Source organism: Choloepus didactylus, chromosome 1, assembly GCF_015220235.1.
Source record: "Choloepus didactylus isolate mChoDid1 chromosome 1, mChoDid1.pri, whole genome shotgun sequence".
Lineage (NCBI taxonomy): Eukaryota > Metazoa > Chordata > Mammalia > Pilosa > Megalonychidae > Choloepus > Choloepus didactylus.
The window spans coordinates 162,106,578-162,394,935 of NC_051307.1; the positions used below are offsets into that span (position 1 = coordinate 162,106,578).

Sequence of the window (288,358 nt, forward strand, 5' to 3'; positions counted from 1 at the left end):
GTTCACTTAATACCGTATCGCAGACATTTGCAATATTGCTAATAGTCTTTATAATCACTTTTACATAGTATTCCACCCCGTGGAAGTATCATGATTCAGTTAGCCGTCACTGAACACTGAGGTAGTTTCAACGTCTCCAGCTTATAAATCCACCCTACCCCCTGCCTTTCCCAGTGAGGCTCCCCATCGTGAGTCAGGGCTCCCACCTGCCTGATGTCTGGTTGGCTATGTAGGTCACTGGGACTTGATCACACCTGCCACAGTACAGCAAAGCGTCACAGAGTCCCTCGGAAGGGGAGAGCTACTCGGAAAGTTAAGTCCTCTGCTCCCTCCTCACCCTCCCTCTGCCAGCCTGGCACAGTCTTGCCCCCACCACTGCCAGGAAGTGGTGTGGACTGGGAAAGCCAAAACCCCAGGGCAGTGGGCTCTTACTACTAGTGAAAGTGGCCCTATTTCCAACCAGGGCTGATAAGGAATGAGCCCTGCACTGGGACGGGAGCCAGATTTTTGCAAAGGGCCTAGGGTGTGCTTGGTCCCATTGCCTTGCGAGCCCCCCTGTTCCCTCCAGCCACATCCCAAGCTGATTTCCCAGCAATTCCAAGATGGACTCTGGGAGCAGGAATGCTCCTGGCAGGAATGCAGACAGGCACGACCACTGAAGGTGAACAGCCGAAGAGCACATTTTCAGGATGTTTCTTTGTTTTATCTGTTTGCAAAGCAGATATTTGGGGAGGTTGGGCTCAGAATTGCTTCATGGTTGCTGGTCCCATGGGAAATGGTTTGCATTCTTAGCATAGTTCGAGGGCTGTGAAGCAACAGAGATGACTGCTCTGAGGCCTCCCTGCGACCCAAGGAAGATGAGCCACTGCCTCGGCATTTTCTGTCCTTGGACAAATTCCAGTGTGGGACAAGCTGGACTTTCTTTCCAAGAAGGCAGGGTGGTGGGAAGTCTCTAGAGGGACTTTGTGGAGAGAGAGTCATCGCCTTTACTTATGCAAGCCCAGGACTGAGAATACTTTTTAATACTTTTCAATGCTTTTAAAGGTCATTTGAACCATGCTCCTACCCAGAGAAGTACACCCAGGATGAGCCAGCTGAGTGGGCTTTAGAGATGCTCACAAAGTGTTAGTGAGTGTGGCTTTCCCCGAGCAGTGGGATTTCTGTTTCTTCTATTTTGTTGCTGTGTATGTGTGTGTGTTTTCTTTTCGTAAAGAACCTGCATCATCTCAAAACAAAATCAATAAAGTTGGTTTTAAATAAATAAATAATATGTATTTTTAAAGAAATAAAAAAGCCAGGGCATTTCATCTCCATTTGATGGTAACCTTCATGGTGTAGCAATCTTCCTTGTTGGAAAATCATAGTGCTAACCCTATGTACCCTTTCCTGCAGCCAATTCATGGCCCTGCTCTGCTGCTCAGGAGAAGGAGGTAGAGTAGTGGCTTCCTGAAGGCTGGGGCCAAATTTGTGACTTGTGTCTTGTGTACTTTAATGGTTGGGCATCCTGGCCGAAACCCAACAGACACACCCATAGAATTCCCTGAAGTGATAAACAGCATTCCTGAGACCACTCGGGGGAAAGAGACTCAAAAGGCCAGTTGGACTTTATTCAGGCCCTGGTCAGGGCCAGGAAACTCAAGGAGAGAAAAATCACCTTCTGGTGCCACCTCCGTGGCCAGCGCCCCGGCGCCCTGTGTGGCTGTGTCTGGGAAGCCCAGGCCCTCTGGGTGGCTGCAGCTGGGTAACAGGGGCTTTATTCACCGCTTCCTTCAGAGCTTCTAGAAGGCTCCAGGAGAGTGGCATTGGTGGCAGAAGAAAAGTGAAGCAGCTTGCAGCTTGGTTGACTACCCTGTGACTGCTTGAGTGTGAAACTGGCTGGGAAATCTGCCCCGGGAACGCGAAGCCAGGTGTGTGAGTGGGATTTACGAGAGGCCCAGGGCCCCTCCCGCGGGTGGCAGCGATCCAGGAGAGAAAGAGAGGCATGCCTGAGAAGATTAAGGGCCCAACAGGTGTGTGGGCTGAAGGGCTGACTGAGCGAGAGCTCTCACCCAGCCTGAACTTCCCGTAAGGCAGAGTTCTCAGCCCTGGCTGCACATCAGATGTCACCTGCAGAGCTTTTAAAATTCCCAATGCCCAGGCTGCACGCCAGACAAATGAAATCAAACTTTTTGGAGGTGGGATGTAGGTATCTGTATTTTTTTAAAGCTTCCCAGTTAATTAAAATATGCAGCCAGGGTTGAGAGCCACTACTTTAAAAAAATATCTGATGCATCCCAGGCTCATCAAACAAAATAAGGAGGCTCTTCCAGAGTGATTCAGCCGAGGCACCTTCTCCCCAGAGGCCCTCCTCACTTCCCTAGTCTCTCTGCTTCCCTCACGTTCTTTAAGCCCCATTTTAATCCCCACCTCCTGAGAGAAGTCAGCCCTGGCTGCCCCAGCCCTAGCAGGCACCTTCCTTGGAGGTTCTCCACCATTTAGGGCCTGTGCCACTCACTGTGCCACTCACTGTGTTGACAGCTACTTGCGTCATTCACAGACGAGGAAATCTGCTCCCATGGGGACAGGGACTATGTTGTATATTATGCTGCCTTTTAACCTGCCAACCCCCTACCTCCATTCATGGCCCCTATTACATGATCATTGGTGTTTTCTGACTGATTTACAGTCTAGCACATTATAACATTTCAAGCAATCTTGGGTTAGAGAGTTGAAAGAAGGGCTGATACAAATTAGCGGTTTCATTGTTAACCAGTGACTGTGGTCTTGGAGACAGACGGCAGGGGCTGGGAATACTGCAGTAAGAATGGCGAAAAAATGCCTCTTAGACTGTCTTCTAGAAATGTTAAGTGTAACTCACATAAAGGTCTCTGCACTGAACCACCTTCAAAGAAAGTGGCAGTTCCACGGGCTGATGGGCAGCAGAGGGGTGTCTTCTAATTAAAAGCACTTCAAATCTTTACTGTAGTCTCTTTAGGAAACGTGCACATGGCAAACGGAACAGGTATTTATATCTCTGCCCTACCCCACCACACTCCCCAAAATCACATGTAAGGAGATGAAATGTCAACTGGGCCTTGAGGGATGGAGAGAAATAGGAAGAGTGTTCCAGCCAGAGAGGCTAGCTGCAATGAGCACAGAGAGACACGAGAGCCTACTGGAACCTCAGAACAGCAAGTGGCCCTTGAGTGTGGAGAGCAGGGGGCATGGCGTGGGGGTGGTTAAAAAGAGGCTGGGAAGGAGGCCGAGGGCCAGGACATGAAGAACTTGGAATAAGGGGGCTGGACTCAAGGTTTTACCTCCAATTTAGTTTTCTTTTCATAAAGAGCCTGTATCATTTTAAACAAAATCAATAAAGTTGTGTTAAAACTAAGTAAAAAGGCCTTAAGATTGAGAAGTGATTTGATCCAATCACTCTGGCACAATGCAAAGGGCAGGAGACCAGTCAGGATGTCGTGGCTGAGCCCAGGGGGGCAGCCAGGCCAGAGAGTGATGGCTGGACATGAGGGCCGGCACATTTGGGTCCACCCGCAGCTGCAGGCCAAGCTGTTTCTGAGCCCCGTACCCTGTGTGGTGTGTTCTCAGGCCCCAAGGTGATCCCAGATGTCTACCCAAGAGACCCTGCACAGGTCCCGGGTCTGCTTGGCAGGTCATCCCTGGCCCCAGGCTGGCAGCTCCCCACCACTCCTCCAGCCTCTGAGCTGAGACCAGAATCCCCCAGGTTTGGCAGGGCCAGCTCAGCTGCCCTCACACCTGGAACAAACAAATCATACTAGGTCCAAGCCACAGGACCTTTGTAGTCACACTGTCAGAGAAAGAGAAGAAGAAAAAGGACTCTTTAGACTCAAACAAGATGAAATATATCTCAGTTATTTTTTTTTTTTTAACAAGGGAATGGCTCTTTACATCTAATGTTTCTATGTCAGTTGTTAACCAAAGCATTTTAGGAGTCTGGCTGCTTGCATTTTCTAGGAGGCTGGTGCTGAGATGGATTTAGGAATGTAAAATAATTTACTGGGGAGGGAGTAGAGGGCAGAGGGTTAGAGGGGGCAGGTAACACCCATAAAACAAGAGGGCAAAAGTGGGATTGGAGCTATCAGACTGCAATGCAGACCTGATGAAGTCAGGATGAAGATTCCTGTTGGAGAGGTCCCACGTTGGTGGAAATGTCTGGGCCCCTGTACCACCACCACCTAGGTCTGTCATTGGCTAGAACCACCTCTGAGAAGGGCATGAACTTGGTCCAAAACCTGCAGGCTCTCAGCTGACCACTTGCAGCTGGACAGGCCTTTCCTGGAGGGAGATCTGAGCAGCGTCTCTTCATGTCTGTCATAGAACCTTCCCCACCCCAGGGCCTCCAGGTCAAAGTGGGCCACTCCTGGTGTGTTTGGACTCTGAGACCCATCTCCATAAGGGGCCCTCTTCATTCTCTTCCTCCTGCTTCTCAAGGCAGAGGGAGCCTCTACAGAATCCGTTCTGTCCTCGCCCACCAACCACTTCCCACTATCACTGAAGCCATTTTTCCTTCCTTTGTATCCTCACAATACTCTGCCCCAAACCCACCACAAGGAAAAAAAAAAACATATATATATATATATAAATGACTACCTGGGGAAAGATCTGCACAATTTGAATCACCAAGGGCTAAACTGCCTAAGATATAACAAGCTCATACAAGTCACTGACATAACCAAAGAGGAAAATGAACAAAAAATAGGAATAGGGTAGATAGATTAGAGATAGAGATAGAGATAGAGATAGAGATAGAGATAGAGATAGAGATAGAGACAGAAGAGAGAAGAAAGAATGAATGATATAGCAAATGTTACAAAATGTTCAAATTGGTGGATCCAGGGAACTTCAGGTTGGGTATGTTGGAGTCCTCTGTATGGGTTTTGTATTATTTCTGCAGCTGTCCTGTAAGTTTGAAGTTATTTCAAAACAAAAAGTTTAAGAGAGGAAAAAAGACATGAATGGACAGTTTACAGAAAAGGAAATACAATGACCCTTAGATGAAAGGCGTTCAACCTGACTCGTAGGAAAAGAAATTCAAGTTAAAACTACACCAAGCTACCATTTTCACTTATCAGATTGGCAGAGATCAAGAAGATTGATTCAAGATAGCATTGGCAGGTGTGGGGAAACAAGCATGCTCACATGTTGTCAGTAGGAATGTGAATTGGTGAAATCAGTGGAGGATGATCTGGCAGCATCTCTCTGTTACAAATTCCCATGGCCTGCCAAAGGTGGTAGAGCATAATGGTTAAGGGCATGGAAGGGAGCCAGAACACCTTGGTTTGAATCCCAGCTCTGCAAGTCATTTAACTTCTTTGTGCCTCAAGTTTTCTCATCTGCAAAATGGGATGGTGATAGCACCTACCTCTTGAAATTATTGCAAGGATTAGAATGCATTAATTATTGCAAAGCACTTACAACAGTGCCTGGCTCTTAGTAAATACCATGTAAATGTTAACTATCATTATTATTAATTGATCCCCAGCAATTTCACTGCTGAGAATTTATCCTACAGATACGCTTGTGCATGTGCTAAATGAGTGTTATCATACTAGGCACTGCAGTATTGATGCAATTGAGACGATACTGGAAACAATCCAGATGCCCATAAACAGGCTAAATTCATTATGGTACACATATATAATGGAATGCTATGCAGATATTAAAAAAAAAAGTGAAGAAGCTCTTTAGGACTGGTCCAATGTGTATAGAATACAACCATAAGTGGTTTTTAGTTTTTTTTAATTTATTAAAACCTTGTGCTTATTTTTTTAAATTCAGTTTTATTGAGATATATTCACATATCATACAATCATCCGTGGTGTACGATCAACTGTTCAGAGTACCATCATACAGATGTGCATTCATCTCCCCAATCTATTTTTTGAACATTTTCCTTATACCAGAAAAAGCAAAAATAAGAATAAAAAATAAAAGTAAAAAATAACACCCAAATCACCCCCCACACTATTTTTCATTTAGTTGTTGTCCCCAGTTTTCTACTCATCCATCCATACACTGGATAAAGGGAGTGCAATTCACAAGGCATTCACAATCACACTGTCACCCCTTGTAAGCTACATTGTTATACAATCGTCTTCAAGAGTCAAAGCTACTGGGTTGCAGTTTGATAGCTTCAGGTATTTACTTCTAGCTATTCCAATACATTAAAACCTAAAAAGGGTTATCTATATAGTGGTTATCTATATAGGCCACCAGAGTGACCTCTCAACTCCATTTGAAATCTCTCAGGCACTGAAACTTTATTTTGTTTCATTTCCCATCCCCCTTTTGGTCCAGAAGATGTTCTCAATCCCACGATGTCCTCAATCCCACGATGTCGGGTCCATATTCACCATTGGAAGTCATATCCCACATTGCCAGGGAGATTTACAACCCTGGGAGTCAGGTTCCATGTAGGGGGAAGGGCAGTGAGTTCACCTGCAAAGTTGGGTTAGCTAGAGAGAGATGGCCACATCTGAGCAACTCAGGGGCAGACTCTTGGGCACAATTATAAGCAGTTCTAGCCTCTCCTTTGCCGTAATGAATTCCATAAAGGCAAACGCCAAGATAGAGGGCTCGGTATACCAAACTGCTAGTCCTCAGTGTTACAACCGTAAGGTTTTTTTTGTTTGTTTGTTTTTGTTTTTTGTTTTTTAATTAAATTCAGTTTTATTGAAAAACATTCACATACCATACAATCACCCATGGTGTACAGTCAACTGTTCACAGTACCATCATATAGTTATACATTCACCACCCCAATTTTTGAACATCATCTTTACACTAGAAAGAATCAGAATCAGAATAAAAAATAAAAGTAAAAAAGAACACCCAAATCACCCCCCACACTATTTTTCATTTAGTTTTTGTCCCCATTTTTCTACTCACCATCCATATACTAGATAAAGGGAGTGTGATCCACAGGGTTTTCACAATCATACTGTCACCCCTTGTAATCTACATTGTTATACAATCGTCTTCAGGAGTCCAGACTACTGGGTTGGAGTTTGATAGTTTCAGGCATTTACTTCTAGCTGTTCCAGTATATTAAAACCTAAGAGGTGTTATCTATATAGTGCGTAAGAATGTCCACCAGAGTGACTCTCGATTCCATCTGAAATTTCTCAGCCACTGAAACTTTATTTCGTTTCATTTTGCATCTCACTTTTGATCAAGAAGATGTTCTCAATCCCACAATGCCGAGTCCAGATTCATCCCTGGGAGTCATATCCTGCGTTGCCAGGAGATTTGCACCCCTGGGAATCAGGTCCCACGTAGGGGGGAGGGCAGTGAGTTCACCTGCCAGTGTGGCTTAGTTAGAGAGAGATGAGCAACAAAGAGGTACTCGGGAGAGACTCTCAGGCACAATTATAAGCAGGTTTAGCCTCTCCTTTGCAGTAATGAGCTTCATAAGGGCAAGTCCCATGATAGAGGGCTCAGCACATCAAACCACCAGTCCTCAAAACAACCATAAGTTTTTAAATAGGGAGGGTAGTATAACCAAAGTCCACGTTTACTTATCCACAATTCTGAAATTGAAAACTCTCTGAAAAACAAAAGTTGCCTCTTTAAAATAAACATGGCACACACACATTTGGCAGCAAAACATGAACTGACTTAAGGCAAATTTTGGCTTTATTTATCCAACTTTGCACAGAAATATTAGCTTGCTTTATCACAGGGCTCTGCCCCAGACTCTGCTGGGAGTGTTACATAATACGCACACATGACCTTTCCAAAACCCATGAATTCTGAATTCCAAAATACACCAAAGTTTTCAGATAAGGGATCATAGACCAGTAAAATAATTAACTTTTTTCTTTTTTTTTGCATTAAAATATCTCTTGAAGGATACACAAGAAAATAGTGCTGGTTGCTTCTAAAGAGGGGAGCTGCATGGCTGTGCAACAGGAATAGGTGGGAGAATTTTCATTGTATTCGAATGTAAGAATTCAAAAAGTCTGTGGATATTTTACTTATTCAAAAAAATAAATGAATACCATTTAAGACCTCCTTAGCCCAGGCTGCCAGGCCATCCTAAGGCCCAAACACCCCTCTCCCTGGCACTTCCTTGGCAGACTGCCTGGAACACAGGCCTGGGAACCAAGGGTGGGGGCAGGTGGGATGGAAGCCGCACCTCTGACTCACTGTGTTGCTCTGGGCACGGTTGGGAGGCCTCCTCCCTAGAAAAGTGGCAATAATGAGAATGACTCAATGGGGAGCACTGGATGGGCCAATTGGTGCATGGAAGCCAGATCCCCTCATCAGCCTCCTCCTGCCTGCTATACCCCAGACTCCTTGGCCATATCTCTCCATCAGAGACCCAGGGGAGAGACAGCTGCTCCAGTTGTGAGCAGTAGGGTCAGCAGAGATCGAGGGTAAGTGTGGAAAGCAGGCAATTTTGCAAATTGCCAAACCCACTGAGGATGCACAGGAAGTTCCCAGCAATGCTGTTGTCAATGGTGTAAATTCAGAAACAACCCACATGTCTTCATGATAAGGGGAGAGTTCAATCAATCCAGGGAATGGACATATCTAAATGTGCTAGTGTGGAATGATATCGATGACCCAGTGTGGTGTGAAAAGAGAAAAATGCAAAATAACATGTATAGGGTGAAAAAAATAAATATACATTCCCACAAGGACCCTTAGATGGCAGGGGGCAGGGAGCATATGAAAGATGCTAGTATATGTTTGAAAGAAGAAAAGCAAGTGGCAGATGGGCAAGCGGAAGCTGAGTTCCTGACAAGAAGGCAATGCCCCCCAGAGGCCTGCCCACTCATTCACGCAGGAGAGGCCAGGCCACTGAGAACCTGAGATGCAGGCACTGCAGAAGGGGCTGGAGTAGAAAGCAGGGGCACAGTCCAAAATCTGCAAACACAGCAGTTAGAGCCCTGGTGCCCTCCCCAACTGATCACCAGGCTAGGCTACAATATCTCCCTCTCCCAGTGGAAATGGTAGAGAAGTTAAGCCCAAGGGACTCCAGATCCAGGGACACAGGCACTACAGAGGGCAAGGGAGGGACTCAGCTCTAAAAACAGGAGGAGCAAGTAAGAATTGACATGTGAAGAGTGAGCCTGCCAACCCCTTTTCCCCTCGCCCCGACCACGGCCAAGCCAGGCACATACTGACCCCTGCCCTGTCACCCAGAGCAAGAGATGATCGGATTCCCAGAAGAAACTGAAAAGCCTCACAGTAAAGATCCACAGAGACAGACGCCTAGAGCTCCCAAACAAACCCCTGGGCCCTCCCATCACCCACCCATGAAGATATATTTAGATATTTTAGTACACCACTTGAAATATGTGCAGAAATGCAAGGACCACCAGTCACTTGAGAGAACCCCCAACATAAAAGATGGAGACCACAACAATGATAAAAAAAAACAGGCAACAGACAGTTTGCAGAGTAGAAGAAAGCTTCAAGAGAAATGATAATACTTTCAGAGAGATGAAAAAATTGCCGCTATTAAATTAGAACAGGATGATATTTTTTAAACACCAAGAACAATGACCACAACAAAAGCTCTTAGAAATTAAAAAAAACATGATTCTAAAATAAAAACAGACAGCATTCAATAGAAAGGCCTGGCAAAGAGAAAAATCACCCAGAAATAGCATAAAAAAAGAAAGGACGGGACAAAAGATGAGAAAATGAGAGGCTCAATCAGAAGGCCCAATGCCAAAAGAAAGTACAGAGAAAATGGGGGGAGGACATAACATGGAAAAGCAGTACAAGGAAATTTCCCTGAACCAAAGGATGTGAGCCAAGTGGCTACTGAGTACCCAGCACAATAAATGAAGAAAAACCCACAGCAAGACAAGCGGCTGTGAGATTTTAGAATACCTGACATAAAGATTAGATTCTAAAGGCTTCCAATGGGAAGAAAAAAAGCCCCCTCTAGAGAAACAGGCATCAGAACTGCATCTGATTTCTCAACAGCAATACATTAACTAGAAGATGACAAAACAAATGCTTCCAGTATGCAGAGGGAAATGATTTTTTACCCTTGAATTCCATATTCAGCCAAAAGGTGAATCAGACACTCAAGCCTCTAAAAAATGTGTTTCTCATTCACGCTTTCTCAGAAGCTACTGGAGGGAGTAAACCAAGAAAAACACACTACATGGGATCCAGGAAACAGGATCTAACCCAGGAGCAATGGCCCAGAGCAGCAGCCGTGCCACAGTATGGGCTGGAGTAGGAGGAAAACGGCACGTGAAGGGCCCTGCACAGCGGGTCCAAGGTTGAGTCAGGGGGCCAGGTGGGGTGGAAGAGAGAGCAAGGAGGGGATCATAGGAATAGGGATGGTGGGGAGGGAGGGGTTGCTGCTCACACGGAGCACCTAGGTCTGAGCCAGGGAGTGGGATGACTTGACTTGCGTTTTAACAGGCTCACGCTGGCTGTCTGCAGAGGACCAAGTGGCGGGGAGAGGGGGGTGGGGTCCAGGGTGAGAGCAGGGAGAACAGACCAAAGGCTGTTACTGTCACCAAAGTGGTGGTGGCTGGGCCCAGGTCGGTAGCAGTGCAGGGAGTCAGAAGTCATTGGTTCTGGATATATTTTGAAGATAGAACTAACAGGATTTGCTCAGAAATAGAGAAGCTAAGGATGCTTCCTAGGATTTTGGCCTATGCAGTTGAGAGGGATGAAAATACCACTTTTTGAAATGGGGATGGCTGCAGGGGGAGCAGGGTTTGGTCAGTGGAAGAGGTGGACTCAGGATTTCCCTTTATAAACACGTTAAGATCGAGCTGTTTCTTCAGACGTTGTATGGGCCACATGAGTCAGAATTCTGGGGGTTTTAGTGCAATCTTTTCTTCTTTTTTGGGGTAGGAGTCTCCCCTCCCCCCTCCTCCCATGTAAAAACCTAATGCGTACAGGTCCATACTTTTCTTTATGCCTATGTAAACAGGGACAAGCATACACACGTGCAAATGGGTGGCCGCTGGGAGAATGCATCTCTCAGGCCCCCAACTGCAGGGTTTGCACTGAGGAGAGCAGGGACACTAAGGCAGACCCATGCCCGCTCACAAGACTCATTAACCAGGGACTTTGACTCAAGGGCTCCCCATTAGCTTTGCTGACCATTTCAAATACTCTTCCTGTGTCGAAAGAATCCAACTCTTCTAACTTTCCCGCCTTCCTTCCCTCTCTCTTCTGCAGTGTTAGACCCACACCACAACCTGACTCTCCAGCTTCTTCCATCTTCATTCCCATTTTCGCTCACAGGCGTTTCCCCCAATAAATCACTAGCAAGTCTAATCCTATCTGGGTGACTGCTTCTCAGAGGATACAAACTAACGCAGTATACACATACAAGCACACATAAGGTTTTTTTTTTCTTACTGTTTTGTTATTACATGTGGGATTTTAAATCACTGTGTTACCTACATATTACATAAACTTTTCTGCATGTGGCTTTCCTCACTCATTAACACCTAATGGAAATTCATCACTGGTATCCTCTTGTTCATTCTTTTTCTAACGGTTGTGTAACACTCCTAGATATGTACACACCATAATTTATTCAGCCATTCCCCTATGATAGGCATTCACGTCTATTCCAATACACTATGAACAATACTGCAATGATTATCATTATCTTGTATAGGTATTTGGGGATAGAGGATTAGGAAATGGATTGATAGTCAAAATGTACTTATATGCATATAATTTACATAATATATAATTATTAATTTTATATGTAATTTAAATCAATGTTGCCAATTGATTTCAAAAAAAGACTGTAAAACTGCATGTTTCCATTAACAATGTGTGTGAATAACCTCTTCTCTGCAGACATCTTTGGAAAATACAGTCTGCCAAACCCATGCTTAGAACCAAGGGGCATGCTTGCTTCTTGGCATTCAATAGACAAGTGGAGACCACACACTGCTGAGGGTAAGCTGGAGCCGGAAACCCACCTCTTCAGGAAAGAAAGGGCTTCTACTCTGGCCCCACAGGCATCATGCATAAGACACTTGGCCTGTTACATCACAGAGAGGACGCACCAAGGATCTCAGCTCTGAGGCTTGTGTGAGCAAAATCCCTGATTGGATGGAGGCTTCAGAGGGGAAAACAGTGCTATGGACCCCTCTTTCCTCAGAACCTTCCCCAAAGGATGGGTCAAGAGGTTTGTGGCTGGGTGGAGACTAGCTAAGGCTGCTGGCATGCAGGCCTGATGGCTTCTGAACTGTGGGAAACACCACTATGCATTTCCAGGCAGATGGGGGCTTTAGGGAATTACTTATGATTCATGCCAATCTGTGGGGTGTGTCTGCACCAGAGAGAAAAACATAACATTGGTCATACTTTCTAACTGGAATCATTCACTCTCTCACTCTGTCACTCACAAGTCCAGAGAGAGGCCCGGCACATCTACCCAGACACTTCTTGTAGGTTTTCTTCCAACAGTTCTGTTCTCAGTTGAGAAAAACATCAACAGAAGAAGTGGGCCTTGGAAAGTGGGCCATGAAGAAGAGAGATCTTGGAAGGAGGTGGGAAGCAAGAGACCCAGCATGCTATGCTAAGGGGACATGTGGAATCTGAGTAGGACAGCCCTGCATTCAAACGCCTGTTCCACCATATCCCACACCCTTTGCTGGGTCCCTCAACCTCGCTGAACCTCAGTTTTCTCATCTGTAAAGTGGGGACGGTGATCCCAGCTCTTCTCCTCTACCAGTGTCCAGAAAGAGGGTGGTCTGGGGAGTCTTCAGGCCCCTCCTAGGTCTAAGGATCCATGACAGTTAAATGCTGCACAGACCAGCATTCTCTGCAGAATTCTATTGTTTTTTAAAAATATCTTTAAGAACATTACACAAGGATTGCATGTTCATCACTAAAACAAAACGAAGGTAATAAAAACCTTTGATTACCAAATTACCATTGATTCCATAGGAAAGAGCAGTTAACATTTTGCTATATGCTCTTACAGAGTTTTTCAGTACCTAGATATATTTTTAATAGGAACATACTTTATACGTGGTTCTGTAATCCCCTTTTCTTTTCAAAATACTTTTCAAAAGTATGCCATGAGTTTCTTTCTATACCAATAAGCAAATGTCCAAGACATATTTGAATGCTAATATGAAAGTCTTCCATGCTGTATTCAATGCCAAACAGAGGATCAATGTTACTGATTTTTCCTTTTGCCTCCAGTCCCAATATGGCTTGGCACAGTGCTGTTACTGATCCCGTCTTTATTTAAAATTTTGGCATTTTGTTCACTGTGGATTAATTTTTTTTTTAATATGGCACAAAAATATTATTCATCTTAATTATAGAGTTTTTTTGCTGTCCCCTTACATTCTGCATCCAAGGCAAGTACCTCACTCACCTCACCCCAGTCCTAACGCTAGGTCATGTGGATATTCCAAACTTTAGGCCATCAGTTGTTGGCATCCTTTAGTTGTGTCCACTTTTTCCAGTTTATTCATCTCTGTTTTCCAGCACCCAGGACAGTGCCTGGCATTGGAGAGGCACTCAATAAATATCTGTTGAATGAATGAATCAGTGAGTGAACTGGTGAAGGAACAAAATACTATAATGATCATTCCTGTGGCAAAATCTTTGTACACTTCCTGTGGAGTGAGGGGGTGGGTAGGTGTCAACAGAGGAGGGAGACGCAGAGGCCACACTGCACCGGGAAGCCCATCACCCATGTGTTCACTGCACAGAGCCCAGGAGAAGCGGGCAGCCCAAGTCATGTGGGTGTGAGACAATTCTCTGGTGGGCGGGGGTGTCCTCTATGTATGCACTGCCCAGGCCCACCTGGAGCCTCCTTTGGAGGCCTCCACAATTTCCTGATGGAGCCGCCACTACTCTAGCCTGGACCGGGTTCAGACAGCTGGACAGAAAATGCTGCCACGTCCCTGCTCTGGGACTAGCCCACGCTCACGCAGAGGCACACACACCCAGCCCCAAGAGCCTCCCTCGCTCAGGCTGACTCAGGAGCTCACTTGGAGACTGGGCTGCAGGCCTGCTGGCTGGACCCCTACTCCTGGGGCACTGGGACTCTGCACCCCCATTGCAGAGCTGCGTCTCCACAGCAATGGCAACAGGGGATTTTTCCAACCCTAACCAATGCGTGGAATTTTAAAATAACAAAGCCACAGTCCAAAAGAGGAAATTCTAAGAACATGAAATAAGTCAGAGGAGCAGCGGTGGGTGTTTATTTTCCATGGACTGCCCAGTGCTCTGCTCCCCCCACCCCCACCCTGCCCCAAAGGCTGGAGGAGGAGTCCGGATTCAGATGTCAGCACCACAAAGCTAAAGGAAGCCCATCTTCCTGTGTTTGCCCAGGAACAATGCCAGAGAGGCCATTCCAAGGCCTGCACTTTTCCTCTGGACACACAAATTTAGGTCCCAGTGCATTCCTGGGATGGGGGCCTGACAGGGAATATCTGGATGCAAACATTGCTGTTCTATCATTCAGAGGCATTGGGGATATACACAGGCTCTGATCCTGGGGGGCCCCATGCTCAGATCCATACTGATCAATGCCAGGTGTGTTGATTCAGAGCCCTGCCCCAACCTTGCAGCCAATCAGCTGAAGGGTCTGGTCTCCTCTACTTCCTCAGTCTCCATCTCCCGGCTGGCATTCTCTCCTCCCCCTCAGCTCTTATCAGGCTCTTTTCACTCCTTTCCTGGGCAATTGCCCAGGCCCAGCCCCATACTCAGCCCTTGGGCCCTTCTCCCACACAGCACCTCCAAGCAAGGCCCTCTTCTGCTCCAAATCCTCCTGTGCCCTCATCACCCATAGCACCAGGTGCCCTGGATGTATTCTAACACCTTTGTCACGGCCCCCACCATGCCAGCCTCATCTCCTGCATGCCCCTCCCTTCCCTGGCCAGGGAGGGACAAACAGGACATGCCACGACCAGACTCACACTGTCCTCCCCTCACCCAGCCATCTCCGGGGGATAAAGTGCTAGACAGCTGCTCTTTTCAGAAGCAGAAATGACTACCTTGCAGGGGAAGAGACGGTGTGGGTAAAACAGGCAAGGTGTTGAAGGACCAGCTGATATTTACCGAGCACCTACCAGATGCTAAGCACCATGCCAGATGTTTCGTGGGCCTTATCTCTCCATTCCCACGATTCTGATTCCCATGATAATCCCAAAGTAGGATACTGAGTCTGGCTCCCCTTTACACTCCCCACAAGGCTACCATCACGCCTCTTGCAGAATGGGGGCTCCTTAACAAACCAGCATCATGGTGTTGACTGAAGTGGACACCCTGGTCCTTGTAATGACGCAGCTGGCTGTCTAGCAGGAGCCTGTGGGGAGGGCAGGCCAAGGCTCTGCTTGGCCTCCGCACACGAGGTTCTCACTGTCTAGAACACTGTCCCTCCATCTTTCGGACTGACTTCTGTGGCCTTTCAGGTCACTTTGCAGCTTCCCCCAGGAAGTCCTCCTGGCTCTCCACCCCAAAGTGGGTTATTCCTCTGTGGGCTCCAGAACCCTGGGCTTCCTCACTCTTTTTGGGTGTTTTAATGACTGTCTCCAGGAACCAAATGTCAGCCCTTCCATGACAGGGGCATGCCTTGTTCGCCTCTGGGCCCTCAAAATGTAGCTCACTGCTTGGCACAGAGCAGGGGTCCAGTAAATATTTGTTGAATGAATTAAATGCTTACTCCTCTGCATGGAGGGTCAGAGAGCACCTAATCCCAAACTGAATGGTGTATTTTCCTTATCCTCTCCCCAGGTCTTGCTATCGTCAATATGTCCTGGAGATGGGCAAGTCTTAGAGTCTGACGGCCTGTCCCTTGAAGCTGGTGGGGAAACTGGCCCAGGTTTCTCAGTGCCTGAATAGACTTGTGTTTTCGCTTCCTTACTAAACACCAACTGGTCTCAAAGCAGCCTGCCCGGGCCCCTGTGCCTGGGCTGACAGCTCCTCAGGGCCCTATCCACCCGACAGGCGGCCGGCTCTGGAGAATGGCGGAGGGAGCCTCCCCCCTGAGCCGCTGCCCAGCGTTCTCCGACGGGAGGGGAACGAACTTGTGAGCCCAGGGCGCGCTGCGAACACCCTGTTCACATTCCTGCGCCGGCCGGAATGCGGGCACGGGACGAGCCAAAGGCCACATTCCTCGGGATGCGGCCCGGGCTCCCGCCCCACCCCAACCTCAACCCCCAACCTCCCCCGCCCTCGACCCTGCGCCGCCCCCAACCCTGCGCCGCCCGGACGTGGGTTCCGAGCCAGTGCGCGCGCCCCCTGGCGGCGGGGGCGAGTGGAGGTGGGAAGGTGCCTCTCGTCCCTCCACCCCGGCCTACCTCCCAATCCTCCCCACACCGAGCAGGCAACTCGGGTCTGAGAGTCCCCTCTTCCTCTTCCCCGGGAAGCTTCCTGCTTCTGGACCCTGTATTTGGACCCCAGAGCTTGGCCCTCTGCAACGCCTCTCCATTGTTTTTGTTTTTTTGGTTTTGCTGCCAATCAAATCAGGTTAAAACCGTCAGTAGCTCCCAGACCCCTAAAGACAAAATCCCAACCCCAAGGCAGTTCTTCTGCGGACGTCCCATCGTATATCCAGGCAGTGGGCCTTGACGTTCTCTAAGTGTCAGGCACCCCGGGCCGCCTCACAGGCAGGTCTGTCTGCCAGAATCTGACACCCCTGTGTGTCACCTCCTCCCCACAGGCACCTTCTGGGTCAGAGACCCAGATATGAATGAGCCACAGCTCATCCAGTGCCTGCACGGGGACTTTTTCCATAGCTCCATTTGAGGGCCAAGGAGGAGGAAATGCAGTCTTCCTTGTGGTCTTATATTAAAATGGTGAGAAAATGGACCAAATGGGGCTGTAGGTCTGTACAAAGGCCTCCACCTGAGAAAGACCCATTGCCCCATAGTGAGGCTTGCTGTCACTGATGGGAGTTGAGGCTCCAAGAATGCTGGAAGCCGCTGGGCTGGGGGTCTCCAGGATAATGCAGGAAGCACTCATACTGCATGTACACACACACACACACACACATGCACACACACACGCATTGCACCAATATCAAGGTATCACTGCAACAAGTAAGTAAAATATTTTTTCCTAAAATGAGAACTGGACTGGATTGCACCTGTTTAAGTCACTTCCATCCTCCAGGGACTTGAAGAGGAGGGGTGAGTAAATGTTTACTTCCTGCTTTAACCTAATTTTGTCTGCCTGGATACCTGGTCACCATGACAATACTGGGAAAGAACAGGATTTCACCCATTTTTCCAGTTTGTTAACATGTTTTTCTTAGTGGGAAGAGAGCTACAGTTGAATCTGTTTGCTTGTAGAAATTTGCATGTTTATCACCTCACAGACTTAGTAAGGACTCACCCTGTGGATAAAGTGACACCAGGAAACTCAGTAACGAAGCAAGGCATGCCTGGAACTTGCATTGCTCACCATTGGGGAGGTTTGTGCATGTTACCAGGAAAGGTGGGAAAGCAGAAGTCAAACTCTCATTGGCTGACACCTTACTGTGGGAAAAGGTGGGGAAACAGGAGAGCTGGATTCGAGGTCAGTCTTGATGACTGGCTTACCTTGCTAGGTTGGTTTCTCAACCCCTATGAGGAGGAAAGTAAAGCGGTCCCTGCCTACCTGGCAAAGCTTCCCTTCCTATCTGGTAGGAGTGTTGCTCACAGTGTCTGGAGATAGGCCCAGTGTGACAACGTGGCAAGTTGCCATGCAGCCCTGCTTTGAGGTTGCAGTCCGGCCTAAGGTTTGCCTCTTACCCTCTTCCCCATAACACAGGAAAGGACATTCTAGATGTTCTACACACCCTGGCAGTTCATCAGATGGCAGTACCAGGGCCCTGTCTTAGTGGGGTGTGAGAGTGCCTGTGGTGATGGTGGATGACTAAGGCAGACGCAGGAGAAGCCCCAAAGGTGGGTCCGTTCATTTTATAAACATTTACTGAATCCAGACTCTGCCCCCAAGGGACTCATGGTCCACCAGGGGAGGCAGACAACCGACCTGGCCATTATAATGCAATGTGATAAGTGACAAGATAGAGACATGCCCCAGGATGTAGTGGGAAAACCCAGGAGGGGTGCTGGACCAGCCTGGGCAGAGCACGGGCAGCATGGGTCTTGTGGAAGGAGTTGTTCTCCAGGGGTGTCCTGCAGGATTTCGGACTGGCCAGGGTAAGTGGGCACAGAAGGCAGTTCTTGCCAGAAAGAGGGTACTCAAATTCCCACCTCTACTCTAGAGTCCTCATTAGTATTCTGATGGCAGTGTGCCATTCTGCTGGGTTTTTTGCTAAAGTACCTCTAAGAATTTTGCAGATGATGAGGTTAGCTTGGCTAGCCATTGAGTCTTGAGTTCTGAGGTCACTTTCCAAAAACTAGTGGGTCCAGCAGGGATCTGGTTTCATGATGCATTTGCCCCAGAAACTCAGCCCCTCCCCCAAGGAGTTACCTCAAGCCAGGACCCTCTTTACTGATGCGTTGAGCGTTGTCTTACTCCCCCAAGCCCTGTATATCCAGTGTGTGCAGCAGAACTGGGTGGGGAAGGACCGGGTGCTCTCAAAGGGAGGGCCCCAGAGCTGAAGCCCGCCCCCCATCTGCTGTTAAGTTTTTTGCACACTCAGGTGAATGGCTTTCCTCCTCTGATCCTCCCTCCAACCTTGTGCTTAAATGAATAGAAGGCTACCAGGCCCTACCTAGCTCATGTTCAGAAAACTGAATTGAGATCATAAACTCTGAAAAACTGGAGTTCTCAAAAGTATTATATAGAGCACAATGGTTGTGTGCTTCAGAACCACAGGTTTGGTGGGGGAGGGGAGGTGCTTGTTTAAAATGCATTTCCCTGGACCCTCCGTTTTCTGAGTTGGAAGGTCACAAATGGGGCCCAGGAATCTGCATCCTAAAGAATCTTAATGTAGTTGGTCTTTGGACAACATTTTGAGGTGAACTGATCTAGGTGACCTAATATCTGTTCTCAGTAAGAATGAACTATTGCTCAGTCAAGGTTTGGACAAATCCCGCGAGATTACTTATTTTCTTCCCCTGAAAGGAACCACAAAGGGAACGGGGCTTAGAGGAAGGACCCCCCATTGTGCAGGATAGGAAAATGTGCAGTAAACCAGGAATGGACCCTGGGAAGGCCCACGAAGCAGACGTATTCCAGCGAGCACCGCAGAGCACCACACACAAAAGGCTACCAGCCTTCCTCCAACAACTCCTCATCCTCCTTCTCTTCCAATAACTGTAATAGGAATTGGACACTCATGAAGCAGACCAAAACACACAAACAAAAGCCACCTGATTTAAAATGCCTCAACTGGAATCTGAGCCAAAATCCCAAAGGGTCATCGTTCCAGTATCTGGCTCTTGAGCAGCATAAGCAGCAATCTTTGTAAAACACAACAGTTTAGGTCCCGGGCCCAATACAAACTCTGAGAATTGTAAGAACAGTGATCTCCAACTGTTTTGGTCTGTGTCTCAGCCTCCATACATGTGCTAGCTTCCACTCCCAATAAACCACAAACTGTACTCCCATCATGAGCTATTATTGATTTGGTGGCACAGCTATTTTTGATATTGCAGCAAGTCTCATCATAAATGATAATAGGTATAATTTCAAATAGTTTTGACAGATTGGAATTTGGGAGACATGTTTTGTCAGATTGATTTAGACTGTCACTGTTTTTCTGTCATAATGCAGTTAAAAGCTTGTACCAGGTATGGAAGTGACAGCTCTGTCATCTTTCTGTTCACTTGTGCAGGTGCTGTTACTATAACCTTCAAACCTTAGTTTCTTTGTAAGGATCCTTAAAAGCTATTTGTCTCTAGGGGTGACTGTGATTGTGAAAGCCTTGTGGATCACACTCCCTTTATCCAGTGTGTGGATGGATGAGTAGAAAAATGGGGACAAAAACTAAATGAAAAATAGGGTGGGGTCGGGGGATCATTTGGGTGTTCTTTTTTACCTTTATTTTTTATTCTTATTCTGTTTCTTTCTGGTATATGGAAAATGGTCAAAAATAAATTGTGGTGATGAATGCACAGCTATATGATGATACTGTGAACAGTTGATTGTACACCATGGATGATTGTATGGTATGTGAATAGATCTCAATAAGACTGAATTTTTTTAAAAAAAGCTATTTGTTTCTTCTGTAAAGGATTACTTAATTTGAATTATGTAATATAGTTCAGCAATCCATTTCACCAGGGACATGTAGACTGCTATTGGCCACGTTCCTTTCATGATACCCCCTCTCAAGACACCACACATACTATGCTGGCCCAGGACTGCTTAGCATACAACCCATTAGGGAGCTAGCACCACTGGGGATAGAAAATTTTAGTGATGCTACTTTGTTATTTTAGAATAAAATATAAAATATATAAATACCTATATAAAAGTTCTAGAACTTTCTTCCTGCACTCCCAGTAGATCATCTTACATAGCCCAATTTGGAGATCACTGACCTAACGAGGGTGCTCCCATCCCAGGTGCCCATGTCTCTAAAAAGTCAACCAAAGCTTCTCTCTCTCAGGAAGGGGACCCAGCAGTTAGCCACACCAACGAACACCAGAACACCAAGCAGGAAACCCCTAAAAGTTAAGAAATTCTGACAGAGCAGAAGAATTACATGTTCCAGTTCAGACTTCATCCTTGCATCTGCTGCAGCTGACCTCCCTCTGCTCCTTTGCGTCAGGGGAGTGGAGAGGTGGACTGAGACTCTACTGTGGGCCGGGGAGGGGAGGGAGGGGGCCGGACTTGCAGAGCCTTGAGGGATCCCTTTGGCTCCCAAGGCTATGCTCAGCCCTGAATCCCTGACTTCCTTGGGGAGACAACCCAGTTCCTGGCCCAAGCATGGGGAAACAGCACCCCCTGGTGGCTCCTACGCACCATGCCTCGACCCCCCTACATCCCTTCTGCTTTTACGTTTCCCGAACCCTCCTCACTTTGACATTGAAGTATTGTGGGTGCTATTTGTACCTACAGGGATAGGAAATACCTGGGTTCAGATCTGAGCTTGACTTTGTAATCCCGGGCAAATTAGCTTCTCTGAGTCTTAGAGTCCTCACCATAAAAATGGGATTACCCCATCTACCTCTCAGGGCTGTTGCTAGGAGTCAACGAGATGAGAATGAAAAGCAGTAAACAGGTCTTTGCACATAAAAAGAACTTATGCCCAGATGGTAACTATGGTGGTGATGATGATGACTGATGTTGATGCCACTTGACATCAAAAAGCATTTGGAACATATCTCTGGGCACAGTGATGAAAGAAGAGTGGAAGGTCCCAAACAGAAACACTTGTGTTCCTGTGCTGAAAAGACACAGGGGGTAGTGAACATGTCCTGATTGAGTATGGTGAATGTGAGCTCATGTGTGTGTGGGTGTGTGTATGTGTGTGCACAAGCACACTCATAGGAGAAAGCAAGAAGACGCTCAGTTCACCATCCCAGAGAGGAGTAATGAGAAAGGGAAACCATTGTCATTTATTACTCCAATCACACTGCAGAACTAAACTCCAAGAAAGGATAAGAATGTTTTAATTCATACAAAAATTTCTTATTGAACACCTACTATGTGCTGGGCAGGGTTAACAATGTTAGCAAGCAACTATCACAAGACACTCACTCTCAAATAGAGATAGTGCTAAACAACACAGGAGATTCTGGGAAGGGTGGGAGGGCTAGTCTAGATTGGTGTTCTGGGGGCTAATAATTGTATTCAGGACAGAATAATTTAAAGTGCACAAAGCCAGGCCCAGGCAGAGTTAGAATCGCTCTGTTCAGGCAGCCTGCCAGAGATGTTACCTCCCAGCTCTTTGGAATGTGCTTGGGCCAGCACAGTCCCAAAGAAGCCAGAGCAGGGTATGAAGTGAGCTCTCTGCCATCACACCTCCCCCGTCAGTGGGACATCATCCAACTGAATGCTGTTCTGTTAAAAATCAGTAAACTCTGAGTGTTCCCCCAACTTTCTCCTCACCACTAGGGAAAGGAGATGGGGGTCTTGCCTAGGTTTTTGATGGAGAAGGAGTAAGGGCTGGTAGCCCAGAAGAAGTGCACAGGATCTACCAACCCTGAGTAGGGCCCTTATGGGATCTTCGGTCCTTCCACAATCCAGAAGAATTTACACGTTTGCCTAGATGAACTGAGAGATCAAAATGCATGGACCGTTTGTTGTTCCCCCACTCCCACCCCTAAATTACAAACTTCTGACTTACGGATATCCATCCCAACAGCTCTGAGAGACACCCTGAGCTCACAGAGTATAGGGAAGGATGGATGCTGAGTGAGGTCCTTCCCAGGTTGAAGCTTCCCTCTTTCTCATGACTTCCTTCTCCCCATGGTCTGTTTTTCTCTTCCACCCACCTCATTACACTTGCCCAGTCATAGGCATTGAGGGTCTGCCTTTGGCCCACTTCTGCCTCCACCAAGCATGAACCATGACTCCCTCTGTCTCCAGCACCGCCATTCAAGCTAAATATAAAATTGGTGCTGCTCCACTGTTTCTGCCCTCCTGGTAGCTTGACGAGTAGCACTGCTATGGTATTACAACTCTCCTGCAAAGGTCCAGTACAGCTGTTCCTCCTGGGGGCTAGCCTGGGGTGAGGGGTGGCCTGAGAATCCATTTACCATCAAAAACATTGTTTCCCTAAAAGAGACATTGAAGTCAAACAACTAACTCCTAAAGGAACAGCTCCCTGGATCAATGTAAATCTGTTTTCCCTTTTCCAGGTTGGGGGCTTGGAAACACTCCACTCTTTCTTGCCTCTTTCTCCCCCTGACACCCTGATCTTGTCTTTCTTGGCTCCACCCTCTCACCTCAAGAAGGAAAGGAAACAAAGGATGGAGCCAATCCATGGACAAGGGCTCTTCTGAGAACAACTCTAATAACCACAGCCACCAATTCTAGAACAAGTGCTGGGCACTTTTCCCATATTATCTCTATAGCCAGCAAAATCCCTTAGGCCAGTAATATTTTCTCCATCTTTCTTATTTATTTATTTATTTATTTATTTATTTATTTATTATTTTATTTTGAAATAAATTCAAAGTTACATGAATAGTTGCAAAAACAATACTAGCCCCATACACAGAATTCCATCATACCCTGACCCCCTCCCCCAATAGCTCAATCCACCAACTTTAACATGCTGTCACATCGCTATTTCTTTCCCTCCCTCCCTCCCTATCATCCATCATCTATTGCTCTGTCTTCTGAACATATGAGAGCTAGCTGCCACATCCTTGAACATACACTATAATTCACGTATACACTTCTCATGAACAAGAACATTCTATTATGCAATTCCGTTAAGCACAGCTAAGAAGTACAAGAGATTCAACAATGATACAAAGCTTACATTCTATATTTCCTTTTCCTTATGTCTCAACTGTGTCCCTTTGAGCCACCTGTCCTCTACCCTCCAATCCCATCCAAGTTCATCCTTAGTGTTCAGTTGTCATCTATTTAGACTGTCTTTTTTTTTTCAGTTGTGAAAATATATATACAGCCTAAATCTTCCCAATCCACCCCCTCCCTAGCCTTCCATTAGTGGGATTAATCACATTTAGAATGTTGTAATGCTCTTTCCCATCATCCATTACTAGAAATTTCCCTTCACCTCAAACAGCAACCCTACACTCATTTCTTAACTCCCCATTGCCCCTTCCCCCATTTCTCTTAACCCAAACTCTACTTTTCATCTCTATGGTTATATTCTCTGATAATTTCTTTGTGTTTACTGTGGGGCTTAAAATTAACCTCTTAAATCCATATCAATGTTGTTTTTCTTTGATACCACCTTCACTTCAATAGGACACATAAACTATGTTCCTATACTCCTTCATTCCCCCACCTTTATATAGTTGTCTAAAATTACGTATTTTACATTGAGTTCAAAACCACTGATTTGTCCTTAGAGTTTGTGTATTTTATATCATGTAGGAAGTAAATAGTGGAGTTACAGTTCAAAAATTATTGACTTCTATTTGTATTCCATTGTGGTTGGAGAATGTGCTTTGAGTATATTCAATTTTTTTTTTTTTTTAATTTCTTGAGGCTTGTTTTATGTCCCAGCTTATGGTCCCTTCTGGAGAAAGATCTGTGATCACTAGAGAAAAATGAGTGTCCTGGTGATTTGGGATGTAAGGTACTATATATGTCTATTAAAATTCTCTATATCTCTTTCTCCTTTCTTTGTTTCTCTGTTGGTAGGGCTCCCTTTAGAATCTGAAGTAGGGCAGTTCTTTTATTGGCAAAGTCTCTCAGCATTTGTTTGTCTGTGAAAAATTTAAGCTCTCCCTGAAATTTGAAGGAGAGTTTTGCTGGATAAAGTATTCTTGGTTGGAAATTTTTCTCTCTCAGAATTTTAAATATGTCATGCCACTACCTTCTCGCCTCCATGGTGACCACTGAGTAGTCACTACTTAGTCTTATGTTGTTTCCTTTGTATGTGGTGAATTGCTTTTTCTCTTGCTGCTTTCAGAACTTGCTTCTTCTCTTCAGTATTTGACAGTCTGATCAGAACATGTCTCGGAGTGGGTTTATTTGGATTTATTCTATTTGGAGTTCACTGGGCATTTATGCTTTGTGTATTTATGTTGTGTAGAAGGTTGGGGAAGTTTTCCCCAACAATTTCTGTAAATACTCTTTCTAGACCTTTACCCTTCTCTTCCCGTTCTGGGACATGAATGAGTCTTAAGTTTAGACGTTTTATTTTATCTATCGTATCCCTGAGATCCATTGCGATTTTTTCAAATTTTTTCTCCATTCTTTCTTTTGTTCTTTCATTTTCTGTTCTGTGGACTTCTAGGACACTGAGATGTTGTTCAGCTTCCTCTAGTCTTGTATTGTGAATAACCAGAGTCTTTTTAATTTGGCCAACAGTTTCTTTTATTTCCATAAGATCTTCAATTTTTTTTATTTACTCTTGCAATGTCTTCTTTATGCTCTTCTAGAGTCTTCTTTATGTCACTTATATCCTGGGCCATGGTCTTCTTGATGTCCTTTAAATCCTTTGCCATGTTTTCATTCCTCGATTGTAGTTCTTTGATTAATTGTGTGAGGTACTGTGTATCTTCCTATATCTTGATTTGTGTGTTTGGAGTTGGATTCTCCATATCATCTGGTTTTATCATATGCATTAAGATTTTCTGTTGTTTTTGGCCTCTTGGCATTTGTTTTGCTTGATAGGGTTCTTTCAAGTTGTGAAAAAAAACGATATCGATCTAATTTTTCAGAAACACAGTTTGGTGACATACACTTTCTCTAACTAACCAGCAGATGGCGTCTGTGAGTCACCTATACCCCTTAAGTCAGTTCTCAATCTTGTTCCTGCCGTGTGTGGGGTTCAGTTGGAGAACTCAGTTTGGGTGTGTTGCTGGAGCCGTCCGCCCTGAATGTGGGGCATGTGTACGGGTGGCCAGGGAGGAAGGGCAGTTTTAATATTCAAATCCCCCAGGTTTCTGGAGATTCAAGGCCGCCACAAGAGTCTAAGCCTTCATTTCAATTCAGCCCCAGACCTTCTCTCTCGCTGTCCCACAAGCCACCGGATTTGGCGTAGTGTCCCTGGGTTCTCCGAGCGGGTCCCCCCTCCCAGCCATGATCCTCCAGGAGCTCAGCTGAGGGAATGCCATGCTATATCACCAGTGTGCGCCATCCGTCAAGGGAAGCCCTGGGCTGCCGGGCCGTGCAGCGGCGCTCTCACCCTGAAGCAAAAATGGCCGAACGGGGCTTCTCAACCCCCTCCTCCTTGCACAGTTCCTCCTTCCCAGCTCCAGGACAACTGGCGGGGCTCTGGGCTGTGGGCACGGCCCCGGGCAGGAGTTTATCCAGCCCTCCGGGGGTCAGCTGCGAGCCGTGGGGTTTCTTTCTGCTTCCGGCTCTCCTCTCCGTTTCCCCAGCCCCCAGGGTATCTGCAGCGGGCTATCTTCCTGGCCAGACACCGAGAGGCCGGCCCAGCCCCCTCTTGCCGTGTTTTACTGTGTGGTTCACACTATCGCAGCTGCAGCCGCTCCTGAGTTTTTCCCTTTTTTTTTTTTTTTAAAGAGCCAGTCGGTCTCCAAAGGCCGAACCCTGGCTTCCCCAGACCGCCACGCAGCTGCAGGTCTTCCAGCCAGCTTACTCACTCGTTTCAGAATGCAGACTCCCGGTTTCACCAAGTATACGGCCCCTCTGGAACTAGGAGGCCTCGTCCAGCTGGCGCTTCACTGTAACCGGTATTGTGGGTCACTTTCTGGTTTTTATCTAGGGTTTTTCACAGAGGTGTTTTTTCGCCCTGTCTCACCTAGCCGCCATCTTAGTTTCTCTCTCCATCTTTCTTGAGGCAGTCCTAAAGAGTTAAATAGCTTGATGATGGCTACCCAACTGGTAAACCACTGAGCTAAGACACAAAACCAGCCTGGCTGACTGTAAAGTTGATGGCCGCGTGCACATCTGTGTTTGCATGTAGGCGAATGTGTGATTCCCCTAACTAAGCTGCCCTTCAAACACAGGTTGGTGGCAGTGCACAGCCATGCTGAAATGCTAAGGGGGACTGGAGTGTGCGGTGAAGGGTAAGATGGGCAACATGGCCTGTTTTTGACAAAAGGTCTGCTAGGCAATATTGAGGGGTCTCCATCCTCTTTTCCTCCCTGCCTGCCCCATTGCAGGTCAGCCTCCATTTGTTGCTCTCTGCTGTCCCTTGGCTGCCAGGGCCCCAAGCTGCAGCATTGAGCCTCCTTCTGGTAATGGTTGACCTTGAATCCTGTCCCAGGGGACCGGGCAAGATGCCTTAGGACTCTCAGATGTGAGAGCTGGGAATTCCTCAGACATTGCATGCTACCAATGTCTGAGAAGGGGTAGAAATGGGGTTTGTGGTGGGCCCTGGGATTAGAGGAGGTGCTACATAAAGGCGTTACAGTAAAGATCAGAACAAAAATCCAAACCTTCCTGAATGCCAAAAAATATATTGAGAGAGAGCAGGAGAGCACAGACTATATAAAAGACTTCTGTAATATAAAACAATATGACAAAATTGATGTCAAATATATCAACCACATCAATAAATGTACCTGGGCTTAACCTATTGGAAGAAAAACATTTTCAAATTAGTTAGTAAAGCTATGCCTAACACTATGCTAATAAAAGGCACCCCTAAAAGAGAGGTTTTTTTTTTTTTAATGTTTAAGCAAAGATATTCCAGGAAATGCAAATCAAAATAAAGCAAGTGCTATGATCTTAGTATCTGACAAAGTGAAATTCAGACCAAAAGGTGTTAAAAGAGACAGAGACACTTTATAACTAAAAGTTGCAACATTAATGTTTATACATCCAATAACACTGCAATGTTCTTAAAGCAAAAAAAAACTACAGGCAATGCAAGGAGAAACAGAAACACACTATTGATTGGAGGCTTTAACAGAACTTTCTCAATCCAAGGCAGATCAAGTAAACAGAAAAATGTTAATGATAGAGAACTCCTAAACAATATAATCAATATAGCGAATATAATCAATACATACCAAATTCTGAATCCCAATAATAAAGAACATACTTTTTCTTCGATGCACATGGGACATTTATGAAAATTGGCCCTATCTTAAACCACAATGAACTATAGAAATAAAACAAAAAGCATTTTCTGACCATAATGCACTAAAACTTGAAATTAAAGACAATATTTTAAAAGATCTTCCCATCAATAATTTTGTTTTTAATTCTCTTGGGACAAAGGGGAAATAACAGACCAAAATTGCAGAAGTTCTTTTAAATAACTATACTGAAAATTTAACTATAACCAATTGACACTTATCACCAATCATTTTTTTAAATCTATGAGTTCAGGTGCTGACAGCCCTTGGGGCCGCACCCAGGGTTTGGGATCACACCAGGCACAGTGGCTTTCCTCCAGGTCACCGGCTTCCTGTGCCCCCCTTCCTGGGCCTGCACTCCCAGGCCCTGCATCCCAGGCCCGAAGATAGTGTAGTCCATGTAGAATTTTCCGAAACGTCACAAAAAGAAACGCCTCTTCCTGGGCATGGTGCTCAGAGGAGTATATATCCTGGGGAAATAAGGACAGAAGAAAATTCGAGAAATACAAGAAAGGGAGGCTGCAGAATACATTGCCCAAGCTTGATGACAATATCATTTCAAAAGCAACCAAAGGACCTGCCACATGACAGTACTCTCCTTGTTTCCAACACTTAGAAAGGTCTTAGTGCAGCAACTCAACTCTGAGAGCCTCACAGCTCTGCAGAAAAACAGGCCTTCAAACAAGCTAGAAATATGGGAGGACCCGAAGATAATAAGCTTTGTAAGAAGTATCATGGCTATGTACAGTGCGTGTATGCTGGTCGTCGTTCTGCGACCAGCACACATAATTGACACATACATTTACCTGGATAACGCAGCAGTTGGCAAAAATGGCACCACAGTTCTTGCACCCCCAGATGTCCAACAGCAGTATTTATGAAGTGTCCAGCACCTCCGTGGTGATGGCCTGACTGCTGATCACTGTCCTTAAGCAAGCCGTGCAGGACATTCTAGGAAGTGTTTCTCTTAAACATTCCTTGTCTCTTTTGGACTTGGAGCAACAACTAAAATAAATCAGAACCCTTGCTGAGCAGAAAGCCTCCTCTCCCTGGGTGGATGAGGATGGCTCAGGATCCTTCCCGTGCCAAACGAAGAGGCCCCGCTGGCCATCCAGGCCTGTGGACTTTCCTCATTGAAACTAGAGACATGCAGGAGAGTCCAGATTTCAGGACAGTGTTCACCACCTGCCTGAACCAAGGCTTCAGCTGAGTCTGGCACCAAGTGGCCAAGTTCTTCTGACCCACAGTGGGGCCTGCAGCACGTGGGCTCCATGGACAGTCTTTCCAGTGTCAGCCTGCCTTCAGCAAAGTAATTCCCATCTAAATAGACAGATCCATTCATTGTGCAGACACCCAGTCATTTTGTTCAGGATCTGTTGATGATGGAGCAGGTGAAAGACTTTGCTGCCAATGTTAGGAAACCTTTAGTACCCCCAGGAACTGGAGAAGTGACCTTCCTTGCAGAGAAACTACTGTCAGATTCGTTTACTTAAAAAAAATACACTGAATCAACTATCCATAGAGTAATACTTCATTACCAAAATGCCTAATAAAAAATATATTCTTAATCAAATTCCTCATTTCATAACAAAATTGGTTTATCTGACATCTTGATTTATTTTTTCAGTCATCAACAGGCCAGTTTTTGTGGGCATCTTTGAATGTTCACACATTGCAAATGCCAGAATGTTAATAGTTTGTTACAACAGGGATATCAGTTCCAAACTGACTAAAAGCTAATGTAAATTCTTTTAAAATAATATGAAATGCAGTATACTTTGACATTAATACCAAGGAAAGCTGTGTTTGGGAAATGAGCCTAGAATGTGTGAAGTTTGGAAAAGATGCTATTAATTAAACTGAAAGTTCACGTGACTGCAGAAAGCAGGAATGAGTTGGATTTTTCTCCAGGTATCCTTCAAAGGAATAAATTATTTGTTTCAAATACATCATGATGGAGGGCTTTTCTTTACATGGAAATCAGTGAATTGTAACAAGTATGATCAGCTGCTTTTTCTGTGCTATTGTAACAAGCCTTAGAAAATTACACTGACTTAGAGGCTAAAATTCTGCTGATGCTGGCTACTCCCAGCTCCTTTAACTACATAGTTTTATTAATTTGTATATAAATAATTTTAGGAGTTTTGTTTGTATTGATTTGGGACACAGTCAAATCTTATTGCAATAAAATATTTTAGCAAAAGATCTATGAGTTCAAAGAGATACTTAAAAATGGTCATTTTTCGAGGATGCTTGGAAACATACTGATTATTCCGAAAATCGGTAAATAAAGAGAAAGAATAAAGAATAATCAAATAGTTAATGAGAGATGGTTTCCCATTAAAGACTTATCCATCTAATAATTGAATAAGGAATGATACTTTGGAATATCACTATAATGCAAGCCCCTGATAAAATAGGGGATGTAGACAATGATCACCCAGACCCTCTATGGCTTTGGAAGGAGGTATACACCAACACCTGTGAAGTCTTCTTGCCAAGACACTGAACTTGAAACAGAGCAAGCCTCTAGATCTAATAAGCAGTTGACAAATGATACTTCAGTCTTTTCAGTACTGGCTCCTGCCAGACAATGAAGCAAATCCTTCAAAATTTGTGTGCCGGTTTGTATATATTATGTCCCCCAGAAAAAAACAATGTTCTTTAATTCAATCTTGTGGGGGGCAGATTAATTGATCTTTTTGATTAGGGTGTAATCACTTGATTGAATGTTCCCATGAAGATTTGACCCCATCCATTCATTCTCACAGAAAGCAGAGAGAGGAAAATGCCCCGGGATATGCTAAGCCAGGACACACAGACATTAGATGCTTGGAAACTGACAGAGTTGCTTACTGATGCTTTGAGATGCTAGCTCAGAGTTTGCTCCAGAAAAGCTAAGAGAAAAAAGAAAAAGGCCCCAATAGCTGCAGCTGAGAGAGACATTTTGGAGATGGCCGTTGAAAGCAGACTTTTGCTAGTTCAGAGTTTGTCTGGGAGAAACTAAGAGAACACCCCCAGACACCTAAAGAGAAATGTCCTGGGAGAAAACCATGTTGAAACCAGAACCCAGGAGCAGAGGCCAGCCACATGCCTTCCCAGCTGACAGGGAGGGTACCCTATTGTTAATGCCTTAGTTTGGACACTTTTATGGCCTTAGGACTGTATACTTTGTAACCAAACAAACCCCCTTTACAAAAACCAATCCATTTCTGGTATTTTGCATAATGACAGCGTTAGCAAACTGGAACAATTTCCAAAGAAAAGGATATCCGTCTTAGAATTCTATACCCACCTTCATTATCAGTCAAGAATGAGAATAGAATAAACAAGTTTTTGAAAACGCAAGATACAAAAATTATTATTCCCCACGAATCCTTCCTCAGTAATGTCTTAGAGATGGTTGCCACCACAATGTGAGAGTATCTCAAGAAAGAGGGAGACCCCAGAGGCAGGAAAAGGAGGATCCAACACAAAAAAGGAAAACAAAAAGAGGAAAGGACAGTCCCAGGACAACACCGCCTGCCTGCAGTGTGAGGGCTCCAGAGCAGAGAATGGAGAGTCGGGAGGAATGGCCCCAGGAAGAAAATGAATCGGATAAAATATCACATGCATTTGACCTTGTGGAAAATAGAATTCAAAGGTGTTTTACAACTCCTTTCAAGGGTTTAAAGACTTTAAAGTACATATAAAACTAAGCAATTTTTTTAAAAAGGCAATTAAGTTAATTTTTGGGAACAAAAATCAAAGGAAACCATCACAATGAACTCTTTGACTCGGACATGAACTATACTCATTTTTTTTTAAAGTGAATAATATATATATATATATATATATATATATTTAGGTTGGGACATAACTATCTCAGCTGGATGGAGAGAATGGCACTGGGGGCGGGGGGGGGGCAGGGGCGGAGGCAGTGTTAGTGCTAAATCTTCATCTTCCATATTAGGAAGCCATAAGACAATGTCTAGGGTTGAGAAATATGGAAGTAAATACCAGGAAAAAAATAGCTAAAAAGTTTAGGGAGGGGGTATCAGGAGTAAGAAATTGAGGGGCAATGCTGTTTTCACTCCAAAACTTACAAACTTTATTTTTCTTATAAGACAACCCTCATGTACTATTTTGGTTTTTCAAAATAATAATTAAAAAAATTTAAAAAGCAAATGGAATGTCTTGGAGATAATACTGAAAAAAAAAAATACCCTTTAAGGCAGAATGAAAAGACCAACAGATGGAAAATGGGGTAAAGATAAAGTGACATGAAGGACAAATCCAGATGTCTGGATCCAGGGAAAGAAGCAGGGACAACAGAGAGAAGGAGACACTTGAGGAAGTAACCAAAGGATGTTTTCCAGAAGCAAAGGAAGAGAAAGGCCATCAGACAGGATCCACTGAGGCCAAGGATGAGAATAGGGAAGTCATAGAAAATGAAATACAGATGGCTGACAAACATAGGAAACGATACAAACTACACGTACAGTTAAAGAAATGCATGCTAAAACCAATGATTTCACCTCTCAGGTTAGCAAAATGTTGCAAGTTTGATAATATCCAGTATTAAAAGTAAGCAAGGAATCAGATGCCCTGATAATCTGTTATTGAGAATGCAATGGTTCAACCTTCTTGCAGGGCAAATTGGCAAAAACTTTAAAAATTTAAAGACCTTTACTCTATTCCAGCAATGTCAGTGTAAGAAATTTATCCCTTGCATATGTCCATTAAAGTACGTCCAGAAATTATCATCATTCAAAGTTGATTACAGCATGGTTTGTAGTGACTTAAAATGAAATGATCTAAATTTCCACCAAAAAGGTCTTGGCTCAATCAGTTCTGGTACATCCATCCAGGGGAAGGAGAAAAGCAGACTGTAGGTGCTGTCTGGGAGTGCTCTCCAAGATAAGTTCGGAGTGTGTGATGTGATCCCTTCCATGTACTTTTTAAAAAGGGAATACTGTCTGCCAGTATAGACATTTTTTCCCTGGGTAGACCCACAATGAACCAGAGAAGATGGGGATCTTCGGGGAGATGGACTGCAGTCAGGATGGAGGAGAGCTGTACTTTTCATTTTATACTGCACAGGATTGTTTCACCCTCTTCATCAGTTTGTAGTATGTTATGCTTTAAAAATGTTAAGTGGAGTTACTGGATGGTGGTATTTTGGGCCGTTTTTGTTTTCTTCATAATACTTTTTGGACTTATGCCCCATGAGTTTCATTTTGGTTTTGTGTTGTTTTAAGGGACCCACTGAAATTCACTGAGGATGAAGAAAGAAATATTACATTTAAATGCATTTGGGTAAAATTTTAGAATGTAAAGGATAAAGAGAAAATCATGTAGGCATCCAGAAAGAAAAAGCATGTTACATACAAAGAAATGAGATTCAGCCTGACATCAGATTCCGCATCAGCTAGATGCTGCAAGACTAGGAGTAATATCTTCCAAATTTTGAATTAAATTAACTGGAATCTGGAATTCTGTAACCAACCAAATTACCACCCAGAGTGAGGACAAAATGAAGACATTTTCTGAAATTCAGGGACTCAGAAAATTTACCACTCATGCCCCTTTATGAAGAAATGACACAAGATGTCCAATTGAAACAATGTAATTCAAGAAAGAGTGGGATTTTTTTTTTAAATGGAAACTGAGTGTGAGAATAAATATAAACATGGAAAAAAATTAAATGATACTACTTTGGACTTTGATGCTTGGGACACTCTCCTCTGACCTGTTTAATAATCTAAAATTTGTTCTTCTTAAGAGTTTTAGTCATACTATGGATTCTGCAGCAAATAATATTTACATAGTTAAAATATCATAAATTATATGTTACAATAATGTTATTTATATTAGGTTAATGTTTTAGAATCAATCTGTAGACAAAACATGTAATGAAATGAAAAGAACCAAATATAAATACCATAAACCTTGACAAGCTAAAGGGGAAAATAGTGTTGAAAACTGGGGAGCTAAATTCTCTAAATTCCTTTAGCTCTGATTAATGTCAAAAGCCAGGCCTGTTGATTAGATCATAGGGTTCTATTAAATACAAAATTGGGGGAGAGTTCAGGCCAGTGATGTGTTGGAGCCAACTCAAAATGCTTGTTATAGCCAATTGTCTGTATCTCTTCCCAACTCTTTAGTGACATCAGGCTGTTAGCTTAAAATCAGCCGAAGTGGGACTATTTGTACCACAGATACCAGCAAACTATAAATTGTGTTTTTCTTTTCCCCTCCTAGAGAGCCAGTTGTTACGTATTTACCAGCACACCCTGGAAAAGCCTGACCCTTCTAGCCTGAGGAATCCTAAGAGGAAAAACAGATAAAGGTAGTGGAAGCAGACAATGAGATGCATGGGGTTAGATGCACTGAAGTGGAGCTAGTTGCATTCTTGGAGGGTGCAATCCTCTAAGATGGGGGTCAACAAACTTTTTCTTAAAAGACCAGATAGTATACATTTTAGACTTGAGGGCCACACAGTCTCTGTCGCAATTCAGCTTGGCTGTTATAGCTCAAAAGCCACCATAGACAATAAATAAATGAATGTGTATGGTTTTCTTCCACTAAGACTTTATTTACAAAAACAGGGTTGTCAACCTGCAGACTGCTGTCGTTTGTGGACACCTACTCTGAGAGAAACTCCTCATGAGGACAGTTTAGACATGGCATAGAAAATGGCTCAGCAGCCACAGTTGAAGGCAGCTGGATATTTAAGCCAGGTGTCTCATTCCTGGCTCCCTGTGGCCTCCAACTGGTTTGCAGGGGGTCCAGACGTTCCTGGGTCCCAGGTGAGGGACACAAAGTGTTATATCAGATAGGATTAGATTTGACTTTATAGTAGTTTAAAAATACTCAATTTAGAGGTGGCTTAGACACACACACACACACACACACACACACACACACACACCAACACATACACACACGCAACCTTTTGTTCTCTCATGTACCATCCAGGGCTGGTACGATGTGAGAAACTAAGGTTTGTCTTAGCTTTTCCTTCTGCATTCCTAGGTGTGGCTCTCATCCACGTGGTTCAAGTTGGCTGCTGAAGCTGCAGCCGTTACATCCACCACATCCAGCCAGCAGGAAGGAGGAAAGCGAGGCGGGCAGCCCTCCCTTCCCCTACTCCTGTTTAAAGACCCTTCCTAGAAACTGCACATCCTATCCTGCTTATATCACATTGGTCAGAACTTAGGCAACTGGCAACCCCAACTACAAAAGAGGATGGGTAAGTAGCTTTTAGCTATAAATTGGGTGTTAATTGGAAGAAGGGGATGACTGACACTGAGGGCCAATTAGCAGTCTCGTCTCAGTTGCTAAGAGGGTCTGAGGACTCAGAGAGGGCCAGGGTTAGCCGGAAAGGCCCCTGTTTGCAGGGAAGAGGCAACTCCAGCCAAGGATTCCAGAACACAGGGATGGTTTCATCACGGATGTGTGACCTGTGTAGTGGCACAGGGCCCTGCACTCAAAAGGGCTTATGCTGGGTTTAAAGGTCCACTGTTGCCGTCTTGAGATTCTTGATAATTTTATCTTTAAGTTTGTATTTTGTGAGTGATGTCTGATGTCACAATGGAGTGTGCACAGAGGAGATACGTGAAATATGCCTGTCTACCTTATTTCCTTGCAACCCTGTTCTCATATAGTGTTGGCAATACCTACCTTGCAGCTTCCATAACATGCTTACTTTATATCCTATGCTCAGAAGGACCCAACACTTGGTTTAATGCTCTAATGTTGTCACCTTGAAATTTTTCATTAATGTTATCTTTAAACTTTAATTGTGTAAGTGAACTCCAATGGGACAATGGAGGATGAGTGGAGGAGATAAAGGGCAAATGCGTATCTGTCAATTCTTTGCCACCCTGTTCACGTACACCATTCACGATGTCCCATAAGCACAGATCTCTAGTGGACCCACGATGCATGGGAGTTCAGCAAAACTCAACGTGAGCACAGGTAAATGTATCAAGTGTATGACTGAGTAAGTAGGAATGCTGATAGCCCTGAGAGATTACCCTTTCTGTTTGAACCAGAAGTTGCTTCAAATGCGAAAAGAAAGCAATGGCAGTCTAGAAACACAAAATGACAAAGAAACCCGGTCATATTCTTGTGTTATTTCCCTGTATTTGCCAACCGCTTATGCTGAAAATGATGACATTGAAGGAAAGAGAAAGATAAGGCAACACATAGTTTCTTTTCCTTTCAGTCCTTCCTTAGTCATCAGAAAACTGAAGGTAGAGAATGCTTGTAGAATGTGTCCAAATCAAGAAGAGAAATAAAAACACCAGAGTTTGTTTTATGCAACATCTCCGCTCTTCTGGTAAGAGCAAAATACACATGCAGTTATGATATGACATACAAAATGTGTAATTCTGGTGATTTTGCAAATGAGTTAAATGCTTTTATATTTGCATTTAAAACTGACATGGCAAAATATAAAAATGAACATTAAGATGCATACTTATATTTAAAATTTTAATTTTTCTTTACTTAGAATAACACTAATAGCAAATAAAAAACACCATGAGAAGTTGAAAGAGCTACTGCAGAAGAAAGGAAAAACATTATATTTTAGTATCTTTAAGGGCACCTTTTTCCTGCTTTTGAACAAGGGGCTCCACATTTTCACCTTGCACTGGGTCCACAAATTGTGTAGCCGGCCCTGGCAACCCATTACCAGAGGAGGCTGTATGAGACCTGTCTCACCTCTCAGGACAACTGCCCACAGGAGACACCACCCACCTCAGAGATCCAGGGGACAGAGGGGTACAGAGGTGTGTGGAGGGTCCACTTCAGTGGACACAGGAAGGACCCTCATTTATCCAGATATCCAGATGGCATCTTGGGAAGAGGAATAGAGAGGGGACAGAGCTCTTATAAAACAGAACTTGGATACACCGAGTTGTCCAAAAGAGTCTATGGAAACCAGCCGCATGAGGGAGTTAAACTCCAAATAAACAATAGTCAGACTGAAAGGAGACTGTTCAAATGGGAAAAGATTAGTCTGTTGCTAAAGAGCCTAGGTGTCCCCACTACACAATAGGGTGGGGCTGGTAAGGAAGATTCTCATTTTCTTTTAAGAACTGAATGGGGTGTGTACGTTTGCAAAGCCTGCTACCCTCAGATCCAAAGCAAATCTGTCTGAAATACCTTCCCTCCTGCTTCCACTTCCCTTCACTCCATCCCCTCGTCCCCTAACCCTTGGTCACCTGGCTAACTTCTCACCTTTCTATGCTCAGCTCAGGCATCTCCTGCCCAAGGAAGGTTTCCTCAGCACCCTCGATGTCCCCTCCTTGGGCCCTCACTGCAACCGGCACACACCTAGTTTCAGAGGAGCAGCTGGAGTGACAGGAGGCCTTGCACGGGCCCAGAGTGGAGGCCTTCCTGCCACTCGTTTAACCTCTTTGAGCCTGTTTCTCCATATGGAAAAATGGGAGGGATAATGCCCGACCCACCTACCCTTTTTTTTAATTTAAATTTTGAATAGGTCCTATATACACCATTCACAAGGTATGTAAGGGTATATAGTGAAAAGTAACTCCTTTCCTCTTGTCTCCTCCAGACTCCCAATTATCTTCCCCAGAGACAATCCCTGTTACCAGTTTCTTCAGTTTCCTTCCATAGTTACTTGTGTATTTTAAATCAAATGTATTTTACATCATCACCTATGTAATATTCCAGCAGAGAATGCATAATCTGAATCTAATCATGAGGAAACATCAGACAAACCCCAAACGAGGAATAGCCAATTGTAAAAAGTGATAGGGGAGGAGAACTATATTGTTTGATATGTTCAAAACTTCAAAAAACAAAACAGAATAAAGAAATTATCACTATCAGAAAGTCAAAGAAAGACTGTGGACATGTTCCAGAATTAAGGAGAACAGTACATTAGATAAAAGGTTGTACCAATGTTAAGTTTACCGAAGTTGGTATGTGTATTGTGGTTATGTATGAGAATATCAGTTTTTTTAGGAAATACAGACTAGAATATTTAGAGGCACAGGGCCATTATGTCTATATCTTATTCTCATATGGTTCAGGAAAAAATGTGTATGTGTGTCTGTAACTGGGAGGAAGAGGGAAGTCACAAATGATAAAGCCAATGAGGCAAAATATTAATAGGTGAATCTGAGTAAAGAGTTGACAAGTACTCTTGTACAATTTTAATTTTGCAACTTATCTCTGAGTTTGAGATTATTTCCAAATAAAAAGATTATACGTAGGGGTTATGTCATCAACATGGCAATGTAAACAGCTACTGAAAACTTCTCTCCAGAGGTTCAGTGAAAAAAAGGACAATTCTGAATTGTTTGAAATTCTGGAGGAGAATATAGACTGGAGAAGGACCCTGCAGATGCTGAATTGAAGAAAGAGAAGAATATCAGGTAGGAATCTTCTGTCCTGGACCAGCTGGTCCCCTCCCCCAACCCCCTCACTTGGTCTCATGTAGGAAAGGCACAGAATCAGCAGATGGGCCCCCTCCCACTATGGATGCAGATGATAAAATATCTCACAGCAGTGACATATGCCCACCATTTATAGACCCAGGGGACAGGGGAGGACATTTCAAGGCCCAGGTTAGTGAAGGACAAAGAGACTGAGAAAACATGCACAGAGACTGCATTTCCATCCCTGGATCGGAAAGCCTTTCCTCGCTCTTGAGGGAAGCAGCAGCCAGGAGCCGTTTTCTTTCCTTGGGTTCGGCTGGAGTACTCGGTCATTGAGGAAGTACTTTGTCACAGGTGTAGTCCCACATCGAGCCAGAATGTGGCCAGCAAAGGGAGGCCATAGGAATCCCGCAGCTTCAGCTCACCTGTGTAGACATAGTCAGTGATCAGAGGCAAAGCAGCTTCTGAGGACGATTAAGTTACCGAAAAGTGCCATCTGCTGGACAGTCCAATAGGTGCAAAGGAATTAAAAAACTTTTAAAGCATCTTTCTAAAGATGCTTCAGACCCTTTCTTAGGATGACAGGAGCTGGTCTACATGCACTGTATGGAAACCCAGCCCTGTTTCGGCTGAGAAATATGGAAGACCCAACTGTTAAAGCTGGGCTCTAAAGCAAACCCAGGTCTTGCTGGTCAGTGGAAAGCAAATCACCACTGGAAACCAGATTTGTATTACCACACACAGTGAACTTGCTGGGTGCCTAGCGCGTACCTCCCATCCCTGTGGCAGGCCATGGTGGGCACCTGATTTGGGGGGAAGACTAGGGGCAGAGTCAATCTGACAATTGGCCAGCAAGAGAAACAGAAAAGTTAGAGATCAAAGACAACCAACAAGAAAGCCCGAGAAAAAGAGAGAAAACAATCTCCAGAATAAACTAATCAAGAAAATCAGATGCCTAGACAGCAAAAAATCAAGAGCCACACCAGGAAACGTGAAGATATGGCCTGGTCAAAGGAAAAAACTAACACCTCAACTGAGATTCAGGAGTTGAAACAACTAGTTAATAGATGTTCAAACAAATCTTCTAAATCAAATCAACGAGTTGAAACAAAATGTGACAAAAGATATTGTTTTAGTTTGCTAATGCTGCAGAATGCAAAACACCAGAGATGGATTGGCTTTTATAAAAAGGGGGTTTATTTGGCTACACAGTTGCAGTCTTGAGCCCATAAAGTATCCAAGGTAACACATCAGTAATCGGGTACCTTCACTGAAGGATGGCCAATGGTGTCCAGAAAACTTCTGTTAGCTGGGAAAGCACGTGGCTGGCATCTGCTCCAAAATTCTGGTTTCAAAATGACTTTTTCCCAGGACGTTTCTCTCTAGCAAGCTTGCTCCTCTTCAAAACATCACTCACAGCTGCGCTCTGTTCCTTCTATTTGAGTCAGCATGTTTATATGGCTCCACTGATCAAGGCCCACCCTGAATGGGTGGGGCCACGCCTCCATGGAAATATCCCATCAGTTATCATCTACAGTTGGGTGGGGCGCATCTCCATGCAAACAACCTAATCCAAACATTCCAACTTAATCCCCACTATTGTGTCTGCCCCACAAGATTGCATCAAAGAATATGGCTTTTTCTGGGGGACGTAATACATTCAAACTGACACAGAGATGAAGAATATGAAGACGACCCTGGGTGACCATAAGGAAGAATTTGTAAGCTTTAAAAAACAAATGGCAGAACTTATGGGAATGAAAGGCACAATAGAAGAGATGAAAAATGCAATGGAGACATAAAACAGCAGACTTGGAGGGGCAGAAGAAAGGAACAGTGAACTAGAGAACAAATCATCTGAAACCCTACACGCAGAAGACCAGATAGGGAAAAGAATGGAAAAATATGAGCAAGGTCTCAGGGAACTGAGTGACAACATGAAGTACATGAGTACACTTGTGTTCTAGTTTGCTAATGCTGCCAGAATGCAAAACACGAGAGGTGGATTGGCTTTTATAAAAGGGGGTTTATTTGGTTACACAGTTACAGTCTTAAGGCCATAAAGTGTCCAAGGTAACACACCAGAAATCAGGTTCCTTCACTGGAAGATGGCCAATGGAAAACCTCTGTTAGCTGGGAAGGCATGTTGCTGGCGTCTGCTCCAAAATTCTGGTTTCAAAATGGCCTTCTCCCAAGATGTTCCTCTCTAGGCTGCAGTTCCTAAAAAATGTCACTTTCAGTTGCTCTTGGGGTGTTTGTCCTCTCTTAGCTTTCTGGAGCAGAAGTCTACTTTCAAAGGCCATCTCCAAAATGTCTCTGTAAACTGCAGTTCCTCTCTCAGCTCCTGTGCATTCTTCAAAGTGTCCCTCTTGGCTGTAGCAAGCTCACTTCTTCTGTCTGAGCTTATACAGTGCTCCAGTAAACCAGTCAAGGCCCATGATGAATGGGCAGGGCCACACCTCCATGGAAATTATCCAGTGAAAGATCTTGCCCGGAGTTGAGTGATCACATCTCCACAGCAACATCCAATCAGAAGTCTCCAACCCAGTTGTGCTGGTTTGAATGTATTATGTCCCCCAGAAAAAGCCATATTCTTTGATGCAATCTTGTGGGGCAGACATATTAGTGGGGATTAAGTTGGAAGGTTTGGATTAGGTTGTTTGCATGGAAATGCGCCCCACCCAACTGTAGGTGGTAACACTGATGAGATAATTTCCATGGAGGCGTGGCCCCACCCATTCAGGGTGGGCCTTGATCAGTGGAGCCATATAAATGAGCTGACAAACAGAAGGAACTCAGTGCAGCTGTGAGTGACATTTTGAAGAGGAGCTACAGCCAAGAGGGATGCTTTGAAGAAAGCACAGGAGCTACAGATGAGAGACAGTTTGAGGATGGCCGTTGAAAGCAGACTCTTGCTCTGGAGAAGCTAAGAGAGGACAAATATCCCAAGTGCAACTAAGAGTGACATTTTTGAGGAACTGCAGCCTAGAGAGGAACGTCCTGGGAGAAAGCCACTTTGAAACCAGAACTGTGGAGCAGATGCCAGCCATGTGCCTTCCCAGCTAATAGAGGTTTTCTGGACACCACTGGCCAACCTCTAGTGAAGGTATCTGATTGTTGCTGACTTACCTTGGACACTTTATGGCCTTAAGACTGTAACTTTGTAACCAAATAAGCCCCCTTTATAAAAGCCAATCCATTTCTAGTGTTTTGCATTCTGGCAGAATTAGCAAACTAGAACATCAATCAACATGAATATGTTTCCTGCCCACACATGACTGCATCAAAGATAATGGCATTTTAGTGGACTTAATACATCCAAACTGGCACAACGTGTTATAGGTGTCCAAGAAGGAGAAGAGAAGAGAAGAGGGGCAGGAAGAATAATAGAGGAAATAATCAATGAAAATTTCCCAACTCTTATGAAAGACATAAAATTACAAGTCCAAGATGTGCAGCGTCCCCCAAACAGAACTGATCCAAATACACCTACTCCAAGACACTTACTAATTAGATTTTCAAATGTCAGACAAAGAGAGAATTCTGAAAGCAGCAAGAGAAAAGCAATCCATCATATATATGGGAAGCTTGATAAGACTAAGTGTGGATCTCTCAGCAGAAACCATGGAGGCAAGAAGGCAGTGGTATGATACAGTCAAGATACTGAAGGAGAAAAACTGCCAACCAAAAATCCCATATCTGGCAAAACCATCCTTCAAAAATGAGGGAGAGAGAAGATGGCAGCATAGAGAGGAGTGAAAGCTAGTCAGTCCCCTGAAAAACTAATAAACAACCAGGAACAAATATTAAATAATCTGGAATAACTTCAGGGGGACAAACATGACCGTCCACTCATCACACACCAACCTGAATTGGGAGGAATGCCCGAGATTGCAGCATAAAATCTGTAATGAAAACTGCAGATCCAAGCCTGGAGCCCCCTCCCACCATGGCCCAAACTGCAAAGCCTCACGGCACTAGTAAGCAGCACTCTCCGAGCAAGCGAATATAACTCAGCTGAGCTCCAACTGGGGTTTTAATTAGCAAACATGGACTGCTCAATACAAACTACGAATTCCCAACAAGCATTCAGAGGCTTTTGGTGACAACTGACCTTGGAGAGCCAGAGGACCTCTCTGGGAGGGAGGGGGAGCCCAGAGGACTGGGTGCTGTCTCTGGCTGATGCGTGAAACTGAGGGAGGCCGCAGACTGACCCTGAAGGGGGTCTTTCTGTCCCTTTTTCAGCTCAGTGGAGAAAGCCTCAGCCATTTTCAATTCCCAGCACTCAGACCCAGACAAGGGTGGTGATAGCAGAGTCAGAGACTATTCAAATGCAAATGACCTCTCCCCAGGGGGTATATCTTCCCCAAGAGGAAAGAGGCAGTGCCAAGCTCTACTACCCGCCTTCCATTCAGAACCAGACTCCAGAGCCTGGGGAAAACATCCATGGGCCACACATCCTTACACCAGTCGGGAGTGACAGGCTGACAGGTGCCATCTGCTGGGCAGAAAAGTGCAGTGACTTGAGGCCTCACAAGGTGTACCAGTCTCCTAAGATACACCCTCAAGGAGACCTGAAACTATTGCCTCCTTCCAAGACCTGAGCCCATTCTGGTCTAGGAAAACCTGATTGGGGTAATCAAGGAGGCCAGGTGCCTAGACAACAGAAAACTACAACCTACACTAGGAGGGGTGAAGTTATGGCCCAGTCAAAGGAACAAACTTAATGAGACATAGGAATTTAAACAACTAGTGCTGGATCAATTCAGAAAGTTTAGGGAAGATATGGGAAAAGAGATGACACGCATAATGAAAACACTGGGCATACATAAGGTAGAAATAGAAAGTTGGAAAAAACAAGAGTCAGAATCTATGGAAATGAAAGGCACAACACAAGAGATGAAGGACACAATGGAGACATACAACAGCAGTTCTCAGGAGGCAGAGAAAAATACTCAGGAACTGGAGAACAAAGCACCTGAAAGCCTACACACCAAAGAATAGACAGAGACAAGAATGGAAAAATATGAGCAATGTCTCCAGGAACTTAAGGACAAAAGAAAATGCAGGAATGTATGTATCATGGGTGTCCCAGAAGGAGAAGAGAAGGGAAAAGGGGCAGAAGCAATAATAGAGGAAATAATCAATGAAAATTTCCCATCTCTTATGAAAGACATAAAATTACAGATCCAAGAAGCGCAGCATACCCCAGACGGAATATATCCAAATGGGCCTAAACCAAGACACTTAATAATCAGTTATCATATGTCAAAGGTAAAAAGAGAATCCCAAAAGCAGCAAGAGAAAAACGATCCATCACATACAAATGAAGCTTGATAAGACTATGTGTGGATTTCTTAATAGAAACCATGGAGGCAAGAAGGAAGTGGGGCAATATATTTAAGATGCTGAAAGAGAAGAACCACTGACCAAGAATCCCATGTCTGGCAAAACTGTCCTTCAAATATGAGGGGGAGCTTAAAATATTCTCTGACAAACAGAAAGTGACAGAGTTTGTGAACAAGATACCTGCTCTACAGGAAACACTAAAGGGAGCACTACAGACAGAAAGGAAAAGACAGGAGTGAGAGGTTTGGAACAGAATTTAGGGAGATAGTAGCAGAGCAATGTAAGTGCACTGAACAAAGATGACTGTGAGTATGGCTGAAAGAGGAAGGTTAGGAGCATGTGGGACACCAGAAGGAAAGAGGAAAGATAAAGACTGGGACTGTGTAACTCAGTGAAACCTAGGGTGCTCAACGATTGTGTTAAAAGGTACAAATATGTTTTTACATGAGGTAGAACAAATGAATGTCAACATTGCAAGGTGTTAAAAATGGGGTGGGAATGGGGAAAAAAATACAGTCAATGCAAAATAGAGACTAACAGAAACATTGTATTATGCTTCCTTTAATATGACATAGACAATATACCAAAGCTAAATGCATATGGGGGGGGGCATAGGGGAAGGGTATGGGACTCTTGGCATTGGTGATATTGTCTGACTCTTTATTCTACTTTAGTTTAATGCTATCTTTCCTTTTGTTGCTTCCTAGCTGTCATGTTTTGTTTTGTTTTGTTCTTTCTTTTTTCTTTTTCTCTTGTCTTTCTACCTTCTTAACTCTTCCTCCACCTTTGTGGAAGAAATGGAGATGTCCTTATACAGATAGTGGCAATGCTGGTGAATACATAAATGTGTGACTATACAGGGAACCATCAATTGTTTACTTAGGACAGAATGTATAGTGTATGAACAAAATAGTCTTAAAAAAATGGGTTGATGAAGAACCCTTGAGGGCACTATATTGAGTGAAATAAAACAGACACATAAGGACAAATATTGAATGGTGTCATTGATATGAACTAATTATAATATGTAAACTCATAGACATGAAATGTATGTTATCTGGATATAGAATGAGGCTAAAGAATGGGGAGCAGTTGCTTATTATGAACAGGCTGTTCAACTAGGGTGAACTTAAACGTTTGGAAATGGACAGAGGTGATGGTAGCATGTTGTGAGAATAACTAACAGTGCTGAATGGTGTGTGAAGGTGATGGAAAGGGTAAGCTCAGAGTCACGTATGTCACTGGAAGGAAAGTTGGAGGTTAAAAGATGGGAATGTATAAAACAGTGAATCTTGTGGTGGACAATGTCTGTGATTAACTGTACAAATATTAGAAATGTTTCTTACGAACTAGAACAAATGTATGACACTGTAACTAGAAGTTAATAACAGAGAGGCATATAGGAAAAAAATATATACCTATTGCAAACTATATACTATAGTTAGTGGTATTTTAACATTCTTTCATCAACAGAAACAAATATACTATACCAATACTATGAATCAATAATGGAAGGGGGGTGGTTAGGGGTATGGGAGGATTTGATTTTCCTTTTTGTGTGTGTCTTTACTTCTTTTCTGGAGTAATGAAAAAGTTTTAAAAATTGAGAAAAAATTAACTGTGGTGATGGATGCACAGCTGTATGGGCAATTGTATGCTTTGGATCTTTGGATAATTGTATGGTATGTGAACAATCTCAATTAAAAATTTTTTTTTTAAAATGAGGGGGAGTTTAAAATATTTACAGATAAACAGACACTAAGAGAGTTTGTGAACAGGGGATCTCCTCTGCAAGAAATACTAAAGGGATTGATACAGACAAATATGAAAAGACAGGAGAGAGAATTTGGAGAAGAGTGTAGAATTGAAAATATCAGGAGATAGAAAGAGGGTAGAGATCAGGCATTTGATGCTGAAGGAGAAGAGAATGTTCAAGAGGATTGATTGTATAGATCCAGAAATGGATAGCACAATACCGTGTGATGGTAGCACAATAGTGTAAGTACACTGAACAAAGATGACTGTGAGTATGGTTGAAAGAGGAAGGTTAGGGGCAGGTCTGACGCTAGAAGGAAAGAGAAGATAAAGACTGGAACTGTATAACTTAGTGAAACCTAGACTGGTCAATGATTGTGATTAAATGGACAGACAAATATGAGTGTTTTTACATGAGGGAGAACAAATGAATGTCAACTTTGCAAGGTGTTGAAAATGCAAGGGTATTGGGGAAAATTACAATCAATGCAAACCAGAACCTATAGTTAACAGTGACATTGAATATGCTTCCATTAATTGTAACAAAGGCAATATACTAAAGCTAAATGTCTATGAGGGGTTATAAGGGAGGGGTGTAGAATGGGACTCTTGTAGTTGGTGTTGTCATCTGAACTTTATATTTTATTTTATATTTATTTGATTTTTTTCTTTCTTTTCAGTCTTTTTTTTCCATTTTTCTTTTTTCTCCTCTTCTTTCTTTGTGGAAGAAATGGAAATATCCTCATATAGATTGGGGTGACGAATACATAACTATGTGATTATACAGGGAACGGTATTTTAAAACTTCAACTTCTATGTGAGACCAAAGGAATAGATATTTATTTGGTGCAAAATCTATATTTTCTGTAGCACACTATATACTTGAACTTGTATGGTCAATTTATCAAACACCATAATTACATGGAACTTTGAATAAGGAGTTAAATCTGGTTGGTTTGCACAGGTTAGCGTGAAACCCCAACCCATCCCAGAGTAATTTGGGCAGAGAATAAAAATGTATTTGCAAAGCCCTCTTGAGGGACCGGGGGAAAATGTGGAAATATTAAACTTCCCCACCTGGGGTATTACCGATATTCTCACGAACATTGGGGACTACCAATTTAGAAGGCCAAGCCCTCAAACTTGGGGCTTGCCCTTATGAAGCTTGTTATTGCAAAGGAGAGGCCAAGCCTACTTATAATTGTGCCTAAGGGTCACCACCAGAGAACTTTTTTGTGGCTCATATGTGTCCTGTCTCTCTCTAAGCCAACTCAGCAGGTAAACTCACTGCCCTCCCCCTACTTGGGACATGACTTTCAGGGATTTAAGTCTCCCTGGCAATGTGGAACATGATTCCCTGGGATGAATCTGGACCTACATTGAGGGACTGTGAGAACCTTCTTGACCAAAAAGAGGAAGAAAAATGAAACAAAGTAAAGTTTTAGTGGCTGAGAGATTTCAAATGGAATTGAGAGGTCATTCTGGAGATTATTCTTGTGAATTATATAGATATCCCTTTTTAGTTTTTAGTGTATTGGAATAGCTAGAAGGAAATACCTGAAACTGTTTGTTCTGGTTTGCTAATGCTGCCGTTATGTAAAATACCAGAAATGGATTGGCTTTTATAAAGGGGATTTATTTGGTTACAAGGTTACAGTCCTAAGTCCATAAAAGTATCCACACTAAGGCATCAACAAGATGATACATTCACTGAAGAATGGCCAATGGCATCCAGAAAACCTCTGTTAGCTGGGAAGGCACGTGGCTGGTGTCTGCTATTCCTTTGCTCCCAGGTTGCATTTCAAAATGGCTTTCTCCAAAATGTCTCTGGGTCTCTCTTAGCTTCTTCAGCTTCTGTGCATCTAAGTGTCAGGGTCCTCTTTTGGCTTCTCTGGAGCAAACTCTGGGCTAGCATCTCCAAACATCTCCAAGCATCTCCAAGTGTCATCGTCAGTGTCAGCTCTTAGCTTCTCTCCAAAATGTCCCTCTCAGCTGCTCTGAGCTTCTTCTGTTTGTCAGCTCTTTTATAGGACTCCAGTGATTAAATCAAGACCCACCCTGAATGGGTGGGGTCCATATCTCCATGGAAATAATTTAATCAAACTTTTCACCCACATTTGATTGAGTCACATCTCCATGGAAACATTCAATCAACACTAACATGTCTGCCCCGACAAGATTGCATTAAAGAATATGGCTTTTGGGGGTACATAATATATCCAAACTGGCACACTGTTGAACTGCAACCCAGTAGCCTTGATTCTTGAAGATGATTGTATAACTATATAGCTTACACTGTGTGACCATGTGATTTTGAAAACCTTGTGGTTCATACTCCCTTTAGCCAGTGTATGGACAGGTAAGTAGACAAACGGGGACAAAAAGTAAATGAATAATAGGGAAGGATGGGGGATTGGAATGTTTTGGGTCTTCTTTTTTACTTTAATTTTTATTCTTATTCTTTTTTTTTGGCGGTAATGAAAATGTTCAAAATTAATTGTGGTGATGAATGCACAACTATATAATGCTACTGTGAACAACTGATTGTACACTTTGGATAATTGTATGGTATGTGAATATATCTCAATAAAATTGAATTAAAATTGTTTTTAAAAACCTTAAAAAATTAAAAAAGATTATATAAAATTTCCTGCACAAATATTAGATACAATACACACTGATCTGCATCTTATTTTTTAACAGTATCTATTAGAGATTATGCTGTTAGTTGATATTCATTCCTTTGATCCAATACCCGGTATTTCCATTTGGATGTATCTTAATTTAATCCTTAAGTGATAGACATTTGGGTTTTATCTTTTCAAATTGCAAGTCTGATCATGCCACAGTGCTGTTTAAAATACTTCTATGGCTTCACCTTGTTTTGGGCTAATATTAAAGTCCAAGAAGGGGATTTATTTGGTTACAAGGTTACAGTCCTAAGGCCACTCTCACACAACTTTCTTGCATCTGCACATCTCCTCTCTGGCCCTCTCTCATCCCCTGGCATTATCCACACTCCCTCCTGCCACAGGCATTTGCAAAAGCTTTCTTCCTGGAACATCTTTCCCACCTCACACCCTTGATCTGAGTAACTCCTTCTCTTCCTTCAAACCTCAACTTCACTTCTCCCTGGCATGTAGAAAGTGTTCAGTATATTTTTGTTGAACAACAGAATGAATGAAGAAGGACACAGGAAGGCAGGGAAACTGGCTGGTAAAGATTTTATTTATGTAGGTCACTTATGATCAAACACTTGGTGGAAGGAAAACTTTACAGCTGTCTTATCTTTTCCTTTTAAGCTCTCAGTTCATTATCACTGACATGATTTTTTTTTATTAAATTCAGTTTTATTGAAATACATTCACACACCATACAATCATCCATGATATACAATCCACTGTCCACAGTATGATAACATAGTTATGCATTCATCACCACAATCTATCTCTGAACATTTTCCTTACATCAGAAAGAACCAGAACAAGAATAAAAAATAAAAATGAAAAAAGAACACCCAAATCATCCCCCCATCCCACCCCATTTGTCCTTTAGTTTTTATCCCCATTCCTCCACTCATCCATACACTAGATAAAGGGGGTGTGGACTGACATGATTTTTGTTGCGATAGGCAAGTGATAATGATCAGAAATCAGATAGGTCCTGCAAAGTGACCCTGAGGATGTTGTTATTCTTTTCTGTGCCAGTTCCTTACCCATGAAAAGGTGATGATGGTATCTGGATCTGGCTTATTGTAACACAACTGGCATTCAGCACACTGTTGCAGGAGCTCTCTTCCCTCCTAACAGTTTGAGATGTGGACCCTGTCCTCTCAGAGTCTTCAGCATATTGGTTCAGAACAAAATATCTGAATACAAGGTCCAGTTACAAGTCATCTTTCTAGCTGTCTCCCCCATGCCCCGACAGCCTCTCTCCGACTCTTCCTCCAGGCAAGAGATATCTGCTGGCACCAAGCTAAAGGGAGAGATACCATGAAGGAAGTGTCATAGCTAAAATCTTTCCTGCCACTCCCAGGGGCTGATCATCATGTCCCTGAACAGGTCGGAAAGGAGTTCCTTGGGGGCTGTCGCTTGATCTCTGGCTCCTTTCTACCTTTACACAGCAAATCATACTCCCATGGGTCTCTAAAATGATATGAAACTTGTGGCAAAACCCATATCCTTGCCACATGCCAGAAGGCCCACACCCATATCCTCTCCAATCACCAACACCACCCCCTTTTTGCCATTTCTGGTCAGGTTACAAAATGAATCAAAGTAGCTTATATAAAAGACCTGCGGGGGGTGGGGAGAGGGAGAGGGAAGGGGAGGGAGAGGGAGAGGGAGAGACAATATACAGAGTATACAGAAGATCTCATATACTGAGAATCCAGCCTCTTCTCGGCACCTCCTTTCCACCTCCCTGATCTGAACAATTTTCATCTCTCACCTGGTTAATTGCAACACCTCCCAGTCAGTCTCCCTACTTTTACCTTTAAGCCCTACAATCTTTCTCCATGTATAGAACTGCCAGACAAAATACAGGACACTCAGTTAAATTTGAATTTCAGATAAACAACAAATAAATTTTTGGTATAAACATGTCAAAAGTATTACATGGTGTGCCAGTTTGTATATATTATGTCCCCCTGAAAAAGCCATATTCTTTAATGCATTCTTGTAGGGGCAGACATATTAGTGTTGGTTAGGTTGGAACCTTTGGATTGGGTTGTGTCCATGGAGATATGACCCACCCAACTGTAGGTGATAATTCTGACTGAATAATTTCCATGGAGGCGTGGCCCCACCCATTCAGCATGGGCCTTGATTGGTTCACTGGAGCTCTATAAAAGCTCAGACAGAAGGAGCTCATAGCTAGCTGGAGCTAAGACAGACATTTTGAAGACTGCCGTTGAAAGCTGATGCAGACATTTTGGAGAACGCCATTTTGAAACGCAACCTGGGAGCAAGCAGATGCCAGCCACATGCCTTCCCAGCTAACAGAGGTTTTCCAGACACCAATGGCCTTTCTCTAGTGAAGGTACCCTTTGTTGATGGACACTTCATGGTCTTAAGACTGTTAATTGTGTAACCAAATAAACCCCCTTTATAAAAGCCAGCCCATTTCTGGTGTTTTGCATTCTGGCAGCATTAACAAACTAGAACACATGGGATATACTTATACTCAAATTATTTGTTTATCTGAAATTCAAATTTATCTGGACATCCTGTAGTTTATTTGCAAAATCTGTCAGCCCTATCCATGTAACAAGCACAGTCACCCTTTAAAAATGCAAGTGAGTTCATATCATCCCTCTGCCCCAAACCCACCAATAGCTTCCTGTCTCAGAGCCAAGTCCTTCTGAAGCCAGAGGACTTACAATGCTCTGCCTTCCCCACTACTTCTTGGATCTCATCTCCTAGTACCGCCTCCCTGTGCACACAGTCCAGCCACACTGGCCTCCCTGTCATTCTTTGCTCTTCCTCACATAGCCACATTAACTCCTTCCGGGTTTTGCTAAGGTGATGTTAATTTCTCAGTGAGGCCCTCCCTGACCACCCTTTTTAAAAATCAGCCACCCCCACCAATTTATCACCTTGCCCTGCTTTTCCTCCACAACACTTGTCACCTTCTAAAGTATATAATTATACATATTTATTGGTTTGCTGCCTGTCTTCCACTGAAACAGATGGTCCATGAGGGCAGGAACTGTATTTTGTCCCCAGGTGACTCACCAGCACCAGAACCCTGTTTGGCACATAGTAGACACTCTGTAAATATTTGTGGAACCAAGGATGAATCCAAGGGCAGGGAATATACAGCCAGGAAAGTCTAGAAACAAGGGTTTTGTTTTCTTCTGTTTTTCTCCCTTCTCAGGTTTGCTCTAATCTTCTTCCACTTTCTTATCTTGCTCAAAGTCCCAGTGGCCACCTTCCCCATCTCTCACAAGGACCTTTCAGGAGCAGTGACCACTGTCAGAAGACAGAGGTAATCTGACTGGCTCAGCTCATCCCTTGGGAGCCTTTTGCACTAGGCCAGCTGAAGGTCCCCAACCCGCCTACATATAGGTGGGTCTCTTCAGGTCAGGTGTGCAATCAGCTAGGCTTGAGGTGGGGGTGGGGGAGGGAGGCGGAGGGCGCGGCGCCCACAATCCAGACCCGCTCAGCCGGGCTGTGGGCGGAGCCGGCGAGGACAGAGGACCCGCTCGCCTCCCTATCTCCAAGGTCCCGGGTTTCTGCCCTGTCCTATCCGACAGAGACCTGGCCTTCCCAGCCTCAGAGGAGCTTACAGCCGCCCTGCCCACCGCTAGGTCAGCGGGGACCAGCCTCCCCGGGCGTCCAGGAACAGGCTCTCGCCGCTGCTTACCCCCTCCTCTTCCCCCTCTCTAAAGCCCCACACCAGCTCCGTGGGAAGAACGCGCTGTCTCACATCAGTGAGAGCTGCCAAGACAGGTTTCGTTGAAATGGAGTAAATCGGCTTCCCCTGTGGGCCCCTCCTGGGACGCCCATCACTACTTGGGGGCAATCATACCTGCACCTTCTTAAATAATCATTTCTCCTCCCAGCTGTCGGGACGTTCCTCAGCTGCATTGTGGGAGGCCCTCAGGCCCTCTTCACGCCATCCCTTAGAAACCAGTAGAGCCAACTTTGGAGGAAGAGGAACGGAACTTTATTTAAGACACCAACCTCTCTTTTCCCTCCCTCCATCCCCCCTCCCCACTAGCTTTTTTCACTGTTGTAATAAACTAGTGTTTTTTTTCCTAAGAATATACTTTATTTTCATAGTATGCCAGGTTTGAAGAGGAGTGATTTGGACACTCTACTGGCCAGAGCAGATGCCACTATGTATCTTCCTTGTGTCTCCTCTGGGCTCTGGTTCCTGGCAGAGAATCTCCAAGTTTCTAGCTTATATTAGCCAGGAGAAGACAGGTTTTATTTTGGTAGCAAACAACTCTCAAATCTCAGTGACTTGAAACAACAGAAATTTACTTCTTACTCATGCTACCTATCCAGTGTGAATTGGCAGGGGCCCTGCAGGACAGTCTCCAGGATGCCCAGACTTACGGAGGCTGCGTCATCTGGTCATCCTCTCAGGGCAGGGGAGGAGTGAAGTGGACACACATGCTGGTCTCAAATGCTTCAGCCCAGAAGTGAGAACCTTTGCTTCCACTCCCGACCCATTGTCTAGAATTGGTCACATGGCTTCACATAATTGCTAGAAAATGTAGAGGAGCATCCAGATATTCACAGAGCGATAACTGTCCATGCCCAGGCATGATCCTGGAGAAAGGGAGAAGCAGCGGCACCGTGGTGAGGGGTCGATGCAGACATAGATGTTCATCTACTCACCCACTTCACCTCCCCAGAGCACAGGGAATTCAAAATGAGCCTTGGCTTACACAGGAAGAAAAGAGAAAATCAGAGCCAATTCTAAGCATTTCAACCAGTCCAGGTGGGGAATCCAAATGATTTTCTGGGTAATGCAGGCACCACTTTTGCTTCTCTCAGTTCCCTAACCCCATATCTGGTATGGAAAATAATAACATTAACTTTCTTTTGTCCTGCACTTACACTCTTCAAAGAACTTTTCCTTCCATTCCCTCATGTGGACTTCACAAGAAGTAGGCAGAGATTGTTACCCTTTTATAAAGGAGAAACTGGAGGCTCAGAAAGGTAAAGTGAATTGCCTAAGGTCACAGAGCTAGAGAGAGGTAGTGCTGGATCTTAAGACCAGCTCTGCCTGCCTCTCACTCGGTCCGGAGCTCATCATCACATCATGCTTCCTCCAAAGGACTGGACAGTGGGGAAGAGAAGAACACGTCCTACATGGGTCTCTTCAGTCACACCCTTCCATGGGAAACCGTCACTGCTGCCTCCCTGTTATTCACAAACAGGTAAGTTGAGATACAAACATTAAGGTAAGATTAATTCTTTCAGGAAGTCAAAAGCATGTTATCATGTGGGAGGTGGTGGGAGACAAAATGTAATGGATTTTCAAAGAGGAACTTAGGGAAACTTCAAAAAGTCACACTTTTTCCAATATCGCCAGAGAGAGCTGAACAAGCTGGTTACAGGAAAGGTCATCCTGGATTTGAATCCCGGCTCTGCCATTAAGTCACTGCCTAACTTTGTGCAAGTGACAATCTCTCTGACCACAACTTCCACACCAGTAAAATGGGCATTATGGCATCTACTTTATAGAATTTTTATGTGAACATGATGTGTAGCAAGCTTACACAGTGCCCAGCAACAGCTGGCAGTCTATAAAGGATGGCTGTTAAGGGCTGTTGCATAGTTGAGGCAAGTCAGTGGGCCCGTAAGGCTCAGAAAGCAAGTAAAAGATGCTGGAAAATAGTGGTTTCCCAACTCTTTCTTTCCCTTCCTCCTTCTATACCTTCTTCCCTCACAGTATTTTATTTTTTAGTTATAAAAACAGTAGAGCAACAATTACAAAAAAGTTTAGGGGTAAAGAAAAAAAAGTAAAGCAACATGCCACAACTTCACTATGGTAACCAACATATCTTGTTTTATCAATTCCTATGAGTAAATTTGCATAAACTTGGAAGCTGCTTTTACTTCTCCAAATATTGTGTCATGAGAAATTTTCTATGTTGCTCCTTAGGTGTAAGATGGGTTATGTTTCAATATCAAATGGCCTCAAACGCTCAGAGTCTTAATATAATAACGTTTATTTCTTATTTATGCAGTGCACCCTGTAGATCTGAGTGACACTCACACAATTATCCTCCCCGTCGTGACTCAGAAATTGAGGGTGCTTAAGCCTATGGTGCCTATGGGGTTTGTGGGAGATTGAATCATGTACCCCAACAAAAGGCATGTTCCTAATCTTACTTTGCATTCCTTTGGGTGTGGACCCATTTATAAATAAGACCTTTTGAAGATGTTATTATTCGTTACGATGTGGCCAAATTGAATCAGGGTTGGTCTTAACCCATATTACTGGAGGCCCTCTAAAGAGAGGAAATGCAGGTGCAGTTAGTCAGTAGAAACCAGAAGAGGCCAGATGTCAGCAGAAATGAGAGACGCCAGGAGAAGACCAAGGACATTGCCACGTGACAGAGGACTGCCATCATCGAATGCTACCGACTCTGGGAGAAAGCATGGCCCTGCCTATGCCTTGACTTGGGACTTCTGGCCTCTAAAAAATGACCCAATAAAATGTAGTTTAAGCCAACCCACTGTGTGGTATTTGTCATAGCAGCTCTGGAAAACAAAGACAGTGAGTGAACTAGAATCTGGTGAGGGAGGCAGTGTGGAGACGAGGCTAGAGGCACGGTCCAGGTATAAGATGATGTGGAACCCAGACCAGTGGCAGGGGCATCACAGAGAGACTGAGAAGAGAGAATCAGATGAACCTGGAACTTACCTGGATTTTTGGCTTGAGCACCTGAGTAGATGCTGGTGCTACTCTTTGAGGTAGGAGGCACTGGAATAAGGGAGATGAGTGAAATTCTATTTGTTTCACAAAATTTTATCTTTTATTATATATGACATAAAGTACAAAAATTCTCCACTGCATGTAATTTATTATTAATGCAGTAATTTTTGTATTAGCATAATGCTTGAGTCTAGAAGGAACATGTATCATTTCATACTAAATGGACACATCTATTCACAAGGCCATGTCTTAACCTCAAGGCAGGGCATGAGGAGGGGTGAAAAATGTAGTATCCCATGCATGCAGGAAGAAAAGGAGAACTGAGAATACCAGCAAGCAATACTTCAACTTTATGTTTCCATGACTTTTCATTAATTACCTGTTCCTTAATTTATGGTCAGACATTTGGATTGTTTCTGATTTTTCAATATTATAAACATGATTTGGACTTCCCAGTTTTACCAGCCTGGGATTATAGCTAGGACCACTAGCTATAATAGTGAAACTGGCATTGATACTGCAATATTGTCAGATCTGTGCTGCTAGCCACTCATGTATGATCTCAGCTCCCATCTCCATGTACCCAGATCAGCCACAACAATTCCTCAGAGTCTTCAGGCTGGTGGTGACCACTAAAATTCTTCCATTCATTCAGAAATGTGCACTGAATTCTTGCTGTGTGTCAGGTATTGCATCTGACATATACCTGGGGATAGGGCAGCAAATGAAACACAGTCTACCCTCACTTACTCCACTCATGCTCTTACCATCTGCTCCTACCACCTCTGCCAGCAGGAATCTTGTGGAACAGCTGCTGAGAACTCTGCTCCCCTGAGAGTCTGCTGGTCTAGGGCAGAGTGGAGATGGTAGGAGAATGCTCCTCTCCTTACTCTACATGGTACTTGGCCATTTAGGCTGAAGCTGTGCTGTTTGAGCCTAGAGTCTCACATAGCCCTTTGTTAATTCTACTCCTTCAACTTCTCCCTTGAAGGCCCAAAACTAGTTGAGCCAACTTAGTCCTGGGGTAGTAGAGACTCAAATTCTCACATCCCCCATGGTTCTCATCTTTCTCCTCCCTGGGGACCTCTTACACATTCTTCAACCAAAACCCCAAAGCTGTCAGGCACATCAGCTGAAGCACTGAAGACCCAGGGCCAGGCCATCCAGAACATCCTGAGACATCAGTAATACTCAATGGGCTTAGCAAAAAAATAGTTTCTTTTTTCCCTAGGATAAATCCCCAGAAGTAGAATAACTAGGTCAAAGTATAAAAACAATTTTATGGCTCTTAATTCAAGTTGACAAGTTGCTTTCCAAAATTCATGTATGTATATTGTCATAGATAACTCTAGTTCTTTGCATTATTACCAGAATTAAGAATTAGAACTGTTTTAAATTTTTCCATTGTGATGGATGAAATTCTTACCTCCTCCTCATTTTAATTTGTATTTCTTTAACTGCCACAGTTGTTAATATTTGCCATATTTGTTTAGAGAAGTGTTTTCACTTGTGTGATTTGTCAGCACAGATCTTTGTGTATTTATTTATTCAAGCCTTAATTTCTTTTCTTTTTTTTTTTTTTTAATGACACTCCCTGTATAGGCAGTGAGCACTAACTGGGGAGTATTAGTGACGGTAGAAGCAAAGCAGGAAGTGATGCTGCTAGCAGTTGTGTTGGAGGATAAATCAAAGGACAGAAAAATCAGTATAACAAGTTGAATTATGACTTCTCAAAACTGAGCTTAGGTCTGGGCATAGAACAGTGAAGGTGACAAAGAACATCCCTGTCCTTGTGGATCAGACATCTAAGTGGTGGGGGTAGTCTGCTAGTTTGATTCTATTATGTACCCCAGAAAAGCCTATGTTCTTTTTTTTTTTTTAATTTTATTTTGAAATAAATTCAAATTTACAGGAACAGTTACAAAAACAATACAAACTCCATGCACAGCATACCCTGACCCCCTCCCCCGATACCCCGATCCATCAACTTTAACATGCTGTCGCACTGCCATTTCTTTCTTTCCCTCCCTCCCTCCCTCCCTCCCTATCTATCACCCATCATCTATTGCTCTGTCTTCTGAACATATGAGAGCAAGCTGCACACATCCTTGAACAAACACTATAATTCACATATACAATTCCCATGAACAAGAACATTCTTTTATGCAATCCTGTTAAGCGCAGCTAAGAAGTTCAAGAAATTTAACATTGATACAAAGCTTATGTTCTATATTTCCTTTTTTTTTTGCCTTCCTTATGTCCCAGCTGTGTCCCTTTGGCCCTCCTGTCCTCCATCCTCAGATCCCATCCAGAATCATCCTTGGCATTCAATTGTCATCTATTTAGACTGTCTTTTTTTTTTTTTTCCAATTGTGGAAACATATATACAGCCTAAATCTTCCCATTCCACCCCCTCCCTAGCATTCCATTAGTGGGATTAACCACATTTAGAATGTTGTAATGCTATCACCTTCCCACCATCCATTACTAGAAATTTCCCTTCACCTCAAACAGCAACCCTACACTCATTTCTTAACTCCCCATTGCCCCTTCCCCCACTTCTCATAACCCATACTCTACTTTTAATCTCTATGGTCATATTCTCTGATAATTTCTTTGTGTTTACTGTGGGGCTTAAATTTAACCTCTTAAATCCATAACAATCTTGTTTTTCTTTGATACCAACTTAACTTCAATAGGACCCGTAAACTGTGTTCCTATACTCCTCCATTCCCCCGCCTTTATATAGTTCTTGTCAAAAATTATATATTTCACAATGAGCCCAAAACCACTGATTTGTCATTAGAGTTTATGTATTTTATATCCTGTAGGAAGTAAATAGTGGAGTTACAAGTCAAAAATTATTGACTTCTATTTGTATTGCATTGTGGTCAGAGAATGTGCTTTGAATATATTCGATTGCTTTTTTTTTCTTAATTTATTGAGGCTTGATTTATGTTCCAGCATATGGTCTATTCTGGAGAAAGATCCATGATCACTGGAGAAAAATGTGTGTGTCCTGGTGACTTGGGATGTAAGGTTCTATATATGCCTGTTAAAATTCTCTGTATCTCTCTCTCCTTTCTTTGTTTCTCTGTTGGTAGGGCTCCCTTTAGTATCTGAAGTAGGGCAGGTCTTTTATTGGCAAAATCTCTCAGCATTTGTTTGCCTGTGAAGAATTTAAGCTCTCCCTCAAATTTGAAGGAGAGTTTTGCTGGATAAAGTATTCTTGGTTGGAAATTTTTCTCTCTCAGAATTTTAAATATGTCATGCCACTGCCTTCTCGCCTCCATGGTGGCCACTGAGTAGTCACTACTTAGTCTTATGTTGTTTCCTTTGTATGTGGTGAATTGCTTTTCTCTTGCTGCTTTCAGAACTTGCTCCTTCTCTTCAGTATTTGACAGTCTGATCAGAATATGTCTCAGAGTGGGTTTATTTGGATTTATTCTATTTGGAGTTCGCTGGGCATTTATGCTTTGTGCATTTATATTGTGCAGAAGGTTTGGGAAGTTTTCCCCAACAATTTCTTTGAATACTCGTTCTAGACCTTTACCCTTCTCTTCCCCTTCTGGGACACCAATGAGTCTTAAATTTGGACATTTTATTTTATCTGTCATATACCTGAGATCCATTTTGATTTTTTTGATTTTTTTCTCCATTCTTTCTTTTGTTCTTTCATTTTCTGTTCTGTGGTCTTCTAGGATGCTGGGCTGTTGCTCAACTTCCTCTAATCTTGTATTATGAGTATCCAGAGTCTTTTTAATTTGGCCAACAGTTTCTTTTATTTCCATAAGATCTTCTATTTTTTTATTTACTCTCGCAATTTCTTCTTTATGCTCTTCTAGGGTCTCTTTATGTCCTTTATATCCTGTGCCATGTTCTTCTTCATGTCCTTTATATCCTGTGCCATGCTCTCATTCTTTGACTATAGTCTTTTGATTAATTGTGCCAAGTACTGTGTCTTCTCCGATCGTTTGATTTGGGTGTTTGGGATTGGGTTCTCCATATCGTCTGGTTTTAGCAAATGCTTTAAGATTTTCTGTTGTTTTTGGCCTCTTGGCATTTGCTTTGCTTGATAGCTGTGATCTTCCGGGACCTCTGCCGAGGGAAGGCTGTGCTACGTCACAAGTGCACGCCTTCCCTCAAGGGAAGCCCCGGCCCACTGGGCTGTGCAGGGGCGCTCCCAACCTGATGCAAAAATGGCTGAATGAGGCATCTCAACCCCCCACTTTTCACACGGCTCCGCCTTCCCAGCTCTGGGACAACTAGCTGTGGTTGCACCCAACGCCACTGTCCACGACAGATATTGTGGCATGTGCAGGGTGCTGTGGGATACACTGCCTGTCAGACTGGGTTTCTTGGCGCGGCTCTGGGCTGTAGGTACGGCCTCGGGCAGGAGTGTTGCCAGCACGCCGGGAAGCCGGCTGCAAGGGGTGTGGTTTCTTTCTCCTTTTGGCTCTCCCCTCTGTCCCTCTGGCCCCAGGACAATCAGCAGCAGGTGTGGGGAGGGCTATCTTCCACGCCAGACACTGAGGTGTTGGCTACAGCCCACTCCTGCAGTGTTTCACTGCGCAGTTCCCACTGCTGTATGTGCAGCCGCTCCCGGTTTTTGTTTTGTTTTGTTTTTAAAAGAACTAGTCCATCTTCAAATGCCAACCCACAGTTTCCCCACACCGCAGCGTGGCTGCGGGGATTTCAGCCGGCTTACTTACTCGTTTCGGAACGCAGACTCCCAGTTTCACCAAGTGCACGGCCCCCGGGGATTTAGCAGAACTTGTCCAGCTGGTGCATCACTGGAAGTGGTATTCTGCGTCGCTTTTCGGTTTTTATATAGTAGTTTTCATGGAGGTGTTTTTTTGCCCTGTCTCACCTAGCCACCATCTTAGGTTCTCAAGCCTTAATTTCTTAAATCAATTTTTATAAGTTATTTATAGAACAAAGATGTTAGTCTTCTGTCTGTTGTAATTACATTTTAATACCTCCACCCCACCACCCCCATTCTGGTCTCCTTGCCCTTTTTTTTTTTTTTTTTTTTGGCTGTTTTATTTTCATTATTTTTGTTGTAGTGCAGAAGTTTTAAATTTTTATTTACTCAGATCCTTCAGTGTTTTCCTTGGTGGTTTCTTCTTTTTACTTTTCTTTCTTTCTTTTTTTTTGTTTTCATGTCAAAGCTTAAAAATATATTCCCTGTTCAGAAATTTGATCAATGTTTGATTCTACTTTCTTGTAGTTTGTCTTCCATGATTTTATTTGTTAATATTTATATATCCAGTCCAAATGAAACTTATTGAAGAGCCATGCTGTTTCTTTTCCCAAAAAGTTCTAACTAAGTGTAAGACTTCCTACAATTCACTAAGTCAAATAAATAAAAGTGAAATTTATTCAAAGGTATCTTGGGACATATGAGATCTAGGGATGGCTTTGGGAATCAGAGTTTTCTCTAGTGCCCACTGTTGCTGATGAAGGGGCAGGATTAGGAATTACTCATCTGGTCAATCCCTCTTCCAGTCAGAGTCCCTTCAGAGGAAACAGAGTGAACAACTATGAAATTCTTTCTTTTCAAGTTTAACATCCACAGGGTTCAGGGTTGGGGGCAGGTATAGGGCAGGTGCCTTTGTTTCAGGATTCATGAGGCTTTCTTTTTTTCAAGTTGTCTATAACAGTAAATGGTTTGGGGCTTTGTGTCATAGACTAATATTGTGATTTGCATTATCAGATACACTCAGTTCTCTACATTGAAAAGGCTGTGTAGCTACAGCCCCCAGCAAAATCTTCTAAAAATGGATGAGGTAGAAAAGGAACCCAAGGAGTGTGTGGAGCCAGGTAGATCACTACAAAGAAAAAAAAAAACTCTCTTTGATTTTTTTGTTTAAATTGGAGGCAGAGTAGGGGGGTGTGACTTACTGCTAACACAACAGAGAATACTAATAATTTTTCTGGTCACCAGTATAAATTTTATTGCAAAAGTAGTTATGAGAGATATAGGAGTAAATAAAACCCAGAGTATTTAAGGCAACTCAATTTTTTTGCACCTGAATTTCCCGAACTGAAAATAGGATTGTCTAGGGACCCTATAATCCTTCCATTTCAAGAATAAATGGAATAGGATACATCACATAAAACCCTGGAGTTATGTACATTGATTTGAATAATTGACCTTCATTGAATAAACTAACCTCAGATCATATTATTCACATAATTTCTCTTTTTAAAATGCCATTTTTGAAATAAACCAAATGTCCATTAATAGGGAATTAGGCACAGCTACGCAAAGGGATATTACACATCTGTAAAAAGTAATGGGGATGATCTCTATATACCACGATGAAGTGATCTCTGTAATATAGTGGTAAAAGTGAAAAAAGCAACATGTTGTGTCTACAATGCTACCTTTAATTTAAGAAAAGGATGGGGAAATGTGCATATACATAAATATATATATATGTTTTTGCTTATATTATTTTTTGGAAAAAAAAAGAGAATAAACAAAAACTAAAAGGAACCAGGGCTATTTGGAGAAAAGTTTAGGGCAGGAAATGTACCAGATCTTGCAGTACCAGAAAGCAAGGAAGCTATCAGAGACTACTGAGGTTCTAAAAGGACACAGGAATCAACCTGTAGACTTCTCACTATTCAAAGATAAAATAATTTGAGTATGAAAAACAGACAAACAAAACAAAAAGTATCTGAGAAAATAAATGATGTGTACTTGATTGAAACACAATAAACATATCAAAATTCATAAGTTCATAATGATTTGAAAAATAATTCATTCTTCAGATATAAGGATGCAGGCAACAACTCATTATTTTGAAAAGTGGTAAATAAAAGAATTAAACATTTATTTTGCCTTTCCTATAAGAATTTCAGGGTAACTGAGTAGTTGATGAAGGAAAGTCTCTTATTATAGATTGCCAGCTAATAAATGCAAAATGAATGTGGTTGCCAGTCTCCATAATAATATTATCCCCTAATAACCCCCACCCCCAAGTAGTCACAGCCTGTGTAGACCCCACCCACATTGTACCACAGTTGGTCTGTGTGACCAACAGCACATAGCAGAATTGATTACATGTCACTTCTGAGATTAGGTTATAAAAGACTTTGACTTCCGTCTTGTTCTCAATATCTCTCGTATCACTCACTCCAAGGGCAGCTACCAGGTTGAGAGATACTCAGGTGGCCTGTGGAGAGGTTCGCGTGGTATGGAGCTGAGCTATCCTGCCAAGAACCATGTGAGTGAACTTGGAGGCAGATCTTATAGCCCCAGATGCCTGCATCCCCAGTAAACAGATTGATGTCAATGTCATGAAAGACCCTGAACCAGGACCATCCACCTATGCTACTCTTGGATTCCTGACCCACAAAAACTATAAGATAATAAATGTTTGTTGTGTTAAGTTGCTGAATTTGGGGAGGGCCAATTTGTTATGAAGCAAAAGATAGCTAATACCAGGAATGATAGATTTAGAATATCACCAGATGGCATTGATTATGAAACAATGGATGGAAGCAATGATCATCAATGACTGCTAAAATCATTAGGTGAAAGGTTAATAGGGAACTTTATAATGGATGGACTTGCAGGCTGACAGCATCTGAACTTAGTAAACAATCTTTTTATCAAGCAACTGTAGTTTTTATTAACTTTTTTCTTTAAAAAATTGTTTATTATGTACAATTCCAAACATATAAAAAGCATAGACATTGTAGATTTGAAAGTGGTTCAAATGGGAAATTTTATGTAGTATATATGCTACTACAATTAAAAAAGTATAGAGAATAATAAACTGAAGTCAATATACCCATCACTCACCATCACTCAGCATTAACAATTATCAACTCATGCCAATCCTTTTTTTTAAAAATCCATGTCTGCACCTAACTTTCTTCACCTACATCATATTATTTCACTCACTGGTCAATCTTAACATCACAAAAAGAAGGCCCAACATTATATGCCTCCTACTGTTGCAATTATAAGTGCCCAATTCTATCTATGAAGTACTATTGGCAGAAAAATATTGAATCTGAATTTAGTCAAGTCCCTAGATGTAACTACAAGTTTATAGGAAATAGATAAAATGGAAATTCTACATACAAATGACTTAATATCCTCAACAAATAAATGATCTGAAAAAAGAATAAAGGATAATTAAGAGATCAATCTGAGTAAAATGGAGAGTGCCCATTTCTGAGTTCTGGTATTCACTAACACTTAAAGGTCAAGTAAAAAGGAGAAGCCAGCAAATAAGGCTGAGGAGTAGATCAATGAGGTAGGAGGAAACTGGAAGAGTGTTACTAAAAGGACTGTGTGAAATGCTGCTGAGAAGTGAAGTGAGCTGAAAGTAGATAATTGATCAGTGGGTGTCGCATTAAGCAAGTTCTTGATGAGCAAGACACAGGCAGTTTCCATTAGGTGGAGAGATGAAAGCCAGATTGGAGTGGGTCAAATGGGAGAGAGGCAAGGATAGAGAGACAGTGAGTTTGATAACTAGTTTGAGCAATTTTTCAAGGATGAGGAATAGAAAGATAGCTCTAAGGAGTAAAGTCAGGGCCTAAGCCACACCCTCCCTCCCCATCCACTTACAATATTTTGTATTGAGTCCTGTAACATTGTGTTTTTTGTTTGTAACTCCACTTTTTACTTTGTATAGGATCTAAAATCCAAATGCATAAAAAATAATGATAAATCTATGATTTTGCCACACAAGGTATAAAGAGGTAATTTGTGACAAATACAGTGTAAAGGTGGGGAAATGGAGGGGCATAAGAATATAGTTTGTATATGCAACTTAAGTTGGTATCAAATCACAAGATTGTTACAGATTTAGGATGTTAAATTTAAGCTCCATGGTAACCACAAAGAAAATATTTGAAAAATATACAAAGAAGGAAATGAGAAGGGATTCTAAATGGTTCAGTACAAAAGACCAACTAAATACAAAATAGGAAGTAACAGAAGAATTGAGGGACAGAAGAGGTATAAGATTTAAAAAAAATAGAAAAATGGTAGAAGAAAACACTGCATTCTCAGTAGTTACTTTAAATGTAAACAGATTAAACTCTCAAGTCAAATGGCAGAGATTAGAAGAATGGAGAGAAGTATGACCCAACTATATGCTATGGGCAAGAGATTCACCTTAAATTTAAAGTCACAGATAGGTTGACAGTGAAAGGTTGAAAAAATATCCCATGCAAAGAGTAACAAAAAGAGAGCTGGGGTGGCTACACTAATATCAAAAGACTTAAAGGCAAAAACTGTTACAAGGGACAAAGAAGGACACAATATATTGATAAAAGGGTCAATTAATTGTAAAGATATAAAAATTATGAACATATGTTCACCTAACAGCAGAGCCCCAAAATATATGAAGCAAACATTGAAAGATTTTAAGGCAGAAAAAGAGAGTTCTACGTTAATAGTAGGAGACTTCAATAAACCACTTTCAATAATGATAGAACATCTAAATGGAAGATCAACAAGGAAATATAGCCTTGAACAATACTATAAGCCAACTAGACCTAACAGACATATATAGAGCACTTTACCCAACAACAGCAGAATAAACATTCTTCTCAGGTGTATGTGGATCTTTCCCTACAATAGACTATAATTTAGATCACAAAACAAGCCTCAATACATTTTGTAAAATTGAAATCATACAAAGTATCTTCTACAACCACAGTGGAATGAAGCTAAAAATCAATAACTGATGTAGAACTGGAAAATTCACAAACTGAAAAGGAAGGAATACTTCCTAACTGATTCTAAGAGGCCAGCATCACCATAATATCAAAGCCAGATAAGGATATAGCAAGAAAAGAAAATTATAGACCAATATCCATTATGAATGTAGATGCAAAGATCCTCATCAAAATACTAGCAAACCAAATCAATCAGCACATTGAAAGGATCTTGTAACATGACCAAGTGGCATTTATCACAGGAATGCAAGGAAGGTTCAACATAAGAAAATCAATTAATGTAATACATCGCATTAACAGAATGAAGGAATTAAACCAAATGGTCATCTAAACTGATGCAGAAATGACATTTGAAAAAATCAAGTACCCCTTTGATAAAAACACTCAGAAAACTAGGAATAAAGGGGAACTTCCTCAATACAATAAAGGGTTTATGAAAAGCCCACAGCTAAAATCAAACTCAACAGTAAAAGACTGAAAACTTTCCCTCTAAGATCAGAAACAAGACAAGAATGCCCACTGTCACCACTATTATTCAACTTTGAAAGGAGATGCTAGCCAGAGCATTTTAGTAAGAAAAAGAAATAAAAGATTTCCAAATTGGAAAGGAAGAAGTAAAACTATCCCTATTCACAGATGACATTATCTTATAAGTAGAAAATCCCAAAGAATCTACAAGAAAGCTACTAAGCTAATAAACAAATTTAGTAAAGTGGCAGCAATGAACAATACAAAGGGAATCAAAACAATTCCATGTACAGTAGCAACCAAAATAATAAAATATCTAGGAATAAATTTAACCAACTATTTAAAGGACTTGTACATGGAAAACTACAAAATTGCTGACTTCTAAAAAGACCTAAATAAATAGAAAGATATTCTGTGTTCATGAATTGGAAGACTATTGTTAAGATGTCAATTCTACTCGAAGGAATTTACGCAGTTACACAGAGTACACAATTACACAAAGTAAATCACATAATCCCAATCAAAATTCCAATAGCCTTCTTTGCAGAAATGGAAAAGCCAATTACCAAATTCATATGGAAGGGCAAGGGATCCCAAACAGCTAAAACCATCTTGGAAAAAGAAGAATGAAGTTGGAGGACACTTCTTTGGTCAACTGACTTTTGACAAGGGTGCCAAGTCCATTCAATGGGGAAAAATAGTCTCTTCAAGAAATGGTGATGGGAAGACTGGATATCCACATGAAAAAGAATGAAAGTGGACCCCTGCTTCACATCACATACAAAAATTAACTCAAAATGGATCAAGAACCTAAACATAAGAATGAAATCCATAAAACATGGAAGAAAACAGAGAAATATCTTTAAGACCTTGTGTTAAGCAATGGCTTTGTAGACTTCCTACCAAGTTTCTGTTTCTGTTTCTAGTTTCTGTGTTTCTGAAACTCACACTCTGCTCAGCTACTGATGGCCTGTGGTCTGTGCTCTTTGAGAGATGACGGCTGTGTCAGTTCTGATCAGTGAGACATGCTGTTCCATCCCGCAGAGCCTCACGTTGTTCCTCCCTCAATTCTGGTGGTCACACCTGTCCTTCCCTTACTCGCAGGGGCAGGCCAAGCTCACACCTCCGATGAGTGGGTGTCTCTCAGTCCACCAAGCCAGCTTGGTTCTCACTCTGAGCTAATTTGTGGTTCACTATGAGTTCACCAAAGCCCTCCAACGTCACTTAAGCCTGTGAAAACCTGGGGCCTGCTTGTGTATAAATATACCATTTTTGCTTGTCAGAGGGTGCAGGACTTATCTGAGCCACTGCACCTGGGACACTGAGCCTGTGAGTCTTCCTTTCTCAGATGCCCCTGCCCTTCCCAAAGCAATGCTCCCTTTTTCCCTTCCCTTTCTCCTCCATCAGAATTCACGTTGGGAGTGGGTGGAGTATCCCACCACTTTTCACTCTATTCTTCCTATATAACTCTGTCTATTCTGTCTCACTCCTCCCCAAACACAAAGCTCTTTTTATGTAGGTGGGAAGGATGTGTGCATGCACACACACACACACACACACAAATGGTAGAAACCAGTTCTCCGAGTTTGTGGATACTTTCCAGTCTGTTTTGTGTTGCATCCACCTGAGAACAGAGCTTCTTTGAAATGATTAAGCTAAGGAGTCTGCTATTTTTTGTTGGGGGCAAACAATTTGGAGTGGTTGGGGTGAGGGGTGAACATGATATTTGATGTTTCAGCTATTAGTCTGCCACAAATAAATACTTCATGTTTTATCATGTCTAATGAGTTACATGGGATTTTACTAAGTTAATGTAGTTGGAAACAGGTTTACCAGGCTGCTCCAGTCATAGATAAGCGGAACCCCCTTCATCCTGCTCCAAATGACCGCTTTTCCTCTCATTCCGATCTTTTGATTTAATTTGTGTTTTTAATTAATTTTATTTTAAATTTTAAAAAACCAAATAATTCTCTAAAACATCAAGAAAAGCAGCAGTCTTCTGGTCCCCTCTCTTGGCTACCCTTCCCTTTCCCAATTTGTTCCTTTAGCTGATTCTTTTGATGTTTTCTCCTATATTTCTAAAGAATTGGATTATATTGCCGCTTCATGATTTTTTCAGTTTTAGGTATTATCTACTGATTTCCCAGTATGGGAGGTTATTTAGCTTTGTTCAAGACTCCCACACGTACTAACTTCTTCTCTCACTACTAATATTTAAATTTACTTTCTTTTGACAATATAAGTACTAGTCACAGGTGAGCCATATAGTATACCATAATTACCTTTCCTTTTTCAAACCATGCTTTGTTTTTACCAGAGTTAATAAATCCCTTTTTTCTTTGCCTAGTTTTCTATGCATGTATCTCTATATCAGTGCCCACTTCTTGGAAGCATTGCTCCCAGAGCCCTCTATCTAACCCTTGTAGTTCTCTTGGCTTGCAACATAGCTGTTAAGTTGGGATGTCCCTTGATCATCTTCCTGAGGATTCTTAGCCTCCCTCCTGTATTAAATCCCCAGTTTTCTGGACCCCATGTATTGTGTGTCTTAAGCCAATTGGGCCATTCAACAACTGTTAGGTTCTTTTGGTAAATATCCCTGACCTCTAGCTATAAATTTCCTCCCCACAACTTTGCTACCTCATGATAAACCTTAGACCAAATCCAGCCAAATGTTCAAATGAATTTTAGTACGTAGGCACAAAGAGTCATAGCAACTATTCTTGCAGCCTAAAGGATATCACTACTCTCTGTTTGCAGGCATTCTGACAAGTACCTTGCATAAAAATTAATTCCCATGCAAATACAATGGTACTCTGACAGCAGAACCAACCTACATTCTAATTGAGTCAGGTAACAAAGGCCCATGAAATTTGTGTATGTGTGTGTAAGCAGGCACAGGACCAGTGGGGTTGTTAGACCTCAGGGTCTATTGAGCTTGCTGTATTCTTATACCTCATTTGTGCAAAGGCAATAGGGTCACTATGACTTTTCTACCAATGACAAATCTTGAACACTGCTTATTTCACCAAAGAAAAATTATTTTTAACATTCACTGCCCTTTTTGAATAAATCACTTGGTAGTAGATTTCCGTAAATATATTAGAAATGCTTATTTCACCAGTTTTGGAGTGTTGATGCTTGATTAGGCTGTTTCAAGTGCTATCTCATTGCCCTTAGAGTATAGATTAAAATTAATTTATGCACACTCATATATTGTACTGTTTATACTGAAGGCTTTCACCAGACAATATAACACTCTGTCTTCTTTTTCTTGGTTTACTTCCTCATTTTGATGGCATGAATCTGTCGGTAGTTTCCTGAGAAATGGTGCATGGGAGGTAGTTTTTTTGAAATCTTGTAATGTTTTGACATATTCTGGGACTTTGAAAGTGTCTTTTATTCTACCTCCACATACAGTTAATAGTTCATCTAGGTATAAAATTCCAGGTTGGAAGTAATTTTCTCTCAATTTTTTGAAGGCATTACTTCATCATCCTACAGTGCTCAGTATTATTGTTGGTAACAAAACCTGTTTTTTAGGATCTTTATCCCAGTGTTTTGAAATTTCTTCATGACTTGTGTTGATGTGGTCTCTTTTTATCCATTTTGCTAGGCATTTGGTGGATCCTTTCAATGTAAAAGTTCATGTCCTTCAGTTATAAGAAATTTTCTTGAATAATTTCTTTGATTTTTTTTCCTTTTTTCCCCCTATCCTTTCTTCTGGATCCCTTACTAATTGAATAATGCACCTTCTGGACTGGATACAAGATTTGTTTTCTAATCTTTCTTCTCCTTTTTTCTATCTATATTTTTGTTTTACTTTCTGGGAGATTTCTTCAACTTTATATTCAGACTTTCCTATTGAGTTTTTAGTTTTTATGTCATAATTTATTTTCTAAAGAGCTCTCTTGTTTTCTGTCCTTTAAAAAAGCACTAACCCATGCTTGTTTCATGATTCTATATTGTCTCTAATTTCTCTAGTACTTTTATTAATCATCGTATTTTAAGTATTTTCTTCTTTCTGCATTGTCTGTTTACATGGATTCCTTTTCTTCTGTTTTGGTTTTTGCCTTCCATGTTGAAGTATTAGCTTAAATGTCTGATGATCCTTGACTTTCCTTCCCTATTTAGGAGTACAGTGCTAAAAATCTTATTAGACGGGGCTGGTTGAGTGGTGACCTTTATCTAGAGCAATAAACATGGCAGGGGTAGGGGAGCATCATTTGTCAGTAATTGGATATTGTCTTCTGATCTGGTCAGATTCCTTAGAGAAAAATCTTCCAATCTTCTGCCTGGCTGCCAGCATCCTGGGAACTGATTGTAGATGGTATAGAGTGGACAGTGTCTCTCCATTCAGTACCTAGACTTTGCTTTAGTCCTCATATTTTTATATGGAATGTCAGCTGTCGTGTGTATCTGATGTCATCCAATCCAAAGATTTCTATTTTACCTTTTCCAGATAATAAACTTCTAGTTTGTGCTCAGGTTGAGGAGAAGCCCTGGATATCTATATTCTTCTCAAAGAGATTCTGAACCAGTGCACCTATCTAAGCCCTTCTTGCACTCTCACTGTTAGAGAGAAATGGTGCCTCTCATTCCCAATTTAAGTTTTAATTAAGTAAGTTACCGTTGTTCATCTGCTTTCAGCTTCCAAAATGTAATTACTATTGTCTTTACTCCAATTTTGGGGTTTATGCCTATGCAGACTTCAATCAGCATTTATAATTATGGCAGTAACTCAATTCAATTCAATTCTGACTCTACCCAAATTTAGGCCAGACTGCACAAGTTAAGGGCAGTCCTTTATAAGGTTGCCTTTAGACACCAGCTGCAAGTTCTGACAAACTGGCTACAAATTTAGGGGTTCCCACCACCCCCTCAGGCTCAATAATTCGCTAGAATGATTCCCAGAACTTACTGAAAGTGCTGTACTTAAATGATTAAAGTTTTATTATAGTAAATTAATACAAATCAGAAGAAGCCAAAAGAAGAGATGCATATGGCAAGGTCTGGGAGGGTCTCAAATGTAGCTTCCATGTCCTCTCCACATGGAATCAGAACATGTCACCCAGCCTGCACAGCCGTGTATCTTTTCATTGCGGGAAGCTCCATTGACCTTCGAGTGTCCCAAGTTTACATGGTGTGCCAGTTTGAATGTATCGTGTCCCCCCCAAACGCCATTATCTTTGATGTAGTCTTGTGGGGCAGACGTTTTGGTGCTGATTAGATTTGCTTGGAATGTGCCCCACCCAGCTGTGGGTGATAACTCTGATGAGATATTTCCATGGAGGCATGGCCCCACCCATTGAGGGTGGGACTTGATCAGTGGAGCCATATAAACATGCTGACTCAAAGAGAAGGAACTCAGTGCATCTGTGAGTGACGTTTTGAAGAGGAGCAGGCTTGCTAGAGAGGAATGTCCTGGGAGAAAGCCATTTTGAAACCAGAACTTTGGAGCAGACGCCAGCCACGTGCCTTCCCAGCTAACAGAGGTTTTCCGGACGCCATTGGCCATCCTCCAATGAAGGTACCCGATTACTGATGTGTTACCTTGGACACTTTATGGCCTTAAGACTGTAACTGTGTAGCCAAATAAACCCCCTTTTTATAAAAGCCAATCCATCTCTGGTGTTTTGCATTCTGCAGCATTAGCAAACTAGAACACATGGAGTTTCATCATGTAGGCATGATTAGTGCATTCAGTACCCACATTGTTCAACTCAGTCTCCAGACCCCTTTTACACTATCCGCCTGAACACATATGAACTATCAGGTGTGGTCCTGGGTCCACCATGAATAACAGAAACATTTCTATCAGGGAAAATTCCAAAGATTTGGAGGCTATCTCCCGAGAACTGGGAACAAATACCAGCCCAAGGTCTTTGGTATGCTATAATTCCCTTAAAAAAGAAAAATCCCTTTCCTGCTCTTTAATAGAATTTAGGAAGATCACAGAGGTAAAAATTTGTGTTCAATCTGTCATCTTTAAGCAGAAGTGTCTTATTCTATTTTAGTCTCTTCTGTTTTCACTTGGGAACTACCCAAGCTAAATGCCATGTCATATCACTTTAAATATTCTTTACAACCTTGCTCCACTAGTCTAGATTTGCCTCCAAATATGAATTATCCCACAGGCCATTTTCTTCCTTCTTGCAAACCGACTACTCAACACCTAGATTGGTGTTACCTCAGAGACTTCAGCAATCCCCAGAAGAACTTAAAGATCCCTTTAAGTCAACACCATCTCCCACTCCCTTCACCAGCAATTGCATATATTCAACCCTTTTGTCAAATCCCCAAGGCTACCCTACTCCTCTGTGCTTTACCCCTGCATTGACCTTACTTCATATTTTAGAAAAAATAGAGGCAACCAAATCTGGATTCCCTTAACTTCCTTCTCCTCTTTCCTTTCCCTATGAAGGTGTTTATGTTTGAGCCAATCTGCACCTCTCTCTTCAGCAATCTCTGGGCCTGGCACTGTAATTAGCTGTTTCTGAAGCTGTCAAAGGTATTCCTTCCATCCCATAGACCACACCAGTCACCTTACTTGCACTCCCATCCCTTTCTGCCTCTTTGGGATATTGCCCATCAGTTACATTCTCTTGTTCTTTGTGTCTTTGACTTCTCCCTCTGTTTTGGCATATTCCTTTCTGCTTAGAAGCATATCTCAGATTTTTCCACCTTAAAAGAAAAAAAACCTCTTGTCCCTGTACCCCTATCTAGATATTACTCCCTCTCTCCTTACTCTTATACCAGACTTCTTGAAAGCATCTTCTGTACTCATCGTCTCCACTTCCTTGCCTTCTCTTCCTGCTTTGACCTTTGCAATCAGCCTTCTGTCCCCACTGAGCCATTGAGTCTCCATCACCAATGCCCCCTCGGTTTCCAGAGCCAGTAGGCATATCTCAGTTCTTGGCTGATCTCCTGGCAATGTTCGGTATGATTGGCTACCACCTCCATGACGCTCCTTTTACTTGCCGCACTGATGCACTCAAGGTTCTCCCCCTATTTCTCTGGTCACTCCTTCTTTTCTGTGATTTCTCTTCTTCTGTCCCTTAAGTGTTGATGTCCCCAATGTTCCATCTCAGCCCCCTTTTCCTCTTGCTCTACATATGCTTCACTGATTGGTCTCATACTAACACCTTTGAAACTCCCCTGTCACCTCTGTACAGACAACTGTATCTCTAGCCCAGTTCTTTTTGCTGAAGTTAGACCTGCGTTTTCATTTGTGGAACACTTCTATCAGACTAGTCCACAAGAATCTCAAACTCAGCACGTCCCTAACTGAAATCACTGACAGTGTCCCCCACCCCCACAGAAACTAAAACTTACACAAAGTGTTATTTGCTATCTGTAAAACCTTGTGTAAGTTACTTAATTTCTCTGAGCCTCAGTTTTCTCATCTGGAAAACTGGATAATACATTCCTTATAGGATTAATGATCTCATTGAATCTCTTGATGGCATCTCAAGCACTCATCAGAGTGCCTGATATACTCGACATGTTCAACAAATGGTCCCCGTCGTTAGTAGTCCCAGTGAGCGGCAGCATTAAGACTGCCGTTGTTCTCTAGCCATCATAATGGCACCACTGGACACTTGTTCCCAGGCCAAATACTTGGCATTCATCCTTAGCTCCTGCCTCTCATCCTTCCCTTCCCCCCACCTTATTCAATCTATCATTAAACCTATTGAACCTGTCCCATAAATACTTCTCTTATCAGGCTCCTTCTCCCCATCTCCACTGACCCTGTCCTCTTTGACCCCAATCCTCTCTCAGTAGTCTATTGCAAGGTCATGCTGCCTGATTCCCAGCCTCTGGTCTTAGCATATACCCTTTGCGCCATCCTCTAAATCTTTGCCAAAGTGATCCAGCTAACATGCTTGTAAGATTATGTCTTATCTCTTTTTGGCATATTTCAGTAATAATTATAATCGTAATGGGAAGGGGGGGTAAGTTAATATTTAAAGTCAAAACAGACTGCAGTTGAATATTCCCCTAAGGCATGCATTCCTCGTGAGCACCAGGCTCTTTGTTTGGCAGAACACCTGGGTGGATGCAGAAGGTGAATGTTTTGGAATATAAAAAAAGAGATAGTTAAACTCTCTGCAGGAAAAATAAACAGGGATTTGGGGGTTGGAAGGCATCAAGAATGGGAAGAGAATTGAGGAAAACCTTGCGGGAAGGGGATACCATCTCATCATCTCAAGGGGAAACTAAAGATCAGATGTGTCTAATATGTCCTTTCAAGATTTGAACGTTCTGTGCTGCTCTATAATCCCTCCTATTCTGCCCTGGCCCTCTTTTCTGCTCAACTCCTCGCCCCTTTGCCCTGCATCTTTAATAAAAGTTTACTGGACACTGTCTTGTGTGAATCCTGCAAATGGAGGAAAGGGCCTGTGTTCCATCTAGATTTGTTAGGAACAAAGAACTGAGAGGAGAGGTGGGATGGCACCCTGGGGACACTGCAAATTCTGAGTAGAATGAAACGGGAGCCTGTAGACTCTAGGAATACACAGGCATGTTGGGGACGGGGCGGGGAGTGAACCTGATTGGGAGTGAAGGTGGGGTCTCAAGTCAGTTATATTTAAATTTCAAAGAGAGGTTCCAGCTCTTCTTTGAGTGTTATCATCACTATGTCAATAATAGGGCAGCTGCATTTCTTATGGGCCAGACCACAGGCTGGGTGCTTTGTATGCACAATCTCATGTAATCCTGTCTTAAGCACTGCTGCAGCGTTATCTCCCTTTACAACTACCGACTTTGGCTGGTGGTGTCACAAAGCTGGTGGGTTGTGGGGTCAGAGAATTGGGGTCAGGGGTCCTAGCCCAGAGCTGTCTGACAGTAAGGGACCTTGTTGCCATTCAGTGCTTTCTTCTTATCCTTGGATTAACTCTAAATTCCTCTCCATAGGCACCAATTGTCTAATTGTGGTCAAATTCAGCCATGGGACCAAACAAAAACATCAAGTCAATCCACCTCATTTTGCAGATGGGAAGAGGTTGGTCCAAGGAAGCTCAGTAACTACATCATGGGGTCTAAGTGGACTAAGAAAGACTCCTGTCATCCCAAGCTTAGTGCTCCTTCCACTGCACCAACCAGGTTTCCCAAACTGCATCTGCAGAAGAGGTGGTTTGAATAGGTGGGTGGTGAAAAAAGGGTCTGGTGGTTAAATAAGTATGAAAATTACTGAGTTAGACAAAGTTTAACAGGACTGATCACAGACTTCAATAATGTAATTGAGAAGTTAGGATTCAAGGACTGATTCTGATTACTGAATCATTATATAGATATTCCTCTGGTATATTAGAGTAGACAGAGGGAAATACCTGAAACCTGAATTGTAATCCAGCTGCCTTGAACTCTGATAATGATTGTATAGCCTTTATCTTGTGCTCCTGTGATTATAAAAAGCTTTTGACTAGCCTTTACTTGTACCCATTTATCCTGTTTTTTGACGTCAAAGTCTTATGATCATTAAAGACAGCCCCTAATGTTTATTAATGAAGGGTGTTGAGTCAACCCAGAACTAACCCACTCCAAGTCTAAAGTTATCTTGATAACCGAAGCTGGATCTAACCAAAATGGACCCGTCTGTCATGTGCAGTAGCTTAGACTTTAACCTACAAGTCACCTATACTTTGTTATAATACTAAAAAATCACGTACGTCATCATATTAAGGCCACCATTTTCTTACATACATTCTGTGGCTAAGCATATAATTAATCTGCACATGCTCAGTAACTAGATCACCTCTAATCACATAATCTGGGGCCACTGTGCTCATTATCCTAAAACCTGCCCATCTTTTGATGTTTTAAAACTATCCAAATTACTGCAGTTCAGGGAGACAGATTTTGGACCGATAAGCCATCTGTCCCCCTCCTTTCCGCCCAGCAATAAAACTCTCTCTCTCTTTGAAACCCCGGTGTCTCAGGAATTGGTCATTTGAATGCATGGGGAAAAGAATCCACTGCCTTGGTCCGGTAACAATAAATCAAACTACATTTGATTCTCCAAAAGCAGGGGTTGGTATTTTCCCCCAACTTATTTGAAAACAGTTTGGTTATCCCCTGGCCAAACTGGTGTATTGTGGAATAGAGTTTGGGAAGTCACGTGCTGATCCAGGCTTCCCTTTCAGAAAAGCAATTACTTTGAGGCATTGCATTAAGCAGGGGTTTCAGGGTAATGCAAACTGACCACCCATAAAGATGACATTTTTAATTGGAAGGGTAAGGAATCCTGGAGTCTGTCAGGGCCTGTGAATTTCCTGATAGAATTGGTGGAGGCAGATGTCAAGGAGAAAGGACATTCTGAGTAAAGAAGAAGATCCACAGAACAGGGTTTGGGGAAAAGGATAGGATGTAGCACAAGGAATCCAAAGAGAATGAGAACGGCTCTTAAAGAACAAATATGTAGCAGGAAGAATAGCTGCATAATGCTCAAAGTGCAAGGATAACAAATACCTTTATTTTTCTTAATCAAATAAAAGCTGGCTCTCAGGCCCACTCACCGTGGTTGGCAAGAAGTCTTGTATCAGTCATTTTCTATGGCTGTCTCCCCTTTGCTTGGGGTCTTAATCTAGTCCAGAGAAATTAGGGAGAGACCAGCATTATGCCTTTTGTGCAGATTTGGACTCCAGCTGGGGCCAGTGCGGCCACTCCAGGCAAGACTCAGAAATGGCCTTCCCAGGACCTCCGTCACAGGCAGGGCTCAGCTACAGGGGACCCTGTGGTTCTCAGGGCCACAGCTTGGTGTCCACAGACACCTAGCCTCCTCACAGAGTCTGAGAAACTCCCTTTTCCTCGCTGCAGTGAGGTTTTCTCAGTGGTTGGATACATCCCCCCTCCCCTGGCTGACCCAACCCCAATCCCCTCTTCCTCCAGATGATCTGATTTAGAGTCTTCAACCATGTTCCTGGAAGCACAGAACTGTTAACTTTCAAACAGGATTCAAGGGAGCCAGACTGACTTTAAGGATGCAATGGGCTGAAGAGCCTCTTGGATGGGAGGGAAAAATGCCTCTTCTTTCTTTGGTTGATGAGTCCATAAGCAGACACCCCTAACAGCATCACTTAAAAAAACAGACAAGATGTATTTCTCAAGAATGCATCACATTCAGTTTGTTTGAACAGCATAGGTGCACGGAGCTTTGAATGGGAAGTGGGATTTGGTGAATTTGTACAGGCTGGGGTGAAATCCCGACACATTCCAGAATGATAAGGGCAGAGTGTAAGTGTATTTACGCCACTCCCCCAGCCCCAGGAGCTGGGGACAAATGTGAAAGTGTTGGACTTCTCCACCTGGGCTATTGCTGATTTTCCTGCAAATATTGAGGACTGACAATTCAGTGGGCCAAACACTCAATCAGGGGACTTTCCCCTGTGAGGCTAGTTGCTGCAAGGGATAGGCTAAGCCCACTTATAATTGTGCCTAGGAATCCCCTCCCCAACAGAGAGCCTCTTTGTTGCTCAGATGTGGCCCCCCACTCTCTCCAAGCCAACTCAGCAGGTGAACTCACTGCCCTCCTCGCTATGTGGGACGTGACTCCCACGGGTGTCCAGGGGTGTGAATCCCCCTGGCAACATGGGAAATGACTTCTGGGGATGAGCCTGGACCCAGCACTGTGGGATTGAGAGGATCTTCTTGACCAAGGGGGGAAGAGAGATGAAGCAAAGTAGGGTTCCAGTGGCTGAGAGATTTCAAATGGAGTCCAGAGGTCACTCTGGAGGGTATTCCTATGCGCTATATAGATATCACTTTTTAGTCTTTAGTGTGTTAGAATGGCTAGGAGGAAATATCTGAAGCTGTCAAACTGCAACCCAGTGACCTTGATTCTTGAAGATGATTGTATAACTATGTAGCTTGCACAGTGTGACTGTGTGACTGTGAAAACCTTGTGGCTTGCACTCCCCTTATCCAGTGTATGGACAGATGAGTGGATAAATGGGGACAAAAATTAGATGAAGAATAGGGTGGGATGGAGGGGATAGAAAGAGTTAGGGGTTCTTTTTTGCTTTTATTTTTATTTTGGAGTAAGAAAAAGTTTCAAAAATTGATTCTGGTGATGAATGCACAACTGTATGATGGTGCTGTGAATAATTGAATGTACAGTGTGGGTGACTGTAGGGTGTGTGAATATATCTCAGTTAAACTGTATTTTTAAAAAAGTAAATGAACAATGGAGGGAGGAGAGGAATGGGATGTTTTGGATGTTCTTTTTTATTTTAATTTTAATTTCATTTTTTGGAGTAATGAAAATGTTCACAGTTTTATGTGGTGACGAAAGCACAACTATATAACAACACTGTGACCAACTGATTGTACACTTTGAATGATTGCATAAAAAAATGCATCGTCACAAATATACAAGGGGGGCTGTTATTTTTGCTATGATGTGAAACAACAGTGAAAGAGAGAGGAGGATTAGAGACAACTTTGGTAAAACTGTGAAGCCAGGGAAGGGAAATTCACACCAGTGAAATCCTGGTCCAGATGGAGCTTCCCTCAGTGTGGGTTTGGGGTGATTTTGACACCCGAGTAACAGTGATACCCTTATGAAGTCTACTGTAGCGCATGTGCCTTTGGAAGTGCTGTGTAGCTGAGCACAGGAGTCAACATGTTGTGAACTTGCTTGATATCCCCAATGACTAGCAATAAACATGGGTAGTGAATAGGAACAGAACAGAAAAGCTGTTTCATGGCGTTTTGAATATGATGGTGTCCACTAGAGACTAAGAATAAGGGAGACGACCCGGGGTGGAATGTAGACCTGGCATCATGGGACGGAGAACATCTTCTTGACCAAAAGGGGGATGTGACCAAAAGGAAATGAAATAAGCTTCAGGGGCAGAGAGATTCCAAAAGGAGCCGAGAGGTCACTCTGGTGGGCACTCTTACGCACACTTTAGACAACCCTTTTTAGGTTCTAAAGAATTGGGGTAGCTGGTGGTGGATACCTGAAACTATCAAACTACAACCCAGAACCCATGAATCTCGAAGACAATTGTATAAAAATGTAGCTTATGAGGGGTGACAATGGGATTGGGAAAGCCATAAGGACCACACTCCACTTTGTCTAGTTTATGGATGGATGAGTAGAAAAATAGGGGAAGGAAACAAACAAACAAACAGACAAAGGTACCCAGTGTTCTTTTTTACTTTAATTGCTCTTTTTCACTTTAATTATTATTCTTGTTATTTGTGTGTGTGTGCTAATGAAGGTGTCAGGGATTGATTTAGGCGATGAATGTACAACTATATAATGGTACTGTGAACAACTGAATGTACGATTTGTTTTGTATGACTGTGTGGTATGTGAATATATCTCAATAAAATGAAGATTAAAAAAAAAGACTGTAACTGTGTAGCCAAATAAAGCCTCTTTTTATTAAAAAAAAAAAAAAAAAAAAAAGAATAAGGGAGACGAGATTGGAGCCAGGTAGCAGACTAAGTGCAGGTATCTACTCTTCCTTTCTGTCCCCAATCCCATAAGTCACAGAAAACATATCTGAAAGGAGAAGAAAAAAGACAATCATATTAGTAGTAGAAAATAAGAAAGAGTCTAATCAGTGAACCATATTGTTTTTTTGAGGAGAATTATAAAACAAATAGATGAGGAAAGGGACAATATTTTCACATTTCAAAATTCAAAAAAAGTATCAAAAGATATAAAATGAAAGTTTCTTTCAGACCCCTGTCCCTATTCTTCTGTCCCAGACAATCAATATCAGTGTTTATACGTGTATAACCTTTCAAATCTATATTGTTTATATACAAGCACATTAGTTAGAGTCCCTTTCCTCTTTTTTGTACAAATTGTAGCATACTCCATCTACTGTTGTGTACTTGGTCTTACACAGAATGAAGATGGTTTCATATCAATATATAAAGCAGTATACAGAGAGTTTTCTCATTTTTCTCTACAGCTAGAAGTAGAACTACTGGGCCAAAGAGTAAACTTGATAGATAATTGCCAAAATGTCTGTCTTGAAGACTCTAGTCTAAATTTTGCATTCCTGTCAGCTATGTATGAGAATGTCTGTTTCCCCATACTGTGGTCAAAACCATATATTATCAAACTTTTAGAGCCTGGCCAATCTAATAGATTAAAACACAATATCTCTGTATGTTTTCAACTTGCATTTCTCTTATTATGACTGGGATTGAGTATTTCAATACAATTTCAAATTCTTTTATTTTTCTATGAATTGTCCAGTTCTTCACCCGTTTTTTTGTTGTTGAATTGTGAATATGTGAGTGTGTGTGCTTTGCTGGCAAGAGTTCTTTGTAGATCACAGTTCTTTGACTGTGATAAGAAATGCAAAGATTTTCCTCTAGTTTGTCTTTCACTTTTTTACTTTTTTTATGGTCATCTTGTCATGCAGCAATACTTTATTTCTTAAGAATGGACCAGAAAAATTGAGAATTTTCTTGAAAAAGGGAAAGCAGATGGTGTCACATAAACAGAGAAACAAGATCAGAGAAAACCACAGCCTAAAATACCCCAGGAAAGTTCTGCCTTGGAGATGACAGTGGTTCCGGAATGAGCTAAGGGAGATTATCCTGGGGTAACCATCAGGATGTTTAGTTTGAAGCAACAGGGCTATTGGAACCCTCTCCCTGCAATTTGCAAGCTGAGCAGGGGTTAGCAGCGGTGTTTTCACCCAGGATAAAACAGGGGAAATAGAGAAGTAGGGCACTAGGAATAGAGAAGTAGAGTATGTACCCCCAGGAAAGACAGAGAGACCTCACAACAAAAGATGAGACAGCAGAGGCCCCTCACACTCTCCATATCAAACTCCTGTCACCAAAACCTGCATCCTCAAAGACCAGTGTGGATTTACAAAAACAGAGAGGAGCAGGCTGTCAAGTATCAGGAAATATCTGAGGAAAACCAACACCCTAAAAGATAGGAGCAAATTCAACAAGCAGATTGACCAAGGAATGAGGGAAGGGTTAAGAGAGCAAAGAAAAGAAGATCTTAAATTCCTATAATCAGTTTCTTCAGAATAGTTAAGAACATGGGCTCAGGAATCAAACTGCCTGAGATTAGGTCCTACCCCTACCACTTTCTAGATGTATGGATGGCATTGGGCAAGTTACCTAATCTGTACCCCAGTTTCCTAATCTGTGAAATGGGGATTTAAATAATATCCATCTCATAGGATTAGTTTGAAAACTATATGAGATAATCTATATAAAAACACTTAGAAAAAAAATAAACACCTAGCCAATAAGTGCTCAATAAATGTTAAATATTATTATTTTATTGTTATTTTAAAAAAACAAAAACAGGCTGCAATACAAAACAATTTGAGAATTTGGAAATTAAAATAATATGTATGGCAAATTTTTTAATGAAAGAGATGGACTGAACAATATAATGGAAAGAGGTAAAAAGTGAATTAGTGGCCGAGTTCTTGGCCAGTGTACCCAAGAGGTGGGGGATGGCATGTCAGGGGTCCAGTTTTCTAACTGGCCTTTCCTTCTTCTCCTTTCCCTTCATGGAGGTAAGAGCTTTTGGCTGGCATGCCTTGTGAGTAGGGGTGGAGATTGTTGTGTCTAGGGCTGAGCTTTTAGCAGGCAGAGCCAGGAGTCTAGAAGAATTGAGCAAATAATTAGACACATACAGGATAATGGGAGCTAGGTTTCTTATGATCAGAGAAAGGAGTTACAAATAGGACCAGAGGAAGGCTAGGATAAACCTTTGGTGTGGGATTGGAATCAGATGTATTGGTGTGAACTTGTAGACTTTACAGATGCATATGTGTATGAATGCTTATAGTTACACAACATAAACACACACACATACATACATACATCCATTTCCTTGCTCTGTCTTCTGAAAGGGCTGAGATGCAATTATACTTCATCAGCAATTAATACACCTAGCTCCCAAATCTTGGTTTCTATACTGTTATCCGCTAAAAGGAACCAGGGTTGCTAAGAGAAATAGCTGACAAGAATATTTGTTGTTCCTTTAAGTAAGAGGATGCTCACCGAGTGCTAGGGACATATCAGAAAGACACAGGAACCAGTTGAAAGGGTTTCTATCAGCCAAATCTGGGAAAATTTCAGCACAAAAATAATGATAGTAGTGGAGTATAATCTGTCTAATAAAATAACCACCCATAAATCCATATTAACATAAACAAATGAAAATATAAGTAAATGGGAAAAAAGGAAAGGTCTCCCTTATGGTTGAATGTCAACTAAATACAGAGGAATGATAAAGTTAGAGAATCATCAACAGGTGATAAAACTAGTTGATAAAAGTTTGATAAGGAACAGGAAACCTACATATTCTCAGAGAATTGCCCCAGAAAATTCTCATTAATTACAAAAAGAAAGATAGTAATTTAACAGTGGGGAAATGTATCAGACAACACTTTAACCAAGTCACTGAAATTCACATCACCAGTAAAGGGCCCAGCTGATGTCATGGTGCTACTGACATGATGCACTGAGAATACAGCATCACTTCTGTGAGATTCCTGCCCAAATTGTGTTGCATGAATGCACTCAATCTTAAGAAGACATGAGGCAAAACTAATTGAGAAATTTTCTGTAAAATAACTGGTCAAGGTCAAGAACCTTATGCAAAAAAAAAAGGCTAGGTAACTTTTTCAGATTAAAAGAGCCTAAAAAAGACATGACAAATGCAATATATGATCCCAGTTTGGATTCTGGACAAGAAAAAAAATAGCTACAAAGGACTTTATTGGGATAATTAATGAAATTTGAATATAGACTGTAGCAAAAAAGACCAAGACAGAAACAAAGAACTTAAAGAAAATAAAAACTATAGAGAATTAAAACTTTGAAACATCTATTATTAATACCAAAGAAATAAGAGAAGATAATTATCTGTAATATAAGAACAAGATGCCATTAAAAATGACATTTCAAAGTACAAAAAAGGCTCTGGACATTTAAAATATGACAGCAGAAATGAAAAAAACTCAATAGAAGAGTTGTAAGATAAAGATGAAGAAATTTTCTAGGAAGTTTAGCAGGGTGACAAAGTGATGGTCCAACAGCCACATAACAGGAGTTTTAGAAAGAAAATAGACAATAGAAGGAGGAAATCATCAAGAATATAATTCAATAAAACTTCCTAGAACTGAATAGCTTGTGTTACAGATTGAAGTGCCCTATACAACTGATTAAAATAGACATACATCAAGGTGCATATTGAAAACTTCCAGAAATTCAGGAATAAAGAAATGATCCCAAAAATTTCCAGCGAGAGAGGGGAAATGAGAAGGCCTTCTACAAAGAGTCAAGAATCATAATGGTATATAGCTTCTCCAGAGTTACACTGGAAGATAGTAAACAGTGGAACGTTGCCTTCAAAATTCTGAGGGAATATAACTTCCAACATAGAATTTTATACCTAGCCAGTACTATATTTGAATAAAGACTCTCAGACATGCAAGCTCTCAAAATATTTATCGCCCATGTACATTTTCTTAGGGAAATGCTAGAGGAAGTACCCAGCATATCATGAAGGAAAAATAAGAAACAGGATGGTATCCAGGAAATAGGAGATCCAGAAAACAGGGGATCCAATCCAAAAAGAGTCACACAGGATGGGCCATTGCAGGATGAGCCCTTTGCAACACCTAAAGGGCAATGAATTCATGTGTCTATGATAATGAAACTGTTAGATCAATTGATGTGCTTGAACATTTTGAGTGGTGATTAAAACAACTGTGGGGAGGTGGGAAGTTTGGGCATGGATTATCAACAAATAGAATTCTAAGCAAATGAAGTAAAGATGACCATAGTCATCTTTAGGTATATATACATATATATGTATGATATATATATATATTAAGAACTTAGTAACTACAAGGGAGGTTGGGAAATTTGCACAGTGAAAACTCTATGATTGTGAACAGAGGGGAGAATGGATTTCAAGGGACAACTTGTATCTGCCATGTATGAACATCCATTATTTAGATTCTTGGGACCCCTCAGCCCAGAAAAGTCCCTTCCCTTTGGCCTTAGATTGCCATCCCGATATGCATCACCATCCTAGGGGCCAGGTGATTACACAGCTCCATCTTTTGCAAGCTGCTCATTTCCTTCAGACTTAGCAAAGATCCTCACCTCCCTTATAGGCTGATGAACAGGCATCTCCCAGACTTTCAGCCCAAGACAATGAATGGAGCTGTGGGACTGTCTCATATGGTCCAAAAGAAAAATAAAACATACTTTGATGTTAGAATTGCCATTTTTGAAGAATTTCTTTTTCACCTTGGGCTGACTGAAACTCTACATTTTTGAGCCAAACAATTCAACTAGGAGGTTTGGGGTTTTAAAAAAAGTAGTTTGCTACAGATGAAGATCACCTCCTATGCTATGGCTTCTCACCAGATTACCTGCTTATTTTAGGTTTAGTAACTGTTTCTCACGCAATTGGCCAATTGTTTAAAGTGCTAAGAAAAACGTCATACCCTGAAATGAAAGATTGAAAAATCTATAACTAATATCTAGATCAACTGCGCAACAGATACATGATGTGAGCCATATACGCGATTTCTTTAAAATTTTATTTTGAAATAAATTCAAACTTACAGGAACAGTTGCAAAAACAATACAAACCCCATACACAGAACTCCAGCATACTCCGACCCCCCTCCCCCAATACCCCAATCCACCAACTTGAACATCCTGTCACACCACTGCGGGTGACTGAGCTTGTACCTCAACTTACCAGGCCTGGGCCAGGGGACCTGATCACCCCCTGGGGAGGGTAGTAGGTACGGGCGTGAGTGCCCTCTGCAGCCCCCCCGAGCCTGGGGAGCGAGGTCAAGGCAGCTCCCTTTTCCTCACCCAAAATGTCACGGGCAGGGGAGGCTTGCCGGAGGAAACCGCCTTCCTCCCAACTGCCCTTTCCCCACTTCCTTATCTTACCCACTCACTCCCTGGTGCCAAGGCCACTCCTGCCACCGCCAGCGCGCATGCCCGTGGCCAGAACTACCCCCGCCCTGCTGCAACGGTTCCGGCGTTCTCTCAGAACCAATCCTAGCCCCTATCCCTTCAATATTGCCATTTAAGGCTACTTCACCTCCTTTCCAGCCCTGCCCTTCTTACCAGCCTATATAACCTGTAATCACCCCTGAATAAATCTCTTTGGCGCATACTCCTACTGGATGAAGAGTGTCTTGTCCCTATCGCCGCCCTCCTTGCACGCCTCTCGCCGAGGACCCCGGCCACGTCCTCCGCCTCGCCCTCGCCTCCGGGAAAGAGCCCCCGCCGCCGGTACCCCTTGAGCAGCCCCGAGAGCTGAGGGCTCGGCTACCGGCCGCCTCTCCCCCTAGAAGTAGTAACCGCGACCGCACACCACCATTTCTTTCTTTCCCTCCCTCGCTCCCTCCCTCCCTGTCATCCATCATCTATTGCTCTGTCTTCTGAACATATGAGAGCAAGCTGCACACATTCTTGAACAAACAAAATAATTCACATATATATTTCCTATGAACAAGAACATTCTTTTATGTATTCCCATTAACCACAGATAAGAAGTTCAAGAAATTCAACATTGATACAAAGCTTACATTCTATAGTTCCTTTTTTTTTTCTCTTATGTCCCAACTGTGTCCCTTTGAGCCTCCTCTCCTCCATCCTCAGATCCCATCCAGGATCATCCTTGGCATTTAATTGTCATTATGTATTTAGACTTTTTTTTTTTTTTTCAATTGTGGAAACTTATATACAGCCTAAATCTCCCCATTCCAACCCCTCCCTAGCTTTCCATTAGTGGGATTAATTACATTTAGAATGTTGTAATGCTATCACCTTACACCATCCATTACTAGAAATTTCCTTTCACCCCAAACAGCAACCCTACACTCATTTCTTAACTCCCCATTTCCCCTTCGCCCACTTCTCATAACCCATACTCCACTTTTCATCTCTGTGGTCATATTCTTTGATACTTCGTGTTTACTGTGGGGCTTAAATTTAACCTCTTAAGTCTATAACAATCTTGTTTTTCTTTGATACCAACTTAACTTCAATAGGACACATGAACTATGTTCCTTTACTCCTCCATTCCCCCACCTTTATGTAGTTCTTGTCAAAAATGACGTATTTTACATTGAGTCCCAAACCACTGATTTTTGATTACAGTTGATGTATTTTAGATCCTATAGGAAGTAAATAGTGGAGTTACAAATCAAAAATAGAGTAGTATTGGTATTTATATTTACCATGTGATCTTTACTGGAAATCTTTATTTCTTCATGTGGTTTCAGTCAATTTTTAGTTTCCCTTCCTTTCAGCCTGCTCAATTCCCTTTAGGATTTCTTATAGGACTGATCTACTGGTGATGAAGTCCCTCAGCTTTTGATTATCTGGGAATGTTTTCATCTCCCCCTCATTTTTACCCTCCAGGTGTTTGTGAATTTTCTAAGTCTCTGATGGTTATTGACTTCTATTTGTATTCCCTTGTGGTCAGAGAATGTGCTTTGAATAAATTCAATTTTTAAAAAAAATTTATTGAGGCTTGTTCTATGTCCCAGCATATGGTCTATTCTGGAGAAAGATATGTCACCACTAGAGAAGAATGTGTGTCCTGGTGATTTGAGATGTAATGTTCTATATATGTCTTTTAAATTTCTCTATATCTCTCTGTCCTTTCTTTGTTTCTCTGTCAGTAGGGGCTCCCTTTAGTATCTGAAGTAGGGCAGGTCTTTTATTAGCAAAATCTCGCAGCATTTGTTTTTCTGTGAAAAATCTAAGCTCTCCCTCAAATTTGAAGGAGAGTTTTGCTGAATAAAGTATTCTTGGTTGGAAATTTTTCTCTCTCAGAATTTTAAATATGTCATGCCACTGCCTTCTCGCCTCCATGGTAGCCACTGAGTAGTCACTACTTAGTCTTATGTTGTTTCCTTTGTATGTGGTGAATTGCTTTTCTCTTGCTGCTTTCATAATTTCCTCCTTCTCTTCAGTATTTGACAGTCTGATCAGAATATGTCTCGGAGTGGGTTTATTTGGATTTATTCTATTTGGAGTTCACTGGGCATTTATGCTTTGTGCATTTACATTGTGTAGAAGGTTCGGGAAGTTTTCCCCAACAATTTCTTTGAATACTCTTTCTAGACCTTTACCCTTCTCTTCCCCTTCTGGGACACCAATGAGTCTTAAATTTGGACATTTTATGTATCATATCCCTGAGATCCATTTCAATTTTTTAAATTTTTTTCCCTATTCTTTCCTTTGTTCTTTCATTTTCCGTTCTGTGGTCCTCAAGGACGCTGAGTCATTGTTCAGCTTCCTCTAATCTTGTATTATGAGTATCCAGTGTCTTTTTAATTTGGCCAACAATTTCTTTTATTTCCATAAGATCATCTATTTTTTTATTTACTCTTGCAATTTCTTCTTTATGCTCTTCTAGGGTCTTCTTTATGTCCTTAATATCCTGTGCCATGCTCTTCTTTATGTCCTTTATATCCTGTGCCATGCTCTCATTGTTTGACTTTAGTTCTTTGATTAATTGCACCAAGTACTGTGTCTCTTCTGATCTTTTGATTTGGGTGTTTGGGTTTGGGTTCTCCATATCGTCTGGTTTTATCATATGCTTTAAGATTTTCTGTTGTTTTGGCCTCTTGGCATTTGCTTTACTTGATAGGGTTCTTTCAGGGTCTATAAAATACCAATCTCTAATTTGTCAGATCTACAGCATGGTGGCGTACACTTTCTCTAACTAACCAGCAGATGGCGTCTGTGAGTCACCTATGCCCCTCAAGTCAGTTCTCCCCAACTTTGTCTCTGTGGTGTGTGTGGGTCTGATTCTTGTGGGGTTCAATTGGTGCACCAAGTTTGGGTGTGTTGTTGGTGCTGTCTGCCCTGAATGTGGGGCGAGTGTCTGAGCAGTTAGGGAGGCAGGACAGCTTTAATAATCAAACCTCCTAGGTGTTCCCGGAGATTTAAGGCTGTTGCAAGAGTCCAAGCATTCACCTCAGTCCTGCCACAGATCGTCTCTGCTGCTGACCCACAAGTCCCTGGCACTGGCGTAGGGTCCCTGGGATTTCTGAGCGGGTCCTCCTTCTCAGCCGTGCTCTTCTAGGACCCCTGCCAAGGGAAGGCTGCGCGACATCACAAGTGTGCACTGGCCCTCCAGGGAAGCCCTGGGCCACCGGGCCATGCAGGGGCATTCCCAGCCTGCTGTAAAGATGGTTGAATGGGGCATGTTAATTTCCCCCTCTTTACACAGCTCCGCCTTCCCATCTCTGGGACAATTAGCTGTGGGTGTCCTAAAGGCCACTGTCCATGGCTGATACTATGGCGTGTGCACAGTGCTGTGGGAAACACTCCCCATCACACTGGGACCCTGGCATGGCTCTGGGCGATGGATCCGGCCCCGGGCAGGAGTGTCCCCAGCCTGCCGAGGAGATGGTTGCAAGAGGCATAGTTTCTTTCTCCTTTTGGCTTCCCTTTGCCCCGCTGGCCCCGAGACTATCAGCAGCGGGTGTGGGAAGGGCTATCCTCCACGCCAGACACCGAGGCATTGAGACAGCCCGCTCCTGCCATGCTTCACTGCATGGTTCTCACTGATGTATCTGCAGTTGGTCCCAGGTTTTTTTTTTAAAAAGAACTAGTCCATCTCCATACACCAACCCATGGTTTCCCCACACCACAGCATGGCTGCCGGACTTTCAGCCGGCTCACTCACTCGTTTCAGAATGCAGATTCCCAGTTTCACCAAATGCACGGTCCCTGTGGATTTAGCAGACCTTGTCCTGCTGGTGCATTGCTGGAACTGGCATTCTGGGTCACTTTCTGGCTTTTATCTAGTATTTTTCACAGAGGTGTTTTTTGCTCTGTCTTACCGAGCCGCCATCTTGGGTTCTCCTCATATGCGATTTTTTGGAAGCAAAGTTAGAAAAGACAAAAAGAAACAGGTGAAATACATTTTAATATATATTTTAACTGAATATATCTAAAATATTATTTCAACATGTAATCATTATAAAATTTTTAATAGTTTATATTCATTTTTTTCATAGTAAGTCTTCAAAATATGGTGTGTATTTTATACTTACAGCACTTCTCAATTCCCACTGGCCACATCTCAATTGCTCAGTGGCCACATGTGGCCAGTGGCTGTTGTACTAGACAACATAGATCTAGATGCTCTCAACCTGGAAGAAGTGTGATGGAAGAGGGAAGTGAAAGCATGCTAAGGTTCTTGTTTTGATTAGAGCTGGATACAACTACTAAGAGTGGAATAGTCAATAAATACAATAAATAGTGTTTGGGACAAATGGATACTCACATGGAAAAAATAAAATAAAATTGTTTCATGTGCCATACATAAACATAAATTCCAGATGGACTAAGGAGCTAATTTTTTTTAACAGAGAATATTACAAAAGCACTATAAAAATACAAAAATTTTTAATTATGGGGTCCTTCTTAAGTGAGACACAAAATGCAAAAGCCATAAAGGAAAAGGTGGTCAGATTTATTGAGAATAATAACCCCAAATTTAAATTCATCATAAGTAAATGAAATGACAAGGGATACAGTAAAAGTAAATATCTACAAATCAATGATACAAATCAAATAAGACCCAATAGAAAAATAAGCAAAAGATGTGGACAGATATTTCAAAAAATAAATCTAGATGGGCAACAGATGAGAAGATGCTCAACTTCACTAGCAGTGAGGGAAATGCTGATTAAACAATGAGCTATTTTTCTTTCCTCAAACTGTCAAAGGCAAAATGAAAAACACGGATACTACCTTGTTTCTCTCATGACACTGACGGAAGTGTATGTTGGTAAAATCTTTCGGAGGGCAATTCAGTGGAATCCATCAAAAATTCAGAAATTTGACTTTGACCCAGAAATTTGACCCAGAAATTTGACTTCCAAGAAACTATCCTTCTGAAATATCTTCACATATGTGCAAAAATGTATATGCAAGTATGTAAGGTCTATCTGCAGAACTGGTGAAATCCATCATGGTCCATCCCATATATTCTCTGTCATGGAAGCATCCTCAAGACCTTAACTTATTTTGATCAGTGAAAAAAAGCAAATTGTGTAGTCCACTACTTTTTGTTTGATCCCATTTCTGTAAAACTGAAATCCTCAAAGCCCTCATCCACCCCACATAGTTGTTTGTCTAAAAAACATACACCAAACTAGAAGGTGGGAGACAGAGAAGAGGGTGTGCATGAATGGGGGGATTTTCCCATTTCATTCCACCTGCTTCTGTGCTGTCTGACTTTTTTTACAATGCAAATGGTTTAATATATTACTTGTGGAGGGAGAAGGTTTACAAAATTACACTGCACTATAATATTTACAGCAGGGTTCCCAGTTGCTCCTTGCAAAGGAAGAAATGTTTTCAGAGTTTAAGTTTACCCTCTCCAGTCCTCCTCCCCAGGGAGTGGGTGCAGTTGGAGTCGCTCCTGGGATCCAGTGAGCTGTTGGGATTCTGGGCCATCTGTCCGGGAAGGCATCAGACTCCTCATCCGTTATCCTGGCAGCCTTACCCCTGCCCACTGGCCCACCTGGCAGCATCTCAGGCCCAAGGCTGGCCTATTTTAAGAGTAGTGAAGCAACATTTGCCAATGATGGTATTTTCTGGGCCTTCTGAAATTTGTCTCCAGGAGGAGGAGAATAAAGTTAACCACTGTGACAAACAAAACCAAGGCCGGAGGCATGGTGGGGAGTGTGGTGATGACTGTGGCCTTCATTTCCTCCAGACAAGGAAACCTCAGGAGGCTGAGGTCAGGGCTACCTAGCATTTATGCTGAGGCTGATTGGAAAATTTCAAAGTTGCCACCCCCACCTTGGCAAGAGGCAGGGGAGGCAACTCCCTCTGCAGAGTTGGGTTGGGAGTTGCCGGGAGGCCTTTGTGTGCAACCAAGTACTCTGCAGACAGGAGAGAGAAGACTGGGAACCTGGGGTTTTAGAGTAAAATGTTGGAAGTTTACAGTTTTAATCTCACTCAGAAATTAACATTTGAGTATAGATATGAAGGAGGCAAGAGATCAAGCATGTGGATGACAGAGGAAAGAGCATCCCAGGCAAAGAGAAGAGCAAGTACAAAGGCTCTGAAGTGGGATTGTATCTGGTGTGTTAAAAAAACAGCAAAGAAGCCATTATGGCTGGAGCTAAGTGAGCAGGGGAAGAACAGAAGATGAGTTCATAAGGGAAGAACAGAAAGTAGAGAGTGAGAACCGCCTTGGCAGCATCTAAGAACTTTCGCTTTTATTTTAGATGAACAGGGGGTCATTGATGGTCTCACATCCAGGCAGTGGCATGATCTAACTGATGTTTAACAGGATGGCTCTCGCTGCGGTGTTGAGAAGAGACTTGAAGGAGTAAGGATGAAAGTGGCGAGGCTAGTGAGGAGGTGTTCCGGTTTGCTAATGCCGCCAGAATGCAAGACACCAGAGATGGATTGGCTTTTACAAAAGGGGGTTTATTTGGTTACACAATTACAGTCTTAGGGCCATAAAGTGTCCAAGGTAACACATCAACAATTGGGTACCTTCACTGGAGGATGGCCAATGGTGTCCGGAAAACCTCTGTCAGCTGGGAAGGCACGTGGCTGACATCTGCTCCAGAGTTCTGGTTTCAAAATGGCTTTCTCCCAGGATGTTCCTCTCTAGACTGCCGCTTCTCTCTCAAATGTCACTCTCAGTTGCTCTTGGGGCATTTGTCCTCTCTTAGCTTCTCCAGAGCAAAAGTCTGCTTTCAAAGGCCATCTCCAAAATGTCTCTGTAAACTGCAGTTTCTCTCTCAGCTCCTGTGCATGCTTCAAAGTGCCCCTCTTGGCTGTAGCAAGCTCACTCCTTCTGTCTGAGCTTATATAGTGCTCTAGTAAACTAATCAAAGCCCATGGTGAATGGGTGGAGACACACCTCCATGGGAATTAGCCAATGAAAGATCTTTCCCACAGTTGATGTGATCACATCTCCATGGAAACATCCAATCAAAAGTCTCCCACCCAATAAACACCAATATGTTTCCTGCCCACACAAGACTGCATCAAAGACAATGGTGTTTTGGGGGGCATAATACATCCAAACCAGAACAGGAGGCTACTGCAACAGTCCAACGAAGAGAAGTGAAGAGCTGAGATTCCCTCGGTGGCATAGCCAGCACCAGCATCACCTGGAGGGTTTGAGAAGAACACAGATTTCTGGGCTCTATCCCCTAAGTTGCAAACTCTGTAAGTCTGGAGTGGGGGGCCCAGTGATTTGTATTTCTACAACTTCACAGCACATTGAGAACCACTGACTTTTTCTTCATAGCACTGATGGAAATGTGCAGCAAACCTTTGTTTATCGTATGTTCTCAAGGATGCACCTTGCTCACCCTTGTGAGCAATGCCTGGTGTGATGCCTGGTATGCAATAAGCATTCTGTAAACATACGTCAATGGAAAGACATGAGTATTCATTAAGCTCCTGCCCTGGGCCAGACCTGGTACTGTTGAATGAAGGCCTTGAGTTTCCATGGTTTTAACTATTGGGAGATAATTGGTGCTGGGAACACGTGCTGAAACTTTCATAAGAAGTAGTCATTAGAGGAGGGGCTTCATTATAATAACAAGACTAAGAAAAGGTGTGACACCCACCAAGTGTCTGGCTGGATGCTTTACTTACATTTTCTCTAATTAAATCATGTAGAAGCCCTGTGAGTTGGGCATTCTCACCCCCATTTTATGAAAGAGGAAACTGAAGCTGGGAGAATTTAAGTAATTTTCCTGAGGTCACAGGATTAATAGGTGCCAGGACCCAGGCCTGATATGCAGCTCTGTGTTCTATTAACATCACAGACTACCTCAAGATGTCACTGGCAAAAGAAGATCTAGAAATAGTAAACAACTACTAGAAGACAGGAGCTCCCTTAGTTGGGGAGACATTTTCAAAAAATGCAGAGAATAAGCCATCCTTTAAAAAACGCTTCCTGCCTGAATTGTGAGCCCTGTTCACACAGCATGTTCTCAGCCAGAAGCCCTTCCTCACAGAGCCTTGGGCCCCTATTAATAGGTAGCAGCGGCTGCCCCACAGAAGTACTTTTGCCGGCTTTTGTGGAGTTTAAAGTTCTCTGATGAAGCACTCCTCCTCAGTCCTCACACTTTCCCAGCCTACTTCTGTAGGATGATGGGCAGTTTTCTGTCCTCTGGGGGCTCAAGCTTGACAAACTGAGGCCAGCTTATCTCCATGTTGAATCCGTCCCTGTCACTAGAGAGGGAGAAAATCAAGTTCCAGGACTTCTCTCTCCGCGTCAGCTCTGTCTTCCCGGCCTCAGAGGATAAAAATAGCTGCTTCGCAGGGCCTCACGGCCTGTGGAGCAACTGCACATTGAAGCTGGGCCTGGTTCTGGAGCAGCTGCTCCAGAGGTACAGGGCAGTCGGGAGGCACCGGAGGCCCAGGGTCAGGGCGGGGAGCTGTTGGCAGTGGCGAGGTGACCCCGGGCTGGGCGGGGACGCTTGGAAGCCTCATGGAACGAGAAGGCTCCCGAAGCAAGTTTTACCACGATGGAGGGCGACACACAAAAATCCATTCTGAAGCCTGGAGGTCCGTGCACAGGCTTGCTCTGCTGCCCTTAAATAAAGACAGGGTGTATTCGTGATTCTTAACCTCTTTGGGGGACAGAGACACTATAGAATAAATGATGAAATGTACATACTACTCTGTGTGTGCTTAAGCATACACAGAAAACACATACAGAGACTCACAGACACAAGCACAGAGACCCAAATACATACAGATAAACACATACGACACATACTTTGGCACACAATTTCAGATGATTGCAGAGGCCGTCGAAGCTAGGCATAGAACACAGGTTAACAACCTCAGATGCGGGTTTATCATAGCAATGCATAACAACTATAAAAACTAAAAATTAGCAATCGGTAGAAATAAAGTTACTAAAGTTTGCTGAGTGAGATCTTTTTTGGAAAATAAATGTATATAGTATATATCCATGAGAAGAGACACGGACATATAAAAGGTTGACCTCCGAGTGGTGGGATAAAGGGCGATTTCTATTTATCAGCGTTTTCTGACTAAACAAAAAGGCACGTTTCTTTTCTGCAACTAGAGCGGCCGCGTCCAGGCACTTCCATGGATCCCAGCGCTCAGTCGGCTCCAGGCGCGACTCAGGCCTGCCTGCCTGGACTCTCCGTCGAGTAGGATGGTACAGACAATAGACAAGGAAACATAAGAAATGGTGACAACATTGGGCGGCGTTCGGCCCTTTTAGAGCGGGTGACCTGAGAGCCCCTCACGCGGTCCAAGAACTTTAAAATCAAAGCACTCGGGTGGGCGGGGCCGCCCAGTCCTGGCCCGCACGGAGCAGGCGGTGCGTGCGTGCGTGCGTGCGCGCTCCCGGAGCGGCGGTGGCGCGCACGGGCCCGCCCCCGCGGGCTGCCTCCCGCAGTAGACGATGCCGCCGAGGCGGCGGTGGCGGCGGCGCGCTCGGGCGGTCTGAAGCGGTGTCCGACTGCCACGGGCCGGCGGCGCGATGAGCTGGGCGGCCGCCCCCGGCTCAGGGCTGTGAGGGGCTCGGGGCCGGGGGTGGGCAGCAGCGGCTCGGCGGCTGGCCGACGCTCCTTCTTGGCGGCGGCGGCGGCGGCGGCGGTGTCGGTGGCCATGCGCGGGATTGCGCGGCCAGGGCCGCTGGGCCGGGGCCACCACCCGGGGGCCCGCGGCCTGAGGGCCCCGCCGCCGCCGCTGCTGCTCCTACTTTTGCTGCTGCAGCTACTGCCCGCGCGCGGAGCCGCCGCTGCTCCCGCCCTGCGGACCCCTGCGTTGCCGCCCGCGGCTGTGGGGCCCAGCGTGAGTCTCTACCTGAGCGAGGACGAGGTGCGCCGGCTAATCGGTGAGTTGGGCCGCCGTGGTTGTAGCCAGCAGGTCGGGCCGGGCCAGGCCGGGTTCTGCCGGTGCTGCTTCCGGCCGCCGCAGACCCAGGCCGCGCGCAGTGGACCGCAGGCAACCCCCCTCCCAGCCCTCAGCGCTCCCATCCAGCCCCAGCGTCGGGGTTCGCCTCTGGGCTGGGTCTCTGCTTGCCGTGCTGGCTGGGAGGTGTGGTCCTTGCCCGGCCCTCGCCCAGAGTCAGCCTTCGGGCCTCCATCCTTCTCTCGCGGCGCCCGGCCGCAGTGAGAGACCCCTGATCCATGTATTTCATCCTCCTTACCGCCTCTTCCTTTTTATCTATTCCCTAGAGCCAAGCGCCCTTACGACTTTTCTTCCCTGCCTGAACAAAGTTCCTTTGACCCTTCTTGTTCCTGTTTCTCTAGGGCCTTGGATTTCTGATAGATCAAAATTCACATGTTAGACCAAACCTTCAAACTCCTTGCGGTGGTTTTGATGCCCTAGCAGAGGCCACGCTACTGTGCTCATGCTTTCTGGTTATCCTTTTTTTTTAAAGAAATGAAAGTTTAAAAGGGCACCAAATGTTCGTGGCAGCCTCCAAACTTTAGGACCGATAATCATATTTAAAAATGAATCGCCAAGAGCAGACCGTTTAGCTTCTTCAGTGCCTTTTTGGATCTTGTCGTGGATGTGTGGAGTTTGCACTGAACCTGTATTTCTGGGCCCGTCGCCTTGGACACTCCGAAGGGAAAGGAGAACTGACTTTGGGTCAGTTGGTGGTCCTGTTCTGGCTAATTAGCTTTGTCGTTTGGGGAATGGATTTTTAAAAACAATATTTATCCTGTTGGGACTTTGTAGATTTCCAGAAATGACCTTGTAGAGGAAGGTCTGACGAAATGGCCCCAAAAAGACTCTTTGGCGGTTGGCATATATCTAGACATTTACTTTCTTTTGTATATTCTGGAAGTCTCTATTTCGTTTCAGGTATTGATGTAGCTGAGTGTTCCGGCGGGGGGAGGGGGGGGAAGCATCCATTACCTGTCAGTCTTTTTTTTTTTTTAATAGATATTTCTTGAGGTCAATTTGAGATCCATGCAATGTTGGAATTGCTTTTAGCAGACTGTTTAGACATTGTTACAGATATGGCTTTGTAGTGTTTAAGCAAAGAATGCTATGTTTTTGTAATGTCATGCCATTCTTAATCCTCTTTATCTAGTAGCTGAATTAAAACTGCAAATTGAGTTAGTATTTGGAACATAAGAGTCTTAGGAAAAATAATGAATGCTTATAAATCAACTTATATCACATTAATTTAGCAAATTAATGTATTATGCATGGTTTTGTTAAGTTTTTTTGGTTTAAAGCACTTGTATAATTTGTGACTTTGTTTACATGTGTTTCTTCTTCTCTTTCCCCAGTCAGGGGTGGGGGTGGGGGAGATGGAACACCCAGGAGCTGACATAGATTGAGTGCCTACAAATGAGGTACCTGCTCCTAAGTGCTTTACACTCGTTATTTTCTCTAATTTTCCTGTGACCCAGTGAGATAGGTTTCATCCCCATTTTAGTCATGAGGAAAGTGAGTCTTTAAGTAACTTGCTTAAGGTCAGACAGTTTATAAGCTTTTAAAAAAATAGGTTGCAAAGTTTTATCGAATGATTTGAAGATATTTCGTATGTAGAAGTTTGATTATGTCATGATGGATAAGAAATCATTGCTCATCAGTACTTAAAATGATGTGTTCATTACCTTATACAAAGATAGACCAGAACTAATTTTCTTAGCTATATTCCTAGCAGAGGAAGCTCTTGGTTGATGAGCATCCAGTTTATGTTCGTGAGTGAACTGTTGGGGGCAGGGGAGGGAAGCTCACCTCCCTGAAGTTCCTCCTACCTGGGGCGTGAGGGGCCTCAAGCTGTAGGTTCTCTAATGCAAATGGAGTTGACTTGTTACAGTGGGTCTCTTGAGTAGTTGTCCTGCTAGATCCAGGTCCTCTTCTGTCCCTTCCTATCTCCCTCATGCATTCTATTAACATATTCTTGGCTGCCCTGGAAGGGGAAGAACAAGTGAATAGGGCTGAGATGCCTATCAGGTATCCTGAGTTCTCAGAATGCAGTTTCCCACAGAAACTGTTTTGATGTTTAAGAATACTTGAAATAGTACTTTTGTACCATATTTTTCTATCATTATGGGTAAAATGCTTTCTGAAAGGTGGCCTGGGAAACGAACCATCATTTTATATTTCTAAAACAAAATGCATTTGGAATTTCAAGTGAGAAACGTATAAATGAAGTTGACAGTGACAACCTTATAAATTGAACTAATTGCTCTTGATAGAAGGATAAGTTTTTGTTTTAATCAAATTAATACATGTACACAGTTTTTAAGAAGATCAAATAGCTCTAAAAGGTTTTAAAACAATATACAGTAGTTTCCTGCTTTTGACCTTTTTATTCTGCTTTCCAGAGACAGATACTGTCTCAACCGTTTCTTCTGTTTATGTATTTGTTTTTTCTGTTTTATACTTTAATATTTCTGAATCAGTGTAAAATAAGCAGTTGACTTCCTGGTATCATAAAGAAGCTCTTATCCTCTTTTCTCTCCCAATTCCCCAAGTATAGTTACATAACAATTTTTTGTAAAACCAGAGCCAATATGTATTTTATTATATACATATTTGCTGTTCACTTCTGAATTAAATCGTGACCTATGATTATGTTTTCTTTTCCTATACTTTTTTGTAGTTGTTATTTTTCCCAGGGTAGATAATTACCTTACATTTTTTTAGTTAGTTTTCTATGTATCCATGGCTGTATTCCCTCAAATGCTGGAACAGATACGTTAAATATCCTTTGATAATTTTTCCAGGTACTCAAACAAATCAAATCATCTATCAGTTCCAGTTGGTTTCCTCTTAAAGACTCTGCATTCAGCAGGCTTCTATCCTCTTGTTCCAATCTGGATAGTAAGATTATTTTCCTGAGACATCCCATCCCTTCTCTCCTGTCCTGAATCCTGTTTCCTTTTTCTTGGTTTGCTTCTTCATTTTGCTAAAGTACATCCTCAGTAACTCCCTAAGAGGGGGATAAATTATTTGAGCCTCAGCATGTATGAAGGTGTCTGTCTATCTTACCTTCATATGTCATAGATGGTTCACCTGGATTTAGAATATTAGGTTGAAAATAATTTTTCCTCACAACTTTGATGGCATTTCCACACTGTTTTTTGGCTTCAAGGTTTTTTGATAAAAAGTCTAAATTTAGCCATTCTGATTCCTTTGTTTGTTTGTTTATTTGAAGCTTAGGATTTTTCTTTTTCTGTGGCATCTGAAATTTCTCATAAGCCTTTAGTGTGGGCTTTTTCCCTTTTCTTTTTGTTCATTCTGACTTAGTGGGCCCTTTCAGTTTAGAGACTCATAGCCTTCAATTTTTCAGAAATTTCTTCTATTTCTTTGATAATTTCATTTTTTGGGGTTCCTTCTTTCTGAGACTTCTGTTGGTTTTCAATCCTGAGATTGATCTGATTTTACTAATTTATCTCACTTCTTATTTATTTCTTCTTCTTCTTCTTCTTCTTCTTCTTCTTTGGATGGGGAGGGGAAGAATTTCTCAGTTTTGTGCTTCAAGCTTTCATTTTTAAAATTTTTCAAGTTTTTAAATTTTAGAAGCTCTTTTTCTTCTCTTTTTCCATTTCATAGCATCTTATTCTTATTTTATGGATGTAATATCTTCACTTTTCTCTGAGCTGTGTGTATTTTTAATATTTATGTTTTAAAATTTCTTTTGCTTCCTTCTATGTGCCTGTTCATTTTAGGATCCTTTTTGTGTTTGTTTTGGCCACTAATGACTGATGTTCTTTGCCTGTCCATATTTAAGAGTGAGATGCTGAAAAGTTGATTGGGGGAGAGAAAATGTTTGCCTGGTGGTCTGGTGACTTCCCTTAGAGTGGGTAGAGTTTTCACTGAGCGGTCTACCCCGAATATCAGTACTTTTACATCTTCTTTGGGGTTAGTCAGTGTCTGCAGAGAAGATAACTCCAGTCCCCTTCTGGTATGCAGAGTGATGTATTGCTGACACAGTTTGGGTTACCTGGGTGAGGGAGGAATAGAGGGTGCCACAATTCAGGCTACAGACTTTGACTTCTGTTTTCAGTTCTCCTGCCTCTGTGGTTCAGTTTCTTCAGAAAAAACTTTCGGTGTTCGACCCAGGGGTCCATTTGCTTTGAATACACCCTTTCTGCGGCTCCCTTTTGTCAGACCAGAGCCTCTGGACAGCCTTTCCGAGCCCTTTGGTGCCTCCAGGGCTGAGCCTCTTAGCAGTCCTCGTCCTGCATGGCAAAAGTTTGTTGAAATGTATGATCTGTTGGTTGTCTTCTTTTCTTTTCTGTTTTTCCTTATGGTTTAATGTCCTTGTGATTTCTTAAATATCATTTTAGAGGAGTTTTGGGAGAGGATGGAGATGAAGTCTTTGTGGTCATTCTACAATGTGTAAATGGCAGTTAACGATTGGGCTGAAATTTCACTGTCAAAGAGCTGCTGCTATGTGGCAGTTTTTTGTAGTAACAATATTAGAGAATACTTGTGGTGGTTGTGTAGTAATAGACTTTTTTTAAGAGTGCTGCTGATGTGTGGATGTCTTTTGCCTCTTATAGGCACAAAGGTAAAATACTATAATTTCCATTTTCAGATGAGGAAACAGAGACTTGAAGTAGGTATGTAACTAGTCCAATTTCCTAGTAGGGTTTGCAGTTCTCATGGGAAGTCTGTCCAGAAGACTCCAGAAGCTTCAGGAACTTTCAATCTCCGTGTAGCCACCCTGTGTCCCAGGTCCTGATTCACTGATCTCATTTACCCTTCTTAAGAGGTTATAGTGTAGGCATCCATTTCCCCATTTTACTGATGAGGACTCTGATTTGGAACCCTTTGGACAGTGTATAGAGGGCCAGCTCTTGACTCAGTCCTGCTTAAGTCTAGAATACATACTGCCTCTTTGCCATCTCCAGAGGAATTTGTGATTAACCAGAATACTCAAGGAATGGAATCTGCAAGCTTGCTACCACTTGTGCTTGTTTTTGTTTGTAGTCTTGATTATTATCAACATGATCTCTATGTGATTGATAATTTTGGTAGTACTGAGCTCTTTGGAAATCCAGAGCTTGTGGAAGTGGTTTGTGGCTGGGCAATGCCTGAAGTTTGGGAATAAAATGTTGGTGGGTGGCGGGTATGGTAGAAACTGGTTATGGCAGCAATGGTGGTGGTGATTGGGATTCTGTAGGGGCCAAGGGGACTTCTGAGAATAGAATCTTTCTCTTTCCAATTAGAAATTCACTTTGGATAACTTTCTTCTCCTTTAATATAAATACCCCCTGAAAGAGTTCAGCCTTGGCCACATCTTATTGTTTAAAATAAGATCAGTACTAGTTGGCTTCATTGCTCACCAAGTCATTCCAGTAAAAAATTTTGAAGCCCAAGCAGGTACCATATATTGAGGTTGAAAATGATTCAAAATTATTAGATTCCCTTCTTTGAGGAACTCAGAATCTTGTAGGGGAGATCAACTCCTGTATCCACAACTATAACCCTGAAATAAGAGTTATATTACTGATTTATATAAGTAAGTTGTTGTAGAAGTTACTGCTTTTGATTATGGTAAGGGGGTGGGGGAGGGGAGAGTCTTGGAAAGTTGAAGGAAGGTATTCCAGAAAAGGGAGATATTTGAGACTCATTTTGAAGGATGAGTTTGATTGACAGAAAAGAGTTCATGCCTGGCAGAGAAAACAGCATGAAAAAAGACATAGAAATATGGAAGCAGATGTGGGTGAAATCAAGGAGTGGCTAAGATGAGAAACATTGGCAAAGTATTCTGAAGTGGCAGAATATAAAGTAGAGGTGGTAGGTTGAGGTTGGATTAGGAATTTGAACTTCATTTTTTAGGTAAGGAAGAGCTCTTAAGGAATTTAGAAAAGGAGAGTGCATAAGTCAGGACTGGATTATAGAAGAAATACCTTTGGCCCCAATGAAAAGGGTGGCTTTCCACAGCATTACTTTAGAGGCTGAAAAAAATGGATCTGGGAAGACAGATAGAGAGTTAGCCTTTTGGTGATAGGAGGGATCAACTAGAGCAGTTGAAGGAATGGGATGGATTTGTGAGGAATTTGCAGGGAGTTTGGAGAAGACTTAGTGGAGAAGAACTGAAGATTAAAGAAAAGGAAGGAGTCATAGAGGAATCCAGGGTTTCAGATTTGGGCAGCTGAACTGAAGGAGCCTTCCCTTTTGGGAGAAATGGTTGAGGGAAAGAAAAACTAGATGAGCCATGTGTTCCTCCCCTCCCAGGTCTTCTCTTTCTCTTAAATCTTAGGGCAAGTGGTTGGGGAGGATGGGGAGGCTGTCCTCTCTGCTGACAGGTCTGACATATCCTGCCACATTGCCTAAACCCTGAGGAACTGGGGTGCTGGTGGAGGTAGGGTTAGCACCCAGCAGCAAACCCTTAACTCTAAGAGTTTTGGGTGGGGTTGGTGGTATTGATGCAGGATTAATTTGTATCATGTGTTCTTCATTGGGAGAGCAAGGCTGAGACATCGCACAATTGTGGGTTTGAGTTTTTTTTTCATGCTACACATGTGGGAGAACTTTATCCAATTATGGCTAAACCTGTCCTCTGTGAGTCACATTGTGAATTGACTAGTTAATTCTGAAGATTCTGCCTACAATGCTGTTTAGGTTTTAAGGGTAGCTTTAGAAACACATGAAATATGTGGCTATTTATTTGAGCACCTTGAATTGAGGAGTTCCATAGCATTATTTTAGAGGTTGTGATGCAGTTATGCTAGTGTTCTGAAAAAAACTTGCCAGTTATACTAAAACAAAACAGAAACAGAGCCATTAAGCTGCTCTGAAATTCTATCGTACTTAAAAGTATCCTTTTTTTTTTTTTTTTTTTAGAAAAACCAATGAGCTTTGATTTTACTAAAAGTTTTTAAATCTGGGACAAGTTTAGTTAAAAAAAAAAAAAAGGATATGCTAATTCCAGCCCAGGGTTAATTTTTTACAACCAAAGGAAGAATTGCTACATGGGAACATTAATGCAACCAATAAACAAAATTTGCAAACCCAAGTCACAAACTTTCTCCAGTGAATGGTCACAGCAAAAGACAGTCATGATAACACCCCCAAGAGCAACTGATGCCTCAGTTAAGTTTGAAAGAAAATCCTGCCTCCTGCCAGGGCAGAGGAGAAATGTGCAAACAATTCTGCTTCAAGAAATTTGCATAGAAATAGAAAATGTTAGCGCCTTCACCACAAATGAAACTGGAAAGCTTCTACATACTCTATTCAATCCAAGGAGTACCAAATGTCAAATTGGAGCCAACGTTGGACTTGCACATTTAATTTCCAGCTATGCAATGAGAAGATCACAAGACACTCAAGTGTGGAAATTAGCTGTAGGTGAGCGCTCTAGAAACATGAATTTTACACATCACGATTATAAAACAATGAAGACATTTCTGCAGAATTGTCTAGAAGTTTTTAGATGGGCATCACAAGGCATCAGGGTCTCTTTTCAAAGCCATCCTCAAGCACTCTTTTCAGTCGGCCACAATTACATCTTTACAGCCTCATTAATAACCATTCAGTTCTCTAATCTCTGAATACAAGGCAACAAAATCCCAAGGAGACAAGATATGGCTTTTTCTCCAATATCTTGCAGGAACACTTTCAGTTTGGTTATTTACATTAATTTGCAGCATCATTTCTTGACATTAAAACCAGTCACAGCCTAAATGGCATGGAAGCAACTGTTTCCTGGGATCTCAAAATGTCTTTCGAAGGTCCTCAGCATGAATTTTTCTCAATCACTTCTCTTCTGTGCCCCTCCCTCAATGAAAAGACTCCTAAACTCTCAGCATCAAAGAACCTCAGCCACTTTGAGCCACTCCAACATCCACATCGGCAAGGTCAGCTACTCTTCTCTGCTCCTCTGGCTGGATATGCCAAAGGGACGGTTTGTTGCAAAGCCAAGGCTTGCAGAAACTGATTATTTACAAATTCATTTTTGTACAGATTAGGACGCTGACAATCAAGTCTCCAAACCCTTTTCTCAAAAGCGGTAGAACAGGTGGCAATTCTAAAGGACCACATCTTATTTCTATAGGAAGAAAAAGGATTAACATATGTAATAGTATCGAATAATTTGTAATTTAGAAAAAGACAATTGCCCAGAAACCTGCCCTTTTTATTGACACTTGCCATTTTCTCACTAGTCACTTTCAAAATAAAATAACGACTACCTGAAGCAGACACCTCCACACCCTCTTCCTGGTTCAATCGCAAACCATCACCACTTCCATTCAAGTAGTCTTTCTATTTGGTAAGACTACTAGAACAGAAACTTTCAAGCAAAAACAAACAAAAAAAAAAACAAAACAACAACCTCTGATTACAATTAAGTGAGTGGCAGCCCAAGTGAAGCCCTTTTACTAGGATTTCCAATGTTCTGTTCGATCCACAGCGCAGAGATACAAGGATCACCACCGTTTGGTTTCCCAAGTTTTATTAAAGGAATCATAGAAAACATTCCAGGAAAAGCGAGTTTCAATCCTCATCTTCCTCCTCCTCTTCATCCTGGTTGATCTGGAAGTAGCGTAATTCATAGCTTTCTTTGCTGTTGGCAACTACGCGCAACCAATCACGTAGATTATTCTTCTTCAAATATTTTTTGGTGAGATATTTCAAATACCTTTTGGAAAAAGGCACCTCTGAGGTTACAGTAATCTTGCTCTTGCTCCTTTCGATGGTCACCACCCCTCCACCGAGATTACCAGCTTTTCCATTAACTTTGATTCTTTCTTGAAGAAACTGCTCAAAATTGGCAGCGTCCATGATTCCATCTTCTACGGGGTGGGTGCAGTCAAGGGTGAACTTCAGAACCTGCTTCTTTTTTTTGCCCCCCTTCGCCACAAGCTTTTTCACGGGCGCCATGGCGGCAGCGGAGGCAGAAAGGGCAAAAGTATCCTTTTTTTATGTTGTCCTTGTTGATGTAAATCAGGTACAATATTTTCTGATGTATATATTATTCTATTAAATAGTTTAAATTTGTGTAGGACCCCTTAAAATGTTATGTGCCCAAACAAATGTATGTATATTGCTCAATTAAATAATAAATGCTTGTTGAATGATTTTTTTTTTTTTTTTTTTTTTTTTTTTTTTTTTTTACCATGTCCAGCAAATGATAGTGTTGAGTGGTAGAATATTTTGGAAAAATAATTTCACAGGTCTCATTCTAATTCTTGTATGAAATTGAAGCTAGAATAGACAGCACTGAGATCTCTGTTTAGAAATTGCCTGTGTTAAGGGAAAAAGATGAGGATTAACATCTCTTGCTTTGTGGCAAGTACTTCACATTTGCTCTGTTTTATCAACCGCAGGAACTAGATGGCCCTGGGAAATCACAGGTTTTGTAGGAGGTCATAGAACTGTAAGGGGCTGCATGACTCCGAAGTGCATGCTGTTTCTACTCTACTGTGTCACTACTCTACTGTGCTGCCTCTGAAGGTTAGCTATTTATTTAGTCTTCATCTAACCAAAATCGTTTGAGGAGTTTAAACAAAATTCAGGTTCGTAGACCTACCCTGAGCAATTTGTTTAGCAGATCTGAGATGAGGCCTAGCTTAATGAACCTTTTAAATCCCATGTTTCATTGATTATAAGATGTACAGTTTTTCCACTTTTGAACATCTCTGAAATTGGAACCATCTTACAATCACTGGTGAGCCATCAGTTAATTGACTTTTTTTTTCTTTTTTAGTGGCACATAAAATATTAGTGTACTTTAGATTAAATGATATATGTTTTGTAAAAATTTGATATTGTAGCATAATTACAAATTAGAATTAATTTGTCACCTGTACATTTTTATTTTTGGTGACTACCACAACTTTCAGAGTTGTAAAAATCACTAGTGGTATTTATTATTTGCTCATGCTAATGGTTGTGTAAAATGTCCTTGCAGGGGAGCCATGTAACTGTGCCGTTATATTAAGAGCAATAGCAATTCAGTTTTTATCTGGGAAGTTGCTGTCAAGGAGAAATGTCAGTAGTTCTTAATGTCTCCTGTGAAAGCCTTAGGGTCTTTCTCTAGATAAAGGCACAGATATCACATGTACTAGGTTTTCCATTCTGTGCTGTGGCTTCTTAGACTTTTGGGGCATTGCAGGGACCCCCGATAAAAGCTTATGGGTACCTCTTAAGTCCTACAGAAGCTGGTTCTAGAAGGGCAGTATTTATTGCATTCTGCATTCAATGCTGGGACCCACTTCCTTCATAAATGATTTTTAAAATAGTTTATGTACATTAGTGTGAAGTTACAGGATTTTGACAAATGTATAATACACTGGATCATATGGAATAGTTTTACTGCCCTGAAAAATCCCCTGTAAAGGAGGCATTTATATTTCAAATTACCTCCTCCCGTATTTTAAATAAGTGCATTTTAAAACTTATTATGGAAAATTTCAAACATTAAAAGTAGACAATAGTATCATGAAACCTCCATGTACTCATCATCTGATCTCAACAGTTATTAACTGATGGCCAATCTTATCTTGTCTATATCCCCCCTCTACTCCCATACCGCTCCCTGTTCCGTTATTTTGAAGCAAACCCAGATATTATATAATTTCAACAAAAATATTTCAGTATGTATCCCTAAAAGATAGGTACTCTTATAAATTTTGCAATAACCATTATCACATCTAAGAAACTGATAGTAATACATAAATATCAAATATCTAGGCTTTTCAGATTTTCCTGATTTTAAATAAATGTGTATATAGAGACTTGTGACTGCCACCAGATCCTCCCTTATCCCTGCTCTCCACCACACTCTACCTCACCAACTGTTTAGTTCTTCTGATGCCAAGCTCTTTACTATCCTAGGGTTTGTATTAGCTGCATGCTTTGCTTGGCATGCTTTTCCCAGATCCTCACATGGCTGGAACCTGCTTTAATCTTTTTCAGCAAGATATATATATTTATTTATTAGAGAGGTTGTAGGTTTAGAGAAAAATCATGCAGAAAATACGGAATTCCCATATATACCCCCTATTATTAACATCTTGCATTAGTGTGGTACCTTTGTTACAGTTGATGAGAGAATATTATCAGTGTCCTATAATTGTAGACCATAGTTAACATTAGGTTAATGTTATTTCCTCAGAGAGCCTTGCCTTCTTAGGATTGACCTTCATTGCCACTCTGTTTAATCACTGTTTTATTTTCATTATAGCACCTGATAACCTTCTGATTATTTGCTTGTCTGCCATTGCAGGAAAGTTAACTCTCTTTGAGCAGAGACCTTGTTGATAACTGTTTCACTTTATATCCCCTGCCCCTGACAGTGCCTGGTATGAAGTACGTGTTCAGTAAAAGTTGAGTAATGAATAAATAAATGAATCATGCTTTTTTTTTTTTTTCAATTACTGTCATGTGCCTTACTGGGGACATCATTCTGTTGATCGGTTCCCATTGCTTACTAAATTTTCCCATATCAGTTATCTCTCTCCCATTGTGTGACCCCTGTCTGGGCTGGATAAGGTACCTCCCCCAATTTTTTTTAATGGACTTTAATTTTTAATTTTTAGAACAGTTGCAGGTTTACAGAAAAGTTATGCAGAAAGTACACAGTTCTATACACTACCCCCCCACCATTTTCCTAATTTTGTATTAGCCTGGTACATTAGTTACAATTGATAAAACCAGTATTTTTAGAATTATATTATTAACTAAAGTCCATGGGTTCACTCTAATTGAACAGTTGTACAGTTCTATGGGTGTCTTAGTTTGCCAGCCTGCATTGGCAAATACCATACAGTGGGTTGGTTTAAACAATGGGAATTTATTGGCTCACGGTTTTGAGGCTCGCAGTCCAAAAGTAAGGTGTCAGCAAGATGATGCTTACCTCCCCGAAGTCTGTAACATTCTGGTACTACCTGCCCATGATCCTTGGGGTTGGTTGGCTTGTATCCCTGCCTTATATCACATGACACTGTCCTCTTCTTGATCCTTTGTGTTAACTTCAGGCTTCTGGCTCTTCCCTATGGTTTTCTCTCCCTATGTCTGAGTTGCTTGTGCTTTAAAAGGACTCCAGTAGCCTGGATTAAGACCCACTGTCATTCAGCTGGGCCATACAGTATCTAAAATAACATCTTCCAGAGATTCTATTTATAATGGGTTCAGACCCATAGGAATGCAGATTAAGGTTAAGAATATTTCTAAATTGGGGTACATAATTGAATTCACCACATTGGGTTTTTTTTTTTATTTTATTGTGGTAGCATACATTTAATATAAATTTTTTTATCACTTTCAAATATGTAGTCATTGGTGTTAATTACATTCACAATGTTGTGTTACTGTCACCAGTATCCATTTCTACAACTTTTCCATCATTCCAAACAGAAGCTCTGTACCCATGAAACATAAATTCCCCATTCCCCATCACCATCCCTACCGTGATACCCTATAATCTATTTTCTGTCTCTGTGAATTTGCACATTATAGTTATTTCATATAAATGGTATCATACAATATCTTTCCTTTTGTGTCTGGCTTATTTCACTCAACACGACGTCATCATGGTTCATCCATGTTCTTGCATGTATCAGAACTTTATTCCTTTTTATAACTGAAAAATATTCCATTGTATGTATGCACCACATTTTGTTTGTTCATTTACCTTTCAGTGGACACTTAGATTGCTTCCACCTTTTGGCTAATGTGAATAATGCTGCTTTGAACATTGGTGAACAAGTATCTGTTCAGGTCCCTGCTTTCAGTTCTTAGAAGTGGGATTGTGAGGTTATATGGTAATTCTATATAACTTTCTGAGAAACTGCCAAATCGTTTTCCACAGTGGCTGCACCATTTATATTCCTATCAACAATGCGCAAAAGTGTTCCCATTTCTCTACATATTCAACACTTGTTATTTTCCTTTTTTTTTTTTTTTTTTAAATAATAGGCATTCTAGTGGGTATGAGATAGTACCCATTTCCCTAATGGGTTCCTTCCATCTTGGCTTCCATAACTCCATACCCTGTGCAATCAAGTCTGTGTCACTGTACCCTTCACTTTCTGTCTTCCCTACCATACTGAGCATAGCTCAGGGCTTGGCACATAGTAATCTCTCTATAGACTTGGTCTGCAGTGCAGTGGAAGGATGTGAAGTATTCAGGAAAGATTCTGGCAAAAGCCTTTTCCAGTAATTAAAAGCTGGGAAATACAATTTTTGATCTTTTCTTCTGAAGTGCTTAATCTGCTGTTAATCCTATCCAGTGTGTTTTTTATTTCACACATAGTTTTCATCTCTAGAATTTTGATTTGAGTCTTTTTATGTCTTCCATGTCTCTGCTTAACTTTTTGAACATATGGAATACAGTTATAATAATTGTTTCAACATCCTTGTCTGCTAATTCTAACATCTGTGTCAGCTCTGGTTGATTTCAGTTGATTAAATTATCTGCCTCTTTCTCTTGTGTAGGCACTTTGTGTGTGGGGGGGGGGCAGGGGGAGGGGTATATTCTTTCTTCTTTGCATGCCTGGCAATTTTTTGACTGGATGCCAGGCATGAATTTTACCTTGTTGGGTGCTGGATATTTTTGTATTCCTTTAACTATTCGTGGGTTTTGTTCTGGGATGTAGTTAAGTTACTTGGAAAAATCTGTTTCATTCAGGTTTTGCTTTTAATTCTTGTTAGATGGGACAAGATCATTGCTGAGTGTAGGGCTAATCATTTCCCATTGCTGAGTCAAGACCCTCCTCCGCACTCTCCCCATTGACTCATGAATCATGAAGTTTTCCAGTCTTGCTGTGGAGAACAGGTGATATTCTGGTTTTATGAAGTGTTGGGCACCGTTACCTTTTATCCTTTTGGGTGTGTGGTTCTTTCTCTCCCTGTGTGGCTTCCTTACATCATGTTCTGCTCAGTACTCAGCTTAATATTCAAGGCAACCCTGTACAGATCACAGAAGTTCTCTCTCTGTGCAGCTCTCTCATCTCTGGTACTTTGTCCTGTGTTCTCTAGCTGTCTTTGTCTTCCTGGTCTCTGTGCTTTGTTTCCTCAACTCCCCTCCCTGCGCCCCAGTCCTGGAGCTCAACTGGTTAGTTCCCTTCTCTCAGGGATCACTGTTGTTTGTTGCCTGATGTCTGTTGTTTTCAAAACTGGCATTTTGTATGTTTGTCTGGTTTTGGTTGTTTCAGACAAGAGGATTAACCAGGTCTCTGTTATTCCATCTTGCCCAGAAGTAGAAATAACTGAAAATAGTCTTTTTGATTGTTTGCATCTTCCCTAAAGTTAACTCCCGAAATTATTTGTTAAAGAAGAGAACTTAGTCCAATTTGAAGGGAAAACTATTTTAAGATGTGTATATGTGTGCATGTACGTGTGCACACGTGGAAATATAGTCAATAACATGGTGTAGTAAAGTATTGGATTTGGAGTCTGCATATTTGAATTTTAATTCTATCCCCTTCTGCTGTATGTAAGTAATTGTTTCTGAGCACTGGGTTTTTCATGTAAGATGGGATGCCTCTCAGTGTAGAACAGGATTGCTGTTACCACAGATCCTGTAATGTGTATGAAATGCTACATAATCCAGAAAACTATTTTGGTTTTAGGTGAGGAATTGCATGCAACTGAGCATAAGGTTTTTTTTTACAAAAGCCAAAATCATAGGATGTTAGAAAAGAGAGATCATTTAGATATCATCTGGTTTATTGGTCACCTTCAGTAGCAACATTTATTCATTCACTCATTAAACAATTATTTATTGAGTGTATATTTGGCCTTATTTTAGGGGTTTGGGAAATATTTTGGCAACTAAAACTGATAAAGATCCCTGCCCTCATGGGACTAACTTCTAACACACAGCTAAGTGACAGCCTGAGAAAAGAATTCAGGTAGCTTTGGAACTGCACTCTTAAGTTAGTACTTTGCAGCGCAGCCTGTTGCTGGCAAGAAGTGATGTTCGTGAATTCTCTGTTGTGCTTTGAACCCTTGGACATAAGCATAACTCTTAAGTTAGCAGTGGCCTCTAAAGCTGACTGAGGTACAGAGTATGCTCCTGCTAAGAACATTCAGTGTTGCAGTTTTGAGAACTCAGTTTTTGGGGACTTGGCTTATACAAATCGGATTCATAAGAAATTGATATATAAATCAGAGTCCTGATTTATCAAGACTCTCGAACATACACTCAGGTATACTGGAAAAATTATTTTGAGTGGCTGGCTTCTCTTTAGGAACCTATTAGGAAAGCCAGCAAAATATCCAAAGGTACTTAGTAAATAAATATTGAGTTGATTATAAAAGAAGTTGAATTATGTTAATTAAGGTATGATGATGTTACACCATCTCTGTAATTGGACTGTATCTGCAATACATGTATGAGGTGGTGAGATAATTTTCTTCTTTAGATAGAGCAGGAACTAATGACAAATTGCTTTCCATAGTATCTTTTTACTGATACCAGAACATCCTGACACTATGGCAGGGGATGCTTGATATTTTATGTTGTGGTGCTGGACATTATGGGTTATGTTTCTGTTGCTTACTGTCTTCAGGTAGGATTTGGGGAGCACATTTAACATGTTTGCAGTTGTATTTACAAATCATATCTTTGGAGGAATTCTTTTAAGATTTTTTTTTTTAGATGACATATATTCATTGGATGTGAATTTTTGTTAGTTGACCCTGCATTCTAGTGTCCAACTCTCTTTATAATTCCTGATCCATTTTTTACAGTATATATCAGATGGGGAAGGTGACTGTGAGGTAGTCATCCATTTGAAATCAAGTGACCATACTTTCCCCTTCATTCTACACATCTCCCAAAGATGATATTATCACAGGTACTAGAGAGGCCAACCTGAAAACAGTTCTTTTGATAGCTTTGGGTTTTTGTTTTCAGAGATCACAGAGTTACAAATTTAGGTGCTGAAGTAGAAACCCAGGAATCTCTGAAGGATGGGGTAGAAGAGATGCTTAGTAAGTGCGTCTTTATACCCTGCATCCTGGTCCATTAAAGCAGTACCAACTACTAGCCACTCCACTGAATTGTTTTTAAGTGGATTGTTTGATGTTGACCACATATCATGGTTTGTTGTTTTTTTTTTAATTTGTTTTGTTTTGTTTTGTCTTACTGAAGTGGCAAAGTTAGGAAATGTTTCAGTGACTGCAGATGTTTCCTAGTTTTTCCTTGGGAGGATCAGAAGATTCCCTTCTACCTCTTCTTGAAGCTGATCCCAAGCCACTCAGGATCTAAGAGGGTGGTTGGTCCCTCCTGCCTTCCCTTAGAGGATGCTAGTCTTAGTCAGGAAGTGAGGAGGCAACCTTGGGCAAGGTGTTAGAGGGTTGGAGCATGTTTATGTTGTCTTCGTTTGACTATCGTGCATATCTTCTTTTCCTTTAAAAGCTCTCTTTAATTCTTATACTTATACTCTCTGTATATGTGTGTATACTCTCAACCCAGTTCTATCACGAAGTGCAGAATGTGGCATATGATTTCATGAGAAATCTTATTTAATCCACAAGATTATTGTTTGAATAGCTATAGGTACTGAAGATATATGTGCTTTTTTTTTTTATATATTATGGAGAAAGGAGGCCCCTTTCCTACAGTTTAACATTTGTAATTCCTTGTTTTATATTGTAGTTTAATATTAGGTCTGCAGCTAATTTTTAAGGAATACTCTGATTAGCTAGATTTAGTAGATTCTGATGAAGACTCTAATTCATCATTTCATTATATCTATTTCAGATTGTTTCCATAAACTAGGAAAATTTGAAATAAGAACTACATGATTACAAAATTATGTTTAAAGACTTCCAGCACTAATTTTTCAGGAATTATGAGGCTTATGTATCATAACTGTGGTTTTTCTTAAAAGCATATTTAAAGGATGTAAGCTTGAAAAGAAACATTAATTCCAATTTTGAAGATTTTGAAAATTGTCTTTAGTTTCTTTTAGCATCAATTAAAGTATTTTCAGTGGTTTAATAAATATTAAGTGATTTTTGTCTTTTTCCTCTGATTAATAGCTCATATACCACTCTGTTCTTAGAACTTACAAGATTATCTTTTCTAAATGAGTTTTACATTTAAGTTTTGGCTGGCATTTGGAATCTGTGGATGATATCATAGAATAATAGAATTTTGTGGCTGACGAGAGACATTGGCAGTCTGGCCTAACTCTCTTGTTTTACAGTTGACAAAATTGATGTCTGGAAAAGTAATTAATTGTCCCAGGTCACTCAGCTAGTTAGTAGCAGAGTCAGGAGAATCAGAACTATGAACCTTTACCTTAGTTCTTTTTCCATGATATCACATTTTTTTTCTTGCCTGCACTGATTTCTGAATTTTTCTTTAGAATTTCATCTCCCTTAAAATTCATCTTTGGTTGGATTTTAACTATTGTTAAAATCCATAGTTGATATTTGCCAACCAGCCATCTGTTCATGCATCTAACATTTGAATGGCTACAAGACCCAGCCCTACTCATGAGGAGTACAAGGGTATTGGGGAAGGCACTGGAATGGATTTTGTTAATTGCAATAAAGTTGACTCTTCATAAAGGGAAGTGGTTTGTTAATTTGGCTCTAATCAACTATTGTAGTGACCTTGGGAAACCAGTAGTTAACTATTGGCAAAAATTTTGAACTACTGAATTATTTGAGTTTGGGCTATATAGATATAGGCCAGGTCATGTAGAATATAGACAGGCTTTGAATTAAGTTTAAACTGAAGATTGTTTAGGGAAAAATGAATTTTTCCTGATGGGTGTTGAGAGTTTTGTAGAAATAGCTTTAGTTTTTCAGCTCGGAATTTGGGTTTTTCAAAAATAAAATTATGAACAAATGTCATTTTTTTCTAACAAGAGAGTAGCATTTCTACTTTGCTGGAATTGGTAGTGAGCTTTCAGTTCTGGTTAATGTAATTGAACAACTGAAGTGTTTTTCATCCTAAATTAGAAGAGGAAAAATTCTGTGCATTCTAGTGAGAAAATGTTACCTCTTCAGTCCATGGCTGTCCTGTCTACCTTCCAGTGTATTCCTTCTTCACCCTCCACTCATTCGACTTTGCCAGTTCCGACCTCTTTTCTAACGGTCCTTTCAATTTCGTTTTGTGTAGCTGTGTTCTGTTTTAAGGTCTCCTCTGACTCCATGGTGCTTTTTTTTTTTTTTAAATCTCTTCAGTTTAACTGAAACCTGGTTTTCTCTTGTCAGTGATAGTTTCCTTATAATCATTTCCAGGCACTGGAATCCATTTTTATTACTAGCTCTTATCATGCATTATATCTTGTCTCTCCTACTTGGATTGTTTTGGTTCAGGACTGACTTGATATTCTCTTGTGTTTTGATGTCTTTGACATTTATTTATGTGATTTTTGACCCATTAGAGTTGTTGGAATCACCTGACCTCTATAAGATACTCCTCAGTGACTTCATCCCCAACTCTAGTTTTCATTACTTCCCTCCCTTTATCTTAAAGGGATATCCAAACTTACCCTCATTTTCTCTCTCGATTATTATTCCTTCCACCATGCCAGTGTCCCAGTTCTCAGGCCCATTTTCTAAATAAGGCACTCATTGAAATGGCCACCTAGTATTTGATTCTCTTCTCAGCCCTTGGATTCCTTGTTCTGACTTTCCTTCCTAGTCACTCCCTCCTACTGGAACCAGGCTGTTTCCTGGTCTCCTAAACAGTTACCCTACTGGCTTGCCATGTAACTGGCTCAGTAGAGCATTACTGAATAAATTGTTTGCCTCACTGCCTGCTCTATGAACTCTGTGGAGTTTACCACCACCATTCCCTGACAGTGGTGATCCCTACCATCCATCTCCCCTGCTTTCAGGCTGCATTTAATTACTATTGTCATATTTGAAACACTAATAATTAGTAACAGAAGGAAATAGATTATCTAGGTCCTATCTTCATTTGCCTTTTACTTTTTCTTTTTAATATTTGAGCATATGTTGGGGAAGGAAAGAAAAAGATTAAATTCAAAAAAAGGTGTGCTGTTGTTCTGGTTTGCTAATGCTGCCGGAATGCAAAACACCAGAAATGGACTGGCTTTTATAAAGGGGGTTTATTTGGTTACACAGTTCCAGTCTTAAGGCCATAAAACGTTCAAGATAACACATCAACAATCAGGTACCTTCACTGGAGGATGACCAGTGGCGTCCGGAAAACCTCTGTTAGCTGGGGAGGCACGTGGCTGGCGTCTGCTCCAAAGTTCTGGTTTCAAAATGGCTTTCTCCCAGGACGTTCCTCTCTAGGCTGCAGCTCCTCTTCAAAAGGTCACTCTCAGTTGCTCTTGGGGCATTTGTTCTCTCTTAGCTACTCTGGAGCAAGTGTCTGCTTTCAATGGTCATCTTCAAACTGTCTCTCATCTGCAGCTCCTCTCTCAGCTCCTGGGCATTCTTGAGAGTGTCCCTCTTGGCTGTAGCAAGCTCGTTCCTTCTGTCTGAGCTTATGTAGTGCTCGAGTAAACTAATCAAGGCCCACGCTGAATGGGCGGGCCACACCTCCATGGAAACTATCCACTCAGTGTCATCACCCACAGTTGGGTGGGTTGCATCTCCATGGAAACACTCAAAGAATTACAATCTGATCAACACTGATACGTCTGCCCACACAAGATTACATCAAAGATAATGGCATTTTAGGGGACATAATACATTCAAAAAAAGGTATACTGTTCTCTACAGATTTCATACTTTTCTAAAAATTGATGAATTAAATTTTTTCTTATTTTCTTAATTTTATTTCCTTATTAAGGTAAAAATATTAATTTGTATTATTTGGAAGCATATGAAATCATGACAGCGAAAAGTATTATGCATTATTTTACCATGTATTTGCAACTTTTGGTAAATATCTTTGCAGTCTTCTTACCATGTTCTCATTTTTCTTTCTGTAGTTGAAATCTGATGTAATGATTAAGAGTATAAGTATCTTTTAGATGGGTTAATAGTGCTAAAAAATGAAGATTTCTTACAATAGCCCTATGAAATTAGTTTTGTAGATCTACAGTACCAAATTACCAGAAACTTGGTGGCTTAGACAACAAAATTTGCTTCTCTCTCAGTTCTGGAGGCTAGAAGTTTGAAGTCATTATCCCTGGGCTGAAATCAAAGTGTCAGGAAGGCCATGTTTTCTCCAGAAGCCCTAGAGGAGATCCGTTTCTTGCCTCTTCTAGCTTCTGGTGGCTACTTACAGTCCTTGGCTTGTGACCTCATTACTCCAATCTCTGCCTCTGTGATCACATTGCCGCCTCCTCTTCAGTTGTAATCACCCTCTGTTTCCCTCTCATAAGGACACTTATGGTTGCATTTAAGGCCTACCTGGATAATGCAGGGTAGTCTCCGCATCTCAAGATTCTTAACTTAATCGGTATCTGCTAAGTCTTTGTCAGATAAGGTAAACATTCATAGATTCTGGGGATGAGGTTGTATACATTTTAGGAGTTCATTATTCAGCCTACCCACAATGGTAAAGAAAGAAAAAAAGAAAGAAAGAAGGCAAAAGGCAAAAAGTTATGTGACATAAGCTATTTGACAAAAACTCCAAATGGCCAATAAACATCTAAATAAAGATGCCCAATTTCACTGGTATTAATGGAAATTCATAATAAAACAGTGAAATACCATTTTTTATACATCAGAGTTGGAAGAATAATAAGTAATAATATTCACTGCTGGCAGTTTAAAATTGCAGGAAAATAAATAATGTAAATGACCAACAATAGAGCAGTGATTAATAAACTATAATACATCCATAAAAGAGAACAATAGTTTTTCTTTGAAGGGGAGGGGTGACACTATAAATCATTAAACCCCTTCAACCAAATCTCTCCTTTTTCACCTATTTGATACATTGAGCTTTTCCTTTCAGACAGCTTTCAATAACCAAGTGACTAACAAAATACTGAAAAAGACTGTGAAGCTATGAATAGAACTGTTAGAAATACATTTTAATGGGTTTTGCTTAGAATACAACATTAAATGAACATAGTCAAGTTAAACTATATATGGCAAATTTTTAAAAATCTCTGGCAGCAAGAACACTTCATACATAGAGCTGTTTAATAAATCTCCTGAATTAATGTTAAGCATATGTTATATGTATATGCATGTTGTGTGTGTGTTTCCATTAAAAAGAAAAAAAGAAAGGAAATACCAAAAATTGTTAATGGTGGTTGATTATGAGTGGTGGATTATGGATGATTTTTATTGTTTGCTTTTATTTTTTTTCTTCTCTTAAATTTTCTATGAAAGTTAAGTTAAACTGGAAAAAAACAGTAAAAGTTACTTTTAAAAAACACATTTATGCACACTGATGTTCACACCAGCATTATTCACCTTCATGAAAAGATGGAAGCAAGCCAAGTGTCCATCAGCTGATGAATGGATAAACAAAATGCGGTATATAAACAGATGGGATATTATTCGATTGTAAAAGGGAATGAAGTTCTGAAACATGAGACAATATAGATGAACCTTGAAAACATTATGTTGAGTGAAATAAGCCAGACACAAAAGGAGAAATATTGTATGATCTCACTGATATGAAATAATTAGAATAAGCAAACTCATAGAAGGTAGGTTACCAGGGGGCAGGGGAGGGGAAGGGAATAGGAAGTAAAGAAAAAAAGACAACACAGAAACACATTTAAAGAAACTTAATATGCATGTATCTGCTACAATTCACTAAAATGAAAATTCAATTGTTGCTGAAAGTAATCCATAGAGACCTATAAGAGCTAGAGAAAAAGACCCCAAACAACAAAATTTATTAAAAATCAATTTGCAAAGAAAATATCTTTGATATATCAAAGTTAACACCAGCAATGATATAATAGTAATGACTAAAACACCCTCCTCCAACTTATCCTTATAATACCCACAATGATATAACAAAAGGCAAAATTTGGCAAAGCACTATAAACTGAAAAGAGAGGACTAAAGCCTGGGAAGAATTTTCTCATGCAACACTGATGAGGGAGCAGAAAATTTGAAGTAAATTCTTGGACTACCCAAAGTCACTATCCGAATGAGTCATTCTGGTGGGTGGAAATGGTATTGTGGTTTTAATTTGTAATTCTCTGAGGACTATTTTTGTCTGTTCCTAGTTTGTTGACAGTTTTCGTCATGAATGGACTTTGAATTTTGTCAAATGCTTTTTCTACAGCTATCAAGATGATCATGTAGTTTTTATTCTTTATTCTGCTAATGTGTTGAATTATATTGATTTTCAAAGGTTAACTTTCCTTGGATACTTGGACATGGTGTATTACCCTTTTTATATATTGCAGGATTTAATTTGCTGATGTTTTGTGGAGAATGTTTAACCTGTAATTTTCTTTTCTCATAGTGTTATCATCAGGTTTTGTTATCAGTGTGATGCTGGACTCATAAAATGAGTTGGGAAGTGTTTTCCTTGACTATTTTCTGAAAGAGTTTGTAAAATTGGTGTGATATCATCCTTAAATGTTTGATGAAATTGAATATTGAAGCCTTCTGGAGCTGGGGCTTTCTTTTGAGGAGGGCTTTTAAATTATTTTGACTTTCTATTTCTTCTTGTGTCAGTTTTAATAAATTATGTTTTTCAAGGATTTTTCCATTTCATCGCCGTTGAACTTATTGTCCTAGAGTTAGTCATAATATTTTTATATTTTTAACTTCTGTAGGATGTAGTAATATTCCCGCTTTTATTCTATTAGTAAATTGTATTTTCTCTCCTTTTTTCTTGATCTGTCTTTCAAGGGTTCTATTTTATTAATTTTTCAGATAGTCACCTTTTGACTGTATCCTTACAGTTAAGTTCTTTATTATGGTATTTTGATCAGAGAAGGTAGTCTGTATGATTTCTGATTTGAATCTGTTATTTTTTTAAGGCATATGGTCTGATTCATGATTATTCTCTCCCCTCCCCGCTTTCTTTCATGTCCCCTAATTATATTGTTCAAATCATCTATGTACACACTAAGTTTTATCTCTTTGATCTTATTTATGATTTCTGAAAGGATGCTTGTTTCTAACTATGATTGTGGATGTGTCTTGATTTTTTTCTGTCAGTTTTGCTTTCTATATTTTGAAGCTGTTTCGTTAGTTTTACTATTATATATTCTTATGGTTTTATTAATATGAACTCTTTCTTAGTCTTGTATAACACTTTCACCTTGAATTCTAGTTTGTCTGATATCAATACTACTCCTTCTTCCCTCCCTTCCTCCCTCCCTCCCTTTCTTTCTCCCTTCCTTTTCATTTACTGGGTATATTTTTTAAAGTTTGCTCTAGGTGTGTCTCTTGTAAACTCCGTCTATCTAGACTAAGACTCAGACTTTTTTTTTTTTTTAAAGCACATTTAGACTGTTTACAATTATTGTGATTGCTGATACGTTTTCTTTGTATTCAGCTTTCTTGTTGCATTTTCTCTCTCCCTTTCCCCTACCTCCTTGACTACTTTCTCTTCCCTTCTTTCCCTTTTTCCTCCTTTCTCCCTCATTTCTTCTTCCCCCTTTCTTCCTTTCCCTCCAGATTTCCTGCCTCATGTTTGCTAGTACTTCCTGTCCTGCCAGCAAGGAGAACCATTCACAGAAAGCTTCTTTCTTCCAATGCATTTGATGCCCTCTATATAGAGGATAGATAAAGCAGAGCCACCCAGCCATTGCAGCAGGTTTCCCCTATGTAAGCCTCAAATCTCATTCTAAATTAATGATTATATTAATCAGATTCAGTTCAGAAAAGAAAAAACTTGTTTTACAGGAGAAATACCTGTAGCATAGTTATTTGTTTCTATGTCTACATCTTAGGAGGTGCGAGATCTCCATCTTGATCTCTGCATATTCATGAGGTTTCAGATCCATAGTGCAGGGTTAGTGTGCCAGTTTGAATATATTGTGTCCCCCAAACACCATTGTCTTTGATGTAATCTTGTGTGGGAAGATGTTATCAGTGTTGATTAGATTGTAATTCTTTTGAGTGTTTCTTTGGAATGTGCCCCACCCAGCTGTGGGTGATGACTCTAATTGGATAATTTCCATGGAGGTGTTGCCCCACCCATTTGGGGTGGGTCTAAGTTGATCAGTGGAGCCATATAAATGAGCTGACATAACAGAAGGAACTCAGTGCAGCTGTGAGTGACATTTTGTAGAGGAGCTACAGCCAAGAGGGACACTTTGAAGAAAGCACAGGAGCTGCAGATGAGAAACATTTTGAAGACGGCCGTTGAAAGCAGAGTCTTGCTCCGGAGAAGCTAAGAGAGGACAAATACCCCAAGTGCAACTAAGAGTGACATTTTTGAGGAACTGCAGCCTAGAGAGGAACGTCCTGGGAGAAAGCCATTTTGAAACCAGAACTTTAGAGCAAATGCCAGCCACGTGCCTTCCCAGCTAACAGAGGTTTTCTGGACACCATTGGCCATCCTCCAGTGAAGGTATCCGATTGCTGATGTATTTACCTTGGACACTATATGGCCTTAAGACTGTAACTGTGTAACCAAATAAACCCCCTTTTATAAAAGCCAATCCATCTCTGGTGTTTTGCATTCTGGCAGCATTAGTAATTTTAGCAGTTGGTACTTTTTTCCCCCTACAATGTGTGACATATAAGTTCTGTACTAATAGAGGGATACCCAGACAGAATTTTTGTTAACTAAATTGATGAGAGAGCAAGTTACTCCCTGTTTTTTATTCCTTCAATTCTTTCTGATTATCATGGAAAAAGCCTCTGATTCTCTATGCTGGCTAATACTCCCCTCCTCTCTTTTTGTAAACAGTGAACTGGGTTTAAGCTCCCTGCCTTGGCAGGCACCAGTGTACAGCTAGAATTTAGTAATGTTGTTTTGTTTTCCTTTTAATTAATTTTTTCACAACTACTTCTGATTTTCCATTCCAGGGTAGTGATTAAATTTGCCTTAAAATTTTTTGTTTTAAAAAGATGGAACTTTTAAATTTAAATTTTAAAGAAAAGTATTAAATACAGGTGGGATGGAAGGGCATGATAAAATTGGCAAACATGATGTGTTGGAGGTTGGAAGTAGCCCAAGCAGGGGAGATGGTGTGGGAATTAGTAAAATTTGGGAGTTACTTCTCCATCATTTCTCATGCTTGATTCAGTTATTTCTGTTTCATCTGCACTACATTGTTTAGCAAGTATTTACCGAGTATCTACTGTGCAGGAAACTGTGTCCTGAGGATGCAATAAAAAATATGGAGGTATCCACCTTGTAGTTCAGGTAGGGAAGAGGCTATGTGCATGCATGGTGCCTGGTGCAGAGCATACCACTGTAAATGCTGACAGAGGAAGCAGAGTTATCCATGGGAGGCTTGAGGCATTAGTACACACTTAATGTTTTAGCTCAGGTACCCTTCTCTCTATCTCTTTGAATTTCTCTTCCTAAATCCACATTAGTTTTTGGGGGAGGGGGCATTTCTTTGTAGGTGTTAATTTGAAAAAACAGTGTCCAGAAGGAAGAGTCACACTAGCACACAGAAGACCTGGTGACCACCTGAGTTCTAGTGCCAGTACACCTGTTTTTACCTGGATAACTACTTAATTATTTTGTGTCCCAGTTTCTGCATCTTTATTGGTGATGATAAAACCCAGTGTGCTTTCTGCCTTGTAAAGTAGTTCATGTGATATACATTGGCACATTGTTACCTTCACTGTCTTATCAATATTTGAAATATTGATAGATCATGATTGTGAGAGTATTTTAGGTGTTTGTTTTCCTTCTCACCTTTTTTCCCCATTTTTTTTTCCCTAGGTCTTGATGCAGAACTTTATTATGTGAGAAATGACCTTATTAGTCACTACGCTTTGTCCTTTAACCTGTTAGTACCCAGTGAGACAAATTTCCTGCACTTCACTTGGCATGCGAAGTCCAAGGTAAGAGAGGGGTTAACCACGGACACCATGACAGGGTCATACAGGCCCCTGAGGCTGTGGTGGGCTGCCATCTTAACAAAAGGTCAGTGGGTGGTGGACTGTATCAGTACTGGTTCTTTTCAGATTTATATTTTAAATCTTTAGCCTATTCCTTTAAAGTTTTTCATCCCTTTTAAAATGAAGGTGGCCATCATTTAGGTGATTAGTACAAGACAGAATACTTATATTCTTTCAGACTCTTCAAAAGGGATGCAGATCTAACTTGAGAAGCTGACAGTTAGACCTGATAATGATTGTGCTGTTATGGTGAAGTGATTTGGGGGTGGGGTGGGGAAGAGATTGGTGAGATAGTTATTTTAGACATATTTGTTATAATGGTTATAGTTCTTCATTTATGGGAAACGATAAGAGCACATGCAGCAGACATAGGCCCCCCTGCATACTTTGGCAAAGCTATTCTGATCATGAGGGGCTGAAACCTAAATACTTAGAACTTTCTTAACTGGTTTACTTGTTGCTGAATTCTTCACATTCCCTTTGACTGCCTGGGCTCCTCGAACATGAATTTTCTGATAGGTCAAAGAGTAGGAGGCTAAGTGTAGACCTCCAAATAGCTTTAGTTCCTTTTATCAGCTTTATACATAAGCTTAAAATAAAGAACCTGGTGTGTGTGTGTGTGTGTGTGTGTGTCTGTGTCTGTGTCTATTTGCTTTAAGTACTATAAAGTGGTTTCTGTCCTCATTTGTTGCAAGTTGTTTAAATTTGACCACTTCAATGTAGATATTTTATCTTTATGTTTTCTCCTTAGAAAACAATAGATGGTTATGGGGAAAATTCGAATATTACAAAAATGTTTTAGGAACTGAAAGACTTTGTCTTCTTATCTCCAGAAGTGATCACTCTAATGGTTTGGTATAAGCTCATCAAGGCTCTTTTTTTCTCCTTTTTAAACAAAAATGGGATTTTGTAATGCATATGTTGTACAAGACTTTCCCCCCTTTCTAATAATATATCTTGAGCATTTCAATTTCTCTGCTTACAGATTTCATTCATTCTCTTTAATTACTTTATAATAATGATTTTGGATGGACTGATGTGTGATATGTTAATTATTCGGTGCCTCAATGATGGACAGGTGGATTTTTAATAGCATTTTACTGTTTCAAACAGTGCTTCTCTTCACTGTTATACACAGTTCCTTCATTTCATTTGGCAAGCAGAACCCATGATAAGAGGATGGTGAAAACAATTGCGGTTCATCCTTTGTTGCTGTTTCTACCTTTGTTATTGATTAATAAAAAAACAGAAAAATATGAGAGTATGTATATGTGTATATGTGTATATATATATATATATATATATGGGTGCATATCTATGTATATGTAGATGTGTGTGTGTGTATATGTACATGTTAAGAACTTCTTTGTCCAGAAATTTTGGGGCACTTAACAGGATTATTTTTGAATAGTAAATTATTACTAAGAAGTGAAAGAGCTGGGTCAAAGAGTGTGTATGTCTAAAATTTTAGTAGATATTGCTAAAGCATTTCTCCCTTCCTTTTCCCAAAATGGTACCAATGAACCAACACTCCTTACAAAGTGTGCCAGTTTGAATGTATTATGTCCCCCAAAACGCCATTATTTTTGATGCAGTCTTGTGGGGGCGGCACACATATTAGTGTTGATTAGATTGTTCTTCCTTTAGTGTTTTCACGGAGATGTGACCCACCCAACTGTGGGTGATAAATCTGATTGGATGATTTCCTTGGAGGTGTATCCCCACCCATTCAGCATGGGCCTTGATTAGTTTACTTGAGCACTGTATAAGCTCAGACAGAGGGCGAGAGCTGATACAGCCAGGAGGGATGCTTTGAAGAACACACAGGAGCTGAGAGAGGAGTGTCAGCTTACAGAGACATTTTAGAGATGGCCTTTGAAAGCAGACTTTTGCTCTGGAGAAGCTAAGAGAAGAGAGACACCCCAAGAGCAACTAAGAATGACATTTTTGAGGAGCTGAAGCCCAGGGAGGAACGTTCTGGGAGAAAGCCATTTTGAAACCAGAACTTTGGAGCAGATGCCAGCCACATGCCTTCTCAGCTAACAGGTTTTCTGGACACCATCCTTCAGTGAAGGTACCCTTCGTTGTTGCATTACCTGGACATTTTATGGCCTTAAGACTGTAACTGTGTAACCAAATAAACCCCCTTTATAAAAGCCAGTCAATTTCTGGTGTTTTGCAAAAGGGCAGCATTAGTAAACTGGAACAGATTTTGGTACCGGGAGTGGGGTGCTGCTGAGTTTGCAAATACCAGACATGTTGGAATGGCTTTTTAAATGGATAAGGGGAAGATTTTGGAAGAATTGTGAGGCGCTTGGTAGAAAAGGCCTAAACTGCTTTGAAGAGACTGTTTGTGGAAATATGGACTCATACTTCTGATGAGGCCTTAAACAGAAATGATGAATTTGTTGTTGTGAACTGGAAGAAAGGTGATCCTTGTTTTAAAGTGGCAGAGAATTTGGCAAAATTGAGTCCTGGTGTTGGATGGAAGGAAGAATTCGAGAGCGACAAGCTGGGAGGTTTTCCGGACTCCATTGACTATCCTTTAGTGAAGGTACCCTTTGTTGATGCATTACCTTGGACACTTTATGGCCTTGAGACTGTAACTGTTTAACCAAATAAACCCCGTTTAAAAAAGCCAATCCATTTCTGGTGTTTTGCAGAAGGGCAGCATTAGCAAAGTGGAACACAAAGTGAATAAGAGCACTTACACATTTTCTATTTGCTCCCTAACACTGACTATTTTGAGTATGTTTGTTTGCTGTTCAGATAAGTAAAAATGATTATATAAATGTACATATAGTTATATTATCATTATATGTACACACATACATTAGAGAATTATATACACATGTACAGGTATATACAGTAACGCACAGCTGTAGAAATGTTGTGATTAAAGTTGCATTTGCTTGGATTTTGGGTAAAGCCCATGTGCTGTATAGTCAGAAGCATCTCAACTATCCAACACTGTTGCCTTGGGGTGTCCAAATAAAAGGAAAGCTTTTAGGAATTGATAGATGTCTTTAGCATGAAAACTGTAAAAATAAAATAATGAGAAAAGCCATGTGATGCAATTTAAAATATTTAGTAAATGGGAATGTGGATATTCTAAATTGCCAAAATAAATGGTTTAGATAATTTTGGAAAGGTTCAGCTGAGAGATATTCATCTGAGAGATTAGTTCCAATGAGTAGGCACCTCAACCCTTCAAGGAAACTGGGCCTCCTGAATGCTTCAAGGAACCTGGTTTGACACATTTCTCAATATTCTTACATAACATTGTGTGAGTTATTATTGTTCTTTTGGTTACTTTTTATTTTGCTACACAATTTTAAACATAAAGAAACATTATAAGAATAGTATGGAGGACTCTTATCCAGATTTACTGATTATTATCATTGTTATCATTTTGTTCCATGTTTTAGTTTCCTGGCTGCTAAAATAAATACTATACGGTGGGTTGGCTTAAACAATGAGAATTTATTGGCTCACGAGTTTGAGGCTAGGAGAAGTCCAAAATCAAGGCATCAAGGTGCCCAGAAGACGGTGGCATTCTGGAGTTGGCTGCCAACAAACCCTAGTCCTTATATGGCAGCTTCTCTGGTTTTGTTGACTTCTCTCATTTTTTCCCATGGCTTTCGCTCTGTGCCTGAATTTCATTCTGCTTATAAAGGATGTCAACAATAGAATTAAGACCCATCCTGATTCACTTAGGCCACATGAGCTGACACAACCTCAACAAAAAGTCCTATTTACAATGGTTTCACACCCACAGGAATCAATTGAGGTTAAGAACATGTTTTTCTGGGGTACCAAAGCCACCACTGTTCATTTGCTTACTTTATTATTTATTCCTTTTCTCTCTCTCTGATATACATAAACACACATACACTTTTTTTTTTTTATTGATTTTGTTCACATACCATACAACTTATCCAAACATCCAAATTGTACAATCAGTTGCCCATGGTGCCATCATACAGCTGTGCATCCATCACCACAATTGATTTTTTTTTAAGTTTTAACAACATTTTCATTACTCCAGAAAAGAAATAAAGACAAAAAAAAAGGAAATTCAAATCTTCCCATACCCCCTAACCATCCCCCATCCATTGTTGATTCATAGTTTTGGTATAGTACATTTGTTACTGTTGATGAAAGAATGTTAAAATACTACTAACTTTAGTATATAGTTTGCAATAGGTATATATTTTTTCCCTATATGTCCTTCTATTATTAACTTCTAGTTATAGTGTCATACACTTGTTCTAGTTCATGAGAGAGCTTTCTAATATTTGTACAGTTAGTCACGGATATTGTCCACCACAAGATTCACTGTGTTATACATTCCCGTCTTTTAACCTCCAGCTTTCCTTCTGGTGATATACGTGACTCTGAGCTTACCCTTTCCACCACCTTCACACACCATTCAGCACTCTTAGTTATTCTCACAACATACTACCAACACCTCTGTCCATTTCCAAACACTTTTAAGTTCACCCTAGTTGAATATTATGCTCATTATAAGAACTGCTCCCCATTCTTTAGCCTTATTCTATATCCCAGTAACTTATATTTCATGTCTATGAGTTTACATATTATAATTAGTTCATGTCAGTGAGACCTTGCAATATTTGTTATGTGTCTGTCTGATTTCACTCAATATAGTGCTCTCAAGGTTTCATCAATCCATTTTTTTTAAGACTGTTTTGTTCACACACCATACATTCCATCCTAAGTAAACAATTGTTGGTTCCCTGTGTAGTCACTCATTTATGTATTCATCACCATTGCCACTACCTATATAAGGACATCTCCATTTCTTCCACAAAGAACGAGAAAGAGTCAAAGAAGTTAGAGAGACAAAAGAAAAAGAAAAAAGGGAGAGGAAGAAAACATGACAGCTAGAAAGCAACAAAAGGAAAGATAGCGTTAAACTAAAGTAGAATAAAGAGACAATATCACCAATGCCAGGAGACCCATAATTTTCCCCTATGTACCTGCCCCCCCCCCCCTGCCGCGCGCCATATGCATTTAGCTTTGGTATATTGCCTTTGTTATATTAAAGGAAGCATAATACAGTGTTTCTGTTAATTATAGTCTCTAGTTTGCATTGATTGTATTTCTCCCCCAATCCCACCCTGTTTTTCACACCTTGCAATGTTGGCATTCATTTGTTCTTCCTCATGTAAAAACATATTTGTACCTTTTACTACAATCGTTGACCACCCTAGGTTTCACTGAGTTATACAGTCCCAGTCTTTCTTTCATTCTGGTTTCCCGCATGATCCTAACCTTTCTCTTTCAGCCATACTTACAGTCATCTTTGTTCAGTATACTTACATTGCTGTGCTACTGTCTCCCCAAATTGTGTTCCAAACCTCTCACCCCTATCTTTTCCTTTCTGTCTGCAGTGCTTCCTTTAGTGTTTCCTGTAAAGCAGGTATCTTGTTCACAAACTCTGCCATTTTCTGTTTGTCAGAGAATATTTTAAGCTCTCCCTCATATTTGAAGGACAGTTTTGCTTCATAAAGGATTCTTGGTTGTTGGTTTTTCTCTTTCGGTATCTTAAATATATCACCCCACTTTCTTCTTGCCTCCATGGTTTCTATTGAGAAATCCACACATAGTCTTATCAAGCTTCATTTGTATGTGATGGATCACTTTTCCCTTGCTGCTTTCAGGATTCTCTCTTTATCTTTGACATTTGATAATCCGATTATTAAGTGTCTTGGTGTAGGCCTATTCAGATCTATTCTGTTTGGAGTATGCTGCGCTTCTTGGATCTGTAGTTTTATATCTTTCATAAGAGATGGGAAATTTTCATTGATTATTTCCTCTATTATTGCTTCTGCCCCTTTTCCTTTCTCTTCTGCTTCTGGGACACCAAATGACAGAGATGTTCCTGCATTTCATGTTGTCCTTCAGTTCCTGGATACGTTGCTCATATTTTTCCATTCTTATCTCTGTCTGTTCTTCTGTGTGTAGGCTTTCAGGTGTGTAGTTCTCCAGTTCCTGAGTGTTTTTTCCTGCCTCTTGAGACCTGCTCTTGTATGTCTCCATTGTGTTTTTCATCTCTTGTGTTGTGCCTTTCATTTCCATAGATTTTGCCAGTTTTTTCGAACTTTCAATTTCTACTTTATGTACGCCCAGTGTTTTCATTATAAGCTTCATCTCTTTTGCCCGTATATTCCCTAAACTTTTAGAATTGATTTAGCATTAATTGTTTCAATTCCTGTATCTCAGTTGAAGTGTAAGTTTGTTCCTTTGGCTGGGCCATACTTTGTTTTTCTTAGTGTAGGTTGTAGTCTTCTGTTGTCTAGGCATCTGGTTTCCTTGGTTACCCCAATCAGGTTTTTCCAGACCAGAACAGGTTCAGGTGGAAGGAGGCAATAGTATCCAGTTTCCCTAAGGGTGTTTTAGAAGATTGATACACTGTGCTTTTCTGCCCAACAGGTACCGCCTGTCAGCCTGTAGCTCCCAACTGGTGTAAGGAGGTGTGGCATGTGGCTGTTTTGCCCCAGGCTCTGGGATCTGGTTCTGAATGGAAGGCAGGTAGTAGAGCTTGGCACCACCTTCTTCCTCTTAGGGAAGATACACCCCCTAGGGAGAGGTCATTTACATTTGAATAGTCTCTGCCTGTGCTATCTCCACCCTTGTCTGTGTTCAGAGCGCTGGGAACTGAAAATGGCTGAGGCTTTCTCCACTGAGCCGAAACAGGGACAGAAAGCCCCCTTCAGGGCCAGTCTGCGGCCGCCCTCTGGCTCTCCAAGGTCATTTGTCACCAGAAGCCTCTGTTTACTTGTTGGGGATTTGTAGCTTGTATGGAGCAGTCCACGTTTGTTTATTAAAACCCCACTTGGAGCTCATCAAAGCTATATTTGCTTGCTTGGAGAGTGCTACTCTTGAGTACCGCAAGGCTTTGCGGCTCGGGCCATAGAGGCAGGGGGCTCCTAGCTTGGATCCGCAGTTTTTACTTACAGATTTTATGCTGCGATGTCAGGCATTCCTCCCAATTCAGGTTGGTATATGATAAGTGGACAGTTACGTTTGTCGCCCCACAGTTATTCCAGATTATTTACTAGTTGTTTCTGGTTGTTTATTAGTTGTTCCGGGGGGACAAACGAGCTTCCACTCTTCTCTGTGCTGCCATCTTCTTCCATCTCCACATACACTTTTTAAAAGACTTTTTATTTTGAAACAATTTCAAACTTACACAACAGTTGTAAAAATAATACAAAGTCCGTACAGGGAATTCCAGATATTCCCCACCAAGATTCACAGATCCATCAACCTGTAATATTTTGCCACATTTGCCATATCATTTTATCTATCCAACTGTCTATCTTTCTTTCTATTTTCTAAACATATGAGAGTAGGTTGTATACATCATGGTCCTTGAACACTTAATACTTCTATGTACATTCCCTAAGAACAAGAATACAGGCATACCATGGAGATATTATTACAGACCACTGCAATAAAGTTAATATCTCAGTGAAGCAAGTCGCATAAGTTTTTTGGTTTCCCAGTGCATTTAAAAGTTATGTTTACAGTATACCATAGTCTATTAAGTGTGCAATGGCATTATATCTATAAAAAGTAGTTACTGTTATTAAAATGTGGCACAGAGACACAAAATGAGCACATGAAGTTGGAAATATGGCACCAATGGAATTGATTGGGTTGCCACAAACCTTCAATTTGTAAAAATTGCAGTATCTGCAAAATGCAGTAAGGCATAGCACAGTAAAATGAGGTATGCCTGCCTGTATTCACTTATATAACCACCTTAAGTACAGTTATCAAGTTCAAGAAATTTAACATTGATATAAAGCTTATAGTCTATACCCCAATTTTTTAATGTCTCATGTCCTTTTGGGCATTTTCTCCCCCGTTTTTAGATCCACTCTGGAATCATTTATTGCCTTTATTTGTTACTGTCTCTTTAGCTCTTGCTCCGTCTCTCCCTTTCTCTCTGTATCTCTCTCTGCCTTTTTTTTTTTTTTTTCCATATATACAACATGAACTTTCCCATCTCAACCACTTGCAAGCATACAGTGTAGTGGGATTAATTACACTTACAATGTTGTGCGACTCACACCACATCCATTACCAGAACTTTTCCATTACCCCAAACAAAAACCCTGCACTCATTATGCATTAACTCCACCCCTGATGATCTATACTTTACTTGCTATCTCTGAATTTGCATATTCTAGCTATATGTCGTGTAAGTGGAATCATACAACATCTGTCCTTTGTGTCTGACTTATTTCACTCAACATTCAGTATGATGTCTTCAGGTTTCCTCCATGTAGTTGCATGTATCAGAGCTTCATTTCTTTTTACAGCTGAAAAAGTTCCATCGTATGTATTTACTACATTTTGTTTATGCATTCATCTGCTGATGGTCACTTGGGTTGCATCCACCTTTTGGCTGTTGTGAATAATGCTGATCAGAACATTGGTGTACAAGTACATTAGAGTCTGTGCTTTGAATTCTTTTGAGTATATGCCTAGAAGTGAGGTTGTGGGGTCATATGGTAGTTCTGTGTGTAACACTTTGAAGAACTGCCAAACTGTTTTCCACAATGACTGTACTATTTTACATCCCCACCAACAATGTCCTAAGGTTCCCATTTGTATGCATCCTCACCAGCACTTGTTTTTTTATTTTTGCATCTTTAAAAAACAGTAGCCATTGTCATGGATATGAAATGGTACCTCATTGTGATTTTGCTTTGCATTTCCCTAATGCTAATGATATTGAGCATCTTTTCATGTGCTTATTAGCCATTTGTTTATCTTTGGAGAAATGTCTGTTCAAGTCTTTTGCTTATTTTTTAATTGGGTTGTTTGTCTTTATACTGTTGTTTTAAGAGTTCTTTATAGATTCTGGATATTAAACCTTTATCAGATACATGGTTTCCCCCTATTTTCTCCCATTAGTAGGTTGTCTTCACTTTCTTGATAATGTCCTTAGATATACAAAAGTTTTAAATTTTGATAAAGTCCAATATAACTATTTTTTTCTTTTATTGCTCATGTTTTCAGTGTAACATCTAAGACTCCTTTGCCAAATACAAGGTCCTGAAGGTATTTTCCTATATTTTCTTCTAAGAGTTTTATAATTTTAGCTCTTATATTTGGGTCCTTGATCCATTTTGAATTAATTTTTATATATGTGTGGGATAAGACTCCACTTTCATTCGTTAACATATGGATATCCAGTTTTCCCAGCACCATTTGTTGAAGAGATTGTTCTTTTCCCATTGAGTGGACTTGGCACCCTTGTCAAAAAACAATTGGCCATAGATGTGTGGGTTTATTTCTGCCTTCTTAGGTCTAGTCCATTGGTTTATATTTCTGTCCTTGTGCCAGTACCACAGTGACACTGTTTTGGTTACTGTAGCTATGTAGTAAGTTTTGAAATCATGACGTTCAAGTCCCTCAGTTTTGTTCTTTTTCAAGATGGTTTTGGAGTTCGGGGTTCCTTGCACTTCCATATGAATTTGATGATTAGCTTTTCCATTTCTGTGATAAAGGCTATAGGAATTTTACCTGGGATTGCATTGAAATCTATAAATTGCTTTGAGCAGTGTTAACATCCTAATATTAAGTCTTCCAATCCATGAGTACAGAATTTCGTTCCATTTATTTAGGTCTTAGTTAATTTCTTTCAGTAATGATTTGTAGTTTTTTGTGTGTAAGCCCATTACGTACTTGGTTAAATTTATTTCTGGATATTTTATTTTTCTAGTTGCTATTGTAAATGGCATTGTTTTCCTGATTTCCTTTTTGGAACTTTCATTGCTGGTATATAGGAACATCACAGATTTTTGCATATTGATTTTGTACCCCACCACTGCTGAATTCATTTATTAGCTCTAGTAACTTTCTTAGAGATTCTTCTGGGTTTTCTATATATAGGAGCATGTCATCTGCAAGAAGGGATAGTTTTACTTCTTCCTTTCCAATTTTGATGCCTTTTTTTTTTTTTTTTTTTTTTTTTTAACCTAATTGTTCTGGCCAGCACTTCCAGTGATATGTTGAATAGCAATGGTGATACCGGACAACTTGTCTTGTTCCTGATCTTAGAAGGAATGCATTTCAGGCTTTTGCCATTGAATATGATGTTAGTTGCAGGTTTTTCATAAATGCCCTCTCATATTGAGGAAGTTCCTTCTTATTCCTATTTTTCTGAGTGTTTTTATCAAGAAAGGGGGCAGACTTTCATCAAATGTGTCTTTCATTTTATTAATGTGGTCTATTACATTGACTGATTTTCTTATATTGAACTACACTGTATTCCTGGGAAAAGTTCCACTTCATCATGGCATATAATTCTTTTATTGTACAATTGGATTCAGTTTGCTAGTATTTTGTTGAGGATTTTTTTTTTATCTTTTCTTGTGATATTTTTATTTGGCTTTTGTATTATCGTGAATTTGGTATACAGAATGAATTAGAAAGTGTTCCCTCCTCTTCAGTTTTTTGGAAGAGTTTGAGCAGAATTGGTGTTAATTCTTGGAATGTTTGGTAAAATTCACCAGTGAAGCCATCTGGTCCTGGGCTTTTCTTTAGGAGGTTTTTGATAACCGAGTCAATCTCTTTACCTGTTATTGGTCTGCTGAGATCATCTGTTTCTTCTTGAGTTTGTGTGTTTCTAGGGATTTGTCCATTTCATTTAGATTGTCTAATTTGTTGGCTTTCAGTTGTTCATAATGTCATCTTATAATTCTATATATTTCTGTAAGGTCATTAATGTACCTGAATTTTATTTTTTGCATCCTCTTTTTCTTTGTCAGTCTAGCTAAAGGTTTGATCTTTTTAGAGAACCAGCTTTTGGTTTCTTTGATTCTATTGTTTTTCTGTTCTCTATTTCATTTATCTATTCTCTCATATTTATTGTTTCTTTCCTTCCACTTTGGGTTTGGTTTGCTCTTCTTTTTCTAGTTTCTCCATGTGTGAAGTTAGGTTATTGAATTGAGGTTTTTCTTTTTTAATGTAACTGTTTACAACTATAAATTTCCCTCAGAGCACTGCCTTTGCTTCATCCCATAACTTTTGGTATGTTGTATTCTTTTTTCATTCATCTTTTGATATTTTCTTATTTCCCTTGTAATGTCTTCTTTGACTAATTGGTTGTTTAAGAGTGTATTGTTTAATTTTTACATATTTGTGAGTTTTCTGGATTTCCTTGTGTTCTTGATTTCTAGCTTCATTCCTTTGTGGTCAGAGAGGATACTTGTTATGATTTTATTCTTTTAAAAATTTATGGAGACTTGTTTTGTGACCTAACATATGGTCTATCCTAAGAATGATCTGTGTGCACTTGAGAAGAATGTGTACCATGCTGTTGTTTGATGAAGTGTTCTATATATGGCTATAACGTCTAGTTGGTTTATAGTATTGTTCAAGTCCTGTATTTCCTTTTTGATCTTCTCTCTAGATGTTCTATCCATTGTTGAAATTGGTGTATTGAAGTCTCCATTAATGTAGAATCAACTGTTTCTCCCTTCAAATCTATCAATGTTTGCTTCATATATTTTAGGCTCTGTTTTTAGGTGCATATATGTTTATAATTGTTACGTCTTGTGACCTGACCCTTTTATCAATAGTGCCCTTCTTTGTCCTTTTTAACCATTTTTGACTTGAAGTCCATTTTAGTATTAGATAGCTAATATCATTTTTGATTGCTATTTGAATGGTAATTTTTCCCATGCTTTCACTTTCAACCTACCTATGTCTTTGAATTTAAGGTGAGTCTCTTATAAACAAAATATAGTTGGGACATGCTTTTTTGTACCCATTCTGCTGGTCTCTGTCTTTTGACCAGAAAGTTTAACCCATTTACATTAGAAGTACTACTGATATTACAGGATTTTCTTCTGCCATTTTACTCTTTGGTTTTGTAAGTCTTGTACTTTTTTTGTACCTCCATTCTTCTATTGCTGCCTTTTTGTATTTAGTTGATCTACTTAGTATTTAGTTTAGTTTATCTTTGTATTTAATCTCTTCTCATTTTCTTTTCTGCATATTTTTCTGATATTTTCTTTATGGTTACCATGAGTCTTTAAATCCAGATAATAGTTTTGTAGGGTTTGATGCTAACTTCAATAGCATACACAAACTACGTGGCTGTATCCCTCCACTCTACGACCTTTGTGTAGTGTTGTCACAAATTTCGTAGTTATACATTCTGAATGAAAAAATCATTGATTTATCATTACTTTTTATGCATTTGCATTGTAGTTCCTGTAGAAAGTAAAAATTGGAGTTACATACCAAAGAACACAATAGAACTGGTGTTTATGTTTACCCATATTGTTACCCTTAGCAGAGATCCCTGTATCTTTCTTCTGCCAGCTCCAATCTGCTATTGAACCCTTGTAGGAAATTTTAAAATTTCTGTTACCATGGTCTTCAGCTTTTTTTTTTTTGTTTCTTCTAAGTAAATAGAGCTTTTAAAAGTTAGAATGTACTGCTTTAGGAGGTGATGAATTTCCTGTTTCTGGAAGTGTGAAAACATAGGCTGGGCACATTCCACACTGTACAGTTCCACTGTGAGAGTACAGTTCCTGGATCCTCTCCCTTGGGTACAGCTCTACATGTGAGATTTTCAGGTGTTTTACTTTGAAGAGAGTAAGGTTGTAAATTTTGAAAAACTTGGAAAAGTCAGTGGCATTCATAGATTGTGTATCGTATTTCATAAGTTCATCTGTAAATAGCTATAAAGATTTATAGAAAAATAACCCTCATATCTTAACGTGTTTTATTGTAACAACCATGGAATGTGTGTTAATCTAGTTTCAGGCTTCTGCCACTATTGCAGCTGTAATTCTAAATTATAGTATTTGTGGTGATTCCAGTGCGGTTGATTAATTTAAGTTTGCTTATTTTAAAAATTAATTTTTTGAGTAGGCTATACGGTGAAAAATAGTACCTCGTACCATCCCTCAGCAATCCAGCCACCTAGTTCCTCTTCCCTTAGACAACCACTGTTACCTGATTCTTGTTCTCCTTCTAGAGATAGTCTGTGCATATGTAAGCATCAATATGTGTGTATCTTTTTTCTTTTTTTTTTGACAGTTAGCATTCTATGTATTTTTCTGCAGTTTGCAGAGCACTGATAAATTATCCTGTAAAGATGCTCTGTCACATCATGTAGAGTTGCCCCCCTTCCTTTTTTCCTTCTAATGGCTGTATCTTACATTATAATGTGCTCTGCTTTGGATTATCCATTGATTACGAGAAAAGGAATTAAGACCCAGATTTGAGAAATGACTTGCTTAAGGTAATAATAGTAGGAGCAGAAGAAACAGGAGGCAGAGATGACCTGAAATGGGTGAGCCACACAAGGAAGCAGGGTAGACATGGGCAAAGGTTTCTTCACCTGACTGTGTTGGCTCTGGGATGCAGTCATGAACCTTGAGGAGAAGGACCATAGCTTCCCAGCTCTAATGCTTTATCAGAAACTCTCAGTTCTTTTTTTTTTTAAGATTTTGCTAGAAGATGAAATATTTGCTTTCAAAGATCTTAAGGCTCCTTATTATTTCAGTTCAAAATTGTAGATGTTTAACATTAGTTTTCACACATCAAAGTTCTGCTGATGGTGTTGATGTCCCGTGTTTACATGACTGTTTTGTTTTATCTTCCCAAACAGATTGTGCTTTCTTCAGAGACTGGGATTGTGTCTTATTCTTGACATGTATGTCACACATCTTAGTGAATGGTCATCACATATCATTGTGTTAATCAAATTCTGAAATGGGATGAGAACTTGGGTATTGCTTCTCTTTCATAAGGCCATGCACTCAGAAAAGCAGTGGTTTAAACTGATAGTTTCTTCTGTAGTTCAGGTCATTCTCTCATATCCAGAAGAAACATGCGACTGCATCTGTTAAGTATCAGTGGATATTTTAGATAGCTGAGAGGCAAAAATATACCAAAATGTAGCAGGATACACCCCCTACCTACTTCTGCTCACTAACTGTTCTCTGGTTTAAGGAATTCTTCATCAGGAGGGTCTGAGGGAATTTGTCCAGAGTTCCTTCAGCAGGCCTTGGGGAACAGCCTGCTTGTGTCCCCTGCAGACTGAGGTTTCTGTGAGAAAGGCAGCGCTTCTGGTTATTTCAGAGAAATTAAAAAGCTGTTTAAATCTGTACTGTCTGTGTTCCAAAAAGAAATGGCGTTACTCATCTGCTGGCTATTTGTAATTGCCATTTGTTTCCAAGTAAGGGCAGATTACCAAAAATGTTTATTTTTTAGATTATTCAAATATTTATATTTCTCTGCTTCCTTTTCTGAAGTATTTTGGCTCATTCTGTTTTCTGGTAAACAACTGCTCTTCACATTTCTTTTGGTCAAGTAGATTATAAATGTTAGCTTTTGAACAGACTTTTTTTTTGAAGGATGATTGGAATGTGAGAATCCGTATAGATTGATACTTGCCAACATAGAGAAAATTTGGCTTGAATAATTGGCCAATACTTCTCTGATCTCAGAAACTGCAGTTTTAAAATTTGTATCCTAAAGACTCTAGAGGGAGAATGGAACTGCTTTCTGAATGGCTTGCACATTAAGACTCCCTCAAAAAGAGAGCTGGCAAAGGGCAGGCTTCCATACTTTCATACTTCATATTCCTCCAGCTTGGTGTTATGGCCGAGATTTGCCTCCTCAAACCTTTTACTCAGCTGCTTTGCCACCACTTCCATGGCCCTGACTCCCCAGCTCCACTCACAATCTCATTTCCCTTCTTCCCACCCTTCTCCACTCCCCATTGCCACACTTAGATACCTGGGTGCAGTCCTGTCTCCCCTTCCTCCTAGCCCGGCAGTTAGGACACTTGACCCCATTTGTGTGCCCTGCCCCCTGCCAATCCTCTCTCTGTTTTCCTAGGGTTCCTGGTCTCTATCTTAACCTGTGGTAGGAGAAATGTGAATGTCCCTGCTTCTCCAGGCAAGAATTTACCATTGTCCTTAGAGCCAGTTCTTGAGTCACAAGCAGAAAATAGGCTTCTTGCTATGGTTGTATCTTGGTTTTGAGCATTCACTCACTTATTCACTAACTAATTCATCCTTTCATTCTTCATTCATCCATCAGAGGATGCTGTGCTAAGTTCTGAGCAACAGAAGATGTGGCCTGTGATATTTGCCATTGATCTTCTCGGATAAGATATGCTACCATGATCTTAGTGCTGTCACAGAGATGGGAATAAAGAGTCCAGAGCATTGAGACAGGGATACCAGCTCTGCCCACAAAACTTAAGGATAGCGTCCCTGATCTGGGTCTTAAAGAATGAATAAAAGTTTCCAAGAGAGAAAAGGTATAAAGAATATTACAGACAGAATCAAGGGATTGTATAAAGGAAAAGTCACCGCAGGTCTTGAGTAATAGAAAAATGTTAAGTGTGACATGAGTTTAGGGTATCGGGTAGAGGGAGGAAAGGGAAAAGCAAAAGATGACTTGGAAAGAAGGTTGATGTCAGGTTACAAAGAGTTAAGTATGATAAACAGAGTAATTTGTAATTTGTTCTGCTGGCAAAAGGCAGCCACCCAGAGGTTTTTAGGTGGCTTTGACTTCTTGGAAGATAACCTGCTTTGACTTCTTGGAAGATAACCATGGCTACACTGGGGGTGGGTGGGTACTGGTGGACTGTAGTGGGGTAAGATTGGAGGGAGGGAGAATTGGGATGCTATTAACAGCAGTGCATGGGAGAAATAAAGGGCCTGGACTAAGACAGTAGTATTGGGTTAGTGAACAGAGAGACCTTCTGAGATAAAATTGCCAGTATTAGTCATTTGGATGTGAGGGTTTAGTATAATCACTAGCTTTCTGGTCTGAGATACTGGGTGGATGACTTCACCATTAACTGAGACCTAGAATAAAGAAGGCAGAGCAAGTATGGGAAAGATAATTAGTTTGACTTTGCATCTGCTAAACTTGAGGGCTGTAAGATTATTAAGTAGATTTGTCTAGTAGATAATTGGACATATAGGAGAGATTGAAGATAGAGGACAGAGTGAGACCATTTCATTTGATGGTTCAGGATCCCACCAGTGTTGAAATGGGCTAGAACCTGGTGTACTGGTACAGAAGAGTTTATCATTTGGAGAATAGAATGGACCTTTCCTTGGAAATGGAGTACAAAGGATGGTTGCTCTAATAGATAACCTGGTGCTGAAAAGAAAGGCTGTAGAAGGAGTTCTTATTTGCTAGCTGAAGGGGATAGAGCATTTGTATGAGAGTGAGGGAGAAGGGAGGGCAGCAGGTGGTAAAGCGGTGGGGTGCTATGGGATTTGGAGTGAGAAGATGGGTCAGTGAGTAAGGGATTGCTGAGCAGTACTGAGTCCTAGCCTGAGACCAGGGGTTATCATTGCACAAGAGCACCCTCTGTCCCAGAATGTGATTTCCTCCAACAGTATTAGGCAGCAGGAGTAGGGCAAGTCAGGATGCTGGAGCTGCTGCCCTCTAAGGATGCAGAAGAGGGAGGGTGCTAATAGGACTGTGTTAGCAACATTGTCTTCCTTGGGACACAGAAAGTGAAAACAGGTGATCGCAGCTGGACTTGGAGAGGAGAATAGCTTAATTGGCCATTGCATCCCAGCTATAAGCACAGTCGCTCATTCATAGTAGTGTCTCATAAATATTGGTTGAATTGTTCTGGTGGAGACAAAAAATTGGTTTTGTAGGAGTCACAGAGGAGGGATGTCAGAGATTGCAATGGGATCCTTGTATTTTTGTTTTGGTTATGGAACAGTTCTTTAGTGTGTAGAAATATTGAATACTGAATATTGAAGCCACCAAGAGGATGGCATGAGAAATAACCAGTATAGGTAGAAGTGAGTTTCAGAGTGAAGGGGATTTTGCATGAGGAAGGGATGTCTGGAAAGAAACTTATGACCCTATAAGAATACTGACTTTACTGTTCAGGCCCTCAGGGCCAGGCATTGTAGGAACTAAACCATAGGCAGGAGAAGGGATGACTGGATCACTTCTGAGGAAAGCCTAGTTGGGGGAGAAGGTGGGGAAGATATTTGTGAAGAGGCTGAGAGGGTGGAGGGTATCTAGAATAGTGGGATTCCTGAGATTGGGGACAAAACAGAAGGGCTACATCAGTGTCCTTGGCAGGGCCCAGGAGGCAGTGGGCTTATGATTATGGGGAAGGGCAGCATGGCTATGGGGTAGCTGCACTGCAGTGACTGCTGATGCCACTGGGGTCTTCAGTTATTGGAGGGGGCCAGTGCCAGACTAACAGGTGAGTTGTAGCAATTATCCTAGTTGATCCTCATAAGATATTAACGTTATCTTCATTTTATAAAAATTGAAGCTGTGAAAAGATCACCTTGGTTCCATCAAGTTCTTGCTGACTGTGCTAATTTGTTTTTGTGGACTTGCCCTTCAAATATTTTCCTGGTGAGAGAGAGAACATGGATGGAGGGATATTATAGCCAGTGCATTCTCTTTATGAAAATGAAGTGAGTTTTGCTGGGAAACCTGCTCATTCCCCCACCCAAACTTGTTTAGTTGTAACTCTTTAGCACCTCCTGGTGGCAATGACGGTATTGTGTTCAAAGGTGATAGTGAATACCCTTTAACAAACAAAGAGTTAATATTTGCATACCTCTATAGTGTTTAGCCCTGGGACTTTCAAATAGATTATGAAAGGAGAAACCCAGAGTGGGAACCAAAGTTGTAGGGTTGAACCCTTATCCGTAAGTAACAGCCCCCTGCTCCAGCCAGTGCCTAGCTCCATCCCTTCCTTCATAGGCTTGGGTGATACTCTTTCCTTTTATCTTTAATCTGTCCCGTTTCATTGGCTCTATGAGCATATAAGCATATTTAAATTTCTTCCATAAAAAAAAAAAAAAAGTGTTGATCCTCCCTCTCGGCTACTGCCTATCACCCATTGTTCCCAGTAAAATTTCTTCAAGAATGAACCTCTTTCCTCTCATTTCTTTTCCAAGCCACTGCCCTGTGGCTTCTGCTAATCCTAGCCTTTCACTAAAGCTGTCCTTGAGACCAGTGAATGGGAGAAAACCACAATGAGCGGGACAAAGAACTTTAAAAATGAGGCCTCATTGAAGATCTTGAAGGTGGTAGTCTTTCTGAATTTCAGCCATTGCTTTGCAGTTTGAACTGCTTCTCCATGAACAGAACTGTATTTATATCTTGATCCTGGTTGATTCTATTAGACCAGGTATTGATAGATAATATTGGTGTGTGGGGATGTCTTATTGGTCACCTCTCTTCCCTTTTGTATTTGGAATCACTTGGGAACCCAGGGGTTAGATAGGGATCCAAGTGTGAATTTTTTAATGGTGAATGTTTTACTGAAGAATGTAGCTTACCTATTCTATGAGAAGTTTGTGCTTTGGAATCTGTGCAGTGAGTGGGTCTGCAAAGCAGACCTCCACCTACCAGTCACATATAGGCTCTCAGAGCTTTGTCATCCAGAGAACACACTGGTGACCAGTCATGGTCTGTAAATTACATGTTTCAACAACTTGTCTCTTCAAATCTAGCTCTCCATGGCTTCTCTGTCAATGGCTGTCTAATTCTCAATAGGATTTCTGCATCCTAGATGGCAGGTTTTATAGAAAGGTAGTGCTACTGTTCTGTATATAAGATAGAGGATGGTTTACTTAGTTAAATTTTATTCAATTGAAAACTCGTAGGATTGTTTCTGGCAATTTGGATTTTTTTTTTATAGCTAGATTATTTTTTGCATCTGAAGGACTCATTCATTGATTAGTACAATCAAACTGTTTGTGTCCTTTCTGTAATCAAAGATCTAGTTTATTTCTTTTTATTTTATAGGTTGAATATAAGCTGGGATTTCAAGTGGACAATTTTGTAGCTATGGACATGCCCCAGGTCAACATTTCTGTTCAGGGGGAAGTTCCACGCACTTTATCAGGTGAGTATCAGTCCTCCAAGGTGTATCCAGTTGTGTCCCCTATATCCCCCAAAGAGCATTTTAACTATTGATATGCGTTGTGTCTTACTTGATTGCATATTTTGTAAATGTTGATTATTAGCACTATGTTCTTAAACCATTCCCTCTTCTCCATCCCCTCTAGAACTGCCTGTGCTCAGCTCTTCCTTGTCTCTTTTCTGGATTGCTGGCAGTGGCTTCCATATGGGTCCCTGTACCTGATTTTGTTCTCTTTTGATTAATTCCCACCCTGTGGCCTGGATGATCATTGCACACTCACATCTAACCATGTCAAGCCTGTGAATGCCCCCTACCTCTGTCAACCTGAATAAATTCCAAACTTTCTAGCCATTGTACTCTGGATCCAGTACTGTCTGTCCCTGCCTGCCTGCCTAGCCTTGTTTCTGTACTTGCCTGGGGTCTCCAAGTGTCCAGCAGTTTCAGGCTACATGCAGTTCTGATTTTCACTCCTTTGCATGTTCTGATCTCTGTATTTGGAACCATCTTTCTCTCTTTTCTGCTTGTGAACTCCTAATCATCCTACTTATTCTGTAAGACTCAAAATCTGTACCTTTTTTCTGCCTCCGCCTCTCTCTCCTATTGATGACTCTTTTCTTTTGTTCTTTCTGTACCATAGTACCTTGTATTTAACCGTTTTTGAATCGATCACCTCATCTTGTAATTTTTTGTGTTGGTCTCTCCCTGCTAGGCTTTGGCCACTCTGAGGGCAGGAGCTCTTGTCATTTCCAGCTCTTTACCCTTGGGGTGTAACATAGTATTTGGGACAGGATAGGTACTTAGTACACATCTGAGTAAATGAATTTAGTACCATATTCACACCAATAAAACTACTTTTTAAAACTACCTTTTGAGCAAGGCCCTTGAAGATGTGAAATTTTGAGAAAATGGATATTTTTAGAAGTTGAAAGTGTAAGTCATAGCAGTGTTCTGGAATTTTTTCTGGCAGTCTTATTCATTGTTATTAACATTAATTAATCTAAGCTTCAAGTATGGGAAGGCTAGTTAATCTCTATGGGTCAGTAAAGAAATTCAAAAATGCTCATATCATACCTCGTAGGTGATAGAATGATGTAATCTAAATTTGTAAAAAAAATCTAAAACTGAAAGATAGAAAAAAATTATATACACTAACTTCTGTTATCTCATCACCACAGATATTGATTAAAGCCAGTTTCTATTTAGAAAAGTGTTTTTGTGTTCATAGTTGAGAATATATTAGATTCATTTGCAAATTTATATTTAATCTCTTCATTAAGAGCAATACATAATTGCATTTTGGTAGTGAACTATCCTTCCTGTTTATCAACTAATTTTCTTGTTACTGTTGCTGATGTGGCTGGTAAGGTAAGCAGAATTTGCCTTATTCTGTAGCTTTAGGGTGTGCTAATAGTAGGACTTCCAGGGCAAAGAGATATATCAAAAATCATGAGCAAAAGTTGAAAATAATTAATCTCTTCATTTGTGTCTTGGTATATCCTTTAACTTTAATTTGTATGTATAATCAACAGAATACTTAGTGGCTGAAGATGTGGTAGTCTGAAGATAAATTCTCTGAAAGTTTCCCTGAAATGGGGATATATTATTTTTAGTTTTAATGCAGCAAAAATCAGTCGTTTCATTCCAAAATATTTAATAGAACCAGTTTGGGTAATTAATGTTGATTTTTAAAATACTAAATTCTTTTGTTTTATTTTATTTTTTAAACAGTGTTTCGGGTCGAGCTTTCCTGTACTGGCAAAATAGATTCTGAAGTTATGATTCTAATGCAACTCAACTTGACAGTAAATTCTTCAAAAAATTTTACAGTTTTAAATTTTAAACGGAGGAAAATGTGCTACAAAAGTAAGAAATTTATTTACCAAAATGTGTGTTTTACATAGATGTAAGAAGGTCAAAAATAGATTTTGTCATCTTTTTTTACACGTTTAATTATTACCAAACCTTGGATATAGTTGGATGTGAGAAAAGAAAAAGATAGAGGGAAATTTCTTGGTAATCCCCAGATAGCTTGTAGCCACAATTCTCATTCAAGCCCCACCTAGTCCCTGCTTTCTCAAAATCTTTTATCAGAATTGCTGGAATGTTTTTCCATTAGAAATGTGAAATATCTCTAAGTAGCTGAAGAGTTAAGGAGACAAGGTAAATCTGATAGGAGCTCCTTAGTAACTGAGTATTAACTGCATTTCCTTTAGAAAGTTCAACTTTCATGCAGGAGTGGGGCCCTGGGTTGGAATCACAGTTATGCTCTTTGCAGAATGTTGGAACAAGTTTCTTAACCTCCCTGAGTCTCGATTTTTCCATCTGTAACATCTGTAAAATGAGCATAATGCCTACTTCAGGTTTTTTGTTGTTGCTGTTGTGGTTTTTTTTTTGGGGGGGATTAATTGAATCTATCCTAAAGCTTGCGATACCTTATGTGTGGATTTAAAAAATTTAAATGGTCTGTTACTCAAGAAATTAAAGTGGATATTAGATATGAAAGCATTCCAGCACATTTTGTCATATATCAAAGAAATCTGGAGTTTTCCTTAAACTCGGTCACTTTAAGTTCCAGACAGTAAGGTAACTCAAATTTACAAGTAAGACTGGTTACGCCTAACGTAGGACAAAAATCCTAAATTTATTGAGTGTTTACTGTGTTCCACGTGCTTTATGTGCATTAAACCCATTTAATTCTTTCAGTAACCTTGTCATTAGATTCTTTCATTGTCTCCATTTTCAGATGGGAAAACTGAGACTTAGAGAATCTTACTTGCCAAGGTCAGACAACTAAATGGTGCAACTGTCTTGTCCTTCAACTCCTTGTTAAACGGCCTCTCAACAGATTTCCTAATTTGAATTAGCATTGAGTGTTATGAAAATATATAGTCCAGCAAGTGAGTTATAATGACTAATATCCAGACACATGCTGTGTTGCATTAGAATAGACATTTTAAAATTGAAAAGCTAATATCTTTTAGCTTTGGTGTTTCGATTTGTTTTCCAGATCCTAGTATATTCTGCGATATACTTGCTTTCATGTAATTTTAAAGCCAAAGGGGACCTTAGAGATTCTCTAGTTCATCTACATGAACAGTTCATTTGAAGAGACCTAGCCCTAGAGAGGACACCAGGCTTGCACAGCCAGTCAGTGAAGAGTGTAGAACACCCAGTTCCTAATCCCCATAAGAGCTGGCAGTGACTATACCATACTGCTTCATTTATTAATGTTTGATGGTAGAATGACGGCCAAATGTGGTGTGGTCTGGGGATCCCACCGATGCTTATAACTGCTACGGTGACTATAGCTGATACTCAGAATGATCCCATACTGTCTGTTTTCTTTAATATGTGGGCAAAAATTAACATTAATATTCTGTGTTGGTATCATTTTCTATTCTGTTTTAGACTAAAGTTTACTATGGCACCACTGTGTTTATTTGGTGGTCCTACTTCTGGCCACCTCAGTCACTCAGTGTACATTCATTACTTTTACTTTAATATGTGATAAACGAATGTGTTTATTTATCTGGTCTTCCAGTTCACTACATTTAAATATTAGAAGGAACATGCTTAGAGATAGGTACATTGTTTGCAAAAGACGGCATATTATATGGAATGTAACAAGTATCCCTGGTAGTCATATGAGTATGGGTATTACTGGATTAGACAAGTTCTGTTACTGAAGAATTCCTTAGTGCCTTTTACACTTTGCTAATGTGCACTGTGAATCTCCAAAGGGACAATATAGTATGTGGCTTTTCTCAAAAAGAAACACTTTTTCATTAAGCATTTATAAATAACACTCTTTGGCTAATGCTGACATAGACTGTTGATCAAGAGACTATTGATTGATGGTTTTAGTGTTGATTATCAGAATGGTAATGCAGTTCTTACCATCTTGCCACCAATTCCTTGTTGCTTTGTTCAGGCAGTATTATGATAGAACAGAAAACTGTTAGAGAAAATTCAGAACACACAGTTATAATATTTAAGGATTTTCATGGAAAAGAAACTAGACTTTCTAAAGTATCTTTTATCTTCTCTTTAATTCAGAACTTGAAGAAGTAAAAACTTCAGCCTTGGACAAAAACACTAGCAGAACTATTTGTAAGTGTTGCTGTATTATCTTACTCCATTATTAGGGGTGAAATGTGGCTGATTGCATATGAACACAATTGTTCAAAGCTTGAAGGCTGTTGGTGTTTCAGTTTGCCATATGATAAAGGATGCCATGCTATTTGTTTCACTGATGTTTTATAGATTGTTTTTTAGGTTTAATGAAACTATTGGAATTTTCAATATTTTGAAAAATAAATTCATGCATATTTCATAACAAGTGATTTGAAAAACTTTCATAAGCAAGAATTTACATCATATTTTTTCTAGTCATAATTAAAATATGAACATGAAATATGCTTAGGATCTTTGTCTACTGGTAGAGGGTTATACAATCTGACTTGCAAACTGGAACTAACCCTCAACTAATTTCATCCAGATGAAAGTGCAAGCTTTAAAAATATCATGTTATTTAAATCTACAGAGCGGAAACTCAAAGTAGTTTTATAATTTTTGGTAATGATTGTATTTGGATACTATAACTTAGGCTTCTTTTTTCCTTTTCCAACATGGACTCATCACTGAGTCTTATTCTTCCTGAGATAGTTTTTAGAGGTTTCTAAATTCTCTTTGTGGAAGTAGACTTTAAAAATGATTTGGGGGTTTCTTTTTTTAAATTTTCAAGCATACCAAATTAGAGAGAATGCTCTTGATGAACTTCACATACCCATCACCAGCTTCAATAACGATTAACATTTTGCCATTCTTGTTTCATTGATACTTGTCTCATTTTTTGGGATGCTCAACTTTTGGGTTGGGGTATTTCAAAGTACATTCCAGGCATCATATCATTTCACCCATAAATATTTTAGTGTGGATCTCTAAGATAATAAGGCCTTAAAAAAAACAAAAACAAAAAAACACAATAACCCAACACCTATTCATCTTTTATTAGATTTGTCAACTATTAACAAGTTAACAATAATTTCTTACTACCCTCTAATAGCTAATCCATTTTCAAATTTACCAGATTGTCTCAGAAAGGTTTTTTTGAATAGTTTTTTCCCCAAGTCAGGATCCAGATGAAACCTACATACGTTGTATTTGGTTGATATTTTATCTTTACCAAAACCCACCTTTCCTAATTGTTAATGTTTTTTATTTGTTGGAGAAATTGGGTCATTTGTCCCATAGAGTTTTCCACATCCTGCATTAGGTAGAATGCATCTTTATGGTGTCATTTGACATATTTTCTCTCTCCTATAATCTCATAGTTAGATATCTTACTTAATTGGATTCAGAAGCAACTCTTTTGGTAAGAATTGTTCACAAGTGGTGCTTTGTGCTTCCTATTTCATCTTTTTCATCTCTTCAGGAGGCACACCATATTTAGATGTTCCATGGTTGACCTTTTTGAAAGGTAAAAGACTATGACATATTGCCTACTTTTTAGAATAGTTCATTTGGATCATCTCTGAGAAGAAACAAAAAAAGTTTTTTTTTTAAAGGGGTACTGCTCCCAACATTTACTTAAAAAATTCTAGTGATTTTTTCCATTTCTTTTATCCTAGGGCATTATCTTCCACAGAGTAGTAATATTGCATACTCTCAGCCTCTGCCTCTCTCTTCCTCCCTCCCTTCCAAAATATATTAAGAGTCTTTGATGTGCCAGGAGGCACATTTTGAGGAAGAGAATTAAACTGTGAGCAAAACAGATCCTGCCCTCAAGGGCTTGTAATGTGGTGGGGGATATGGAAAAAGCAGTAGGCAGTCATAACTTAGTTTGGCACACTATGATAAGGGAAGTTCATGGTGCTTAGGGATCTCTGTTGAGGGTCACGTAACCTACTCTGAGAGAATGAGACAACTTCCTGAGGAAAGTGAAATCTCATCCCAGACCAGGAGGGTGACTGAGTGGTGGCAGGTGAAGTGTGAAAGAGAGGTGGTGGGCACAGTAGAATTTGGAGGTAATAGAGCATGTGCATTTGGGAAGATTGCCCAGCAGAGTGGTCTCTCTGCTCTACCTGAAGAATGTTTGAGTGGGTGCAGCCAGCATTTGCCTCTTGAACTTTCCTTTTCTGCCCCTCCCAAAACAAAACAGCTCTCTTTTGGCATACAGTCGTTCTTGAGGAAAGTAATGCCTTCATTCAGGCTACAGTTAAGTCTAGGTATCCGAGAAACCCTTTGGTCTCTTGGTGTTAATCTGTTCTGATTTATTGTTTGCTGATTCAGTGTTTAGATTTTAGAGAACAATCTTATTTTTCTTATTTCCAAGTTTTTAAATGCTATAATTTCTGTCTTTTGTCCTGACCTCTTCCCAGAACTCCAGACTTGTACATCTGTTTATTTGATAGCTTCATATGGATGTGTTCTAGGTGCTTCAAACTTAATTTGGACAAAATAGAACTCTTTTTTTTTCTTTAAATTAACTTTATCAAAGAAAAAAAAACTTTTCCAGATAAATTAAAACAAAGGAACAGGAAAAACAAATATCCTGATATAACTTCATTGCTTCCAATATGCTCCTACCATATTTCAAAAAAATTAACAAACTGTAGTCATTCTCAATATCTTACCTGTTCTTATTAGATTATTGTTCCCCCTTCACTAACTGCTATCTATCTCTAGGTCTGCTGTATATAAAATAGAACTCTTGATTCTCACTTCCCCAGCCTGCTTGTTTTTATCTTTGTAAAGGTACTATTATACACCTGATTCCTCAAGCCAAGATTTTGATTCCTCTATTTCTTTCTACCCCAGTATAATCTAGTAGTAAGGCCTACTGACTCTGTCTCCAAATCTATTTACTTCTTATCTTCACTACAACACTCTTTTCCAAGCCACCACTGTTTCTTTCTTAGTCTACTGCAGTAACCTTCTAGCTTGTTCTCTGCTTCTACTTTGCTTCCTTGCATGGCATTCTTCACACCATATCCAGAGTAATTTTTCTGTAAGTGTGATTACGCATGTCATTCCTTTGCTTGAAGCCTTGTGATGATTTCCCATCCCATTTACAATTCCTTGGGTTTTATTCTAAATAAAGGAAAAGGTCTTTTGAAAGTACTCACCCTAAATTTAAAAATTCTACTTGTTCTCGCCCCTGCCTAATTCTCCAACTTGGTCTCAGACAACTCTTCCCCTCTCCCATTGTACTCTAACCCCAGTACAGTGGCATCTTTTTGCTATTCAAGCATGCCAAGCTTATTCCTACCTTAGGTTCTTTGTACTGTTTATTCCTTCAGGTTGTAATAAACACCCCCCCCCCCACCTCCCACATGTTGCCTCCTCCTTGTCATTCACATCTCAGTTTAAATAATTCCTCCTTAGAGAGGTCTCCCCTGACCTTTCACTTTAAAGCAGCTACTTGGTTACTCCCTAGCACCTCATTCTATCTTAAATAGCTGTGTAGCATTATCACTGATTATTTTTCATTCATTTGTTAATTTGTTCACTTATTTATCATGCCACAAGTGTTTGTGGACTTAATATATATGTACCAGGCACTGTTCCAGATACTAGGGATACAGCAGGGAACAGAACAGTCTTAGGGAGCAGATAATAAACATAGTACACATGAGTATATAATGTGTCCAGTGATGAAAAGTGCTATGATGAAAAATAAAGTAGGTTAAGCGATAGAAAGTAATAGGCTAGGGAGAGGGCATTTTAGACAGGTAGGGAAGGCTTCTGAGGAAGTGACAGTGGAGAAAGACCTGCGTGAATTGGGGTGGGGGAAGTGTTTGTGTCTGCTAAATAGCTGGGGGAAGAGCAGTCTGGGCATAAGGAGCAAGCAACTAGTCCTGTTCTTATTTTTACTTGTGTGTATATTTGTTATGTCTCCCACCCTCCCCTACACACATGCATACATGATTCTGAACAGCATTATGACAGAACCCATGGCTGTCCTTTCCACTGTTGAATCCCCAGCATCAAGGATACTACCTGCCTTAGAGCATGAACTAAAAAATATTTGTTGAATGATGAATGATCACTGGAATTATGATGTGAGTATTCATCATCAAAATCTACTTGAATCTTCAGTCATACCACTTCTGCTTCTGTTTGTGTGCCTTCTGTTCACAAGTATCTATGTGTCTTTGTCTCTGTGTTTCTCTCTTAGTTTGCCTCTGTGTGCATTGTCTTCATGTCATTAGTTGTTTTTCCTATTGCTAATGCTTTCTTTCTCTTTTCTGAATAATATAAACCAAATATTATTTTATTTAATAGTCTTATTTTCCAGCTCTCATCTTTAAAAACAGATAGACAAAATAATTTCTATTACTCTCAAAAATATTAAAAGCTTTTTTTTTTTCTTTTTAACTTGTGGAGGTCCCTCTGGTTTTTATTCCTTCTCATGTGAATCAGTGGTCCTTGGCAGCAAAAAGATGCATGATCCCTCTTATCCAGGCATCACTGTTGAGGAAATATGAATAATCTGTACATCTTTATTTTTCATTATAGTAACTGCTAGCCACACGCTCATGTGCCTATTTGACTTTAAATTAATTAAAATGATATAAAAGTAAAACTTCACTCCCTCAGTTTTTACTAACTGCATTTCTAGTGCTTAACAACCACAAGTGGCTAGTGGCTCCTGTATTGAACAGCACGTTATAGAACATTTCTGTCACTGCAGAAAGTTCTAATAGACTATATAGTTAATTTTACATGCACTATTTGTGGTGACTGTTATACTCATTAACCAAAAGTTCTCCTTTAAACATTTTTTAAACAACAATAAAAGTATCAAAAAATTTGTGTGAACTTACCCCAACATGCTGCTGATCATTATCTTGTCAAAGAATGGGCACATGAAACTAAAATATTTTTAAAAAGAAAATGATACTTGTGTAAATTGGGTCACAAAGCAATCAATAATATTTGTTTAAGAAGTTTAATGTGCTTTTCATTTTTATTGCAGATGATCCTGTACATGCAGCTCCAACCACTTCTACGCGTGTGTTTTATATCAGTGTAGGGGTTTGCTGTGCAGTAATATTTCTTGTAGCAATAATATTAGCTGTTTTGCACCTTCATAGTATGAAAAGAATTGAACTGGATGACAGGTATCGTATATATTTTGGGAAGGGAAAATAACAAAAGCAGTTATTTGCATATACATGGGAGACCACCTACCCCCATGCCCACAGGTGCACACTGGTGAAGAAGGAGGCGGGATGATGATCAAGCCCAGATTTCCTAATCACTGTTATGTGTGTTCCTGGTTTTATTTTTATTTTTAAAAATTTGTGCAGCCCAAAATTTTAGTTGATTGGTTTGTGGGGAAGAAATGGAGGTTCTTCCACCATTCTCCATTTATCCATCCAGTAAAGATTTATTGAGTATCTGCTATGAATTAAAACTAGTGGTTTTCAACCTGGTTTCACATTACAGTCATGTGGGAAGCTTTTAAAACATATCACTTCTGGGGTCCTACCTTTCAGAGATTTTGATGTAATTCATCTGGGATGGTGTTTGGGCATCAATATTTTTCTTAAGGTTTCCTGGATGATTCAGATGTGGAGCCAGTTTGAGATACACTGGGTTACATATTATGTTCAGTGCTAGGAATACAAAGATTAATGATATACCTCATGGCTTGAAAGATTTAATCTTTGACATTAACCCATGATTATAAAAGGTGTAAATCTGATGATTGTGATATGTATAGTACAGTATGGGAACACAAAAGGTGCTTGTCCCAGCTTGGGTAAATCAGAGATGATGAGGATGACGTTATAGCCAGGAGAGGGTGAGATGTGAAGATGGAATGATAGATTTATTTTCCCAAAATGTATTTCTCATTTTTTTCATCCGTAATTCCCAGTTGCTGACTGAAGACATTCCCAGCGTCATGACTTGGCTTTCAAAGCCCTCCTTTATGTGGAAGTGTATCTTCCATACTGTTTGAATCTTTTCACCTTCTTACCTTATCCTTACTTATGCTCCAGTCAAATGATTGATTCTTGTTTCTTTCTTTTGCCTCATACTTTGCCCTTCAGGACTTTCGTTTGTGGTTTCCTTTTGGTCACAGAGCTCCCCGCAATTTCCACCAGTGCAAACCCTGGTCATTCTTCATTTTGTAGCTCCTTTGCAATCCCTTCTCAACCATCCTTTTCTCCCTCCTCTTTTGTTTCTTTTTTGGGTAGCAATTACTTTTATTTTTCCCTTCTATACTTGTTTGTATACTTATCTGTTTCTTCTACTAGAATGTAAGCTCTTTCCAATTAGGGAATGACGTGTCTTACTCATTGTTGAATCCCTGGTCCTAACACAGTGTTAATACATTCAGTGGGTAAACATATTTGTGGCATGTAGGAGAACATGGGGGTGGGGCCAGGAGTCTGGTTGGAATCAATACCTGCCCCAAGTACTCTCTGCCTCTACTGTTTTACTTTCCTTACCTGAATAGAGAATGAAGAGAAAGGGAATAAGAATGAGAGGGAATTAAACAAGTGAAGTATTTTAGAGAATGTTTTTGTGCATATGATGAAGAAGAGGTTAGATTTAGGTTTTATAGAGCAAGAAATAGCATTTGAAGGTAGCTGAGGAGGAAAAGAGAGGACTTTGAGGGAGGATATGAGTAGTGTTATTTAGAGTGGTCACTGAAGAGCATGACATTCAGAAGTCAGCTTTGATATACATAAGAGTTGCATTTTCCTTGATAGCTTACCTGTGTGCTAGAGCTATGAACCCACTAGTCCAGAGTTGTGGAAGAACCTTCAAGTCCCTTGGGCATATACTGCTCCCTGCTGGAATAATTAGTTACCACCCACGAATTGGTGTTTCAGTTCTTTCTAGTTTTCAGACAAAGATTTCCACACATTACATGAGTAAAAGCAACTTATTGCTTATTTTCAGACAATAGCTTAGTGGTTAAGAGCATAAACTCTGGAGCCAGGCTATCTCTGAATTCTGGCTGTTTTACTTAATAGCTTTGAGGCCTAGATAAAGTTACATAGCTTCTCCATGTCTCAATTTTCCTTATCTTTAAAGCAGAGGTAGTATGGCACATACTTAACAGAGATGTGAGATTTTGATGAGATAATACTCTAAGCTTTTAGAACATAGCCCTTCACACAGTAAGTGCCATTATTATGAATTTTGTTTCCGGGAAGTTGCAGTGTGCTAGTGTCATGGATGTACCTATAACACCTCTGACTTTGTGCCCACAAGTTTTTCAAGAAGTTTGAGGTGGTACAAGAGTGCCACCTACTGTTCAGTTGCTGGAGAGAAACACAATGACTAGTAAATAATTTGTGGTGTATTTATTCAACCACCAGTGTATCTTGACTGCAGGTAGTATTTAAGTAGCACTTTCACATATATTATAAAATTCGAGCCTCATAAAAATCCTGGGAGGCAGGTTTTTATAATCCCATTTTTGGGGTAAGTAAACTAAAGTCCTGTATTTCCTCCCTTGTTGAGGATGGTAAAGTTTCTCCTCCTCCCCGTTTTGAATCCAGGACTTCTAACAACTCTGCTTATTTACTCTCTCAGTAGTAGTCAGAATTGCAAAAAACAGTGCCCTATGTTTCCTTGTCAGTCTCAGATTTGTGGATGTATAATAATGGTAATAATAAAAATAATTAGGAATAATATTTTATAAATATATATTGCGGGCCAGACACTGTCCTAAATGTTTTACTTATAAGTTTTTTTCCTGTAGTCCTTTTAGCAACTTTGTTAGGAGATGGTATTATATTCATTCTATCCAAGAGAAATCTGAGGCTCCAGAAAGATTAAATAATTTACTCTGGGTCACACAGCTAGTAAATGGCAGTGCTGACAGCTCTGAATTCAAGGTTTATGCTCTCTGTGTCTTCACTATACTGCCCCATGCTCAACACATGTGTGGACTCTTGTACATCCAATCATGATTAACCACTAGCCTAAAATGGTTTTCCAGAATTCCGACTAGATGACAGCCTGATGAATTCTTGTTATATTCTCTGTGAGCTACAAAGCATCTTCTGACAAAAATGGGGAAATAGGACTGACTGCAGTCATAGGAAGAAGTACATCATCTAAAATGATGGGCATTTTAAGGGAAGACACACTGGGGCATTTCATCAGACAAATGTGTATCTTCACATAGGTAGCTGTGTTGAGCAGAGTGGCTTACGTACAATAAACGCTCTCCAGATACTTATTTTGTAGGAAGTTTGTCTTAACTTTTACTATGACTTTTTAGAAGTGTTTTAGTTATAACAGTAGATTGTATTACTAGAGTCTTACAGTGCTTGTTATCTGGGATATTATATATTGACATTTTTCAGAGGTGTGTATAGGCTCTTGAAATTGATAAAATATTAAATCATTTATAAATGTTACTAACTAATAGGAACCTTTTGTCATATATTTTTTCAATCGGCAGGTTTCAGAACAGGTTTTGAAAATGGAGAACTATAGTGTAGGGAGTGGTCAGTTAAAAAAAAGATTTTGCATATTTAGGAAAGTTGGGAGCCTCCCTGTTGCTAAGGGAAGCATGGAAGGCCTAACCTGAAGGGGATGCCATCATGCCTTGTGGTTTCAGTCTTCTTGCAGAATTCTATGTGTCACGTCTCTAGTGCTGTAAAGTTAAAAGGACTGAGTTACTGAAACTGAAATGTGCCCAAGGGTGACCTGCCTGAGAACTAGCAAGGCTGTTACCCACTGAAGAGACAAGAGTCCCCTTTTGAGAGGCATTAATTTGTAGTAATCTTGAACACAGGGTTAGCAGTCATTTGAGTCTTCAATCTTCCAGTTCTCTTGTATTAATTTAGAGAACATGGTATAATGAAGTACATCAAGTATTAGAGATTTCTGATAAGTTCCATAAATTCTAAAAAAGATGGAATTGGGGAAGTAGAGGAAGCAAAATGTATATGATTAAACAAACTTGACCCTGGCTTGATAACCCTCCTGAAGTTTTGAGCATGTTGGCATATTTAATTTTAGTTGGATAGTCCCTTATCTGTAAGCTTGTTTGATTTTGGACCGTCAGTAAAAAGTAATCGACGTGGCCTGGGCTCTTTTCCTGTAGTTTCCTAAAATAGTGTTGTATGAGGTTCAGAACTGCTATCTGCAGTGTCTGAGAACTAGTACCTACATTTCTGAATGCCTTTGATAAGATGAATTTGATTGATGACTCTGAAGATAGAAAGGAAAACAAAAATTTATGAAGTATATTAAAATTCCAATATGAAACATTTTGAAGGAGATCTGTGCATTATTGTGATCTCCATCAGGATTTTAGGCTGGTTATAATGGCTTCATGCATTTTTTTATGCATATGAAAAGAAATTTTTCATTGAAGCTGACTTGCCAAATATTTCTCTTTAAAATTGTTTACAGCATCAGTGCCAGCAGTAGTTCCCAAGGGCTGTCTCAGCCATCCACCCAGACGACTCAGTATCTGAGAGCCGACACACCCAACAACGCAACTCCTATTACCAGTAAGAGTTAATTTAATTCTAAAGCTGATTTAGTAAAATTGTCTGCGGTATGTTAGTGGTCTTGCATAGTTGTGGCATGTGTGCTCTACCATGCATATAGTATCTAACGTGTGCAAACTTAGGTTTGATCTTCAACTTATGTTTTCTAGAGCATCGGATGAAACATTCTAAAATTGGGATATTAAAAATAAGTTGAATTGCTAGAACTATTCTTGATTTGGGGGGATTTTCATAGATTGGTAGTAAAAGATTTACTGAATCACTTCTATAGAAATTCAGAAGGAGGGTTTTCAGGAGGTTGTGAGGAATGAGCCATTGAGCTATACAAAGGCAGAGACTTTGGATTTTAATGAGTTGTTTGATGGCCTTGTGGGCCATGTAAAGACTTTATTGTTTTCTAATTGTGGTAGGAATTTCTTTTTTTTTTTGAACAGAATTTTAGTTAAGTTTTCACAAATTGTAACATGTAGATGTTTTAGGAAAAATAATCATTCTTAGACTATAATTTAGTTATAATAAGGAATGAATTACCATAGAAATAAGAAACAGCGTCATCATCAGAATAAACATTGGGCCAAAAGCCGGTAAGTCAGGGCTTGGGTCATGGTTCCATTGATTAATTAGGTTCTCCTGGGCAAGTAATTCTTCCCTTCCCTAGACTGGCTTTTACTTGTTAGTAATAAAATTAAGAATATCTGTCCTCCGCTTAGTGCCCCACTGTGGTCTCTCAATGCTATTTCCCATTAAGAAAGAACCACAATTCGTTGTAGAAATGGCTGATTTCAAATCTGCAGGAAGAAATGTACAAGATAAGCCTGAGACATGTTGCTGAGTCAGAAGATCAACGAAGATGCCAAAGATGTAATGAGCTCTCACTGCTCAAAGATGGGACAGTTTGAACATCAAAAAGAATAATGACTGCAGTGGATTGAACCATAAAATGTGTGAAAATCCAAGAGTTTGTAGTGATACCTTATTTTAAAATTGGCTCGTTATGAGAAGTAACTAAGTCATCTAGTAATACCTTACTCTGACAGTTGCCTATATGAACTATGTTTCAGGACAACCAGATGATCATAAGTTGATGAGGGGAATGTTTCTTTACAAAAGTTGAGCAATTAAATGTTGAAGGCATGACAGAATTAGAAAATCATGTTTGCAGCCTCTAATAAAATATTTGATTCAGGAAAACACCATCAATGATGAAAACCTTAAAAACAAAGGGTAATGGGGAACTTTACCATGGAGGGATCAAACTGTCACCACTTGAATCCACTGATAAAACTTAGCATCACTAAAAGTGGGACAACTAGTTATTTTGTAACCCTAGATATGATGTATCACCCATGAAATATTCTTGCCCCCACGAAAAGTGAATCTGTAGAACTAACTTGCAGAAATACAGAGAATAGAGGATCAAGTTAAGTGATACTTGAAGAAGCAGATGCCAAATAGACAAGATAACTGATCCATTTCTTCAACAAGGCAGTTTCAAGGAAAAAGAAAAAGGGAGGCGGGACCATTATAGATTAAAAGAAATTTAAGAGACATCATTAACAGCAGCTACCATCACTACCACCAAAAGAAAGAAAGAAAATATTTGCCCCTAGCTTTAGGAAATACACTGACACATCTGAAAGTAGTTCATACTATTCTGGAAAGGCATGCTGTTGCTTTTAATGGTTAGATGTTGAAACTTTGACCATTAGAGTTGATTCATCATTGTGGATATGACCTGAAGGAAGTAGATAATTCAATTATTATATGTGCTAAAAACAAAATATTTTTAAAAAACAGTCAATGGAATTTATTCATTTATTAAAAAACTTTTTGTTGCCATCAATAAGAAATTTATTTGTCTTTAATTGTGGATATTACATTAAGGATATAGATAATTCATTTATTATATATGCCAAAAACAAAATACCATTTTAAAGAGTCAGTGGAAATACATCTGTTTTATTATTATTTTAGTTTCCATTAGTGAGAAATTTACTTGTTTTAAAAAATCCAAATCATGGCATTTTTCCAGAAGTAGAAATGTTGCCAATGCATTAAAAATGAATGGGAATTAAGGGAAGTTAAAAACAAATTTGAACCACACGATGGTATGACCGGGCAGTAAAGAAGACCAGAATGTTTAAATCTATGATATATTTTTTTAGAAAAGTTATTTCTTTCAAAACATCTCTATTTGAAGTGATCTGTCCTTAGAAGACTATATTAGAAAATCTCTCAGGAAAAAATTTCCATAAGAGGGATTAAATTAAATTCCGTGAATCAAGGTTTGTTTCATTTTGAAGAAAGGTAATTGAATGGTGGTAGTGATAATACTGTTTTTAGAGTTTCTTGCTTTAATTCTGCATTTTAACATTTTGGGGTAGTATTTTGGTAGATGGAAGAGCGGTTTCTTAAAATATTAGTGTGGCCTTCATGATTAGTTCTCCCTGATTATGTCAATACCATTTTCCTTTCATGACTCCCATATCCATTCATTCTCTTGACTTTAGCCCTCAGGCTATAACTGAACTTGTTGATCCTGATGCCATAATAAGGGTATTTATATTGCTTGGTTTGGCTTTGTTGGCTCCTCAGGTTATCCTACTTTGCGGATAGAGAAGAACGACCTAAGAAGTGTCACTCTTTTGGAGGCCAAAGCCAAGGTGAAAGATATAGCAATATCCAGAGAGAGGATAACTCTAAAAGATGTACTCCAAGAAGGTATTTTTTATTTCACAATCAGTTTTTCAAGGAAGTTTTATTAATGTTACGACTATAAAAATGTTTGTTTCAAATCTAAAAAGTTCATCTCATTCTGTGTCTGTTCTAAGATACAGATAAAAGATAAGATCCTACTTTGTGGGAAGCAATGTACAATTTATTTCCTTTATAAAACTGATTTGCATTTTCCCTTTGTATTTTTAATTTTCTTTAATACAATTTTGGTATAGTTCTTGACTTTCATGTGTATCAAAGCATATATATATTAGTTTGCTACCTTTAAGGTTTATTTTATGTTTAGTTCTTCTTTAAAGACAATCTCTACCTAGTGAGTCTCTGAAATATTCTAAGTTAGTTTCTCTAAATGGATAGTGTGGCAATTTTAGCAGGAGCATGCATGGGCTTTGTAGTTAGATACTTAACATCTTCAGGGTCCAGTTTCTCTTTGGTAAATTTAGACTATGATATCTATTCTTAGGCTCGTTATGAAGATGAAATGAAATGCTGTATATCAAATGAACTAGCACATAATAGGTATTCAATAGATATCAGTACCCTTCCTTTCCCCTCTTACTGGTCCTTGCTTTCGTTTTTGAGGTTGAAGGGATTGACTGGGGAGATGTTGAAAGAAGAGGGTGGAAATTAGTAAGAAAGGACTTCATTGAGCTCTGCAAGTTGTTAATGAGAATTATTATTTTACTCCTGCCAGAATTCCGTTTGGAATGTTATGAATGCATGAGTTGTTCTGTATTCATCTTGTGGTTAGGATGCTTATAGGTCATTCGCAGACAAGCAAGGGGCACCCAATGGCAAATGATAATTGATGGAAGCAAATTATTTTGTCTATTTTTTGAATGTAGAAATGGTACTTGTGATTGTCTATTTTGCCAGTATAATTTTCAGGTCTTTCTGTAGTCTGAAAGAGAATAAGGTGACAGTATAGAACATTTCCTACAGAATCAAAAGAAATGAGAGACTAATGAAGAATATGTCATATATTTGCAGTTTCTTTAGTCTCTAACAGGATAGAATAAGTAATCTATTGTGGTGGTATAACTTGAGGAAAACAGGCAATTCTGGATCAGGTAGCTTTGTTTGATGTTTTCAGGCCCAAAGTAGTTTATTTAAAAATTCTGTTAATTTCAGAAAGGGAAACACAGGAACCAATCAGGATTTTAAAAGTGGTCAAGTTCACTGGAGAAATGATAAATGCAAATCAAAATAATATCAGATTGGCAAAAATTCGAAAGATAGATAACATCTAGGCTGACAAGGGTATGGGAAAGCAGGATCTCTTATACGTTGCTGATGGGAATATGAATTGCTATGACCTTCTGATAAAATAATATAATAATATATATACACAAATATAGTTTTGTGTTTGTTCATTATGCCCATAGTAGTTTTGGTTTTAAGTATATGTAAATTATGTTTGGGAATAATTTTTTTGAATAGAACTATATGTTGAGAAGAGGAGACAGAGTAAGAGTTTTTGTATTGCTGCTCTGAGGAGAAGGAAGACGCTCAAGCAAGGTAGACTTGTGTGGGGAGAGACAGGAAAACCTTTGTAAAGGAGGGGACTGACAGATCAGAGTTGTAGCTTTACATTTTGGTTAGAGTTTGTGAAGAAGATTACCCAGCCTTATGCAAAATGTCTTAAAGAAAGATTACCCAAAACTCTTTCTGCATCAAACATCCAAGTTACTCTGTCTCTGAGTGTTGGTGGACACCAACAATTCCAAATCAGGAATACACTCTTTGTATGTGTGGTATCTGTAACAAAGCAAAACTATTTTGCAAACATCTTTTTTTAATGAAATTTTTATTGAGATATATTCACATACTATACAATCATTCGAAGTATACAATGAGTTGATCACAGTATCATCATATAGTTGTGCATTCATCTCCACAGTCAATTTTTGAACATTTTCATTACTCCAAAAATAGAAATAAGAATAAAAATAAAAGTAAAAAAGAACGTATAGAAGCTGAAGTTTTAAAACACAGTCAATATCATCCTTTACCATTTAGTCTGATTTACCTTAGTCCCAAGTGCGTCCATTTCGTTTATATCTCTAATTGAAGTCTGATCTCTTTTTCAGCTTTTTTAACAATTGCTGTATGGGGTAATGCTAACATTCATAGCTGCTGAGCTTTGGCTCTGAGTCTCGGATGTCACACAGATACCCGAAATTACAAGGACCGACTAGATTATGCACAAACAGCTCAGCATGTCAGAATTTAGAAATAACTGTTACAACTCATGAATGGGTGTGACTGCTGTAAGAGCTTACAATCTAGGAACCCTTACCATAAGCCTTCCCCTGATAACCTGTGCTCTCAGATTCAACTCTTAAGAGTTTGCACGTTATAGTTAGTACATAATAGCGAGGCGTTAAATGTTTGTCTTTTGATTCTGGCTTATTTCACTCAACATACTGCCCTCAAGGTCCATTCACCTAGTTGTATACGTTACAACTTCATTCCTTCTTGTCCCTGCTCAACATTCCATTGTATGTATATATCAGTTCCCCATTCCATTTATCAGTTGATGTACCCTTAGGCCACCTTCATCCGTTGAAAATCATGAATACTGCTGCCATAAACACTGGTGTCCAAATGTCCATTCGTGTTCCTGCTCTCAGTTCTTCCAAGTATATACTCAATAACAGTGTTGTAGGACCATATGGCAACCCCATTCTTAGTTTCCTGTGGACCCACCACACTGCCTTCTAGATGGGCTGCATTATTCTAGTTCCCCACAAACAGGGAAATAGGTACATAACCTCTCTCCACATTTTCTCCAGAACTTGTGTTCCTCTGTTTATTTTTTAAACAGTTTTGTTCACACACTATACACTTCATCCTAAGTAAACAATCATTCCTGGTATAATCACATAGTTATGCATTCACTACCACAATCTATATGGAGGATATTTCCATTTCTTCCACAAAGAAAGAGGAAGAGGAGGAAAAAAATGGAGAATAAAAAATAAAAGATAGAAGGAAAAATAAAATAAAATAAAATACAGTGAAAAGGACAGACAACACCACCACCAAGAATACCATACCACTCCCTTATATCCCCTTCTCATAGACATTTCACTTGGGTATATTGCCTTTGTTACAATTAATATAGCATCTTACAATGTTACTGTTAACTATAGACTAGTTTGCAGTTTTTTCCCCTATACTGTCCAGTTTTTAACACCTTGCAATGTTGACATTCATTTGTTCTCCATGTAAAAACATTGTTATTTTTGTACATTTAATCACATCATTGACCACTCTAGGTTTCACTAAGTTATATAATCCCTGTCTTTATCATCTGTCTTTCCTTCTGGTGTCATACATGCCCCTAGCCTTCCTCTTTCAACCATACTCACACTCATCTTTGTTCATAGTACTTACAATATTGTGCTACCATCACACAGTTTTGTGCTATCCATTTCTGGATCTATACAATCAATCTTGTTGAACCTTCTGTACTCCTTCAGCATCAAATTCCTGATCTCTAACCTCTGTCTCCTGATAGCCTGTGTTCTCAATTTTGACTCTAAAAGGTCACTTAGCAGTGGTGTTTCATATTAGTGAGACCATACAGTATTTGTCCCTTTATTTCTGGCTAATTTCACTCAATATAATGTCTATTGTCTACCATTTTGTCTTTTGGGTTTTATATGTCATATTTTATTTAATTTTCTTTTCTTCTCTCTCTTTTTACCCTTACTGTTAGTCTTCATTTCTACACTCTTCTCCAAACCTCTCTCTCCTGCCTTCCTATCTGCCGTAGTGCTCCCTTTAGTATTTCTTGTAGAGCAGATCTCTTGTTCACAAACTGTCTCAGTGTCTGTTTGAAAATTTTGCTGGATATAGGATTCTTGGTTGATAGTTTTTTTCTCTCTGTGTCTTAAATATACCACTGTCTTCTTGTCTCCATAGTTTCTGCTGAGAAATCCACACATAGTCTTATCGATCTTCCCTTGTAAGTGGTGGATCGCTTTTCTCTTGTTGCTTTCAGAATTCTCTGTCTTCGACATTTGATAATCTGATTATTAAGTGTCTTGGAGTCAGTCTACTTGGATCTATTCTGTTTGGGGTATGCTGTGCTTCTTGAATCTGCAATTTTATGTTTTTCATAAGAGATGGGAAATTTTCATTGATTATTTCCTCCATTATTCTTTCTCCTTTCCCTTCTCTTCTCCTTCTGGGACACCTATGACATGTATATTTGTGCACTTCATGTTGTCTTTCAGTTCCCTGAGACCCTGCTCATATTTTTCCATTCTTTTTCCCTATCTATTCTTTTATGTGTAGGATTTCCAATGTCTTGTCCTTTCTTCTGTCTCTTCAAATCTGCTATTGTACATTTCCATTGTGTTTTTCATCTCTTCTGTTTTGCCTTTCATTCCATTAAGTTCTTCCATTTCTTTTTTCAAGTTTATGAATTCTTCTTTATGGTCATCCAGTGTCTTCTTTATATCCTTCATCTCTTTTGCCACATTTTCCTTCAGCTTGTTGATTTAATTTAGAAGATTTGTTTGAGCACCTTTAATTAGTTGTTTCAACTGTAACTCACTTGATGTGTGAGTTTGTTCCTTTGACTGGGTCATATCTTCATTTTTCCTGGCGTGACTTGTAATTTTTTGTTGTCTAGATATCTGGTTTCCTTGATTACCCCAGTCCGATTTTCCCAGACCAGATGGGCCCAGGTCTCAGGAAGAAGGTATAAGCAGTATCAAGTTTCCCTGAGGATGAGCCCCAACAGATTGTTAGACTTTCCTGTACACCTCTAGACTCTGTACTTTTTTTATACTGCTCAGCAGGTGGCACTTGTCAGCCCACAACTTCCCAACGGTGTAAAGAGGTGTGATGTCTTTTGTTTTCAGCAGACCCTGTCCCTTCCAGGGACTGAGGTGAATCAGAAGCCAAGCTTAAGCTGTTTTTGTTTTTCTTTCTTCTTTTTCCCTAGGCCCTGGGGTCTGAATTCTCTGAGGGAGGACACACTTGGGCTGGGCCCTGACCCTCCTTTTCTTAGGGAAGATAAGCTCTTTAGGGAATTATCTCCTTATTTGACTTCTTCCTTTGTCTCTTTAACTGTCTTAACTCCACCCTTCCCTGGGTCAGTGAGACAGTTGTAAATGCCCAGGGCTTTCTATAATGAGCTACTTAGAATGAGAGAGAGAAAAAAGAAAGAAATCCCCTTTTCAGAGCCAGTCCCCAACCCCTCAGTTTTGCCAGTCGATCGGAGTTGGTACCTCGTTCTGTGTGCCCCTTTTCTTGAGACATAGTCTATTTTCCAGTATTCTGAGCTCAACCAACTCCAAAAGCCTCTGTTTTTTTTTTATTATTATTATTTTTTACATCAGCTCCTCCTCCTCTCTGCCAGAAGAAACCTCAGGGTTCCTTTCCTGCTTGCTCCAGGTTTATCTGTGCCCATAGGTTGTAGTCAGTAGTCCAAATCTGTTAATTAAAACTGTGATGGAACTTGGTTGAGCTACCTTTCCTTGCTCCCAGCAGATCTCACTTCTGTTTCCCAAAGGAAAGTGTTCCAACTCAGCCTGCCATGCTGATGGGGGAGAGGTGCCAGCTCCACAGTTTAGGGAGCTTTACTTACAGTTCTATGCTGCAGTCTCGGCCCTTCCACCCATTCCCGACTGGTGCATGAGGTGTGTCAGGTCACGGATGGCCCCCAAACAGTTGTTCCAAACTATTTTCTAGTTATTCCTGGCTATTGACTAGTTGCTCTAGGGGACTAACTACATTCCATACCTCCCTTTGCTGCCCTCTTACGCCTCCTTGGAAACATGTCTTAAATTGTGAAGGAAGGAAAATAAAAAGTTCTGCTATGAGTAAAATGAGATTAATTTTCAATGATCATTGTTTGAGTTTGCCAGGGCTACAAATATGCAGATTAGTTGGCTTAACAGAAATTTATTGTTTCTCAGTTCTAGAGATAAGAAGTGGAAAATCAAGGTATTGGCAGTATTGTGCTTTCCCTGAAGTCTGTAGCATTCTGGTGGTGGCTTCTGACAATCCATAACTCAGTCTCTACCTCTGTCGCATAGCCATCTGTCTCCTGTCTCCTATTCTGGATTGTGTCGACATTTCCTCTGCTTTTTATAAAGACTCCAGTCATGCTGGATTAAGGCCCACCCTGATTCAGTTTGGTCTCACTTTAACTAACAGGATCTTCCAAGATTCTCTTTACAAATGAGCTCACATTCATAGGACCTGGGGATTGGGACTTGAGCATGTCTTTGTGGCAGGCATGATTGGAGCCATAACAGTCATCTCCTCATTAGGGTGCTTTTTGTTAGCAATTAAAAAATTATATCTGTAGGGATTTTTATATTACACTTTTAACCATCCCTTCTCCCCTTACCAGGTCATCACTTCTCTTCTTGTGATAAAGGTTTTAGAAACACATTTTACCTTTAAGGAAATTGACCTCAGAGGCTAAGCAGCTTGCCTTAGGCCATCTAAGGAGTGAGTGGTCAAGCCAGGATTGGAACCCAGGATTGTATGAATCTAAGACTGGTGCCCTTTGGCCTTCCTTTGAAGCTACCTTTTAAAGTTCTGCAGCAGGAAAGAGAGTCTGTTTTTCTTGTTTCAACATTACTCTGAGGCTAAGCCTAGAAACTCATAAATACCTCGGTGGATACCCCATTACTGAGCTCCAATGATTCTTGCTATATAATTAGTTTATTTACTTTAATTCAGAAAGAATTCTTACACACTTAGCTTAGGTATGGCTTTTTTTTTTTTTAACTTTTATTTTGAATTAGAAATGATAGATTTTTTAAATTAAGTTTTGTTGAGATATACTCACATACTGTACAGTCTTCCATGGCGTATGTATAATCAACTATTCATAGTACCATCATATAGTTGTGCATGCATCACCCCAATCAATTTTTGAACATTTTCCTTACACCAAAAAGAATAAAAAGTAAAAGTAAAAAAAAAACACCGAAATCATTGCATCCTTCCCATCCCACCCTATTTTTCATTTAGTTTTTGTCCCCATTTTTCTACTCATCCATCCATACACTGGATAAGGGGAGTGTGAGCCACAAGGTCTTCACAATCACACCATCACATCATGTAAGCTACATAGTTAAACAACCATCTTAAAGAATCATGGCTACTGGGTTGCAGTTCGGCAGTTAGAAATGATATTTTTTGAAAGCAAGTTAAGGCATTTCATAGCAATAGAGGACTTCTAACGGTAAAGACCAAGATTTGGGTCTTTATACTCAAGGGCTAGTATAATGTTGCTCACATATACCCTTGTTATGTTTATTCCAAATTATATTGTACCAGAAAGTTTTATACTTATAATTTTTTAAAGGTTATAACATGGTCTCATTATTTTTCCTTTTAGGTACTTTTGGGCGTATTTTCCATGGGATTTTAATAGATGAAAAAGATCCAAATAAAGAAAAACAAGCATTTGTAAAAACAGTTAAAGGTAGGATTTTTAAAATACCATCTCCATAGTGCTTTCCTATCTAACGTGGCCCCGGTCAGCTCAAGCTTGTCTCAGATTCTCAGTGTGCACAGACCTTTAAATCAGTCTATGTTAAAATAGCTCATAAGGAGGCTAATTCTCTAGATTTGGGTGGTTCTCATTTGGTATAGAAAGTAGAAGTCTGATAAATTAAGGCATTAAGCATTTATTAGGGGCATTAAGCATTTATTAGGTACCATGCAGGCTTCTAGTTAAACTTTGCCTCCGCTTCTCTTCAATGTTACTGTATCTAATTTTGTATTTCTCCTAGGTTAAAATCCTTTGGTACCATTTTGCCTCCTTAAGAAACATTGTTTTCAGTCTCCTGTGGCCCCCCTCCTAATACTAAAGACTATAAAGAAAATTAAAATGACTCTAGACCTACAGTGCCTTATGTGGATGGCCACTGTTTATCTTCCACCCACCTCCTTTTTTTTTTTTTGGGGGGCTCTCATATGTAATACTGCAGGAAATGTCTTTGTGTAGTATTTCTTGGTATATCTGCAGTTGAAATTGCTGAACTAGGTGGTGTGTATATTTAACATTTTGATAGATAATGCCAGATTGTTTTCTAAAAGGTAGCACTTATTTCTATTTTCATGAACAAAATACCTGCTTTTACCTATTTTCCTTTTGGCCATCTTTTGAAATGTGATGCCTGATTTTTAATTTACTGATTTATATAGATTATTCAGTTGACAATTCTCTAACAGAATACATTTTATATAGGGCTTACTCCTTATATGGAAATTTTTTTTTTTTTTTTTTTTTTTTGTCTATCGTGCTCATTTTGAGAGAAAAGGAAAATGTGGTAATCTATAGGGTGCTTAATGTCTGACAGTGTCTGATATAGATTGAGATGATAAGATAATTTCTGAAAGACAAATTTAGTACCTTTAATTTGGAAATTGAGAGAAAAATTCAGTTGTATGACGAAGTAAAAAAATTATGTGAAGTTTACAAAATTAATTGATAAGAACTTGTGTTTCTACATTTACTTAAATGAATTCATGGGAATTATGAAGGATTTATATTTATTGTCTTTAAAATGTAGCATTATATGGATCTAACAGAAAAACCTTTGGAATTTAATTGCATTTAATTTAACGAAATTGCCTATGTAAGGATTCTACAAATACACACATACACAACCACATCCCTTTTAACTTTTCCAAACAAATGGCTTAACTTCAGTCCAGTATTTATTTACCCTCCCTTTTCCTAGCCCCTAAAGCACTTTTAAAGATTAATATTGTTAAATCTCAGTAGGTTTTCTGACTAGTTTTTTTTTTAATGCATTTTTTTCTGCTTAGTTTTGAAAGACATTTTACATACTATTTTTTTATACTTGTAAAATTTGAACCATAACTTCAGTAAAGCAATTGCCTTTTGTTCCGTCCCCATTTTTTAAGGAAATATTTTTCTCTTAATTCTAACATTTCTTCTAGGGTTTGTAAACAGCCTATGGAGAATTTAGAGCTAAGCTATTATTTAATTTGCTCTGAATGAATTTTAAATCAACAAAGGAGGTTTCAGCACAGAATTGGATTGATTTAGGGTTGCAAGAGGGAAAAAGGAAATAATATTGATAAGAAAACACAATGCAGATACTGGGACTGTTTTACAAGATAAGATTTCTCTTTCTGTATATACTTGAATTGCAGTCACTTGGTTGTTTCCGCACCGTATTTCTGTTATTATAATGTTCTGTCTGAGCTGACAGAAACAAGAGAAAGCACAGTGAGTCCTTAGTCAAGATATGTTAAGGTTTACATGAGAGACGAAGAGGAAGTAGTGCATCAGCCACACTGTCATGTACTTTCATCAAAAGTTTTAGAGAGGTTAGTCCATGTGATTGAATATCTTGGAGATGTATTCTTTTGGAATGTTATTTTAACTTTTTTTTAGATTGAAACTATATAGTGCTATAGTGGAAGTTCTTTTCACAAATTTATATGCTTTATTACATGCTATGTGATTAGAAAGTACAATTCAAAATAGAGCAAGAAGTTGTTTTGAGATCATTGTCATTTGCCCTTAGGCATAAGAGTTTGGTATTTTAAAAATTTCATGATTTTGTCAGGCTTAATGGATATTCCAATGTAAATTTCTAGATATTGAAATTGAAAATCTGAATTTCACACCCACATATTGTGAAATTAAATTCCGTATGACAAATTAATCAGTTTGGGGTTATTGGTATTAAGTTTTTTGGTTTTTTTTCTTTCTTTAAATGACCTGACTGCTTATAAAACCAATCCCTACTCTTTACACATCCCATTCTTCCTATTTAACACTCTAGCTCTGCTATTCACCATCTCTGGCAACTTCCCTGTGATTGTCAGCATGTGACAATACAATGCAAATATAAGGCAAAATAGTTGCAAAATGAAATTGCATATCTAGCAAAATATGTGGGACTTTATGTGGGACTTGAGGGATATTGGAGAATTGCTAGATTGACATATTAGCCACCATACAATTTTATCAGAAAAAATGCTTCCTTCAAAAACACAACAGGGCTTCCTTTCTTGTTCACTCTAGGACACAGAAAAGTTAAGACAAAATTAACATTTTTTTTAAAGTTATAACTTCCAGATAAAGTTGGAAGCACTTCTTTGGACTTCATTATTTAGTATGAAATAATAGTCCCTATTTAAGTAGATTCACCTGAAATCTATGGTTCTAAATCTTATCTGCACCTTAGAATTACTTGGGAGCTTTGCAAAATCCAAATGCCCAGACTAATTAAGTAAGAATTCCCAGGGATGGAGCCCCAGCATTAATATTTTTTAAATCCTCCTCCCCTCACCAGGTAATTTCATGTGCAGTCAAGGTTTTAAGTTCTTGTTTTCTTTTATAGCTGCTGAATTTTGTGAAATTTTGGAAAGATGCAAATGTTTTTTGGTTTGCTTTTATCATTTTGTGCTTCCTTGTAACTTTTAGAATGTGTTTTTTTCAAATATATACACCTTGAGGGTAGATTTTCACTCTTTAAAATTAAAAAACTAGGACTAGATTAGGAAAGGAAAAAGTGAATTTTTCCTACTAAGTAGATACAGTTTTTTCTACAATTGAAAGTTTTCTTATTTCATCATCTAGTTCAAGTGTCCCTTGCTAAGAACATGCTTATCACAGTTAAAATCTTGAAAATATTGCATATGAAATGATGCATCCTGAAATTACTTTTTGTTATACTTGGGTCTGCTTACCAGTTGGGGAAAGTAAACTATTAATAATTGACCGGGACTTCCAACTAATTACTAGTTTCCAGTGCTTAAAAAGATCCTTGCAACCCCTCAAAAGTCCTGACCATAATTTTGTTAAAAATTAGTTTGGTTTCAAAAGAGTAGTAATGGCACATTTTGCTATTTATTAAATGATCCAAATTTTAAACAGTTTTTAGACAGCTAGAATTTATTCCAACGGACATTGAAGTAAAGCACCTTTTCCAAAGAAGAATGAAATGTTTCAAGCCCCTTCACCATCACCCCCAATTCAGTTAGATTGGTACAGAAGACTTAAATAGGAGAAATTGTCTGGAAAGGGGACACTGATAGAGAATAATGGGAGAGGGAGTGAGGAAGAGAGTGAGTTTCCTCTGGTAAGACTTGGAAGTAAATGAAATTTGAGATTTTTCAGCCTTGAGGTGAACATGACCTGTATTCATAGTGCCTTGTTTTTATTGTTGGTTGAATATTTTACTAGGTAGGCCTGGGATGTGGATCTTGGCGTTGCCAAACTTGGTATCATTTTCCTTCTTTTATTGAATTTGTCAGAAGAAATTATTATTTTATTATTAATGATGACATAAAAATTATTATTGGTTTCTGTTAAAAGTGCTTTTAAGGCTAAATTTCACTCTTAATTTTGTTTTGATGCCTAGAAACCATTTTTTAAATTAAAACATTTTCAATTTATTATGAAAATTAATGGAAATGTTCTTTTTTTTTTTTTTTTTTTTTAAAGAAGCAAAATAGTCTTTATTCACAGATGATATGATGGGTTCGTAGAAAACCCAAAGGAATCTACAAAAAAGAGATCGATGAAATTTAACAAAAGAAGTTCAACAAAGTTGATGCATATAAGGCCAATATATAAAAGTCAATTGTAGGAAATGTTCTTTTCAAACAGTGGAGAAATTCCTCTGTATTATTGAGGTAGTGGTCCCTATAAGAAGAACAATCCTTGTGGATTTGTGCAAATATTTGATGGCTTAAAAATTCTTTTGGAGGTACAGATTAGAGATTGGTAAATTGGATCATCATATTTTCTTTTCAGAAACAATGAACTAAAAGCCAGTTTTGGTTCTATTTTGTTACTTTGGACCAAAAATCATTAGTTCAGAAACTGAAAGTAAAATGGAATAATTTTTCTAATTTTGGTTATTACATGAAGGGTAACTTATTTTTCTACTAATTTAATATTTTGTTTGTTTGTTTGTTTTTAACTTCAGAGAGGTAAGAAGAAGAAAACAATAAAATGAGCTATAATCTCTGTTGAGAACCCCCATGGTCATTTTTTTATGTTTAAATTTGTAAGGTTAGAAAGTGTGAACAAGTCAGAAAGGTACAAAACATAAATCTTACCATCCTCAAAAATAGCCACTAGGGACAATTTGTTTTGATTCTTTCCTTGAGTAAGGAAAGAAACACACCACATGTATCTGATTTAAAAAAAAAAAACAGCAACAAAAAAAACTCTGTTTTAAAGATATTACTGATTGCACCAAGCACAGAGTTTTGTACCTTGCTTTTTGAATGTAATGTATCTTGGAAATCTCTGTTAGTACATATAAATCTATCTCATTTTTTTCTGAGTAGCAGGGTAGTATTCAGTGTGCTAATTTAAGTAGGTCTCTGTTGATGGATACTTTGTTGATTTTGAGTTTTTAGCTGTTACGATTGAACATACTCCTTATGTTACATATAGATGAGATTTTATGAGTATTATCTGTAGGGTAGAGTCTTAGCAGTAGGATTGATGAAGCAACGGGTATATGCATTTAAAAGTTTGTTAGATATTCCTAAATTGCCTTCCTGAAAGATTGTAACAATTTTTATTCTCCTCCCACCCCACCCCCCACCCCCAAGGTGCTATTGATGAGCCTGTTTCCTCACACTCTTGCCCAAAGTGGCAGATAGCTGAATTTTTCATCTCCTCCAATCTTACAGGGAAAAATAGGGTCGCTTGGTTTAATTTGCAATTCTGTATCTTAGGAATGAGACTGGGTGTCATTTTGTGATTTTGTTGGTTATTTGTATTTCTTTTCTCAATATAAACTATGTGTTTTTTATCTTTTGCCTCTATTTTTTTCCATTAAAGATTTGAATGAGTTCTTTAAAGAAAAAAAGGGAAATTAGCTCTTTATATGCCATATGTGTTGCAGATATTTTTCCATTGGTGTTTTGCTTTCTGCTTTGTTTATGGAACCTTACTGAATTTTAACCTTAATGTTGTCAAATTTAACCTAATGGTGGCTTCTTCATGTTGACCTGTTCAGTGAGACTATCTATGCCAGTGGAACTTTAGGCTAGACCTATTTTAGATTCACCACCCTGTAATTTATAAAGAAAATTTACCTCATAGTCCAAGATAATTATTTACTTATAGCAGAAAATATCAATATCATGTATATAGTATTATCTTTCAATGCAATTTCTTTTCTTCATATAGATCAAGCTTCTGAAATTCAGGTGACAATGATGCTAACTGAAAGTTGTAAGCTACGGGGTCTTCATCACAGGTGAGAGGGGATACCACCCAGCATTTCATGTTAACAATTGTAACATTTTACGCTGCATTTTCATTTTAAGGACATTTTGGTAAGTTCTGAATTGAAAACTTTTTGGAATAGCTAGTTTTTCTGAATATAAAAGTGAAATGCATGTTCATTTAACAAAATTTAAGAATGGTAAGTATAAAGAAGAAAATAAAGAGCAGTGAATAAGCTCGCATCTGGATAATCACAGCTAAACTTTCGAGAAATAGTTTATGCATTTCCGTGAGCATATTTCATTTTTAAAAACTAGGTTGTTTGTATACATAAAAAAAACCTTTCCTATGAAATTTTTCAACATATAAATCAGCAAAGACAAGAATAATCACCAGTAAACCCACTTCCTAGATTCAATGATAGTTAACATTTTGCCATTTTTGCTGGGTATTGGTGTGTGTGTATGTGTATCTATTTATATAGGTGCATATGTAGATATCTTAACACTTTCAGTGTACTTTGGGTACATTTCCCAAAAGAAATGAGGATATTTTCCTATATATCAAAATAGCTTTATTGCTGTCAACAAGATTAACATGCCTATTGTTTAACCTGCTTTTTAATTTAGCAAAACAATGTATTTAACTTTCATGTCAATAATTACAAATCCATGTCCTCTTTTAAAAAAGGCTATAAATAGTTCATTGACTAGATGTAATAACATTTTGTTTAACCAATTCCTTAACATATGGTCATTAGGTCATAGTGTGATTTAAAAAAAAACAACTTGTAGTTCAATATGAAGAATTTCCTTTGAAGCTTGATTATAATTTTGTCACAGAGTTATAACAAAAACTTCTACCTTCTGAGCCAAAAGGTGTTTAAATATAGCATCATAAAGTGTAATAATATCAATTAGGACAAAGATTTGTTGTTGTTGTTTTTTAAACACTAATATAGAGTTAGCTTAATTTGTATGCCTACCGAAAATTTGGTCACACATGTTTTAAAAATGAAACTGTGACCATCCCTGTTGGAAGATATTTATGAACTTCTGATGAAAAAGGATAGAAAATGATGTGTGCTAAAGGAATCATACATTTTAATATCTGCATTTATTTGCACTCTAAAAATTAAAATGACTACACAGAGCTTTTTGTAGTTTTTTTTTTTAATCTTCATTTTATTGAGATATATTCACATACCATGCAGTCATACAAAACAAATCGTACATTCGATTGTTCACAGTACCATTACATAGTTGTACATTCATCACCTAAATCAATCCCTGACACCTTCATTAGCACACACACAAAAATAATAAGAATAATAATTAAAGTGAAAAAGAGCAATTGAAGTAAAAAAGAACACTGGGTACTTTTGTCTGTTTGTTTGTTTGTTTCCTTCCCCTATTTTTCTACTCATCCATCCATAAACTAGACAAAGTGGAGTGTGGTCCTTATGGCTTTCCCAATCCCATTGTCACCCCTCATAAGCTACATTTTTATTTTTTTTTAGTTTTTTTATATGTTGGTTCATGTTCATGTTCAAAAGAATTGAAGAGCCTAATGAGTTCAATAAAATGCTAATAAAATGAAAACTGAGTGTTTTAGGTTGTGATGATAGAATACAAATAAGCTAATATTAAGGACAAATATTTGTGCTTGATTGAATATAAAAGAACTCTCAGATTCTAGGCAATCAAGGCTGAAAGATGCATTACAAGTTGAAAAATCTCAGTACCAGAAAGGAAAGAAACAGTTTCCTTGGGGGAGAAAAAGAGATTTCCTACTGTTAAATTCCTAGGCAGTTATCTCATTTGGCTTATCATATACCGGGAGCATTAATTAGTATAGTGAATAGACATACTTTAGATAGTTTCATTGAAAATTTTTAAAAAGCCAAAGTTGTAATTCCTATGGGCGCCTTTGAGAAAATTGAATGCACAAAATTGAGGAACAGTGAAGATGTCCCTTTAAAGCAGTAAATTCATGTAATTCAAAAATGCTGCCTTCCATTGGCCTGATTTAATCCAAGAATAGAACTCATGATTCATAGAGTTAGGGATGGATAACTCATCCCTTAGACTACATTTAAAAAAAAAGAACAAAAACACATGCTGTTTCCTATGGGCTTTTTTTTCCAATGAAATTTTATTGAGATACATTCACATACCATACAACATTCAAAGTACACAGTCATTTACGGTATCATCACATAGTTGTTCATTCATTACCACAATCAATTTTATGAACATTTTCTTTACTGCAAAAAATAAGAACAAAAATAAAAAAACACCCAAAACAACTAATACTCCTTTTCCCTCCCTATTATTTATTTACCCTCCTTTTTTCTACTCATTTGTTCATATACTGGATAAAGGGAGTGTGAGCCACAAGGTTTTTACAATCACACAGTTACATGATAGTCTTCAAGAATCAAAGATACTGGATTGCAGTTCAACAGTTTCAGGTATTTCCTTCTAGATATTCTAGTACACTAAAAACTAAAAAGGGGTATCTATATAATGCACAAGAATAACCCCCAGAATGACTTCTTGACTCCATTTGAGATCTCTCAGCCACTGAAACTTTATTTTGCTTAATTTCTCTTCCCCCTTTTGATCAGTAAGGCTTTCTCAATCCTGTGATGCCAGGTCCAGGCTCATCCCTGGAAGTCATGTCCCATGTTGCCAGGGAGATTTATACCCTAGGAGTCATAGCCCATGTAGGGGAGTGGGCAGTGTGTTTACCAGCTGGGTGGGCTTAGTGAGAGACAGGCCACATCTGAGCAACAAAAGAGGTTCTCTGAGGGTGACTCTTAGGCACCATTATAAGTAGGCTTAGCCTCTCCTTTGCAATAACAGGCTTCGTAAGGGCAAGCCCCAAGATTGAGGACTTGGCCTACAACAATGGTATTCCCTAATGCTTGTGAGAATATCAGGAATTCCTCAGGTGGGGAAGTTTAATGTTTCCACCTTTTCCCCCAGGCCCTCAAGGGGGCCCTGCAAATACTTCTTACCCTCTGCCCAAATTACTCTGGGATGTATCAGGATTTCACGCTAACCTGTACAAACTAACCAGATCTCATCCCCTATTCAAGGTCCCATGTAATTATGGTGTTTGAATAAACTGACCATAGAAGTTAAATTATATAGCATTCCAGACCATTTTCTAGTTGTTCCTGGCTGTTTACTAGTTGCTCTAGGGCACTAACTAAGTTCCACACCTCCCTTTACTGGCATCTTGCCCTGCCTCCTGCACCTCTATGGGCTTTTGATAAGAGCTGAGTAATGATCAGTTGAAATGTCCTTTTTGGCAGTGTTGGGAGTACTTTGATTTTCTGTTATGGTGATGCTAGACAGAAGAAGCAAAAGCTTTAAATACTAATGCATAATGTTAACCTAGTACTTAGGTACCTAGCCAGTATTCTTGCCCTGATGGAAGGTCTGCCCCACTTCAGTACAGAAGTGGGCTGCAAGGATAAATGTAGATAAAGCTGAGACTTTCCCAAGAAAGAGTTTTATATTTACTATAGCCCTTGAAAGATGCTTTGGCTGAAAAATGTTCAGAGCAAGCAGTAGCAGCCAGGGTACCCTTAGGCTATTGAATAGAGTGACATACTGAATTGGGATTATTTGATACTGAACATACTGTGGCTCAGAAAAGTCTTCTAAAAGCAGGTTAAAACTTGGTCATGGTTAATTGTTCTTCCTGGCAATAAAATGATACCAGGACTCCTAGTTTCTAATAAGCAAAACTTATTGTTAGGGTATAGAAAGTATATTATTCTTGTAATTCACTGTGGCAGTTCATTTCATTTCTAAGGAGACCAGGGCCTACATTTTCCAGTTTGCCCCCTGATGTCTTGACTATTCATGGCTGTGAGTTATATGTAATTGTTCATTCTTTCATTCTAATTTATAAATGCCATTTTCTTCTGGGAACTCTGCTTGTTAACATGGTTTAAAAACGAAATAATTATCTTCAGAAGTCACATGGAATTTATCAAGCAAACTCAAGAAATGACACCTGGTTTCAGATTATTTTATCTTTTTATACTGGTTGTGTAATTCACTATGTTAACTGCATGTTTTTTAATTTTAATTTTTATTTTTTGATTCGTATTTCTTGAGATATATTCACATACAATGCAGTCATACAAAACAAAGTGTACATTCAGTTGTTTATGGTACCATTATATAGCTGTGCATTCATCAAAATTAATTTTTGACATTTTCATTACCACACACACAAAAATAATAAGAATAAAAGTTAAAGTGAAAAAGAACAATTAAAGTAAAAAAGAACACTGGGTGCTTTTTTTCTTTCTTTCCTTCTTTCTTTTCTTCCCCCCCTTTTTCTACTCATCCATCCATAAACAAGACAAAGGAGAGTATGGTCCATATGGCTTTCCCAATCACGTTGTCACCTCTCATAAGCTACCTTTTTATACAGTCATCTTCAAGATTCATGGGTTCTGGGTTGTAGTTTGATAGTTTCAGGTATTTACTGCTAGCTGTTCTAATTCATTAGAACCTAAAAAGAGTTGTCTGTATTGTGCGTAAGAGTGCCCACCAGAGTGACCTCTCAGCTTCTTTCAGAATCTCTCTGCCACTGAAGCTTATTTTATTTCCTTTCACATCCCCCTTTTTGTCAAGAAGATGTTCTCCATCCCACGATGCCGGTCTAGATTCCTCCCTGGGAGTCATATTCCATGTTGCCAGGGAGATTCACTCCCCTGGTTGTCAGATCCCATGTAGGGGGGAGGGTAGTGATTTCACCTGCCAAGTTGGCTTAGTTAGAGAGAGAGAGCCACATATGAGCAACAAAGAGGCATTCTGGAGGAGGCTCTTAGGCACAGTTATAGGGAGGCCTAGGCTCTCCTTTGCAGCAACAGTCTTCCCAAGGGCAAGTCCTGTGGTAGAGGGCTCAAGCCATCAAAACACCAGTCCCCTGTGTCTGTGAGCATGTTAGCAACCATCGAGGTGGGGGAGCCCAATACCCCTGCATTCTCCACCAGCTCCTCAAGGGGGCTCTGCATATTTTTTTCATTTTTTTTAATTAACTTTTTTTTTTAATCAACTGTATCAAACAAAAAATTAAAAAAAAAATAAATTAAAAAAACATTTCAAACAAACCGTATCAAGGGAGTTGAACATGTTCCTACTCTACCCCAAGAAAATAACCTAATATAGCAACATTTCTGTGAACTTGTTCCTACCATACCCATCAGAAATTAACAAACCATAGTCATTCCTGGGCATTCCCAGAACATTAAATTTATCCACGAATAACTTATCTGTTCTTATTGGGTTATCATTCCCCCTTCATTAATTGCTCTCTATCGCTAGTTCCCCTACATTCTACATTATAAACCATTTATTTTAGGAGTGTGTTGTTTAACCTCCAGATGTTTGTGAATTTCCTAAGTCTCTGATGGTTACTGACTTCTAATTATATCCCCTTGTGGTCAGAGAATGTGCTTTGAATAATTTCAATTTTCTTAAATTTATTGAGGCTTGTTTTATGTCCCAACATATGATCTATTCTGGAGAAAGTTCTGTGATCGCTAGAGAAGAATGTGTATCCTGGTGATTTGGGATGTAATGTTCTATATATGTCTGTTAAATCAAATTCATTTATCCTTATTGGTCTTCTGTCTAGTTGATCTATCTATAGGAGAGAGTGATGTGTTGAAGTCTCCCACAATTATTGTGGAAACATCCATTGCTTCCTTTAGTTTTACCAGTGTTTGTCTCATGTATTTTGTGGCACCATGATTGGATGCATAAACATTTATGATTGTAATTTCTTCTTGTTGAATTGCCCCTTTTATTAGTATGTAGTGACCTTCTTTGTCTCTCATAACATCCTTGCATTTAAAGTCTGTTTTATCTGAGATTAGTATTGCTACTCCTGCTTCCTTTGGCTGTAGCTTGCATGAAATATTTTTTTCCATTCTTTCACTTTCAATTTCTTTGTGTCCCTGTGTCTAAGATGAGTCTCTTGTATGCAACATATTGATGGTTCATATTTTTTGATCCACTCTGCTAATCTATATCTTTTAATTACGGAGTTTAATCCATTTACATTCAAGGTTATTACTGTGAAGGCATTTCTTGAATCAGCCATCCTATCCTTTGCTTTATGTTTGTCAGATATATTTTTTACCTCTCTCTCATATTGTCCTTTAATGAACCAATATTGAATCTCTTTAGTACTGAACCTTTCTCCATATCTCGCTCTCCTTTCTTTTGCTTCTCTGTCGGTAAGGCTCCCTTTACTATCTGAGGTAGGGCAGGTCTTTTATTAGCAAAATCTCTTAGCATTTGTTTGTGAAAAATTTAAGCTCTCCCTCAAATTTGAAGGACAGCTTTGTTAGATAAAGTAATCTTGGTTGGAAATTTTTCTCTGTCAGAATTTTCAATATGTCATGCCACTGCCTTCTTGCCTCCATGGTGGCCGCTGAGTAGTCACTACTTAGTCTTATGTTGTTTCCTTTGTATGTGGTGAATTGCTTTTTCTCTTGCTGCTTTCGGAACTTGCTCCTTTTCTTCAGTATTTGACAGTCTGATCAGAATATGTCTTGGAGTGGGTTTATTTGGATTTATTCTATTTGGAGTTCGCTGGGCATTTATGCTTTGTGTATTTATATTGTGTAGAAGGTTTGGGAAGTTTTCCCCCAGAATTTCTTTGAATACTCTTTCTAGAGCTTTACCCTTCTCTTCCCCTTCTGGGACACCAATGAGTCTTAAATTTGGACGTTTTATTTTTTCTATTATATCCCTGAGGTCCATTTTGATTTTTTTGATTTTTTTCCCTATTCTTTCTTTTGTTCTTTCATTTTCCGTTCTTTGGCCCTCAAAGTCACTGATTCATTGTTCAGCTTCCTCTAGTCTTGTGCTGTGAGTATCCAGAATCTTTTTAATTTGGTCATCGGTTTCTTTTATTTCCATAAGATCATCTATTTTTTTATTTACTCTTGCAATTTTTTCTTTATGCTCTTCTGGGTCTTCTTCATGTCTTTTATATACTGCGCCATGCTCTTCTTCATGTCCTTTATATCCAGTGCCATGCTCTCGTTGTTTGTCTTTAGTTCTTTGATTAATTGCTCCAAGTACTGTGTCTCCTCTGTTCTTTTGATTTGGGTGTTTGGGTTTAGGTTATCCATATTGTCTGGTTTTTTCATACGCTTTAAAATTTTCTGTTGTTTTTGGCGTCTTGGCATTTGCTTTACTTGATAGGGTTCTTTTAGGATATGTAATATTATTCAAAGTCTAATCTCTAATTTGTCAGATCTACAGCTTGGTGGCATACACTTTCTCTAACTAACCAGCAGATGGTGTCCATGAGTCATCTGTTCTCCTCAAGTCAGTTCTCCCCAACTTTGTCTTTTTGGTATGTGGGGGTCTGATTCTTGTGGGGTCCAAATGGTGCACCAAGTTTGGGTGTGTTGTTGGTGCTGTCCGCCCTGAATGTGGGGCATGTGTCTGAGCGGTTAGAGGGGGAGGGCAGCTTGAATAATCGAACCTGCCAGGTGTTCCTGGAGATTTAAGGCTATTGCAAGAGTCTAAACCTTCATTTCAGTCTTGCCACAGATTGTCTCTGCCGCTGACCCACAAGTCCTTGCTGTTGGCGTATGATCCCTGGGATTTCTGAGTGGGTTCCTCTTCCAAGCCGTGCCCTTCTAGGGCCTCTGCTGAGGGAAGGTTGTGCTACGTCACAAGTGCGCACTGTCCCTCAAGGGAGGTTCTGGGCCGCCGGGCCATGTAGGCACTTTCCCAGCCTTCTGTAAGGGTGGCTGTATGGGGCATGTTAATTTCCCCCTTTTCGCACAGCTCCGTCTTCCTAGCTCCAGGACTATTAGCTGTGGGTGCACAAAAGGCTACTGTTCACGCCTGATATTGTGGCATGTGTGCATGATGCTGGAAACACTTCCTGTCACACTGGGTTTTTTTTAGTGCAGCTCTGGGCGGTGGTGCCGGTGCCGGGCAGGAGCATTCCCAGCCTGCCAGGAAGATGGCTGCAAGCCGTGTGGTTATTTTCCCCTTTTGGCTCACCTCTGCCTTCCTCACTCTGAGACAGTTAGCAGTGGGTGAGTGAAAGGCTGTCTTCCACACCAGATATTGAAGTGTACCCGCAGCCTGTTACTGCCATGCTTCACTATGCAGTTCTCGCTGCCGTATCTGCAGCTGCTTTGGGGTTTTTTAAAAAAGAGCTAGTCCACCTCCAAACGCCAAGCCACTGTTTCCAACACCACAGCGTGGCTGCCAGATATTCAGCAGGCTTATTCACTCCTTTCATAATGTGGACTCCCAGTTTCACCAAGTGCATGGTCCCTGTGGATTTAGTAGACCTTGTCAGACGGTGCATCGCTGAAACTGGTGTTCTGGGTCACTTCCTGGCTTTTATCTAGTATTTTTCATGGAGGTGTATTTTTGCCCTGTCTCTCCTAGCCTCCATCTTAGGTTCTCCCCCTACTGCATGTTTTTAACATCCCATGAGTAAAGGTTGAAATGGTATTGAGATGTTTTAAAGCATTCTGAAATCCTTTCTTTTCACTCCTTTTTCCGCTGGAATTTGTAAGAAAATTTTTATTTCACGTTAAAATAGCTGTGTACATAAAAGATAGATTTCAGACTATTTTAATTACATCAGAAATCCTTCATATCAAAGTATTCTCTTGAGCTACTGCTACTTGTAGTTGGGCATTTCCATTGACCCATGGATGCCTGATGGTGGGTGCTTCTTACGCTGAACTCCTCCCAGATATTGCTCTGCAAGTATATGTTGCAAGACAGAATTGCCTGCAGTTCCTTGTTTCACACTCCCAAAGGACCTATCTTTCCTTTATCTTGTTCTTCTACTGCACTCCTTCTGCTCTCATTCACTCTTCTCACATCCCAGATTCCTCTCTTTTCCTTCATAAGATGGGAAGAATGAAGAGCAACCATTTGTACTTTTAAATATTTTCATGCAGCTTGTTACTTCTCCCATAGGGTTTTTAATCTTAACAGTAGTAGAATAAAAGATTTGACCTCATTCAACTGTCTCACTGTGCCTAGATGAAATACCTTTAACTCTGCTCAATGAAAACCATCACAACAAAAGGAGCAAAGATAAAATCTTTTAGGGGTTGAAGAGGATGGGCAGCTCATCCATCATATTATCCCTGAAATCGTGGTATGCTCAGGTTAATTCTGAGATTCAGTGTGAAGGAGGCTCCTCCTTGCTAACCTGAGAGGAAGTATCCAGTGGTCCAGGGGAAATCGCAAGAGTTTTAGAATCAGTTTTTCTCCATGTACTTGCTATTTGTCCTTTGCAGGTTACCTAATTTCTCTCTCCACATGTTTCCTTGCCTGTAAAATGGGGCTAATAATTACTCCCATTCTTAGGATGTAATGCAGGTAGAAACATTACAGAGTTAACCTTGTACAGATTTACTGATCCCTCATGTGAGTCCTCATTTTCCCAGCTCCTCAGGGTCAATGATTTCATTGTGTTAGTAACTCCTGCACAATAGGAGGGGAACCACAGTTTTGCCCCTTGTGCATTGTTAGTCATATGAGGAATTTTATGACTGGTTTTAGAAGTTATGCATGCTCAATTGAAACCATTTAAGAAATACAAAAGTAAGGTAGAAAGTATCTGTAGTCTCACAACTCAAAGACAGCACTTAGCTTTTTGTATCTTTCTATGCACAATTTTTATTTTCTCTATATTTGTTAATATCCTGCAAACATGTGAGTTTTGTATCTTATTTTCCTGTAAAGTAAGCTTTTACTCATATTCTTAACATTATTTTGTGCTTATTTAATTGTTAGATATTATCTTATTTGATAGTACTGTTCCTTTTTGGACGTTCAGGTTGCTTGCAACATTTTGCTGTTAATATTGCGTTAACTATTCTTGTTCATATAACCTTTTATGTTTGATATTTCCTTACTAAACACCTTAGGAATAGCATTTGCTAAGTTAAAGAATATGAACATTTTTGAGGCTATTATTTCTTTGTTTATCAAAAATTTTTAAGTGCTTGTTATATATGAAACAATACAAAGAATTGGGTGTAAAAATAAGAATCCATGATAGCTTTTTGCATTTTACCAGTTTTCAGGTTAGTGAGGAAGATGAAGTATTTATGTAAAAATTTACATAACTTGGAGAACCTTAACAGATATTTCCAGATATCATTGGAAGAAATGCTATTAGTCCAATAGGATGAAACATACGTATCTATGCAACAGAAATTGAAATAGAAGAAAGATTACCTGCTATATGCTTGATTTTATTTTGTATATCATAGCATTCTTTTACTGTTGGTGAGATCCTTATGCATAGATGGAGAAACTAAGGCTAAGAAAAAGATAGAGATATAAATGATAAATCTAGGATTCAAAAATCTGATTTTAAATCCCCTGTGAGCAGCTAAGGATTTCTTGGCTTTTGTGGCAATTTCAGCCTTGTAGAGTTTTTGATTATATTGTGTGCAGTCTGGATTGGGGCTTTTTAAAAAAGTTTGATGATGGAATAAATGGGATTTCATCATAGTACGAACATTTCATGGGCATATTTGACTAACCTTAGGAGTAAAGATTTATTGAGGCCAAAGTGTTGTCTTCAGAAAATCCAGCCCACAGGAAACAACTTTGAGTTTATAATTTTTCCTTATCAGGAACGTGTACACATTGGGGACATTTAAGTCTGGTTTAAAATGTAGAGCATTTATAATTTTACATTTTTAACTATCTTGTTTTTATTATGTTTGGGATTTTTATTAGGTTATCTATATGTTATTATAAACTTTTCATTAAAATAAGCTCCTGAGTTTTAAATTTTCACTTATGTTTTTCCCAATTTCTTATTATTTTATAGAAATCTTTTGCCTATTACTCATGTGTGTATAGAAGAAGGAGAAAAGCCCATGGTGATATTGCCTTACATGAATTGGGGGAATCTTAAATTGTTCTTAAGGCAGTGCAAATTAGTAGAGGCCAATAATCCTCAGGTGAGAAAAATTTGCCAATTATTTACTGGTAGCTTCTGATAATTGAAAGTAGGTGTCAACATTCTTATATATAAACTGTTTAAAGGTCTGCCAAAAGAAACTAAAAAAAAAAAAAAAAAAAAAAAGTCCATAGAACTATTTATAACCTGTTGAGTAAAAGAAAAAAAAGATGGTTTTAATTCCTTTCTTGAGGCTTATACTTTGCTGATGTTTTTCTTTATAGTCCTATTGTGTATGTATTTATAGTTACATCAACCCCCATGTAACACCATCTTAGATAGTTTCCTGGTAACTCTTTGAAGACAATTTTACTAGTCTTCCTTCTAGGAATGAACCAGACTTTACAGAGTTATTTGCTTCCATACTGTACCAAAATTTGGTGGTAATTAGAGGGTTAGATTGTGGGGTACAATTGGGTATTTTCTTAATATGCTTGGCTTTAAGACTTGAGTTATCTAAGAGTTTCTCTCTTAACACTGCTTGTGCATATAGCTGTGAAGTGTTTGGTCAGCTTTTTAATGCTTTATGATGGTAGTGGTGTAAGTCCTGGTGAGTGTTTTGCTGCTAGCTGTATCTTATAGTTCTTTTAAATTGGTTTTAGGATTTATAACAATGTACTTAGTACAGTTGCCAGAAGAAAATGAATTCAAAGGCTGCATTGAGTATTTAGCTTAGTATGAATGATATGCCTGTAAATAGACAGGATTAAAGCTGGGGTTCCCACAAGTGGCTGGAGGCTGTAGCCTATCAGCATCACCTGGGAAAGAATTTCATTCCTCAACCCATAATACTGGCATGCATTTAAAGGAAGCATATCAGTAGAGAGTGCTTTAGATTTGTGTTATTTTAAAAATGGCCCCCAAGGGATTATCTCCTAATAAGAATTACTGTTTTCAAAGAAAAGAAGTTATTGGATAATAAGCATTTGAAATATTACCTTGAGAATTCAGCATTCATTAAATATATATTTATTGATCAGCTACTGTATGTGCTAGGTATTGGGGAGATAACATACCTAGCAGATGAGAGGAGATAGTCATGTAAATTGTAAATTAAATTTAAGGATGAAAAGAACTATAATCAATATAAGTACAGGGAGCTATGGATTCATATTCTTGGTTAAGAGTAGCTTTTTAAAATTCAGTGTGTAGATGTGAAGTAATGGTCTTATATGGAGTAGGAATATGTAATAAAATAAATGGCAGCTATCATAATTTTTGTGTTGATTGTAAACATTGTCATTTTCTGTTAACACAGGCAATTTCTCAACAAGACCTAGTACACATGGCCATTCAGATTGCCTGTGGAATGAGCTATCTGGCCAGAAGAGAAGTCATCCACAAAGATCTAGCTGCTAGGAATTGTGTGTAGGTGCCATGAACCTGTCACTTTTATTTGATGTTTGGTGCTCCCTGGATTTGGAGTTCTCTCCAAGAGCCACAGTGGGGATTATGTTGTATTGAAGGATAACCGTGATCCTTACATTTTAAAATTTTGATTGCTTTTGTTGTTCATGTCTTGACTTCTACTTTCCAGCATTGATGATACACTTCAAGTTAAGATCACAGATAATGCCCTCTCCAGAGACTTGTTCCCCATGGACTATCACTGTCTAGGGGACAATGAAAACAGACCAGTTCGATGGATGGCTCTTGAAAGTCTAGTTAATAATGAGTTTTCCAGCGCTAGTGATGTGGTAAGTGCTGGGACCCCTGGATATCAACAAAATTGAGAAAAAGCTTTCTGGTTTTGTGTTTTTTTTTTAATCTGGTAACTAACTGTTCACTGAAAATTTTCATCCTTAAAGCAAGTGTAGTTAACTACACTCCAATTTATGGAGTGAAACTGTGGGCCAGCATGGTGTGCAGTCTCTTTGCATGTCATCTTCAAATTCACCCTGGGAGGGGGACATTGTTAACACTATGTGGTAGACACTTTTATCCCAGTTTTAAAGATGAGAATATAGACGCTTAGAGAGCTAATAGTAATTTGATATTTTTCTTTTGTGTGTAAGTCTCAGAATGACCCAGTGGTTGCCAGGTCATAAAGATATATTATGTTCTTTTTTCAAATGACTGCTTCCCAATATATGGCCTATTATTTTATTATTCCCCACATGTCACTCTCTTCCTTTTGTCAGTTTCTGGGTGGTTCTGCCTATTTGGACAGGTCGTATAAATTGGATCCCTTTTGCTTAGCATTGCATAATTTCAGAGGTCACATCTACTTGTGTATATTTTGCAGTTGTGCTTAATTGTTTTTAATTCCTGTCATTTGGATTTTTAGTCTGATTTGAAAGTTTAAGCTTAATTTAATTTATTTCATAACTCTTCCCTGGTGATCTTTATTACTGTAGCAGAACAGTTAGATAGTAGGTAAAACTTCTGCTTGTAAGATCCCTTGTGTGATCACTCAGTAATGTCTGTTATTGTTACATGTAAAACCTTATAGAGTAATTTACCTCAAAGTTTCAACTGTTAAGAATTGAGTTTACTGTATCATTGTATCTTGTGTCTTGATATATTTTATGTATAATTTAGGGTTAGTCTTTTACTTCTAAGTTTGTATGCTTTAAGGATTTCTATTTAAATGCACTTTTCCTTAGTGTATTAGTTTTCTGTGGCTACTTAACAAATTACCACAGTCTTGGTGGATAAAACAACGGAAATTTTTTCTCTCACAGTTCTGGAGACCAGAAGTCTGAAATCAAGGTGTAGGCAGGACCATGCACTCCCTCTGGAAGCTCTAGGAGAGAAACCTTCCTTGCCTCTTCCAGCTTCTAGTGGCAGTTGACATTCCTGGGCTTGTGGCTACATCTGTCTTTGTTGTCGTCACATTGCCTTCTCATCCATGTGTGTCTATCCCTCCCTCTACTTCTCTCTTATAAGGATATGTGTGATTACATTTAGAGCTTATCCAGATAATACAGGGTAAGTTCTTCCTCTCAAGATTCTTAATCAAATCTGCCATCTAAGGTGATACTCACAGGTTCTGGGCATTCAGATGTGGAAACATGTTGGGACCACCATTAAGCCCACTACACTCAGAAATTGAGATTTTCAAAAATTTCCTTATTGAATAACTTATATTCCAATTTAAAATCCTTTAATTAAAGAGAAAAATTTGATAAGAGAAAAAAACTAATTATAATCTACTAATTTTTCTTTCTTTTCCAGAAGCTGGAGTATTTGATAAAAAGTGTTCACTTGATGAATGAACAGTTTACTTAACATATTTTGGACTTCTTTTTTCTGTAAATTAACGTCTTTGTACACATCTTCAAGATACTTTAACATGATTTAAAATGAACTATTCTCTGTGGGCAGAGTAAATATGAGTGATTACGGGAAGGGATGTTACGTGTTTCATGGAGCAGCTGCAGAGGTTAACAGTGGGACAGAAACCTATTTCATGTTGCCCACAGCCTTTCCCACCTAGAGACATGGAGTATTAGGGGTAGGGGGGGAAATACATCCAGACTCTTAGATACTGAACTCTAAGGGTTCGGTTTGAATGGCAGTGGGGAATTAGGCCTATTCTGGTTTTTTTTTTTCCCCCAGAGCTTTGATAATAAAACTTCTACCTGTAGTGTTAATGTCTAGAAGTTAAAATTCTAAAGAAAGCAATACAAGCAAAGCAACTTACAGTTTCAGTAGTTATTTGGGAGAACCTGGTCTTTTAGGGGAAGGGAACAATTGCTTTTTTTCTTTTTGATTTTTATTTTTCTCAAATAATTTGTACAGTGAAAGAAGAGTTTGATTTTAGACCAGCACCCAGCTCATATATTGATTGACAGTAAAGATCAATTGCTTTCTTTTATAAGGAATGCGTTTTTAGACTTGTGAGGATTTTATTCAGAATTTCTGAATTGTAACTGGAATTCTTTACCAGTTTATACATTAAGCAAAGCTATTTCTATGGGAAAAAAATGGTTTTGACTTTGATTTTAGAATGTAGTTTTAAAACATATTAATTCAGTTAGAATGGTGTGTGTAGCTTTCAAATCCACTCACCCCTTTAGTAGAAAAGCATGCTTCCAAGCATTGTTGAATGCAAAAAAAGTAGAAGAAACTCCTCAATGTTTACTTTGAAAATCTCATTCCATAGTTGAATGAAAAGGTGAATTCACTCATCTTTGGATGTAAATATTTTTTTCAGTAGTTGATTTTGAAAATTTGTGATTTTGTCGCTCATTGAAACATAATATAGTTGCACTAGCTGCATTAACTGAAATGAGGTGGCAGTTGTGGTGAATCCAAAGGTCAGGAAATAGAAGATGTTTCTCAGCTGACAGTCATCAAGTATTTTGTGTAACTTCACAATGTAACTTCAAGAGATTAAAAATTGTTTGATTATTCTCTTTGTAAAAGGAGTATTATTAGCTGATATTTCAGAGGGATATGCAACATGGCCAGTAATGCTGTTTGCTTGCACAATGGAGGCCCCCAAAATATGCATTGCTTAATTTTTAACACATTTACTTCCGTGTAGGTATTACATTCAAAATTCATGATACAAAAAGATATATAGTGAAAAGTTTCCTTCCGGGTCCTGTTTCCTAGCTACCCATTTCCCCTTCTCCTAGTTAATCATTATTATTAGCTCCAAATACATCCCTCCAGAGATATTCAGTATGTCTAATAATACCTACTTGTTGTCATTTTTCTCCTTCTTACAAATGATGGCATCCTATATGTATCCTTCTGAACCTTGCTTTTCTCACTTGCAAATTAATTTTGGAGACTAAGTCATAGCTCTGTAGAAATAATGCCTTTTTAAATTTAACACCTGCAAATTATTCAATTCGTATGTATTTAACCAAACCTATATAAAACCTTACATAAAAAATCCATATATAACCATACATTAAAATATTTTTTTAAAATAACGTTTATGATCAAACATATTTTCCAGGAACTCTAGAGTAAAAGTTATGTTAGATGATATACTTTTAACCAGTGAGATTAGATTAACAATACTTCTCTCTGCAAAGTTATCATTATCTCTTCAACTGAGTACATTGCCATGTATTAACTTGTGTAGTTAAGCAGAATATTTCAAAATCATACTTAGAATTAGATGGTTTATGATTATGATATTTTTACAATTTTGCGAGAGTTCACATATTTTATGTAAAAGTCTATCTTCTGTCAGAATGTAGTCATATCAAATACCTTGTTGCTGCTAAACACTTGACAGTTTTATTTTCAGAAATCACCATGAGCTTAATGGTGAGCAGCTTCCCAGGAGAATTAATTTAAAGCCATAATTACTTTCAGTGTGTCTTAGCATAAACTTACTTGAAATATCTGTGTGACCCAAATTCTTCTGAGCTGTACTTAGCACACAATGGTGAGAATATCCATTAATATTAATAACATGGTTAATTCCTAAACTGCTCAGATTTGTCTTTAAAAAAATTTTTTTTTTTAATTAGAGGAGTTGTAGGTTTATAGAAAAATCATGTAAAAAATAAAGCATTCCTATATACCTCCGTGTTATTGGCACTTTGCATTTATGTGGTACCCTTGTTATAATTAATGAAAGAATATTAAAATTGTACTATCAACTATATAGTTAATATATATAGTTTACATTAGGTGTAATTTTTTCCCTTATACTACCCTATTATTAACAAATTGTATTAGTATGGTACATTTGTTAATAATTCATAAAAGAATATTTTTATACTTGTCTTATTAACTATAGTCCATTATTTACAATAGGATTTGCTGTGTCACACAGTCTGTTTTATTTTTTTTTATTCTAGTAACATAAAAATGACCTAAAATTTCTTCTTTAACTACATTCACATATATAATTCAGTATTATTAATTACACTTAGAATAATGTGCCACCATCATCACCATCCATTTCTAAAACTTTACAATCAACCTAAATAGAAGTTCTAAACAAATTAAGCACTAACTCCCCATTCTCTACCCCCAGTCCAGCCCCTGGTAACCTATATTCTATATTCTAATTCTGAGTTTGCTTATTCTATTCAGTTTGTATCATTGAGATCATACAGTATTTGTCCTTTTGTGTATGGCTTATTTCACTCAGCATAATGTCTTCAAGGTTCTTCCATGTTGTCTCTTGTATTAGGACTTCTTTCCTTTTTATAGCTGAATAGTATTCCATTGTGTGCATATACCACCTTTTCTCCCTCTTGTCTAGGATTTTATTTTTGATTGGTTTTTTTTTTTTTTTTAAATTCAGTTTTATTGAAATATATTCACAAACCATACAGTCATCCATGGTATACAATCAACTGTTCACAGTATGATCATATAGTTATGCGTTCTTTTGATTGGTTTTGTGTTAAGAGTCTTCTCTGATGCTCAGTCCAACTTATTCTAGACCTTTAGAGTAGTCCAACTTTAACTCTTCAGATTTTTTCAGCTCTTCTTCATCTTATTCTTGCCCTGGATATGTGGTACAATTTTTAAGATTGCACTTTTTGTGCAGTTGTTTCACTTCCAGGAGAATGCTTCCTTTCCTCTGTTCATCTCCAGGAATCTTAATCTGTCGGCTTTTGTGCAGAATTTTCTCCCCAGCTCCTCTCTCAGTGCCGCCTTTTCCTTAGACTTTTCAGTTCTGGGTCCTATTCTGTCTTACAGTAGTTCACTTCAAAATTCCCCCCTCCTCCCTGCCTTTCTTTTTTTTTTTTTAAACTGTGAGAATTTTCTGCCTCTGTCCTGCCCTGGGGACCCTGATGGGGTCAATCCAGAAAGGTGGTTCAGTCTAAAAAGGTCTGTTTTGCCTTTAGATTGTCCAGCCAACAGAAACTGAATTGATTGAGTGCACCTTTTGCCAACAGTTTATAGTTCTGCCATGGTCTCTTTCTCTCTCTTTCTCTTTTTTTCCCTTGGGAGCCCTTTTGTATGCAGCACTTCTCAGCAGCTTGTGTTCTGCCCTGGGTCTCTGTGCACTTGGGTCCCTGTGCTTGGATATGCATAGGATTCTAACTCACTGCTATGAATGGCTCTATAGTCTTGCCTATATGGCAGAAGGGATCTGGGCTTGGCTGCTTCTGCACCACTCCCAAGCTGTGCACAACCAAGTGAAAGGGAGAGGGAGGGCTCTGTACTGACAGGTCTGGAATGGAAATTTTATACCTGATATTTTTCTTTTTCTTTGTTGCAGCTTTTGTAGAGTCCTCCTCCAGTCATCCTCCAGAGTGCTAAGCAAGTGGGATTTGTCCTCTTATTAGCTGATTTCTGGGGAAACTTTTTCGGGGGATGTCTCTTTTGTTGATGACGTCATTGCCCAGACTTTTCTTTTGTGATTCATGTCAATTTGTTTCCTTTTTTAAAAAATTACATATTCTTTGAATACCTTTTTGCTTGAATAATTGGGATCAGAAGGAATAGGAACATCGTTTTATTTCTTATGACTATCATCTGACTTAATGTAAAAATCCTGTCTTTCAGTGTTTGGGGATTGAATATTTTTTGAATATTTAAAGTATATTAAAGTACAGATGTTAAAGATTGCTTCTTAAAATTTAGATTGAAAATGTGTACACATGATCATTATGCTCTGTTCCCACTTTTCTTTTATGGATGGAGTTTGGGATTTAAAAGCTTCATGTCTATTTGGGGCTGAAAAACTATATGCAGAATCATAAACAAACTAAGTAATGTAAGCCTACTCCCACTAGAGTCTCTCAACATATGTAAAATAACTATTTTTTAGGTATAAATGAAGCACCTAGCAAAAGATATTGCTACCTTCAAGGGAACATTTTCTCAGTCCTTTAAAAAACCCGTAACATTTTTGTATTTCTTTATAGTTAAAATTTCTACATTATTTGTTTCTGCATTATCATGTTTTCCAACTTAAGAATAAAACATTGTGTCTCTGGTCTGTGTTTTCACAACTTTTGACTGGAAGGTTTCCATATTTCATTATGTCAAGATTCCCATAATGTTAATCTCAACTTTTAACTGGTAAACTTAGGAAGCATGCAGATCTAGATTTGACCAGTCATAAATCTTTTTCTAATATAATTCCAAGATATGACATCATCATAGGCATTCTTAAGAATTTCTGGATATTGTTTTTATTCTGTTTTCATCAGATGTGGATACAACTATAGACATTTTTGTGACTTTCTTTTCTTTCAAAATAGATTTCTTGATTTATATTTTCTTTGAATTATTTAGCTAATTACAGTGGCTAGCGTAATTCCGCTATTGAGATTAACTTCCATTAAGAGACTAAATGTAATCAGGAATGCACAGTTTTAGAGTTTCTTTCTTGGTGGTTTCTGGTCTTTGTGGCATTACCTTGTATTTAAAGAGCGTTTTTTGGGAAAAACAAGTCACAGAAATGACTTCCGTGCTGTTCTCATCAGCATGGTTTGTGGCAATGAGGAAATCCTTTTTAAGTTATGTGAACAGTTTTTAGGATGGAGGGCAAGTCAAATGTATTTCTTGTCCCTTTATGTTATTTTGTGAACATTTAAGATTACCTGAAACGTAGAGGGAAATCTGTAAAATTACCCAGAAATTGCATTTGCAGCAGATGGTTTCTTAATACCCTGTTTGCCCACTGCTGTGAAAGATCATTATATCCTGAGGCATACTTGAGCCTGAGAGCCTCACATTTATAATATATCCACGAAAAGTGGACATCTGAACTACTGTGGTATCAGAAAGAAAGCTATAGTTATCAGAGGAAGCTTATTTCTTAAAGTAGGAAAAATTTCCATTTTGTATTACTTCTTAATTATTAATTCCAAAGTAATGCTTACATTCCCTGTAGTTATTTGTTTCCCGTATGGTTGCAGATTTTTCACATCAATAATCTTAGACCTATTAAATTTACTTTAGAAAGAATTAAAATAAAGATGCTAGGAAAAATCTGTAGAGATGAAAGGACCATTTCAGACATTAATATTTAGAAAGTAAGCTTAGATTTAATATTATTAACATTGAGGATATTGTTTGGGGTCATTTATTTTGAGAACATTCACAGCCATTGGTGTTAATCTTATCCTTGGAGAGCTGCATAGTGGACAGCGTGAAAGAATCCTAAATGCCCTCACATTGTCCTCTTCTCTCCATATATAAAAATTAACTCCAAATGGATGATAGACCTAAATGTAAAATCTAAACTATAAAACTTGTAGAAGAAAATTTAGGAGAAAATCTTGGGGGCTTTGGGTTTAAGCAAAGATTTCTTAGAGAAGACACCAAAAGCAAATCCATAAAAGAACAAATTGGAGTTTATCAGAATTTGAAAATTGTGCTCTTTGAAATTAGCAGTTATGAGAATGAAAATATAAGCCACACTGGAAGAAAATAATTGCGAATTATTTATTTGATACAGGATATATATCCAAAATATATAAAGAGTTCTCAAAACTCAATAATAGAGCAACCCCATATAAAAATGGGCAAAATATTTGAATAGACAGTTTACCAATGAAGATGTACAGATGATAAAGGAGCACATGAAAATATGTTCAACATTCGTCATTAGGGAAATGCAATTAGAACCACAATGAGATACCCTTATTCACCCCTTTATATAGCTAAAATTGAAAAGAATGACCATACCAGGTATTGGTGACAAGAAGGAACACACTGCTAGTAGGAATTTAAAATGGTACAGCTACTGTGGAAAACATTTGGGTAGTTTCTTAAAAAGGTAAATATGTAAGTATTATATGATCTACTTAATCCATTCCTAGATAAATGGAAGCATATGTCCTTACAAATACTTGTACACAGATGTTCATAACGGCTTTATTTTTAGTAGTCAAACCTGGAAACAATCCAAATGCCCATCAAGAGATGATTGGATAAACAAACTGTGCTATTTGTGTACTATTCAACTATACTACTACATACTATATTTAACAATAAAAAGGAATGGACTGCCGTATATGCTACATCATGGATGAATCTCAGAATAGTTATGCTGAGTGAAAAAAAAAAGTGTACAGTTTATATGGTTCCATTTATATAAAATTCTAGAAAATGTAAACTAATCTGTAGTGACAGGAAGCAGATAAATGATTACTTGGCGAAAATAGGAGTAGTAGTGGGAGGGGTGGGAGGGAAGGATTACAGCAAGAAGAATCTTTTGAAGGAGATAGATATGTTCATTATCTTGATTTTGGCAACAGTTTCAGGGAGGATACATATGCCAAAACCAATCAAATTGGGAACTTTATTACAGTTTATTATATGTCAGCCATACTACAGTAAAAATAACAAAATGAAACAGTTCTTACTATCTGCCTGCCACTGTTGACACATTTTAGACTAGTTTCTAAGTTTGCTGAATTGTAAGAACCAGTTAGGACTCTTGTTAAAATTACTGGGTTCTAGGCTTCAGAATTATTAGGCTGGGACTGGAGAAATGTACTTTGAACATACCTCTGAGATCATTCTTACCATTGGCAAGCTTGGAAAGCACTTGACCTAGGTAAATTAAATTAATTGCATTTTGGTTCTCTGAACCCATATTCATTTGTAAGAAAGGGATGTTGGGTTTCTAGTATTAACACAAATGTCTAGCCATAGAGCACCTGATTCTACTTTTACAGTGTTCAGGTGAGATAATTTAAAATTGGAATTCTTGTGTCACCAGTATACAGTATACTGACATGCAAAATTAAAGTTCATCAGATTTTTAAAATAGAAACTTTTGTGTTGTTATAAATTCCTGATGTAATGGAATGGACATCTCTTAATTCAAAAGCCCTAACTTTAGTTAACACTAAATTAAAAAGAAGAAAAGTATTCCAGTTTGCTAATGCTGCCTTAGGCAAAATACCAGAAATGGATTGGCTTTTAAACAGGGGATTTATTAGGTTACAAATTTACAGTTCTAAGGCCATAAAAGTGTTCAAATTAAGGCATCATAATGGCTGATGACATCTGGAAAACCTCTATTAGCTGGGAAGCCACGTGACTGGTGTCTGCTCCGGGGTTCTGGTTTCAAAATGGCTTTCTCCAAAACGTCCCTGGGCTTGTCTCTCTTAGTTTCTCCAGAGCAGACTCTAGGCTAGCATCTCCAAAGCATCAGCAAGCATTAGGGTCTGCTCCTATTAAAGGACTCCAATAAACTAATCAAGACCTACACTGAATGGGCAGGGTCAAATCTCCATGGAAACATTCAATCAAGAGGTCACACCCTAACCAAAAAGATTAATCAATCTACCCCCACAAAATTGCATTAAAGAATATGGCTTTTTCTGGAGGACATAATATACCCAAACCGGCACAAAATGAATTCCATCTTTATACTTTTTAAAAAGTCACATCAGTATATGTTGTTAGTGGAAAAAATCTGTTTTATAAACTATATATTGGGAAGCTATAAAGTAACATAAGTTGGGGAGAAAGAATAAGGTTAAGAGGAATGTTATTCTTTTAAATGTCCTTTAAATACAAGTAGCAGGAGTCTTTCATAAAACTCTGGAAAAAACAGTTTGACCTTCTTATTGCCCTCTTTCCAAAGACGTCAAACCAAAGGAAATCATAGAATTAGTGCCGTAATTTTAAATGGTTTAGTTATCGGAAGACTTTAGAGAGCAAGTTTTCCACAAATCATCCTGTGCCATTTGGTCTTGGATTTTGTTTTAAGGGTTGGTGAGCCAACATGTAATTAATCACTTTTGTTGGCTTTTAAGGAAATGAAACTGCAGTGTACCCTTTGGCTTGATTGTTTTTTTTTTATGGTGTTTATTAGTGTTGCCGTATGTGCTATGAGAACCTTAGTAAATGCTTAGAGATAATACTATGAACAAAACAATGTCAAAAAGTAATTTTTAAAAATCATGTTTTAAATGCTGATATGCTGATATGATAGCCGCGTACAATTCCAGATCTCAGACACCACCACCATTACTGTCCAAAGTCTCTTGGCAGTCAGAAATTTTTAGAGTACTTCCCTTGTCAGTGGATGGGGTTAGTCCCTGTGAACCAACTGGCAGTATCCACTTGTTACCAATTCCCATTGTTTCTTCCTCTGAAATCTAGTCTGGATTATTTATTCCTTTCCCCACAGCTGCTGCCACGATCTGTGAATATTAGGCCTATTTCATCTCAGGAAGAAGGGGTGGGAACAGCCTCACAACCAGTTGCATTTCTTTAGGTTCTGTTCTATCTGTGCAGTGAACTACCTTCTCTATGGAAATTGGGCACTTAAAAAAAAAAAATTGCATTTACTAATCATTATCGTTATTAAAATTTATTTAGAGGAAAATTTTAAGAGAGTCAAATAACTGAATGTAAGCAGGCATCTTCCTTTAACCTATTAATTTGAAACCATGTTCCAGTTTTAAGCAGAGTAGAATGTTCCCCTTAAACCAGTAATTCCAGCAAGCTCTATGTCTCTGGAATTTTTAAAACTATACATCCATCTCTACCTTCCGTCCTTTCCCCCTAAAGCACAGGCCCCAAGGGTGGGCGTCACTCTACCGTAATGTTCACTGTTAATGAAAAAGATGCTAGGTTCCAAAAGGCTGAACACTTTGGATTTTGTATTTTCAGTGATGCTGGCCTCAAAATGTGTTGGGAAGTGTTTCCTTGTCTTCTGAGATAGTTTGTGTAGGACTGGTATTATTTTTTTCATTCAAATTTGGTAGAATTCATTAGTGAAACCTTTTGGACCTGGAGTTTTCTTTGTGGAAAAGTTAATTATGAATTTACTTTAATAGTTTTAAGGCAATATAGATTTTCTATTTGTTTTTATGTCTGTTTCAGTAAATTGTGTCTTTCAAGGAATTTGTTCATCCAAGTTACTGAATTGATTGGCATAAAGTCATGCATAATATTTCCTTTTCCTTTTTATTTTTTGATGTGTATAGGGATCTGTAAGAAGTCCCCCTCTTTCGTTCTTTGATTTGGCAATTTGTATATTTTTAAACCTGGCAATGTTGGGAGACATTTTTTGGTTGTCAAAATGAGAGGAAGGAAGTGCTATTGGCATCCAGTTGGTAGAGGCCAGGGCTGGCTAAGCATCTTATGCACCGAACGGCTTTTAATAACAAATAATTAGCTGGTCCAGATTGTCAAGCATAAAGGTTGAGAAACCTGCTTTAGAGTTTGCCATATACACCTTCTACTTTCAAATATATACCACTTCATGAATTGTGTAAGCACCTTGTAACAATATTTCTCCTCATCCCCTCCATCCTTTATGCTATTGTAGGCATACTTTATTTTTTTTTAACTTTTTATTGTAGTAACAAATATGCAGCACAAAATTTCCCATTTTAGCCAAATTTAAGTGCACAATTCAGTAGTATTAATTATATTCACAATGTTATGCTACATCACTTCTATTTTTTCATCATCTGAAACAGACTGCTTACCCATTAAGCTATAACTCCCTCTTCCTACCCCATCCCCCCTCCCTACCTCACCCCTGGCCCCTTGTAACCTGTAAACCACTGTCTCTATGGAGTTTGCTTGTTCTAGATATTCCATGTAAGTGACATCATACAATATTTGTCCTTTTGTGTCTGGCTTGTTTCACTTAATATGATGTCTTCAAGGTTTATCAGTATAGTAGCATGCATCAGAACTTCATTCCTTTTTACAGCTGAAGAGTGTTTCATTGTATGTATATACCACATTTTGTTTATCCAGTCATCCGTTGATGGACACTTGGGTTACTTCCACCTTTAGCTATTGTGAATAATGCTGCTATAAACATTGGTGTACAAATATCTATTTGAGTCCCTGCTTTCAATTTTTTGGATGTTAACAAGAAGTAGGATTGCCTGGCAGCACATATGGTTATTCTATTTTCAGTTTTCTGAGGAACCACCAAACTGTGTGGGCGTACATTTTACTTCTATATATGTTATAAACCCTATGATACGTTTTTTATTGTTTTTGCTTTAAGCACTCTCTCTCTTAAGAACATTTAAAAATGAGGAAAAAATTATCTTTAATAATTACCCATATATTTTCAGCACTCATCATTCTTTGTGTATATCCAAGTTTCCATCTGGTGTCATTTTTCCTGTCACGTGAAGTACTGCTTCCACATATCCTACAGTTGCATGTCTGACTGCTAGTGATAAATCCTCTCAGCTTTTGTCTGAGAAACTCTGTATTTTGCCTTCATTTTTTAAGGATAGTTTGGCTCAATATAGAATTCTCCATTGACAGTTTTTAAAATATTTTTAAAGTCATTCCATTATTTTCTGGTATGCATAGATTCTGATAAGAAATAAAGCTATTGTTCACTAATATAAGCCCTTAAATTTTTTATAGAGTATTTCTCTATTTTATTATTGAAAAATATAATAGAATGTAATTTTTAATACCTAAAATTTAATGCACTATGCTTAGGTTTTGTAAATAGATTTGTTTTTGAGTTATGTTTTTAGTTTTCATTTTTTCCTTTTTTTTCTGTTTAACTTATTTGTATTTTGGCAAAAGTTACTTCTAACTGCACCTCGGTTTCCGGAATCTGTAAATTCAGGCTGTCAATGATTCTTATAGGTTTGTTGTGAAAATTAAATGAGATGAAGGATGTAAAATACCTAGAACTTGTAAACCCTCATAAATGCAATACCATAGTGTACAGGCTCAGTTTCCTTCCTCCTCATTATCCAGCTTCAACTCTTCTGACCTCAGAGTTCTCATGATGCAGCAGAGCAGCGGGAATCCCTGCTTTGAGTCCTTCCCAGCCACATGGAAAGAGCTCTGTGTAGATGCATTGCCTGTCCTCTCCACACTGCCCAGGAGCCCAGTGCAGTCAGAGTCAGAACGGGGAGCCCTGGCCAGCATGATTGGGCACCGTTGCACTGCCTACAGTTCCTGTTCCTACCAGTGGTTCACATATTGATTTTAAATAAATCTGATCTCTTACTCCAGCAAAAGTGGAAGGACATTTTATTTCTGGACATTTTTAGTTGTTAATTTAAATTATTTGAATATAGTAAAAATCTGTGACTTCTTTTATTTTACATATTTTGCATATTTCACTAATTTTCAGGATGCTCTTTCCTCCAGTTAGGCTAAAGGTACACTTATTTTCTAATTCTCAGCTATGCAGAATAGCTACAATATTTAAAGTTACTAATTTTCATACTAGGAAATTCATAAATATAATTAACAGTGGGTGATAAAGTTGGTAATCAGCAGGAAAAACTATTTCCTCCAAAAAATCTAATTACCTTAGAATATACAATACTAATATTCACAGTAAAGGATACATTCATTAAAATGCTGTCTTTTTGTCCCAGCAAGAGAAGCTGGTCTTTTTGTAGATGATATTTATTTCCTTAAGAGTTAGTTGAACTGCAATTTTTGTCCCTCAGCTAGCTAGCTATAGGCAGCAGCACCCTTGACAGCTGTTTTAAATGTTCACTCTTTCTGCTACTGCTGTTTTCCTTAGTGGGCCTTCGGAGTAACACTGTGGGAGCTCATGACTCTGGGCCAAACGCCATATGTGGACATCGATCCCTTTGAGATGGCTGCATACCTGAAAGATGGTTACCGAATAGCCCAGCCAATCAACTGTCCTGATGAACTGTGAGTTTTTCTGAGCTCAAAAGACCTTTGTTTCATTCCATTTATTATATTGGGGAAAAAGAAAAAGAGCAGGTTTTCCTATTCATACACTGTCTTCCCTTTTGAGAGCAATAGCCCTTTGGACATGAGTTAGACTCTTTTAGAGAACCACAAAGTTAGGGAGGCTCATTCACTGCATGCATTTAACAATAGGACTTCTTGGATCTTATATATTTAGTGCTTAATCTAACCCGAGGGGCTAATGTACACAATGAAAAAACTGACAAAAGACTTTGTAGGTTATTTTATGTAGAGTTAAGTCATGACTCTGTTTATACAGCCTTAAGGACATAGTTATAAAAAGCTTTTCTCGTCTTCTTGCCTAGTCAATTGGTATGGATTGATATTTAAGGAAATGGTCTGAGTTAGTGGGTGAAATGGTTAATTCCTATTCCCTGCTTTCATTACATGGTTCATCTTCCCATATAATGGGGTTGGGGTTGACAGGGGCTGGAGGCCCTTTATGGGTGATTGGACATCCAGGTGAGTGTGGTCTCAGTTCTAGAATCTCCTGAAAGTTTCTTTGTCATGGCGAGGAAGTGGCTTTTGCACTGATTTTACTGTAGTTTCATGATTCTTACAACTTAGAAGCTGAAGGCTTCTCTTCCTCTTCCTCCAGTTTCTTTCTCTCAGAACTTAAGCACAGGATAACAACACAGGTTATTATTTTAACTGTGTTTTAACTTTCAACATTAAATCTCTGTATTTGCTGATATGCTTTGATGTAAGTCTCATGGAAAATTGAAATCCACACATGTTACCCAGATAAATTCTTTTCATTCTAAAACTGCCAAGAGATAGCAAAATTGATTGATTTTTAATTTCTCATCCTCTCCTTGCCCACATTTAGACAGAAAAACCAAATTTTCCATTTTTGTCACTCTGCAGATTTGCTGTGATGGCCTGTTGCTGGGCCTTAGATCCAGAGGAGAGACCCAAATTCCAGCAGCTGGTACAATGTCTCACAGAGTTCCATGCAGCCCTGGGAGCCTATGTCTGACTCTCCTGTCACAATCCTAGCAGCATCGGGAGGAAGATGCCTATCAGGGCTTATTTGGAGCCATACTTGGATGCTTCGTGTATAACGCAATGCCAGCAGAAGTGCACTTGTCTTCTGGAACACCGTGCCTTAGAAATGCTTTAGAATCTGAACTTTTTAAGACAGACTTAATTATGTGGAATATTTTCTAGATATCACTTTTATTAGGCTGAACTGAAAGTGTTTTTTGTAATTTTTTGGCCAAAAGATTTTTAAAACATAGTTTCTTTGGACTAGGGGTGCATTCTTACAAAATAAACAGTTTTTAAAATCGTTTAAACACAGGTATTTGGAATAGCTATTTTAGCATCAACTACTTTTTTATTTTTTTACTTCATTGAGGTGATTGTAGCTGATCCACCTTTAAAATTTTTAAAAATACTAGTTTTATCACTAATCTTGGAAATGGTTTGTCTTCAAGATACAGTACTTTTCTTAGGAAAGGAGAAGCAGCATAACAAAATATCTGGTATGCCTTGTACGAGAAAAGGCATTATTGGAGATAGAAAATTTATAGAAAAGCTCAAATTAAATTTTTTGTAATACTTACTAGAAACAGAAACTGTGCTCTTGTATGAAAAAATGGCTTATTTTTTTTTTTAAATAAAATGGAGTTCTGCTTTTTTATTTTTGGGGAAGCAGGAACTGAATTCATTACATCTTAAATTGGGCAGAAATTAGCTTTTCCATGAGTCAAAAGTGGGTTTGGGCAGGTTAATAGTGAAGAGTGGCTGTTTAATTTATTTTTACTTTCTGGAAAAGGAGATAATACAATTCCAGAAAGTGAAATCATGTTTCGAAGGTTACAAATCCCTTTTATTGCACCTAGAATAGTGCTATGCACAGAGTGGGTGCTTGAGTTGGCATGGGTAATAAAATGTAAACTGGTAAATTTTGTGCTTATCTTCAAGACTGGCTTAAGTATAAAATTTGTTTTTTAAAACACTTGAAAAATTAAAGGCTTTGTTTTTATATTATAATAGTATCAGAAATACTGTTCATGATGGTGAATGATTGTTGTATGTGGTAAGTCCATGGTCATGCAAAAACTAGATATTCATGTTTTATTTCATGAGTGTTTCAGCTTCAAAGCCCTGACACAATTATAGCTGACTCTACTCAGTCTCCAGTTTCCAGTAAAAACCTGGAATTATTGTTAGAAGGAAGTTAGGACAACACTGAAACTTTTCTACAGAGTAATTAAGTGAAAGGGTTATATTTATGCTTGCTTTTAGCTGGCCTAGAGTAGGGCTGAACGGGCTACCTGCAGGTGTCAGCCTCTGTCCTTACAGGCATAGTAAAGGAAACTACAAGGCAGTTGGAGGATTTCCTGTTCTTAAAGAAGCTTTATGGATCAGTAGTGCATCTGGAAAAATAGCCTGCACAGTATATGCACTAGCTTCAGCAGGCCAAGTGCATGATTTTTTTTGTGTACTATTTGTTATTAACACTGGTTCCTCAGTTTTATGAGGTATTCAGCACCCTGAATGGCTGTTTAAAAAAAAAAACAACCACCATTTTAAGCAGTTTTTATGTTACAGATGCTTTGCTCATGTTTTATTCTTCTTAGAAGGCATTTGTCTTAGCTTTCCGGGTCTGATATAACAAATACCACACACTAGTTGTCTTACTGAAACAACAGGAATTTATTGTCTCACAGTTTTGGAGGCTTTCAGTTCAAAATCAAGGTGTCAGCAGGGCCATGCTTTCTCCAAAGTCTGCGGCATTCTGGTGGTGGCAGACTCATTCTTTACCTCCATCACAAGGCACTTGTGTCTCCTATTCTGGACTGTGTCTAAAGTTCCTCTGTTTATAAGGACTCCAGTCATACTGGATTAAGGCCCACCCTGATTTACTTTGGTCTCATCCTCATAGGATCTTCAAAGTTTCCATGTATAAATTGAGTCCACTTCCACAGGACCAGGGGTGAGGACTTGAACATGTCTTTGTGGGGGACATGATTCAATCCGTAGCAGCATTCAATCAGCAAATATTCATTTAGCAGTTACTATGTGTCAGGCAGACACATAGAATGGTCCAACTCTTGTATCCTTTCCAACATTCAGTGAATTCTCTTTTGTGTTCTGGGGAGTACATTGTTTACAAATGACAGTTTTATGTATGGTAGGTTAAAGAGAAAAAGTGCTGATTTTGACTTCTATCTCAAATTAGCAATTATTAAGTGGTGCTCTGGGTTTGCTGGGATGGGGGGTGTGGTAACTTTAACCTTATCTTTTTTGTGTTTCTAAGCTCTTTTATTTTATATATGTATATTTGTAGGTGGTTTAAGAGTTTAAATAGATTTTTCCTGCTGAGCTACTTGGAGTCACTGACATGAGAAGAAAAGAGCATTTGTAAGATTTCCATGGCTGGTCCCCTTCTGAATGTTTTGTCGTAGATTATTAACATTATGGAACAGATTTTGCAGAAATTATAATTTTTATAGGAAAAGCAAATTGGCAAAGTGCAGACGTGATATTATAAGCTAGCACTAGTGACTTAGAGCTTCACTGTATTCTGTCTTTTCTTGTAACACCCTGAGTAAGGGAATTTTATTTGTAGAAGCAGTGAGGAATGGGATTTTTGTGCAGCGTGTACTTTTGAGTGCTCACTGTATGCCTGGCTCTCTAGTTAGGAGAAGCAGATAATTAACACAAATAAGATTTTGGTAAGTGCTATCAAAGAAATAACAGTAGTATCATAGACAGTAACTTTACATGTCTTAGCCAGGCATCTCTGAGCAGGTGGTATTCGACCTGAGACCTGAATGACAAGAAACAGCCAGCCATGAGAAGATCCAGGCAGAAAGGTCATAATTGCAGAAGCCTTAAAACATGAACAGACTGGTCTGTTGGAAGAAGAGAGAAGAGACCAGTGTGGCACAACTTGTGGTCAGAGAGACACAGGAACCAGAGAACAGGGGCCTTGGAAGCCATGGGACACATTTATATTTTATTATAAATACAATGGAAAGCCATTCAAGGGTTTTTCAAATAAAGGCGTGGCATGATCTAATTTGTCATTTTAGAAACATCGTGGGAACTGTTTTTTGAAGAACGTATTGCAGGGAGGTAAGGGTAGAAGTAATGAGACCCTTTAAGAATCTGTTGCAGTAGTGCAAGAAGAGAAAAGATGGTGGCTTAGAACAGTGTGGGCAGGGGGAGAGATGGAAGAAAGGAGCAGATTAGGGAAGGGAGTGATCAGGGTTGAGCATCTGGTTGTATGGCCATATTACATACTGAGATGGGAAAAACTAGAGGAGGAACAGATTTTTTTTTCCTCTGGCAGGAAGAATCAGTAAGTTGATGTCGGCTCTGTTGAGATGCCAATCGTTCATCTTTAAGTGGAGATTTTGAATAGGTAGATAAGAATCTGAAGCTCAGGGAAGAGGTTTCAGCTGAACCTATGAATTTAGGTACTGGTTGAGCTCACCTAGAGAGAGAGTATAGGTGGATAAGAGGTCCTAGAACCAAGGCTTGAGCACTCCAAAATTTAGTGTTTTTGTGGAGGAAGAGGTGCTATTAAAAGAAGACTGAGAAGGAACCACCATAGTAGGAAAAAATGTTGTAACAAAACAGAAAAATGAGGTAACGTGGAAGGCCAGGGGGAAAGTGTCTCAAGATGGAGACAAAAGCCTCCATGGGATTTGGCAACATGGAGATGTATAACAAGAGCAGTGGGGATAGGAGCAAGTCGGCACATGAATAAAAGGTGGGGAAGTGGAGACTATCAAGCTGTTGAAATGCTTTGCTGTGAAGGGAAATAGAATAGTAACTAGAAGGTGCCAAAGAAGGTTTTTGAGGGGGAAAGGCAGAACAGGCAGGGGAGTGTAGGAGTGTGTTTATTTTCCAGATGGTAGATAACAATAACAGAATATGTTTCATAGGCTAGAGGGAATGATCTAGTAGAGAGGGAGAAAATTCTTTGATGTATAGGACAGTCCTCTTTCTTGTCATTTAACCCACAGGCAAGAACTTCACTCTGTCTTCCAACCCCTGAGGTTATAGTGAATTTTATGTTTTTATTGGAGAAAAAGCTTAGGGGGAGGGTAAGGAGGTGGTAGGTAAAACCTTAAACATTCCCAGTATATGAACATCTGCTTCTGTTGATTTGGCTTCCCTTAGGACTTCAGACCCATCACTGTCACCTTGCTCACAGCCAGCAAACCTTCTCTTGCCTAGATTTCCTCAGTAGCTCCTTAACTGGCCCCCAGTCTCGGTCCTTTGCATCCATCGTCCAGCTGCTGCCAAAATAGTGATTCTAAAACAATCCCTTTCCTCTGCTAAAACTCTTCAGCAGATTCCTAAGGCCTTGAAGCTAGAGTTCAGCACTCCTGGATGCATAAAATCTTCACTCATCTCTCCAGTTTCACCTCCTGCTGCTTCACCAACTCACCACCTCCTACCTGAGCACATCATCCTATTTCATGTGTCTTTTGCTTTGTGGATGCTTTTCTTCTGCCCAGAATGTTGTGCTGCACACCAGATTGCCTGGTGGACTCCTGAATGCCTTACCCCACCCTCCTAGGCTTTGCGTGTAGTTTCCTTTCAGCCTTGTTCCTGGGTTTGCACTCTGACAAAGGTAAGAGACGGGTTTATTTGAATACTTAACTGAGTTTCTTGAGGAGAGGAACTTATGTTTTACTAGGTCCTGTATCGCCATTGCATAAGTAGTACTTGGCACATGGAAGGATTGAATATATAATGAATAAATGGACAAATGAAAAATAAAAAGTTGTACAAAAGAAAATTAAAGAGCCTTTTATTTTAAAAAGAGTTTTAATTCCTTCAAACATAGGTCATATGTACAATACTGTGTTCCATTTCCAATATAATATTTTATTCAAATTTGAAGAGTTTAAATTTTATGTAATGTAAACAAAAAGCATGGAATATTTAAATAGAGACAGCTTGGCAGAAAAGACCATATCCAACCCCCAATCCTGGCTTAAGATCCCCTTCTACCTTCTTACTTCATTTTCCCTGCTTTTACTTTGGCCACAGGAGTAGTTAACTTGATTACTGCAAGGTCAGTTTTATTTGGAGTTGTACATGAAATAATTATTAAAATCAAGTGATTTAGTGACTTCACTAAATCAGTGGAATATTGTTTTCTTGGTGTTACTCTTTCATGAACCTCACTCCCACCCTGTATAATAAAAGGTGATTTGATTTATGGGAGCTAGAAATAAAAGATGATTTAATTATTGGGGCTAGAAATTTAAAATGTAAACACTTGCTTATTAAGTTAATACTTTTTATTTTTCTGTTCATTTTTGCTCGTAAAATTTCAGGATAACATTGAACTTAATTCTCTGGGATACACCAATATGCTTCATAAGTGTTTTGACTACATACATTTTATAAGTAAGTAAACTGAATCTCTGGGCCTCTCTTTCTCGTTGAGAGTTCTGTTAAGAAATTAAGCTAATTTCATGGTACCTGAATGTTACATTTGGAATCAGTATTTTTTGTATCCTTCTGAGTCTCCTTTGCCTTTAGTCTTCTCACTCTAAGAATGTGCATATTTGATAGGCATGCATCACTAGGGACAGCATTTGGCTACAAGCAACAGAAACTAAACTATAATCACTTAACCAAATACAGATTTATTTTTCTCTTACAGTAAATTCAGAGACAAACTGGTGCAGTGACCCCAGGATATCGTTTATTATGTAGCTTTCTCCTCCCTTTTTTGTGCTTTGCCATCTTTAACATAGCTTTTGTCCCTGTAGACACCCAGGGCCCAAGACCTTATTCTAGATAAGAAGAAGGAAGAAGTGTAAAAGCCCTGAATTAGTTGAGTCCTTTTTATCAGGCAAAACTTTCCTACAGGAGAAGGATTGTGAGAAGATTGCAGGAGTAAGAAGCTCCATGATTTAGTCCTTCTGCTAAAACAACTATTAAACATGCAGTAACTGAAACAACTATTTTTAAACTCTGGAGGCCAGGAGAGCACTGTACCACATCCAGGGAAGAGCAGAAGAGGCTGATAAATTACAGAAAAGACCAGCAAATCACTTTGGTGCCCATCCCCCACTCTTGCAGCAGGCACCATGCAGTCCAGTGGTTGGCTAGCTCATTGGTGACAGAAAGGGGCATAAAAATCCTCTTCCCCAGGACCAGAGGTAGACACAGCCGATTGCAGATCATGGCTTTTGATTACTGAGTTTGGATTGCTAGAGGCCAGACTCTGAGGACAGCTGTTCCAGCCTTCCCTGGACAAAGGCAGTGGTAGCAGAAGAGAATTAAAGATGCAACACTTCCTGAGGGTTGCAGGGTACAAGTTCAGGGGCGCATTTTCTGGGCAGGTCAAGAAAACTGCTTTTGGGAGCCATGGAAGAAGCTCCTGACTCCCTTTGTGATATTCTCCCCAGGGCAGTTCTGCATCTTCTTAAGACAGACTGCCTGGGGCAGAGGCTTCCCTGCTTTAAATACTTGGGAAAAGGAGGTCTGTCTCCTGGGAGAGGGGGCATCCAAACTCCTGTAAACAAGGGAACTCCAAAACAAGTAACAAGCACAAGTCCAGGACAAGACATAGTCCCAGAAAAGATAGGGAGGACCTTGCATTCTGCATTTGCCTTGGGAAGACCTTCCTGATTGGAGGGCTGAAGCTCAAGAAAATCTGTCTTACCACCAGCTGGTTACAAAATCAGGAAACGGACATCTCAGGGAATAAATTGGAGAGTTAACATTTTAAAATGTTAAACTGTACAGTATGCAACAAAAGAGTACAAGACAAAAAAAAAAGAAAAAGAAACAAGAAATGATGGCCCATCCAAAGGAAGGGGATAAAAAAATCAGGAAAACATCAGTGAAGACCAGAATGTGGACATAGAAAGCCTTTTTAAAAATGATCTTAAAAATGTTCATGGAGAGCAGTTGGTGTTCTTGTCGCCGGGCTCAGCAACCCGGCGGCCTCCTGTGGCAAGACCACGAGTATTTTAGAACGGATCAGACATATTGTAACAATGCCTGAAATAAACACGAGCAATCTCGATGAGCAACAGGTTCAACTTCTGGCAGAGATGTGTATTATTATTGATGAAGATGACAATAAAATTGGAGCTGAGGTCAAAAAGAATTTTCACTTGAAGGAAAACATTGACAAAGGATTATTGCATCGAGCTTTTAGTGTCTTATTCAACACTGAAAATAAGCTCCTACTACAGCAGAGATCGGATGCTAAAATTACCTTTCCAGGTTGTTTTACCAATACTTGTTGCAGTCATCCATTAAGTAATCTAGGAGAACTTGAAGAAAATTATGCAATTGGAGTAAGACAAGCAGCACAGAGGCATTTAAAAAGCTGAATTAGAAATTCCCATGGAAGAAGTTCCTTCAGAAGAAATTAATTATGTAACCTGAATTCACTACAAGGCTCAATCTGATGGTATTTGGGGTGAACATGAAATTGATTACTTTTTGTTTGTGAGGAAGAATGTAGCTTTGGATCCAGATCCTAATGAGATTAAAAGCTATTGTTATGTGTCAAAGGAAGAACTAGAACTTCTGAAAAAAGCAGCCAGTGGTAAAATTAAGGTAACCCCATGGTTTAAAATTATTGCAGAGACTTTCCTCTTTAAATGGTGGGATAATTTAAATCATTTGAATCACTTTGTTGAACATGAGAAAATGTATAGAATGTCAAAGTGGGGATGAATAATTAGTAAAGTACTGAAAATTTCTATATAGTAAACTTGGAATGATTTTTTTTTTTTTAATTTGGTTCTCTATTCTGAAAACTCATTGAATACATTGATACTTTTACAACTAGAATTTGGGTGGAAAAGACTACTGACTTCTTGATTTTATTTCATATGCCCCATCTATATACACTGTTATTTGTAAAAGAAGACATTTATGAGACATTACTGTAAAATAGGATACAAATAAATTTAACCTGTTAAAAAACATGCTCATGACAAATTTGAAAAAATAAAAGCTTGTGGAGAAGGTAGACCTTGGGCCCAGAGCCCTTGGGGAATATGTGAGGATTGGTAGTGCCGCCCTCACCATGGTCTGTGTACTCCACCAAGATGGAGATGCTGAGGGCCTGGGCCAGCGAGATGATGTGGATGTGGTCACTCTCTGTGCATATGGGCTCCACCTCCTGCTGGCAGAACTCCTTGACAGATCATATAGATTGTGGTGGTAAATGCATAACTATGTGATTATATGGGAACGGTGTTTTAAAACTTCAACTTCTGTGTGAGACCAAAGGAAGAGATGTTTATTTGGTGCAAAGTCTATGTTTTCTGTAGCACACTATGTAATTGAACTTGTATGCTCAGTTTATTCAAATACCATAATTACATGGAACTTTGAATAGGGGGTGAGATCTGGTTGGTTTGTGTAGGTTAGTGTGAAGCCCTGATATATCCCAGAGTAATTTGGGCAGAGAATAAAATGTATTTGCAAAGCCCCCTTGAGGGACTGGGAGAAAATGCAGAAATATTAGACTTCTCCAACTGGTGAATTACGATATTCTCATAAGCATTGGGAAGTACCAATTTAGAAGGCCAAGCCCTCAATCTTGGGGCTTGCCCTTATGAAGCTTATTAAGGCAAAGGAGAGGCTAAGCCTACTTATAATTGTGCCTAAGGGTCACCACCAGAGAACCTCTTTTGTTGCTCAGATGTGGCCTTTCTCTAAGCCAACTCTGCAGGTAAACTCACTGTCCACCCCCCCACCCCCCACCACGTGGGACATGACTCCCAGGAGTGTAAATCTCCCTGGCAATGTGGGATCTGACTCCTATGGGATGAACCTGAACCTAGCATTGAGGAATTGAGAAGACCTTCTTGACCAAAAGGAGTAAGAGAAATGAAACAAAATAAAGTTTCAGTGACTGAGAGATTTCAAATGGCGTCAAGAGGTTATTTTTATGTGTTATATAGATATCCCTTTTTAGTTTTTAGTGTATTGGAATTGCTAGTGGAAACTGTTGAACTGCAACCCAGTAACATTGATACTTGAAGATGATTGTATAACTATATGGCTTACACTGTGTGACCCTGTGATTGTGAAAACTTTGTGGCTCACATTCCCTTTATCCAGTGTATGGACAGATGAGTAGAAAAATGGGGACAAAAAGTAAATAAGTAGCAGTGGGGGATGGGATGTTTTGGGTCTTCTTTTTTACTGTTATTTTTATTCTTTTTTGTGGTAATGAAAATGTTTAAAAATAAATTGCGATGAATGCACAACTATATAATGGTACTGTGAGTAATTGTACACTTTGAATGATTGTATGTTATGTAACTATATCTCAATAAAATTGAGTTTAAGGAAAAAAAATTCTCATGGAGATGAAGGAAAATACAAAGAAAAAACTAAAGGATGTCAGGAAAACAATGAGCAATATGAGAAGTTTAGTAAAAAATAGAAGTTTTAAAAAGGAACCAAACAGAACTACTGGAGTTGAAGACCACAATAACTGAAATAAAAGATTCCCAGGAGCAAGGTATTGGTCGTGGGCTGGTGTATGGGAATCCTGTAGTTTAGGCATAATTGTTCTGTAAACCCACAACTTCTCTAATAAAAAAAAATTAAAAGTAAAAACAAAATAAAAACAAAAAACTCCCAGATGTGTTGCAGCAGCTGATTGGAGCTACCAGAATAAAGAATTAGCAAACTTGAAAACGAGATAATTGAAATAAGGCAGGCTGAGGAGCAGAAAGAAAAAAGAATTATAAAACATGAAAATAGCCTAAGACACCTTTGGGACACCATCAGGCATACCAGTATATGCATTATAGGCATCCCAGAAGGAGAAGAAAGACAGGGGCAGAAGGAATATTCAAAGAAGTAATGACAGAACTTCCTAAACTTAGTACAAGATGTGAATATGCATGTCCAAGAAGTTCAGAGAACATCAAATAGGATACACAGGAAAAATACACCCCATCATATATTGATAGCACTATTGAATGCAAAGGACAAGGAGAGAGTTCTGAACATTTCACTAGAAAAGCAACATGTTATGTACAAGGGTTAAGTGTAAATTTCTCACCAGAAACCATGGAGGCAGGAAGGCAGTGGGTTGAAGTACTTACAGTGCTGAAGGAAAACAACTGCCAGCCAAGAATTTTATATCCAGTGAGGCTTTCTTTCAAAATTGAGGGAGAGATTAAGATATTCCCAGATAAACAAAAGCTGAGGGAGTTCATCACCACTAGACCTGCCCCTGCAAGCAATGCTAAAGGGAGTTCTTCAGATGGAAGGGAAAGAAAACTAGACAGTGGTTCAAAGCAGCGTAAAGAAATAAATGTAACCATTTGGGTAATTATAAATGTCAGTACTTCTGTATTGTATTGTTTGGTATGTAACTCCTTCCTACAGTTACTAAAATGCAAATGCATAAAAAAAATCTTATATGTATGGTTTTGGACATGGAGTGTACAAAGATATAAGTGATAGGAACAAAAAAAGGTGGGGATGGAGGGATATAGGAAAAGTGTATGTGTTTGCTATTGAAGTCAGGTTGGTATCAAAACAAATAAGATTGTTATATATTTAGGATGTTAAATTTTAACCCCATGTGTGATGGTTAGGTTCATGTGTCAGCTTGGCCAGGTGATGGTGCCCAGGTGTCTGGTCAAGCAAGCAAGGATATTTGTCACTGGTTTATAAAACAGAAGACTGGTTTATTAAATCATCAGTCAATTAATTGCATCTGTGGCTGATTACATCAAGAAGGGAGTATCTTCCACAATGAGATAATTCAATCAGCTGGATTTAACCCAGTCAGTTGAGGACTTTTAAGGGAGGAGAGAACTTTCATTTCTTTCAACCAGCCAGCCTCTCCTGGAGGCCTCTCCAGCCATCCTCTCCTGGAGAGTTCATCGAAGACCTTCATAGGAGTTGCCAGTTCGCTGCCTGCCCTACAGAATTTGCACTTGTCCATCTTGCCCTACAGAATTTGGACCTGTGCATCCCCACAACCCCATGAGACACTTTGATAAAATCTCATATTTACAGATGTCTCCTGTTGGTTCTGTTTCCCTAGGGTACCCTAACTGGGTAACCCTAACTAATACACCATGGTAACCACAAGGAAAATAGATGAAAAATATATCCAGATAGAAATTAGAGGGCACTCAACATGGTACAACCCCAAAGAACAAATAAATATAAAAGTAGGCATTAATGGAAGAATTGAAGGACTAAATTGGTAAAAGATTTACAAAGATTAAGTAGCAAAATGGCAAAAGAAAGTCCTGCAGTATCATAGTAACTTTAAATGTAAATGAATTAAACTCTTCAATTGTTTGAATTGAGATTGGCAGAATGGATTTTTAAAAAAATCATGCAACCATGTGCTGCCTGCAAGAGACTCAACTTAAATTCAAAGATACAAGTAGGTTGAGGGTGAGAGGATGGAAAAAATATATACCATGCAAGTAGTAACCAAAAGGAAGCAAAGGTAGCTGTACTAATATCAGACAAAATCGACTTAAATTTTAAAAGTTACAAGGGAAAAAGTCATTATATACTGTTGAAGGGGTCAATTCAACAAGAAGATGTAACTATTATAAATATACATGCACTTAATAGCAGAACCCAAAAATATACAAAGCAAATACAGATTTGAAGGGAGAGATTGATGGTTCTGTGTTAATTCTGTGTTAATATTGGGAAACTTTATTGCATCACTTTCAATAATGGATAGAACATCTAGTCAGAAGATCATTAAGGGAATACAAGACTTCAGTGATACTTTAAACCAGCTAGACTTAATAGACATATATAGAACACCCAACAATAACAGAATACACATTCTTGAATGCACATGGAACATTCTCCAAGATAGACCATGTTTTAGGTCACAAATCTCAGTAAATTAAAAAATGTTGAAATCATACAATGTATCCTTGACCACAGAAGAATGAAGCTAGAAATCAATAACAGAGGGAGAAATGGAAAATTCACAAATATACATAAATTAAACAACATATTCTTAAACAACCAATGAGTTAAAAAAGAAACCGCAAGGGAAATTAGGAAATATCTTCAGTGAATGAAAATGAAAACATACCAAAACTTATGGGATGCAGAGAGGCAGAGCTGAGAGGGCATTTTACAGCTCTAAATGCTAACATTGAAAAAGAAGGAAGACTTCAAATGAGATACCTAACCTCAAAACTGAAAGAGCTAGAAAAAGAAGAGCAAACAAAACTCAAGGCAAGCAGAAGGAAGGAAGTAACAAAGATTAGAGCAGAGATTAATGAAATAGAAAACAAAAGCAATAGAAACAACAAAACCAAAAGTTGATTCTTTTAAAATACCAATAAAATTGGCAAGCCTTTAGCTAAACCAATAATGAAAAAGGGGGATACAAATAACAAAAATAAAAAATGAAAAGGGGGACATTACTACTGACCCCATTGACATATAAAGGACTAGAGGATACTCTGAACAACTGTGTTCTAGTTAGCTAATGCTGCAGGAATGCAAAACATCAGAGATGGATTGGCTTTTATAAAAGGGGGTTTATTTGGTTACACAGTTACAGTCTTAAGGCCATCAAGTGTCCAAGTTAACGCATCAGCAATCGGGTACCTTGACTAGGAGGATGGCCAATGGTGTCCGGAAAACCTCTGTTAGCTGGGAAGGTACGTGGCTGGTGTCTGCTTCAAAGTTCTGCTTTCAAAATGGCTTTCTCCCAGGATGTTCCTCTCTAGGCTGCAATTCCTCAAAAATGTCACTCTTAGTTGCATTTGGGGTATTTGTCCTCTCTTAGCCTCTCTGGAGCAAAAGTCTGCTTTCAACAGCTGTCTTCAAACTGTCTCTCATCTGCAGCTCCTGTGCTTTCTTCAAAGTGTCCCTCTTGGCTGTAGCTCCTCGTCAAAATGTCACTCACAGCTGCACTGAATTCCTTCTGTTTGTCAGCCCATTTATATGGTTCCACTGATCAAGGCCCACCCTGAATGGGTGGGGCCACACCTCCATGGAAATTATCTCATCAGAGTTATCACCCACAGTTGGGTGGGGTGCGTTCCATGGAAACACTCAAAGAACTATAATCTAATTAACACTGATAACGTCTGCCCACACAAGATTACATCAAAGATAATGGTGTTTGGGGGACATAATACATTCAAACTGGCACAAACTGTATGCCAATAAACTTTAGATGACCTAGATGAAATGGAAAAATGCTTAGAAACACACAAACTACCTACACTGAGTTAAGAAAAAATAGATGATTTCAACAAACCAATCACTAGTAAAGAGATTGAATCAATAATAAAAAACCTCCTCACAAAGAAAAGTCCAGGACCGGATGGCTTCACAGGGGAATTTTACCAAACATTTCAAGGAGACTTGATAACTCTCTTCAAACTCTTCCAAAAAAATTGAAGAGGGAATGCTCCCTAATTCATTCTACAAGGCCAGCATCACCCATGTACCAAAGCCAAATAAAGATACCACAAGAAGAGAAAATTACAGACCAATATCTCTTATGAATATAGAAGTAAAATTCAACAAAATACTAGCAAACCAAATCCAACAGCACATTAAAAGGATTATACACCATGACCAAGTGGGATTTATCCCTGGTATGCAAGGTGGTTCAACATAAGAAAATCAATTAATGTAATACACCACATTAACAGAATGAAGGGGGAGGAAAAGATCATCTCAAATGATGCAGAAAAGGCATTTGACAAAATCCACACTTTCTTTATATAAATACTTAAACCAGGAATAGAAGGAGACTTACTCAACATGAAAAAAAGCATATATAAAAAGCCATAGCTAACATCTTTTACTTAAAGGTGAAAGACTGAAAGTTTTCCCTTTAAGATCAGGAACAAGACAAGGTTGCCTACTGTCCCTACTGTTATTCAACATTTTACTGGAAGATCTTGCAAGATCAAATTATGCAAGAAAAAGAAATAAAAGGCATTCAAATTGGAAAGAAAGAAGTAAAACTTCTGCAGGTGGCATGGTCCTGTATACAGGAAATCCTGAAAACCCACAATAAAGCTCCTAGATCTAATAAGTAAATTCAACAAAGTGGTGGGTTACAAGATAGCATCCAAAAATCAGTAGCACATTCGTAGGCAATGAACAATTGGAAAAAATCAAGAAAAAATTCCACTTACAATAGCAACTAGAAGAATAGAATATCTAGGAATTAATCTAACCATGGATGTAAAGGATTTGTACACAGAAAACTATAAAACATTGCTAATAAAAATCAAAGAAGACCTAAATAAATAAATATTTCATGTTCATGGATTGTAAGAATAAATATTCTCAAGATGTCATTCTACCCAAAGTGATTTATGAGTTCAACATAATCCTAATTACAATTCCAAGAACCTTCTTTGCAGAAATGGGAAACACAGTCATCAAATTTGTATGGAAGGGTAAGGGACCCTGAATAGCCAAAGCCATCTTGAAAAGGAAGAACAAGGTTGGAAGACTCACATGTCCTGATGTTAAAACTTGTTACAAAGTCACAGTAATCAAAACAACATGGTACTGGCACAATGGCATACATATAGACCAATGGAATTGAATTAAGAGCTCAGAAATGAACCCTTACATTTATGGCTAGCTGTTTTTTAACAGTGGGGCAAAGACCACTCAATTGGGAAAGAACGGTCTCTTCAACAAATGATGCTGGGGAAACTGGATTTCCATTTACAAAAATAAGGTGGAGGACACAGACCTCACAACTTACACAAAAAATCAAGTCAAATGGATCAAAGGCCTTAATATAAGAGCTAGAACAATCAAATTCCTTGAAGAAAATGTAGGGAAGCATCTTCAGGACCTTGCGTTAGGCAGTGTTTCTTAGACTTTACACCCAAAGCATAAACAACAACAACAAAATGGATAAATGGGATCTCATTTTACTCATGGGAGTAAAACAATGATTTACACAATAGGAGAAAATATTTGGACACCACATATCCAATAAAGGTTTAATGTCCAGAATATATAAATAAATCCTTCAACTTAACAATAAAAAAGACAACTCAGTTTAAAAATTAACAGAAGACTTGAACAGACATCTCTCCAAGGAGGATATACAGATGGCCAGAAAGCACAGGAAATGATGTTCAATAATATTAGCCATCAGGGAAATGCAAATCAAAACCGCAAGAAACCATTTCACACCCATTAGGATGGCTACTATTAAAACAAACAAACAAACAAAAACAGAAAATCACAAGTGATGGAGAAGAGAAATAGGAGCAGTGTTTTATTATTGGTGGCAATGTAAAATGGTGCAGCCTCTATGGAAAACAATTTGGCAGTTCCTCAGAAAATTAAGTATGGAACTACCATATGACCTGGCAATCCCACTACTAGGTTTATACCCCAAAGAACTGAAAACAGGAACTCAAACAGATTTGCACACCAGTGTTCATAGTAGTAGTATTCACAATTGCCAAAAGATGGAAGCAACCTAAGTGTCTATCAGCTGATGAATGGATAGTATATACATCCATTGTAGCATGTGCATACAATAAAATGTAGTATATACATACAATGGAATATTATTCAGCCATAAAAAGGAATGATGATCTGATACATGCAACAACATGGATGAACCTTGAAGGCATCGTGTTGAGGGAAAATGCCGTACCGTAAAGGACAATTACTGTATGATTTCACTGATATGAAATCATGAGAATAAGCAAACTCATAGAGTTAGAATCTAGAATTTAGGTTACCAGGGATGGGGATAGGGAATCAGAAGTTAATGCTTCAAATGTACAGAGTTCCTATTTGGAATGATGGAAATATTTTGGTAATGCATGGTGGTGATGGTAGCACAATATTGTGAATGTAATTAACAGCACTGAAATATATATCTGGATGTGGTTAAAAGGGAAAATGTAAGGTTGAATATATGTTACTAGAATAAAAATTTTCAAATAATCCATGGAACTGCACACAGTGAACCCTAAGTTAAACTATGGACTATTGATTAATAGAATAATTATTATAATGTGCTTTCCTCAATTTAATAAATGTGCCACATCAATGTAAGGTGTTAGCAATATGGTGGTATTTGGAAATCCTGTATTTAATGCATGATTGTTCTATAAATTCGCAACTTCTCTAATAAAACATTAAAAAATAAAAATAAAAAAATAAGTATATTGGAGGGAATGAAGTTACTTCAAGATATTTGTTTTTCCCATTGCTTTGCTTTATATTGTTTGGAAATGTTTCTTTATTTGATAATTTAAAAAGAAACAATAAAAAAAAATTTCAAACAAAACCAAAACAAAGGAATAAGAAAAACAAATAACCTAAAATAACTACATTGCTTCCAACATGTTCCTACTATACCCGGGAAAATTCACAAACCATAATCATTCCTGAGCATTCCCATAACATTAATTTACCCTCAGTAGTTGATCTGTTCTTACTAGAGTATCATTCCCCTTTCACTAGTTGCTGTCTATTGCTAGGTCCCCTTCATTCTACACTATAAAACGTTTATTTTACATTTTTCACAGAGTTCACATTAGTGGTAACACAAATCTCTCTTTGTGTGCCTGGCTTATTTCACTCAGAATTATGTATTCAAGGTTCATCCATGTTGTCATTTGTTTCACGAACTTGTTCCTTCTTAACTGCTGCATAGTATTCCTTTGTGTGTATATACCACATTTTGTTTATCCACTCATTGAAGGACATTTGGATTGTTTCCATCACTTGGCAATTGTGAATAATTTTACTATGAACATTGGTATGCAAATACGAACATTGGTATGCAATTTTACTATGAACATTGGTATGAAATTGGTATGTCACTGCTTTCAGATCTTCCAGGTATATATCAAGAAGTGAAATTGCTGGATCGAAGGGTAACTGGATATCTAGTTTTCTAAGGAACCACCAGACTGACTTCCAGAGTGCTGTAGCATTATACAGTCCCACCAACAATAAGAGTTCCAGTTTCTCCACATCCTCTCCAGCATTTGTTGTTTCCTGTTTGTTTAATGGCAGCCATTCTAATTGGTGTGAGATGTTATCTCATTGCAGTCTTAATTTGCGTCTCCCTAATAGATAGTGAAGATGAACATTTTTTTCAGGTGTTTTTTTAGCCATTTGTAGTTCTTCAGAGAAATGTCTTTTCCTACCTTTTGCCCATTTTATAATTGGGTTGTTTGTACTATTGTCATTGAGTTGTAGGATTTCTTTGTATATGCAAGATATCAGACTTTTATCAGATACATGGTTTCCAAATATTTTTTCCCATTGAGTTGGCTGCCTCTTCACCTTTTTGTCAAATTCCATTAAGGTACAGAAGCTTTTAATTTTGAGGAGTCCCCATTTATCTATTTTTTCTTTCGTTGCTTGTGCTTTGGGTGTAAGGTCTAAGAAGCGACCTCCTAATACAAGGTCTTGAAGATGTTTCCCTACATTATCTTCTAGGAGTTTTATGATACTGTCTCTTATATTGAGGTCTTTGATCCACTTTGAGTTAACTTTTGTGTAGGGTGTGAGGTAGGGGTCCTCTTTCATTCTTTTGGATATGGATATCCAGTTCTCCCAGCTCCATTTGTTGAAGAAACTGTTATGTCCTAGTTTAGTGGGTTTGGGGGCCTTATCAAAGATCAGTCAGCTGTAGATCTCGGGGTCTATTTCCAAATTCTCAATTCAATTCCATTGATTGAAATGTCCATCTTTGTGCCAATGCCATGCTGTTTTATCTACTGTGGCTTTATACTAAGCTTCAAAGTAAGGAAGTGTAAGTCCTCCCACTTCATTTTTCTTTTTTAGAATGCTTTTAGCTATTCAAGGCATCTTCCCCCTTCCAAATAAATTTGATTACTAGGTTTTCCAAGTCTGAAAAGTAGGTTGTTGGAATTTTGATTGGAATTCCATTGAATCTGTAGATGAGTTTGGGTGAAACTGACATTTTAACGACATTTAGCCTTCCTGTCCATGAACACGGACTATTTTTCCATCTGTTTAGGTCCCCTTCTATTTCTTTTAGTAAAGTTATGTAATTTTCTATTATAGGTCTTTTACATCCTTGGTTAAGTTTATTCCTAGGTACACGATTCTTTTAGTTGCTATTGAGAATGGAATCTTTTTCTTGAATTTCTCTTCAGTTAGGTCATTTCTAGTGTATGGGAACATTACTGACTTATGTGCATTAGTCTTTTATCCTGCTACTTTGCTAAATTTGTTTATTAGCTCAAGTAGCTTTCATTGATTTCTCAGGGTTTTCCAAATGTAACATCATATCATCTGCAAATAATGACAGTTTTACTTCTTCCTTTCCAATTTGGATGCCTTTTATTTCTTTGTCTTGCCGGATTGCCCTGGCTAGCACTTTAGCACGATGTTGAATAACAGTGGTGACAGCAGGCATCCTTGTCTTGTTCCTGATCTTGGAGGGAAGGTTTTCAGTCTCTCACCATTGAGTACTATGCTGGCTGTGGGTTTTTCATTTATGCCCTTTGTCATATTGAGGAAGTGTCCTTCAATTCCGACCTTTTGAAGTGTTTTTATCAAAAAAGGGTGGTGGATTTTGTCGAATGCTTTTCCAGCATCTATTGAGATGATCATTTGATTTTTCCCTTTTGATTTGTTAATATGTTGTATTACATTGATTGATTTTCATTTGTTGAACCATCCTTGTATGCCTGGAATGAACCCCACTTGGTCATGGTGTATGATTTTTTTAAATATGTCTTTGGATTTGATTTGCAGGTATTTTGTTGAGGATTTTTGCATCTCTATTCATGAGGGAGATTTGCCTGTAGTTTTCCTTTCTTGTAGCATCTTTACCTGGTTTTGGTATTAGAGTGATGTTAGCTTCATAAAATGAGTTAGGTAATGTTCCATTTTCTTCGATGTTTTGAAAGAGTTTAAGTAAGATTGGTGTCAGTTCTTTTGGAAAGTTTGGTAGAATTCCCCTGTGAAGCCCTCTGGCCCTGGGCATTTATTTGTGGGAAGCTTTTTGATGACTGATTGGATCTCTTTGTTTATGATTGGTTTGTTGAGGTCTTCTGATTCTTCTCTGGACAGTCTATGTTGTTGTTGTGTTTCCAGGAAATTGTCCATTTTCTCTACATTATCTAGTTTGTTGGCATGCAGTTGTTCATAGTATCCTCTTATTTTTTTTATTTCTTCAGGATCTACAGTAATGTTGCCTCTCATTTATTATTTTGTTTATTTGAATCTTCTCTCTTTTATTTTGTCAGTCTAGCTAGGGGCTTGTCAATCCTGTTGATCTTCTCAAAGAACCAACTTTTGGTTTTATTTATTCTATTTTTTTTTTGTTCTCTATGTCATTTATTTCTGGTTTAATCCTTGTTATTTCCTGTCTTCTACTTGGTTTAGGATTAGTTTGCTATTCATTTTCTAGTTTCTTCAGTTGTGCCATTAGTTTTTTGATTTTAGCTCTTTCTTCCTTTTTAATGTATGCTTTTAGAGCTATCAAGTTCCCCCTCAACACCACCTTTGCTGCACCCCATAAGTTTTGGTATGTTGTGTTCTCATTTTCATTCATCTCTATATGTTTAGCAGTTTCTCTTGCTATTTCTTCTTTAACCCACTGATTGTTTAGGAGTGTGTTTTACCTCCAGATGTTTGTGAGTGTTCTAAGTCTTTGATGATTATTGACTTTCAATTGTATTCCATTGTCATCAGAGAATTGTGCTTTGAATAATTTCAATCTTTTAAAGTTTATTGAGGCTTGTTTTATGGCCCAGCATATGATCTATTCTGGAGAAAGTTCTGTGAGCACTAGAGAAGAATACATTCTGGTGATTTGGGATGTAATGTTCTATATATGTCTGTTAAGTCAAATTCATTTATCACATTTTTTAGGTTTTCGATTTCCTTATTGATCCTCTATCTGGTTGATCTATCTATAAGAGAGAGTGATGTATTGAAGTCTCCCACAATTATTGTGGAAACATGTTTTGCTTCCTTCAGTTTTTGCCAATGTTTGTCTCATGTACTTTGGTGCACCTTGATTAGGCGCATAGACATTTATGATTGTTATTTCTTCTTGTTGAATTGTCCCTTTTATTAGTGTATAGTGACCTTCTTTGTCTTTTATGACATCCTTGCATTTAAAGTTTATTTTATCTGAGATTAATATTGCTACTCCTGCTTTCTTTTGGCTGTAGCTTGCATGGAGTATTTTTTCCCATCCTTTCCCTTTCAATTTCTTTGTGTCTCTGGGTCTAAAATGAGTCTCTTGTAAGCAACATATTGATGGATCATATTTTTAAATTTATTCTGCCAATCTATATCTTTTAATTGGGGAATTTAATCCATTCACATTCAATGTTATTACTGTGAAGGCAGTCCTTGAATCAGCCATCATGTCCTTTGGTTTTTATTTGTCAGATATATTTTTCCCTCTCTCCCTTTATTTCCTTTAATGTACCCTTACTAAAACTCTTTAGTTCTGAGCCCTTCTCCAGACCTCTCCTTTCTTTTTTTTCTCTGCCAGTAGGGCTCCCTTTAGTATTTCTTGTATGGCAGGTCTCCTGTTAGCAAATTCTCTCAGCATTTGTTTGGCTGTGAATATTTTAAGCTCTCCCTCAAATTTGAAGGAGAGCTTTGCTGAATAAAGAATTCTTGATGGTAATTTTTCTCTTTCAGAATTTTAAATATGTCATACCACTGCCTTCTCGCCTGCATGGTGTATGCTGAGTAGTCACTACTTAGTCTTATGTTGTTTCCCTTGTTGTAAATTGCTTCTCTCTTGCTGCTTTCAGAACTTGTTCCTTCTTTTCAGCATTTGACTGTCTGATCAAAATATGTCTCAGAGTGGGTTTATTTGGATTTATTCTGTTTGGAGTTCATTGGGCGTCTGTGATTTGCGTATTTATGTCATTTAGAAGGGTTGGGAAGTTTTCCCCAACAGTGTCTTTGAATAGTTTCCTAGACCTTTACCCTTCTGTTCCTGTTTGCTAATGCTGCTGTTAAGCAAAATACTAGAAATGGATTGGCTTTTATAAAGGGGGTTTATATGGTTACAGTCTTAAGGCCATAAAGTGTCCAAGGTAAGGGGGTATCTTCACTGAAGGATAGCCAATTGCATCTGAAAAACGTTTGTTAGCTGTGAAGGCACATGGCTGGCATCTGCTCCAGAGTTCTGGTTTCAAAATGGTTTTCTTCCAGGGTGTTCCTCTCTAGGCTGCAGTTCCTCTAAAATGTCAGTCTTAGTTGCTCTTGGGGCATTTGTCCTCTCTTAGCTTCTCTGGAGCTAAAGTCTGCTTTCAAAGGTTGTCTCCAAAATGTCTCTGTAAGCTGCAGCTCCTCTCTCAGCTCCTGTGCATTCTTCACGGTGTCCGTCTTGGCTGTAGCAAGCTTGTTCCTTCTGTCTGAGGTTACATAGTGCTCTAGTAAACTAATCAAGGCCCATGCTGAATGGGCAGGGCCACACATCCATGGAAATTATCTAATCAGATTTATCACTTACGGTTGGGTGGGTCACATCTCCATGGAAACAATCAAAGAAGAATCTAATCAACACTGATATGTTTGCCCACACAAGATTGCATCAAAGATAATGGCATTTTGGGGGACATAATACATTCAAACTGGCACACCTTCTCTTCCCCTTCTTGAACACCTGATTCTTACATTTGCATGCTTCATGTTGTCCATCATATCCCTGGATCAATTTCAAATTTTTCAGTTTTTCTCCATTCATTCTTTTGTGCTTTCACTCTTCAAAACACTGTTAAGTTTGCTTACTTGTTCCTCTACTTTGTCTAATCTGCTGCTATATGTTTCCAGAATCTTCTTAATTTGATCAACAGTTTTATTTCCATAAATGCTTCTGTTTTTTTTTATTTACTCTTGCAAATTCTTCTTTATGCTCTTCTAGAGTCTTCTTGATGTCCTTTATATCCAAAACCATTATATTGTTGTTTGTGATTACTTCTTTAATTAATTACTCCAAGTTCTGTGTCTCTTCTGGGTTTTTGATTTGGGCATTTGAGTTATCCATATCTTCTGGTTTCTTCATATGCTTTAAAATTTTCTGTTGATGTTGGCCTCTTGGCATTTGCTTGTCTTGATAGGGTTCTTTGGGGATATGCAGGCTTATTTAAACAATTATCTGTAATTTGACAGGGCTATAGCTTGGTGGAGTGCACTTTCCCTGACCTACCAGGAAATGGTGCCCCTGAGCCACCTCTTTCCCTCAAGTCAGTTCTCCCCAACTTTGTCTCTGCAGCGAGTGGGGTCCAAATCTTGTGGAGGGCCAATCAGAGCACCAGTTTTCTATGTGCAGTTGGGACCGCCAGCCCTGAGGGTGGGTGGGAGGGTGCCCTGTGTGGTTAGTCAAGGAAAATAGCTTTAAGACCTAGTACCCCCCAGCTCTTCCCAGGTCTGTGGCTGGAATACCCTGTGGCTATAGCATGCATCTAACCCTTCAGCTCAGATTCCCTGCAGTCCCTCTCTGCTGTGGGCCCACAAGTTCCTGGGATTGGTATAGGGCTCTTGGCACTTCCATGCCTCTAGGCTGTGCACTCTGTGGCTTCCACAGAGGAGGATTGTGTGCCGTCACAGGCAAGAGGAATCCCTAAGGAAGCTCTTGGCTGCGGTGCTGCGAAGTGGTGTCTCCCAGCCTGATGCAAAGATGGCTGTACAGGGCATGGAAATTATCCAGTTCTCAGTCCTCCACCTGCTGCAGCGGTCTGTTCCTGGCTTGGGGGCTGTTAGCTGCAGGTGTGTGAAGGGCTATCACCCATGCCTGATACTGAGGTGGGTATCCAGGGCATGGAAGGGACTCCCCACCGCTCTTGTCTGCAGGTCTCATTGCCGGCTCCCCAGCTGCTTTCTGGGTGTTTAAACCAATCCGCCTCCAAACACTGTCTCTAGGTTTCTCCCCACTGCGGCATGGCTTGGCTGCCATTTCCCCAGCAGCCTCAAACACACTATTCTGAACGCAGTCTCTTGGTTTCTCCAAGTGCGCAGTCACTGTGGATGTAGAATACCTTGCCCAGCCAGTGGATCCCTGGAACCTCTATTCTGGAGCACTTTCTGTCTTTTATCTAGCGTTTTTCACAGAGGAGAATTTTCCTCTATCTCTTTTAATCTGCCATCTTGGATTCTCCCCCCACCCCCCCTTTGCTTTTTTCATGTGTTATCTTGGTCTCCTATTCTCACAGCACTGTCCCTGGTTGTCACTTCTTTCTGCCCTATAAAGTAATTTTAAAATTAAAAAAAAAAGTTTCCCACAGTGTGCATCTAACAGCAGCTTAATTGGCTAGAACTGTATCACACGTTAGTCATCCCAGAAAATTTAGGTTTGGGTTGTTTTTTTTTTAATTTTAAATAATTTTAATTACTTTTAAATTGAGATATAATTTACGTATCACCCATTTAATTGTACAATTCCATTATTTTTAGTATGTTCACAGAGTTGTGCAATCATCATCACAGTTTTAGGACATTTTCATCACCCCAAGAAGAAACCCCATGCCCATTAGTAGTCATTCTCCATTTCCCCCATCCTTCCCTGCTGTAGACACCATGAATCTACTTTCTGTCTTTATAGATTTGCCTATTCCAGAGCTTTCATATAACTGGGATCATACATGGGGTCCTTTGTGTCTGGCTTCTTTCAATTAGCATAATGTTTTTCAGGTTCACCCATCTTCTATCATGTATCTACTTATTGCCAAGTAATATTCCATTGTATGGATATATTACATTTTATTCATTCATCAGTTGATGGAAATTTGAGGAAATTGGAGTTTTAGTCAAGCACTTCTCACCCTGAACAAAGTTGGACTTCCATTGATAAGGAATGGCTTTGGTAGACAGCTGGCAATGTCTGTCCTTGTGCAGAAATGGGGTTATGGATTGGTATCTGGCCTCATTCAGTATTATATTTAGTGCTTGAAAGTTCTGTCAGGTATGTGATGAAGTGCATAAAGTCTTAATGAATGTGAAAAGTCTTAATGAATGTAAGGAGTGCCCAGTGAGCTTGTTTTTATATTAGTGGATATTGCCATTATTAAGGAGAAAGCCTGATCGGGATTGCTAACTAAACTTTTTTCCTCTAAGTCTTTGTCCAGAAAACCCTGCTATTCCATTGTGATTGCTGTTATTTTGCCTTCTGGCCATGCTTTTGCCACCAGTCCATACTTCTGCCACCATTTTTTGTATTTGGGCTTGCAAGGATATTTATGTTTTCTTTCATATTTGGTCTGCAGTATCTACCACCAGATGCCTTTGCCCTGGCTTCACAGACCAACTACCTAGGCCTTGGGGTAGATGTTGGCTGCACATCTCCTTAAAACTTTATTGAAAGAGTTTAAACAAACCTTTGTTTGTTTAATGATATTTCAGAGTAATTTATTAGACCATTTAACATGCCTTTATTTAGACAATATTGTACAATCACAATAGGTTTGATAAATTTTGAAGTGACACTTTTTGATTCCACATCTTACCATGTTACTTAACATATATCTAAAGAATGCCTTAGAAGTTGTCTGCATAACTTAAAGAACAGGATACTGTGCTGGAGATTCTGGCAGACTCAAGATGGAAATGGCTGGGGGTCCTGGCTCCAGGAAGCTGCCAGAATTAATGTTGTGAATAAGGATCCTCTATCCCTGGCTTTGATCAGGCCAGGATTGGTATAACTTGGCTGTAAGAGGTGCAGCGTCTCAATAAACCTGAGTTAGGTTTCATGTTGGAATCTCCTCTAGGCAGTGTCCCTCTGGCCTTTGCTCTCCCCACTCCCCATGACTTAGCTGAAAGGATAGAGGCTGCTTCATTTGACCTGACAGGCATTCCTTGTCAGATAAATAGACTGTCTTACTCTCCTAGGTATTCCCTAGGGTCCTCTTTGCCTCTTCGGGGAAGGCAGGAAGAGGAAGAGATGGGAGGCTGCTGCTTGGCACTGTGGAGCCTTGTGGAAACCTGGGATGGCTACACGCTGAGGGGCTTCCCCTTCCTCCACCTTCCTCTCAGGCCACTCAGGACCTCTTCCCATTGTTTAGCTCCCATTTGTGGCCAGCCTCACTGTTGGGCTCATGCATCAATTGTCCCTATTAAAAACTTAACTTCCTTTCCATAGGATGTGACATTTCAGGTGCATTTAAACAGAATAGAATAAGATTTAAAAGTAGATATGAATTTTTTTTTTTTTTTTTTTTTGTCCCTCACAGCCACATTAGCACAGGATCTCATTTTAGAGGTGGAAGTAGCTCTTTTATTTCATAAACAAGGAAACTGAATTCAGTATCACTTCCTAGACACAAGGCTCTTTCTCATGTTGGCTATTTTTAGGAGATAGGTGTTGTTTTCGTCTTTAGGAAGGAGAATCTATTTTACTGGAGTAGTCACTGGCACTCCAGTATTGGGCATTTAATATATATCTGTTGCATGAGTGAAATTTGATTTCGATTTTCTTTCGTCTGTGGGCAGTTTGGTATTATTGAAGAATACTGTTCAAGGCAGAGAATAGCAAAAGAAAAGATTCAAGGTGTAAATGGCAGAATGTTTTGAAGGATCTATAATGTATTGAGAAGTTTAGACTTTGTTCTGTAGGTGATGGAAATTCAAGAAAGGGTTTTCGTTAATGATGAGGTAACATTTGTTTTAGCAGTTTTAGTGGCAGGTGGCTATTTTTACTATACCCCCCACACTGTGCTAATTATTTGACATGCATTATCTCATTTAATCTTCACAACAGTCCTGTGAAGTAGTATTGTTATCTCCAGGTGGAAGAAGTGGAGGTTGAGATATGTTGCACAGGTAGTAAATACTGGAGCTGGGATTTTAATCCAGGGAGTCTGGTCAGAGCACAGAGAAGGGCCCTGCACCATTAGGATAAGAGAGGGCAAGGATTGCAGGGGTGGGCAGCACCTAGCAGGAGATCCCTCTTGGCAGTCCCAACACTGATAAAAAAAAGATGGCAGTGTTGGTTGAATGAGAAGTGAGTAGGCGCCCGATGAGCATGGTAAGAGTACTTTGAGGCCTTTACTGAGGGAAGTCTGAAAGGGAGCAGATCAAGAACAACTGAAAGTGGGATTCAGCTGAGGTTGGAGACGAAATTTAGAGTAGTACTTGTCCCGGCCCGCGGGACGATCAACCGAGGCTCCAGCTCCTGCGAGGGAAGAATGGTATGGGACAAGAGACACGAAGAATGACAGCAAGACAAAGATTCTGATCAAGCTGCAAAACTTTATTGAAGAGGCAGGGTATATATACTCTAAGGTAGAGGGAGTGGCTAGTACGAACGGGTGGCGGCCTAGGATTGGTGGCTGCAAAGGCGGGTGGCGGTCTAGGATTGGCTGCTGCTGTTGCTAGGGCGGATGGCAGATGTAAGGCTAGCACAGGATTGGTGGCTACTGTTGCCGGGGTAGAAGGCAGGTAGTAAAGCTAGCACTCTAGGTGCGAATCTTAGGCGCGAACGGCTATCACTTCCGTAGAAGGCTGAGGGCAACTTAAGCCGCTATTGCATCAGCCCTAGCGGCCATGTTGCATATCTCCGGCATCGCTGAGGGTGGATTTTATACATGCTACCTTAATCGTCCCCAACAAGTACTGGCCTGAGTGGTTATAGAATTTTTCTCCACCAATTTGGCTGTAGTAGAATCTACCATAAAAAGAGTGAATTAAATAAGATAGAAGTTTATTTCTCTCTCACATTCCAGTCCAAAGGAAAGAGGGTGGCCCAGGCTGGTGGGGTGGTTCATCTTCAGGAATCATCCAGGGTGCCAGATCCCTTCACTTGTACCATGCCCTAGGCTGCACTAATGTGCTACACGGCCAAAGCTGGGGCTCTGCCACATCATTGTTACAGCTCCAGGAAGAGGGTAAGAGTAGAAGTGGAAAGCAATTAATTTCCTTTTGGCAAGTGATAAAGAAGTCGCACACATCACTTCTGCTCTGGTCTGTTGCAAGAACTTACTCATCTAGCTGCAAAGAAAACGGAAATGGATGTAACTATGCAGTCATGTTCCCAACTAAAACTCTACTGGGGGCCAGCTAGCAATCTGCGACAGAAGAGAGAGCTGACAAGTGGTGTTGATCCACAGTTGGAGTTTTGCTGGACAAATGTGAGGACAGCAGTGCAGGAGAGTTTAGGGTGTTGGTGAGATTGTAGTCCTGGTGGCCACCAGTGGGCCCCAGCTGGGCAGGGTAAGTAGGCCAGGATAAGTCTGATAGAAGATAGAAGGATTGAGGGCCTGGAAGCCTTGATGCTAGTAAGTTGCAAAGTACATGTGGGACTAAGAGCGAAAGCAGCTGGAATAAGAGTTGGTGGTTTGCGGTTAAAGACTGGGTTTGAGTCCAGAGGTGGCTTACTTCTGGGAGATGACAAGACCTCTGGTGGAACTATGGGTTTGAGAGGTTGACAGGCAAGGTGTAGGTTTCTGGAGTTGAGGCAGTGGCATAGAATGGTGTTCCCTGCACAGTAGTCATACTTCCTACCTTAGCACAAAGTACCCTCCATGATCTGGCCCCTGACTTTTGCCCTCATATGCACCTTCTTCTCTACTGGCAATACTGAATCAGTTTTCTCTTACAAACACACGCGCTGGTGCCTTCATACATGCTCTCCTCCCATAATGTTGCACCATATCCCACTTCCCATCAACCTGGATAAATCCCCCTCACCTGCAAAACTCAGCTCACCTGTCCTCTCTTTCTAGAGACTGGTTTTGATCCCTCGCCTCTTAAGAGTCCGCTTAAGAGTTTTTGTCTGGCTACCAGCTGGCTTCTTCCTCTATTTCTAGTTTGTAACTTAAGCTTACATAGGACAGTTTGACTACAGTTTCAGCATCTGCTGCTAAACGGGCAGCTTCTTTGCCTATTTTCATATTAAGTTCCTAAAAGAGGCAATCTTATTGGCAAGTTCATCTCTTCTGTTCAGGCTGGATCATGGCTAAGCCTGTGTAGTAGCTGCCATCAACTGTGGTCAGGTAGTACCAGGCTGTGAAACTGTAGTTAGGCCATGTGCAGAATAGAATGGGCAGAGCACGCCCTGCTCCTCTCAGCCCTGAGAATGAGACCTGGTAGGCTCACGAGGTGTGGGAAGGAATACAGCCCAATCACTGCTTTATCTCCCTGCCAGGCCGTGGATATGGGAGGGGTTTGTAGGGAGATACAAGTTGGTCATTTCTCCTCACAACTCAGAACAATGAGCTCTTACTGTACTAAAGGAATTTGATTCAGTCAGTCTGTTCATTCAACTAGAACAACAGAAGCTCTGCCAAGCCCTGGGAATGGAGAGGTAAAGGAAACCATCCCTGTCCTCACCATCTAGTGGGGAATCAGGTGCACAAGGGGGAAGGGGACAGGGTTTAGGTGCATAACCAGCTGGTAATGACTCAATGTACAGGGAAGGAGGGGTTCTGAAGCTGTGAGCACCCCCAATGTTTTAGCCCCTGAGAGCCTTCCTCAAGGGCCCAGGAAAATCCATGAAGCCCAAACACGCAGGGAGGTGATCTCCAGAGTCGCAGGTGTTCCCCTCCCTCTCAGAGCAGGGGGAATTCTTTGAGCCTTTGCCTGTGGGACAGGGTGCTGCTGCGGTCTGTGTATGTGGTACATGGACATGCGGCTATTTTTCTGAGTGACCATCACTTCCTGTCCTTAAGTTTGGTTTTCTAATTGGCCCCAGTGGTGTAGTGAGAGAACATGCATCTCTGAACCTCAGCCCCCTGCCCTGAGCCCTCTAAACCCAGTGACTCAGAGCACTCGGTCCCAGGGTGTGACTGCAGCTTTGCACACACCCTAGAGTTGACCCTTATCCTGGAAGTCAGGAAAGCACTTGTGGCATCAACTGGAATCAGCCTTCATCCCTCTGTCCCTCTTCCCCTATTTTTATTAAAAATTTATTTACAAAAACAAATCCTTTCTATCCACAAATCTCTTTCTTGGAGGAAAAATACTCCATTTCCCAAAGGTAGAGATAGAAAATGCCCATCTTGTGGAAAGCTGCATCACATTAGGTCAAAGGGGATTTCTCTTCTCAGGACAGTGAAAGGGGTCTGGCCAGGAGCTGGGAGAAACAGGGAACCGAGGGCTAGTGGTGGTCCCACCAGGCCGGACCTCCCACACCCTAGTGGGCTCAGGGACTTGGCCCTGAATCTCTCAGGGAAGTCCCTGCAGATACTGGATATGACCAGTGCTCCCTCTCACGCTCCCATCCAACCATTCAGAGGCCCTGCCCACCCTCTACCCTCTCTCAGGAATGCCGACATCTGCTCACTTCCTGAGGTTTCCCAGGCTTCAAGAAAACACACGCTGGGACGTCACACATTTACATGGTACAGGTCGTACTCAAAAGTCTCCTTCCTGTTTAGATGGTGACATTTAGTGCCTTTGGGGATGAGAGACCAACCTTGATTCCTTTCTCTTACCCCGCACTCAGTCCATTACTTCTAAAATATGTCGCACTTTCCCCCACTTCTCTTCACTCCACAACCCCTCCAGTCCAGGGCCCCATCTCCTGCCTGGATGGGGCTCCCCTCCAGTCCTTTCTCCTTACAGCTGCCTTGACCATCCTGTGATGGGAATCCTCCCAGCCACAGGTCTGTCAGGACAAAGTATGGCATAGCTTGATTCTCCAGAACAGCTGGGGACCCTATGAACCTAGGAAGGGATTCCAGAGGAATTGCACAGGAAAAAATACCTACCACCATTGGAAGCTGTGAGCCAGGGGTGGGAGCCTCAGGAGACAGACCAAGGCTGGAGTGGTTAGACTAGGCAGTAAGAGGCCTCCCTGGGCTGGTGGGGGTGGAGTGTTCCCAGGAGAGAAGCCTGCCACTGGCAGCGTGGTCGGCTGTAGGCCTTGAGGTCCCCAGGGCTCAGGAAACAGGACAAGTGCCCCCAGGCCTGCTTAGAAGCTTAGTGGCCTTCCTGGGACTCATCCCTCTGCAGACCACCCCAGCTGCCCAATGCAGTGGCCTTTTCTCAGTCCTTATGCTCCTGACCCTGCTGAACACATCACCCTACTGGAAAACCTCTTCCCTCAACTCCTCTGTCCTGGGGCTTTACTTCCTCTTGCCCTCTGCCCAGGCTTCCATCTCTTCCTCACTCCTCAAAATGTGGGGGTTCCAGGATTCCTATCTCAGTCCTTTTCTCCCTCCACGTCTTGTCCCTTAGTGATTCTGACTATGCTCAAACACCTGCTCAGTGCCCAGCACCCCCCACACTGGGTCTCTGTTCCAGGCCCTTCTGGACATCTCTTCCTGGACATCCCCACCTGGCTAGCAACAGCCATCTCAACCCCAACACGGCCAGCGCTGAACTCATCCTCTCCTTCTGTCTTCTGTATCTAGCCCTCCTCTAGGCCAGCCACAGGGAGCCACCTTCACTCCTGCTGTGGTTCCTGCTGAGTCACCCAGGGGCAGGATTTCGGGTCTTTCTGGCACGCGCCCTGTGATCCCCTACCACCCATCCTCCTGGGGGTGTCTGGAGGGCTCCTGGGGCCAGCTCTGCCTTTCCCCTCCGTTCCCTTCCCCACATGCTGTTTGAGCCTCCTGCCTCCAGTTTCTGCCCAATGCTAATGCACTCTACACTGGCAGCCAGTTTTACCTTTTTCCTTTTTCGAAAGTTGCTCAAGCATTTATTTCAAACATTCTGAAGAATTGTCATGAGAGATGCTTTCCTTTAACAAGTATGGATGTGTAAAATCACATGAATTTCAAAGATGTAGTTTTGGTCTTTTCTATGTGGGCTTGACTTATTCCTCTGTTATTTGGTTAGCTCCCCAAGGCAAAGAAAGGACCATTGCATCTCTTCCTCAGCAATTTCCTCTAGCATCTAGGGTTGATTAAATATAATGATTTCCTGGAGTGAGAAGGTAGCTGTACTGATCAAATAAAGGTAATCCTACCACTTCCCACTGAGAAATACACACATATGGAATGCATTATTCTGAGAGTTCCTAGTAGCAGAAAACCCTAAGTGTATTCAAAAGTCTTGGAAAAATGTATGCCAGAGATAGGGTTGGATTCTAAGACATCCATACACACGCAAGAGACGATCCTTAACATTGATCCATAATTTGAGCGGGCCACGTGTGGGGAGTGTTTTCACGGACCCCACTGATGGCGTGCCTTTTCCATAGCTATGCCACAGCTGATCTCATCCTCTCCCTGTCCTATCTGGTCCTTCACCCTTCAGTCCTTCTGTGGTGTTCCCAGGGTCTGGTTCACGTTCATTTATTCCCTCAACCTACATTTATGCAAGTACACAATCCTGCCCAAGTCCCTGAGGTGCTTTTCTAGTAGTGGTAACAACTTTGGCCCAATGGCCCTGACCTCTGTGACCCAGGGCAGCTGCTTGGGTGGAGCTGCAGCCTGTGGCTGTGAGCCAATAAGGAAATGACCCATGACCTGGCCTTCACCAACTCCCTTCCCTCATTCACCTGGACAAACATCCTCTGGACTGTCACTTTGAGGAGCTGGTGCTGTTGGTGACCTACCATGAGGGGTGGGGAGGAAGCATGTGTGTGTAGCACCAGCGACTTCCCAAGGTGACTTCATGACAACTGGCCTTCCCTCACCCTTCCTTGCCCCAGGAAATTAGTTTCCTTGATTTTTTGCAGTGAAATTAGAAAGTGCACAGTACCTTTGTTATAAACACACTTTCTATCATCTAGGAACAGGATTCTAGAAGGTGGCCTTGTTGAAATAGTTTTTGAAGTTCCAAGGAAAATATATTTTTATAACAAGTGTACTTGCTAGAGTAAGCATTTGACTCACTTCCTGTTTTCTAGGAGAAAATACCAAGCCATGGGTACAGGACTGGAATTTATTGCTGGGTTAGTTAAACCCTAACAATAAGGGGAAGAAAAATTATTTTTGAAGATTAATATTGCATCTTTCTATTCGATCTTCCATGCCTTTTACTCTCTCTTTAACATTTTTCCTCTTTGTAACTTTGTGTTCCAATTTCTGGTAATTTCTTTTCGCCTATCTTCCTTTTCATTCTTTTTTCAGTAGTCACTATTCTGCTGTCTAATGCATTTGGGTGTTACATTTCAATGGCTGGATTCTTTTTCATCTCTAAAATTCTTTTAGAAATGTATCTGCTCTTTTTTCTTAACAAGTTGCTTATGTTTTTCATTGCATTTTTTTTTGTTTCTTTAATCATTATAAACATACTTATTTTATAATCTGCGTCTGTTAATTACATTTCTGGAAGTTCTTAGAGGTGTAAGACTGTTTGTGTTTCTGTTGACTTTCATTCACGGTGGCCTGTTTTCTCAGGTGGTATGTAGTTTGGATCATGACCATTTGTTCTGCCTGGTTTTATTTATTGAAATCCCGTGGGGTCTGGTTTGAGCATATGTGCCTCCAGATAGGTTTTGCATTTACTCCCGATGATAGTAATCACTTTTAATGTCAATTTATCAGCTTGTAGCTTTTCTGGACCATGGCCATATGGTTGGTATGAACTCAAACTCCAACCCTTATGATTTCCAGCTTGGGATTATTAATTTCTTGACTGCCAGGGCCCAGGCCAAAACAGACGTGTCTCTTTGCCTCCCTTTGCCAGGGGTGGATAATTTTTTTCTAACCCATCCATCTACTAAGGATATAAAAACTTTGGCAGTGATTTTAACATGTATTTGGATGGCCTTTTCCATCCTTGCTCCTCTCAAACCTCCCGTCAGTTGATCCCCTCACCCCCAACTTTTTAGGTTTCTGTTATTTTTCTTCCCACTTTGATCAGGTCTAGTCCGTTACCCCATACACTAATTGCCAGTATTCTCAACTCTTTTATGTCTCCACCTCTTACTAGTACTCACCTAGCAAAATTCCAACCCTGGAAAACCCAACCAACTGCCTTCTGTGTACCAGTCTGAGCAGATTAATGTCACTGGAGAAAATTACACCTGGGCTGCTGGCTTTACTTTTAATTCAAGACCACAAACTTTAAATTGGCCTTATTCTGTTAGGAAATTTCACTATGTTTTATATCCTCTCCCTCCTCAAACTTTCTTCACAACCCTCCCCTTCTTCACGTTCAACCTCATCTTCTTATTCCTGAGAGAGTAAAAGATAGCAAAAGGAAACTTCATTTCCTTCCTCCCATCAGATCTACAATCCAGTCATCATCACTGCAAACTTATTTTCGTTGTTTCTAACTGCTTCTCTTGTTGTAATGGGAAGGCATCCCTCATGTTTAAAGACCAGCCCCTCTACTTGTTCTCTAGACTATCACTCACTCTGGCTTTCGCAAGGACTTCACTTTTTCCTTTGCTCTGAGATCAGTGGTCCTCAAACTTGAGCAAGCATCAGATTCACCTGGAAGGGTTGGTTAAAACGCAGCACTGGGCCCCACTCCCAGAGTTTCTGATCCAGTAGGTCTGGACTGGGGCCCAAGAATATGCATTTCCAATAAATTCCCAGGGATGCTGATTTTGCTGGTGTGGGAACCACATCTTGAGAACAGTTGCCTGAATACAGTGGCAGACTTTATCTTACTTCATCAAACTTTGCTGCACATTAGAATAGCCTGGGAGAGATTTTTAAAACTCAGGATGCCCGGAACACACTCTAGAACAATTAGGTCAGAATCTCAGGCATCGGTATTTTTGTAGTTTCCCAGGTAATTCCAATTTGCAGGCAAGTTTGAGAACCAATGATAAATTAATTCCCATGTTCTTCAGATGGTTCCAGAACATAGAGAAAGGTGGAAAACTCCTCAGCTCATTTTGTGAAGCTAGCATATTCGTGACACCAAACCAAGAGAATATTACCAGTCACTCTAAATTGTGAATATGTATGCAAGCATCCTAAATAAGTTATCAAATAAAATTTAGCAATATATTAAAGAACAAAATAGTTTAACTGCAAATGGAGCATTCACCAGGATAGACCACATTCTGGGTCATAAAGCACACCTTACTGAATTAAAAAGAAGAGAAATCTTGCCACAATGGAATTAAACTAGAAATCAACTAAAGATAGCTGGAAAATTCCCATATATTTGGAAATTAAACAACATGCTACTAAATAAAACATTTAAAGACATTTTGAACTAGATGAGGATGAAAATAGAATGTATCAAAATTGGTATAGCATTGAATGCACATATTAGAAAAGAGAAAAGCTCTAAAATTAATAACCTATTAGGAAACCATAGAGAGAAAAGCAAATTAAACTTAAAGCACACAGAAGAAAGGAAATAATAAAAATTAGAGCAGAAATCAATGGAATTACAAACAGAAAAACAATAATGTCAACTCAACCCAAAGCTGTTTCTTTGAATAGATTAGTATGATCAAGATGAGTTTATATCAGAAGGGCCCAACACAGTGGTTTGATACTAGAAGATGTAACTCACCATGTCAGATTAATGAAGAAAAACATGGTTATCTCATTAAATGCTAAGAACACCATTTGACACATTCCACATCTAGGCAACATTAAAGTTCTTAGGAAACCAGAAATAGGAAAACACAAACTTGCTAAAGGACATCTATCAGAAATCCACTGCAAAAACCCTACTTAGTCAGAAAACATTAAAACACCCTGTCAAAAACAGGACATGGCAAGGATGCTCAACCCTATTTCTGCTATTCCATATTCCATGTTCACTCGTCCTACTCAGTGCAGCAAGACGTGGACAAGAAATAAGATACATGAATACAGGGAGAAAAATGGCAAAACTGTAATCATTTACAGATGATTTCATAATCTACCTAGAAAGCACAGACAATTCAACTGAAAAACCATTAGAACTTAAAACAAAACAAAACAAAACCCTAAAAAAACAAAAACCTAAAGAAAGGAACCTGGTTTGGAGAGAAACTTCCCTAAATCACTAGGCTTTCAGTTAGCCAGCAATAACCAATGTAGGTACATAAACAAGTCAACAAATGTGCAAGACTTACATGAAAACCTATCAAACTCTATTAAAGGACCTAAAAAGTAGCCCCAAATAATGGAAATGACCATGGTCCTGAATGCAGAGATACAAAATAATAAACATGTCAATACTTCCCTAATGAATACATCAATGGCAATTATAAGCCAGGATTTTAAAAATGAACTTGACAAACTGATTCTAAACTTTATCTAGAAGAGAAAATAAGTAAAAATATCCAAGAAAATTTTGAGAAAGAAAAATGATGATGGTGGTGATGTTGGTGGTGAAGTTACTTACCTGGAGTTCCTTACCATATTAAGGAAATTTAAAATACATTGCTAGAACAGAATTAGGAGGCCAGAAATAGAAACAACTACATTTGGAAATGGGAAAATAATTTCAGTGGGATTTTTTAGGATGGAAAAACACTATTTGAAAATTATGTTGGCAAAATTTTCTACTGGGGGGAAATAAAGTTAGAAACTCATCTTACAACTTTCTCAAAAATTAATATTAGTAGATGTGATGGTTAGGTTCATGTGTCAACTTGGCCAGATGATGGTACCCAGCTGCCTGGTCAAGCAAGCATTGGCCTAACCATTGCTTCAAGGACGTTTGTGGCTGGTTAATAAACCAACAGGCTAGTTTATTAAATCGTCAGTCAATTGGCTGCAGCTGTGACTGATGACATCAACGAAGGGTGTGTCTTCCAGAATGAGAGAATGCAGTCAGCTGGATTTAATTCAATCAGTTGGAAGACTTTTAAGTGAGACAAACAGAGGACCTTCACTTCTTCAGCTGACCAGCAAAGTGTTTCCTGAGGAGTTCATCAAAGTTGCCAGTTCATTTTCTGAGGGGTTCACTGAACATCTTCATTGTAGTTGACAGTTTGCTACCTGCCCTATGGAATTTGGACTTCTGCATACCCACAGTTGTGTGAGACACTTTTATAAATCTTATGTTTATAGATATCTCTCATTGATTCTGTTTCCCTAGAGAACCCTAACTAATACAACTTGGTACCAGGAGTGGTTCTTGAGAAACAGAATATTAAAATGGGCTTTTAAAATTTGTTTTCTACTCTGGTTAGATTCAAAAGCACTAATGACTGCATTTCCAATAATCAAGATGGCACTGACAGTCCATGGCATGAGTTGGCAATGGAGATACGCAAAATAGCACCGTTTGATTCTCCTTATCATACTGTTGTATGAAGCAAGGCTCTTGGTGACCTTCACAGCTTTGCAGAATTAAGAGATATGATGTTGGCTGGCTGCTCTTAGATACGTTGGATAAAGTTGTAAGAGAAAGGGACGAGCTAAAGGCTTCAAATTTAAAACTTAAGCGCCGTATGACAGATGTAAAGGTTTGTATGTGTGCCCTGAAAGAAAATCTTATTTTCTGTGGCTGCAGACTTGAGATTTCTGAAAACCAGACACAGACTCTCATTGTGCGAGTAGCAGATTTACAATGTAAACTAAAATCTCAACCTCTCGGGGTGTCTGCTGTTAAAGTAAAGGCATTGATTGGAAAAGAATGGGATCCTGAAACTTGGGATAGGGACATATGGATTGATAATAATGGCAGTGAGGACATTGGAACCCTGGATTCTGCTAAGTCATTGTTAGGTTTACCTGGAGTGGGCTGTCCTGAGGAAACAGCCCCCCCCCCCTCACTGAGTCTGCCCTGAGGAAACAGCTTCCCCACCTCCAGTCTGCCCCAAGGAGCCTGCCATCCAACCTCCACCTAAAGAGATTAATCCTTCAGTGCCTGGAGGAAGCAGCCCTCACTCCTCTGTCTGGAGAGATTAATCCTGTTTTATGAGATGAGAATGCAACAGAATGTCCTGAGGTAAATAGTTTGAGGGACACTTCTAATTCTTTTCATGACCCACCCCCACCACCAGTCTTTGCTTCAAGACCTATAACTAGACTGAAATCCCAACAGGCCCCAAAGCGTGTGGTACAGACTGTGACCCATGAGGAAATACGCTATACTCCAAAAGAACTGTATGAGTTTTCCAACTTATACAGACAGAAACCAGGGGGATATGTGTGGGAATGGATATTAAGGGTGTGGGTTAATGGTGGAAGGAATATAAGGTTGGATCAGACTGAATTTACTGATATGGGCCCACTAAGCAGAGATTCTGCATTCAATGTTGTAACTCGAGGGGTTAGAAAGGGTGTTAACAGTTTGTTTGTGTGGCTGGCTGAAACATGGATCAAAAGGTGGCTGGCATTACTGGAGGTTGAAATGCCAGAACTGCCCTGGTATAATGTAGAGGAGGGGATTCAAAGGCTTAGAGAAATTGGAATGTTAGAGTGGATTATCATGGAAGACCTGATCACACACCCCTGGGATGTCCAGAGGACACACCTTTTACCAGGACTGTGAGGAATAAATTTGTGAGACTAGCTCCATCATCCCTGAAGAGCTCTGTAGTTGCCCTTCTCTGTAGGTCAGATATTCCTGTAGGAACTGCTGTCACTGAGCTGGAATCCTTAAACACAACGGGGATAATTGGGTCCCGAGTCGGCAGAAGCCAAGTGGCTGCAGTTAATCACCACAGACAAGGTGGGCATGGCTGCCGTAATGGAAAACAGGCTCAAAGCAGCAATCAAAATAATGTGACTCACAGAGACTTATGGCATTGGCTAGTAGATCATGGAGTACCAAGTAGTAAAATAGATGGGCAATTGACTAAATTCTTTTTTGAACTATGAGCAGAAGAATTCTAGGTCAAGTCAACAAAAGTCTTCCTTGAATTATAAAAACAGAGAGTCAAGACCCCTTAATCAATTCCCAGACTTGAGACAGTTTACAGATCCAGAGCCCCTTGAATGAAGGGAAGGCCAGGTACCCTTGGGGAAGGACCCTGATACACTGCCAAAAATTTATACTGTTAATCTTCCTCCAGCCTTCCCCAGGGGGACCTATGGCCTTTTACCAGGGTACTGTGCATTGGGGAAAAAAATGATCAGATATTTCATGGATTATTAGACACTGGTTCAGAAGTGACATTAATTTCAGGAGACCCAAAACATCATTCTGGTCCACCAGTCAGAGTTGGGGCTTATGGAGGTCAGGTTATCGATGGCGTTTTAGTTCAGGTCCATCTCACAGTGGGTCCAGTGGGTCCCCAGACCCATTCTGTGGTTATTTCCCCAGTGCCAGAATGCATAATTGGAATAGACATACTCAGCAACTGGCAGAATCCCCACATTGGTTCCCTGACTCATGGAGTGAGGGCTATTATGGTGGGAAAGGCCAAGTGGAAGCCACTAGAACTGCCCCTGCCTAGCAAAATAGTAAACTAGAAGCAATACTGGATTCCTGGAGGGATTGCAGAGATTAATGCCACTCTTAAGGACTTGAAGGATGCAGGGATGGTGATTCCCACCACATCTCCATTCAACTCTCCTATTTGGCCTATGCAGAAAACAGATGGGTCTTGGAGGATGATAATGGATTATCATAAGCTTAACCAGGTGGTGACTCCAATCACAGCTGCTGTTCCAGATGTGGTATCATTGCTTGAGCAAATCAACACATCCCCTGGTACCTGGTATGCAGCTATTGATCTAGCAAATGCTTTTTTCTCAATAGCTGTTTGTAAGGACCACCAGAAACAGTTTACATTCAGCTGGCAAGGCCAGCAGTTTACATTCACTTTGCTACCCCAGGGTTATATCAACTCTCCAACCCTATGTCATAATATTGTCTGCAGGGATCTTGATCATTTCTCCCCCACCACAAGACATCACACTGGTCCATTATATTGATGATATCATGTTGATTGGACCAAGTTTGCAAGAAGTAGCAACTACTCTAGATTTGTTTGTAAGGTATGTGCATGGCAGAGGATGGGAGATAAATCCAAAAAATACAGGGGCCTTCCACCTCAGTAAAATTTCTAGGTGTCCAGTGGTGTGGGGCCTGTCAAAGTATCCCTTCTAAGGTGAAGGATAAGCTGTTGCATGTGGCCCCTCCTATGACCAAAAAAGAGGCATGCTTAGTTGGCCTCTTTGGATTTTGGAGACAACATATTCCTCATTCAGGTGTGCTACTGTGGCCCATTTAAAGAGTGACCAGAAAAGCTCTAGTTTTGAGTGGGGACCAGAACAAGAAGAGGCTCTGTGTCAGGTCCAGGCTGCTGTGCAAGCTGCTCTGCCACTTGGACCATATGAACCAGCTGACCCAGTGATGCTGGAAGTGTCAGTGGCAAATAGAGATGCTGTTTGGAGTCTTTGGAAGGCTCCTATAGGAGAATCATAATGCAGGCCCTTAGGATTTTGGAGTTAAGCTTTACCATCCTCTGCAGATAACTAGTCTCCATTTGAGAAACAGCTGTTGGCCTGCTACTGGGCGTTAGTAGAGACAGAATGCTTAACTATGGGCCACCAAGTTACCATGAGACCTGAGTTACCTATCATGAGCTGGGTGTTGTCTGACCCGTCAAGCCATAAAGTTGGGTGTGCATAGTAGCACTCCATCATTAAATGGAAATGGTATATACGAGATAGAGCTCAAGCAGGTCCTGAAGGCACAAGTAAGTTACATGAGGAAGTGGCCCAAATGCCCATGGCCCCCACTCCTTCCACCTTACCTTCTCTTTCCCAGCCCACAGCTATGGCATCTTGGGGAGTTCCTTAGAATCAGTTGACTGAGGAAGAGAAAACTCGGGCCTGGTTTATAGATGGTTCTGCACAATATTCAGGCACCACCCAAAAATGGACAGCTGTAGCACTGCAGCCCCTTTCTGGGATGTCCCTGAAGGACAGTGGTGAGGGGAAATCCTCCCGGTGGGCAGAACTTCGAGCAGTGCACTTGGTTGTTCACTTTGCTTGGAAGGAGAACTAGCCAGAGGTGTGTTTCTGTACTGATTCCTGGGCTGTTGCTAATGGTTTGGCTGGATGGTCAGGGACTTGGAAGGAAGAAGATTGGAAGATTGATGACAAAGAAGTCTGGGGAAGGGGTATGTGGATAGACCTTTCTGAGTGGGCAAAAAACATGAAGACATTTGTGTCCCATGTGAATGCTCACCAGAGGGTGACTTCAGAAGATTTTAATAACAAAGTGGATAAAATGACCCATTTGGTGGATACCAATCAGCCTCTTTCCCCAGCAACTCCTGTCATTGCCCAATGGGCTCATGAACAAAGTGGTCATGGTGGTAGGGATGGAGGTTTTGCATGGGTTCAGCAACATGGACTTCCAATCACCAAGGCTGACCTGGCTACAGCCACTGCTGAGTGCCCAATCTGCCAGCAGCAGAGACCCACACTTAGTCCCCAATATGGCACCATTCCCTGAGGTGATCAGCCTGCTACCTGGTGGCAGGTTGATTCATTGGACCACTTTCATCATGGAAGGGGCAGCAATTTGTTCTTACTGGAATACACACATACTCCGGATATGGGCTTGCCTTCCCTGCATGAAATGCTTCTGCCAAAACTACCATCTGTGGACTTACAGAATGCCTCATCCACCATCACGGTATTCCACACAGCATTGCTTCTGACCAAGGAACCCACTTCACAGCAAATGAAGTGAGGGATTGGGAACATGCTCATGGAACATGGTCTTACCATGTTCTCCATCATCCAGAGGCAGCTGGGTTGGTAGAACAGTGGAGTGGCCCGTTGAAGATTCAATTACTATGCCAACTAGAGGGCAGTATCTTGCAGGGCTGGGGCAGTGTACTCTAGGAGACTTTGTATGCTCTGAATCAGCATACACTATATGGGGCTCTTTCTTCCATAACCAGGATTCATGGGTGAAGGAATCAAGGGATGGAAACAGGAGTGACACTGCTCACTATCACTCCTAGTGATCCACTAGGTAAAATTGTGCTTCCTGTCCCTGCAAGCTTAAGCTATGCTGGTCTACAAGTCTTTGTTACAAAAGGAGGAGTGCTTCCACCAGGAAACACAACAGTAATCCCACTGAACTGGAAGTTAAGACTGCCACCTGGCCAGTTTGGGCTTCTTATACCTCTGAATCAATAGGCAAGAAAGGGGATTACTGTACTGGCCAGAGTGATTGATCCTGACTATCAAGGGGAAATAGCACTGCAACTACACAATGGAAGTTAAGAAGAGTTTTCCTGGAATACAGGCGATCCCCTAGAGCATCTCTTAGTACTACCATGCCCCGTGATTAAAGTCAATGGAAAACTGCAACAACCCAGTCCAGGCAGGACTACCAATGGCCAAGAAACTTCAGGAATGAAGGTTTTGGTCACTCCACCAGGCAAAGAACCACAGCCAGCTGAAGTGCTGCTGAGGGTAAAGGGAACATGGAAAAAGGTAGTGATAAATGAACTACGGACACGTGAGCAGTTACAGAAATGACTATGATGGCATGAATATTTCCTCCTTGTTTTGTTACGAGTATGTTTGCATTTGTCTCTAAAGAAAATATCTTTGTTTCTTCTCTGTCTTATCCCCTTATCATATGACAAGCTGTATTGTTCATTTTGCTGTATTTAAGCTAAAGGAAATCAATTTTAAGAGTTGATGTCACCCAAGGACTTGCACCCTATTCTGGAGAGATTTAGTGTGTTTCTGGCTGTACGCTGCACAGTGGATGTTGCTAGGCGAAATATATGTCTGTTATTGTTCTCTACATAGAGATAAAGTATGGTTTTAGGTGATGTGTATAACTGCCAAGTTGACAATGGGTGGACTGTGATGGTTAAGTTCATGTGTCACCTTGACCAGGTGATGGTACCCAGCTGTCTGGCCAAGCAAGCACTGGTCTAACCATTGCTGCAAGGACATTTGTGGCTGGTTAATAAACCAACAGGCTGGTTTATTAAATCATCAGTCAATTGGCTGCAGCTGTGACTGATGATGTCAGTGAAGAGCATGTCTTCCAGAATGAGAGAATGCAATCAGCTAGATTTAATCCAATCAGTTGGAAGACTTTTAAGTGAGACAGATGGAGGACCTTCACTTCTTCAGCTGACCAGCGAAGCGTTTCCTGAGGAGTTTGTTGAAGCTGCCAGTTTGTTTCCTGAGGAGTTCATTGAATATCTTCACTGGAGTTGCTAGTTTGCTGCCTGCCCTATGGAATTTGGACTCGTGCATACCCACAGTTGTGTGAGACACTTTTATAAATCTTATATTTATAGATATCCCTCATTGATTCTGTTTCCCTAGAGACCCTAACTAATACAGATGGATTAAATGCCAAGTGTAAAAATTAAAAATGAAAATGTATTAGGAGAAATTATAGTTTTAATACCTTGGCATTGTAAAAGACTGCTTATTAAGTGAGACACAAATGCAAAGGCCTTAAGGAAGAGAGATAAACTGGCCCCACTGCATTAAACAAAATGGCTGCAAAATGCCTCTTTTATTCATGCAGTTAAGAGATATGTAACAGATTGGGAAAAAATATTTGCTACAAAATTTAATTTCCAGACTACATAAAATATTACAGATTAATAAAAAGAAGACAAAAACCTGATGGAAAAACATGGACAAAGGAGATGAACGGAAATTTACAAAGAGGACACTCAAATGCTCAGCCATCACAAGTGAAAGAGGGTGCCCCGCCAGATAATAGGGAAATGCAGCGAAATGGAACAAGAAGTCTCCTTTTATTTTTGCATAACATTTGTCAAAAATTAAATTTATTTGTAATATCAAATGTTGATGAGGGAAATAGGTACCTTCAGGCACTGTTGGTAGGACTGAAACTTAATACAGCATTATTTATAGCTGTAAAAAATTATAAGCTATCAACAAGAAGCTGATGAGTTGTAGATATCACTAGCAATTAGAGTAAGCCAGAAAGAACTGAAAGGAAAACTTCTGTTTATTAAATACAAAAAGCAAGTCACAGAACAATGTATGTATAGGAGGATGTCCTTTATGTAAAAAATAACACACCATGAGTAAGACTCTGTATGTATGTATGTGTTGAGAAAGCTCTGGAAGATGCTTATTTGGATACATGCCAAATTTGGATACATGCTTATTTGGATACATGCCAAATAAGCATGAAGATGTGACTCACTCAACTGTAGGTGGTAACTCTGATTGAATTATTTCCATAGAAGTGTGGCCCTGCCCATTCAGTGTGGATCTTGATTAGTTTACTGGAGTCCTTTAAAAAGAGCCACAGGCCCAGATGTTTGCTGACACTGATGCTTACAGATGCTTGCAGATGGTGACAGAAGGACATTTGGAGATGCTTAGCTAAGAGATGCTAGCCCAGAGTTTTCTCTGGAGAAGCTAAGAGAGACAAGACCAGAGACATTTTAGAGAAAGCCGTTTTGAAACCAGAACCCCGGAGCAGATACATGCTACATGCCTTCCCAGCTAACAGAGGTTTTCTGTACACCATTGTCCATTCTTCAGTGAAGGTATACTTTTGCTGATGCCTTAATTTAGACATTTTCTTGGCCTTCAGGCTGTAAATTTGTAATTTAATAAATCCCCTTTATAAAAGCCAATCCATTTCTGGTATTTTGCATAATGGCAGCTCTAGCAATCTGGAACAGATTTTGGTACCAGAGAAGTGGGGTCCTGCTGAGTTTGAAAATACCAAACATGTTGGAATGGCTTTTTACTTTTTTTTTTTTTTTTTAAATCTTCATTTTATTGAGATATATTCACATACCATGCAGTCATACAAAACAAATCGTACATTCGATTGTTCACAGTACCATTACATAGTTGTACATTCATCACCTAAATCAATCCCTGACACCTTCATTAGCACACACACAAAAATAACAAGAATAATAATTAGAGTGAAAAAGAGCAATTGAAGTAGAAAAGAACACTGGGTACCTTTGTCTGTTTGTTTCCTTCCCCTATTTTTCTACTCATCCATCCGTAAACTAGACAAAGTGGAGTGTGGTCCTTATGGCTTTCCCAATCCCATTGTCACCCCTCATAAGCTACATTTTTATACAACTGTCTTTGAGATTCATGGGTTCTGGGTTGTAGTTTGATAGTTTCAGGTATCCACCACCAGCTACCCCAATTCTTTGAACCTAAAAAGGGTTGTCTAAAGTGTGCATAAGAGTGCCCACCAGAGTGACCTCTCGGCTCGTTTTGGAATCTTTCTGCCACTGAAGCTTATTTCATTTCCTTTCACATCCCCCTTTTGGTCAAGAAGATGTTCTCCGTCCCACAATGCCAGGTCTACATTCCTCCCCGGGAGTCATAGGGAATGGCTTTTTAAATGGATAAGGGGAAGATTCTGGAAGAATTGTGAAGAGCTTGATAGAAAAGGCCTAGATTGCTTTGAAGAGACTTTTGGCAGAAATATGGACTCTAAAGATACTTCTGATGAAGCCTTGAACTTCTGATGAATGTATCATTGCAAACTGGAAGAAAGGCAATCCTTGTTTTAAAGTGGCAGAGAATTTGGCAAAATTGAGTCCTGGTGTCGGATGGAAAGCAGAATTTGAAAGTGGCGAGCTGGGATGCTTAGCTGAAGAGATTTTGAAACTAAAAGTTGAAAACACAGCCTGGCTTGCTTATAGTAAACTGTGAGAGGAAAGAGATAAGGTAAAATTTTGAACCCCTGGGTACAAAGAAACCAGAAATTGATAGTCTGGAAAGTTCTGGGCTTCCAGAAAGTGAGATCCCAGAAGCTACAGCCCCATATGAGGATTTAACCAAACATAGAAACCAACTGCCATTTCAGTATAAGCCAGGATTGGAGATGGAGTTATCCAGAAAGGATTTGTGGAAAGTCCTATTGTCTGATGGTTTTGACCCCTGTAAGCTGCATGCCAAGCTAACACATTTTTTTGTGAGATCTGTATAAATGGAACCAAACCACTGACAGTTTGGACTGGAGCAGATGGGGAAAGGACGAATTGAAGGAAAAATTTCTTTAAAGACACAGACATGGAGGTGGATGTATGGAGTCAGGAGGTCTCCGGCATGGAGAGTGGAGCAGCCCACGCATGCGGAAAGGGTGAGTTTGCCTTCTGCCTCGATGCACAGGAAGAGTGCTGCCACCCCAGGCATCAAAGAAGGTGGAGCACATTCCCCGGAGACTGGGGAGAGCCTGGCCGCCACCCCACTGTTCTGAAGGGGTTGAGCATGTGCCCCGGAGATGGACGACAGTCCAGGTGCTGCCCCGATGTTTGAGGAGGGTGGGGCCAAGAAGAAGGTGGTCTCCCCAATGTGTGGACATGTTGGAGCGCTCATCCCAGTGTTTGGAGAGAAAAGGGCTGCTGCACAAGCCTTTGGAAAGGGTTGGACTCCTGCTCTCTCAAGCCCCAAGGATGAAACATCGTTCTATAAATGACTCTCAGATTTTGAAATCTAATGAAGTTTGCCCTGCAGGTTTTAGGAACTGTTTCGCTTCTTTGAACCCTGTTGTTCTTTCAGTTTCTCCCTATGGCAAAGGAGATGTTTATCCTATGACTGTCCCTCCTTTGTATATTGGAAGCAGGTAACTAAGTTTCACAGGTCTACAGCTAGAGGGGTGTTTTGCATTCAGACAGACCACACCTATAACTGATTTTGATAAGATCTTGTACTTACTTATTATTACTGAAATGATTAAGTTTTTGTGATATTGTGATGGGATTAATGTATTTTGTATTGGAAAAGAATATGTTTTTTTGAGGTCCAGGGTGTGGAATGTGCCATTTTGGATATATTATTTCCCCCCAAAAGAGCCATGATCTTTTAATCCCATCTTGTGTGATATTTGTATTAGGTTGTTTCAATGGAGATGTGACTTACCCAACAAGAGATTGGGGGTAAAATCCCTCTTTTGTTGGGTTGAGGCCTGTTGACCAAAAGATTTTAAATTATCTGACTGGCATTTGGAATAGACAATGTATGCAAGGTCATAGGAGTCAGTCCAATTTACTGGTGGTTAACAAAGCTATGCAGTTATATGCAGTTTACAAAGGGATGCCAAATACCTCAAACAATGAACAGGAGCAGAATTTGATAACCCACAGTAGTATGCTCTAATGTTCTATTGAAACACGAAATTTCTCTCTCGAGTCATTCTAATCCCAAAGAAAGGTTATTCTATATCATAAAACAAGGCTGATTATTTTGATTATTTACATAGGTGATTTACCATATAGGCTTTTTTAAAGTTTGCTTTGCTAGAAGGTTTCATAAGGAACCTCAGAATGGACTTTGAAAAGCCTTTCCAGGCTAGAAATACAGATCAAGACCTTGCCACCAGATTTCACCTGCAGTACCTGTGAACTAAGATGAAGGCCTCTTTCCCAAGGCCACCAAGGTATTAAATGATTCCTGTGCCTGCCAAAAAGTGACCTTCCTTGCTCACCTGTGCAACTATGAACCCTGAAGCCAGGTACCAAACCGGTTTTTCCAAAAGGATTTTGTAAGCCTTGACTCCATAAAGTCAACCTTGGTTCCTTACAAGTGTCTGGTCATAGCTGATTAATTGAACATCATTTTCAAATGTGACATTCCAGTCAAAGCCCTGGCTACGTAACCAGTGTCTCGAATTATGTCTAAGGAGAAAAGATTATAATTGAACCTATATAAATAATTATATTGCCATAAAAATAAGAATATTAAATAAGAGTTTCCAAACTTTAGAAGGATCAGGCAGGGAGAAAAAGGTAAGTGTTTTGTGAGATATAGATGGCTTAAGGGAAAAGAGTAAAGGATTCCTTATGTCTAGAGAACAGAACATTAAATATCAATAATATTCCAAACAAACCCTATAGTCATTTTTCATCTGTTCATTTAGTCCTGAGTAACTAATGCTTGTTCTGCTCAATTTGTGGCAGCAATCTCATGAACCCACCAGCTTCTCCACTAGAGTTCTGGAAATCCCAACTCAGACTCACAGTATGGTCTTAATGCTTTCAAAGCAATGTCATTAGAAGCCTGTGTCCTGGGGTACCTGTCACAGTCCTTTCTGTGGGTCTCTGGGACTGGTCTTTCTTGGATGTCTTTTCCAGAACTCAAGGTCACCAGGTTGTAGAGTGTGCAGGATGCAGTTGAGCAGCAGTGGTGGATCAGAAAAAGCCTCTGGCACCTGCTGAAGGTAACCTTGGGAACACTCCATTAATCTTTGACAATACTGGAGTAGGTCTTGTTTGACTATTGCTGGATCTCCTCAAATGAACTGTCTCAGGTATGCAGGCTGTCCTGTCATTATCTCTTGTGGGGTCAAGCAGTGTTTACCAGACAGTGTATATCTCAAGGTCATGAGAGCCCATGGGAGCACTTCAGACCAAGGCAGACACAGGATTCTGCTAATTTAGCCAATTTTAACTTGAGTATTCCAATTGATCTTTCCACTGTGCCAGAAGACTGAGGATGGTAAGGGCAATGCTATTGGATTTGGATAACTTGGCAAAGTTCTTTAGTAACTTGTCCAGTGAAGTGAATACCAACCATGGCTGGGGGGAGAGTTCAAAGGGAACTCCCCACATTTAGAGAATATTTTCTAATATTTATTTTGCTACGGTGGTTGTATCTGCCTTTTGGCAGAGGAATGTTTCAAACCAGTGCTAAGACGGTTATAACTCATGGATTGGAGTCATTGAATGAAGTCCATCTGCCAGTGTCCAAATAGCCCTGCAGGGGCTCTGACATGTCAGGTGCCACTCTAAAAGTTTAATCTGGGTTATGGGTTAGACATGGGTGACATGCATTACACATTTTCTGGGCAATTTTGTCAAAGTCTCCCCACCAATATTTGGCCATGACTTCCTTCATTTTTGGATTCCATGATGAATTATTTTATGGAGAGCTCTTATTTGAGGTTCTTTTAAGGATTTGGGGGTGTCCAGGCAGCCATTTGGGCTTTCCCAAACTCTGTCACCAGGGTTTATCTGACAACCCTGTTGAAGTCAATTGCCCTTTTTAAAACTAGAAGCAGCCATTTGACTGTTAGCCAAATCATCTGGAGAAGTCTTATGAGGGTCTTTATTCAAAGTACAAATTTTTTTTTTGTTTGCACAAATTGTTGGGCTGCTCATTTAGCATAGTAATCAGCTAATGCATTTCCTTTATATTCTGGCAAGTTTTGCAAGCATGAGCCTGTATTTTTGTCACAGCTGTCTTTACAGGTAATAAAAATGTTTATAATAGTTTAGTTACTTGTTTACCATTTTTTATTGGGGTTCCTGAAAAGGTCAGCTATCCTCATTGTGTCCACAACGTCCCCAAGTCATGAATTACTCAAATGCATATCAACTGTCAGCATAAATATTAATAGTCTTTCCTTTAGCTAATTAAATTTTAAGTATCTCTTTTCATTTGACAACACTTCCACGCAGTTCAGAATATATCAAATAAGCCTAATTATTTCTAGCACCTCTCTTTTTACAAGGTGAAAAAACAGATCCTTTGTGATTTTCCAGGGACCCCCCCTGGAAAATTCCAAAGACAGTTTGAAATCAAGAAGACATCACTTAGGATTTGATTTTGGGAAGACAACATGTCACAAGTGTCTAGAACTTTGAACACTTGGTTAAATAGGCCCATGAGTGATTATTAAACAATATTTGGCTTGCTATTTAACCAAAGTGGCAAAGACTTTAAAAGTAAAGAGAGGAGGTAGCATAGTTGTAAACAAGATGAAATTGGGTTTTGTAAAAGTCAGATTTGTTCTCTTAAACAAGGAAAATGATAAGGTCAGTATGAAGCAGAGATTATTCTGATAAGACACAGAATACTTGCCTTCTAGGGAGATTAGTCAGATTATTAAGAAAACCCTTTTACAACCTCTTACTAAGAGCAGACCAATAATCCAAGAAAATTTTGTCATTTTAACAGTGAGAAAACCAAATTCTAGTTTTACATGGATATAGTGTTTGATACAAAAAATCTTTTAAAATCTTATTAATAAACCTATGAAATCTTAGGCATCTTTCATCATGACAAAATTTCTTTCTGTGAGCTTTTACAACTTTCCATATCCATTCAGGTTTTGTCGTACTCTTTCCCTTGTCTCATTCTGGAAACAACCAGTCATTCTACTTTAGAATGAGATTATTCTTTCTCTTTATCAAAACCATATCCAGCATACCTTACATAAATTATCAAAAAGATCTTGGAAATTGTGTTTAGGCTGACATTATATACAACATAATTAGTGTTAAAATAAAGATTGTCAGAATAAGAACTGCATTTGCTTGAACACAAATTTACATTTTTTATCATCTTAAATATCTAGTAGATACATTGCTAGCTTATTTGATTATAAACTTAAGGATATACCCAAGTAGAATAAAATCATATGCTTATATTGTACTAAAATTGATAATTCAGAAGTCACAGTTATTTTCATTTAACTAACAATATTTAACTAGTCTCATTTGTCAAAGATTTACATAAATTATGTGAACTTAAATTTTAAAAACATTTGGGTTAGTTTTTATAAAAAGTACTTTTTTACATTAGAAATTCAGTTTCATTAATTTCTTGGATTTTAGGAATATTTAATTTGTATAAGTGTTTATTTAACTCTAAGCCAATTTGAGCACAGCTCCTTTAAGAAATTTTATAAGTTAATTTGGTGATATCATCTGGAGATAGGGAAATATCATACATATAACAACTATAAATACATAAACACAAAGACAGATACAAATAGAGAACTTAAAGGTTTAATTTTCAGCCATGAGTAAGACAAACCAACTAAGAAAAATAGAAATACAAAACACAGAAATACAACAGAAATCTGCAGTACACAGAAATTAAAAACTCACTAGTTTATATAAAAAAGCTGGCTTTCTGTCCTTGCCCCATTTTATAATTTTTATTAGGGTTGTGTGCCTGACATATGGGACAAGTTAAGGTTACTTGCTTAATATGAGGGCTAAAGCTTCCCCACCAATATTTGGGAGGAAACTTTTAAGATTTTCTTTGCCCTGACGTGTAATCTTATGGCAGTTTTGTCCTGTTATACAGGCCATTTTTGACTCTAAGTTTGTGGAAACAGGGATCCTGTAGGTCCTTTTCCAGGCCATTCCTACCAGCCTTTGACATCCAAGAGTTAACATCTGAGCTTTCGACCAATATGTGGACAAGTTGATATAAATCAGGTAACCCTAGATCATATGTATCCCAAAGACTTCTTCTATGAATATTTGCTCATCTTGTTTGGGTTTAGGGAAATCTTCAATTATAGCTCTTAATTCAGTTTGGGTCTAAGGTTTAAATTCAACAGTCACCTACTATTTTACTTTCCTGGCTGCTCAAGCAAATACCATGCAATGGATTGGTTTAAACAATGGGAATTTATTAGCTCACAGTTTTGAAGCTAAGAGAAACTCCAAATCAAGATGTCATTAAAGCAATGCTTTCTTCCTGAAAACTGGTGTTCTGGAGCTGGCTGCCATCCTGGGCTCCTCTGTCACACAGCAATACACATGACGGCGTCTCCTGGCCTCTCTGTTCTCTTCTGGGTTCCAATGAATTTCAGCTTCTTGCTTCCTGTGGCTTTCTGTCTTTCTGACTATGTTTCATTCTGCTAATAAAGGACTCCACTAATAAGATTAAGACCTATCCTGGACCACACCGTAACTGAAGTAAACTCATCAAATTTCCTAGTTACAATGGGTTCATACCCACAGGAATGGATTAAGTTTAAGAACATGCTTTTCTGGGATACATACAGCTCCAAACCACAATACCTGCATACCTGGCTCATGGGAAAGATAGATCTTTAGAGGCAACTGGAATTTTGGGGGTTAGGAGAGTTGTTGGTAAAAGGTAGGGGTTCTGGATGAGAAGTTCTGAAGGAGGAGTCAAGGGAGGTGCAGAAGCAGAGAGATCAGAAGGATAAAGGGAAAGAGGGAGAGCTAGATATAGGGAGGCAACTATAGGACAAGAAGGATGAAGATTTACTAGGAAAATGAGTCATTCATTGTTGCTTAAGTTTGTCAAATTGCTCATTAGCTTTGGCCAAGGAATCCTTTCGTGAAGCATTTTTTAATTCAAAATTTCATTTGGAGGCCTCCATACACCAGTCAAAGAATGCTCCCATTTTTTTCTGGGAGATCTTGGATCCTTTTTTTTTTTTTCTCAGAAGCCTCTCAGATGTATGATTTTGTCTAAATAAAATGTCCCCCAAAGTGGCCATTATAGACTCAAATCATCCTTGGTGAGATTTACCCATGGGTTCAGAAACAGATGTGAACTGAGCCTGTAATGAGAAAACATATAGGCAGAAGGAGCTTTATTGGTAGGAGGAGGAAAGAGAGATTTAGAGCAAAAGTCTATGATGCTGCAGTCAAATAAAATGTGTCTTGGACCCTGGGCCTTTTGGCTCAGACACTTGGATACTGCTCTGACCTTAGCAGAATCCTCCAGTGAGTGGGAGTTCCAAATGGACATTCGGAACTGAATACAAACAACATGATGAGTCGACTCACAGTGAGAGTCAGATTGAGAAGCCCATGCTAATGCAGAATATTCCAGGGACACAATTAAATGTTAGCAGTCCTTACAAGCATCTGCCTTAAGGTAATACAATCCATGTACCTCCCTCAGATAGGCAGAAATTTTGCTCACCAAAATGGAAACAAAAATCAAGAGAGTGAGAAATTGCTAAATATGACAACTAACCTGAAGAACTCAAATGAAAAGAGAGCAGAGCTTGAATCCAGAAGAAGCTTACCCTTAATACTCCAAGGGAAGTGAGAGAGCAGTGGACAAAATCGGTCCTATGGGACTGTACCTGTTCACTCACCAACTGTGGGGAATTTGTGTGTGTATGTGTGTGTGTGGTCTCTGGATCCCACTTCTGACACCAAAAACTCAAAAGAAATAATTTACCATCTATAAATTGAAGCATTAAAAGTGTTTATTGAGGAACTTCCAGGAGAGATGGTGGAGTAGGGAGCTCCTACAATCACTCCTCCTCCAATACAGCTAGCGCACAGGCAGGAACTTTCTGAAACTGTTCTGGGACTCTGGAGGCCAGGGGAGCACTGTACAGTATCCAAGGAAGAGTACGAAGAGACTGAGAAACTGTGGTAAATAACTGTGAGTAGCTTACTCCATGCAGCTGCTGGTGCCCATCCTGCACTCTTGAAGTGGGCTACCTCAGGGTCCAGTCTCTGGCTGCTGTAGGTGGAGAGGGATGTGAAAGTCCTCTTCCTCCAAGAATGGGGGAATGTTCTAGTTTGCTAATGCTGTGGAATGCAAAACACCAGAGATGGATTGGCTTTTATAAAAAGGGGGTTTAATTGGCTACACAGTTACAGTCTTAAGGCCATAAAGTGTCCAAGGTAACACATCAGTAATCGGGTACCTTCACTGGTGGATGGCCAATGGCATCTGGAAAACCTCTGTTAGCTGGGAAGGCACGTGGCTGGCATCTGCTCCAAAGTTCTGGTTTCAAACTGGCTTTCTCCCAGGATGTTCCTCTCTAGCAAGCTTGCTCCTCTTCAAAACATCACTCACAGCTGCACTGAGTTCCTTCTCTTTGAGTCAGCTCATTTATATGGCTCCACTGATCAAGGCCCACCCTGAATGGGTGGGGCCATGCCTCCATGCTTATCAGAGTCATCACCCACAGCTGGGTGGGGCACATTCCAAGCAAATCTAATCAGCACCAAAATGTCTGCCCCACAAGACTACATCAAAGATAATGGCATTTGGGGGACACAATGCATTCAAACTGGCACAGGGAGGGTGCAGCCAAGCAATGATCATGACTTTTTATTGGTCAATTCAGATTGCTGGGTCCCAGCTCTGAGCTGCTGTTTCAACCTGCTCTGGACAAGGCTGGCCACAGCCGCTTTATCAACCCCACCACTGAAAGGGGTGAGGGCAGTGAAAGCTTAAAGACACAGTGCCTCCTTAGGATTGCAGGGTACAGTTTGCTGAAGGGTACCATATACTGGGAAGGCCAGGAAAGCACAGTTTCAGGAGTCATCAAAAAGGCTTTTGGCATTTTCCCTGAATCTCTCCCAAGGGATATATGGAGCCAGTCTGTGCCTGCTTTGTGGGTCCCTGGCCCTGGTCTGGCTGGGAAATACTGACTTGGGAAAGTCCTCTTGGGGGGTGACCCTCCTCCCAGAATTTGCCCTCTGGGCAAAAGCAGCTAAAGGTAATGAAGGGAGTGTAAAAAAAAAAAAAAAAAAAAGAAAAGGTATAGAGGCAAAGCAAAAACAAACAGAACAGATCAAGATTCCTGGAGAAGGAACAGAGGAAAGGAAGATTTCTCCTGATGGTGAAACAATTGCACAAATAGTGCAGTCTTAAAAATTGCAACATATATGCAGGGCAAGAATCAGATGAAGAGCTGAAAAACAGCTGATCAGTTTAATAAAGGCAATTCACATATAAGGCTAGAATGCTAATTTGTCATCAAAACCATGGAGGCAAGAAGGCAGTGGCATGATATATTTAAGGTATTGAAAGAGAAAAACTACCATCCAAGAATTCTTTATCCAGCAAAACTATCCTTTGAAAATGAAGGAGAGTTTAAATTATTCACAAATAAACAGAAACTTAGAGACTTAATCAACAAGACACCTGCCCTGCAGGAAATACTAAAAGGATTCTGTGGGCTAAAGGGAAAAGATAGGAGAGAGAGGAGGCTTAGGGTAGAGTGTAGAAATGAAGATTACCAGTAAGGGTAACTAAAAGGGTAAAAAGAGAGACACAAATAAGATATGACATATAAAAACCAAAGGGTAAAATGATTGATGTAATTACTGCCTTTACAGTAATAAAACAGAATGTTAATGGATTAAACTCCCCAATTAAAAAACACAGATACACATAATGGATAAAAATGTATGAACCAACTATATGCTGTCTACAAGAGACTCACGTTAGAACCAAAGACACAAATAGGTTGAAAGTGAAAGGTTGGAAAAAAAGATATTCCACACAAACAGTAACCAAAAAAAAGAGCTGGAATAGCTATACTAATATTGGACAAAATAGACTTTAAATGTAAAACTGTTATAAGAGACAAAGAAGGACACTAAAAATAAAAAGGTCAATCCACAAAAAGAAATAACAATCATAAATATTTATGCATCTAACTGTGGTGCCCCAAAATACGTAAGGCAAACACTGGCAAAACTGAAGGGAGGAATAGACATCTTTACAATAATAGTTGGAGACTTCAATACATTACCCTCATCAATAAATAGAACATCTAGACAGAGGGTCAATAAGGCAACAGTGAACTTGAATAACAGGATAAATGAACTAGACCTAACAGACATACAAAACAGTAGGATACGCATTCTTCTCAAGCGCTCATGTATCATTCTCTAGGATACACTACATGTTGGGTCACAAAACAAGTCTCAATAAATTTTAAAAGATTTAAATTATATAAATCACTTTCTTGGACCATAATGTAATGAAGTTGGAAATCAGTAACAGACAGAGGACTGGAAAATTCATAAATAAATGGAAGTTAAATAACACACTCATAAACAATCAGTAAGTCAAAGAAGAAATTGCAAGACAAATCAGTAAATATCTTGAGGCAAATGAAAATGAGAACATTCTCATATAAAACTTACGGGATGCTGTGTAGGCAGTGCTGAAAAGGGAAATTTATAGCCCTTAACACTTACATTAAAAAAGAAGAAAAGCTAAAATCAAAGACCTAACTGCACACCTGGAGGAACTAGAACAAAACAGCAAAGTGTTCCCAAAGCAAGCAGAAGGAAAATAATAAAGATTAGAACAGAAATAAATGAAATTGAGAATTAAAAACACCAGAGAGAATTAACAAAACCAAAATTGGTTCTCCAATGAGATCAATAAAATTGACAAACCCTTAGCTGTACTGACAAAGAAAAAAAAAGAAGATGCAAATAAATAAAATCAGAAATGAAAGGGGAGGGCATGAGTACTGACCAAACAGGGGGAAAAAAAAAACAATCATAAGAGGATCCTATGAACAACTGTAGACCAAAAAATAAGACAATTTAGATGAAATGGACACATTCCTAGAAAAGCACAAACACTCTACACTGACTCTAGAAGAAGTATAAGACATCAACAGACCAATTACAAGTAAGGAGATTGAATCAGTCACCTAAACCCTCCCAAGAAACCAAATCTCAGGATCAGATGACAGGGGAATTTTACCAATCATTCCTAGAGGAATTAATACCAATCCTGCTCAAACTCTTGCAAAAAATTGAAGAAGAGGGAATACTATCAAACTCATTCTATAAAGCCAACATCACTCTAATACCAAAGCCAGATAAAGATACTATAAGAAAATTACAGACAAATCTCTCCAATGAATATAGATGCAAAAATCCCCAACAAAATACTTGCAAATTGAATCCAACAGCACATTAAAAGAATTATACATCATGATCAAGTGGGTTTTATCCCAGATATGCAAAGGTGGTTCAACACAAGAAAATCAATTAATGTAATACACCACATAAACAGATTGAAGCAGAAAAGCCACATGATCATCTCAATTGATGCAGCAAAGACATTTGAAAAAATCCAGGACCCCCCCCCCCCTTTTTTTTTAATAGAAACACTTTGAAAGATTGGAATATAAGGAAACTTCCTCAACGTGATAAAGGGCATATATGAGTAACCGAGAGCTAACATCATACTCAATGGTGAAAGACAGAAAGCTTTCCCTCTAAGATATGGAACAAGACAAGGATGCCCATTGTCACCACTGTTATTCAACATTGTGCTAGAAGGTCTAGCTAGAGCAGTTGCACAAGAAAAGAAATGAAAGGCATCCAAATTAGAAAGGAAGAAGTAAAACTTTCCCTATTTGCAGATGACATGATTCTATATATCAAAAGTCCCCCAAAATCTACAATATACTTGAGCTAAAAAATGAATTCAGCAAAGTGGTGGGATACAAGATGTGCTGGTTTGAATCTGTTATGTTCCCCAGAAAGGCCATGTTCCTTTAATCCAATTTTATGGGTGCAGATCTATTGTAGGTGGGACCTTTTGATTAGGGTGCTTCCATGGAGATGTGACCCCGCCCATTCAAAGTGGGTCTTAATTCCCTTGCTGGAGTCCTCTATGAGAGGATAAAAAGCAGAGACATTTTGGAGAGAGCTCAGAGAAGCTAAGATATGTAACCCAGAGTTTGCCCCTGGGAGAAGCTAAAAGAGAAGCTAAGATAGAAGCCCAGAGACATTTTGGAGAAAGCCAACTGTGCCAGCTTGAAACTGTCATGGATCCCAGAAGAACATTGATCTTTTAACCCAGTCTTGTTGGGTGGAATATATTGATTAAATGTTTCCTTGGAGATGTGACTCACCTAAATGTGGGTGACACATTTGATTGGGTTATTTCCATGGAGGTGTGGACCCTGCCCATTCACGGTGGGTCTTGATTAGTTCACTGGAGTATTTGAGAGAGCTAAGAGCTGACACAGATGTTTGCTGATGCTTAGAGATGCTTGGAGATGTGGACAGAAGGATGTTTGGAGATGCTAAGCTGAGAGATGAAGCCCAGAGTTTGCCTCTAAGAACCTAAGAGAGGACTCCCAGACACTTAGAGAAAAAGCCACTGGAAACAGAAGTTCAGAGCAATGCAACCTGGGAGGAAGGACCAGCAGACACCAGCCACTTGCCTTCCCAGCTAACAGAGGTGTTCTGGACACCACTGGCCATTCTTCAGTGAGGGTATCCTCTTGTTGATTCCTTAGTTTGGATACTTTTATGGCCTTAGGACTGTAAACTTGTAACCAAATAGATGCCCTTTATAACAGCCAATCCATTTCTGGTATTTTGCATAATGGCATCCCTAGACACTAGAACAGATTTTGGTACCACAGAAGTGCGGTGCTGCTGAGTTTGCAAATACCAAACATGATGGAATGCCTTTTTAAATGGATAAGGGGAAGATTCTGGAAGGATTGTGAGGAGCTTGATAGAAAAGGCCTAGGTTGCTTTGAAGAGACTGTTGGTAGAAATATGAACTTTAAAGATACTTCTGACAAGGCCCTGAACAGAAATGATGACTGTGTCATTGCCAACTGGAAGAAAGGTGATCCTTGTTTAAAAATGGCAGAGAACTTGGCAAAATTTAGTCTTGGTGTCAGATGGAAGGCAGAATTTGAAAACAATGATCTGGGATACTTAGCTGAAGAGATCTCTAAACTAAAAGTGGAAAATGCAGCCTGGTTTCTCCTGGCAGCTTATAATAAAATGTGAGACGAAAGGGATAAACTGAGAAATGAACTCTTGGGTACAAATAGAACAAAAATTGATGGTATGGAAAACTCTGAAAGTGAAACCCCAGAGGTTACAGCCCCATGTTAGGATTTAATGAAACCTGGAACCAGCCAGCCATGTCATTACAGGCCAGGACTGGAGATGGAGTTATACAGAAAGGATTTGTGAAAGTCCTATTGTCTGACTGTTTTGGCCTCATAAGCTGCATGCCAAGCTAACAATTTTTTTTGTGAGATCTGTATAGATGGAACCACTGCCAGTCTGGACTGGAAGGGATGGAGAAGGGACAAATTGAGAAAAAGATGACTTTAAAGTCAGAAATGTTGAGCAAGGAGAGCAGAGCAACCCATGCATATGGAAAGGGCGAGTTTGCCCTGGACACAGAAAGCGGGCCTTCCACCTCAATGCTCAGAAAGAGTGCTGCTGCCCCAGGCCTCAGAGATGGTGGAGCACATTCCCTGGGGATTGGGGTGAGCCTGGTCACCACCTCACTGTTCAGAGAGGGGAGAGCCTTTGCCCTAGAGATGCAGAGTCTGGGTGGTGCCCCAATGCTTGAGGAGGGTGGGGCTGAGAAGAAGGTGGTCTCCTCAATGCCTGGATGTGTTGGAGCACTCACCCCAGCATTTGGAGAGAAAAGGGCTGCCATGTAAGCCTTTGGAAAGGGTGAAGCTGCCACTCTCTCAAGCCCTGAGAATAAAATGTCATTCTATAAATGACTCTTAGACTTTGAAATCTAATGGAGTTTGCCCTGCAGGTTTCCAGAACTGTTTCTGACCCATGACCCCTGTATTCCTTTCAGTGTCTCCCTATGGCAATGGGAATGTTAATCCTATCACTGTCACTCCTTTGTATACTGGAGGTAGAAAACTTGTTCTAAGTTTCATAGCCAGAGGAGAATTTTGACTTAGGACAAGCCACACATGTAACTGATTTTGGTAAGACTTTGAACTTATCTAATTTTTTAAATTCATTTTTATTGAGATATATTCACATACCATGCAGTCATACAAAACAAAGCATACATTCATTTGTTTTACAGTACCATTATATAGTTGTGCATTCATCACCAAAATTAATTTTTGACATTTTCATTACCACACACAAAAAAACAATAAGAATAAAAATCAAAGTGAAAAAGAACAACCAAAGTAAAAAAGAACACTGGGTGCCTTCCCTTTTTTTTAAATTTTCTCCCCCCCCCCCATTTTTCTACTCTTCCATTCATAAACTGGACAAAGGGGAGTGTGGTCCACATGGCTTTCCCAATCACATTGTCACCCCTCATATGCTACATTTTTATACAATCATCTACAAGATTCATGGGTTCTGGGTTGTAGTTTTACAGTTTCAGATATTTTCTGCTAGCTATTCCAAGTCATTAGAACCTAAAAAGGGTTGTCTTTATTGTATGTAAGAGTGCCCACCAGAGTGACCACTCAGCTCCTTTTGGAATCTCTCTGCCACTGAAGCTTATTTCACTTCCTTTCACATCCCCCTTTTGGTCAAGAAGATGTTCTCCATCCCACAATGCCAGGTCTAGATTCCTCCCTGGGAGTCATATTCCACATTGCCAGGGAGATTCACTCCCTGGGTGTCAGATCCCACATAGCAGGGAGGTCAGTGATTTCACCTGCCAAGTTGGCTTAGCTAGAGAGAGGCCCACATCTGAGCAACAAAGAGGCATTCAGGAGGAGGCTCTTAGGCACAACTATAGGCAGGCCTAGCCTCTCCTTTGCAGCAACAGTCTTCCCGTGGTAGAGGGCTCAGCCCATCAAACCACCAGTCCCTTGTGTCTGTGAGCACATCAGCAACCATCGAGGTGGGGAAGCCCAACACCCCTGCATTCTCCCCCAGCTCCTCAAGGGGGCTCTGCATATTTTTTCATTTTTTTTAATTAACTATATAAAAAAAATTAAAAAAAGATATACAATAAAAACAATTTCAAACAAACCATAACAAGAGAGTAAGAAAAAGATAACTAACCTAAAATAACTACTTTAATTCCAACATGTTCCTACTCTACCCCAAGAAAGTAACATAATATAGCAACATATCTGTGAACTTGTTCCTACCATACCCATCAGAAATTAACAAATCATAGTCATTCCTGGGCATTACCAGAGCATTAAATTTACCCGCAATAGCTTATCTTTTCTTATTGGGTTATCTTTCCCCCTTCATTAATCGCTCTCTATTGCTAGCTCCCCTACATTCTACATTATAAACCATTTATTTCAGGACTGTGTTGTTTAACCTCCAGGTGTTTGTGAATTTTCTAAGTCTCTGATGGTTATTGACTTCTAATTGTATTCCACTGTGGTCAGAGAATGTGCTTTGAATAATTTCAATTTTCTTAAATTTATTGAGGCTTGTTTTATGTCCCAGCATATGGTCTATTCTGCAGAAAATTCTGTGATCACTAGAGAAGAATGTGTATCCTGGTGATTTGGGATGTAATGTTCTACATATGTCTGTTAAATCTAATTCATTTATCTGATTGTTTAGGTTTCCAATTTCCTTATTGGTCTTCTGTCTAGTTGATCTGTCTATAGGAGAGAGTGATGTGTTGAAGTCTCCCACAATTATTGTGGAAACATCCATTGCTTCCTTTAGTTTTGCCAGTGTTTTTCTCATGTATTTTGTGGCACCATGATAGGGTGCATAAACATTTATGATTGTTATTTCTTCTTGTTGAATTGCCCCTTTTATTAGTGCGTTATGGCCTTCTTTATCTCTCTCATAACATCCTTGCATTTAAGTCTATTTTATCTGAGATTAATATTGCTACTCCTGCTTTCTTTTGGCTGTAGCATGCATCAAATATTTTTTCCATCCTTTCACTTTCAATTTCTTTGTGTCCCTGTGTCTAAGATGAGTCTCTTGCATGCAACATATTGATGGTTCATATATTTTGATCCATTCTGCCAATCTATATCTTTTAATTGGGGAGTTTAATCCATTCACATTCAATGTTATTACTGTGAAGGCATTTCTTGAATCAGCCATCCTATCCTTTGGTTTATGTTTGTCAGATATATTTTTTCCTTTTCTCTCTTATTGTCCTTTAATGAACCAATATTGAATCTCTTTATTACTGAACCTTTCTTTATATATCTCTCTCCTTTCTTTGTTTCTCTGTCAGTAGGGCTCCCTTTAGTATCTGAAGTAGGGCAGGTCTTTCATTAGCAAAATCTCTTAGCATTTGTTTGTCTGTGAAAAATTTAAGCTGTCCCTCAAATTTGAAGGAGAGCTTTGCTGCATAAGTAATCTTGGTTGGAAATTTTTCTGTCTCAGAATTTTAAATATGTCATGCCACTGTCTTCTCACCTCCATGGTGGCTGCTGAGTAGTCACTACTTAGTCTTATGTTTCCTTTGTATGTGGTGAATTGCTTTTCTCTTGCTGCTTTCAGAACTTGCTCCTTCTCTTCAGTATTTGACAGTCTGATCAGAATATGTCTCGGAGTGGGTTTATTTGGATTTATTCTATTTGGAGTTCGCTGGGCATTTATGCTTTGTGTATTTATATTGTGTAGAAGGTTTGGGAACTTTTCCCCAACAATTTCTTTGAATACTCTTTCTAGACCTTTACCTTCTGTTCCACTTCTGGGATGCCAGTGAGTCTTATATTTGGAAGTTTTATTTTATCTATCATATCCCTGAGGTCCATTTCTATTTTTTCAATTTTTTCCCCATTCTTTCTTTTGTTCTTTCATTTTCCATTCTGTGGTCATCAAGGTCACTGATTCATTGTTCAGTTTCCTCTAGTCTTGTACTATGAGTATCCAGAATCTTTTTAATTTGGTCAACAGTTTCTTTTATTTCCATAAGATCATTTATTTTTTTTATTTACTCTTGCAATTTCTTCTTTATGCTCTTCTAAGGCCTTCTTCATGTCCTTTATATCCTGTGCCATGCTCTCATTGCTTGTCTTTAGTTCTTTGATTAATTGCTCCAAGTACTCTGTCTCCTCTGATTTTTTGATTTGGGTGTTTGGGTTTGGGTTATTCATATTGTCTGGTTTTTTCATATGCTTTAAAATTTTCTGTTGTTTTTGGCATCTTGGCATTTGCTTTACTTGATAGGGTTCTTTTAGGATATGTAGGACTATTCAAAGACTAATCTCTGATTTGTCAGATCTACAGTTTGGCGGCATACACTTTCTCTAACTAACCAGCAGATGGCATCTGCAAGTCACCTATTCCCTCAAGTCAATTGCCCCCAACTTTGTCTTTGTGGTGGTGGGGGTCTGATTCTTGTGGGGTCCAATTGGTGCACCAAGTTTGGGTGTGCTGTTGGTGCTGTCCACCCTGAATGTGGGGCATGTGTCTGAGTGGTTAGGGAGGGAGGTAGCTTTAATAATCAAACCTCCCAGGTGTTCCTGGAGGTTTAAGGCTGTTGCAAGAGTCTAAACCTTCATTTCAGTCTCGCCACAGATTGTCTCTGCCACTGACCCACAAGTCCTTGCTGTTGGCATATGATCCCTGGGATTTCCGAGTGGGTCCCTCTTCCAAGCTGTGCCCTTCTAGGGCCTCTGCTGAGGGAAGGTAGTGCTACGTCCCAAATGAGCACCATCCCTCAAGGGAAGTTCTGGGCCACCAGGCTGTGTAGGTGCAGTCCCAGCCTGCTGTAAGGATGGCTGTGTGGGGTGTGTTAATTTCCCTCTTTTCGCACAGCTCTGCCTTCCCAGCTCTGGGACAATTAGCTGTGGGTGCGTGAAAGGCTATTGTCCATGCCCGATATTGTGGTGTGTGAGCGTGTTGCTGGAAACAGTTCCTGTCACACTAGGTGTTTTGGTGTGGCTCTGGGCTGTGGCACTGGTGCTGGGCAGCAGTGTTCCCAGCCCACCGGGATGATGGCTGCAAGGGCGTGGTTATTTTCCCCTTTTGGCTTCCCTCTGTCTGCCTCGGTCCGAGACAATTAGCAGCAGGTGTGCGAAAGGCTATCTTCCATGCCAGATATTGAGGCATTCACACAGTCTGTTCCTGCCATGCTTCACTGTGCGGTTCTTGCTGCCATATCTGCAGCCACTTTTGGGTTTTTTAAAAAAGAACTAGTCCACCACCAAATGCCAACCCACAGTTTCCCCACACTGCAGCATGGCTGCGGATATTCAGCAGACTTACCGGGAGAACACAGACTCCCAGTTTCACCAGGTGCATGGTCCCTGTGGATTTAGCAGACTTTGTCCAGCTGGTGCATCGCTGGAACTGGTGTTCTGGGTCACTTTCTGGCTTTTATCTAATATTTTTCATGGAGGTGTTTTTTTGCCCAGTCTCTCCTAACCACCATCTTAGGTTCTCTCCTGAACTTATCTATTATTACTGTAATTATTGAAGCTCTTGTAATATTGTGATGGAATGAATGTATTCTTTCATTTGGAAAGAACATGTCTTTCTGGGATCCAGTGGCTGGAATGTGCCATTTTGAAACTGTTATGGATCCCAGAAGAGCCATGATCTTTTAACCCAATCTTGTTGAGTGGAACATATCGATTGAGTGTTTCCATGGAGATGTGACTCACCCAAATGTGGGTGACACCTTTGATTGGGTTATTTCCTTGGAGGTGTGGACCCTTCCCATTCAGGTTGAGTGTTGATTAGTTCACTGGAGTATTTGAGAGAGCTAAGATGACATAAATGCTTGCTGATCCTTAGAGATGCTTGGAGATGCAGACAGAAGGATGTTTAGAGATGCTAAAGTAAGAGATGAAGCCCAGAGTTTTCTCCTGAAAAGCTAAGAGAGGACTTGCAGATACTTACACAGAAAGCCACTGGAATCAGAGGCTGAAAGCAATGCAACCTGGAAGCAAAGGACCAGCAGATGCCAGCCACATGCCTTCCCAGCTGACAGAGGTGTTTCAGAAGCCATCAGCTATTCGGTGACGGTATCCTCTTGTTGATGCCTTAGTTTGGGTACTTTTATGGCCTTAGGACTGTAAATTTGTAACCAAATAAACCGCCTTTATAAAAGCTTATCCATTTCTGATATTTTGTACATAACAGCAGCATTAGCAAACCAGAACACTGTAGAAACCAGAAGCTAAATCTGGGAGAGGACCAGCAGACTCTGGCTTGTGCCTTCTCATGTGCCAGAGGAACCCCAGAATGCCATTGGCCTTTCTTCAGAGAAGGTATCATCCTGTTGTTACCTTAATTGGGTCATTTTCATGGCCTTAGAACTGTAAATTTGTGAACTAATAAACCCCCATTGTAAAATCCAATCCATTTCTGATATTTTGCATTCCAACATCTTTAGCAAACCAAAACACAAGATGAACATGCAAACATCAGTAGTGTTTTTATAAACTAGTAATGAGCAATCTGAGGAGGACATCAAGAAAAGAATTCAATTTACAATAGCAACTTAAAAAATCAAATATCCAGAAAGAAAATTTAACCAAGGATGTAAAGGACTTGAACACAGAAAACTGCAGAACATTACTGAAAGAAATCAAAGAAGACCTAAATAAATGGAATGACACTCTGGGCTCATTGATCGGAAGATTACATATCATTAAGATGTTAATTCTATCCAAATTGATTTATAGTTTCAATGCAATCCCAATAAAAATTCCAACAGCCTACTTTGCAGAAATGCAAAAGTCAATTATTAAATTTCTTTGGAAGGGTAAGGGGTTCCAACTAACCAAAAAATTTTGAAAAAGAGGAACGAAGCTGGAGGACTCACACGTCCTGGGTTTAAAGCATATTACAAAGCTACAGTGGTCAAAACGGCATGGTACTGGCATAACAGTAGATAAATTGACCAATGGAATTGAATTGAGAGTTCAGAACTGGGCCCTCACATCTATGGCCAATTGAAATGTGACAAGGCTGCCAAGTTCACTCAACTGGGACAGTATAATCTCTTCAACAGGAAGTGATAGATAGTGCTGGGAGAACTGAATATCCATGTTCAAAAGAATGAAAGAGTACCCTGTCTCACATTTTATGCAAAAATTAACTCAAAATGTATCAAATACCTAAATGTAAGAACCAGGACCATAAAACTCCTGGAAAAAAATGTAGGGAAGCATCTTCAGGATCTTGTGGTAGGCAAAATGTCTTAGACTTTACACCAAAGCACAAGCAACAAAAGAAAACGATAGATAAATGGGAACTTCTCAAAATAAAAACTTTTGCACTTCGAAGGGCTTTGTCATGAAAGTGAAAAGGCCACCTACTCAATGGGAGAAAACACTTGGAAACCACATATGTGATAAGGGTTTAATATCTGGAATACATAAAGAAATCCTAAAACTCAACAATAAGAAGACAAGCAACCCAATAAAAAATGGGCAAGAGACTTGAATAGACATTTTTCCAAAGAGGAGATATAAAGGCTAAAAAGCACATTAAAAGATACTCAGCATCACTAGTTATTAGGGAAACACAAATAAAAATCACAAAGAGATATCATTTCATACCTTCTAGAATGATCAGTATTAAAAAAAAAAAAACCAGAAAACTACAAGTGTTGGAGAGGATGTGGAGAAATTGTAACACTCATTCATTGCTGAATAATACAATATAAAACAGTGCAGCCGCTGTGGAAGACAGTTTGACAGTTCCTCATGAAGCTAAGTATAGAATTGCCATATGCTCTGGCAATCCCGCTACTAGCTACATACCTGGAAGAAATGAAAGCAGGGATTAACATACATTTGCACACCAACTTTATAGTAGCATTATTCACAATTGCCAAAAGATGGAAGCAACCAGTGTCCATCAACTGATGAATGGATTAAAAAAATGTGGTATAAACATATGATGGAATATTATCGAACTATAAGAAGAAATGAAGTCCTAATGCATGCAACAGCATGGGTGAACCTTGAAGATATTATGTTGAGTGAAATAAGCCAGACACAAAAGGACAAATATTGTACGATTTCACTGGTATGACCTAATTATAAAAAGTAAACTCATAGAGTTAGAATCTAGAATATAGGTTACCAGGGAATAGAAGGGGGGCGAGAAAGGGGAACTGATGCTTAATTTGTACAGAATTCCTACTTTGGTTGATTGTAAATATTTGGAAATATATAGTGGTTATGGTAGCACATTACTGTGAGTGTAATTAACAGCACTGAATTATGTTTGTGAATGTGGTTGAAAGGGGTAGTTTTGTATGTTATTAGAAGGAAAGTTGGAAGATAAAATATGGGACTGTATAACACAGTGAACCCTGTTGTGGGCGATAGACTATGGTTAATAGTACAAATATAAGAATGTTCTTTCATGAATTGTAACAAATATACAGCACTATTACAAGGTATTGATAATAGGGTGATATATGGGGAAAATACACCAAATATAAACTATGGACTATAGTTAACAGTAATACTTCAATATTCTTTCATCAATTGTAACAAAGGTACCATACTAATTCAGAGTGTCAATAATAGGGGGTAAAGGGAACATTGTAATTTTTATATGACTGTTCTGTAAACTTACAACTTCTCTAATTTTAAAAAAATGATGATTAAAAAGATAAAAATAATTTTTAAAAAGTCGCTGAGGGCCACCGGGGCCAAGAGCTCTCTCTACATCATCTCATTTTGCTGTCACAACAATACTGGGTGGGACATTTGAGCTACCCTACTTTAGTCTTGAGGACACTGAGACTCAGGGAGACTCAGTCACTTGCCCCAAGTGGCAAAGTTAGAATTCAATGTCAGAGCTCCCAGGCGCTAACATGAGACTCCACGTTGACTGCAAAATCCAAAAGTGGGGTCAGTTTTGTGCCAAGCACTGGTTAAGTCCTTTCCCAAATTATCAATGCTAACAATAGCTTACATTTATTGAAGCTAAAAATGTGCCAAGAGAGGGCCAAGCTCTGTCCATGCACAGACTCTTGAGGCTGGGGAATGGCCTAGTGAGTTGTCAAATCCCTGCATAGTGCAGGGCTGGGTGCACTGAACCTTGTTGACTTGAGTTATCCACCATAGCGCTACCCTTTTCTGAGGGTTTTCTTTCATTTTGGCCTTGAAAATGAAAGAACAGTCTGGGCTCTAAGTACCCTCAACTACTGATTACACCCATGCATACCCGTGAGGGGCTCGGTGCCCCCCAATCAGCTCTCTGCTTTCAAGAAACCAAGCCAGTTCTGGAGAGCTTTGAACCCCTACACCTCTACTACTTAAGCAACTGCTGACCCACCTTTTTCAGGATTTTCACTGCATTTGTCTCCTCTTACTGCTCTCAGGAGTGATGTGGTGATAAACATTTCCATATGAAAAAAAAAAGTGTTTATTGAGAGAGAAGAGCTGTTTGCAAGCAGGGAGATCTCAAAGAGAGTCTTAATAGCCATCTGAACTCCGCTGCTTCTAAAGGCATTTAGGGAGTTTCCAGATGAGGGTTACAATGGCTGGTGGACATTAAAGTTCCTAATTACATAGGAAGGTCTTACAAAGTGGGGAACAGATATGACAGATATACATTGCATTGTATGATATACTTATCTATTTGGATAGCTCTCTGCACTAGACCAAAATCCAGCTTATCACCAGATGTTGCTTAACTGCAACTTTGCAGGGTGAGTTCCATTTTCTTGGAAAGCCCCTGCAGTCAGTTGTTTTTGTCTTCTGGAAAATGCTTTCTTGAAAAGGGGTCACTCCTGACAACGCCCAATGCAGACGGACATTTTATTTTATGTGACACCCGTCATCATTGTCATCATCACTGCCACCATTAACCATCACCATTATCATTTCTAACATCCTCACCTCCACCACCTTCATCACCCCCACCATCCTCAAGATGACTACAACCACCACCATCCCCATCATCACCACCATCACTACCGTTCATTGAGCGCTCATTACACCCTGAGCTGTGGAGAGCACTTTCCAACCATTGCCTCACTTGGTTTTCTCTGCTATCTGGCCTATTCTAGAAGTCTCTGCCTCCTTCTGGGGCGGGTTCCTGCCAGGAAGCCCATATATGTCTCTTCTGCCAAAAGTAGGAACTCTTCATAAGAGAGTTTATGCTTCCCACCCACCTTCAACCCTCCAATTTTTTAGGAAGAAGTACTAACGTCTCAAATATATAACAATTGCCTATTTGATTAGATTGACATGCAAAACAACTGGTTTCTTTACCAGAAAATTGCCTGGGCAAACCTAACAGAACCATAGTCAGTCCTTCTCTCATTGTATTTCAATTAGTAGTAATCATGACACATATTTTGAGCAGGAATCTTACCTAGAGAATAAATTGGTTTTAACTAGTTAATTAAAAGCTACCTTGTCCTGCCTGTCTCCCTCTCTGAAAGGCCCATCTCAGTTCGCGGGGCAAAGGAGAGACCTTTGCTGGTGTCCATGTCAGGGAAACATCCACTCTCTTTGTCCTGGGGAGAACAAGTGGGAGGGAATTCCAAGGTTCTCCACCTCAGCCATCAGATGTTTCCAGGAACTGGGCCAGTTGCTTGAAGTGCTCTTTAAACTTGAGTTTGTGTTCATGTAGAATAATGAGGTTATCTGCAGTTAGGCATACTGGCTCTATGCCAAAGAGTTATTACAGGATGGCCTTGATCCACCCAACCATAGATGGATCATTGTTATTTGTTTAGTCGATCTTCTGTTCTGCAACTTGTTTCTTTTACATTCTACTATGCATTGATAATCTTTCCATTTTAGTGGTCTTCTCAAAAGTTTGAATTTCAGCCAGTGGGGTGGGGGTATAGTGGTATCTCATCATGGGAATTGCTAATGAAATTAAACACCTTTTGTATGTTTATTGGTCCTTTGGATATTCTCTTTTAAGTGCCTGTTTATCACTTGGCTCACTTTTTTCTACTGGCTTTCTGAATTTTAATTTGTGAATTATAGGAATTCTTTACATATCAGATATACAAGCCCTTTGCCAGTCGTGTATATTATGAATATTCTGCTCTTTGTTTACTTTTTCACTGTCTTGATGATATTTTTTGATAGATTATTTAATTTAGTCAAATTACCAATCTTTACCTTATGGTAGTGCTTTTTTATCATTTAAAAATTTAGAAGATGGTCTCCAGTATTATCTTCCAAAATCTTTATTGTTTTGCATTTCACATTTATGTTCATAGTCCACCTGGCATTAACTTTTTTACATGGTTTGAGATAGGAATCAAGTTTTGCTTGTATTTTGTATGGATATTTGACAGTTCCAGAAAATTCACCAGAAAGGCCATCCATTCTACATTGTTCCGCAGGGAACCTTTGTCATGAATCTAGTCTGCTGATATGTGTGGATCTGTTTATGGGCTCTGTATTTTATTCCACTGTCTTGTGACAACGGTACACAGTCTAGACTACAATTGCTTTGTGATATGTCTTAATATCTGGTAGGGTGTACCTTTTCATTTTGTCTTTCTTCTTTAAGAGATCTTGACTCTTCTTAGCCCTTTTTATTTCCATATACCTTTTAGAATCAGCTTATCAAGTTTCAGAAAGCAAGAAAAGCATAAACAATTGTTGTGCATTTTTCTGCAGTACATGAATCTAGAGATTGAATTGGAGTGAAAGGACATCCTTTTGATGTGAATTTTCTAGCCTGTGATTATGGAGAATCTCCATTTCTTCACGGGTCTTCTTAATTTCTCTTAAGAAAGCTTTATCATTTTTTTTTAGAGCAGTCTTGCACATCTTATGTTAGATTTATTCCTAGGTACTTGATTTTTTTTTCATATTATTGTAAATGTATCTAATTTAAAAAATTAATTTTCTAACTGTTACTGGTATATAGAAGTATCATTGATTTTTAAAACTTTTTATTGTAGTAACCGATATAGAGCATTTCCCATTTTAATCCGTTTATTATAATTGATACAAAGCACAAAATTTCCCATTTTAGCCACATGGTTCAGTAGTATTAATCATATTCACATCCAGTATCCTTCCCTCCTTTTTCGTCACCTCAAACAGAAAATACTCATTAAGCTATAACTCCCACTTCCTGCTCCCCACCCACCCATGCTAACCTATAAACCACCATCTGTCTCTATGATGTTTGCTTCTTCTAGGTATTTCACATAGGCAAGATGATACAATATTGGTATTTTGTGTCTGGCTTATTCGCTCAACATGATGTCTTCAAGATTTATCCATGTTGCAGCATGCATCAGAACTCCCTTTTTACGGCTAGTATTCCATTGTATGTATGTACATTTTGTTTATTCATTCACCTGTCAATGGATACTTGGGTTGTGTCCACTTATTTGGCTGTTGTAAATAATACAGCTAGTAACATTGGTGTACCAGTATCTGTACAATGTTGAATAGCAGTGGTGAAAGGGGACATCCTTGTCTTGTTCCTGATCTCAGGGGGAAAGCTTTCAGCCTTTCACCATTCAATGTAAAGTTTAGCTATAAGTTTTTTATATAGGACCTTTATCATATTGACGAAGTTACCTTCTACTCCTACTTTTTTGAGTATTTTTATCATAAAATAGTATTTGTTTGCATACCAAAATTTAGGAAACATTGCCCTGGAGGCCCTTTGGTTTTTGCTGCATGCTCTCCTGTGTTTTTTTGTTTGTTTGTTTTTGTTTTTGTTTTTTATTGTTGTTGTTTGTTTGTTTTTTAGCACTGAAGCTCCACATTGGAACATTTCTCAGCAGCCTAAGATAAAGGCAGCCAGTCTTACCTGTGTGTGCAGGAGGGTGTGTGTTCCTAGGGCACTAGGGCTTTGAGGCTGCCCCTTTGGATGGGAGCAACCAATGCTTACACCAGAATATGGGGCTGAGGGAGGGGGCAGAGGGTCAGGGAGATGAAGGGTGGGGAAAAGAGCCACAGTGCCAGGATCCGGGGTATGCGGCAACCTCCCAGCTGCCGCTTGCTCCCCAAGACAGTCCCCCGGGGATGAGCCAAGCTGGGCCTCAGTCAGGGGTGAGTCCCACCAGGCCCCACTGGGGCTTTTTCAAAGCTTATCCTTCCCCCATGCTGAAGACCTCAGCCAGATCTCAGGACAGCCACGTAAGGGATAGAAGACAGTGGCCAGTCCAGCTCATGGCACTTTAAAAGATTTGACTGATGTCCTTGATGCCAGTCAAAAGTGGAGGGTTCTCAGCCCAGTGCACTTAAATAACCAATTCCTGAGACATCAGGGCTTTAAAGAGAGAAAGAGTTTATTGCTAGGCATGAAGATCAGATGGCCTATTGGCCTGCGGTAATTCTGATAGTTTTATAGTATCAAAAGATGGGCAGATTTTAGGATAATGAGCACAATGGCTCTAATTAGAGGTGATCTAATTATTGAGCATATGCAGACTGAGTACATATTAGTCAAGAAAGTATGTAAGAAAATTGCAGCCTTAATGTGGTGATGGGCATGATTTTTAGTATTATAATGAGGTATAGGTCACTTTAGTGATCATAAGACTCTAAAGTTGAAAAAACGGATAAAATGAGTACAAGTAAGCATCAGTCACATGGTTTTTACAATCGCAAGGGCACAAGATAAAGGCTATACAATCATTATCAGAGATCAAGGCAGCTGGATTACAGTTCAGAGATTTCAGGTATTTCCCTCTGTCTACTCTAATATACCAAAAAGTAACAAATGAGTATCTATATAATGATTCAGTAATCATAATCATCCCCTAACTCCTAACTTTGTGGTTACAACTCCTCCCTCTCATTTGATAATTCTATCAATCTTGAGGGATACTATGGTTACTGTTGCAAAGGTATTATTAGAAAAAAATAGTTTTAATTGGGATATTCTTTCAGAACAAACATGGCCTATTCCAAAGAATTTAGTCTGTGCCTTCCATTTCTAATCTCCATGCCCAGCAGAAAGAATTCTAACTCAAGCCACCCTTCCCCATCTTTCCAAACCCAACCCCTTCCCTGATAGCTGCCTTGATAGGTGAGACAGAAAGAATGAAGCCTGTTCAGTTGAACCTGGTTTTCAAAGTTTTTAACTGAGGGTGGTGGAATTTAAGATCCCTAAAGTGGCCTTAGTGTTGAGAGAATTCCTATACCCTTCTTTTAATTATTTTAAATTATTAAATCTATTTCACTTAAAGCTGTGATCCAGACAATTGGAAAAGGTCTGTGCGTTTTCCTGAAGCAGCCCTTGGGCAGCCCTCTGCTGCCTTGGGGAAATTCCAGGGGTAGTTTCTTTCTGATGTCCATGTTTGTTTACAGTAATTACAAAACTAAGGCTTTGAACCCTGGTGCCTAGAGGGTTTTTTTGTTTTTTTTTCTTTTTCTCTGGGGCTCCAGGAGTGAATGTGTGTATATATATATATATATATCTTATTTATCTTTAAGCAATTCAAATAGAGACCTTTAAGAAATTTTTGTTAATTAGCTATTATCATACAGAGGTATAAAAATATACATTGAACAAGAAGACAAACACAAACAGAAAGTCACACAAGAAACAGAAACACAGAAATACTTTTGAGAGGGACAAATAAAGGATTGAATATCCATTATCTCGTCCCATTTCTGGTGTTTTGCAGGACAACTCTAACTGTAATACAGTATTCTCTGTAGAATCATTTTCAGGCCATTTCTTTGCTGATTCTAAATCATACTGAGGCTAGACTGTGTTACAGAAATAAACTATTTTTTGTTGTTTTCTCATAGGCTTGTAACTAAAATCTTTCCAGTTTTTCAAAATATAGTGCAAAGGGCTATATTCAGGAATGCCATTAGATGTCCGGAACACCTCTATCAGCTGGGAAGGCACATGGCTGGTGTCTGCTGGTCCTTTGCTCCTGGGTTGCATTGCTTTCAGCTACTGATTACAGTGGCTATCTCTAAGCATCTGGAAGTCCTCTCTTAGCTTCTCCAGGGAAAACTCTGGGCTTCATTTCTTAGCTAATCATCTCCAAATGTCCTTCTGTCCACATCTCCAAGCATCTCTAAGCGTCATCCAGCATCTGGGACTGTGTCAGCTCTTAGCTTCTCTCTTAAATACTCCAGTGAGCTAATCAAAACCCACCCTGAATGAGCAGGTCCACACCTCCCTGGAAATAATCTAATGAAAATTATCACCCACAGTTGGGTGAGTCACTTCTTCATGGAAACACTCAATCAAAAGTTTCTGCCCTAATCAAAAGACTAATAAATCTGCCCCCACAAGATTGCATTAAAGAACATGGCTTTTGGGGGGACATAATATATCCAAACCAGCACACATACCAACTAACAAATTTAAATAGACACTTAACACTTACTATATATTTAAGTAAAACACCAATTAATAACCAGACCAAACACACCAATTAAGAAACTGGCATTAAACCCTTATGATATCTAAGTAATACAACAATTAAAAGTTAAACAGGCACCATACACTTAATTAATTTTATTAAATACCAATTAATTGTTGGCTTACTTATGTTTTTAGGAGTATACTCAATAGACAAATTCTGGACAGGGCCTAGAACCCTGTGTAGAATGGTACCCCCAGAAAAACAGAAAGGTATAGATGTCAGAGCAAGAGGGGATAATTCTACAAGCGGGACTCAAACCTCCATACTGATTTCCTAACCTACTTTTACCTTGATGACCCACTCACTCAGTCTGATGTCTGCACTTGGAATGGTTTCTCTCTTTGAAGTTTTTCAAGACACCAAGGGTCTGGAGGGCAAGCAGAGTAGAGAAAAAACCCACTTACCAAGCCTCTAGACTAAAAAGAGTCCAGTGACTGCAAAAGGCTTGATTATCACATTTACCTATCGTGCTGGGGCTCTAGAACTTCTGGCAGACATACTCCTTAGGAGAATCTTTGTCCCTTCATGGTCACCAAATTGATACCTATTAAAAGCAGTGGGTTCTTTGCCCAATACACTCAAATGACCAATTCCTGTGACATCAGGGCTTCAAAGAGAGAAAGAGTTTATTGCTAGGGGCAAAGCAGGAGATCCAACAACCTATCGGCCTAAAAATTCTGTCTCCCCAAACTGCAGTAATTCTGATAGTTTTATAGTATTAAATGTTGGTCAGGTTTTAGGATAATGAGCAAATGACTCCAGATGATATAATTAGAGGTGATCTAATTGCTGAGCATGCACAGATTGAGTGCATGCTTAGTCACAGAAAGTATGTAAGAAAATGATGACCTTAATATGATGATGACATGATTTTTAATATTATAATAAGGCACAGGTCACTTAGAGGTTAAAGTTTAAGCTACTGCATATGCCAGGTTGGGCCCATTTTGGTTACATCCAGTTTTGCTTATCAGGATAGCTTTGGAATTAGGGTGGGTTAGTTCTGGGCTGATTCAAGGTCCTTCATTAATAAGCATTAGGGGCTGTCTTTAGTGATCATAAGACTAAAGTTGAAAAAATGGATAAAATGGGTACAAATGAGGTTCAGTCACAAGGTTTTTACAATCACAAGGGCACAAGATAAAGACTATACAATCATTATCAGAGATCAAGGCAGCTGGATTACAGTCCAGAGATTTCAGGAATTTCCCTGACCCTCACTTGTACCCTATAAGATGAAGGCGATACAATCATCAGAGATCAAAGCAGCTGGATTACAGTTCAGGGATTTCTGGTATTTCCTTCTGTCCACTTTAATATTCCAGGAAGTAAAAAAGGAGTATCCACATAATGATTCAGTAATCAAAATCATCCCCTAAATCCTAACTTTTTACTCCCACCACATTACAGGACTAAAGTTATGGGTGTCTTCTCCTCTCAGGGAGACCCAAAGCTTTCTCACATTGCAACATGTTAAAACCAGACTCACGTCACCATCACCGCCTGCCTTCCATGGGTATTACCGGGTAATTCTGTTTAGACAGACACACACGGGCTCTAGCTCCAAGTGCCAGAGGAGAGATGAGAGGCACCAGCTCCCTGTAACAGGAGCCCACAGGGTGGAGAAGCTTGCCCTTGGGTGGTTCTTCTGAGTTTGCGGTATCCACACAAGTAGTGAAAGGTTTACAGATAGATCAAATATTTGCGTGAAGGGACTTGCTTGACCCTTCTCCGAGTCCAGCATCAACAGATCAGATGATACCAAAATTACTCTGGTGACTCCTTGGACTGTGCCCTAAACATTAGAAAATCAGAGGAAAGAATCCATTCATATAGAGTTGAATTGTGTCCCCCTAAAATATATGTTCGAGTCCTAACCCTCGGTTTGGTGAATGTGACCTTATTCGAAGATGTGGTTAGTTAAGATGAGGCCGAATTGGATTAGGGTGGGCCCTTCTCCAATATGACTGGTGTCCTTATAAGGAGAAGGAAATTTGGACACAGAGACAGACAGACGTAAGATGAGAAGGTGACATGTGATGACAGAGGCAGAGATTAAAGTGCTGCAGCTGCAGGCCAAGGAGCTCCAAGGATTGCTGGCAAACATCAGATGCTGGAAGAGGCAAAGGTTTGTCCCCTCTAGGTTTCATAGTGAGTATGGCCTTATCAACACTTGGATTCGGACTTCTGGCCTCCGGAACGGTGAGAAAATAAATTTCTGTCATTTAAAGCCACCCAGTTGTGTTCCTTTATTACGGGAGCCCTAGGAAGTAAGACATGCCAAACAGCTTGCCCATCATTCCACACCCAGCTGACCTTGGTTAGGCATAAGATGTGCCCTCTTTCTGACATCCCTCCCTCTGCTCCCTCTTCCCGCAGTCTCCTCTGCTCTCCCCCACAAGGCCCACCTTCTTCTCACTATCTTTTTGCTCCAGCTGTGAGATCACTGGCTCCTTCAGGTTCTCCCCATGGAGCTCAAGACGGATGGGGTAGTGAGGACTTGTGTGAGATGGGGGATGAAAGAAAACAGCCCCTCCTGGGCCAGGCTCATCAAGATACATCCAGAGTCAACAAGTTTTCATCCTCAGAGCCTGGAAGCCTCTTGTGGCATCACCCAAGGACATCCCTTGTGCTGATCAGGCCTCCACCCTGCCCTCTGCTGGGACAGACAGCCTCATGGTACAGCCCTGGAAGTGTACAACATGATGATCCACACCCCACTTTGTCCAAGAGAGTGAACAAGCAGGACTGATCAGAGGCAGGTATTTAATTTTTTCCCCTTCATTCTAGTTTGTCTCTTTTCTCCACCTTACTCAAGAACATCTCCTATTATCCCATTAGCATAGCTTTGTAAGGGCCAGGGCCCCAGAAGGGAAGAGAATTTCACTCCTCCACCAGGAAGGGGGTGAAGAGGAAGGAAACCCTGCCTTTCCACTTAAAAATTCTGCTGGTCACCCAGAATAGGAAAGAGGGCAGTGTGGGTTACCATGTTCTATACTGACCATTAATTACTTTTGGCCAATTAACTGGAAAATCCATGAGGGTAGAGTCTGTGCTTGGCATCTAGTAAGTGCTCAGTAAATTCGACAATAGTTTAACAGTTAAAAAACTGCTGAGTGAAAGGAAGATCTACACAAGAGTACAAAGGGAAGATGTATGAATGAGAGCAATTCTGTTTCCAGACCCTTCTGCTTGGGCAGGTAGCCCATGAATCTCCCAATTCCACCTGACACCCCTCTCCATTAAGTGCCTCATATTGCCTGGCTTTAGGGTGGCTGTCTTCCTTCTCCATATTGTTTCCTGAATCTCTGACATGTTCTGCTTTTTCCCAACATTCAAGGTCTGGGGACAAGCAAGTTCCATCAAATATTGAAAAGAGCACCTGCTTATGTGGGTGTCCTCATTCATTGATACATTCGCACATTTTTTTCTTCCAGAAGTCATTTACTGAGCATGTACCTGGTGCTGGATATTTGCTAAGTGTCAGAGACAGAGGGACAAACAAGACTTGCCCGGAGAGGGAGATGGATGAGGGGCCATAGGACTGTGCAAGAGCATTGTTCTGGCATGAGCTGGAAGCACCACAAAGCTGACTCTAGACGCTCCCCAGATGCTGAGCTGGTGAAGGGCTTGGCACATTGTGGCTTGTATTGGATTGAATGAGGAAGAAAGGGGCCAGGGGATGGCCAATCGGGACTCAAAAGAGTGTGGAGGTGAGCCCTAGAGAAGCCTGAGAAGGTTTAATCAGGGCACTCTGGGGTGCAGGGAGCAGAGCCCCATGGATGGAGAAGCCTGGCTGTGGGTCTCTACGTGGAGGAGGGAAGCCCAGCTCAGTCACTGTCCAGAGTGGCTACCTGGGAAGCCAAGGTCAGTAACTCTTCCCTCTGGCCTCCGGGTCAAATAATCTCCCTCCTCTCTGCTTCACTTTGTGCACCTGCTCTGTTCTGTTCACTCTTGGCCTGGCTATTTCTCACACCTCCCCCCAGAGCCTCCACTTCCTCATATGGTTGACATGCATGTGGCTCTGTAACAGCTGCCCCAGTTCCCATTTTTGGTGCTCTTTCAACTGTAATTGCAGCTTTTCTTTTTGTTTCTTAATTCACATTCAGGAGAGAGAGAGGGAAATAGTGAACCGGTATAGCTCATCTTTGGTCCGAGTCCTTCTCCCCTCTCCATATATGTCGTTAGTCAGTTGATTTCTCCTGGTCCAGCCTGGTAGCTGAGAGAGGAAAGGTCACAGACCCTTTTGCTTCACAGCCCAGAGGCCCTAGGCAGGCAGCAGAATATGTGCAGTACTGAGAGGCAGAACTGGGGCTGAAAGCCCTGGGTTCTGCCCTAGCAAAATAATTCCTCACTGAGACCTAGCTTTTCTTCTGTGAAATAGGGAAAAGACACAGGCACAGGAATAAGGTGCATGGTACGGTACGAGTGAAAGGAGGGAGAGTGCCAGAGACAGCCAGGGACTTGCAAGAGAGAGGCCTCCAGGCCCAGGAGCAGCCAAGCCCATGACAGAACACTAGGTTACCCCTATCCCATCCTCTGAGGTGGTCAGTGCTCAGCAGGTGGCTAGACAGCAGGTAGGGGGGTGAGTAAGCAGATGGATGGGAAGGTAGCCACTTGGGCAGAGCCATGAAGTCACCAAACCATTTGCTTTTTCTTCCAGGTACACAGGAAGAATGCATTTCTCGGTGCCTCTGCTTTGTGTGGGGCCATATAACTAGTTCTGGTGAAAGGACTGTCACTTCCTGGCCCAGTTCCTAGAAAATCCCATGAGCTCATCAGACTGTGTTGGTCCCTACTAGGCAGCTGGCAGCTGGCTGAATGCAGATTGTCCAACTAAGGATGGGCAGCCACAAGATGGAAGGGGCCATCCAACCAGGAATATTCAAATATTCATAATGGAGTTTGTTTAAGTGAGGAAAATTAACAAACAAACAAGAAAACTTTGTTGTATTAAGCCACTGAGATTTTTGTTTGTTGTAGCTGTTAGTTCCATCATGACTGGTAACAGAAATTGGTAAAGAAAGTGGAATCCTGCTGAAACCAAGTCCTAAGATGTGTGGCATTGGCTTAGCAGCAGATGGTGAGCAGCGAGGAAGCTAGCATTGGATGCTGGATAGATAGAGATCCATGCTATTAGAGAAAAACGATTGGTGAAACTCTATCTTATTGAAACATGAGAGGAAGACCACATGCAGTACCAAGGAACAGGATGGAGAGCAGAGCCTTTATAGTAAATGTGGAGTAATTGGCTTTGGAAAAAAAAAACCTAGCCAAGTTTAAAAGCAGAGATGAAACAAAATAGAAAGAGTTCAGAAATTTAGGGACTAGAAGAGGAGGAACAGCCAGTACTCTGAAGCCTCAAATAGTAAGAGATAGAATTTTTAAAAGCTTTGAACAACAAAGCCTCAATGAACTTAGTTGAATAAAGCACTCAAGGCAAAAATTAAAATTTTGTCCTTCCTGTTCGCACAGGATAGCAGGATAGGCTCAAAGTAGCTGCCTTTAAATTAATAGAGAGGTGAAGTGAGAAAGCAAACTTTGAGATTTGCAAACTATAACAAAGAAAGAAGTTTAGGCATGATTAATACATGGAACTGAAAGCAAATACATCAGCAACACAGTAGGTTTTTGAGAGAATTAAATTTTGAAAGCTACCACAGGCCTGGACTAAAAACTACTTCGTTTAAGAATTAAAGCAATCATCAGAGTGGTGGCAGTGGTGAAGGGGGAGGTGAGTAGAGACCCCGCATTCTTCCAAGCACAGAACACCCTAGGATCTTCTCTTGTCTTTCAGCAACCAAGTTGCTTGCAGAAAGTTCCAAAGAAACAGGAAATTCTCAGTGGATTTTCCTTTCCTTTTTTTTTTTTTTTTTAACTTTTTTTTTAAAATTCAGTTTTATTGAGATACATTCACATACCATGCAATCATCCATGGTGTACAATCAACGGTTCACAGTACCATCATATAGTTGTGCATTCATCATCCCCATCTATTTTTGAACATTTTCCTTACACCAGAAAGAATCAGAATAAGAACAAAAAATAAAAATAAAAAAGAACACCCAAATCATCTCTCCCATCCCACCCTGTTTTTCATTTAGTTTTTGTTCCCATTTTTCTACTCATCCATCCATACATTGGCTAAAGGGAGTGTGATCCACAAAGTTTTCACAATCACACTGTCACCCCTTGTAATCTACATTGTTATACAATCGTCTTCAAGAGTCAAGGCTGCTGGGTTGGAGTTTGGTAGTTTCAGGTATTTACTTCTAGCTATTCCAATACATTAAAACCCAAAAAGTCTTATCTATATAGTGTGTAAGAATGTCCACCAGAGTGACCTCTTGACTCCATTTGAGATCTCTCAGCCACTGAAGCTTTATTTCGTTTCATTTCACATCCCCCTTTTGGTCAAGAAGATGTTCTCAATCCCATGCTGCTGGGTCCAGATTCATCCTCAGGAGTCATATCCTGCGTTGCCAGGGAGACTTACACACCTGGGAGTCAGATCCCACATAGGGGGAGGACAGTGAGTTCACCTGCCGTGTTGGCTAAGCTAAAGAGAGAGCAACAAACAGGCACTTAGGGGGAGACTGTTAGGCACAATTATAAGCAGGTTTAGCCTCTCCTTTGCAGTAACAAGCTTCATAGGGGCCAGCCCCAAGAAAGAGGGCTCAGAATGTCAAGCCATCAGTCCCCAGTGTTTGTGAGAACATCAGCATCAATCCAGGCGAGGAAGTCCAACACCTCTGCATCTTCCCCCAGATCCACAGGAGGGCCCCCTGCAAGGTCTTTGACTCATAAAATCATGGAATCTACATCTCCACTTGGATGACTAATAGATATTTTTAATTTACAATATCAAAGAGCAAATATTTGCAATTTCTGATTCTGACCCAGATAGAGTAACAGGGTCCAGATTCACCTTCCATCTGAAACAACTAAAAATTTAGACAAAAATATGTGAAAAAGTGGTTCTTAAGACATTGGACATCAGGCAGTTTAGGGCAGTGATTTCTGAGATGGGAAGCAAATGAGGTGAGCCCTACAATAGCTCCAGCTTGGTGCCTAGAGAAAGTTTCCAGACTGCAGCACCAGGAAGGAAACACAAAGTGTGGTGGTCTCCCTGATTTGAAGAGATGGAGCAAGGATATTTGGGAGGGCAAAGTGGCTTGAGTTTTCAGGGAAAATCATCAGAGAGGAGAGATACATAGAGAAAGAATTCCAGAAATATGCAGAAAATTGCCCTAAAGTAATCAGTGGAGTATTGACCACCACATACATATGAAGAAATTTCACAGGGTGAGAAAAAGTACCACCCCAATGAATCAGATTGAAAAATCACTGTGGCTTACACAGGGCCAGAAATAATGCCTATTTCTGCCATACAGAGTGGAATATTTCATAATTTACAGAACATCGGGTAGAATAAAAACAAGGGTTTGTCTCAGTAGTAGTGAAAATTAGCTCCAGACTAAATACTCTGGTCCTATCTAACAAAGCTTAAAAGCAAGACTTGAAAGGATCAAATTGGTTTTAAGGTATTTAATTGTGACCCATAGCAAGGTTCAAGAATATTTATGGGAATACAAAAACATCTGGCACTCAACAAAGTAATATTCATAACATTTGACCTACAATTAAAGATTACCAGGCATGCAAAGAAGCAGAAAGATATATTCATAATGAGAAAAATTATCAATAGGAACAGGCTCACCTAGGTTATTGCTGACATTCTCACAAACATTGAAGATTGACAATTTGGTATGCTGAGCCCTTGATCTTGGGGCTTGCCCTTATGAGGCTCATTACTGCAAAGGAGAGGTTCAACTTGCATGTAATTGTGCCTAAGAGTCTCCCCCTAAGTGCCTCTTTGTTTCTCAGATGTGGCCCTCTCTCTCTAGCTAAGCCAACTTGGCAGGTGAACCCACTGCCCTCCCCCCTACGTGGGACCTGACTCCCAGGGGAGTAAATCTCCCTGGCAATGTAGGGTATGATTCCTGGGGATGAGCCCAGATCTGGCATCATGGGATTGAGAATATATTCTTGACCAAAAAGGGGAAGTGAAATGAAACAAAATAAAGTTTCAATGGCTGAAAGATTTCAAATGGAGTCTAAAGGTCGCTCTGGAGGACATGCTTATGCACTATATAGATATCCCTTTTTAGGTTTTAGTGTATTGGAACAGCTAGAAAGAAATACCTGAAACTGTCAAACTGCAACCCAGTAGCCTTGATTCTTGAAGGTGCTTGTATAACTATGTAGCTTACTGGTGTGACTATGTGATGGCGAAACCTTGTGACTCACACTCCCTTTATCCAGTGTATGGATGGATGAGTAGAAAAACAGGGACAAAAACTAAATGAAAAATAGGGTGAGGGGGGATGATTTTGGTGTTCTTTTTTACTTTTATTTCTTATTCTGATTCTGATTCTTTCTGGTGTAAGGAAAATTTTCAAAAATAGATTGGGGTGATGAATGCACAACTATATGATGGTACTGTGAACAGTTCATTGTACACCATGGATGATTGTATGGTATGTGAATATATCTCAATAAAACTGAATTAAAAAATAGAAACAGGCTCACAAATTACATAGATGATAGAATTAGTAGACAGGGACATTAAAGTATTATAAGTGTAATCTATATATTTAAGAAGATAGAGGAAAGATTGAACATTTTAAGTAAAGATGTGGACAATATTTAAAAAAAAAGACTCAAATTAAACTTCTAGACATAAAAACTACAACATCTGGGATAAAAAATGCACTGGATGCTATGAAAGGCAGAATAGATAGTTGAGAAAGAAAAAAAGTGAACTTGAATACAGAGCAATAGAAACGATCCAAAATTAAATACTAAGAGGAAAACTACTAAAAATTAATGAATAGAATATCAGTAAGTTGTGGGACAACTTCAGGCTCTCTAACACATGTGTAACTGGAGTCCCTGGAGGAGAGAAAAGAGAAGAGGGGACAAAAATTTTTTTGAAGAACTAATGGCCAAATATTTTCCAAATTAGACAAAAACTATAAATCCACATATTCAGAAAACTCAATGAACCCCCTGAACAAGAATGAAGAAAACTTCACCAAAGCATTTCATAATCAAATTGCTCAGAGGCAAAGAGAAATCTTAAAAGCATTCAGAGAGGAAAAGTCACATTAAAATTACATAAAATGATAATGCAAGGTTAGCTTAACATTCTAAAATCAAGTGGTGTAATTCATCATATTAATAAAGCCCTTATGATTATCTAAAAATATGAATTGTTTTTAGATAAATCTGATACAATATATGGAAGAATTGTACAATGAAAACTATAAGGCATTGCTTATAGACTTTAAGGACTTAAATAAATGGAGAGATAAACAATTTGTTCATGGATTGGAAAACTCAATATTGTTAAGATGTCAATTCTCACCAAATTGATCTATAGATTGAATGCAATAATATTCAATATCTCAGGAGGCTTTTTACTGTAGCAATTGACCAAGCTGATTCCAAAATTTATTTGGAAATGCAAGGGACTTAAAATAGTCAAAGCAGTGTTTAAGAAAAGAACAAAGATGGTCTACTTAGACTATCTGGCTTCAGGACTTACTGTAAAGGTACGTTAATCAAGACAGGGTGATATGAACATCAAAGTAGACAAACAGATCAATGCATATGTGGTTATATTAATTTATGACAAAAGTGCAAAGGAAAAGCAATGGAAAAGGGATAAACTATTCAACAAATGGTATTGGAACAATAAGATACACATGTTTAAAAATGATCTTCAATTCACACCATGCATTGTACACAAAAATTAACTAAAATGTACCATAGACTTAAACCTAAAACTGTAAAAACTTCTAGAAGAAATTATAGAGAATAATGGAAAATAGCAAGTATTGATGAAGATGTGGAGAAATTGGAACACTCATAAATTGCTGGTGGGAATGTAAAATGGTACAGCCATTGTGGAAAATAGTTTGGAAGTTCCTCAAAAAGTTAAACAGAATTAACATATGAGCCAGCAATTCCTCTTTTAGGTATAGACTCCCACAAAACTTGTAGATGAATGTTCATACCAGCATTTTCATAATAGTCAAAAAGTGTAAATAATCCAAATGCCCATCAGTTGATGAATGGACAAACAAAATGAGGTATGTCCACATAATGGAATATTATTTGGCCATAAAAAGGAATGAAATGGTCAGAAATATGGCAGAGTAAGATGTTCCAAAATCCCATAACCCCACAAAAACATCAAAAAACAAGCAGAAACTGTCAGAATGAACTTTATCAAACTTCAGAAAACAGTCAAAGCTTTACAGCAACTAAATGAATGCTGAATCAAAGAAAAAGCAAGTTAAAAACAGTACTGCTTCTACTGGCCTTTTCCCTCCCCTCATTGGCCTTGCCTGGTGGCAGATCATGCTCCCAGCATGGGTTCCTGGTCTAAGGTTCTGAAGCAGTAGAGCACAACCTATTCTCAGATTGTAGTATATGTATGTCTGTCCCAACCCATCTGGTGACTGCCAGAAGGAGTGATCCAAGATGCTCACATCTCAGTCTCACCTGTCCTAAAATGCACCCTGGACAGAGAAGCAGGTGGCATGGCCACTAAAACACTGTAGGAAACACTGAAACTACAGCCACTTGGAACCAAATATTACAGTTGAGTCATACAATATGACCTGGGGCCCAGCAGGAAAGGCTGTGGAGAATTTCCTGGGGAAAGTGCAGTCAGAGTGCCTGTGTATATGGGGAATTTTTTAAGCCACACCCATGATCAGGGAAAGACACATACTCAGAAAAGACCTGAGAGGATCCTAAACCTTCACCTTAGATTGAACCATAGGCCCAATGAAAGGCTCGCTGAGTGCTGATGAAGGGCCCAATACATAGGCAAATTGCAAAGATTGGGAGAGGTCTTTCTTTCTTTTCTGTTGTTGCTTTTAGCTCCTGGAGTTCAAGTTATAAATTCTGTCATGACACTAGCTGAATATAAGCTAAAGAAACAGAGACTTCAGTTACCAAACACATCAAGTAATATAATCTTGGCATGGGTCATGTGGAAAAATCACCAAACAACTAAGAGTATTACAGCCTTCAACAATAAGGAAAACAACCAAACACACAGAATAGCAGACCCTGGGGAAGGGAGAGGATCTGAGTTCCAGAGTTTACTCATTAAAATATTAAAATGTCCAGACTTCAACAATGAAACCACAAAGCCTAAAATAGGAAAAGATGGCCCATTTAAAGGAACAAAATAAAGTGACAGAAACGATCTCTGAGTAAGCCCAGGCATTGGCCTTACCAGATACAACTTTTTTAACAACTGGTCTGTCAAATATGCTCAAAGAGCTAAAGGAAAACATGAACAAAGAACTCAAGGAAATCAGGAAAATGATATATGAACAAAATGAAAATTCCAATAATGAGATAGAAATTATAAAAAGGAATGACACAGAAATTCTGGAGCTGAAAAGTATAAAAACTGAAATAAAAATATCACTAGAGGAGTTCAACAGCAGATTTGAGCTGGCAGAAGAAAGAATCAGTGAACAACACAGATAATTGGAATTATCCTGTCTAAAGAATGGAAAGAAAAGAGAATGAAATAAACAGAACATACCCAAAGGGACCTATGGGTCATCAATAACTGTAAAAATGTGTATTTTGGAAGTCCAGGAGGATAAGAGAGAGAGAAAGGATAAGAAAGAATATTGAAGAAACATTCCCAAATTTAAAGAAATACATGAATATTCATATCAAAGAAGCACAATGAACTCTAAACAGGATAAACCCAAATAGACCCACCGAGACACATTATAATCAAACTGTCAAATGCCAAAGACAAAAAGAGAATCCTAAAAGCATCAAGAGAGCAGCAATTGTCACATACAAGTTTAACTCAGTAAAATTAACACAAAAGGCCACATAATGTATGATTTAATTTATATAAACGGTCCAGAATAGACAAATCCAAAGAGATAGAAAATAGATTAGTGGTTTCCAGGGACTGGTAGGGGATTAGAGTATGACTGTTAATGGGTACCAGTTTTCTTTTGCAGGGGGTGTGATGGTTAGGTTCATGTGTCAACTTGGCCAGGTGATGGTGTCCAGGTGTCTGGTCAAGCAAGCACTGGCCTGTCACTGCAAGGACATTTGTGGCTGGTTAAGAAACCAGAAGGCTGGTTTATTAAAGCATCAGTCAGTTGGCCGCAGCTGTGACTGATTTACATCAGTGAAGGGTGTGCCTTTCACAATGAGAGAATGCAATCAGCTGGACTTAATCCAATCAGTTGAAGACTTTTAAGGAAGTGAGAGAGAGGACCTGCACTTCTTCTTCAGCTAGCCAGCGAAGTGTTTCCTGAGGAGGTCATCGAACACCTTCATCAGAGTTGCCAGTTTCCTGCCTGCCCTACGGAATTTGGACTCATGCATCCCCACAGTTGCATGAGACACTTTTATAAAATCTTATATTTACAGATATCTCTTGTTGATTCTGTTTCCCTAGAGAACCTTAACTAATACAGGGGGTGATAAGAATATTCTGGAATTAGTGCAAATGGTTGCACAACTTTGTGAATATACTAAAAATCATTGAATTGTATACTTTAAAGGTTTAGTTTTATGATATGTGAATTATATCTTTATGAAACAAAACTCAATAAGATTATTAACAACCTAACTTTTAAAATGGGCACAGGATTTGAACAGACCTTTTACCAAAGAAGATAATATGGATGGCAAATAAGCACATGAAAAGATGCTCAAAGGCATTAGTCATTAAGGAAATGCAATGAGATACCACTACACACCTATTAAAACGGATAAAATTTTTAAAACCCACCATACCAAGTATTTGCCAAGATGTAGAAAAATTGGAACTGTCATGTCCTCCTGGTGGGAAAGTCCAATGGTACAACAACCTTGGAAAACAATTTGGCAGTTTCTGAAATCGTTAAAGACACACCTGCCAGATGACCCAGCTATTCCGCTCTTAATGTTTACCCAAGAGAAATTAAAGTACACGTCCACCCAAAGACTTGTATTTGAATGTTCATAGCAGCCTTATTTGTAGTAATCCCAAACTGGAAACAATCCAAACATCTATCAACGGATTACTGAAAAAACAAATTGTGGTATACCCATACAATGGAACACTAATCAGCATTTAAAAAAAAGAACTATTGATACATGCAACAACATGGGATGAATCTCAAAATAATTATTCCTAGTGAAAGATGCCAGACAAAAAAGAGAACATGCTCTGTGATTCTATGTATATAAAATTCTAGGATAAGCAAATTTATCTCTGGTGACAAAAAGTAGCTGCTGGAGCTGTATGTTTTAGTTACTCCTCCAGGAAAGTAGGTAGAAAGCCAGGAACTGCGTGGACTGGACACCACACAGCAATCTGACTTTGGGCATACTTCATACAACACTCATGAAAACATGGAACTGCTGAAATCAGCGAAATCTGTAAGTTTTTGTGGCCAGGGGACCTGCACCCCTCCCTGCCAGGCTCAGTCCCGTGGGAGGAGGGGCTGTCAGCTCCAGGAAGGAGAAGGGAGAACTGCAGTGGCAGCCCTTATTAGAAACTCATTCTACTGATCCAAACTCCAACCATAGATAGACTGAGACCAGACACCAGAGAATCTGAGAGCAACCAGCCCAGCAGAGAGGAGACAGGCATAGAAAAACACAGCACGAAAAACTCCAAAATAAAAGTGGAGGATTTTTGGAGTTCTGATGAACATAGAAAGGGGAAGGGCAGAGCTCAGGCCCTGAGGCTCATATGCAAATCCCAAAGAAAAGCTGATCTCTCTGCCCTGTGGACCTTTCCTTAATGGCCCTAATTGCTTTCTCTCTTAGCATTTCAATAATCCATTAGATCTGTGAGGAGGGCCCTTTTTTTTTTTTTTAATCCTTTTTTCTTTTTCTAAAACAATTACTCTAAGAAGCCCAATACAGAAAGCTTCAAAGACTTGCAATTTGGGCAGGTCAAGACAAGAGCAGAACTAAGAGAGCTCTGAGACAAAAGGCAATAATCCAGTGGCTGAGAAAATTCACTAACCACCACAAATTCCCAAGAAAAGGGGGGGTGTCCACTCACAGTCATCATCCTGGTGGACAGGAAACACTCCTGCCCATCGCCAGCCCCATAGCCCAGAGCTGCCCCAGACAACCCAGTGTGACGGAAGTGCTTCAAATAACAGGCACACACCACAAAACTGGGCATGGACATTAGCCTTCCCTGCAACCTCAGTTGATTGTCCCAGAGTTGGGAAGGTGGAGCAGTGTGAATTAACAAAGCCCCATTCAGCTATCATTTCAGCAGACTGGGAGCCTCCCTACAAAGCCCAGGAGCCCAGAACTGCCCTGGGGGGACGGCACTCACCTGTGACATAGCACAGTCATCCCTCAACAGAGGACCAGGGGGTGCACAGCCTGGAAGAGGGACCCACTTGCAAGTCTCAGGAGCCGTACGCCAATACCAAGGACTTGTGGGTCAGTGGCAGAGACAAACTGTGGCAGGACTGAACTGAAGAATTAGACTATTGCAGCAGCTTTAAAACTCTAGGATCACCAGGGAGATTTGATTGTTAGAGCCACCCCCCCTCCCTGACTGCCCAGAAACACGCCCCATATACAGGGCGGGCAACACCAACTACACACGCAAGCTTGGTACACCAATTGGACCCCACAAGACTCACTTCCCCACTCACCACAAAGGCAAAGCAGGGGAGAACTGGCTTGTGGAGAACAGGTGGCTCATGGACACCACCTGCTGGTTAGCTAGAGAAAGTGTACTCCACGAAGCTATAGATCTGATAAATTAGAGATAAGGACTTCAATTGGTCTACAAATCCTAAAAGAACCCTAACAAGTTAAGCAAATGCCACAAGGCCAAAAACAACAGAAAATTATAAAGCATATGAAAAAACCAGATGATATGGATAACCCAAGCCCAAGCACCCAAATCAAAAGATCAGAGGAGACACAGCACCTAGAACAGGTACTCAAGGAACTAAAGATGAACAATGAGACCATAGTATGGGATACAAAGGATATCAAGAAGACCCTAGAAGAGCATAAAGAAGACATTGCAAGACTAAATAAAAAAAATGGATGATCTTATGGAAATTAAAGAAACTGTTGACCAAATTAAAAAGATTCTGGACAATCGTAGTACAAGACTAGAGGAAGTTGAACAATGAATCAGTGACCTGGAAGATGACAGAATGGAAAATGAAAGCATAAAAGAAAGAATGGGGAAAAAATTGAAAAAATCGAAATGGACCTCAGGGATATGATAGATAACATAAAACGTCCAAATATAAGACTCATTGGTGTTCCAGAAGGGGAAGAAAAGGGTAAAGGTCTAGGAAGAGTATTCAAAGAAATTGTTGGGGAAAACTTCCCAAATCTTCTAAGCAACATAAATACACAAATCATAAATGCTCAGTGAACTCCAAATAGAATAAATTCAAATAAACCCACTCCGAGACATTCTGATCACACTGTCAAACACGGAAGAGAAGGAGCAAGTTCTGAAAGCAGCAAGAGAATAGCAATTCACCACATACAAAGGAAACAGCATAAGACTAAGTAGTGACTACTCAGCAGCCACCATGGAGGTGAGAAGGCAGTGGCACGATATATTTAAAATTCTGAGTGAGACAAATTTCAAACCAAGGATACTTTATCCAGCAAAGCTCTCCTTCAAATTTGAGGGAGAGCTTAAATTTTTCACAGACAAACAAATGCTGAGAGAATTTGCTAACAAGAGACCTGCCCTACTGGAGATACTAAAGGGAGCCCTACAGACAGAGAAACAAAGAAAGGACAGAGATACTTGGAGAAAGGTTCAGTACTAAAGAGATTCAGTATGGGTACAATAAAGGATATTAATAGAGAGAGGGGAAAAATATATATGACAAACATAAACCAAAGGAAGATGGCTGATTCAAGAAATGCCTTCATGGTTATAACATTGAATGTGAATGGATTAAACTCCCCAATTGAAAGATGTAGATTCGCAGAATGGATCAAAAAAAATGAACCATCAATATGTTGCATACAAGAGACTCATCTTAGACACAGGGACACAAAGAAATTGAAAGTGAAAGGATGGAAAAAAATATTTCATGCAAGCTACAGCCAAAAGAAAGCAGGTATAGCAATATTAATCTAAGATAAAATAGACTTTAAATGCAGGGATGTTTTGAGAGACAAAGGAGGCCACTACATGCTAATAAAAGGGGCAATTCAACAAGAAGAAATAACAGTCATAAATGTCTATGCATCCAATCAAGGTGCCACAAAATACATGAGAGAAACACTGGCAAAACTAAAGGAAGCAATTGATGTTTCCACAATAATTGTGGGAGACTTCAACACATCACTCTCTCCTATAGAGAGATCAACCAGACAAAAGACCAATAAGGAAATTGAAAACCTAAACAATCTGATAAATGAATTAGATTTAACAGACATATACAGAACATTACATCCCAAATTACCAGGATACACATACTTTTCTAGTGCTCACAGAACTTTCTCCAGATTAGATCATATGCTGGGACATAAAACAAGCCTCAATAAATTTAAAAAGATTGAAATTATTCAAAGCACATTCTCTGACCACAATGGAATACAATTAGAAGTCAATAACCATCAGAGACTTAGAAAATTCACAAATACCTGGAGGTTAAACAACACACTCCTAAACAATCAGTGGGTTAAAGAAGAAATAGCAAGAGAAATTACTAAATATATAGAGACGAATGAAAATGAGAACACAACATACCAAAACCTATGGGATGCAGCAAAAGCAGTACTGAGGGGGAAATTTATAGCACTAAATGCGTATATTAAAAAGGAAGAAAGAGCCCAAATCAAAGAACTAATGGATCAACTGAAGAAGCTAGAAAGTGAACAGCAAACCAATCCTAAACCAAGTACAAGAAAAGAAATAACAAGGATTAAAGCAGAAATAAATGACATAGAGAACAAAAAAAACAATAGAGAGGATAAATATCACCAAAAGTTAGTTCTTTGAGAAGATCAACAAGATTGACAAGCCCCTAGCTAGACTGACAGAATCAAAAAGAGAGAAGACCCATATAAACAAAATAATGAATGAAAAAGGTGACATAACTGCAGATCCTGAAGAAATTAAAAAAATTATAAGAGGATATTATGAACAACTGTATGGCAACAAACTGGATAATGTAGAGGAAATGGACAATTTCCTGGAAACATATGAACAACCTAGACTGACCAGAGAAGAAATAGAAGACCTCAACCAACCCATCACAAGCAAAGAGATCCAATCAGTCATCAAAAATCTTCCCACAAATAAATGCCCAGGGCCAGATGGCTTCACAGGGGAATTCTACCAAACTTTCCAGAAAGAACTGACACCAATCTTACTCAAACTCTTTCAAAACATTGAAGAAAATGGAACACTACCTAACTCATTTTATGAAGCTAACATCAATCTAATACCAAAACCAGGCAAAGATGCTACAAAAAAGGAAAACTACCGGCCAATCTCCTTAATGAATATAGATGCAAAAATCCTCAACAAAATATTTGCAAATCGAATCCAAAGACACATTAAAAAAATCATACACCATGACCAAGTGGGGTTCATTCCAGGCATGCAAGGATGGTTCAACATAAGAAAATCAATCAGTGTATTACAACACATTAACAAGTCAAAAGGGAAAAATCAAATGATCATCTCAATAGATGCTGAAAAAGCATTTGACAAAATCCAACATCCGTTTTTGATAAAAACACTTCAAAAGGTAGGAATTGAAGGAAACTTCCTCAATATGATAAAGAGCATATATGAAAAAACCCACAGCCAGCATAGTACTCAACGGTGAGAGACTAAAAGCCTTCCCTCTAAGATCAGGAACAAGACAAGGATGCCCGCTGTCACCACTGTTATTCAACATTGTGCTGGAAGTGCTAGCCTGGGCAATCTGGCAAGACAAAGAAATAAAAGTCATCCAAATTGGAAAAGAAGAAGTAAAACTGTCATGGTTTGCAGATGATATGATCTTATATCTGGAAAACCCTGAGAAATTGATGATACAGCTACTAGAGCTAATAAACAAATTTAGCAAAGTCGCAGAATACAAGATTAATGCACATAAGTCAGTAATGTTTCTATATGCTAGAAATGAACAAACTGAAGAGACACTCAAGAAAAAGATACCATTTTCAATAGCAACTAAAAAAAATCAAGTACCTAGGAATCAACTTAACCAAAGATGTAAAAGGCCTATACAAAGAAAACTACATAACTCTACTAAAAGAAATAGAAGGGGACCTTAAAAGATGGAAAAATATTCCATGTTCATGGATAGGAAGGCTAAATGTCATTAAGATGTCAATTCTACCCAAACTCATCTACAGATTCAATGCAATCCCAATCAAAATGCCAACAACCTACTTTGCAGACTTGGAAAAGCTAGTTATCAAATTTATTTGGGAAGGGAAGATGACTCAAATTGCTAAAGACACTCTAAAAAAGAAAAACGAAGTGGGAGGACTTACACTCCCTGACTTTGAAGCTTATTATAAAGCCACAGTTGTCAAAACAGCATGGTACTGGCACAAAGATAGACATATAGATCAATGGAATCGAATTGAGAATTCGGAGATAGACCCTCAGATCTATGGCCGACTGATCTTTGATAAGGCCCCCAAAGTCACTGAACTGAGCCATAATGGTCTTTTCAACAAATGGGGCTGGGAGAGTTGGATATCCATATCCAAAAGAATGAAAGAGGACCCCTACCTCATGCCCTACACAAAAATTAACTCAAAATGGATCAAAGATCTCAATATAAAAGAAAGTACCATAAAACCCCTGGAAGATAATGTAGGAAAACATCTTCAAGAACTTGTATTAGGCGGCCACTTCCTAGACTTTACACCCAAAGCACAAGCAACAAAAGAAAAAATAGATAAATGGGAACTCCTCAAGCTTAGAAGTTTCTGCACCTCAAAGGAATTTCTCAAAAAGGTAAAGAGGCAGCCAACTCAATGGGAAAAAATTTTTGGAAACCACGTATCTGACAAAAGACTGATATGTTGCATATATAAAGAAATCCTACAACTCAATGACAATAGTGCAGACAGCCCAACTATAAAATGGGCAAAAGATATGAAAAGACAGTTCTCTGAAGAGGAAATACAAATGGCCAAGAAACACATGAAAAAATGTTCAGCTTTACTAGCTGTTAGAGAGATGCAAATTAAGACCACAATGAGATACCATCTAACACCGATTAGAATGGCTGCCATTAAACAAACAGGAAACTACAAATGCTGGAGGTGATGTGGAGAAATTGGAACTCTTATTCATTGTTGGTGGGACTGTATAATGGTTCAGCCACTCTGGAAGTCAGTCTAGCAGTTCCTTAGAATACTAGATATAGAGCTACCATTCGATCCAGCGATTGCACTTCTCGGTATATACCCGGAAGATCGGAAAGCAATGACACAAACAGATATCTGCACACCAATGTCCATAGCAGCATTATTCACAATTGCCAAGAGATGGAAACAACCCAAATGTCCTTCAACAGATGAATGGATAAATAAAATGTGGTATATACACACGATGGAATACTACACGGCAGTAAGAAGGAACGATCTCGTGAAACATATGACAACATGGATGAACCTTGAAGACATAATGCTCAGCGAAATAAGCCAGGTACAAAAAGAGAAATATTATATGCTACCATTAATGTGAACTTTGAAAAATGTAAAACAAATGGTTTATAATGTAGAATGTAGGGGAACTAGCAATAGAGAGCAATTAAGGAAGGGGGAACAATAATCCAAGAAGAACAGATAAGCTATTTAACATTCTGGGGATGCCCAGGAATGACTATGGTCTGTTAATTTCTGATGGATATAGTAGGAACAAGTTCACAGAAATGTTGCTATATTATGTAACTTTCTTGGGGTAAAGTAGGAACATGTTGGAAGTAAAGCAGTTATCTTAGGTTAGTTGTCTTTTTTTTTTTTTTTTTAATCATGATTTTATTGAGATATATTCACATACCACGCAGTCATACAAAACAAATTGTACTTTCGATTGTTTACAGTACCATTACATAGTTGTACATTCATCACCTAAATCAATCCCTGACACCTTCATTAGCACACACACAAAAATAACAAGAATAATAATTAGAGTGAAAAAGAGCAATTGAAGTAAAAAAGAACACTGGGTACCTTTGTCTGTTTGTTTCCTTCCCCTACTTTTCTACACATCCATCCATAAACTAGACAAAGTGGAGTTTGGTCCTTATGGCATTCCCAAACCCATTGTCACCCCTCATAAGCTACATTTTTATACAACTGTCTTCGAGATTCATGGGTTCTGGGTTGTAGTTTAATAGTTTCAGGTATCCACCACCAGCTACCCCAATTCTTTAGAACCTAAAAAAGGTTGTCTAAAGTGTGCATAAGAGTGCCCACCAGAGTGATCTCTCGGCTCGTTTTGGAATCTCTCTGCCACTGAAGCTTATTTCATTTCCTTTCACATCCCCCTTTTGGTCAAGAAGATGTTCTCCGTCCCACGATGCCGGGTCTACATTCCTCCCCGGGAGTCATATTCCACGTTGCCAGGGAGATTCACTCCCCTGGGTGTCTGATCCCACGTAGGGGGGAGGGCAGTGATTTCACCTTTCA

At 39.7% G+C, this 288,358-nt stretch overlaps 2 protein-coding genes and 2 pseudogenes across 3 annotated transcripts; 3 read left to right on the top strand and 1 right to left on the bottom strand.

Moving 5' to 3' along the window:
- Nucleotides 1–27,919: 27,919 nt before the first annotated feature.
- Nucleotides 27,920–29,020, top strand: LOC119526275 (annotated as a pseudogene).
- Nucleotides 29,021–93,010: 63,990 nt separating this feature from the next.
- On the top strand, nt 93,011–196,451 carry RYK (receptor like tyrosine kinase). 2 transcript variants are annotated; one of them, XM_037844643.1, is made up of 15 exons: nt 93,011–93,470; nt 119,283–119,404; nt 138,290–138,389; nt 140,136–140,270; nt 142,464–142,517; nt 147,388–147,532; nt 151,803–151,903; nt 154,499–154,624; nt 162,015–162,101; nt 167,817–167,886; nt 178,734–178,866; nt 180,124–180,233; nt 180,403–180,562; nt 194,245–194,381; nt 195,309–196,451. In XM_037844643.1, the coding sequence occupies exons 1-15, from the start codon at nt 93,242–93,244 to the stop codon at nt 195,418–195,420; spliced, it is 1,821 nt and encodes a 606-aa protein (XP_037700571.1). In that variant the 5' UTR covers nt 93,011–93,241; the 3' UTR covers nt 195,421–196,451. The 2 variants fall into 2 exon arrangements, with proteins under 2 accessions (XP_037700571.1, XP_037700569.1); XM_037844641.1 differs by having other exon boundaries at nt 93,012–93,470; nt 154,490–154,624.
- On the bottom strand, nt 101,995–102,463 carry LOC119540563 (60S ribosomal protein L22). The gene has a single exon (XM_037844645.1). It carries the CDS (start codon nt 102,437–102,439, stop codon nt 102,053–102,055), a length of 387 nt encoding a protein of 128 aa, XP_037700573.1. The 5' UTR covers nt 102,440–102,463; the 3' UTR covers nt 101,995–102,052.
- A 5,757-nt stretch (nt 196,452–202,208) lies between the features above and the next one.
- LOC119527728 lies at nt 202,209–203,705 on the top strand (annotated as a pseudogene).
- The last annotated feature ends 84,653 nt before the right edge of the window (nt 203,706–288,358 follow it).

Bases quoted from the DNA above. Each gene is read 5' to 3' on its own strand.
- RYK (XM_037844641.1), top strand. From the start codon at position 93,242: ATGCGCGGGATTGCGCGGCCAGGGCCGCTGGGCCGGGGCCACCACCCG. The intron at 138,390-140,135 runs GTGAGTATCAGT...TTTTTTAAACAG, and splicing joins AGTTCCACGCACTTTATCAG to TGTTTCGGGTCGAGCTTTCC. The intron at 140,271-142,463 runs GTAAGAAATTTA...TCTTTAATTCAG, and splicing joins GAGGAAAATGTGCTACAAAA to AACTTGAAGAAGTAAAAACT.
- LOC119540563 (XM_037844645.1), bottom strand. From the start codon at position 102,439: ATGGCGCCCGTGAAAAAGCTTGTGGCGAAGGGGGGCAAAAAAAAGAAG.